The sequence below is a fragment of the Leptodactylus fuscus genome, chromosome 9, assembly GCF_031893055.1.
Source record: "Leptodactylus fuscus isolate aLepFus1 chromosome 9, aLepFus1.hap2, whole genome shotgun sequence".
Classification (NCBI taxonomy): Eukaryota; Metazoa; Chordata; class Amphibia; order Anura; family Leptodactylidae; genus Leptodactylus; species Leptodactylus fuscus.
In genome coordinates this window covers 8,708,702-8,997,059 of record NC_134273.1, presented here as the reverse complement: position 1 = coordinate 8,997,059, position 288,358 = coordinate 8,708,702, and the positions used below count along the sequence as shown (strand labels likewise).

Here is a 288,358-nt window from a genome sequence, read left to right as displayed (position 1 = left end):
TATACAGCTTCTGACAGGTCTATCCACTGCATGGTGCAGGGTCTGTATGTTGAACCTCCCTCCCCATTTATCCGACACTTCTGATCTGTCCTATGGATAGGTCATCAGGGGGCCTTGGATCACCCCTCATAGAATATTTTAGCCTCTTTACTTATTGCATTTGAGCTTGTAGTCAGGCACATACACTCCGGACATATGTGACCAATAGTAGCTTGTGAAGGATTTCATGTATTAGCTTCTGTCACTTGTAGGGGCCTACTATAGAAAATACTGTATATACTGCCTGTTTATTTACAGTGATCCACTATATAACATCAGTGTACCAATGCACAGCCGCCAGGCAGAGGCCAAATAGGTGATTTGGTTTCCATTTGGTGATTGGGACAAGGTGCACAGACACATCATTTGCGGCTGCACATCACCTACATCTGACAACTCCTTGTTTTAAAGCGTCTGGGACACAATCCGCTTTTATTGCTACCTCTATCCTTACATCTTTCTGCAAGGAAAATGTGGTATTATATGCCAGTCATTCAGATGTAATGCATGGACGGGCTGGGTCTGCCATCCTTAGTCATAAAGGTAGAGGCCTGAGCAGGAGAACCCCTGTCTGGGATATTCAAGTGTCATAATTGTGCCTTGATATTGACAAAGATTGTCTTCTTGGAGAGTTTTATATGTGCTTGGACATCCTTCAGGTTCATTTAGTTTATTGAATTCAAGTTGCAAAGGAGATTTGCGAGGACATACAACTTCTGGGGCCGCGCCACACCTAAGAAGGCTCTGGAATCATTCTTAGTATAGCACTGCCTCCCTGTTTTTGTTTTTCTGTTGCACAGTACCAACCCCTTCACCCTCTTTGCAGGGAATTCCAGTTTGGCCCTATTAAGTGAGTGGGCTCTGCATAGCTGAATGGCAGGGAAAACCTAAAAGGGAATGCAGCACTTAACCCGCATGTGCCACTTTAATTTTTAGGATTGGGTTCCCCTCCACAATCAAAATCCTGGCCACCTAGCTGTATGGGAAAATGCAATCCCTTGGATGGGGCTGCTCTTTTGTTCCCCTTTGCCGAGGAAAGTCGAGATGATTCTTTGCAATTTAAAAACAGTGAACAGGATGCAGTGCTTTGCCCCCATAATTCCCAAGTTCGGTGAGGATCCCACCCATCATGAAGTGGAGGATTATAGTACTTGCCTTATGACAGTGGAATACCCCTTTAATTGTGATTCAGATCACAGAAGATGTTTCTGCATCAGATTGGCAGGACAGTCACTGTCACTTTTGTTCTTGTTTTAGGTGAATTTTACCCTAACTAGCTTCAAAGAGTGGGATGAACAAGACTAAGAAGCACTGACCGTAATCTTACTGTAAATGTCTGCAAACTAAGATTCCTGTTCCAAGAAAAAAACATGGGATCCACTGAGTATCAGGTAAACTAATGATTTGCAGGTAAGTGAATTTTCCTAATTTCTCAGTGTCTTCAATCCTTTATGTCTGGTTCATGTTCTCTTTTGTTAGTCATTTTTATGAACCAAAATTCTGCACTGATTAATCCTACTAATATTATAAATGTGATAATATTATAAATGGATGTTTGTTCCGCAATCATGGCCACACGCCTGAACAGATTTGCCTGGAATTTGCTACAAACATACACTGGCAGCGGGATTGCAACATAGGCTACTTCATTTTCGCCTACACTCCCGGGCTGCCCCACCGCGACTGGAAAATTTCCGTTCCTGCAATATTCAAGGACCTGAAATGTTGTCATCGCAGGTCGTTGTACTGCCGCCCGATTGGCTGCTGCTGCTGTGAGGGCGGAGCCATCGGCCCGGCTTCAAAATGAAGAACATGGCGGCGCTCGCACACTTGCAAGAGCCGCCGACATGCAGCCTTACTTATGACACCAGCGGACAGGCAGCCGCACACCGACACAATCGGCTGCACAACTTCGGTGACTACACTGCCTCGCATGAGGATGGGGGCCGTGGTTGCGATGGGAAAGGGGGGCGCGGAAAAGGAAGGCAGGGTGAGGCTGGGCACCCCCCGGGAAAGGGGGTGCCATGGGAGCCGCCCGCCCGCACACGGATCACAACCAACCAATCAATTGAATAAATGTACGCTGCCCAACACCAACCCGCGCACAAAGTCGCGGGCAGATGCTAGTTTCTTAATACAACTTTATAACGACCTACAGCTCAATTTTTCTAATCTGGAGTTGCAGATATCTGCATAGTTACAGAACGAAAGAGGTTGTCTGGGATCACATAAACAAAGCATTACTTAAACAAAACCACCTTGATGATCCTTGTTGGCCATGCCGTGATGGCGTCGTGTACATTCATGGGATCAATGAACCAGTCGTGCCGTACATGCAGGCGTCAGAGCGCCGGTGCTGGGGCAACAGGAGATTCAATTAATAAATAAGATTTCTTTATATTTTATACTAATACCTGTTGTCAGGGAATTTTCTCAACATCACATTGAAGTGTCCCTACTCAACGAACTTTGCAATAAATCAGTAGTGTAGTGTTTCTACACGGGGAACAACTTCTTTTGACCATTGTGTGACTTTTGCATTATTTAATAATCCCTCCTCTGTAGGGTCTGTCTGTAGTTTGCATCTCTCTCTGAACTGGTGAATGGGCAAAAGCTGCTGAACGCTTCACACAGTAAGTAGAGCAGAATCTGCTACATTCAGAATGTGTTCCATAACAGTCTCACTTTCACTTAGAAATAATCCTGGGATCATGCAGAACATATATAGAGAAGTACTGACTTACAATTTATTTGTTTTAGAAACATCCGATTATCCTCAAGCATCAGACTGAACGTGTATTCTTTCTGCTGTGTCTCTTCTAGTGCTCACACCTTTCTACTCTCCTCTCCTTAGAGATCTATAGACGTGTAACCTGAGTGTTGTGACCTGCACTCCATCTTGAGGCAGAGATAGGAGGACTTTCAGAGTGAAATTTAGCTTAGCAGGGAGGTAGTGAGCAGTGAAACAGCCTGATAAGAGACAAAATAATAAGATACATTGCAAGGTTTCTTATAATCACTTGTACTATTAATTTATGGAAAGTTTCTTGAAAACTTAGTGAACATTTTAAGGGACCTTGTCAGGTCTTTATGGGGTTTAGTGTCCCAAATCACCTTGTTTTAAAACCATCTGTGCCCGCAAAAAAAAAAATAAAAAAATCTTTATGCCTATAACTCTTGTACTATTTTGTTGACTGAGCTGTGTATAGACTTTTTGATCACTTCTTATTTCTATTTTTAGGGGAGACGAGGTGACCAAAGTATATTTACACACTGCAGTATATTTTATTTTATGGTGTTCATTTTAAGGGATAAATAATACTTTTTTGGGCAAACCTATACACACATGGGGGGCACCTAAAATGTCCCAAGTCTTTCACCTTCCCACTGTTGAGAGGCAATACATTTGTAATGGATGTCAGCATATGGGTCCCTGTTCCTTTTGTTTGAAGGTATTTTGGCTTCGGCTATAATCCCAGATCATGCTACTAGGTTTCAAGAAAACCAAGCATTGATCTATAGGGATCTATCTTTTAGAAGGTGGCACTAGAGCAAATTCTCCCTTTCAACAAAGGATGACTTATTTGCATATTCCTTACCCAGAATTCTTTGCATAGTGTGCACCATCTAATAAGTCCATATACGCCTCTCCTTGCTGAGACATGGTATATTTCCTGATACCTCCTAAAACTCTAAATTTAAATTTTGCTAAATGAGCTGAGATTCATGTATACAAACAAATGTAAATCTAGAAAACAATCGCTGTACTCTGTGTATATTTGAGAGCTGATTCCTTTCTCAGTCGCAGCATCTCTTCATATTGCATAGTCATTACAGGAAAAACTTGCACCATGGTCCTTGTTAGATGATTCATTTCAACAATCCAGCTGTCATTTTTTTTCCACTTTTTTTTTTTTTTTCCCAGATTTTTTTTTCCTGCATCTGAAAATAGACACCTATGAAAGACATCTGATTGAGCATCTTGTTAAGTGCCTATGCCAAGCCTGACTCTCCACTATCTGCAGAGTATGAAGCAGATTCTCCGTGTTACTAAGATACAACCGTGCGCTGACACATCAATTCTCGGCAGGCTGCATTCCCTGCAATGAGCGTAATAAGGGTTTGCAAAATAGTATGTTCTTTAGGGAGTTTCCTCAGGGAATTATTACTTTATTGAGTTTAGTCTTCTATTGTTTTAAGCCACATGTTAATCCATTGTCTGTTTTCTGAAGCCTGCCTGATTCTTGGGGGGCTGTGCAGCTCCGACTCTCTCCTTTTCTCTGCTTGCGGCAGAATGAAGTTTCTGCCTTTCTCCTTTCATGATTGCCTTAGGATTTCTTAGAGCTAAAAGGTTGGTTCCCCCTAGTGGCCCGCAGAGATCCTGCTGTGCTATACTTTGCTAAGCAATCCTTGACTATCAGCTTATGTGTCAATTAGAGATGAGCAAACAGTAAAATATTCGATATTCGATCGAATATCTTACTTACTTATGGTAGAGTTGGAAGGGACCTCAAGGGCCATCGGGTCCAACCCCCTGTGAGTGCAGGTTTTCCTAAATCATCCCAGCTATATGTTTATCCAGATTCCGCTTGAAGATTTCCATTGATGGAGCGCCCACCACCTCCCGTGGCAGCCTATTCCACTCTCTCACTCCCCTCACTGTCAGAAAGTTTTTCCTAATGTCTAATCTGTATCTCTTTCCCTTTAGTTTCATCCCATTGCTTCTTGTACTTCCTTGTGCTAATGAGAATAGGGCCGATCCCTCTGCACTGTGACTACCTTTCAGATATTTGTAGACTGCTATTAAATCTCCCCTCAGCCTTCTCTTCTGCAAACTAAACAATCCCAGTTCTTTTAGCCGCTCCTCATAGGACATGGTTTGCAGACCTTCCACCATTTTGGTTGCTCTTCTCTGGACTTGCTCCAATATATCGATGTCTTTCTTGAATTGAGGCGCCCAGAACTGTACACAGTATTCCAGGTGTGGTCTGACCAGGGAAGAGTACAGCGGAATAATGACCTCTCTTGATCTAGATTCAATGCTTGTCTTAATACATCCCAGAATTTTATTAGCCTTTTTTGCAGCAGCACCGCACTGTTGGCTCATGTTGAATTTGTGATCTACTATTATGCCCAAGTCCTTTTCCCCTATGCTATCACTTAGTTCTATTCCTCCCATACTATATATGTTTTTTACATTTCTGTTACCCAGATGTAAAACTTTGCATTTGTCCCTGTTAAATACCATTTTGTTCGCCTCAGCCCATTGTTCCATTGTGTCTAAGTCCTTTTGAATACACTCTCTCTCCTCTCTAGTGTTGGCTATTCCTCCTATCTTCGTATCATCTGCAAATTTTATGAGTTCCCCAATAATTGCATCATCCAGATCATTTATAAAGATATTAAAAAGTACTGGGCCCAGATCGAACCCCATATCGAACCCCATTATAGTCTATGGGGAAAAATGCTTCGTTTCAGGGGATCCCACCATTCGACTCAGGAGGGTTACCAAGTCCACTATGACACCCCAGGAAATGATGACAACACCCTGGAATGCAACTGGGACAGCAGGGGAAGCATGTCTGGGGGCATCTAACAAGCCCAAGTCACAGTTTTACCCCACTATCACAGCCTATCAACTACACACTTTCCACACTCAAAAAACCCCTCTATCAAAGTGGGAAAATACCTGGAAACATTCTTTACTCCCCAATTGTATGGACAGAAACCCAAATTTTACTCTAATGAAGCCTTAACTAGCACCCCTTTAAATCACGTTGCCCATGACAACCACAGATGGACTAGGCAATGGGAAATCCAAAATCCCCACCCTTAACTGTCATTGTGGATGTGTGTGTGTGTGTGTGTGTGTGTGTGTGTGTGTGATTTGGTAAGACCTTCCAAAATTCACTTTTATGGCCCTTAACGTGAGCCCTTCCAAATTAAGTTACAGGCCCTTAAGCTGAGCTACCAGCAGAGATTGAGGCCCTTTAGGTGACTTCAGCCTCTTACTAGCAGAGTTTTAGGCCCTTAGAGTGAGTTGAGCCTCTAACCAGCAGAGTTAGGGGGAATCAGGGTGGATTGATCCTAGTAGGAGCATAATTGTGCAATGCTGATGGAGGAGGAATTGTAGAGAGTGAGCACACACATGAAACTTCATGTCGGGGTGCTTGACACTGGTGGACATGAAAATGATGGGTCTATCCAGTGGCTATTCATTTTGATCAGCGTCAGCCAGTCAGCACTCTCAGCTGACAGCCGGCTGCGCTTTTCCGTAATTATGCCACCAGCAGCGCTGAAGACCCTTTCCGAAAGCACGCTGGCGGCAGGGCAGGAAAGGACCTCCAGTGCGTACAGCGCAACTTCCAGCCAAAAAATCCAACTTGGAGACCCAATAAGTATAGGCCGCAGAGGGATCGGAGAGGACAGGGCTGGTGTCGGCCAGGTACTCCTGCAACATGCGCCTTTACTTGTCCCTCCTGATGACACTAGGCCCCTCAGTGGCGGTAATTTGGCGAGTGGGTGCCATTAACGTGTCCCAGACCTTGGAGAGTGTGCCCCTGCCGGGTGTGGACCTGGACCAGATGACAGTTGTTCACCTGTTGGAGGAACTCTCCTGTGTGCCGCCAACAAGAGTTGACAGAAACATCTCCATCATACTCTGCACCAGTTTCTTGTGGCAATCACTCATGCGACTGGCCCTCCCCTCTACCGGAATAAAATTACAAACATTATTTTTATATCGGGGGTCGAGGATTGCAAAATTCCAGTAGTTGTTGCTCTCCAGGATTTTGACAATGCGTTTGTCAGTTGAAAAGCACTCCAACATGTATTCAGTCATGTGTGCCAGAGTGTTACTTGGCGTCACTTGGCTGCCCCCACCGGAATGTTCACTCTCCATTTCCTCCCCTTCCTCCATTTCGCCCCATCCGCGCTGCAGCAATGTGTGACAATGTGATCTGCCACTTCGTCGTCCTCCTCCTCCTCCTCTTCCTCCTTCAATATACGATGTGAAGCGGACAGGAGTGTGCCCTGACTATCCTGCTGGGATGTTTCTGCTCCTATGCCCGACTCCTTAGCGTCCAATGCGTTATCCCTGATATCCCAAGACCTCGCGTAAGTGGACACAAAAAAATGGCCGCGTGCAGCTGCAGTCGACACTGCCCGCTGGCAGAGCCGATTGCGCATGCGTAGAAGGTTGAAAGCCAGGCCGGAAGACGACGCGTAGAGGCCAGTTCCTGAAGAAGATGGAGGCAGCGCTGGAGAGTTCTCTCACAGCATTGGGGACGCCCCCAGTGCTGTTTGATCGCTGGGGCCCCCCTCAGTGCCGCGAGAGAACTCATTTGCATAAAGACAGAAAACTGAATATCTACCGAACAACGACACGGAGAACATCTAAAGGTAGGAGAAGAATAGCCATTCTTAAAGGGATTCTACCACTAAAACACATTTTTTTCTAGTTAACACGTCGGAATAGCCTTTAGAAAGGCTATTCGTCTCTTACCTTTGGATGGGCTCTCCGCCGTGCCGTTCGTTCAAAATACCGGTTTGTACCGGTATGCTAATGAGTTCTCTCGCAGCGATGGTGGCGTCCCCATCGCAGGAGCAGCGATGGGGGCGTCCCCATTGCAGCTCGAAAACCGACCGCAGCGCCGCCTCTATGGTCTTCTGTATCCTCCCCTTGCTTCTTCAGCGTCTCTGTCGGACGCCTTTGCAGTACGCTCTGTTCGGCGAAGATTGCCGAACGTACTGCGCATTGCGCGAAATTGCGGTCCCAGCCATAGTGCGGGCACTGCAATTTCGCACATGCGCAGTACGTTCGGCAATCTTCACCGAACAGAGCGTACTGCGCAGGCCTCCGACAGGACGCTGAAGAAGTAAGGGGAGGATACAGAAGACCATAGAGGCGGCGCTGCGGTCGGTTTTCGAGCTGCAATGGGGACGCCCCCATCGCTGCGAGAGAACTCATTAGCATACCGGTACAAACCGGTATTTTGAACGAACGGCGCGGCGGAGAGCCCATCCAAAGGTAAGAGACGAATAGCCTTTCTAAAGGCTATTCCGACGTGTTAACTAGAAAAAAGTGTTTTAGTGGTAGAATCCCTTTAAGGCTATTCCTACGTGTTAGAAAAAAAGGGATTCTAATGATAGGATCCCTTTAAGGCTACTTAAGGAATTTGGCCGCCACATCCCAAGATTTAAGTGAATAGGGTTACATTGAGCATTGTTTAGTTTTTCTGTGAGTGAGTGTTGTGGCAATTTTACCCCTTTTACTATTAGGGGGCATTCACACGGCGTAACGCCGGGCGTGTATCACAGACGTACACGCCGGCGTTACGGCAGACTGCCGAACACTTCCCATTCACTTCAATGGGAGCGCTCGTAAACGCTGCTGTTACGAGCGCTCCCATTGAAGTGAATGGGAAGTGTTCGGCAGTCTGCTGTAACGCCGGCGTGTACGGCTGTAATACACGCCCGGCATTACTCCGTGTGAATGCCCCCTTAAATACGTTACGATGTGGCAGGGAAATACAGTCATATATGGACACGAGCAAATATCAATGAAGTTGACTTATAGCCCAACAGAGGCAATCTGCCAAGGAAACCTAAACTTGTACTAGCTGCGGTAAGCTGTGCTCACGGCACCACACTGTTACAGAACCCACTACAACAGCTACCTCTGTATAAGGTATAATCTGTCCCTCAGCTTCAGGAGCGGGTGTCCTTTCCTATGAGGTCTCTGATGTCATGTAAATATTCTAGGCTGGGTGTCTGCTAAAACAGTGGATACAGGCGTACCCCATAAACTATAATGAGATTCATTGGGTATCTGTTTTTATCCTTCATGCAGGACTTGTCTCTCCAACGATTTTCAGCTGTCTCTCTGATGCAGATGTGAACCTAGCCTTTACATGAGATATACTGCATATAACTAGGAGACTGATTATCATTGTGCATCTTCATTCCATGTTGTAAAATCTGAGCCTGTATCCCATCCAAGCATTACATAGACTAGTAATAAATCTCTTTTCCACTAGGTGGTGCTGCCTGCATTCTTAACATTGAATGCAGGAGTATTTTTGCAAGACTGGAAAACTTAGCATTAGAGATGAGCGAACAGTGAAATATTCGATATTCGTTTCCAATAGCTGCTCAATATTCGACTATTCGAACGACTATCGAACCCCATTACAGTCTATGAGGAAAAAAGCTTTGTTTCAGGGGAAACCACTCTTCAACTTAGGAGAGTCACCAAGTCCAGTATGACACCCCAGCAAATGAGGACAACACCTCTGGAATGCAACTGGGACAGCAGGGGAAGCATGTCTGGGGGCATCTAACACGCCCAAATCCCTGTATTACTCCACTAATAATGCGGGAGCTGACTTTTTCCCATAGGAATGCATTGACCAGCGTTGATTGGCCGAATGCCATACAGGGTACAGCATTCGACCAATCAACGCTGGTTCTGCCGGAGGCTCGTCTGTGAGGAGGCGGAGTCTAAGATCGTTCCACAGAAGTCTCCATTGTGGTCCGATCTCAGGTATAGCAGAGTTGACACAGCTCTGCTACATCTCAGGTGTAGCAGAGCTGTGCGCTCAACTCTGCTACACCTGAGATGCAGCAGAGCTGGCCGTGCACTGAACTCTGCTATACCTGAGATGCAGCAGAGCTGGCCGTGCGCTGAACTCTGCTACACCTGAAATGTAGCAGTGCTGTGCGCTCAACGCTGCTACATCTGAGATGTGGCAGCGCTGTGACAACTCTGCTATACCTGAGATATAGCAGTGTAGCAGTCTCATATGAACCGAATCTGAAATCCACTCTTCGTATAAAGTGGAGGTCACCTGATTTAGCCAGCCAATTACTTTTCCGATTTTTTTTTTTTTTTTTTTTTCCGATGCCTACGTTGTCGTAGTTCCTGTCCCACCTCCCCTGCGCAGTTATTGGTGCAAAAAAAAAAGCGCCAGGGAAGGTGGGAGGGGAATAGAATTTTTAGTGCGTTTGCCACGTGGTATTTGATTTCAATTGATTATCTCGAGCAGCCTGATATTTGATCAAATATTATTATATATTATATATATTCCTTTTACGCCTTTTGCTCATCTGTACTTAGCATTCGTCTAAGGCTCCATGCACATGTAGTTTTTGTCAGTCTTCTATCCATTTTGATTTTCATAGGTTTGAATGTCCTCAAAATTCAGGACAGGTCTTGTTCCTGTGTGTTTTGCAGTTTGGGCAAGTGTATCCAAATGTATGGATCCATGAAAAGCACAAATGATACATGGATGCCATCTGTGTCCCATCCTTTGCATTTTTCAGAGACCATGGTCATGGGTATTTCATCTAAGACAATCTTTACAAGTAGGCCGAACATACTAATACCTACCATTGAGCTTACCTGCAATCTTTTGTAGCACTAATGATAGATTTTTACTACATTGCACTACATTGCGCACAACTGACTGCATTCAATTAGGCAGAGTTCATACAGTATTTTTGTTAAAGGAGTGTTCTAGGATGAGCATTGCAGTCTCTTCCCTAGGCTGATGATGTTGCATTCATTGGTCATATGGTTTAGCAACATCTGAGTCCATTCAAGTGAATGGGGCTGAGCTGCAAAGCCAAGCACAGCCCCTACGATATGTACAATACTGTGCTTGATGTTCAGTGAAGGAGCCACAGCAAGCGCCCAGCCACAGCAACCTCGCCAACTAGATGATCAATCAGTCAATCATTAGCGCAATAAAAAGGCACAGTGTAGCCCACTGCTCCCAGGCTGCAGTCTTATAGTCAGACCATAGCTTGGTGTTGTATTGCTAGTGCGGCAATAGCTAGAGAACCCCAGGTTGCAGAATCCTTTTCTGTGTATTTTATAGTTTTCACACACTATACCAAAAAAAACCCAGCTCATTTCCATAATCCATTTCCTATATTCATACCAAAAGCAGCATGTATGAATACAGCTACGTAATGTGACGGCAGAGCTCATAGTGATACGTCTTTAGTTGATAAATGGAACCACAGAAATTACTAGAATTCCACCACACGTTTCCTGGCTTTGTGTATTATCAAGATAGTGGGAAAAGGTTATCCAAAGAGACTTCATATGACACTATCCAATGACATTTGCTGAAAACAGTATCAACTATTTGCTGTATTGAATACTTCTTTCCAATATAGTTCCCGTGCTTTCTATAATCTACATAGAACTATGTAAGGATAAGTAAACTAACTAAGGCTAGGCTCACATCTGCATCAGGGTCTCCGTTGGAAACTTCTATATTTGCCACATGATGGTGCAGCTCAGCTTCTGTGCCTCGGTTGCTACTTTTATAGACCGTGCATGGAATGGGGTGAGAATCTACTGGGTACAAGTACTGTGTGCAAGAATATAACTATTATAATACTGTCCCCTATGTACAAGAATATAACTACTATAATACTACTCCTATGTACAAGGATATACCTACTATAATACTACTCCTATGTACAAGACTATAACTACTATAATACTACTCCTATGTACAAGACTATAACTACTATAATACTACTCCTATGTACAAGAATATAACTACTATAATACTACTCCTATGTACAAGAATATAACTACTATAATACTACTCCTATGTACAAGAATATAACTACTATAATACTACTCCTATGTACAAGAATATAACTACTATAATACTACCTCCTATGTACAAGAATATAACTACTATAATATTACCTCCTATGTACAAGAATATAACAACTATAATACTGCTTCTATGTACAAGAATATACAGTCCTATGAAAAAGTTTGGGCACCCCTATTAATCTTAATCATTTTTAGTTCTAAATATTTTGGTGTTTGCAACAGCCATTTCAGTTTGATATATCTAATAACTGATGGACACAGTAATATTTCAGGATTGAAATGAGGTTTATTGTACTAACAGAAAATGCGCAATATGCATTAAACCAAAATTTGACCGGTGCAAAAATATGGGCACCTCAACAGAAAAGTGACATTAATATTTAGTAGATCCTCCTTTTGCAAAGATAACAGCCTCTAGTCACTTCCTGTAGCTTTTAATCAGTTCCTGGATCCTGGATAAAGGTATTTTGGACCATTTCTTTCTACAAAATAATTCAAGTTCAGTTAAGTTTGATGGTCGCCGAACATGGACAGCCCGCTCTCAAATGATCTGAAAACAAAGATTGTTCAACATAGTTGTTCAGGGGAAGGATACAAAACGTTGTCTCAGAGATTTAACCTGTCAGTTTCCACTGTGAGGAACATAGTAAGGAAATGGAAGACCACAGGGACAGTTCTTGTTAAGCCCAGAAGTGGCAGGCCAAGAAAAATATCAGAAAGGCAAAGAAGAATGGTGAGAACAGTCAAGGACAATCCACAGACCACCTCCAAAGAGCTGCAGCATCATCTTGCTGCAGATGGTGTCACTGTGCATCGGTCAACTATACAGCGCACTTTGCACAAGGAGAAGCTGTCAGGAAGAGTGATGAGAAAGAAGACGTTTCTGCACGTACGCCACAAATAGAGTTGCCTGAGGTATGCAAAAGCACATTTGGAGAAGCCAACTTCATTTTGGAAACAAAGATTGAGTTGTTTGGTTATAAAAAAAGGCGTTATGCATGGCGTCCAAAAAGAAACAGCATTCCAAGAAAAACACATGCTACCCACTGTAAAATTTGGTGGAGGTTCCATCATGCTTTGGGGCTGTGTGGCCAATGCCGGCACCGGGAATCTTGTTAAAGTTGAGGGTAGCATGGATTCCACTCAGTATCAGCAGATTCTTGAGAATAATGTTCAAGAATCAGTGACGAAGTTGAAGTTACGCCGGGGATGGATATATCAGTAAGACAATTATCCAAATCACCGATCCAAATCGACTCAGGCATTCATGCAGAGGAACAATTACAATGTTCTGGAATGGCCATCCCAGTCCCCAGACCTGAATATCATTGAACATCTGTGGGATGATTTGAAGCGGGCTGTCCATGCTCGGCGACCATCTAACTTAACTGAACTTGAATTGTTTGTCCAAAATACCTTTATCCAGGATCCAGGAACTGATTAAAAGCTACAGGAAGCGACTAGAGGCTGTTATCTTTGCAAAAGGAGGATCCACTAAATATTAATGTCACTTTTCTGTTGAGGTGCCCATACTTTTGCACCGGTCAAATTTTGGTTTAATGCATATTGCACATTTTCTGTTAGTACAATAAACCTCATTTCAATCCTGAAATATTACTGTGTCCATCAGTTATTAGATATATCAAACTGAAATGGCTGTTGCAAATACCAAAATATTTAGAACTAAAAATGATTAAGATTAATAGGGGTGCCCAAACTTTTTCATAGGACTGTAACTACTATAATACTACCTCCTATGTACAAGAATATAACTACTATAATACTACTCCTATGTACAAGAATATAACTACTATAATACTACTCCTATATACAAGAATATAACTACTATAATACTACCTCCTATGTACAAGAATATAACTACTATAATACTACCTCCTATGTACAAGAATATAACTACTATAATACTACCTCCTATGTACAAGAATATAACTACTATAATACTACTCCTATGTACAAGAATATAACTACTATAATACTACTCCTATATACAAGAATATAACTACTATAATACTACCTCCTATGTACAAGAATATAACTACTATAATACTACCTCCTATGTACAAGAATATAACTACTATAATACTACCTCCTATGTACAAGAATATAACTACTATAATACTACCTCCTATGTACAAGAATATAACTACTATAATACTACCTCCTATGTACAAGAATATAGCTACTATAATACTACTCCTATGTACAAGAATATAACTACTATAATACTGCTCCTATGTACAAGAATATAACTACTATAATACTACCTCCTATGTACAAGAATATAACTACTATAATACTGCTTCTATGTACAAGAATATAACTACTATAATACTACTCCTATGTACAAGAATATAACTACTATAATACTACCTCCTATGTACAAGAATATAACTACTATAATACTACCTCCTATGTACAAGAATATAACTACTATAATACTACTCCTATGTACAAGAATATAACTACTATAATACTGCCCCCTATGTACAAGAATATAACTACTAGAGATGAGCGAACAGTGTTCTATCGAACTCATGTTCGATCGGATATTAGGCTGTTCGGCATGTTCGAATCGAATCGAACACCGCGTGGTAAAGTGCGCCATTACTCGATTCCCCTCCCACCTTCCCTGGCGCCTTTTTTGCTCCAATAACAGCGCAGGGTAGGTGGGACAGGAACTACGACACCGGTGACGTTGAAAAAAGTAGGCAAAACCCATTGGCTGCCGAATACATGTGACCTCTAATTTAAAAGAACAGCGCCGCCCAGGTTCGCGTCATTCTGAGCTTGCAATTCACCGAGGACGGAGGTTTCCGTCCAGCTAGCTAGGGCTTAGATTCTGGGTAGGCAGGGACAGGCTAGGATAGGAAGGAGAAGACAACCAACAGCTCTTGTAAGAGCTAAATTCCAGGGAGAAGCTTGTCAGTGTAACGTGGCACTGACGGGCTCAATCGCCGCAACCCAGCTTTCCCAGGATCCTGAATGGAATACACTGTCAGTGTATTCCCGTATACCCGATATATACCCCGATACCCGTTCCAACGGTGTGCCCCCCCACCTTCACCCCAGAAATACCCTGCAAGTCCCCTAGCAATAGAATTGGGGCTATATACACCCACAATTTTTACTACTGGTATACAGTGCCATTGTCTGACTGGGAATTCAAAGAATATATTGGGAATACAAATACCCTCATTTCTTGCTACTGCCATATAGTGCCAGTGTCTGACTGGGAATTCAAAGAATATATTGGGGTTACGTGCACCCACAATTTTTACTACTGGTATACAGTGCCATTGTCTGACTGGGAATTCAAAGAATATATTGGGGTTATAAATACCCTCATTTCTTGCTACTGCCATATAGTGCCAGTTTCTGACTGGTAATTCAAAGAATATATTGGGGTTACGTGCACCCACAATTTTTACTACTGGTATACAGTGCCATTGTCTGACTGGGAATTCAAAGAGTATATTGGGAATACAAATACCCTCATTTCTTGCTACTGCCATATAGTGCCAGTTTCTGACTGGTAATTCAAAGAATATATTGGGGTTACGTGCACCCACAATTTTTACTACTGGTATACAGTGCCATTGTCTGACTGGGAATTCAAAGAATATATTGGGGTTATAAATACCCTCATTTCTTGCTACTGCCATATAGTGCCAGTTTCTGACTGGTAATTCAAAGAATATATTGGGGTTACGTGCACCCACAATTTTTACTACTGGTATACAGTGCCATTGTTTGACTGGGAATTCAAAGAGTATATTGGGAATACAAATACCCTCATTTCTTGCTACTGCCATATAGTGCCAGTTTCTGACTGGTAATTCAAAGAATATATTGGGGTTACGTGCACCCACAATTTTTACTACTGGTATACAGTGCCATTGTCTGACTGGGAATTCAAAGAATATATTGGGGTTATAAATACCCTCATTTCTTGCTACTGCCATATAGTGCCAGTTTCTGACTGGTAATTCAAAGAATATATTGGGGTTACGTGCACCCACAATTTTTACTACTGGTATACAGTGCCATTGTCTGACTGGGAATTCAAAGAATATATTGGGGTTATAAATACCCTCATTTCTTGCTACTGCCATATAGTGCCAGTTTCTGACTGGTAATTCAAAGAATATATTGGGGTTACGTGCACCCACAATTTTTACTACTGGTATACAGTGCCATTGTCTGACTGGGAATTCAAAGAGTATATTGGGAATACAAATACCCTCATTTCTTGCTACTGCCATATAGTGCCAGTTTCTGACTGGGAATTCAAAGAATATATTGGGGTTACGTGCACCCACAATTTTTACTACTGGTATACAGTGCCATTGTCTGACTGGGAATTCAAAGAATATATTGGGGTTATAAATACCCTCATTTCTTGCTACTGCCATATAGTGCCAGTTTCTGACTGGTAATTCAAAGAATATATTGGGGTTACGTGCACCCACAATTTTTACTACTGGTATACAGTGCCATTGTCTGACTGGGAATTCAAAGAGTATATTGGGAATACAAATACCCTCATTTCTTGCTACTGCCATATAGTGCCAGTTTCTGACTGGGAATTCAAAGAATATATTGGGGTTACGTGCACCCACAATTTTTACTACTGGTATACAGTGCCATTGTCTGACTGGGAATTCAAAGAATATATTGGGGTTATAAATACCCTCATTTCTTGCTACTGCCATATAGTGCCAGTTTCTGACTGGTAATTCAAAGAATATATTGGGGTTACGTGCACCCACAATTTTTACTACTGGTATACAGTGCCATTGTCTGACTGGGAATTCAAAGAGTATATTGGGAATACAAATACCCTCATTTCTTGCTACTGCCATATAGTGCCAGTTTCTGACTGGGAATTCAAAGAATATATTGGGGTTACGTGCACCCACAATTTTTACTACTGGTATACAGTGCCATTGTCTGACTGGGAATTCAAAGAATATATTGGGGTTATAAATACCCTCATTTCTTGCTACTGCCATATAGTGCCAGTTTCTGACTGGTAATTCAAAGAATATATTGGGGTTACGTGCACCCACAATTTTTACTACTGGTATACAGTGCCATTGTCTGACTGGGAATTCAAAGAGTATATTGGGAATACAAATACCCTCATTTCTTGCTACTGCCATATAGTGCCAGTTTCTGACTGGGAATTCAAAGAATATATTGGGGTTACGTGCACCCACAATTTTTACTACTGGTATACAGTGCCATTGTCTGACTGGGAATTCAAAGAATATATTGGGGTTATAAATACCCTCATTTCTTGCTACTGCCATATAGTGCCAGTTTCTGACTGGTAATTCAAAGAATATATTGGGGTTACGTGCACCCACAATTTTTACTACTGGTATACAGTGCCATTGTCTGACTGGGAATTCAAAGAGTATATTGGGAATACAAATACCCTCATTTCTTGCTACTGCCATATAGTGCCAGTTTCTGACTGGGAATTCAAAGAATATATTGGGGTTACGTGCACCCACAATTTTTACTACTGGTATACAGTGCCATTGTCTGACTGGGAATTCAAAGAATATATTGGGGTTATAAATACCCTCATTTCTTGCTACTGCCATATAGTGCCAGTTTCTGACTGGTAATTCAAAGAATATATTGGGGTTACGTGCACCCACAATTTTTACTACTGGTATACAGTGCCATTGTCTGACTGGGAATTCAAAGAGTATATTGGGAATACAAATACCCTCATTTCTTGCTACTGCCATATAGTGCCAGTTTCTGACTGGGAATTCAAAGAATATATTGGGGTTACGTGCACCCACAATTTTTACTACTGGTATACAGTGCCATTGTCTGACTGGGAATTCAAAGAATATATTGGGGTTATAAATACCCTCATTTCTTGCTACTGCCATATAGTGCCAGTTTCTGACTGGTAATTCAAAGAATATATTGGGGTTACGTGCACCCACAATTTTTACTACTGGTATACAGTGCCATTGTCTGACTGGGAATTCAAAGAGTATATTGGGAATACAAATACCCTCATTTCTTGCTACTGCCATATAGTGCCAGTTTCTGACTGGGAATTCAAAGAATATATTGGGGTTACGTGCACCCACAATTTTTACTACTGGTATACAGTGCCATTGTCTGACTGGGAATTCAAAGAGTATATTGGGAATACAAATACCCTCATTTCTTGCTACTGCCATATAGTGCCAGTGTCTGACTGGGAATTCAAAGAATATATTGGGGTTACGTGCACCCACAATTTTTACTACTGGTATACAGTGCCATTGTCTGACTGGGAATTCAAAGAGTATATTGGGAATACAAATACCCTCATTTCTTGCTACTGCCATATAGTGCCAGTTTCTGACTGGGAATTCAAAGAATATATTGGGGTTACGTGCACCCACAATTTTTACTACTGGTATACAGTGCCATTGTCTGACTGGGAATTCAAAGAATATATTGGGGTTATAAATACCCTCATTTCTTGCTACTGCCATATAGTGCCAGTTTCTGACTGGTAATTCAAAGAATATATTGGGGTTACGTGCACCCACAATTTTTACTACTGGTATACAGTGCCAATTTCTAACTAGGAATTCAAAATGCGCAAGGCTCCCGGAAAGGGACGTGGACGAGGCCGTGGGCGAGGTCGGGGGAATGGTTCTGGGGAGCAAGGTAGCAGTGAAGCCACAGGGCGTCCCGTGCCTACTCCTGTGGGGCAGCAAGCATTGCGCCACTCCACAGTGCCAGGGTTGCTTGCCACATTAACTAAACTGCAGGGTACAAACCTTAGTAGGCCCGAGAACCAGGAACAGGTCTTGCAATGGCTGTCAGAGAACGCTTACAGCACATTGTCCAGCAGCCAGTCAGACTCTGCCTCCTCTCCTCCTATTACCCAACAGTCTTGTCTTCCTTCCTCCCAAAATTCCGAAGCTTTACAGAACAATAACCCAAACTGTCCCTGCTCCCCAGAGCTGTTCTCCGCTCCTTTCATTGTCCCTCAACCTGCCTCTCCACGTCACGATTCCACGAACCTAACAGAGGAGCATCTGTGTCCAGATGCTCAAACACTAGAGTCTCCTCCATCTCCGTTCGATTTGGTGGTGGATGACCAGCAACCCACCCTCATCGACGATGATGTGACGCAGTTGCCGTCAGGGCATCCAGTTGACCGGCGCATTGTGCGGGAGGAGGAGATGAGACAGGAGTTGGAAGAGGAAGTGGTGGATGATGAGGACACTGACCCGACCTGGACAGGGGGGATGTCAAGCGGGGAAAGTAGTGTGGATGTTGAGGCAGGTGCAGCACCAAAAAGGGTAGCTAGAGGCAGAGGCAGAGGTCAGCAGCTTAGGCGAAGCCAGGCCACACCCGGAATCTCCCAAGATGTTCCAGTTCGTACCCAGCCCCGAAAAACTCCCACCTCGAGGGCACGTTTCTCGAAGGTGTGGAGTTTTTTCAAGGAATGCGCCGAGGACAGATATAGTGTTGTCTGCACAATTTGCCTCTCGAAATTGATTAGGGGCTCTGAGAAGAGCAACCTGTCCACCACTTCAATGCGCCGTCATTTGGAATCCAAGCACTGGAATCAGTGGCAGGCAGCAACGGCAGGACAAAGGCCGCCTGCCGTTCACGCCACTGCCACTGTCTCTGCCACTGCCTCTGCCTCTGCCACTGCCACTGCTGACTGTGCTGGCGATGCACTCCAGAGGACGAGCCAGGACACCACTTCATCTGCCTCCGCCACTTTGTTGACTTCTACCTCATCCTCCCCTGGTCCTGTCTTATCTCCTTCTCCTGCACCATCAAAGGCACCATCAGGCGTTTCTTTACAACAACCCACCATCTCTCAGACATTGGAGCGGCGGCAGAAATACACTGCTAACCACCCACACGCGCAAGCCTTGAACGCCAACATCGCTAAACTGCTGGCCCAGGAGATGTTGGCGTTCCGGCTTGTTGAAACTCCCGCCTTCCTGGACCTGATGGCAACTGCGGCACCTCGCTATGCCGTCCCTAGCCGTCACTACTTCTCCCGGTGTGCCGTCCCCGCCTTGCACCAGCACGTGTCACTCAACATCAGGCGGGCCCTTAGTTCCGCGCTTTGCACAAAGGTCCACTTGACCACCGACGCGTGGACAAGTGCATGCGGACAGGGACGCTACATTTCACTGACGGCACACTGGGTGAATGTAGTTGAGGCTGGGACTGCTTCCCAAACTGGCCCGGTGTACCTCGTCTCCCCGCCTAACATTCCTGGCAGGGACACGAGAAGAACACCCCCCTCCTCCTCCTCCTCTACCGCCTCCTCCTCCGCCACCGCCTCCTCCTCCGCCACCGCCTCCTCCTCCGCTGTTAGATTGACCCCAGCTACGAGTTGGAAACGTTGCAGCACTGGCGTTGGTAGACGTCAGCAGGCTGTGCTGAAGCTGATCAGCTTGGGGGACAGACAGCACACTGCCTCCGAGGTGAGGGATGCCCTCCTCGATGAGACGGCAATATGGTTTGAGCCGCTGCACCTGGGCCCAGGCATGGTCGTTTGTGATAACGGCCGGAACCTGGTAGCAGCTCTGGAGCTTGCCGGACTCCAACATGTTCCATGCCTGGCCCACGTCTTCAACCTAGTGGTGCAACGTTTCCTAAAGAGCTACCCCAATGTTCCAGAGCTACTGGTGAAAGTGAAAGGAGGGTGAGCTCTGAGGATGCGATGGTGAGCCTTACAATCCCGCTCTTGTGTGTTCTGAGAGAATCCCTGATTGACATCAGGGATAACTCAGATCACACAGAGGAGTTAGGGATAGCATCCGATCCGTCACAGCTGGAGAGTAGGTCCACACATCTGTCCGCTTCACTGCGTTTAATGGAGGAGGAGGAGGAGGAGGAGGAGGAAGAAGAGTTGTCCGATGATGTGATGGTGATACAGGAGGCTTCCGGGCAACTTCGAATCGTCCCATTGTTGCAGCGCGGATGGGTAGACATGGAGGATGAGGAGGAAATGGAGATTGAACTTTCCGGTGGGGCCAGAGGAGTCATGCCAACTAACACTGTGGCAGACATGGCTGAGTTCATGTTGGGGTGCTTTACAACCGACAAGCGTATTGTCAAAATCATGGAGGACAACCAGTACTGGATCTTTGCTATCCTTGACCCCCGGTATAAAAACAACATCTCGTCTTTTATTCCGGTAGAGGGGAGGGCCAATCGCATCAATGCTTGCCACAGGCAATTGGTGCAGAATATGATGGAGATGTTTCCAGCATGTGACGTTGGCGGCAGGGAGGGCAGTTCCTCCAGTAGGCAACCAAGTTCTCACCGGTCCACACAAACGAGGGGCACACTGTCTAAGGTCTGGGACACCTTGATGGCACCCCCTCGCCAAAGTGCCGCCACGGAGGGTCCTAGTGTCACCAGGCGTGAGAAGTATAGGCGCATGTTGCGGGAATACCTTTCCGACCACAGCCCTGTCCTCTCCGACCCCTCTGCGCCCTACACGTATTGGGTGTCGAAGTTGGACCTGTGGCTTGAACTTGCCCTATATGCCTTGGAGGTGCTGTCCTGTCCTGCCGCCAGCGTCCTATCTGAGAGGGTGTTCAGTGCAGCCGGTGGCATCATCACTGACAAGCGCACCCGTCTGTCAGCTGAGAGTGCCGACCGGCTCACTTTGATAAAAATGAACCACCACTGGATAGAGCCTTCATTTTTGTGCCCACCTGTGTAAAGCACCCCAACATGAAACTCCATGTCTGTACTCAACCTCTCCAATTCCTCCGCATCCTCATACTCATCCACCATAAGCGTTGCACAATTCTGCTAATACTAGGCTCCCTCCAACATGATTTCCCCCAACTCTGCTGGTTAGAGGCTCCCTCCACCCTGCTTTCCCACAACTCTGCTGGTTAGAGGCTCCTTCCACCATGAATTTGCCAAAACTGGGCTGTTTAGAGGCTCCCTCCACCATGAATTGGTCCAAACTGGGCTGGTTAGAGGCTCCCTCCACCATTAATTGGTCCAAACTGGGCTGGTTAGAGGCTCCCTCCACCATGAATTTGCCCAAACTGGGCTGTTTAGAGGCTCCCTCCACCATGAATTTGCCCAAACTGGGCTGTTTAGAGGCTCCCTCCACCATGAATTGGTCCAAACTGGGTTTTTTAGAGGCTCCCTCCACCATGAATTGGTCCAAACTGGGCTGGTTAGAGGCTCCCTCCACCATGAATTGATCCAAACTGGGGTGGTTAGAGGCTCCCTCCACCATTAATTGGTCCAAACTGGGCTGGTTAGAGGCTCCCTCCACCATTAATTGGTCCAAACTGGGCTGGTTAGAGGCTCCCTCCACCATGAATTTGCCCAAACTGGGCTGTTTAGAGGCTCCCTCCACCATGAATTTGCCCAAACTGGGCTGGTTAGAGGCTCCCTCCACCATGAATTGGTCCAAACGGGTTTTTAGAGGCTCCCTTCACCATGAATTGGTCCAAACTTGGCTGTTTAGAGGCTCCCTCCACCATGAATTGGTCCAAACTGGGGTGGTTAGAGGCTCCCTCCACCATTAATTGGTCCAAACTGGGCTGGTTAGAGGCTCCCTCCACCATTAATTGGTCCAAACTGGGCTGGTTAGAGGCTCCCTCCACCATGAATTGGTCCAAACTGGGGTTTTTAGAGGCTCCCTCCACCATGAATTGGTCCAAACTTGGCTGTTTAGAGGCTCCCTCCACCATTAATTGGTCCAAACTGGGCTGGTTAGAGGCTCCCTCCACCATGAATTGGTCCAAACTGGGTTTTTTAGAGGCTCCCTCCACCATGAATTTGCCCAAACTGGGCTGTTTAGAGGCTCCCTCCACCATGAATTGGTCCAAACTGGGTTTTTTAGAGGCTCCCTCCACCATGAATTGGTCCAAACTGGGCTGGTTAGAGGCTCCCTCCACCATGAATTGGTCCAAACTGGGGTGGTTAGAGGCTCCCTCCACCATTAATTGGTCCAAACTGGGCTGGTTAGAGGCTCCCTCCACCATGAATTGGTCCAAACTGGGCTGGTTAGAGGCTCCCTCCACCATTAATTGGTCCAAACTGGGCTGGTTAGAGGCTCCCTCCACCATGAATTTGCCCAAACTGGGCTGTTTAGAGGCTCCCTCCACCATGAATTTGCCCAAACTGGGCTGGTTAGAGGCTCCCTCCACCATGAATTGGTCCAAACTGGGGTTTTTAGAGGCTCCCTCCACCATGAATTGGTCCAAACTTGGCTGTTTAGAGGCTCCCTCCACCATTAATTGGTCCAAACTGGGCTGGTTAGAGGCTCCCTCCACCATGAATTGGTCCAAACTGGGTTTTTTAGAGGCTCCATCCACCATGAATTTGCCCAAACTGGGCTGTTTAGAGGCTCCCTCCACCATGAATTGGTCCAAACTGGGGTGGTTAGAGGCTCCCTCCACCATTAATTGGTCCAAACTGGGCTGGTTAGAGGCTCCCTCCACCATTAATTGGTCCAAACTGGGCTGGTTAGAGGCTCCCTCCACCATTAATTGGTCCAAACTGGGCTGGTTAGAGGCTCCCTCCACCATGAATTTGCCCAAACTGGGCTGGTTAGAGGCTCCCTCCACCATTAATTGGTCCAAACTGGGCTGTTTAGAGGCTCCCTCCACCATGAATTTGCCCAAACTGGGCTGGTTAGAGGCTCCCTCCACCATGAATTTGCCCAAACTGGGCTGGTTAGAGGCTCCCTCCACCATTAATTGGTCCAAACTGGGCTGTTTAGAGGCTCCCTCCACCATGAATTTGCCCAAACTGGGCTGGTTAGAGGCTCCCTCCACCATGAATTGGTCCAAACGGGTTTTTAGAGGCTCCCTTCACCATGAATTGGTCCAAACTGGGGTGGTTAGAGGCTCCCTCCACCATTAATTGGTCCAAACTGGGCTGGTTAGAGGCTCCCTCCACCATTAATTGGTCCAAACTGGGCTGGTTAGAGGCTCCCTCCACCATGAATTGGTCCAAACTGGGGTTTTTAGAGGCTCCCTCCACCATGAATTGGTCCAAACTTGGCTGTTTAGAGGCTCCCTCCACCATTAATTGGTCCAAACTGGGCTGGTTAGAGGCTCCCTCCACCATGAATTGGTCCAAACTGGGTTTTTTAGAGGCTCCCTCCACCATGAATTTGCCCAAACTGGGCTGTTTAGAGGCTCCCTCCACCATGAATTGGTCCAAACTGGGTTTTTTAGAGGCTCCCTCCACCATGAATTGGTCCAAACTGGGCTGGTTAGAGGCTCCCTCCACCATGAATTGGTCCAAACTGGGGTGGTTAGAGGCTCCCTCCACCATTAATTGGTCCAAACTGGGCTGGTTAGAGGCTCCCTCCACCATGAATTGGTCCAAACTGGGTTTTTTAGAGGCTCCATCCACCATGAATTTGCCCAAACTGGGCTGTTTAGAGGCTCCCTCCACCATGAATTGGTCCAAACTGGGGTGGTTAGAGGCTCCCTCCACCATTAATTGGTCCAAACTGGGCTGGTTAGAGGCTCCCTCCACCATTAATTGGTCCAAACTGGGCTGGTTAGAGGCTCCCTCCACCATGAATTGGTCCAAACTGGGGTTTTTAGAGGCTTCCTCCACCATGAATTGGTCCAAACTTGGCTGTTTAGAGGCTCCCTCCACCATTAATTGGTCCAAACTGGGCTGGTTAGAGGCTCCCTCCACCATGAATTGGTCCAAACTGGGTTTTTTAGAGGCTCCCTCCACCATGAATTTGCCCAAACTGGGCTGTTTAGAGGCTCCCTCCACCATGAATTGGTCCAAACTGGGGTGGTTAGAGGCTCCCTCCACCATTAATTGGTCCAAACTGGGCTGGTTAGAGGCTCCCTCCACCATTAATTGGTCCAAACTGGGCTGGTTAGAGGCTCCCTCCACCATGAATTGGTCCAAACTGGGGTTTTTAGAGGCTCCCTCCACCATGAATTGGTCCAAACTTGGCTGTTTAGAGGCTCCCTCCACCATTAATTGGTCCAAACTGGGCTGGTTAGAGGCTCCCTCCACCATGAATTGGTCCAAACTGGGTTTTTTAGAGGCTCCCTCCACCATGAATTTGCCCAAACTGGGCTGTTTAGAGGCTCCCTCCACCATGAATTGGTCCAAACTGGGCTTTTTAGAGGCTCCCTCCACCATGAATTGGTCCAAACTGGGCTGGTTAGAGGCTCCCTCCACCATGAATTGGTCCAAACTGGGGTGGTTAGAGGCTCCCTCCACCATTAATTGGTCCAAACTGGGCTGGTTAGAGGCTCCCTCCACCATTAATTGGTCCAAACTGGGCTGGTTAGAGGCTCCCTCCACCATTAATTGGTCCAAACTGGGCTGGTTAGAGGCTCCCTCCACCATGAATTTGCCCAAACTGGGCTGTTTAGAGGCTCCCTCCACCATGAATTTGCCCAAACTGGGCTGGTTAGAGGCTCCCTCCACCATGAATTGGTCCAAACTGGGGTTTTTAGAGGCTCCCTCCACCATGAATTGGTCCAAACTTGGCTGTTTAGAGGCTCCCTCCACCATTAATTGGTCCAAACTGGGCTGGTTAGAGGCTCCCTCCACCATGAATTGGTCCAAACTGGGTTTTTTAGAGGCTCCCTCCACCATGAATTTGCCCAAACTGGGCTGTTTAGAGGCTCCCTCCACCATGAATTGGTCCAAACTGGGGTGGTTAGAGGCTCCCTCCACCATTAATTGGTCCAAACTGGGCTGGTTAGAGGCTCCCTCCACCATTAATTGGTCCAAACTGGGCTGGTTAGAGGCTCCCTCCACCATGAATTTGCCCAAACTGGGCTGGTTAGAGGCTCCCTCCACCATGAATTGGTCCAAACTGGGTTTTTTAGAGGCTCCCTCCACCATGAATTTGCCCAAACTGGGCTGGTTAGAGGCTCCCTCCACCATGAATTGGTCCAAACTGGGGTTTTTAGAGGCTCCCTCCACCATGAATTTGCCCAAACTGGGCTGTTTAGAGGCTCCCTCCACCATGAATTGGTCCAAACTGGGTTTTTTAGAGGCTCCCTCCACCATGAATTGGTCCAAACTGGGGTGGTTAGAGGCTCCCTCCACCATTAATTGGTCCAAACTGGGCTGGTTAGAGGCTCCCTCCACCATTAATTGGTCCAAACTGGGCTGGTTAGAGGCTCCCTCCACCATGAATTGGTCCAAACTGGGGTTTTTAGAGGCTCCCTCCACCATGAATTTTCCCAAACTGGGCTGTTTAGAGGCTCCCTCCACCATGAATTGGTCCAAACTGGGGTGGTTAGAGGCTCCCTCCACCATTAATTGGTCCAAACTGGGCTGGTTAGAGGCTCCCTCCACCATGAATTGGTCCAAACTGGGCTGGTTAGAGGCTCCCTCCACCATGAATTGGTCCAAACTGGGGTGGTTAGAGGCTCCCTCCACCATGAATTTGCCCAAACTGGGCTGTTTAGAGGCTCCCTCCACCATGAATTTGCCCAAACTGGGCTGGTTAGAGGCTCCCTCCACCATGAATTGGTCCAAACTGGGGTTTTTAGAGGCTCCCTCCACCATGAATTGGTCCAAACTTGGCTGTTTAGAGGCTCCCTCCACCATTAATTGGTCCAAACTGGGCTGGTTAGAGGCTCCCTCCACCATGAATTGGTCCAAACTGGGTTTTTTAGAGGCTCCCTCCACCATGAATTTGCCCAAACTGGGCTGTTTAGAGGCTCCCTCCACCATGAATTGGTCCAAACTGGGGTGGTTAGAGGCTCCCTCCACCATTAATTGGTCCAAACTGGGCTGGTTAGAGGCTCCCTCCACCATTAATTGGTCCAAACTGGGCTGGTTAGAGGCTCCCTCCACCATTAATTGGTCCAAACTGGGCTGGTTAGAGGCTCCCTCCACCATGAATTTGCCCAAACTGGGCTGTTTAGAGGCTCCCTCCACCATGAATTTGCCCAAACTGGGCTGGTTAGAGGCTCCCTCCACCATGAATTGGTCCAAACTGGGGTTTTTAGAGGCTCCCTCCACCATGAATTGGTCCAAACTTGGCTGTTTAGAGGCTCCCTCCACCATTAATTGGTCCAAACTGGGCTGGTTAGAGGCTCCCTCCACCATGAATTGGTCCAAACTGGGTTTTTTAGAGGCTCCCTCCACCATGAATTTGCCCAAACTGGGCTGTTTAGAGGCTCCCTCCACCATGAATTGGTCCAAACTGGGGTGGTTAGAGGCTCCCTCCACCATTAATTGGTCCAAACTGGGCTGGTTAGAGGCTCCCTCCACCATTAATTGGTCCAAACTGGGCTGGTTAGAGGCTCCCTCCACCATGAATTTGCCCAAACTGGGCTGGTTAGAGGCTCCCTCCACCATGAATTGGTCCAAACTGGGTTTTTTAGAGGCTCCCTCCACCATGAATTTGCCCAAACTGGGCTGGTTAGAGGCTCCCTCCACCATGAATTGGTCCAAACTGGGGTTTTTAGAGGCTCCCTCCACCATGAATTTGCCCAAACTGGGCTGTTTAGAGGCTCCCTCCACCATGAATTGGTCCAAACTGGGTTTTTTAGAGGCTCCCTCCACCATGAATTGGTCCAAACTGGGCTGGTTAGAGGCTCCCTCCACCATGAATTGGTCCAAACTGGGGTGGTTAGAGGCTCCCTCCACCATTAATTGGTCCAAACTGGGCTGGTTAGAGGCTCCCTCCACCATTAATTGGTCCAAACTGGGCTGGTTAGAGGCTCCCTCCACCATGAATTTGCCCAAACTGGGCTGTTTAGAGGCTCCCTCCACCATGAATTTGCCCAAACTGGGCTGGTTAGAGGCTCCCTCCACCATGAATTGGTCCAAACTGGGGTTTTTAGAGGCTCCCTCCACCATGAATTGGTCCAAACTTGGCTGTTTAGAGGCTCCCTCCACCATTAATTGGTCCAAACTGGGCTGGTTAGAGGCTCCCTCCACCATGAATTGGTCCAAACTGGGTTTTTTAGAGGCTCCCTCCACCATGAATTTGCCCAAACTGGGCTGTTTAGAGGCTCCCTCCACCATGAATTGGTCCAAACTGGGGTGGTTAGAGGCTCCCTCCACCATTAATTGGTCCAAACTGGGCTGGTTAGAGGCTCCCTCCACCATTAATTGGTCCAAACTGGGCTGGTTAGAGGCTCCCTCCACCATGAATTTGCCCAAACTGGGCTGGTTAGAGGCTCCCTCCACCATGAATTGGTCCAAACTGGGTTTTTTAGAGGCTCCCTCCACCATGAATTTGCCCAAACTGGGCTGGTTAGAGGCTCCCTCCACCATGAATTGGTCCAAACTGGGGTTTTTAGAGGCTCCCTCCACCATGAATTTGCCCAAACTCTGCTGGTTAGAGGCTCAATCCACCCTGATTTTCAAAACAAATGTTGGTGCCAACCTCAACTTACTACAAGGGCCAAATTCACTGCTGGTGACAAGCTCTCCTCACTGCAAGTGCCAAATACACATGTTTCAAGGTGTTTTCCTACTGTCAGAGAGGTGGTATTGAGTGTGTAAAGTGTGTAGTTGTTAGGCTGTGATGTTGGGGTAATAGAGGGTCTTTGGTGTGTTAGATGCCCCCAGACATGCTTCCCCTGCTGTCCCAGTGTCATTCCAGAGGTGTTGGCATCATTTCCTGGGGTGTCATAGTGGACTTGGTGACCCTCCAGACACGGATTTGGGTTTCCCCCTTAACGAGTATCTGTTCCCCATAGACTATAATGGGGTTCGAAACCCGTTCGAACACACGAACATTGAGCGGCTGTTCGAATCGAATTTCGAACCTCGAACATTTTAGTGTTCGCTCATCTCTAATAGCTACTATAATACTACTCCTATGTACAAGAATATAACTACTATAATACTGCTTCTATGTACAAGAATATAACTACTATAATACTACTCCTATGTACAAGAATATAACTACTATAATACTGCTTCTATGTACAAGAATATAACTACTATAATACTACCTCCTATGTACAAGAATATAACTACTATAATACTACTCCTATGTACATGAATATAACTACTATAATACTGCTCCTATATACAAGAATATAACTACTATAATACTGTTCCTATGTACCAGACAATTACTAAGCACATTACTATGTATCCGGAATAGTTATTATAGCTATTGACTTGCAGTCATTCACATTGTGACTACCGTATATTCTGTATGTTCACGGTACATTGTATAAATCGTCTCGTCTATCTTGAATCTTCATCACCCATTAGCCTCCAGCTTTCCCATCATTCATTGGCACATCCGTAGTAGATTGTCAACTCTTCGCGGTCCATTGTCCTGTCTCCGTACACGTCTGGTATTTTATTCTCCGTTGCCCAAGCTTTTTTGGGTTCTGATCGTAAATTTCTGTCCAAGCCATCCCAGCTGTAGAAATCAGATTGTCCTTGGTAAATTGAAGAAAGTCCCTAATGAAATCATTGCGAAATCCCCTAATGAGATTTCTGCAACTTTCCACCTATATAAATATCCAGAGCTGCCAAGAGAAATAATGGATTGATGTCATTTTGCGTTTCTTCTTGGACGCAACTAAGAATCTATCAGTCTAGACAGAACTTCACACCGGCCTCTTACAATTCACCCTGACAGCTGCACGTATTGTGGAGACATTTTGGTGTCTATTCAACACAGTCTGTCTGCGATACAACTGGGACAACTAGTGCCGAGATAAGTGCGGAATAAGAGGGGGAGGGCAGAAAAATAAGATGGCAACAAGCTTTTATACTACTGGCTTCAATGGAGGCCTCTTCATGCAACATATCATTGTACCACGTGGCAATAACATCACGTAGAGCAGCGTACTTGTTATATAGTCTATAAAGTATTGATTGTACCGCCACATCTCCTACATATAGTGTTGTGATCTCAGGTCTCCTGGAATGGTTTGAAATACTAACACTCTAACCCTGTATAGCATGGGTGTCATCTCTATGGTATACATGGCAGTATCTACCCAAAGTTTTTCACCTATTTCACTTTTTCTCACCCACTTTTTTAGCACTTTCATTATATTGTTATGGGTTATCCTTATACTTGCCAATTCTTACCTGTGCCTCAACACAACACAAAGATTTTTCTGCGACTCCACTCCTTATGGAAGGTACAACCCTTTAGGAACTCAACATGTGATTACGTCACGCTTAGATTTTTTGGGATTTTAACCAGTTTGCATCAAGTTTTAAGGCCACATTCAGATTATCATAATACAATTCCTACATACATCTGCATGTTATCTCTCATATTACCGCTGTAAATCGCACCCTGGCTGTGGTTCTGCACGTATAGCAGCAGAATCGCTCTTTTGCTTGTAGTTCGGATTGTCAGACCCCCGTTTGAGATATACGTCCATAATCTGAGCTCTAAAATACACAATGCAGTCATGTGAATGCGGCCTTATTGTTACCGTGTACCTGCAACCTCATTTCTACCCTGGCAGACAAAAACATGTTCCCGGAATTATAATTAAATATGGGCACGTTGACAAAAAAAAGTTTGTCACCCTCTTCCCTGAAGCTACTGAGTGCTATAACTACATTATTGTCATGTTCCTCCGGATTCCACGAAAGTTTTAAGGTTTGTAGAAGTTCTATCCAAAGTCTGATCTATTAATACAAGTCAAACATGGAACTGCTGGGACCGTGATCTGCGGCAGCCCCATAAGTACCACCAGTCCATTCACATCCAACATTTATTATGTCCTCTCTTAGTGTTATTCCCCTGGTTACAGCTAGAGGGAGACATGTGCCATATGACAAGCAACATCATATATCACTGCGGGCCCATAGGCAAAGCTTTACAGGTCACTCTCTGCTGCATCCGATATCTGTGGAAACTGCATTACCCCCAGGAGCAACAACTAATGCAAACAGCTAAAGAGATATCACAAGATGTGACTGCTCACACTGCCTGCATAACAAAGGCGCTGGCACTATTACCCCTTTTCTACCTCTAACTCCAGTTTTGAGCTTATGCTAAAGTTATACTGCAGATTCTTGCACCCCTTCCCTTTTGTTTTTGCAATCTATATACCTCAGTTTTCTGTGCCATTCGTGATGTGGTCAGAGCCTTACTGAGTCACAGGAAGAGCAATAAGTTGTGAACGCTGCTGTGACCTGCTGATAAAATGTGAATGTCGCGAGGGGGCAACACGGTGGCTCAGTGGTTAGCACTGCAGCCTTGCAGTGCTGGAGTCCTGGATTCAAATCCCGCCAGGAACAACATCTGCAAGGAGTTTGTATGTTCTCCCCGTGTTTGCGTGGATTCCCCCCCATTCTACAAAGACATACTTAAACGAAAAAAACCAAATGTGAACGTCACTGGTTTTCATATATTCCAGTCCTTACTGTACGTACTGAAGGGTCCAGACTTTGGTGGATTTTGTCTTTTATTCGCAATTATTGAATTTTTTTAGAAAAAAGAACCAAACAAATACAATGACTGTACAGTATATTAAAGGGTGAATGGGGAAAACAGTCATCAGACACCCCGGCGGGCCCCAGTCCTGACACATAACAGTGTGCTCCAGATGTGTTAGACAAGCCCATATAGGGGCTCAGAAGTGGATATAAAGTGAGTACAGGGATACAAGTCCCAGGGCCTTTGTTATAGAGGTGTTGTGGGCAACCAAACATTGTGAGGACACGGGTATACAGTGGTATCCTTTTCAATTTTTGTATTAGTTGTCTCCCCTATGACAATTGCAGTTTTCCACAGCTATCATTACTGTCAGTGGCGTAACAACCGCGGAGGCAGCTGCCACAGGGCCCGGGACATTAGGGGGCCCGGCAACAGCCGCTACCGCCGCGTTTTTTTTCTTAATAGGCCGTTCCCGGCTGGGCCGGGATCGGTAAGTGACGGCACGAGCCCCACAAAGACTGTTAATATACTCGGAGGTCTTTGCAGACCCCCGAGTATAATGATCGGAGGCCCGGGAGACATAAGAAACATAAAAAACTGTGTTACTTACCTCTCCAGGCTCTGGGCAGGCTTCAGCTTAGTTGTCTGACGTCACATGAACCCGGCCTGCGTCCCAGGTCATGTGACGTCCGATGTCATTGAAGAAGACCGACAGCGGAGATGAGGGACAGGTAACAGTGGGTTTTTTTATGTTTTTATTCCCCCGGGTCTCCGATTATTATACTCTGGGGTCTGAAAAGATATATAGAGTATAATAATTGTTTATGGGTGTCCACAGTGGGACATAATACTGTGTACTGTACTGTGTACTATGGGGTACAATACTGTGTGCAGGGGCCACTATGGGGGTTAATCTGTGTGCAGGAGCCACTATGGGACATAATACTGTGTGCAGGGGCCACTGAAGGACATAATACTGTGTGCAGGGGCCACTATGGGGACATAATAGAGCGCGCAGGAATGCGGAGGAGGGGGTCGGTCGAGGTCTTCGGCGTCAGTGTTGGTCGGGTGGGAGGGGGGCCCATGCCAAACGTTCGCCACGGGGCCCCGCCATTCCTAGTTACGCCACTGATTACTATTCAGTACTACTATTTTTAATAGGTGAGAGAAAATTAGTGATCAGCTATGGGAGACATGACAGCAACTAGTCTCCACTAACCAGCTCAGGGAGAACTGAGAATTAAAGATGGAGCCTGCAGAAATGAAAACTTCTAAACTACAGAATACAAGTCCTATGATAACTAGATATACAGTAGTTTTATTCCCCATGTACACACACGTGGCAGGTTATTATAGTGTAAAGTATAAGGATCGGACTACACAGGGTTGGTTACCATGAAGACCTTTACTATAGGTCTGCAAAGGAGCTGCATATACCGGTAAGAAACAGTAAGGATTATTATTATTGACTATTTGCATAGTTGCTTTTTATCGTAGCTGCAATGGAGAAGTAAAGAAAAAAAAGTAACATCAAAGCTGCAAATCTGATATATGAGCTGATATTGAGTTCAAGGGACTGCACAGACTGTAACGTGTTCTGTCTCACGCGTCAACCAATCTGTTAATATGTCCGTTTCGTTATTTTGGCAGCAGAAACTTTGATATTTTAGGTTAATATTATACGTTGTGAAATATGCCATATAAGTCGGGTTTTGTAGATTTTTCTGCTTCAACTCTACTATAAATCTGCTGCTTGTGTATCCAGATTAACCAAAAGTAGTAAATCTGGGAGGCTGAGAGAGGACGGGGTCAGGTCAGGTAAATTGTGAAACGTGCAAACTAAACACAGGAAAACCACAGATACTGGGTCCCTTCAGGCGGCGTCCAGCGCTTGTATCTGCTAATACAGATTGTCAGTGACACAACCCAGACGGCTCACTCCCTGAAGTCAATGTACTATTGTGTTTACACTGGAGAGTACAAATCCAGAGCTGTATACAGTATATAAACACTAGCAGGGGACGCCTACACTGCAACATGAAAAATGGAGGACTTATCGAAAATGTGTTGCAACAACAGCGTCATGGGCCCAAACAAGAAAGTGATGTACATATGTGATAAAATAATCATATTAACTGTGCTGGTGATTTCTAGAATGATGCAATGTACCTTTAATAGGGCACATTCAGATTTGCACAATCACAGCCTCGCAGGAACATGTGGAAATTTTTAAGGATGTGCTTCCTTCTTGCGACCCGGCATTGCATATTGATAGAAGATATCATCAATATAAGGCAGAGACAAACAGTAGATGGGCGCCTTGACCGGTTTTGATAAAAAGAGAGAGTTGTGATGACACGGCAAATGTAATGACTAGACAAACACTGAAATGATAGAACACATCTGACTAAAGCTACTCGTGATGTCACAGCCGTACTAAAATACAAAACCTTGAAAAATGCAAAAAATAAAAATGATTTTAGTTGTCATAGTCTGACATTAATAATCTGAAACTGCTATTATTATACCATGAGGTCTCTTCAGACTCTAGAGCTGACCTGGGCAATGTCCGGCCCGCAGGCCACATCCGGCCCTCTGACTGCTTCTATCCAACCCGCATAGGTAGTAGAAGTTTTTTCAAGGACCTGTGATGATGTCATCACAGCCTATCACCAGGATAGGCTATGACTCGTTAGTGGGCGGAGCCACACAGGACTGTGTGCTTGATGCAGGCTGCCGGCAATGGGAGCTGCTGGATGATAAAAAGAGAAAAGACAGCATGTGTGAGAAAGAGGGGGAAACTAGGGACAGATGTAGGGGGGCAGTTAAACTGAATGCACATGGAGAGGGGACATTAAACTAGGGACAGATATAGGGGGGAAGTTAAACTGAATGCACATGGAGGGGGGACATTAAACTTGGGCAGCTGGAGGAGGATATTAAACCATGTGGGGTAGCTGGAGGGGGACATGTCTGCCTGTAGTTGCCACCAGTTTAATGTCCCCCTCCAGCTGCCCCAGTTTAATGTCCCCTCTAGTTTCTGCTATTTTATACTGGGGCACCAGGAGAGGGACTTAATACTGTGGGACATTTGGAGGGAAACGTTATAATGTGGGGGTGTATAATGTTAGGGTGACTGTAGGAGGATTTTTCTTTGTGGGGCACATGGAAAAATGAGAATGGGTGGAGTCAGCTGAGAAGTGGGTGGAGCCACATTTACCACAGCGCACATGGCCCTCTAGAACTGTTACAATTTCTCATGTGGCCCCCTGGGAAAATTAATTGCCCACCCCTGCTCTAGAGTATAATAACCAGTGGACCCAAACATAAAAACAGTGTTACTCACCGCTCTGGTGATACTCCCTGCTGTATTCTGCCTGTAGTCAGGGACCATTGAGGCCTGTGATTGGGCCTCAACATCACGTGACTCTGAGGCCCAATCACATTCCTAAATGGTCCCTGACATCAGTCGCAAGTGCCAAAGACAGCAGAGAGTCACTCCAGAGCCCAGGAGAGGTGAGTAACTCTGTTTTTATGTTTGATCACCTCCCAGGGCCGCTGGTTATTATACTTTGCGGGGAATGAAGAGGGACAAATCAATAGAGGTTCACCAAATATTGTAAAAGGGGCGTAACCTAAATAGGTCGTAGTCATCCAACCTTGTTATTTTATACACCTATATTTGTAGACTTCTTTTCTTCTTCATGTTAGGCCTCTTCTTATACTACTTTATTGCAGTGTATGGGAAATCACTAAAGTAACTATTGCAGCTGGTCATAGATAAGTCTTTATGTATTTATTTCTCTTACTTCTATAGCGCCAACATATTCTGCAGCGCTTTTACAAACTTTGTCAGTCATTGTCCCATATAGGACTCACATTCTAAATTCCGTATCACTGCAATATTTACATGACTATAGGAATGCTCCTGGCTATGATAGAATATGGACGGCTGCCATCTTGGTATGTGGGATCCATACCGGCTCTGGATAGGTCCAATATAAAAATGCCTAAAACCCCTTGAAGTATTTTCATGAAACTAATTCCCATAACAGAATAGAGCAGTGCACAGAAATTATTCCAAAATATTGTAACCATGGGACATCGCCTCCAAACATGGAAAATGAACCCCATGATTTGGGGACTTGCTAAACCCCCAAACAAATGTAAGTCAATGAAGGTATTGTAAGTCTTACTGTAGGACTTATTATTCTAATAATATTTGATGGAATTTTTTTCACTTTAGCTACATGTCCAGAATATATAGAATATAAATGATCTAGGTACTGGAACCTACAAAATTTCAGAATATACAAAGTCTTATGTTGGACCAACAACTGAAATGTGCAAGGTCGCTGTTGGGTCAAGAATTTTACAGCAGCAGCGAAGAGAGATCACGGGGAATTACAGCATCAGACCATAGTGAAGTAGTGGGTGGGTGGTATCCGGAATACAAAAGGTCTCCTAACTGTGGCCTGTACCGTCACCCCATGGTGCCTGATTCTTTGCATTCCTTTTCAGCAGGTTGATATTTGCATACATAGTTATAAAATGGAAATTAGCCCGCAGCTGCTCGGTAAAATGAGTCCCACATGCACTCTTATAAATCGCCCAGCACGTTCTAGTAAGTAACCAAAAACTTCTGCACTGTTAAGGAAACCTCCTGTTTCCCAGCAGAATGACCCTTACTTTTGGGAAAAATTGGACTTGATTTACTGGATTCTGTATCCTGTATCGTATGAAACGGTCAATTTAACAGACTGTGGCAATAACAGACGGCTTTATTTGTATGAGCTTGGTGCCAAAATGGTGTCCTACACGGACCAGGGGATGCAAAACAAGAATTCTACACTAGATGCTAAGAAAGGCAATACAAAGCTGAGATGGTGCGATAAGGAAGGACTTGGCAGGTTCAGAGGAGGATAGTGGAAAATCATAGAGAAGCCAAGGAGTACGAGGTAATGTAGTGAAGGGGCTAAGAAATGGGTGTATAAGTAGGGTATTGATTAGAGTTGAGCGAGTTTCGAATAGCACGCTCCCATAGGAATGAATGGATGCAGCCGGCGCGCAGGGGGTTAAGCGGCTAAGTCCATTCATTCCTATGGGAGCGTGCTATTTGAAACGGCGGTTTCAAATACTACTCGCTCATCTCTAACTAAGATGTAGTAACACGTTAGACTGGGGATGCCCCTCTCCTTTATGTAAGACCAAGTGTACAGGAATCATTTTGTATGGCTGACGCCCCCTGTAGTCATATCGAAACCACCTTTCATTATTAAAACTAAGTAATATGGAGACCTCTACGGTGTCCTGTGGTATCTGACACCAAGATGCAGATCCTTTCACCGCTTCCTACATTCTTTTTTATTTTTTTGCACCCCTCCTTCCAAAAGCCATATATTTTTTTTTTTATTTTACCTTACATAGAGCTGTATAAGGCCTTATGTTTTTGCAGGACCGATGACTGTCCTTCATAAGGGTACCATTTAAAGGAATTTTCCCATGTCAGCCTTTCAACCAGCCTGTATGCAGAATCTGCTTCTCACTTCCGGTATTTCTCTCCCCCCCCCCTCCTGCTGAACGGGACACAGAACACTTCTGCAGGTCAGATAATCTGCAGATTCTTGTACAGAACAAAATGTTATCTGTGTGTTTACATAGAGAGAAAACAGACTCTGAACTGCAATTATCTGAACGGATTGCCCTGTTGGCAGGAGCAGTGAGTGAGTGATGTCACTTGTCCTATAGGTCCGTGCTTATAGCAACGCTGTGTAAACAATGAGAGGAATAAATTCACATACCAGGCGAACAAGGCAGAATTTCTAAAGCTATATATTGAGAAAAAGGCTTCAATTTACATAAGCTACCGGTATAGATAGGATCCGTGAGATTGGACAACCCCTTTAATATTGCGCCTCTGGCTCCAGCAACTCTTGGGTGAGGTTGGACCATCCTTCACTCCCCACACATCAGTAAGCGGTCGTCTTTCCATGGACCTGTTAGTAGAAAGTCTCCAGGGCATACCAGGAACACCCCACAAGGTCGGCCATTTAGGAGATGTTCTCATCTAGTCATGTAGACATCACAGCTTGGGCTTTGTCAAGAGTATTACGTCATTTTGCTGCCAAAAAAAGAGAAAGTATCAATTGTTCAGTAAGTAGAAACTCCTGCCATAATTTCCGTGTATTATGCACTACACTGGGCCTTTCATATGCAGATACTACAAGAGAATTTGTTGCAATCGAATTTCCTAGGAATAAATCTGTAGGTGATGTCGCTGTCCTTGCACGTGACATAGGGTACAGTCGGCCACTGTATTATTTCTGGGTGACCGGACGTGTCCGGATTCTGCTGCTAGTTGATGTGATACGTAAATACAGGACCTCTCCTCAGCTCTCTCGTTTTGTATATCATTCCCCAGCTATAATACTGTTAGTCTGGCATTATAGAGAACAGCGGGCATTGTGTATAAGGCATCACTGCGCTGCCGCCTTACATAACCAGTTTTAGACAGCTTGGACAAGCCAACATTAATATGATATATACTACTTGGAAATGGCTGCAGAGAATGAGTCATCTTCTAGGAACTACCTCTACAAATAGAATATTTTGTTTGCATGTTAGCTTTTATCTCTTTTTCATCTTCTGCCGTTACAGCTATGGTGAGATGCCAAATTACCCTTCACTTAGTCTACTTTACACATTGGATACCACCATGGGGCAATCATTGTAATGTTCCTGGAAAGCTGTATTCTACTGCTGGCACCGTTCATGAATGTTAACCACTTAGATGCCACGGGCAACTGCATGCCGCCATCTTGGAAGCAATGTATGTGATCATAGATCTTTTATTGCACCCTGACACATACAGAGTGTAATAGAACTGGGGTATATAGGCTATCAAATCACCTAGGGAGGCTACAAATAAGTGCACAAAAAAGGGCAAAAGTCATAAAATTATAATTTAGCCCCTTACCCCATTTTACCGTTAACAAAAAATAAAACTTATTCAGTCCAAAAATGTGACTCTATAAGCTGTAGTTTGGTGCTGGCTAGAGTGGAGTGTGAACCTGAACGGATCTGACCATTGGATTCACAGGTTACAGTCCCCCAGAATAGTGGTGGAAGAAGAGATGATGAAGTCGCATAGACCAGAACAGAGACAAGAGTTGTCACAAGGAGAGTAGTCAGGATGCGATAGGCCAGGGAATGAGATTTGAGCATAGTCAAGAATGGAGCCAAGGGTCAAATCTAAGAGCAAAACAACAGGTGTAAGCAATATTCCAAAACAAGACTGAGGTTATGGTCAAACAGTTCTCAAAATCACATCATTAAGTTGGTATGAACTTACTATGTAAGCGGCCATTTTCTTGTGGCCTGTGGGCATGTGCAGTCAGCTTTGCCCTAGCCCCGAGGCCTAGAAGTTTGACCACCAGCGCTGGAAGAAGACGCGTGAAGAGGACATTCCTGAAGAAGATGGAAGCGGGACTGGAGAGTTCTCTCGCAGCATTGGGGATGCCTCCAGTGCTTTGAGAGAACTCATTTGCATACCGACGAAAACCGGGATTTATACTGAATGGCGGCGCGGAGAAGACATGTAAAGGTAGGAGAAGAATAGCCTTTCTTAAGGCTATTCCGAAGTGTTAGTGAGAAAAAAATGAGTTTTAATTATAGGATCCCTTTAAGGGGGAAAAATTTTGCACGGACATTAGCATCGGACACTAGCTGTGTCCGTTACAATTTGCATTATTTTAAATGGGACATCAAGACATTGTTGGTACGGAGAAGACATGAGGATGCCTAGCAACCAAACGTGACGGTCAGCAGGAGTCGCGGTGAACTGGGTGAAGCGGGTAACATTATTTCTATGGAAATGTTTGGCCAAGACTCCAGAAGGCGCTACAATCCACATTGATGTCAGTAACAATGGGTGTCACTGTATCCTGATGGCATCACTGCCATCCGCTTCCTGAATTCTATGAAATCTTTCTTGTTTATTCTGTCGTTGACTTTGTCCCAAAACACGTTCATTCTTTATGGTCTGCTTTATTTGTTGCATACTAATGGATTAGTGGAAAGCGGCTCCGTTCCCCGGTTTCTGTTTATTGTTACCAGCTCGGAGTACTGTTGCGGTTGACAATTACTCTTGAACAGAAGGCGCTGTATAAACCAGAATCTTGCAAAACAAATTTCCTCATTGAGAGCTGCGTTGGACCCGGTTCTGCCGCCTTGCATAACTGGCTTGAGACGGTGTAGACTGGCCAATGTTAATTTGATATATACTACTTGGAATCGGGAGAGGAGGATGAGTAATTTTCTAGGAACTGAAACGAGCCACTGCCGATAATACGAGGTTCCTTCCTCTGTAAATTATAGGTGTCCATTATATAAACAGTCTTCGGCCTCAGGTATTGCTAGAGACCAACCCAGCGGAATAAAAAATTTGTCTTAACTATTTTATGCATCCTGATACACAAGTGTGACACATATTTTGAAAATCTTTTAGCAGGCAATTGGTCGTAAATCTGTCGCTTTCTGCATACTATTTGGTCTATAAATATTCACTTTAACACTGGTTACATGCCAGAATTTTGTGCCCCAATCCATCTAGAAATTACTTTGCTACGTCGATTTCACTCTAGGGCCTACGAGACATTTATGGACCACACCTTGAAGACATGTATACTAGGAATATGTAATGGTGGGGACCAGACTTCACCTGTGTTTTAATATAAATGTTGCTCTTTATTATTTTAACTTTTGTATCCCTGGTTATATAGGTAGGAAGCTTAAAGGGGTTGTCCAAGATAAAGAAACATGTAGAAAAGTGTACACAGCCCTAGTAAATGTGCTTGTATAGTATATAATGCTTTGAAAATACACTCCTTGGGTGCTCAAGACTTCATATCCTCCCGGTCCAGGCAATACATGCAGAAAAACAAAGAATGGGAAGTCGGCACTCCAAATGGTATCCAAAATTAAAACATTACTTTAATGTCCATTATTAAAATATATTGACAAAAAACAGAAGACCAGTGCAAAAAACTCGTAGGCAACTAAACGCTGTTCATCTATGCCTTAGCACGTCTATTTTTTCATCATGCTGTAAGTGTTGTTTTCATATTTTTCAAGTTTTTTGCACTGGTCTTCTGTTTTTTGTCAATATATTTTAATAATGGACATTAAAGTAATGTTTTAATTTTGGATACCATTTGGAGTGCTGACTTCCTATTCTTTGTTTTTCTGTTGTCCAAGATAAACTGATTAACCCCCAAACTAACCTCCCCCCCCCACCTAACTTATAATTTACTTCAATTAACCCCTTCCCGACATGCACCGTAATAGTACGGCGCGTGTTGGGTCTGTAACTATGGCGACCGCCCGGGAGCCGGGCGGCCGTCATAGCCGCCGGGTATCTACTGCTTTAAGCAGTAGACAACCGGCTCTAATGCCTCCGATCGGTCCCCGGACCGATCGGAGGCATTAACCCCTCCGGCGCTGCTGTCAAAGGCGCCGGAGGCGCCACCTTCCCGGCGGCGCACGGGCGCCGCCATTTTGGCAAGGATCGCCGGCTCCTGGAGCATGCTCCAGGGCCGACCCCCCCCCCCCCCGTTGCCATGACAGCCGGGAGCCTTGTTAAGGGCTCCCAGCCAGTCTGCAAATTCTCTCTTTTGCAGGCTGGTGTATACAGCCTGCAAAAGAGATGATGGTTTTTTGCAATGCATTGCAATGCATTAGCATTGTAATGCATTGCATTAGTGATCAGACCCCCTGGGGTTCAACACCCCTAGGGGGTCTAATAAATGCAAAAAAAATTAAAAAAAAAAAAAGTAAAAAAAAATATAAAAAGTATTAAAAGTTCAAATCACCCCCCTTTCCCTAGAACACATATAAAAGTAGTTAAAAACTGTGAAACATATACATGTTAGGTATCCCCGCGTCCGAAATCGCCTGCTCTACAAATCTATAAAAATATTTTTCCTGTTCGGTAAACGCCGTAGCAGGAAAAATAGTTAAAAGTGCCAAACCGCCGTTTTTTCACTGTTTTAATTCTGATAAAAATTTGAATAAAAAGTGATCAAAGCAATAACATTTCCCGAAAATGGTAGAACTAAAAAGTACACCCGGCCCCGCAAAAAAAGACGCCCTATGCATCCCCGTACACCTATGTATAAAAAAGTTACGGCCGTCGGAATATGGCGACTTTTAGAAAAAAAAAATTTTAACACCGTTTTGGAATTTTTTTTTAGGGGTCAAAATGTAAATAAAACCATATAAATTTGGTATCCCTGGAACCGTACCGAAACACAGAATATAGGGGACATGTTAGTTTGGCTGCACAGTGAACGCCGTAAAACCAAAGCCCGTAAGAAAGTCGCAGAAATGCATTTTTTCTTCAAATCCACCCCATTCTGAATTTTTTTCCTGCTTCCCAGTACATTATATAGAATAATTAATGGTGGCATCATGAAGAAAAAATTGTCCCGCAAAAATTAAGACCTCATATGACTCTGGGAGCGGAGAAATAAAAAAGTTATGGGGTTTAGAAGGAGGGGAGTCAAAAACGAAAAACGAAAATCAAAAAATGCCATCGGCGGGAAGGGGTTAAAAAAAAATCTATAATTACCCATATCCCTGGAGCAATTATGTGACCACCCCACAGACTCTTTCTGATAATCCGGTGACTTTCCGTTTCACCGCTTCCGAAACAGAACGTCACCATGACTATTCCTCCTCCCCTATCCCCATCAATTCTTACCACGTCTTCCTTGTCCAGGGACGACTCCTCCCTGTCTGTCTTCTAGCAGTGGGCGGAATAAGTTAGCCAGGGAGGGTGGGAGGGTCTAGTAATGGGCGGGATCAATAGACTTAGTGAGTTAGGGAGGGTGGGAGGGGCTAGTAATGAGCTGTACTGATCCTGTATAATACTCCAGAGCTGCACTCACTATTCTGCTGGTGCAGTCACTGTGTACATACATTACTTATCCTGTATTATACTCCAGAGCTGCGCTCAGTATTCTGCTGGTGCAGTCACTGTGTACATACATTACTTATCCTGTATTATACTCCAGAGCTGCGCTCTCTATTCTGCTGGTACAGTCACTGTGTACATACATTACTTATCCTCTGTTATACCCCAGAGCTGCGCTCACTATTCTGCTGGTACAGTCACTGTGTACATACATTACATTACTTATCCTGTATTATACTCCAGAGCTGCGCTCACTATTCTGCTGGTACAGTCACTGTGTACATACATTACATTACTTATCCTGTATTATACTCCAGAGCTGCGCTCACTATTCTGCTGGTACAGTCACTGTGTACATACATTACATTACTTATCCTGTATTATACTCCAGAGCTGCGCTCACTATTCTGCTGGTACAGTCACTGTGTACATACATTACATTACTTATCCTGTATTATACTCCAGAGCTGCGCTCACTATTCTGCTGGTACAGTCACTGTGTACATACATTACATTACTTATCCTGTATTATACTCCAGAGCTGTGCTCTCTATTCTGCTGGTGGAGTTACAGGTGGAATTTATTAACTCATCTAGGCCAATGTTCTGGTGTTGATAGGTGTTACAGTGGAGCATCTTTGGTGAATGACTCCTTCTTGTATCAAGGATTTGGCACATTGTTCCCTCTGCTCCATTTTCACCATTTTTGCAGAGGAGGCCTACACCAAGTCAGACTGGGGCAGGGGTGTGTTTTCCTGCATGAGGTTTTGCCTGCGGTATTTCAGAATCTGCAGATAAATCCTGACATAACCCTCTTCGTGTTATCATGCTGAACCTTTGGTTATTACCTGTTAGTGCCCAGTGTATCACTGTGTGAACATGGCCTCAGACAGATCCTTTACAGGGAGACTTTTTCCAATTTGACACGTCCTATTTGCACTTAGACACCATTACACCTGCCCCAGTTACAGATGTGCACATGGCACGATCCGCATTCTTTACATTTGTTATTTGGATGAGGTCACCTTTACACCTTCAGTCATCTGCTCCCTGACTCACCATTACATTATGGGGCTGTGTTATCATCACGTAGCAGCTACTTACATTGTTTCCATACACACACAGACACATACACACTGGTCCACGGAGCTGTCAGACACAACTAGGTCAACTAATAATAGTGGCAGCCTAGAACAAGATGGACAGCTGCCGACTGTGTCAGGAAACAGGTGATAATCCAGGTAGAAGGAGCGGCGGTGTTCCAGGCGATGTGAGAGGCCTCTTTCTTCGCAGGTGATAGAACTTTCCTGTGTACCATTGTTCCCAGTAAACAGAGAATCTTCTGTCCGTTATTGGCAGGCCACAGACACATACAGTCACGGAGTTACTAACTTTAGACTCTTCCGGTTTCTATCACCCAGGTGACTGCAGTTCCAGGATTTCCATTTGTGCACCTGTTTTCTTGGAATCGTGTAGACATCCAAAATAGTCCGTGCACAGGAGGAATCCATATCAATGGCCGTCTTCTATATAGTTATGGGCAGTTCTCCATCATTGCAATTGTTCACATGGTATACAGACCACTATCCATCCTCTCTATACAGTTTAACTCTTTAACAACCAGGGTATATCAATTCTAAATAACCACATACTTTTTTACCAATTTCACATGTGTGAACCTGGAAAATCACTAAAGAGGTTTCCCAGGCTAAATAATTGATGACCTATTCTTAGGACAGGATATCAATTAAAGGGATTCTATCATTAGAATCCCGTTTTAAGCTAAACCCACGTCGGAATAGCCTTAAGAAAGGCTATTCTTCCCCTACCTGTAGATGTCTTCTCTGCTCCGCCATTCCTTAGATATCCCAGTTTTTGTCCATATGCTAATTAGTTTTCTCGCAGCACTGGGGGCGGTCCCCAGCACTCAAACAGCACTCGGGGCGTTCCCAGTGCTGCAAGAAAACTATCCAGCGCTGCCGCCTTCTTGTTCACCTCCTCTGGCTCTTCTTCCTTGTCCCGTCATGTCTTCTTCAAAAAGCGTTGACTGTGCCTGTCCGTCGCCATTTTCCCGTGGCCGAATGGGAAAGAAGATGCAGAGGCGGCGCTGGATAGTTTTCTCGCAGCACAGGGGACACCCATAGTGTTCTTTGAGCACTGGGGACCGCCCCCAGCGCTGCAAGAAAACTAATTAGCATATGGACGAAAACTGGGATATCTAAGGAATTGCGGTGCGGAGAAGACCTCTACAGGTAGGGGAAGAATAGCCTTTCTTAATGCTATTCCGATTTGGGTTTAGCTTGAAACGGGATTCTAATGATAGAATCTCTAAAGATTAGTAGATATCCAATACCCGGGCCCCCGGGTGATCAGCTATTCAAAGAGGCTGCAGTATTTGTGTGAGCGCTTCAGCTTCTTCAGTACTTACCAAGTACACCGCCTGTGCAAGGTATGGCTGCTGAGAACATTCATTGGAATGGGACTGAGCTGTGATCAGGCCACGTGACTGATTAGCGTCACATCACATGACCTGTCAACCAGCAGAGAGGCATGGACTATGAGTGGTGGGTCTCCTAGATGGCCTCCTATCATACCACCATAAATCTTTAGTATAAAGTGTGAGGTTTGCACGCTTGCCATACAGTAGTTCAGAGACTCTATAGCAGGGGTGCCCAATACGTTGATCGCGATCTACCGGTCGATCGCAAAGGACGTATGGGTCGATCGCGGGATGCAGCCAGGGATACCCGGTGTCTGCTTGTTCACAGTGCAGGCTGAGAGTCGACTCTCCGCCTGTGCTGTGAACAAGCACTCCAGACATTTGCAGGCCAGGCAGCAGCAGCTCCGGGGGATGACGCGCTCCCCGCTCTTAGGGATGGAGGGAGCCGGGGTGCTGCTTGTTCACAACGCAGGCTGAGAGTCATCTCCGGACACAGGCAGGCGTAGCTGCCGCAGCCTCAGCCTGCCAGTGTCCAGAGATAACTCTCAGCCTGCGCTGTGAACAAGCAGACACCGGGGATCCCTAGGCGGCCACAGAACGCCGCTGTCTCCTGCTCTCACGCCCGGCCCCGCCCACAGACACGCCCTGTCCCACCCACAGGCCCGCCACGGGCCCACCCACAAGAAGTGGGTAGTAGATCTTTTGCTTTGGTGAGTCTATAAAGTAGCTCACATGCTGAAAAAGTGTGAGCACCCCTGCTCTATAGCTTTCTGCTGGTTACAACCAACACATTAATATTCACATAATAAGATAATAATAAAAACAGTTTTCCCGACACCGCTGTCATTACATAAAACATGCAAATAATTACAGAGGAAGATACATTTATAACACGGAGTTGTGAGGCAGAAACCGTCCCGGAGGTGACACGTTTTATACGAAGTGTGAACTACAAAAATATGATGTGGAGAATGGAAGGGAAATCCACGTCCTGTAATTGTTACTAAGGAATAGAGAAATCTATTGCAGATGTCGCCTATCTGATGTGTGAGTGTGTAGTGGTGACTGTGTCCTTATTCATCGGCAGGACATGTATCTGTGGTTCAGGTTAATGGCGCTGACAAAGCCCTGGACATGCCGAAGTCCCATCTCTAACTATACATATAATCTGTGCCGCTATATTAGAACAGATGGAACTGCAGCACCGTGCAAAAGTTTTAGGTAGTGGGAGCTGCAATGCAAGAATGCTTACAGAATGGAAGGGTTAATCCTTGATTTTTGTCAATGAACAAAATGAAGTGAATGAAGTAAAGAGAAATGTAAATCCCATCAATTTGTGTGACCTTTGCCCCCCATCAGTTCTTCTTGGTACTTGCAGACAGTTTGTGGCAGACCTTGGCAGGGAGGTTGTTGCCGCCGCCATCTTGGAGAACTAAGCCCAGATCTTCTGTGGAGGTTGCTTGCTCCAATACGTCTGTCTCTTCATGTCATCCCAGACAGACTGGATGATGATGAGATCAGGGCTATATCTGTGGGGGCCGGATCATCACTAGCAAGACTCCTCCTCCTCCAAAGGGCAAAGGTCACATCAAATATTGCTGGGATTTACCTTTCTCTTTTCGTAATTTTGTTCATTGACAAAAATAAACCATTAACCCTTCTATTTCTCAAAGCACTCTTGCAGCAGCATTTTTCCCCGCTCGCCTGCCTAAAACTTTTGCACATCACTGTATTTTGACATGCTTCTAGACTCCATAGCCCCCGCTGTAAACAAGTGAAATTTATAGTGTATGGTATCTGCTCCTATTCAGGTTATATACACAGCTGCAGCCCTGTCCGCTGTATACTTGAATAGGAGCAGAGCTGCTTCCGGCCCCATCCGGTGCAGGAGTTTCCAGCACTGGGAGGGAATCGGATCCCTGATGGGCCCAAAGACTTAGAAGCACATTAGAAGTCACCAGAAAAGGCACATTGTAGTTGTGGCCGCTATAATTAATTTTGCCCAGGGGCCCAAGACCTTTATGTTACACCTCTGGGATTGCTATACAAATGTGCACCAAGTAATGTAGCCCAATATTTGTCATTCTTGTCCTTTGTGCACCGCCAGATGTAGAGCCACACTGGGCTAAGATTGTTTGTGCATGTGATGTCCTCAGAGCATCTTTTAAGAACATGATGTTCAGGACCCCCCACCCTTGGACCGGTTTGTGCTGCCCCATCTGCTGATCACAGACCATTGTCAGAAATAGCAAATGTTTAGCAGCGTCCAGGCCTATGTCATGTTCGTAGTGTCAGAAGAACACCCCTTTCTGTTCTGTAGTCATCTTCATGTCTCTGGCAGCGATTACACAAGGAGAACACTGAGGCTCTTTAATCAGCTGGAGCACTCAGTACATTGCCCTGTAGCTGCATCTCCAAGTGCCGTCAGCTCACATCCAGCTTGGCTTATTATTACGTGGTGCTCTAAGTCAGGCAGTTCTGTCCAAGAGTCGCACAGAGAGGGACAGACGTAGGTAACGGTTATTTGCAAGAGGTTATTATACTATTTTGAAACCCTCACGTCACACATTGGACACTGCTGAGATTTGGTGACAGATTTCCTTTACATTATATGTCATATCAAAGCAGAACGTTCCGGCACAAATAAGTCCCCAAAATAGTCCCTAAAGTGCTGGTCAGAAGAAGTACTGTAAGATCCTACAAAGAAAAGGTTTATTATTCTGGAAACTTTCCAACATTTTTCTTTTTGTTCTAAAGTGTCTTAAATAACAAAACAAATTAACTTTAAAAATACCCTGTAACCTTATATATACATATACAACATCTATATATCACCTATGCAAATGTGCTTCTAGTAAATGTGTGCACGTGTATGTGACAATCACTATTGGTAACCTGGTATTCAACTGATATTTCATCCTTGCTCTTTTCACCCTTTCTACTCCAGAGCTGCGCTCACTATTCTGCTGGTGCAGTCACTGTGTACATACAGTACATTACATTACTTATCCTGTATTATACTCCAGAGCTGCGCTCACTATTCTGCTGGTGCAGTCACTGTGTACATACATTACATTACTTATCCTGTATTATACTCCAGAGCTGCGCTCACTATTCTGCTGGTACAGTCACTGTGTACATACATCACATTACTTATCCTGTATTATACTCCAGAGCTGCGCTCGCTATTCTGCTGCTGCAGTCACTGTGTACACACATTGCATTACTTATCCTGTATTATACTCCAGAGCTGCGCTCACTATTCTGCTGGTGCAGTCACTGTGTACATACATTACATTACTTATCCTGTATTATACTCCAGAGCTGCACTCACTATTCTGCTGGTACAGTCACTGTGTACATACATTACTTATCCTGTATTATACTCCAGAGCTGCGCTCACCATTCTGCTGGTACAGTCACTGTGTACATACATTACATTACTTATCCTGTATTATACTCCAGAGCTGCGCTCACTATTCTGCTGATACAATCACTGTGTACATACATTACTTATCCTGTATTATACTCCAGAGCTGCGCTCACTATTCTGCTGGTACAGTCACTGTGTACATACATTACATTACTTATCCTGTATTATACTCCAGAGCTGCGCTCACTATTCTGCTGATACAATCACTGTGTACATACATTACTTATCCTGTATTATACTCCAGAGCTGCGCTCACTATTCTGCTGGTACAGTCACTGTGTACATACATTACATTACTTATCCTGTATTATACTCCAGAGCTGCGCTCGCTGTTCTGCTGGTGCAGTCACTGTGTACATACATTACATTACTTATCCTGTATTATACTCCAGAGCTGCGCTCACTATTCTGCTGGTGCAGTCACTGTGTACATACAGTACATTACATTACTTATCCTGTATTATACTCCAGAGCTGCGCTCACTATTCTGCTGATACAGTCACTGTGTACATACATTACTTATCCTGTATTATACTCCAGAGCTGCGCTCACTATTCTGCTGGTACAGTCACTGTGTACATACATCACATTACTTATCCTGTATTATACTCCAGAGCTGCGCTCACTATTCTGCTGGTGCAGTCACTGTGTACATACATTACATTACTTATCCTGTATTATACTCCAGAGCTGCGCTCACTATTCTGCTGGTGCAGTCACTGTGTACATACATTACATTACTTATCCTGTATTATACTCCAGAGCTGCGCTCACTATTCTGCTGGTGCAGTCACTGTGTACATACATTACATTACTTATCCTGTATTATACTCCAGAGCTGCGCTCACTATTCTGCTGGTGCAGTCACTGTGTACATACATTACATTACTTATCCTGTATTATACTCCAGAGCTGCGCTCACTATTCTGCTGGTACAGTCACTGTGTACATACATTACATTACTTATCCTGTATTATACTCCAGAGCTGCGCTCACTATTCTGCTGGTACAGTCACTGTGTACATACATTACATTACTTATCCTGTATTATACTCCAGAGCTGCGCTCACTATTCTGCTGGTGCAGTCACTGTGTACATACATTACATTACTTATCCTGTATTATACTCCAGAGCTGTGCTCACTATTCTGTACTCTGGAGTTACTATCTGACATCTCATGTTGTTAATCACATTCCTGTACATGGGCTTAGTAATGCAGTTAGCAGCTATTTCCCGCTTTCTTGCTGGGTGGAGACTTTTCATCACTGGCCTTTTCTTCTATCCTGTAAGTTCAGTCATTGGAAAATAATTCTCAACATTTTACATGATCAAAGAGTGCACATGACTCCACATTTTCAGGATTGGGGGGTCCCAGATGTCAGACCTTCGTGGCTCGTATAAATGATGCCACATCCTGGCGATATGTTATTACTTTAACAGATTGGGAATGCACAGTCTGTAATGGCGGCCATATTGGTTGTCACCTATTATCATTATCATTACATGTTTTCTGGCGCCAAATTGATTTTCATACTGATAGCTCATAGGATAAGTCCTTAGTATGAGATCTGTGGGGTCTCCTCGGACCAGCCTATGGGTGCTGGCACTGCTAGAGAAGGGGGATTATGTGCAGGTTCACGTAATAGGAGCGACGCTACAGTTCCTTTGAATCACTGCTGTACAGTGCGCGGGACTTTTGCACCACTTCTATTACTTATAAAAGGATTGGCGCTGCATGTGCTCCCCGTCCGCTAGTAGCTTACTGCACTGGTCTGACTACATGAATAGGAGCAGAGTCTGTCCAGTACAGAGTATTGTCCAGGTTGGTGGATCAGCTGATCTTTGCAAGGTCCAGGTGTCTATCTCCTCTGATCAAATATTGAGGACTTCTCTAATGGATAGGTCAAGAGTTGGAAAACCCCTTTAAAAATTCTGGCTAAGAGTAGGAAATGTGCTAAAATACTCACCTGTGCAATCCCCCGCTGCTCCAGCACCACCGCTCTGTCACGTTCTACAGGTCCTGCAGCAATCATTTCACCTACATCATTGACTGGCTTCAGTGGTCCTGTGCCATAGATGCAAGGATCACCGCTGAGTCCAGTGACTGGCACAATGGTCGCACATATGATATATGGTCTGTATACTGGAACAGCGGAGGACTGAAAGGATGAGTATACATTATCTTCTTGTTTTATCACTTTGCCTTGTTATTTCCATATGTGTGTAAATCCCGTACAATCCCCTTCAATGACCAGTGTAACTGCTGCATCTATAGGAGGGATGATGGGATGTGTGTCTGCATTTGCTTTCTTTTTACCGTTAACATCATTTCGAGACAAAACAGACAAAACATCATTCCGGGGACATCCCATCATTAACTGGTTTCCTGACGGCTTTCTGTTTCCTGTGTTTGGTGCAGATCTTGTTGCTGGGTTAAATAACATTGGTCTACATTACAGCGCTGACACTACAGTCGCCAGGGTCGGTGACAGGACAAATATGACTGAGTGCCCAGAGCGCCCACCACAACCCTAAACTCGCTCCAGTAAGGGGTGCCAGGCTGCCAGGAGGAATGCGAGCAGTTCCTTAACATCCACACGTGGCAGTGATGGTGCTGCAGCCTCGCCCTCACCGCCCTTCACGTGTATTGTGGCCATAACACTTCTAGTAATGTGTTAGACATAGGAATGAGACTGTTTTCGTTCACAACCCCAACCACAAGTTTGGAAAAACTGTGGCAAACTCATGCAGAGCGATAGTGGAATAGTTTTCTCTCCATGTGACTATATCCTAAAACCTCTCATGCCTGGAACTAGATTTTCCCCCAAGCGTCACCAAGAAGGCGCTTATCTATTGTGGGTGCAGGACATCCAGCCTGTTCTTACGATAGTCGGTCAGTGTTACCCGAGCACTCAGCACCCCAATGTCCACAAGTGCTGCAGCCTGCTCCATATTTACATGGGGTTGTAAGTTGCTGCATACTCAGTATTGCAGGACTGTCCCTCAAGGGAGTGATGGGACTGACCCACATATACTAAGGTTGCTGCACTATCTCAGCCCCTGCGCCCGCTCTCCACTTTTTTTTTAGAAAGGGAATGGAGAGGGAAATTAATCTAGGTGGGTGCTCTGGTCTACTTGGTGTCTGTTATACTAAAAATCCTGGGACTGGCCTTGATATGAGCCGGAGCCTCGTAGTAAGACTGGCATAAGAATCACCAATCCTAATAAATCCCCACCCAGACTCCAACCTTATGTAACATGGCAGAGGCCGCAGCACTTATGTGCGGACCCCTGAACTAGCTGATCATTGGGTTTGTCTGAGAGTTGAATCACCGCAAACTGATATTGAAGGCCTATTGTAGGAATAGAATAAACCGCCTATTTTAAAAGTTGGATATGCTCATAAAGGGGTATCCCAGGAAAATCAAGTTACCACCTATCTCCTGTCTAATAATGTGGAATACCCCTTTACGTTCAGTAATGCCACTGCATTTTACCATCCATTTTTGGTCTGTGAGATCCACAACCATCGCTTCAGGTGACAGGGCCCTGAGGGGAACCCCGGATCATCGGCCTCATACGCCGTTTCCGCTGGTTTTTGTTATTAATCTGTAATACGTCTTCCTACAATCTTCAGAACGGCTCCAGTTTATTCCACTTGTAACCAGTAAACATTGCATCACTACCCATAACACATGAAGTCATGTAAAAGCCCCAGATCACGTAGACATCTGCCTTCCTGAATCTCCGCACTGTTTATAGGACATGTCCACTCGTTTCAGACAGATGTAATGTATTGGCTTGGAGAACTTTCCTGCCGCTCTTACTAAATACACTACTACTGATGTCATTGAGCACAACACGGATACTCAGAGGGTGACGGGAATTGTAGACGTCCAATCTGCTGTCAATAAATACGCAGGTCTCTCTACTATTACTTGGTGGTCACGTGTAGATTGGGTGTATATACATATATAAAATATAATATTCCAGTCTGTATTCATTTCAGGGGTATTTCCATCTTGGCATTTAAGGATATACCATACATGCCAAGCTAGAAATCCCACCTCTATCCCCAGAATGTGTGAAAAATAGCCAAATAGGCAGCATGGACTATTCAGAACTCTCATAGAAGTGAATGGAGAGTCTTTTGCATGCAGTGCCCCACTCCGTGCCCTTATGGCCGTCTACTGGCCCCATTTTCAGCGAAAACCAAAAAAATGAGGTAAAAAATACACTCAGCATATGGAAAAATACAAAGAATTTTTATTAATGTTCATATACATACAACAAGGATCAACAAAACAATATACAGGAAATTTCCCACTAGAGGTGAGCACTGCAGTCACTTGTAAGCCCCCATAAGGTATAATAATGCTGTTTACACATGGGTATGATTGCAATATTTGGGATGTAAAAAAGGTTGTTATATGGAAGGGCTAACATTAGCCGGGTGGTACTGGGGTGTAAATAGTAACACAGCAAATGCTTAAAGTTAAAAAGATGACATAGTAACTAACTAGTTACACAGCAAGTGCTTTGCAAAGCTACAATAAATGAATGCAGGCGAACCTACATCTAGATATCAGCACAACTAGCAAGTGCTAAACGGTATGAACATAAGTGCCTACCCTGATCATAAAACAGTCAGACTAGTGATTCCAGCCCAAAAAGGGAGCCAGACCACAACCTTTTACCAGCAGCCACAGTAATGCAGTGATTGAGGTTGGTGATAAGACATAAAGCATATTCAAATATAGCCAAGCTGCTTACCCATATGGAAAGTGAGACCAAGTAAATGGGGACACCACCCCATTGGCCCCATTTTCATCATAGGCATGGGCCCCGCATCTAATAGGCATTTATGGTGTACTCTATACAAATAGACATAAATGCCTTAAGTGTTTTCCCATCTAATATACTGTACATACCAGGTTGCAAGGTGTCACTTGCTCCCCTCCAACACCTAACAAGTATCGGCCTATGGTGTTTTTTTTTTCTATACATTTTGACCATAAGGTGGCGTCACTCATTGTTTTCAAATAGCTATCAAGTAACCTGCCCTTACTCCACAATACAGACTAAATGCCTATGGTGCATTGTAAGCAGTGATCAGCCCGGCTCTACCCTGGGCAATCTATAGACTCTCAGTGTTATGGACAAGACGCTCAGCACTTATAATTGTGATAATTGCCCATTTCTGCATTGGTGCCGTGCGGGGTGAGCTCACTATTACACTGTATGGGATATCCAGTACATGTAATGTAATCATGGGCGGTAGAACACAAAGTAGTCGCCTGTTTGGTGCGAGACCTAGGAGTTCTAGGAACTGTGATATGAATGAGCGAGGAGAATGTGGTGAATAGGAATTATACAGTCCCATCTTGTCTGGTCTCACTGGTATCATGTACCCATCATGGTAGATATGACGCATCTGTTTTGATTAGTTTGGGGGCATTCACACGATGTAACGTGGCGTGGATTCTGACATGTAAACGCGTGTCAGAGTCAGCGCTGCAAATCAGAATCCCATTGACTTCAGTGGGTGCCGTCTTATGCGCGCTATACATTGAAATCAAGGGGAGGCTTTTTAACCCATTGATTTCAATGTATAGCACGCGTAAGACGGCACCCATTGAAGTCAATGGGATTCTGCTTTGCAGCGCTGACTCTGACACACGTTTTCGTGTCAGAATCAACGCCGCGTTACATCGTGTGAATGCCCCCTTAAAATTTAGTTTGGTTTTATCTCCCCCACGACTTATTTGGGCTTGACAGATATAATGTAACCCTGAATCTATTGAGGACCGACATTACAGGGAATGTGTCACCAGAAAGTGACCTAATTTGTAAACCAAGTTTTTATGTTAAAACCTATTTTTAAGAATTTTTGATAATTTTATTTTAAATTTTTCATATCACTATTTAGATTTAGATTTTTTTTTTCTTAAGTCTTGTATCCCATATCTGGTCACTAATCCTAAAAATAGACTGACATTTACCAGTTCTGCAGGGTTTTCTTTGCAGCAGTGACCTCATTTTCATCACAGACTTGAGGAATTACAATAGAAGATAACCGCTCTGTAGATAACACCACTGATCCTTCATTATATGCTGTAGTGATGGGGGTGTGAGGCACACCACAGACGGACATTAGGTGTAACGGGAGATCTAAGTCCTGTGTGAGGCTGAAGTCCCACATTGTGGAAAACTTGCTTTATTTGTTGCACATTTTTCTGTTTTTTTTTGCACCAAAGCCTAGAGTGGCTTCAATAGGAATGGGAAATATATAGGAAGCTCTTATAGATACTTCTCCCATCTGCTCAATTCACTCCTAGAAAAACCTGCAAGAAACGAGCAATGTGGGGCCTGAGTCTAAAAAGGAATTACCACGGCATCCCAAAGGGACGGAGCTGGGCAGGATCCGACAGAAAGAGGCCGGGTACTCGAAAATAAAATTGAAGGGACGTGTTGTAATAATTTTTTACAATCCAGACCATAAACTAGGACGACACATTTGCTTTAACTTTATTTTCGACTGCCAGACTTTCCTATGTGTGGAGAGAAGGGTGCAGATAGGATCATGACCACCATGAAGTCGTGTACTGACCATGCCCAGATCACAGTTGGTCTTTTAGGTGCGTTCTGCTTTTCCGAGTATGCTATAGTTGTGTGAACACTTCTAAATAATGATGCCAAAGAGACAGAAAACGTCATGCAGATGTGAGAAACTTCATATACTACAGGGCACGATCGTTGCCCTCAGTGCAGTGATTTCCATACAGTATTAAAATGGATAAACCGTGAAATCCCAGGCGATACTTGACTTTCATTAGGTGTATAGGCACATGAGTATTGTCAGGGCCTTCATTGGTTTTGGCTCAGGGTATCCAATTCACTTCTTGGATCTTTGTGTAACAATGAGCCACTATTGAGCTTTATCTGTGCCCTTATTCTGTACAGACCCTCACCAGTCACCTCAGACCTGTAGCTTTGTCTAGTCACCTCTCACTGAGGGTACGGAGGAGTCATCCCTGTCATGGTTTGTCCATATGCCATTACATGGTGCAGTATATAAATCTATGCATTGCATATAGGGCTAAGGATGAACTTACACGACAGTAGTGGTTTTTGCGGTCTGGAATTTGCTGATCAGCAACACTAATTTTAAATTCCGCAGACATCCGTCTCCATCCACAAAGTGTTGTGCCATGCCGTGATGTTTGTGACTTTGCGGACCTGCGGTATTCAGTGCGGACCCCGGTCACTGCACGACACACCACGGATAAAATATCCGGTGGTGTAAGAGGCCGCGCTGAATACAATGTGTCCGCAATTGAGAACCCACACTTGCGGACCATTTGTGGATTTAACTTCCGTTCATTTAAGGCCAGCCTTGCGTTCACATCCAGGTCTTGCATTGTGTAGAATAGGCATCAACAGCTGGCCTATAGTTTAGATTTTCATTGTCCGAGATTGCAGATTCAGCCTGGCTATCAGATATTTAGAAACCTGGATTTTAGTCTGCAGAAAACAGATCGGCCTTATTGGATACTTCCGTCCATTGGTCACCAAAAATACGTATGTTTGGCATAATCGTTGACTTATTTGCCGATCATAAGCCTAAAAACTAAACTTCCCCCTTGATCGTGTCGGTTTAGTTGTTAATGGGATTGGTCAGACGTATTATTCCATTATCAGCTGGAGGGGTACATGAGCGACAATCAAAGTCTAATGTGTGGCCAACCTAAATCCAGAGCATAAGGAGGCCATAACCCAAAAAAGAAAGCGGCAATAGAAGATAGATCTGGTCAGGTCCTGCTGCGGCCATGTCTTATCAGAGGCACAGGTATAGGTTGTGTCTGGTAAAATAGGATTCGCCCTTCCCCCAACTCCGATTTTTACGGACTGCTGAAAAAACCAAACGACAATGCAGTCGGCAGATTCTCATGCTTCTCATTTATTCACTTAATATAAAAAAATCTTAAGAATGCATCTTAGCACAATATACAATACTTTAACATACCTTGTGTGAAACTTTGTCAAAATAAAATCTACACCTGGAACAATGCAGTGTCCACAGACATACAGACCCATTGTTCATGCACAAGTCGGTGCGCCTACTCCAGGTACGGGGTAAGTCACTTATTAGACCAAAACTTCAAAACATTGTACAAAGCCGAGACAAGAGATATAGTTTCTCAGGATGCGTGACATTTTTTTTTTTTTGTTTTATTAGAAAAAGCGGCACATCAAAATAATGAGTTATTATAATAATAACAAATACATAAAGACCACAAATTGCAGAGTCATACAAGTTTGGTGGGTGGGGGGGTTGGGGGCCGACAAGAGTATGTAGGTTTTTAAAGGGATCCTATCAGTCAGACACAATTTTTTGTAGGTACCACGTCGGACTAGCCTTAAGAAAAGCTATTCGTCTCCTACCTTTCGTCGTCTTCTCCGCGCCGCCGTTCGCCTACAATCCCGGTTCTTGTCGGTATGTAAATGAGTTCTTTTGCAGCACTGGGGGCGGGTCCCAGTGCTCAGCAGCCTTCTCTTCAGCCTCTTCTTCCGGCGGTGGCTTGTAACTTCTAGACCTCAGGCCTTGGGCAGAGCAATCTGTACATGTCCACAGGCCACGAGAAAATGGCCACTTACAATACTGTGCAAGCGGCCATTTTCTCATGGCCTGTGGGCATGCACAGTCTACTCTGCCCAAGGCCCGAGGCCTAGAAGTTACAAGCCACCACCGGAAGAAGAAGCTGAAGAAGAGGAGACGGCGCTGGAGAGAGTTCTCTTGCAGCATTGGGCCGCCCCCAGTGCTGTCAGAGTGCTGAGGCCCGCCCCCAGTGCTGCGAAAGAACTCATTTACATACTGGCAAGAACCGGGATTGTAGACAAATGATGGCGCGGAGAAGACAACAAAATGTAAGAGATGAATAGCCTTTCTTAAGGCTATTCCGACGTGGTACCTACAAAAAATTGTGTCTGACTGATAGGATCCCTTTAAAGTCAATCCCAAAGAATAATTCCAATCCATCTGTCTAAAATTCTACGTCCCCTTTGGAATTGGTCTACCACGGCACTAGCCATGGATCCGGTATGTCTTTTTGGGGGGGGGTCACTGTTCAAGGCTGGCTTTCTAAAAAAAAAAAAATACAAGAAAAATTGCAACTCTCATCTAGAGTTTTCTACACCATCAACACCACCCGTGACAGGCAATGTCAATTCATATAAATTAATAACTTACAAAACGGTACATTATTTACATAATAGATAATAAATACACTGTTATAAACAGTAAAGTACGTGTTAGGCAGTGCAATAAAAAAGATGGTGTCACCAATGAAGGGAAAAAAACAAAAAAGTGGGATCATGCAGAACTTGGTCTCAAACACACATCACATTACACACTGCCTTCCTCAATTGTAGTGAATGCACATGGATGAAGAAAAAAACGCACAAACAAAAACAGCTACCTCTTATTATATTGTGCAGAATAGGTCGATTCTAGAGAACCGGACGTAAAACTAAAATAAAAACCTCAACACGGAACGAGCGAAGATGAAATGACTTCGGGTGTATGGAGGGGGGGAAAAAAAAAACAAAGGACGAAAATGACATTGAGCAGAGAAGACAATCTCTCTGCGCCATTGAGAATAACTGCGATAGAGTTCACATATATTGCCCATGATAAAAGGAAGACTGCTTCTTTCAGGAAAGAGAATTGAAATATACACGTTATTCTTTGTTCGGCTTACACTACATAGCGTGTAATTCATAGGCATTGCAGAGACAATGGAAGTTTTACAAAAAAGGCACACACGTCCTCGGACAATTGGACAGGGTTTGTTTTTTTTCGGACATAGACCTACCCATTCGTAATTTTCTAGTATCTATCAGATAAAAAAAACAAAAAAAAAAAACAAAATTCTCTCAGTTTTGTGTCATTTGTTTCCTACAAACAGTTTGACGTTTTGTATTTATTTCCTTTTCGCTCTTCCACCTCGGAAACGATGCCGAATGATAAGAACGTCCATCATCTGTAAGTTTCCTGAGCGACCTTCACTTCAGCATCCTTCTAGCCACAACTCCACCGACGAGCAGCAGGAAAGATCTTGTAAGCCACGGCTAAAGCAAGGCCTAAGATCCAGATTACATGCTTGTCAAAACAAGACGACTTTGCACGTGTTCTCCCCTTTTCCGAGTTCTCTCCCAGACACGACCTAGGTGTCCAGAGGCGATGTGTCGTCTGTCAGTATTTCTGTGTCGCCCTCTGGAGAGTCCTCGATTCCCGGATCCACGATATGGAGCGTCTTGGTGCTGCTGTAATAACTGATACAGTCTCCATCTTTATCGTGACCTTCCGAATCTTCTTCCTCGAGGGTAAGCTCGAAGTGAAACTTCTCAGACACTCCGGGGCAGTCCTTATCCTGCTCATCCAAAAGAGGAGAAGGACTTTGAGGTATCATGCTTTGGTACCAGTTCCTATTGTCCTCCAACGTATCCAAAATATCCTGAGCATCGGGCTGCACCAAATCTGCCCACGTTTCCCACAATGGATGAACGATGTAGTCGATAAACCCAACCTGCAAGCGACAAGGGGGAGGAGTTAGTATTTAAGGTCACAAAACGTCAAATTTTGTCCGATATTGCAAAAGCAGAAATAAGTGAAGCAGGTTTTTTTAAAATATATTATTAAAGGGGTTTTCCAAGGAATCTGGTAAACCCAGGGGGTCCGATGTATACCTCTCACTGTATAATATGTATCTCATGCTATACAACTAGCGCATACACTAAATGTAAACTCAGAACATGATATGACCCCCAAGGACCATAAAATGTCTATAGGGTCATCAAGAAGCAGGCTCCATTTCATTGTAGCCCCTTATATTAGCCACAATAGACAGTGCTGCATAGAGTATCTCCTGTGTTGGGTCCCCTGGTATGGCCGTCCATGTACAATATGGTTTCTATCTCATGTGATTGGTCCTAGTCTAATGCAGCATTCCCTATGCGACATCTGTAGTAAGGTTTCGGTTGCCATCATGTTATAGCTCGGTGCAGGACCGTACCTGTGATTTCTCCACCGACGCTGTGTGCTTGTCACACATGGGGCTGATTTCCATGCCTCGCTCCCGTTCCTTGTCTCCTTGCTGGAAGAACTCTTCCATTATCCTGTCAGTCCATTGCCGGTACAGCTCCAGAGATTTTGTTGGGTTGCTTAAATCCGCACAATGCACCATATTCCTGAGGACCTGAAATAAGGAGGACGTCACGTCAGCTCAGAACCTGCAGCAGAGGGAATTGACAGTCTCGTGCACCACAGAGGAAATGTCTCTACTGGAGCAGCAGCAACTATTTCCTGATGTCTAGTCATGTCTATGCAACGCTGCCGCTAAAATATATTCCATCTATCATCACCATATCCTGGAAACAAGAGACTCTAGGAAGAATACCTGCACCTGCCAGGCACTGACTCACACTGGGGTGAATGGTCTATTGTCTGATAATTCCACTGGTGTGATTTATTAAATCCCTTGCGATCCTGAGCTGTGTGGTGCCAGAGCGGCGGGCATTAACGCTGGCAGAGATGGAGCTGGAGGGCTCTAGGAATTAGATCAATCTGTTCCTAATTACCTGTATGCGATCAGTGTAGTTATCGAGGAGGAGGACGCCCGAGCTGGTCACTTTCTTGGTTTCCACCATTGTCTTCAGGTCAGCCAGCAGGCTCATGTGCTTAGACATGTCGGTTGCAAGCACCTATGGAGCGAAACAGGACATAGATTGAGAAATGTTCTTATAGATCAGCCCCCTTATGCAGGGGTGTAACGTAAGACTTCTGGGCTCCCTGTGCAACTGCTCCTCACATCTGTCAACTGTGATTCCTCCGTACATTTTAGAAGTACCCTTTCCGTCTGGGCCCGAACCACCATGAAGACTTGTTCACAACATGTTTGTGCAGACAAGCGTCTCATCCTCTGTCAATGCCGCCCAAATAGTAATCTCGCCCCCTTTTGCACCTAAACCTTTCCCACAGAATCCCTCCTTGACTAACTGCTATTTTTACCATTGAAAGATTAATGTTCTCCTATCTGACAGTGGAAGGCGGTGTATCAAGAATCCAGTGCACCAGAGGACATGTGTACTCGATTTATAAAACACAGACTGTTGGCTATCATAGGATATCAGAAGTTTAACTAGCGTTAGTGTGGTGAGGGGGACCTGCGCCCCTTCCCCGGATTCTGGGCCCGGTTGTTATGCCTGTGCCTCCATTTCATCACATCCGTTGCCGATTCTTACCATGTCTATCACCATTTTCCTGAGGGACTGCCTCTGCTTCTTTGAAAGGTTCTGAAAGATGTCACAATGTTCTTCCTGTAGGAGTTTAAACCCGACGGCAAGATGGTGATTCTCCAATACAGACTCGTCGTTGTACATCAGTGCAAGTTCAGAATCTGGAAGAGAATTAAGAGTCGGTGTCAATCCCTTCATCCAAAATCATGGAGACTGATAAAAACGATGACATGACAGTAAGCGAAGGAGAATCCGCAAAACAATACATAGCAAAATCCAAATGTGCAAGATCCGTGGTGGAAAAAGTCTCGGCCTACCCTAATGGTAGCCATATTGGTCTGGACCTAAAATTGTGCAAATTCCACATCCAAGTCGGATTCATCTGATACAGCAGTGAAAGAAAGGAACAAAACTTACTTGTATTGATAAGAAACTGATTGGAGACTCCGGGGTGATCGACGTCATGGATTGCAGCTGCAAATATTGCGGCGAGAATTTCTAAGTCAGTGAAGACAGCCTGGAGAAAAATGATAGAAATGTAGATGATCCGCCATCTTACATATGTATCTTGTGCAGTCAGATACCTGATGATCCCCCCCCCCTACCTATTCTTCCCACTAGGGGGTGCTGTGACACCAATGTGGAATAATGAATGAGAATGGGGCAGCTGTTTAGACGGTCTGTGTTCGTATTGCGCTACAACTTTCTCAGGTCTGGCCTAGGACTTCTATGACTTAAGTTCCCACCAAAGGTGTTTTGTCTTTAGCACTTACATCTAGAGCTGGAGTAGAGAGCAGCACATGGGTGGACTGGGTGACGTCAGCGGCATGGAGGCTGTTGTGATAAGCGACGTCTGAGTGATAGTGATCTTCCAATGTCATCGTGTAGGTGATCAGCGTGTCTGTGGGTATCTTAAATGTCTTCAGCAAATCTCTCTCCTGTGAAACAGAATACATGTATAAATCTGATTCTGAGGCCATGGACAATAACAAAGGAAATGTAAGCTAAGTATTGTATATATGCTACCCACCTGGAATATAGCGTACATGATGCAGGTCAGTGGTCTGTTGCAAGAGAATGCTGCCACCTTGAAGATGTTCAGTCCCCATTTATTCAGGTCTTCCAATTCCTGAGAATGAAAAGTGATCAGATTAATCCAAGGCATCAGTCTCTTCACCTGGACTCACATGACCTGAGGGGTAATGTAGAAGGATTTCAGAATAGAAGACATTTCTCTATGGTAAGGTGCATAGTCTCAGGAGATTAACGGATAGGCCACCGATTGATAAGCCTGGAAACCCCTTTCACTTGGGAGCTATTCTAGTGTATTGTCTCCTTTCTGACAGTGGAAGGCTGTGTATCATCAATCGTCTCTCTCCGGTGCATGAGATGGCAGGGGTAATTATATTAAGAATGCACATAAGAGTGCTGGGATGTGAACAGGGCCCCAAAAGGCTCCAGAAAATTGGACAGTGAGGTCAGAGGCTTATATCACTGTATAACACTTTGTATACAATGGGAAAGTTATAATTTATTTTTTGGTCGTAAGATGCTAGAACCAAGGCCGCCATGATTGTGTGTGTTCGCACCTTGGACAACAGGTCTTCGTGCTCTGTCTTGACACCAAATCGCGACATGCTCGTGTTGTTCAGGCTGGAGCTGTGCATTAGCTTCTTGACTCCGCTGATCTGTGTCATCAGCTGGTGACGTTTCTTCTTCTCCCTGTCTTTCTGTGTCGGGGACGGGATCTCCACATCGTTTTGTTTGTCTGGAGGCGAAAAAATGTAAATATTCAAAAACATGTATCAATCGGAATAACAAATGCAAACATCTTCAAGACGTTCTATGCAATGATGAGGCATGTACGTGACCTGGCCACCATGATGTCTGCCATAGTGGAGTCACACCGTTTTGGTACAAGATATTACATAATTGAGATTGATGCAGGTGACTCCTTAAAGTAAGGGTGTTAGAATAGGGCTACGCTATACGCTATAATTATCAGGCACAAGGTGTGCACGGGGTCATAAGCCTTGGTTGTTGGACAGACTGTAGGGGCATGTGATGAAGTAGGTTATGGCATTGCTCTGCCTCCCCATCACCCATCTTTACCAGGCCCCAGATAGGCGTTTGCGTTTTAATGAAAGGCTCCACACGATAGAGAATAATTGAGCTGATCTGCAGCGGTGTCTGGAGCGCTGCAGTAAAAGAAAGCAGCTATTATTCACTTGTGCCATCACTTTGACAGTAATAGGTGTTTCCCTCTGGGCTGCAGCTTAGACGCGCAGAATTGATGAGCAGTTCCTGTATGGAATCTCCTGGAGAGCGGGTGAAATCTCCAGAAAGCAATTCCAAGAAAAGTGCCCTGATCGGACGTATAGCCGAAACCTGGGGATCTATAAATAGTAGGATGTCGCCGTCCACATCCCAGAAGACATCTCAGATGTCAACAATCTCCAGATCCTCCAAACAAGGAATTCCCCACACGTAATCCTTACTCATATCCTTCCCCACCCCCGCAGGTATTAAAGAAAATCCCTGCAAAACATCAAAATCTGCAATCTTCTTCTATTCACCAGTGGAATCTGCACGGACGGATATCGGCAAAAGCTGAGCTAATGCAGAAAGTGTAACTGGTTATAGTGAGGTCACAGGCAGGGGACTATCTCATATCTATCTATTGTATCTATCTATCTATCTATCTATCTATCTATCTATCTATCTATGGTATCTATCTATCTCATATCTATCTATTGTATCTATCTCCTATCATTCATAATCCATCATCTATCTATTCAATAATATATATATATATCTCATAACATTCTTCATTCCCTTGCTGATCCAGTGCAGTTGCTCCAGCAGTCCTGTACTGGCATCACCAAACACAGAGGCCAAATATCCTGCTGTACATGTATACTTTGTTATGGGGCCATGTTTGTCTATTGTCAGGATGCGGCTCAATGTAGATATAGATATATATGTAGCCTGTCTTTCATGTGTATGTGTGTGTGTATTATATATTTTTATTTTTTTATTCATTTTTGAATGAATTTTCATTTCTAATGTTGGAATAAATTCTCCAGCTGTGTCTGACACGGTGTCATCCGCACATGAGCCTAAGTGCAGGCTGCGTGTCCTCCGTGGATGTGGCTCCTGTACAGTATATTTTACAAATCCGAGGGAATTCCCGTGGAATTCCACTGGAATAAAGAGATTCACCTGCCTGCAGCGATTTAATAATGGTCATTTAACAAGAGCTGTGTCAACCAAGCAAAGGATTGTGGGTATGCAGCAAATCCAAGGCGCCCTTACCGAGGAATGTGCTGGAGATATACTCAGACACCTGGTTGCCTGAACGGCTCATCTCGGAGAGGTGCGTGAGCTCCCGATTCAACATCCTCTTGAACTATTAAAACAAAGAAAACGTAAGATTTAGTCACATACAGAAAATAGAATATACAGGACCACATGATGGCATGATTTGTCTCTATGCCTTTAATGACGGTCATAGATTCCCCACAGCCCACTGATCCCTGCATTATTATAATAATATAAAAACCTTCTAACTCCATGTTCAGACACAAAATCGAGCAACGAGGGTCTCAAAAAGATGAAAGTTGTAGGTGATTGATGCGAGCGATGGTCGTAGCTAATGGCAGATACAGGACAATCACGTGACGCTGCCTCCGCTTTATCATGGACACGGCAAATCTTGCTGTCCTAGTCACATTTCTACTGGGATATCACCCCACAGAGGTAAAATGCAGCAAATCCTGCAAACTACCTCACAATAGTCATTGGAATAAAGAACGGCATGACGAGAAATGGACGATCAGACAGGACCCTGCACGGAGGTTTCCAAAAATATACAGTCAGGCTCCATATACTCAGAATATATATAATGCAATAAAATAGTCATACATACTGCAATATATACCTAGCACTTACACACATATGGACATGTTATAGACCCACCTTGATGTAGCCCCAAGACACAGAAAGCAAGTAATTTGCTTCAGGCATTTTGGAATCGTCCCCAGATCCAAAAACAGATCCCTTGCAAAGAATTCAGATCTCATACAGAGGAATTCCAAAGTGATCAGGAGATCCCAGGAAATCAGTCGTGGTGGCGGGCAAAGGAATAAGGATCAACCGCTGGGACATAGCTCCCGGATCCCAAATGTCTTTAGCCCAAGGAGGAGAGAGCCCCTTAATTCCATGGTAGCCGAGCACAAAGTGTGGGCAGGGACTGCACAAAGGATGCAGAAGGCAGAGTGCAGGCGTCTGTCCGGGCGCGAGCACTTAGTGCCCATCAGCCGTCCTGGTTTTCGTGGGGATTCTGTATCACATTAGTCGTGCTCAGCTGAGCAATGCAGTGAAGTAATAATTGTTGGATGGTGAGGGGGCTGTCAGTCTCTGTGCACCATCGCTCTGAACGCAGAGAGAGATTAAGATGGTGGAAGTCCCTGCATAATTGAATAGAGCTCCACCACCCCTGTAGGTGGCACATCTCAGCCTGGGGATTTAACCCTTCACTCCGTGTCGGGAAATCACAGGAATTCATTGCATGGCTTAGCAGATGGCAAGATCAGATCCTGCAGCCACATAACATATCCTTGTAGTCAGCAAAATGGTGAAGTAATTAAAAAAGTGCATGTGATCTCTATGAAGAAGGGGGGGGGGGTTGTGTTTTGCACCTCATGATGGTAACACATAATCTATAGGGTAATTCTAGGATACACTGATACATCGGGATACATCCTAATTTGAGGATAATATTGGGATCTATTGTTTTGGCTGTGTTAAATAATTCAGTTTCAGCTGGTAGAGGATGACATCACCCCCCCCCCCTCCCAATCTGCTCTGTTCGTGGGAAACCTAGAGATGCAGTGTGCAAATCCCTGCAAACCCGGGAGCCGCTTCAAATCCAGCCAATTTAAGGAATATTCTGTTGTCATGGCAACTGCATCACATGCGTCCTCCCTACTGTACGGCTCCTGTTTAGATGAAATCATTCATTAAATATGGTGTTCCTGCAAGAATTCTCACTGTGGGATTCCACGGCATCCCCTTCCTTATTAACCCTTTATCCCTGCCCCCTAATAGATGGAGGGCTCTACCTCTGTCGCTGCGCCTATGGCCTCGACATTAAACAAGGATCGCTGGCTTGCAGTGCCCTAATTTCCTGCCTCAGATAGCTGACCCACTTTTCGACGTTGCAAGAAATGTAAAAGACTGAGGATCTCGATGCTCTTTGCAAAAAGGTCACTTGCAATGACTGGACAAGGGAATTGGCTGAGGTACTGCAAGTCCTATCATGGGGTGGTAGGGCATGCTGCAATTTGTAGTTCGGTCAATGAATGTTTGCATGTCACCAGGGCTCTAAATTACTCATAACCCTAAACCTAATGAACCTTGTGCATGGAGTTTGGCACTTATTGGGTCAAGTATTGCATCATATAGTCTACAAGGGTGGTCCGGAGCCACCTCCAAGTATCTCATACCCCGACACTGCCAGTATTTACAGATAGGTGTACCCAGGGAAAACTGTAGCTGAACATTCATTGTGGAAAGGATGGGGCATACCTTGCACCCATAAAGTAGTTAAAAGTAGGTCCTCCCAGGTGTGGTTGGATCCAGTAGGTGGCACTGTCTCAGCTCCAGGAGTGTTAGTTGTGAAACCCTAACTCGCCATGTTTGCCAAAGGACAAAGGGGTGGTGCCTAATACTAACAGTTACAGGAGGTGGCATGGACACAGAAGCCGAGGTAGCGCCACCTACTGGATCCATGTCAGTCCAGGGAAATCCTACTATTAATCACTCCATTCTAGCACCTCCCCTATAGGGATGACGTATCTCATTGGCTATAGGAAACTATAGGATCTATGAGGGAATCTGGCAAATTAAAGGAAAATTCACCTGTAAGTTCTGATATCATGTGGGGGCTAAGCCATGACCCCAAAATGCCCAATATAATTCACATATATCGAAGGGGTGTTCCCTGCACTGGACAATCCCTGCTTAGTACGCGGCTTTCCCTGCTTGGACCCTCAGTGATCGGCTGTCATCTGTCGCAAGAGTTCAGTTTTCCTGCAGCGCCACCACAGGAGATAGGAAGCATTACAGTGTCCATTTATATCTTAACATTGCCTGTGTAAGTCCTCCAGGACCCCCTTCCCGTATTAAAATACACGTCCAATTTCATGCCCCTTCCCCTTTGTTATCTCCTTCATTATACCGGCGATGAAGATCTTGAGATGATCATTTCCCTTATGGGTTAGTAAATATTCGACTACTGAATACAGATCTGCGTCACCGGCCTATTGTTCACCTGTCCGGGTAGAAGACGAGAGAGGAATTTTCCCATTCACCTAGTTCCAGTCTCTCTTCTGGACTCGCGCTGCCATTTGCTGGAGATCCCTACAGGGGGCGGTCATGTTGTGTTGTCCGCACAGATCACTGAACAATTTTCTGCGAATATTCATTTAATGATTTCATGGCTAACAGAGACTGACAGAAATGGCACAAAAAAAAAAGAAGGAAGAATCCATAAACCTGGCCGATGCTCCGCTCCCGACGGTCAGGCCAGAGCCAGAGATTCCGGTCGCCCTTTGATTTTTGGGTAATTTTCTCCCCAGTGACTAATCTGCCTCATTGACATTCATGCGTCTGACCTAAATGGGGTTTCCCCGCTTGAAGTCTGATGTGCAACTGGTAATCAAACCACAACCTTTAAGATGACTTAAAGGGAAGGTTCACACGTGGAGATGACACGATAGACCTCATTTAACCCTCCGCTATCGCTCAAGGGTCTATTTAAGTGGGAAGGTATAGAGTGACATGATGACCTCTTTAGGAGGACTAATAGCCCGGGGAAGATGGATACTGGTATATAATCTCCCATGACAATCAGAAACGGATCAGTAAATATCAGCCATCGGGGGTTTCCAGGATTGAAAAAACATGGCTGCCATAAACGGCACCAGATTTTGCAAACTCATTCAGTACAGACGTGTTTCCAATAATACAAGTCTGGTAATGTCATTGATATTTAAGCAGAGCCGGGATACAATAGTTTAGGGTCATGAATGTGAAGTCACCCCGATGCCGTTGTGCGTCTTCCATGTATTTTGTGCATCAGTTCCAACCTACGCAGTCGTGTAAAGAAAGATAAACATCTGTGAGTCTCCCCTTTGATCTGCTATCATGTCATGGAGCTGTGTGGCAGGCCCGGCCTCAGTGCACACACTACATATAATCACAGGCAGGCCTTGCAGGAAGTGGTTTACAGACTTTTCTCGTTTTATGGTTCATGTGGGTTTCTGATGACGTTAATCGTTTTGCAAAACTCTTGCAGAATAAAGCAGGACTGTGTGCGACTGGGGACGAGAAGCATGTGCAGCCCCCGGCCTGGCTCACGATGTACAAATGATACAAGGCCTGGGCTCCCGCACGGATCATCCCTGCCATTTGGCTGCCCGGTGTCACGGGCTGTGAGAGTCTCTGCTTTCCCACACTGACTGACAACCATCTTGAAATGTCATTTCGTCTTTTCAGGATCTTTGCACGCAGCTGTTCACGGCGGTCTCTGGAGCCCAGTACTATTGTGTCCCTTAAAGCAAAAGTGCACCTAGAAGAAGTATAAAGCTGGTCTATGGGCTATGGGGTTGGTCCTTAAAGGGATATACTTTAACTGGTTAAAAACTGGTTCCAGTTATTGCAAATATCATCTGGTGCCGGGCTGTACATGTATTTTCCTGCTCAGGGATCCATCATTACATGTTTGTGTTCTGTAAGACTGATTCTACCATGTTACATTATAAGGTTATTGTGATTTCACATATTCCTAGTTCCACATCGGACCAGAAGCGGCTTGTAAACCTTGGATTACCAATACTGTCGGGATCCGTAATGGCAGCCATATTGGTTGTCACTTACTAAGCAAAGTTTGGACTCCCAACTATTGGGGCCAGGTGAAAACCACAGACAATTCAGAATGCCTCCTAGGACCGAACAAAGCTCTTGGAAGACATTTTGGGAATTGTAGTTCTGTAGGCCTCCCCAAGGCGAGGACGTAATCTTGTAGGAAACACGGCATTGTTGTTATGGGCTGCAGAATGAGCCTCTGTTTCTGAAAAGCAATGTTATCTTAAAGGCAAATCATACGGCAAGTTATAGAAAGACTAAACAACCTGGCAGCGGGCGGGGGAAGCGACACGTATTAGTATTGGGCAAACTATCTCCGCTGGCAGTCTAACAAAACAAACGCTAGCAGCACGCTGTGCGGAGAGGCACATAGGCTCCTGGCCCCGAGCCCAAAAATAGCGTTAGAAGTGACTGACAGAGGCAGTAGATGGATCTCCTCAATGCCCCGTACGTGTCTTCTGACCATGCTGGAGCACAGCCCTCCACGCCTTTGCCCATCGTGATGACAGAAGTGCCCTTTCCTATTGTCCTCTATAGGACTTCCTTTCTTTCAATGTTTTGCAGAGACATACACGTACTCCGAGGTGGAGTGGGCAATAGGGAGTACAAGCCTTGGTACCAACGTCAGACTTTGTTTAATGGTCTTTCTCGGCAGTTTCCTCTTTCTGAGAATTTCAGGACTACAAGGACAGGCCGACAAGCAGCCACTCTGGATTACAGATAGGAGGAGAGAATAGACACTTCTTAGACATGGCTGGAAATATTACAATGCCGGTTCATGGAAACGTCTGATGGCTGAAGCCGCCTCTCCCTTACACATGGTGTTCCTCAATGCCAGTCTGCTCCTGATAAGCACCAACATGACGTCATAGGTCATCATGGAGCTCGTACATCAATGACTGTCAAAACATTTAAGTGGCTTCTATTTTCCTTATCAAACACTACAAGCCCCCGCGGCCTGCGTCAGAAGGAAACCTGCGCTGGCCAGGCTCTATTTTTTCCCATTTGATACCATTTTTCCCTTGAAAGATAAGCAATGGATGTCTGGTCTATTAGCCTGTATTCTGCCATGTTTTGGGGACGTTCAATAGATATCTCTTGGCCTAACCATTGGGGTGCCTGACTGATGCCCCCCATGAAGGGCTGATTGACCGCTCTGGTGCCACTTGTCTTGGAGGAAACCATAAAATCAGACATTAAACACCAAACCTTTTGGCAAAGGTTCTATCGCTCTGTTCTGGCGCCCCTGGCCCCAATGCAGGATCTGTACAAGGCGTCCTAACTATAATGTATTATATATGGGTGAGAAGAGACACCTTAAGGCTCTGCACCCCCTCGAATTACGCCCCTGTCTATGATGCTGGACATGAAGATGTAGGCTACAGTTTTCTGTGTGGACAATGACCAGTCCTTTAACTTCTCTTTTTTTTTTTCGTTCCAAAGGCCAGTCCTCTAATAAGTTCCTTATTCTTACTTTTTGCATGTTAAGAGGTTGCAAAGGAAGTCATTAACGCAGTTTCAGCTATCTATTGTGTCCTCTGTATTAATGCGGCTTCCTTCCCTGCTACTTCCCTGACAAAACCATGGCGAGCCTTAGTCCTATGTCGTTACTCGGGGCCCTGAACACGGGTCACAGTACATGTCAAGGGCACTTTGGGGGGTGCTTAGGAAGGGAGGTCAGATCCTATTCCTTGTATCTGTTCAATATAAGATCCTATATAAGTTATAGGTTTTCAGAATCTCTGTGGCGCTGTATACCATCCTGGCACGCTTCATATTGCACTGTATACCATCCTGGCACGCTTCATATTGCACTGTATACCATCCTGGCACGCTTCATTTTGCACTGTATACCATCCTGGCACGCTTCATATTGCACTGTATACCATCCTAGCACATTTCATTTTGCACAGTATACCATCCTGGCACGCTTCATATTGCACTGTATACCATCCTGGCACGCTTCATATTGCACTGTATACCATCCTGGCACGCTTCATATTTACAGAGTCGTTTTAATTATGTGCTAAAAACTAAATTCTGAAGTAAAAGTGACAAACACGCTCAGTAAACCCTCCTGGCAGACACATTCTCCACATTCCTTCACTAGTTAATTAACTGGAGTAAATCAGGGAAAGGACACGAACAAAAAAGTATTTATCCTGCGAGTAGCATGTCCAAGCCTCCGGTGCGGCTCCCTGGAAGTAAAATCCGGATGGCAGTTGCCAAGCTGTCATGTTACACGCTGACTTATGTTTTTATACCCTGCCGAGTGGTGAGGGGACAATGGCCACATTCAGGGATCCGATGGAGGTGTCACCGGCCTGGACGTTCATCAGACAACCCCAAGGCAAAGCAGAGCTAGCAAACCCACCTCTCACCCAGATGTCGTCCCCTATAGCTCTGACGGCCTGGGAAACAACAAACCTAGTCAACATTGTAGTGTCACCTTGTTATGTAGCAGGGCTGAGTTTGTCATTTTGGTGATATCGTGCTGCATTCTCGGAGAATTATTACATTTAAGGGGTTTATGTGTGGAGATAAAAAGTTTTTGCGGTGCATTGACTGCATTGGATAAGAAGCCTTACTCCTATAGATGGGGATCCCCTTGCCTTACTCCTATAGATGGGGATCCCCTTGCCATATGATTATTACATTTGATGCTAGGTTTACACAAGTGTAGGGTTCATTATCAGGGCCCACATGGTCAATTTGTGTTTTTCCCCTTTACTAAGACTTCAAGACTTTGATTTAAAGGACTACCAATTTATTAGAAGACCAGCCACAGTGTCCCCAGAGACGCCCGCCATGCCAGTTTGTAAATTTTCCATTGACTTCTATTGGAGCACTACCCAACTCGAATAGTGCAAAAGCCACATTTGGGTTACACGTCACACGGGATCAAGTCTTTGTTCTCCAAATACAATTCTATGTACACAATCCGCACAGTTCCCAGGCGAAGCCCTTTCTTCCGCACTCGGGGTCAAATCCAAGTTCCAGACTGTGAAATTGGAATATTATTCATTTCCCTACCACCGACATTACACTGGCTTCCTAAACAATAAATACCCACTGGGTGTTTTCTTCCACATAGAACAAGGTTTTGCATGAAATGTAATGTCTTGAAATGTCTTGAATCAATTTGGCTAATCCCCTGCAGTCTGGGGAGAGACGCGGCTTTTGTTGTTACAATCATAGACTCTTCTACCTAAGTCAGGAAGGAGACAGGAAACTGGAGTCACACTTCGCAGCTGTGTCTTGCCCACTCTCCTGCTGCCATGACGTAGTTTGGCCGGGGTAACGCCGGGCCAGGAACTCAGGGAGCTAGGTGTCAGGAAGGTGGGTCACATTTTAGAGTGTTATTGGAGAGGGGGGTCCTGTTCATTCTTTCTACTCAATCCTAATCTCTTCCTCTTATTCTTTCCCAAAACATCCTGTTTTCAAAACAAGTGTCTATGAGGGTCCGATCACTGGCTACAGAGTATCATCCAGGGCTACAGAGTATTATCCAGAGCTACAGAGTATTATCCGGGGCTACAGAGTATTATGAAAGGCTACAGAGTATCATCCAGGGCTACAGAGTATTATCCGGGGCTACAGGGGTATCATCCGGGGCTACAGAGTATTAACCAGGGCTACAGAGTATTATCCGGGGCTACAGGGGTATCATCCAGGGCTACAGAGTATCATCCGGGGCTACAGAGTATCATCCGGGGCTACAGAGGTATCATCCGGGGCTACAGAGTATTAACCAGGGCTACAGAGTATTATCCGGGGCTACAGAGTATTATCCGGGGCTACAGGGGTATCATCCAGGGCTACAGAGTATTAACCGGGGCTACAGAGTATTATCCGGGGCTACAGGGGTATCATCCAGGGCTACAGAGTATTATCCAGGGCTACAGAGTATTAACCAGGGCTACAGAGGTATCATCCAGGGCTACAGAGTATTAACCAGGGCTACAGAGTATTATGAAAGGCTACAGAGTATCATCCAGGGCTACAGAGTATTATCCGGCGCTACAGGGGTATCATCCAGGGCTACAGAATATCATCCAGGGCTACAGGATATCATCCAGGGCTACAGAGTATTATCCGGGGCTACAGGGTATCAGCCAGGGCTACAGAATATTGTCTGGGGCAACAGTGGTATCATCCAGGGCTACAGAGTATTATGAGAGACTACAGAGAGGCCATAGAGTATTATCAGGGGCTACAGAGTATTATCTGGGACTACAGAGTATTATCTGGGACTACAGAGTATTATCTGGGACTACAGAGTATTATCAGGGGGGCTGTATAATATATTAGGGGGCTGTATACTATTATATACTACATACAAATAGAATTTTTAGGGGCTACATACATTCGTACTATTAGAGACTATATACTATTAGATGTTCCTGGCTACTTTGCTATACATTCAGTCTATAAAATCCTAATTTTTTGCGCTCTATCACCCTTAAAACAAAAGTACACAATTTATTATTTGTTGGCGGCTCCTTATGCCGTTTTGACTTTGGTTGGACTCTGCGGCACCATTTTCAGCAATGATTTTCATGGCACTATTCTTGTCCTTTGCCATACACTACTCTATTGCAATGAGTTATTACCAAGCACAGTCACCCCTTCTTTTTAAGAAGACTAAGACCATTCAGAAAACCACTGAGCATGCCCAGTCAGGAGAGAAATCTGTGACCTGTGGCTGTCCAGCACTCGGGGTCAGTACCTGCTGGCAGTTGTAGTTGTCCAACAACTACAGAGCCAGATCTTATAGACGAGATCTTATAGACCAGATCACCGCTCAGTCCATCATGAGACGCCTTGGCAGTAAATTCTCTACAATGGGACAAACCATCTAAACCTCTGCAGCAAGACTTATCACTATAAACGAATGGACATCTCAAGGCAGTGAGATCAGCGGTCAGATCAGACAACGTGCCAAGGTGTCATCTATAGTGTCATGTAGGAAACTTCTGCCAATCCTAAAACTGACATTCACCTGCTGGGTAGAAGAGCGATCTATTCCATTGCTTCATCAAAAAGCAAAACCAGATCTGCAGCTTTGTCTTCGGAAACTTCACATAACGAAGGACGGATGACATAAAGAGCGGAGCCGACACAGTAACAAGTAACTTCCAAGGGGCGCTGACTGTATGGAGATAACCTATGACATGTATTTACTTTGTGCACCATTATGGGTATATTCACATCATTATGGGATGTTTCTGCAGCATGTGCAATGGGATTTCTGCAAGAAAATCTGCCACTGACTGAGACTTGTAAAGAGGTGTTTGGTGTCATTCAGATGGATGGAGCCGATTTCCTCTCACAGATACAATCTGCAGTGTGTGAAGGCACCATTGCACAAATGTCTGCAAAAAATCTGTGAATGTGTGACTCTAAATCTGCAAATTCATAAAACCCAACACTGATGTATACATAAAACCTGCGTCTACAGCTGTAAAACTGAGATTTAATACATTCATAGCACTCAGCTCTGCTACATCCAGAAGACCATTCACTTATTTAATGTATATACAGATGTAGCAGAGTTGATTCCATCTTCTGCAATTGGCTAAACTTCTGCAGAGAGATATCGTGTCACGGAAGACAAAGAAAAGTTATTGGAAGAAAAATAAAATTTTGCGCTGCAGAAGTTCGGGTTAACTCTGCTACTTCTGTATATCAAGTCTATAGATTGTAAACCACAACATGTGAGCCGTGATCCTCTACAACTTGGTTGTAATCCTCAACACAAGAGGTCAGAGGCAGTCGGTGCAATGTGCCGAAATCTCTATAATACCAGAATAATTGTTATTATAGGAAAAATCGAGTCCTAGAGGAAAAGTCGATACCATTGACCAGATTCAGTGGACAAAGCACGAGTGTTGTAATGATCCGGTGGAAACAAATTATCACATTCAGATGAAACCAATGCAGAGATACAAAGTTACCAAAAATCTTCAGAATTGACTGATTTATATATAACCAGAGAGCCTATTACCTACTATAACATACGGGAGGAGTATTCTAGATAACGTCTGACCCGCTGACAAATCCCTCCGAATATCCACATTACATAGAAAAGTCTGACTGGGTTCCATAAAGAATAACCAAAAACCCCACCTCTATATAAGTAGCAGAACGGAATTTTTCTGTATTTTTCTGTGCACTAGTGGTATCCCTGATAATAGTATCAAAACGCAAACTCGGCTCTGCTGCATCGACCATCTTAACTCTTCTGTATACACCAATGTGACAGTCTAGGTTCTAGATAGATGTCGCATTGAATATTGGGATCACTAAGATTCCAGTTTTCTTCGTAACTAAATCACATTGTAGCGGGAAATAGATTCTTGGCGCAATTTTTACAAAAATATACATCCAATAACTATATTGCGTCGTAGAACCTGCTGTTACCAATGCCATAACCACGTAACATTCATAACCGTCTATTTCATGTACCTAGTGGTCCCCAGCTTGTGACTTTGCGGCTGTCTGGGCATGCTGGGAGTAGTAGTTTTGCAACAGCCAGAGAGCCACATGTTGAGGACCACACCAGAAGAGCATTGTGTTCCTTGGCTGGACACGTCTAAACTCTGCCTGCTGGATGTTCTTCTTCCACGTGCTTGGCTATTCCTTGGACATTGTACACAGCACACACAGAGGACATTGCTGGTGGTCACTGCTGGACCCTCACTCACCTTATTTGATGCCATCTCACTGACCGACCGATACGTCTGAATAGTCTCCAGCTGATCCAAGCACCAGTCCAGTTCTTCCAGAGTGTCCATGGCAAGTTTCTGGTAGGAATCCTCTGCAAACAAACACATGGACATATATTCAGGCTCCAGGCTCTGCATGGTGGCTTCAGGTCCAGCTCCGCAGCTGAGACACACTGTACTGTAAGCTGAGCAATGCTCCTTCATCATGGGCAGCAGCAGCAGCAGCCTGTCCTCTCCTCTGTTCTGCACTAGTCTGAGCTCCTCACAAGCTTTGGCTGTTTTCTATCAAGCCCTGTGCTGATGTCAGATGAGAACAAACTTCCTGCACGGGGTGGGAGGATCATCAGTCTGCACCCTGACTACATACTCCTCCAGCCCTGCCATTCCTCACAAGCTGCTCTGCTCTTCTCATAAGTATTAATCATTGCTCTCATACACTTGGGCAACACAAAGCTTTCCCCAGTTTCTGTTTCTTATAAATCCTGCGGCTCCAATCGACTTGTAAAGCTTCATATTTCACCCTGTGATATGTGACATCTACACAACCTCCTTCTATAGGGGGTGTCTGCGGCATCACATGGGGTCACTAACACCAAGGAAAAAAAATACCACCACGTCATTTTAGGTCTTAATTGTTGCAATGATTCATTTCTTAATATTTCTCCAGGTTTTTTTTTTCTGATACAAAGCTCCAAATCCCCTGCATAAAAATAGTCTGCAGTGACCACTAGGGGGAGCTTAGGAGAGCACTGCCTATTATGTTGTTATTGAGTTCAGAGTATATTCAGCTCCTGAGCTCCCTCTAGTGGTGGCAGCAGGCAGACAGAATTCTATCATGTAGCCCCATCTCTATGTAGGGGGTTTGCAGCTCTGTATCAGCTGCTGCTCTTACAAAGATATGCATCAAAAGGTTATAAGTCCTATTTGGATAAAATATGATATTCAAAGGTGGACACTTACAATACGGTGCTGGTTCTGGTGACACAAACCTATCTGCAGGGCTGGGGTGATATGCTGGGTCTGGTGACGCTAACCTATCTATCTGCTGGGGTCTGCTGACACTCCCTTTAGAACTCTGTATCTAATAATCAAGTAATTATGAGCTTACATTGTGTGGGGAAGTTAGCTCGGTACTAGCAGTGGTGCAGACCCAAACAGTCAAGACAGGGACACAAAATATGCAGCAAAATGGTTTATTAGAAAAAAGCAAAACAGGAAAATAAATAAATGTTGATTTCAGGAACAAAATAAACAAAACAAAATACAGCCTTAAAGGGATCCTATCATATAACCCCTTATTTTTGCACCGTATTGTAAGCGGCCACTTTCTCGTGGCCTGTGGGCATGTGCAGTCTGCTCTACCCGAGGCCTAGAAGTTACAAGCCACTGCCAGAAGAAGAGGACGCTGCTGATGAAGATGGAGGCAGCGCTGGAGAGAGTTCTCTCGCAACAATGGGGACCGCCCACAGTGCTGCAAAAGAAGACATTTGCATACCGACATGAACCAGGATTCCTACGAAATGGTGGCGCGGAGAAGACAACGAAAGGTAGGAGAATAGCCTTTCTTAAGGCTATTCCAACGTGTTAGAAAAAAAAAAATAGGTTTTGTATGATAGGATCCCTTTAACTTTGGCAAAAACAAAATAAAAACCTGCTCGTCTGAGCCATTAGCTAAACAGAATGTATAACCTAACTATACATGTGACTTATTTCCAGCCACACGAACAAAACCGAAGCAATATAGTCTCACCGGACTCAGGGTTACAGGACAGACCCATACACCTCCTCTCACCTCATGGATCTGCCCTGCAATGCAGGAGCTGCAGACTTTACAGGCCCAGTAATGAGCCCGGGATCTGCACCTGGGCTGAGGCTACTCCAGATCTGCCCTGGAACACACATCGGTCAGAGACCTGATATATCTGGACTCCAGCACTCTGCCCGTCACCTTCTCACAATTCACATGCTCTGTTGGTATTAAAACTTAAGGGGAACCCATCATCAGGACTTGTTCCTTTTAGTTCCAGTCGTTGTTTGCTGCCCTGCCTGGTAATATTGGAGGAGTGTTATTCAGTGCACATCTGTACAGCTCCTGTCCATCTGCAGAGACGCATTGCGCTTATTAGGTCCACGTCCACCTGTCGTGCATTTATTTACATGCGTCGGCTTCTTGCAATGTGTCTTACAAAAGCTTCCTGTAACTCCGTGTCAGGTTTTGAAACCAGATGGAAACGCACATGTTGGAAAAAGTGAAAGTCTTATTCAGAATTGCTACCTCTATAGAGGAGTCCTGTACCCTTGCAAGGAATGTACGGTCAGACCTGTATGTACTAAAGCCACATGGTGGCATCAATCACTTTTTCTTATCGGATTGTAGATTTTTTTTATTCTATTTTCTGTACCTGATCATGGGGGCGGCCATCTTGCCTGAGCTTCTCTTCAGCATTTAGTGATCTACTTTATAGTCAGCGATATATATAATAGGTAATGTCTGGTGACACCTCCCCTGTAAATGACATCTGAATGGTTTGCCCCTGACTTTGAGATGTGACACCTCCACACCCATTAAATGACCGGACCGTTCCATCAAAATGGTTTTATTTTTTCCAGTTAAATCAATTAGATTTAGAAAGCCTCCATGCGTCTGCTAATGCAATGTGTGAACCAGGACTGAGTGCGGGGTAAGCTGTGACCGTGGTGTAAATGACTCTGCGCTCGCACCTCTTGCAGGGCTCTGATGCCAGTGTGCAGGCTGTAAAGTTCGGTGTGTTCCTTGAATACAGAATAGCCCTGAGTGATGTCAGGTTTGGCACATACATGGTACATAGCGGCCATTAATCTCTCCTGCTGATGATATCCCATATCACAGATGTGCAAGCCGCCCGCTGTCTGCAGGGCTTGTTCTCTGCTCCGTCTATCTCTTCATCTCCCGCGTGGCAGTGAAATCAACAACAGACTTCTGACTGCCAGGACTGGGCTTGCGGACGGGCTCGGGAGTTGGAGTCAGAAAAAAAAAATTACCAACTCTGGCGTCAAAATAAAATGATTAATTGTTTTTAATTACATTATACACTTATTAATACTGTGTAGTTAATTAGATACATTGTTTGTTACTTATTTACTTCCAGAGGAATTCAGTCACTAGATGTTTAATGAATTAGAGGATTTTTACTGCTTCTGACTGACCATTGCCGGTTTATGAAGGTTCAACTCTACAGCCCTGGTCGGGGGTAGTGTGGATACAATGGCTGGTGGATACTGTGGCTGACTGTTATGGCCGCACTTGTGGGGCACTGTGGCTGACTGTTATGGCCGCACTTGTGGGGCACTGTGGCTGACTGTTATGGCCGTACTTGTGGGGCACTGTGGCTGAGTGTTATGGCCGTACATGTGGAGCACTGTGGCTGACTGTTATGGCCGTACATGTGGAGCACTGTGGCTGACTGTTATGGCCGTACATGTGGGGCATTGTGGCTGACTGTTATGGCCGTACTTGTGGGGCACTGTGGCTGACTGTTATGGCCGTACATGTGGGGCATTGTGGCTGACTGTTATGGCCGTACTTGTGGGGCACTGTGGCTGAGTGTTATGGCCGTACATGTGGGGCACTGTGGCTGACTGTTATGGCCGCACATGTGGGACACTGTGGCTGACTGTTATGGCCGTACATGTTGTGCACTGTGGCTGACTGTTATGGCCGTACATGTGGAGCACTGTGGCTGACTGTTATGGCCGTACATGTGGGGCATTGTGGCTGACTGTTATGGCCGTACTTGTGGGGCACTGTGGCTGAGTGTTATGGCCGTACATGTGGGGCACTGTGGCTGACTGTTATGGCCGCACATGTGGGACACTGTGGCTGACTGTTATGGCCGTACATGTTGTGCACTGTGGCTGACTGTTATGGCCGTACATGTGGAGCACTGTGGCTGACTGTTATGGCCGTACATGTGGGGCACTGTGGCTGACTGTTATGGCCGTACATGTGGGGCACTGTGGCTGACTGTTATGGCCGTACATGTGGGGCACTGTGGCTGACTGTTATGGCCGTACATGTGGGGCACTGTGGCTGACTGTTATGGCCGTACATGTGGGGCACTGTGGCTGACTGTTATGGCCGTACATGTGGGGCACTGTGGTTGATGTGCTTGGAAGTAGCAGATCATGCTGAGCAGATTTCCATAGACTTAGGCCTAGTTCACACGGGCTAGTGGCCACGTATTTTGGTCCTGATTTTGATGTGGGAAGCGCGTCAGAATCAGGACCAAAATACGCCTGTCGCAGCTTCTGACAGTGGCGGCTTCACGCTCCGGAGTAGGCCCAAATGAATGGGCCTAGTCCTGAGGGATTGTCTTGACACGTCCGCCTCAAGAAAGGGCGGCTGGCTTCTTTTTTCCACGAGTGGGAACAAACCACTAGCGGAAAAAAGATTGCTAGCGGTCTGCATACACTCACCGGCCACTTTATTAGGTACACCTGACCAACTGCTCGTTAACACTTAATTTCTAATCAGCCAATCACATGGCGGCAACTCAGTGCATTTAGGCATGTAGACATGGTCAAGACAATCTCCTGCAGTTCAAACCGAGCATCAGTATGGGGAAGAAAGGTGATTTGAGTGCCTTTGAACGTGGCATGGTTGTTGGTGCCAGAAGGGCTGGTCTGAGTATTTCAGAAACTGCTGATCTACTGGGATTTTCATGCACAACCATCTCTAGGGTTTACAGAGAATGGTCCGAAAAAGAAAAAACATCCAGTGAGCGGCAGTTCTGTGGGCGGAAATGCGTTGTTGATGCCAGAGGTCAGAGGAGAATGGCCAGACTGGTTCGAGTTGATAGAAAGGCAACAGTGACTCAAATAGCCACCCGTTACAACCAAGGTAGCCAGAAGAGCATCTCTGAATGCACAGTACGTCGAACTTTGAGGCAGATGGGCTACAGCAGCAGAAGACCACACCGGGTGCCACTCCTTTCAGCTAAGAACAGGAAACTGAGGCTACAATTTGCACAAGCTCATCGAAATTGGACAATTGAAGATTGGAAAAACATTGCCTGGTCTGATGAGTCTCGATTTCTGCTGCGACATTCGGATGGTACGGTCAGAATTTGGCGTCAACAACATGAAAGCATGGATCCATCCTGCCTTGTATCAACGGTTCAGGCTGGTGGTGGTGGTGTCATGGTGTGGGGAATATTTTCTTGGCACTCTTTGGGCCCCTTGGTACCAATTGAGCATCGTTGCAACGCCAAAGCCTACCTGAGTATTGTTGCTGACCATGTCCATCCCTTCATGACCACAATGTATCCAACATCTGATGGCTACTTTCAGCAGGATAATGCGCCATGTCACAAAGCTGGAATCATCTCAGACTGGTTTCTTGAACATGACAATGAGTTCACTGTACTCCAATGGCCTCCACAGTCACCAGATCTCAATCCAATAGAGGAGCATCTTTGGGATGTGGTGGAACGGGAGATTCGCATCATGGATGTGCAGCCGACAAATCTGCGGCAACTGTGTGATGCCATCATGTCAATATGGACCAAAATCTCTGAGGAATGCTTCCAGCACCTTGTTGAATCTATGCCACAAAGAATTGAGGCAGTTCTGAAGGCAAAAGGGGGTCCAACCCGTTACTAGCATGGTGTACCTAATAAAGTGGCCGGTGAGTGTAGACCTCTATTGTGAGGGGGCGGATTTTGAGGTGGATTCCGTGTGGAATCTGTCCCCTCTTGCTCCGCCTTAACGAGCTCTTAGAGACATAATAAGCTGCCAGATCTGAAAAGTGCTCCCCAAACATCAATAGAGGCCTGTTACTTGTTCGAGAGACCCCAAAGCTGAGGTGCAGCCCCCTCTATAGCGCCCCCTTCCCCCATAGCACACCCCCCCTTGCTGCCGTGACTTCACTTTTGCAGTGCGTCTGTGTTAGATCAATAACACCCAACTATGTATTTCCTTGCGAGTTTAATAAGTCATGACTCAGGGTAGAGGATGGAGGCGGCCGGACCTGCCAAGGATTGCAGCTTCAATGGTGTAAAACAAAATACGACATCATGACATATCGCAACTTTCTCATCAAACATCCGCCTGGTGGGGTCAGAGGCCCGGATGAATGAGCACATTACATATTTGATCATTAGGACTTAGGGTAGGTTTTGCTGATGTGGAATCTATTAAACTTGGGCAAATAAAAAGTTGGCAGTGGCTGGATCTCAGCTCTGTGTGCGTTTCGTAGCCACTTCCTAGACGTAAGCGATGTTTATTATTTCATTCATGCCGCGTCCCCGCACTGACCATTCCCTACACCATTATGGAATGCAACCACCTAAAATCCCAATAATCTGACACCAACACCCCCTGACAGAAAAGAAACGGATGATAAATGTAAAGTCTGTGCGGTGAGCTACAATGTCTTGTCTCTGTTATCAGCCAACCTGCTGGAAGAAGGGAACGGTTGCAAAAATTCATGACAGCTACAGTCTGGTTACTATTACAGGCTATATACGGCTAGGGTCACATCTGCATTGGAGTTTCTGTACGAGACTCCGCTACAGATTCTGCATAAAATCGCGGCAGACCCCGTTATAGTCTATGGGATCTGCAGGGTAATGCATGTAATGGAAACCTGAACGCTAGTGGGAACCTAATGTAAGCACCAAGACATATTTCATTGCAGGAATTTCTGATGTCACATCCATCTAGGTAGCGCTTGCAGAAATGCACGTGTGTGCTTCCAGAACAACCTCACTGAAATGATTGGAACTGATCTGCAACTCCCATTTCGAATAGCACGCACCCATAGAAATGAATTGACGCAGGGGGCAGTCGGCAAAGTCTGCGTGCCGGCCGCTGCCATTCATTCCTATGGGTGCGTGCTATTCGAATAATACTCGCTCATCTCTAATCTGCATCATCGGTAAGGAGGTACTCTGTCTCTTTATAGGTATTTTACTGGTGTATATACTGATGTCTTATCCACAGAATAGGTCTTCAGTATCAGGGTCCAATGGGGTTCAACATTTGCACCCCGCAACAACCGGCTGCTTCGCCTTCCCCCTGGCACTACTGCCCTATGCAAGACATTGCAGCAGAAACAGCAAGAAAAAAAATGCAGCTTTTCTGCAATGTGTGGCCTCAGGCTTATTGTGTCACTGCAGGCGGAGATCCGAAAACTGTCACTGAAATGCAAAGCGTATTAGAGAGATGTAAAATCTTCTGATTGTGACTTGTGATATGCGCTTTGTACATGCTAGCCTGCACGTAGAGATGTATCAGGTCTCCGCTCAGTATTACTTTATTCCTATCATGATGTAGATCTAGCGAGAGATTTCACAATGATCTCAGCAGAGAAGAGGTTAAGGTGCTGCTGGTTAGAGGCGATCGCTTATCTGCGGTGGTGACGATTTTTGTTGATCGCAGATCACATGACCTCTGATAAGCGCGGACTCCTCCTCACTGGTCAGAGGCTGTCACACTTATGTGGGGTTGCAGACAGGAATTACTTTGGGCTTTGTTTTTTATTTTTGCTTTCAGTAAATAGTGACAAGGTCTGTGGTCAAGACCGTAAGAAATGTGTTATATCTTGTGACAGTTCTTAGGAAACTTAGAAGCGGCAAACGTCTTATCTACTTCTCAGCTACATGTCATGTCAGGTATATGTGATGGCGCTCGCTTTATAAGTCGTGTCATCGGAGCAACAAGTCATGAATAGAAAGGAGAATGAGGCCGGACTAACAGGAAGGATTTATAGGGTTTATTTATAGGGTTACTCTTTTTAGCATTAAATTTAGAATTTCCCTAGGTGGTTTAGATACTACAGTAGTGTCCCATTGAAGACCGTGCTACAGTATCTAAATCTGCTATTACACTTTGTATGGTGACTGAGCGCCGCAGCTCCTGGTAGGGAAACATTACTGGGAGATACAATGTCCCCAAGCGATTGATCACCAGGGTGTTGGACCCTCACAGATCTAATATTGATGGCTATCCTAAAGATTGGCCATCAGTATTAGAAAGTGGATATTTTTGACCAGACTTGTGTAACTTGGTGGTGGAAAGAAAATTCTCCTGTCCTATGTGTCAGAATACAGAATGTCCCTCTCCTCTGACGGCCCAGAGTGCAAAGCAATATGTATAGGTCAGTAGAGCAATGCCCGGGCCTCATCCGTCAGGCTATATGTGTCCTCTCCTTTGGTGTACGTGAGCAGTGAACTTGACCTAAACACATAGAGATCTGCTGCCTGAGCAGGTCTGTGTCCTAGGCCGGGAGCGTTAATCATTCCCAGTGTCATGAGATCTTCCTATGTCCCTGGTGTCCCGGTGACCTGACTGTAACGTGTCTTCCTGCGCAGGTCTAAGATGAGATCAGGGATCACAAGTCCAGAACCAGCACCCTAGATAATGGTGGGATCCATAGTAAGGCCATGATTCCAAGGATTTTAGTATCTGCATAGCATTGATAGATAGATAGATAGATAGATAGATAGATAGATAGATAGATCTTACATAGATGACTTCATTTCTAAACTCATAGTGAGAACATATTAGCCCTGTGCACCCCTGTCTAATGTCCTCCTCCAGCATTCCTGCCCACTCTAGCCTATGCTACTGCTGCGCCTCTCTGGCATGGACAACGTAACATATATATAATATAAGGAAATAGTTGTAATAGATAAGACAGAGCAGTGTTCACACAGTGAGCGAGCTCTGCAGGCAGGATATCTCCTGCGCTGTCCTAGCATGTCTGCAGTATATGATGACACATCAGGCGTCAGCCTGGCAGCCGAAATTTCCCTTAATACACATCTGGCCTGTGCTGTATCCACCAAGATTTATTGTAAGACTTTTGTATCTGCAAGAAATCTTCAGAACTTCTAGCAATGTCCATACCAGCAGAGATCTCGCCGGGTCAGACCCATGAAAATAGCGTATGACATGGGAAGATGAATCCTCATGAATATAAGAAAAAAATGTCTTTGTACCGTGTTAGACAGTGGATATGAAATGAAAGAAATTTTTGCCTAACTTCAGAAGTTGTGTTATACCATCCTGATGAAGAGACCTCTATAGAGTCTTGAAAGCTCGATATGTCATCAAAAATTTTTTTAAGTTAGCCATTAAAAAAGGTATCAACTACTGAGGACTTCTCTCCAAAAAATTTATTTCATTTCCTCATGAATAAGTCTGTGCTATGATGTCATCACCTGAGGTCACAATAACCTGCAGGCCTGGGAAGAACGACAACTATTCTTACTGTCACTTATGTACAAGCTGCATTACTGGAATAATATATGTGACATGTCAAAACTTATAACAAGGAAGGAAATTGTATGCAAATGTATATACTAGGTGCAGCATCTACTGCTAATCCTATCAGATACATAAGTGCCGTACACTATAGTGGTGCCTGCTACTTCACATGAATAGGAGCAGCGCTGTATACTTAGTATATGGCTTACAGCGACCACATCAGCATACAAGAGAAATGTAAATCCCATCAATATTTGGTGTGACCTTTGCCCTTTGGAGGAGGAGTCCTGGTAGTGATGGTCCAGCCCCCATAGATATAGTCCTGATCTCATCACCATCCAGTCTGTCTGGGGTGACATGAAGAGACAGACGGATTGGAGCAAGCAACATCCACAGAAGAGCTGGGCTTAGTTCTCCAAGATGGCGGCGGGAACAACCTCCCTTCCCAGTACTGCCAAACACTGTCTGCATGTACCAAGAAAAACTAATGGAAAGCAAAGGGCAAAGGTCACACCAAATATTGATGGGATTTACATTTCTATTTTCTTCATTCACTTTCTTACTTTGTAGCATCTATCTGATATATAACTATCTATCTATCTATCTATCTATCTGTCTGTCTGTCTGTCTGTCTGTCTGTCTGTCTGTCTGTCTGTCTGTCTATCTATCTATCTATCTATCTCCTATCTATCTATCTAATTCCTTACCCCTAGTCTCACATTTTCTGGCTCAGTTTCTTCCTCTCTTACACGTTTCCATTCATTACAACCACTTTCGGTCTCTGCAGGTTTTTCCATTTGCCACCATTAGACCCAATAGGTTCGACCTTTAGATTTATAGTGAAAAATGTTATCTAGATTTTATTTCCTCATTCTTAGACAGAATCTGCTTTTAATTCTTGAAAATGCTCCTCCCGGCAGTTCCTTGGCAGGAGTGAGAAAAGGGGCGGGGCCTGGACTTACTTAAATGACTATTGACGTCAATGGCATAGCTGAAATAGTTACTAGCCAACATGAATCTGATCTCTGGGGTGTGTGCTTAAGACAAGCAAAGAAAAAAAAAAAACCTTATGTGTAGAAAATAAAGCACCTGAGTGAAGTAAGTGCCAAGCGCTGTGTGATGTATAGAGCATTGTGGAAAGCCGGACAACATCTGGCCATAGATAATTCCTACAGGACCTGCCAGGAGATTCTTCTATTAAACTGAATTCACACACACAGCACTCTGCAGATTTTTTGCTGCATTTATGTTAAGGTGTGAGGTTTGAGAAGGCCCAAGATGGCTGAAATATCACATGTGTATATATGGGGGGATAAGATTTATATTCACCTCATTTTTTTTGGATTAGTTATTCATAACTGGAGAGATATGAGACAGAGCAATAGATAGATAGAGTGTTGGCCAAAAGTATTTGCACCCCTGCAATTCTGTCAGATAATCCTCGTGTTCTTCCAGATAATGATTGCAATCACAAATTCTTTGGAATTATTATCTTCATTTAATTTGTCTTCAATGGAAAACCACAAAAAGAATTGTCAAAAAGCCAAATTGGATATAATTCCACAGCAAACATAAAAAAGGGGTGGACAAAAGTATTGGCACTGTTTGAAAAATCATGTGATGTTTCTGTAATTTGTGTAATTAACAGCACCTGTTACTTACCTGAGGCACCTAACAGGTGGTGGCAATAACTAAATCACACTTGCAGCCAGTTGAAATGGATTAAAGTTGACTCCACCTCTGTCCTGTGTCCTTGTGTGACCACATTGAGCATGGAGAAAAGAAAGAAGACCAAAGAACTGTCTGAGGACTTGAGAAGCAAAATTGTGAGGAAGCCTGAGCAATCTCAAGGCTACAAGTCCATCTCCAAAGCCCTGAATGTTCCTGTGTCTACCGTGCGCAGTGTCATCAAGAAGTGTAAAGCCCATGGCCCTGTGGCTAACCTCCCTAGATGTGGACGCAAAAGAAACATTGACGAGAGATTTCACTGCAAGATTGAGCGGATGGTGGAGAAAGAACCTCGACTAACATCCAAACAAGTCCAAGCTGCCCTGCAGTCCGAGGGTACAACAGTGTCACCCCGTACTATCCAGTGTCAGCGTCTGAATGAGAAGGGACTGTATGGTAGGAGACCCAGGAAGACCCCACTTCTTACCCAGAGACAGAAGCCAGGCTGGAGTTTGCCAAAACTTACCTGAGAAAGCCAAAACCGTTCTGGAAGAATGTTCTCTGGTCAGAGGAGACAAAAGTAGGAAAAGGCCTCAACATAGAGATTACAGGAAAAAAGAGGCCTTCAAAGAGAAGACACCCCCTACAGTCAGACATGGCGGAGGATCCCAGATGGTTTGGGGTTGCTTTGCTGCCTCTGGCACTGGACTGCTTGACCGTGTGCATGGCATTATGAAGTCTGAAGACGACCAACACATTGTGCAGCATAATGTAGGGCCCAGTGTGAGAAAGCGGGGTCTCCCTCAGAGGTCAGGGGTCTTCCAGCAGGACAATGACCCAAAACACACTTCAGGTCAGCACTAGAAAATGGTTTGAGAGAAAGCCCTGGAGACTTGTAAAGTGGCAACAATGAGTCCAGCCCTGAATCCCATAGAACACCTGTGGGGGAGGGGGAGAGATCTCCTGATGGCAGTTTGGAGAAGGCCCCCTTCACATCTCAGGGGGGACCTGGAGCCAAAGAAGAATGGTCTAAGGTTCCAGCAGAGCCTTGTAAGAAACTCATTGCTGGTTAGCGGGAGCGGTTGTGCGCAGTTATTGTGTCTAAAGGTTGTGTGACCAAGTATTAGGCTGAGGGCGCCAATACTTCTGTCTGCACCAGTTTTGGAGTTTTGTGTAAAATGATCAATGATGTGACTTTTTTTTTCATTCTCTTTTGTGTTTTTTCATTGCAAGCAAAATAAATGAAGATATTACCAAAGAGTTTGTGCTTGTAATCATTATCTGGGGGACACCGGGGATTATCTGACAGAAGTGCAGGGGGGGCAATACTTTTGGCCAACACGATAGATAGATAGATAGATAGATAGATAGATAGATAGATAGATAGATAGATGGTGAATGAATAATATATAGATGTGGGTGCTGAGTTATCAGGTATTCTAGAGTATTATGTATACAGTATATATATATATATATATATATATATATATATATATATCACACACACAGTGTAATTCCTTCCACAGACGACATTCTCTGTGATGGATTTTCAGTTTTTTTATATTAGAGATCTCCTTCCTACAATATTGGATGATCCTGTATCAGGTCTTGGCTATTTTCGCCTATTCTTGTAGCAGATACCTTTGGTTTTGGTTTTGTTGGCAGGCAGCCATTTTTTGGCACAGGAAGCAGCAGTGCAGCGCCTCCGTCAGACGCTGGGTTATTTCTATTGACTAAGACTGTACAAACCTGTCTGAGTCACTGCAGCAGACAATGCCTTTCCATCCTAGATCTGGACTAGGTGTCTCATAGTGGAGTCAGCGCTCTCCTCTGTACGTGTATATGTAGATTTCCTGCTGCACTTGTATTATGGGGTTATTCTCTTGTATAGCGGTAGCTTTAGGATCTGCCAAGATGCTGAATCCTCTGCACTGCTGTGTGGCCACCCATCATAGTGATGGTATATCGCAGCTAGGCTATTGCTATACAACATGATAAAAACCCTTTGTTGTCTGTGGTCAAGTGGGGCGCACCCTTCCTAAAATAATGTCCTTCCTCTACAGATATTGGGTTGCAGAGTGTTCCATCTCCTGAAGTGACACCTGCCTGGATGTAATTGTCACCTGTAATCAGGATGTCCTGTACATTAGGTATGCACACGCCTAGATCACACCCTCACCGTGTCAGTGGCACAACAATCCAGCATTGTATGAAGTGATGGACAACAAATCCTTTCAATCCATTCCTGGGATAGATTACAGATGTTCCCTAATAATATTAGATGCCCCAGTCCTGGAAAACATTCAATGGCTCACAGAGCTGTAGGGTTTTTGCAGAACAAATTGTTCTTCATATTTAATAACTCCTATGATGTACAGAGAAGCTGGAAAATAATTTTGAATGCGGTGGAATTAGAGAAACACTTTTTTATGGGCTTTTTTTTTTTTTTTTTTTTGGGGGGGGGGGCGTTCACTGTGCAGCCAATATGAAATATCACCTGTATCCTGCGGGTCGATACAATTACAGCAATACCACATGTATATTATTTTAATACCTTAAAAAAAAAAAAAAATTGTCAAAAAATTGGAAAGTCAAAAAAAAATTCTTGGAATTGCCACATTCTGATACCCATTTTTGCGCTGCCTAAGGTCACTTTTTTTGTGGAGCCAGATGTAGTTTTTATTTGTACCATATTGAGGAATGTCTGACGTTACGTTCGCTATTTATTTATATTTTTTTGGGAGGTGAAATGAGGAAAAAAATGGAGACCCAGAGGTTGCTCAGCTCCTGAGTGGCCGCCATGACATCTGTCATAGAAGCGGCCGGTTTGTGGGATGCAAAGACTATTTTGCCTGTGCCATGATGTGGTATGTTCACATGCAGTCGGTCTCCTTGTATCAACGCCATTTATACAACATAAGCAACTGCGGCCCTTGGGACAATAGTTTGCAGCCCCGGTGGACGCCGGGTGTTTAACTATGGCGGCCGCCTGGGAGTCGGGCGGCTGCCATAGCTGCCGGGTGTCTACTGTTTTACACAGTAGACACCCAGTGCTAATGCCTCCGATCGGTGCAGGCACAACCAGAGGCATTAACCCCTCCGATGCCTCAGTCAAAGTTGACCGAGGCGCCATTTTACCGGCAGCACATGGGCGCCGCCATTTTGCCGGTGATCTCTGGCACCTGGAGCATGCCCCAGGGTCAACGTCACGTTAGCATGACAGCCAGGAGCCTTGTAAAGGCTCCCCGGCTGGTCTGCAGTGATTTTCTTTTGCAGGCTGCTCTATGCAGCCTGAAAAAGAAATGACGATTTTTTTGCACTGCATTAGCATTGTAATGCATTGCATTAGTGATGAGACCTCCTGGTGTTCAAGACCCCTAGGGGGTCTAATAAATGCAAAAAAAAAAAAAAAAGTTAAAAAAAATACAATTTTTTTAAAAAAAGTATTAAAAATTCAAATCACCCCCCTTTCCCTAGAACACATCTAAAAGTAGTTAAATACTGTGACACACATACATGTTAGGTATCCCCGTGTCCGAAATCGCCCGCTCTACAAATCTATAACAATATTTTTCCTGTACGGTAAACGCTGTAGCGGGGAAAATAGTCAAAAGTGCCAAATCACCATTTTTTTCACTGTTTTGCTTCTGCTAAAAATTTGAATAAAAAATGATCAAAGCGATAGTAATTCCCCAAAATGGTAGAACTAAAAAGTACACCCGGCCCCGCAAAAAATGACGCCCTATGCATCCCCGTACACGTGACGTATAAAAAAGTTACGGCTGTCAGAATATGGCGACTTTTAGAAAAAAAATAAAAATTGGGAAAACCTGATGTGGCGCAGCCTCACCCAGACTCTACCTCCAGCGGCCCCCAGGGAAATTGAGTTTGAGACCCCTGTTGTACATGTACATAGGTCTGTATTAGAGAACTTCTGAAGATTCATTTTGGGTTCAGCCTAAAGATTTATTCCAGGTCACAAAGCAGAAGTGAAATGATTCTAGTCTAATATCCAGGGGAGGTGTGGAAAATAAGAAGCAGCTCTAGTCCCCCTCCTCACTATTGAGGTGTCTGGTGCTCGCTTGGGCTCCTCTGGTTTGATCCTTACTCTGCCCTCTGCAGAGGTAATACCCGGAGTGTCGGGAACCTGCGGATGTATTAGTAATAAAGCTTTATTTCTCCCCAATATCCCCTATAAGTTATATCATGTTACACTTTACTTTCAGCAGTAATTCTGTTCCGTCTTCCTGATCTCTGCTTTCTGCTATTGATTGAGATCCATCATTGGGTCCAGATCGAGCTCCATTCACAAAGGCTGTGACACTTCAGGTCTATATAGTCATCTGTAAGAAATCTTCCCTCCGTCACCTCCTTATTTTTGCTTTCATACACCCCGTCTCCTGAGAACTCTCCCCCATACCCATCAGCTTGTGTCCTAACATAACCCATTTGCCACAGAGACATGTCCCTCAATGTGTGGTGCGGAGTATCTTAAAGGAGTCTTTAATTTAAAGGAGCTTTAATTTCCTCTGTGGTCTGCAGCCTTGAATAAAAGGAGGCCACTTCTTACAGACGGGTTTCTCTTCCTTTTCATGAGGCTTCTCTCTCAAGTTACTGAATATCCAAGAGATGTTTCAAAGTGGCCACAAGTTTATCGTCCCCTGGAAGATGTGGTTATATTATAGAGATGTCCCCATACAGGGTGCATAGGGCGCCATCTATACAGAACATGTGATCATCCCATAGGTGACAGAGTCTATCATCAAGTCAACTGCTAGTGGACTCATGAGGGATGGGGCGGCATTAATACCACTTATATTAGGCTACACTAGTACCCGGGGTCCATCAGATGTCCATTATGGTCACCTTGCAGGACATTTCCATCCGATGATCTTAGTCAGATACAGACGTCTTCTGACTTGTTACAGGGGTCCTGGGCTGGGATATACTTTAGCCTATGGTCCATTTTGGACAAACCTACTTTGAGAGAGGGGTCTCTTGACAACTATTTACGATGTCTCACCCCTCAGACCTGCAGAGTTCAGCTATAATCTGTGGAATCTGGCAACAAGTGTTGAATCCCCTGGCAGGGGTCTGACACCCAGGTCTTCTGCCGATCAGCTGTGTAAGTGTTGTCGTGAAGGCTTTGACCTCTTTACAGAAAACGAAGCTTAGCTCCATACATTGTATAGTGTCGCTGCCTGATATCGAAACGCTCTTGAATGAGACTGAGGTGCCAATGGGCCATGTGAAGTGTAAGTGGCATTGAGGGAGAGCGGCTACAGCTTCAAACAGCTGTTCTGGGGGGGGTCCTGGGGATAGGACCCCTGCTGATCTTCACTTGATTTCATATGATAAGGATAGGTCATCAATTGCTAAAGCCTGGAAACTCCCGATAACTCCAAAAATTCCAAATAGGGTATTTGAAGACGGGTGTTCTTACACCAGACATGAGCGTCTCTCAGCCCCCGACTATTCGTTGATCTCTATCTCCTCGTCCGTCTAGACCGTGTGTTCTGCACTTGACCTCCGACACAGCCAAAGCCATAATCCTAAGCAAGCCAGTAAGTGCTATGTGCCATGACTACTTCAGGTGTGTACACAGGGGTGGGTGTCTGTCCCTCACATCTTCTGCCAGTTCCTACGTTGCAGACCTCTGGCCACTCCGTCATTTCTCAGTATATAGAAAATACCTTTTACATTTTCTAATTTATTCCTGGCCAGTGACTCAAACGGCAAAACTTCCAAAAAGTGATGCTCTGACATTAGGGTGATGCAAGACTGTGTCTACACTGTGTGGTTCGCAACGTTTTCTTAGAAAAGAGGAAATTCGCAGCCCGGTGCCCACCACAGCACCCAGCCAAGCAACCGCTGACAAATATGAACTTTACAACAAGCAGCTGCAGAACAAGTGTGCTAAAGGTGCAGCGAGCCCGGCGGCCCAGATTAACCCCATCGGTACCAGCGTCTGTGTCCTGCCTTTATGGTCTTCTACAGTGGGAAGTTGCACACGACGGCCATATTGCATTGTCTTGTGCTACAGGATATCACTACCAAGAAACCGTGCCCCTGTCCAGAATGGACCAGACATCTTGTCCTCAGAGGTCACGACCTGGTAGACCCTACTGATTAGGTCTTCAATATATAAGTCCAGGGAGCTTTATTTTACTTCCTTCCTTTGGGTTTATTGTTTATTGGACCACAGGTTTCCGACCCCGTCTCATGAGATTGGAACCAGCACCAAACCTTTGGGTCGCTCTTCCCCCTCTCCTCTTCTGTTTCTACCAGTTACCTTGATATGGGGGCTGGCTGACTATAGGAATACCTGGGAAAACCGAAAAGGAGGGAGCAGATGGATCTGATCATGTGACCTGGAGTCAGAACCAACCCAGAATCCCCAGGTCCAGCATGGAGACAATAAGTGAAATAAAACTCCTTGGTCGACCCCTTTATGTTGACAAGTCTCGTCGTCGCCTCCTGTCCTAACTAAGAATCGGCTGATAGAACTTGTCATTACTTGGCATTAGCCGACCATTTACTGTAGATTTTATGTCATCTTGGCGCATTGAACAATTGGTATCCAGAATATCTCCAAATCTGGAGTCACCCTTTAATACATCTTACTAGGGTTATGGTTACATCTCGTCTTCTGCCTGGATGTCTTCCAGATATCACTTAGCATCTTGGAGCAGGACCACTGAGGACCTTATAAGGCTCTTTCCTGTCTCCTCGGTGACAAGATGTTTATCCGGGCGACCTGTACATCCAGGCCGTTCCTTTCCTGTTTATATCTTCCTCTCATTCTGTGCAGTGTAAATCTTACTCACTCCTTGTATCCCCTCTTATCAATAAGGGAGTGAATCACAGCAAAAACAACCACCTGTCTGTACAAAGAGATTGTTTTCAATACACGGCGCGACTTCCCTTGTCCCCGGAGGAGAGACACTTCCTCAAGAGGCCTGTAGGCCCAGCGGAAGATGCCCGGTCACTTTACACATCATTTATAGGATTGATATTCATTTCAATACAATTCCTTTTTTTTTTTTTTTCATTCCTGATATTGTCTTGGCTGTAAAGTATGGGATCATTTTTTCTGTATTTTGTAAAGTGTTTTGGAATATGTTGGCGCCGTATAAATAAATAAAATTTATTATTAATTATAAATTATTATTACCGTATATACTCGAGTATAAGCCGAATTTTTCAGCACAGTTTTTGTGCTGAAAAAGCCCCCCTCGGCTTATACTCGAGTCAGCAACAAAAAAAAATAATTTTTTTTTTTTTTTTTTTTTTTTTTTTTTTTTTTAGGAGGGAGGGTCTATGACCAGCCACAATATTAATGTATAGAATCTCCCATAAAATAGTGCAAAAGAAAAAAAAAAAAGATTTTAAAAACATAAAAGTTCTAAAACACTCCTTTTCCTAGAATACTTACAAAAGTAGAAAATGACTGTGAAACACAAACACATTAGGTATCCCTGTGTCTGAAAGTGCCCAGTCTACTGAATATAGGGTATCTGCAGTGCTCCTGTTCCGTCAGGAAGGGATTAATAGGAGCACTGCAGATACCCTATAGTCAGTCAGGCTGAATTCCAAGTGGGGGGAAGAAAAAACCCAGTCCTCAAGCTCAGGGAAGGGGCAGACAGACAACCAAAACACCCCCTCCCCTTTCCCAGCAACTACTACACCCAAAAACTCTGACCATTTTAATTTTTGAAATTTTCCAGTAGCTGCTGCATTTCCCCCCCCAGGCTTATACTCGAGTCAATAAATAAATGTCTGTCCGGAGCTCCAGGTTATTTAGCTCACAGGGATTGTCTGGACTAGATATAAGTAGAGGCCATTCACATGGCCAAAAATGTAGAGGAATAGGAGGTTTATTGCAAGTCCTCTGGTGACCAGCCATCTAGGGGTGCAGCCGTAGCAGTTGTCACCCTGCCCTAGACCCTGAGGGGGCCCTAAAAGTCCCTCTGCCACATAAAATATACTGCTATTCTAAATGGCACAAGGCACATACAGGCCCCATGACAGATTTTGCATCAGGACCCAAGAGCTTCAAGTTACGCCTTTGGCTTCATCTCCAGTAACCTATAGATCCCTCTTCCAGAGCGGCTATACTTTATAGCTCATACAGCCCCCCACTATGATTAAGGGGTGCAGAAAGTGCCATAATGTGGTGCAGGCTCAGACTACACGGCCTGTGTTTGCAGTCTGTGACCAGAGAGACGCACAAGTTGCTTTCTTTTCTGTTTCTTTCTTTGTTGCTGTATTTGTATTGAAGTAATTCAGAAAATATAGCAAAAGTTGTTGGAAGAAAGTGGGTGACGTGACCGTGAGCCGGCCGTCTATGCAGCTTAAAGTTATATTACGACACGTTATAATAAGCCAGCATTATGCAGGGTATATAATGATTCTGCAGGGCGCGGACATGTTTTCACAGCTGTAGAATTACAAGTGTGATTTATAAGCTGTGTATCCTCCACTTCAGATATACGCTGGCTATACGGCCTGCACGTGTCACCTCCAGCATGTCTATGATAGCGGCCTCACCTGAGATCACTTCTTTCCATTCGCTCTGAAGCATAGAGATGTAATAAAAGCTCACCCTGCTAGATGGAAACAGTCATCAAGCAGCTTTTGACAGGCTTGTTATGTAAATGGATGTAAGTTTAATTAAATGTCATTAACCCCTTAAAGCAAATATCTAATGTTAGAAATACTTGGCTGCTTCCTCCCTTGTGCACAGGTTGTGGTGCTGCAGCTCAGTCCCTTTTATAGCAAACCTGCATGGCCAAGTGTTTCGGAAAGAAAGGAGCCGTGTCTTTACATATGGATGACGTACCCAAATGACAGGTTATCAATATGGGATCGGTTGGGCCAACACAGATCAGCTGGATGATGTGATTGCAGCCTTTGGAGGAGCTACTAGACCTTGTCACTGAATACCAAACACAATGATATTGATATTGCAGTGGCTTGAATGAGACTGAGCCACTGCTGTGCCATGTGACCAATGAATGCAACGTCATCGACACAGGGAAGAGGCCTCAGTGCTCATAAGTGCAGCTGATCTGGAGGGGTCCCGGGTGTAGGACCCCCACTGATCATACATTGATGACCTTTCCTAGTGACAGGTCATTAAGCAGAAAACGCCTATAATATTCCTCTACAGCCCAAACCATTACTACAGAGTAAATCCATCTCCGTGTCCCTGCACGTCTGCCTGTGCTTTGCAGCTTTCTGATATTTCCCATAGAGACTTCCCTAAGTTCGTACAATCAGCCATTGTCCTTCCTCTTCCTCAGCTTCCTCCACTCAATAACAAAAGATTTCATTTAGGGACTCGGTGTCTGAGGGCGATAAAACGTGCCCGATCCCCTCGCAACATTGACAGTAACAGGATCCTGGTTGTGCTCATTGTTCATAGTGAGGATCCTACGGCTTGTATGGGCATGCGGCAGGATTCATACCTCGGCCAAACCCTGCACTGAGCTCATAAAACCTCCTCCCTGCTGGTTCCCTCCATCTCCATGTGTGTGCCCAACCCTAGTGAGCACTCCTTACGTGTGCCAACACACACGTGCCCCTGCATAGTGCAGACTGGCATCAGGATTACTGTAGTCCGTGCCCACGCTTCACATCAGGTATTAAAAAACTAAACAAAATGTGGAATGTAAAGTTTTTATTCCCCTTGATGTGGAGTATGTAGAAGACCTGCAAACTGCAAAGTCCCACAAACTCTGCCGAAGCAGTCGAAGGCGGTCACTTACAATTTCAGGCTCACTCCTTGAGGCTTATTCACGTGTCAGTGATTTGCATCAGTTTTTGTATGCCAAGACTACCATTGGGTAACAGAGGTGCAGGTCTTTCTATTATATCTTATCTTTGTGTCGTCTTCTCTCCTAGCTTAGGTTTACAATCACTGATGACTGTGAGCCTAGTCTAGAGCCTACCCGTGAGCCTAGTCTAGAGCCTAATCTAGTGCCTACCCGTGAGCCTAGTCTAGAGCCTAGTCTAGCGCCTACCCGTGAGCCTAGTCTAGCGCCTGCCCGTGAGCCTAGTCTAGCGCCTGCCCGTGAGCCTAGTCTAGAGCCTAGTCTAGCGCCTGCCCGTGAGCCTAGTCTAGAGCCTGCCCGTGAGCCTAGTCTAGTACCTACCTAACCGTGAGCCTAGTCTAGCGCCTGCCCGTGAGCCTAGTCTAGAGCCTAGTCTAGCGCCTACCCGTGAGCCTAGTCTAGCGCCTGCCCGTGAGCCTAGTCTAGCGCCTGCCCGTGAGCCTAGTCTAGAGCCTGCCCGTGAGCCTAGTCTAGAGCCTGCCCGTGAGCCTAGTCTAGAGCCTGCCCGTGAGCCTAGCCTAGCGCCTGCCCGTGAGCCTAGTCTAGTACCTACCTAACCGTGAGCCTAGTCTAGCGCCTGCCCGTGAGCCTAGTCTAGCACCTACCTGTGATACTCACATAGTCTGTTGCCAAGTCATTCTATTTGACTCTAGGCCGCATACTGTCTGCAGATTTCATGTATCTAAGCCATTCATGTGTAATATTGTGACGTGTGATACTGAGCCAGCGAGCATGTGACAGAAGGGCGCAGTCACATGCAGCAGATTTTCATACAGAAATTTCTGGGACTGGAAATCAGTTTCATTCTTCTACATCGGGACAAAAGAATTGCTATGAGGACAGAAGCTTTTCTTGCAGATGGCCTGGAGCCTCACAGGGTCAATAAAAGGCCGTGAACACTTTTGGATATTTTGTTATTGACGTTCATGTATCAGGGATATTATAATTGTAATATAAGTTAATATTTTGGCCCTTTTGTTTTCTACATCTTGGATGGACTTCAACACATAGGAAGCTGCAAAATGCCGTTGCTGTGCTACATTTGTCAGACAAGTTCTCTCTGTCGTCCTCACGGACACAAAGCTAAGGGTTAGGACATAACATCAAGGAGGTTTTACACTGCACAATGCAAACTGTGTGAGGACGAATAATCATTAAAGGGGTTGATCCTCTATCCAGCACAAGTTTGGGCATCGGAGTGCCCCATGTGAATTGTCTGGTAGTGCACCTGCTCAACTACAACTCCATTCACATTTATGAGGTTTCCACTTTACTCCCATAGAAGTGAATGAGACATTGGCTGAGTCTTGGCATTTAAGCTATGAGACACTCGAGGACCTTGTTCTTGTGAACCCAGGGGTCAGATGCCCAGCAATAAGACACTTCTCCCCTGTCCTATGGGAAGGGACACTTGTTATTACTGTCAAAGACTGTTTAATACATTTGTTCAGTCCCTATGCAGTTTATATATCATCGGCACCCCGAGGAGGTGTACTGATGGCAAGAATAATATAAGATGAGCTCCGTTGTTTGCTCACAGGTCAGTAACCAGTATCGAGCAATAATCGGCCCCTGTAAATGGGATGACCAAACAGAAACTTAAAGGGATTCTATTCCATGAAGCAAGTTATTCCCTATCCATCCATTCATCATAATGGGAGAGCTGGAGATGAAATACAGCACTTGGATATTTGGGACAGAGTGGTGTCCGATCAGTGCTCCATTCAGGGTGGGGACAAAAGACTGCAAGCTGACTGCGCATGCCCGCCGGCCACGAGAAAATGGCCGCTTCCAATACTGTAGAAGCAGCCATTATCTTGTGGCCATGGGCATGCGCAGTCGGCTTGCCCTAGGCCTAGAAGTAAGAAGACGCCGCTGGTAGAAGAGGCAGTGAAGACCTCGTTGCAGATGAAGATGGAGGCGGCGCTGGAGAGCTCCCTGGCAGCATTGGGGACGCCCCCAGTCCTGCGAGAGAGCTCATTTACATAAAGGGAAAAACCGGGATTGTAGGCGAACGGCGGCATGGAGAAGAAAAGGAAAGGTAGGAGACAAATAGACTTTCTAAAGGCTATTCCAATGTGGTACCTAGAAAATATAGTGTGTGAATGATAGGATCCCTTTAAGTACAGGCCGAGCCTTCAGCGAGCGCATGTGAAGGATTGAGCACACAATGGCTTTGTAATACATGGAGGCTAAAATGGACAAACAGGGCAAATATTTTAATAAAAACCAAACGGTGTCCACAGCTTGTAAAGGCCCTGGAGGAATGACATCGGGATGAATACAAGAATAGATATCGCACAACTTACAACAGAGCTGCGAATAAATGATAAGAATTTAATTCGAGGCATCCTTGTGGTGCCAGTCTGCCGCCATGAAAGGAGACCACTAAATGTAAGTGCTTCTACCTCACCCAGGAGATATGCAGAACCTTTCATGGGTGAAACGAAAGGGATGTCCAGGAATCTGGCTCATAAACGGCTACAGGAAATACTGAACGCCCTTTGGAGCAGAGTATAAACTCTGGTAAAGTTAATAACATTTCTGTCAGGCCTCCAGCCATGCAGACGTGTGGTGCCAGGGCCTCTGGTTAATCTCACACACTCCCGGCCTAGCTAATCTCATTCTCAAACACCCACCGCCTCAGGAACACGCACAGTCTGAGGAGCCGGTTATAGCAGACACTCCTCCCGAATTACAGGTGGTCCTCAGCTACGCGCCCACACGGCCGGCACATATCATCGTCTTCTTTTCTCCCCCATACGCCCATTGCAAAGCTCAAACCCTATCTGACAAGTATAAGAGGGTGCAGGAGGGAAGGTTTCCTATCTTATTGCAATAGTTCCCAATTATAGAATAGGAATTGTGTCCAATATTAATAATTCTAGTAACTCTTCACATTCTCGGGGTGCGATCTGCACAAGGTGCTGTGGTCGGGCTAAAAAAGTGACGAGGCATAGAAATACAGAGCATCCTAGAAAGTTACAAAACCGTTCATGAAATCAACATTGAGTTATAGTCAAATAAATCCAAAGAATTTCTACAGAACTTGAAACATTTGTAAATTTTACTTAGAATTTCCATTAGTAACATTTCTTTCTGCCCTCTTCTGTATGATGTGCACAAGGAGGATTGTGATGATAAGGTTTTAGTGCCGGACATAGGTGAGCTGAGGATTAATAAACACTTTCAGCGCTGATGTAACTTCCTGCCGCATCAAGACTAAAATGGTGGCCATTGTTTTATAGGGAAAACAGGATGGGGATGAAGGGACGGAGGGCTGATGAACACGTGCGGATTACATGATGTCTTCATGCCTGCATTCTGTAATGCCACCCTATACTCTTCTCTGTCTAGCCCGGTTGTGCTCCATTTGCCGGTGACGTCAATGAGAGAACCCTGCGATGTGTTAGTGTAATGGGTACAATTACGTATTCTTATGGGAATTCTGACTTCATGCCGACAATCTCATGTAGGGCTTTACCTAATAAATACTATAGACTGGAATAGGGCAGCACTTTCTTTCCATAACTAATATACAAGATATTGACCCATTTGGAGCTAATTAAAGGGATTTCCGGGATGTACTTATTGGTGACCTATTCTTAGGATAGTGGGGGTCCGACCTGCACAGATCAGGTGGTGGAAGAGGCCGCAGTGTTTAGGTAAGTGCTGCAGTCCCCCTACATCTCTCCCCAGTTTCATATTACCCCTTCTTCTGCCCCCAGTTTCATGTCTCTCCATCTCTGCCCCCAGTTTCATGCCCCCAGTTTCATGTCCCTCCAGTTTCATGTCCCCCTTCCATCTCGGCCCCCAGTTTCATGTCCCCCATCTCTGCCCAGTTTCATGCCGTTCTCCCCCCCTTCATCTGCCCCCAGTGTCATGCCGTTCTCCCTCACCGCTTTCTCCGCAGTCTCACTTGCTGCCATAGTTGTAGGTGCGACGTGACATCATCACATCACGCCTACACATGCCGGAGCGCAGCGGTAACGCAGTAGCTGAGCTGTGACAGCTCCTGCTTTAATCGCCTATTTATTCAATTCATCGGCGTCGTTGAAACCGGGACATACCTCCTGCCGACGAGGACACCGAATCCGTGAATGTCCTGCGGAATTCGGGATGGTTGGGAGGTATGATGAAGGACCATCAAAAAGTAAGTCCAGAAAAATCCTTTAAGAAGTACCTAAAGCCTTATCCAAGCTGAGAAGTGCCAAAGCAGATAGAGAAAATTTCTGACCCTGGAAGACCCAACATGCTCCTTATTACATGAACAATCCACTGATTTCAATGTGTAATACTTCATTTCTCCTGTGGGGGTGCTGTGAGGAGATTGAACACGCTGCTGGGTTATCCCGACAATCACAGCTGATCAGATTTTGTCTTACTTTTTGACATAACAATGTAACTTAAGCAGAAATTCCACTTTAAATTTTATTAGAGGGAAATCTAAAATTCCAAAGCAGATTTCCAAGCCGGCATCCATTAAAATCTGTCTGGCCAGCATCCTCCAGAGGTAAAAGTGCAGACACCCCAAGTAGATTTATCCTTGTCATGTAATGTATACTGGGATAATGAGGAGCAGACAACTGCAGATAACAGCTGCCTATGCACAGGGGAGGGGGAGGAGGACACAGGATTGTGAGAAATGGACCAGATTATTTCCGCTCACAATGAGGAGTTTGGTAAACTGGAGAAGTCACAGAAAACGGGAAGAGTGAAAGAATACAATAAATGCTAATTCTAATAATCTGTCAGTAAAGTTACAGGAGATCAATGGGACCACGAAACATAGCTCAGAGTCTACACTAAAGATACTAGATACAGACCATGAGCATTTCTGCTGCTCTGATTCAGCCCCTTTAGCATCTGTTCCTGATAGAGGGCGATAGAAATGTCATATGTGCTTAAGGTCATGTCTGTGGTTAATGCCCAAACACATTAAATGACAGTGAAATTCACGAATTTCAGAGGAACTGGATGAATATCTAATATGTAATGAGGTGTCCTAACCCTCCTCTAATAGCAGATATTACAAGAATGCTGGAATGGATAGGTAGAGTTTTCCCATGGATAATAAGCTGCTGGTGGTCGTATCTGGCAGGGACTTACTGCCCTTTCTGCATTAAAAACACATGTACACTAAGTCACATCTATCACGTAGTTATTTGGGGGAAATGGGACGACTAACTAGCTAATATTTATATGTCTAACTTCAGTCTATATACAAAATGAATCAACATAGGGAGTAACTAAATATATTCCAGAGCTGCGCTCACTATTCTGCTGCTGCAGTCACTGTGTAGATACATTACATTACTTATCCTGTATTATATTCCAGAGCTGCGCTCACTATTCTGCTGGTACAGTCACTGTGTACATACATTACATTACTTATCCTGTATTATACTCCAGAGCTGCGCTCACTATTCTGCTGGTACAGTCACTGTGTACATACATTACATTACTTATCCTGTATTATATTCCAGAGCTGCGCTCACTATTCTGCTGGTACAGTCACTGTGTACATACATTACATTACTTATCCTGTATTATACTCCAGAGCGGCGCTCACTATTCTGTTGGTACAGTCACTGTGTACATACATTACATAACTTATCCTGTATTATACTCCAGAGCTGCTCTCACTATTCTGCTGGTACAGTCACTGTGTACATACATTACATTACTTATCCTGTATTATACTCCAGAGCTGCACTCACTATTCTGCTGGTGCAGTCACTGTGTACATACATTACATTACTTATCCTGTATTATACTCCAGAGCTGCGCTCACTATTCTGCTGGTACAGTCACTGTGTACATACAGTACATTACATTACTTGTCCTGTATTATACTCCAGAGCTGCGCTCACTATTCTGCTGGTGCAGTCACTGTGTACATACATTACATTACTTATCATGTATTATACTCCGGAGCTGCGCTCACTATTCTGCTGGTGCAGTCACTGTGTACATACATTACATTACTTATCCTGTATTATACTCCAGAGCTGCGCTCACTATTCTGCTGGTACAGTCACTGTGTACATACAGTACATTACTTGTCCTGTATTATACTCCAGAGCTGTGCTCACTATTCTGCTGGTGCAGTCACTGTGTACATACATTACTTATCCTGTATTATACTCCAGAGCTGCGCTCACTATTCTGCTGGTACAGTCACTGTGTACATACATTACATTACTTATCCTGTATTATACTCCAGAGCTGCGCTCACTATTCTGATGGTGCAGTCACTGTGTACATACACTAGTATTATACTCTAGAGCTGCATTCTTAATACTGGTAGTTGCTATTGGAGCTAGCCATAGAGCTCATTGCCTGACATACCCGTAACCTCTTGCTCGGTTATTTGCATTCCATGTTTATGGTGTGATATATAGTTTATAGTTTTATACTTCTGTTTGACCTCTGTCTGTTTCGATGGATATCACAGCTGGCAGTATTGGAGGATCTAGCACTTATTGGGTAAAGCACTGGTGCTGACCCCTGTGGCATTCTGGGTAACCTATAAGTATTATATAATAGTACACGAGGTTCTCAATTGATGTAATAAAACTGCGCCCGTCTCCATTATAGCCCTATTAGTTTTATTCTGGATGAGGTGTTTTGTATCGGGCCGGCAATTCTTTGCTGTCACCAGTCAGAACTTGAATAGCATTGGTGATACCATTTAAAGGGATTGTTCAGGGAGGGCAGCAATTTTTACAATCATACTCCCCTTCCCTCCTTAAAGGGATCCTATCTTTCAAACACATTGGAATAGTCTTAAGAAAGGCTATTCTTTTCCTACCTTTCGTTGTCTTCTCCACGCCGCTGTTCCATAGGAATCCCATTTTTTAACGGTATGCAAATTAGTTCTCTCACAGCACTGGGGGCGGGCCCAGCGCTCAACCGGCACTGGGGGCATCCCCAATGCTGCCAGAGAACTCTCTCCAGCACCGCCTCCATCTTCGTCAGCAATGTCCTCTTCTTCCGACGCAGGTTTCCGACTTCTAGGCCTCGGGCAGAGCAGACTGCGCATGGCTACAGGCCACAAGAAAATGGCCGCTTACACAGTATTGTAAGCGGCCATTTTCTTGTGGTCAGTGGGCATGCACAGTCTGCTCTGCCCAAGGTCTAGAAGTCCGAAACCTGAAGAAGACGCTGCTGACGAAGATGGAGGCGGCACTGGAGAGTTCTCTCGCAGTATTGGGGACGCCCCCAGTGCTGTTTGAGTGCTGGGGCCCACCCCCAGTGCTGTGAGAGAACTCATTTGCATAGCGTTAAAAACCGGGATTCCTATGGAACGGCAGCGCGGAGAAGACAATGAAAGGTAGGAGAAGAATAGCCTTTCTTAAAAAATTTTGTATGATATGATCCCTTTAAGAAGTAGCCAGACAGCCAAAGATCCTGAGAATGAAGGTGCCGGAGCCCCTTGTAAGTTTTCCCTGTGTAATGGGGCTGGCTGCAGCTCCCTACTCTGCAGGCTGACACTGAGACAGAGCAGTGCTGCGGCCTAGACATTGTTAGCTGAGGCAGGGACAGATACCTCAGGAATAGGAAATAATATACATGACTTCTACTGACGTATCTTGCTGAAATCACTTCTGGCTTTGCACGTGTGATCAGAGTCTTAGGTAAGCGGTCACTGCTCCTCTGGACCTGCTCGCCGCTCATGGCAGACATGTATGACAACTTCACTTACACAATGACATATTTGGGGAAGTATCAGGATTACAAGTCTTCAGAGGAAGAAAGTCTCTAGATTTTGTTTTTGCCTTTTTCAGACGACGACTCACAAGGGACCTCAGTAATACAGCTTCTTACTGTATGAGTAACGTGGATCATACCAATGGGGGGGGGGGGTAGGAAGTGTTATTACTCTTTCATGAACAGAATGAAAGGAACCTTCTTACATCCAGTTTCCGCTGTACGGTGATGAGGTCTGACACTAAATATCCCAATAACAGGAGCTCTCACTGTGTGCAAGGGGGGGGCGGGGCGCATGTCATGGGTCTTATTGTTTGCTATGGGATATTATAGAGCCTTGGTCTAGAACAGGTAATAAGAAGGGTGAAGGAAATGCCTCTCAGTCATCAAACAAGGCAAGGGTGACATTTTTGCACTAGCCATGCCATTACTTTTAGGATCAAATGTCTTCAAGATTCTGCACAAATCATACAGAAATAAAATGTGGAATGTTACTGATCCGGTGCAGGGAGTCGGCTGGAAAAATAGGTAACAACCTACTGGTTATATACAGTCTGAGGGATACCCTGATCTCCTCTGTATAATACACCGAGACCCCTGATCTCCTCTGTATAATACACCGAGACCCCTGATCTCCTCTGTATAATACACCGAGACCCCTGATCTCCTCTGTATAATACACCGAGACCCCTGATCTCCTCTGTATAATACACCGAGACCCCTGATCTCCTCTGTATAATACACCGAGACCCCTGATCTCCTCTGTATAATACACCGAGACCCCTGATCTCCTCTGTATAATACACCGAGACCCCTGATCTCCTCTGTATAATACACCGAGACCCCTGATCTCCTCTGTATAATACACCGAGACCCCTGATCTCCTCTGTATAATACACCGAGACCCCTGATCTCCTCTGTATAATACACCGAGACCCCTGATCTCCTCTGTATAATACACCGAGACCCCTGATCTCCTCTGTATAATACACCGAGACCCCTGATCTCCTCTGTATAATACACCGAGACCCCTGATCTCCTCTGTATAATACACCGAGACCCCTGATCTCCTCTGTATAATACACCGAGACCCCTGATCTCCTCTGTATAATACACCGAGACCCCTGATCTCCTCTGTATAATACACCGAGACCCCTGATCTCCTCTGTATAATACACCGAGACCCCTGATCTCCTCTGTATAATACACAGAGACCCCTGATCTCCTCTGTATAATACACAGAGACCCCTGACCTCCTCTGTATAATACACAGAGACCCCTGATCTCCTCTGTATAATACACCGAGACCCCTGACCTCTTCTGTATAATACACCGAGACCCCTGACCTCCTCTGTATAATACACCGAGACCCCTGACCTCTTCTGTATAATACACAGAGACCCCTGACCTCTTCTGTATAATACACGTAGACCCCTGATCTCCTCTGTATAATACACAGAGACCCCTGACCTCTTCTGTATAATACACAGAGACCCCTGACCTCTTCTGTATAATACACAGAGACCCCTGACCCTTTTTTCCACATCCTGCTCCGATTTGTGCCTTCCATTGTACACAGTAGGCGGCAGAATCAGAGTGGAAATTGTCACTGATTGTGGGGGGTAATCTGCCTCAAAATCAGCGTTTGATTCTACTGTGTGAAGAAGCCCTTAGCTAGATATCACCCTCCCAAGGAGTGCCCACCCATGGTAATCTCATCGATCAGTACTCGTTTGTCTGGGCCCAATTATACAGACCAAGAAGGATCTCTGCGGCCATCATTCCTCCCCATTGAGCAGCACTACCCTGAATACACAGAGCCTTGTGCTGACAATATTCTGCATCTTTCACCTGCCGTCAGGCGACCCGAGTGCTTTTGCAGCACTATTAACAGGGCTGTTATTGGTGTTATTGCTGAATACAGCCCATCTAGAAAATGAAGATACCGATTAGAAAAGACAATGGTTTCAACTAGTACAACAAGTCGCAGTGATACCTACGTAGCGATACATTCCCTTTAAGACATTGTGTCTAAGCAGCGAGAGGGGGTCAGTTTGTAGCCGGCCGCAGCGAGCTGTGTGTACTGTAGTTATGTAGAAGATAAAGCTTTATCTGACTCGTTCTGTGTTTTCGGTGTACACTTGTTGATAAATGGACGTGTCTCTGGATGGATGAAGTCCTAACTAGAAGACGCCAATGAAAGGTCACCGTAGAATATCCCCAGAATCGTGATAGTATTAATAATATAGAAGATAGAAATTCAGGTAGTTGACACCGCTGTTGACTGTCGAGGGGCCCTGGGCCACGTGTAGCCCCTCACTCCTTTATTTCTAACACTTGACCTTGAAACAGAAGGAGCAAAGAAAGTGTCTACCGATATCACAGACCTAGTGGTGAGACCAGTCAGACCATCTCTCCATGGTCACAGGAGTCACAGCTCGTAAACCCCATTTATTACAGCCAAATGAGCCGTCTCTTTACTTCTTATGACCATATTGATGCCCTGTTATAGCTGCATTGGATGGTTGGAATCAGTACAAGGGCGCTGGGGCTGTTTGTGGTACACATGTCAAGGGGCAAGATGGCTGAAATTGTTATGCGTGCATTGTCTGTCATCTCAGGGCGCTCTGTAACTAGGTCAGTATGGCGGAGATCAGTATGGAGGGGCTGATGGCCCTAAAGCACATGAAAGTTTGACTTGACGCATAGGACAGATAGGCAGATGTTACTGGAGCCTTAGTGGGATTCATCCAAATGATGTCAGACTGACCTGTAGGAGGTTTCCCCACATCTATACTGTCCTGTCCTGTGTGAAGCAGCCCTGTAAGCAGCTCCCCAGTCTGCAGACATATTAGCATGCTGGTAGTTGTAGTTCTGTAATGTCTGGAGAGTCATGGAGCAAACAAAGCCACGCTGCAGTAATCTGCATGGTAACATCGGTCACATAACATTCTCCAGAAATGCCTCAGTATGAAGAAGTTTATAACATTACATCGAGATTCTCACTGACTGAACTTCCTCTTTTATTAGAATCTCCAGAGATTAAGATAATGGAACGGATAAAATGCAGTGAAACATAAGGGCCCTATAGGCCGCCCCCTGTATCCGCCGCAAAACTATAACACCCAGCATACTTAGTGTACTACATGGAGTGCAATGCTAAGAGAGGGTGCAGTCATCTCCTAAATTTCCTGTACTGGTAATTGTCAAGGCTTGCTGGGAGTTGTAGTTTTATAACACTTGCTTTGCACTTAGAGCTCAGTCTACCCCTGCAAACCATTCATAAACCTTTACAATGTCCAAGAAAGTTGGCGTCAAGGATATATATATATATATATATATATATATATATATATATATATATATATATATATATATATTCCCTCCCTTATGTGACAAATGCAAACCTTACATGTCAACTCTCTCGCAAACATCTGGGAGGCTTCTGCAAAAAAAGGGGTGACTGGGGTAGTTTATGTGTCACTCCCGTCACAAAAAGGGACATGACTGGCACATTTCATCTCCAACTCTCAGAAAAGGAGCGCCGTATGCTTCAAAAAGGGTGCGATAGATCAACGAAGGGGGAGGGGCTTCTCAGAGGGGGTGTGAGATTGCTGAAAGGGGGAGGGCTTCTCAGAGGGGGTGTGATAGATCGCTGAAGAGGGAGGGATTTCTCAGAAGGGGTGTGAGATCGCAGGAGGAGGAGGAGGGGCTTCTCAGAGAGGGTGTGATAGATCTCTGAAGGGGGAGGGCTTCTCAGAGGTGGTGTGAGATCGCCGAAGGGGGAGGGGCTTCTCAGAGGGGGTGTGAGAGATCGCCGAAGGGGGAGGAGCTTCTCAGAGAGGGTGTGATAGATCTCTGAAGGGGGAGAGTCTTCTCAGAGGGGGTGTGAGATATCTGAATTGGGAGGGGGTGTGAGAGATCGCTGAAGGGGGAGAGGCTTCTCAGAGGGGGTGTGAGAGATCGCTGAAGGGGGAGAGGCTTCTCAGAGGGGGTGTGAGAGATCGCTGAAGGGGGAGAGGCTTCTCAGAGGGGGTGTGAGAGATCGCTGAAGGGGGAGAGGCTTCTCAGAGGGGGTGTGAGAGATCGCTGAAGGGGGAGAGGCTTCTCAGAGGGGGTGTGAGAGATCGCTGAAGGGGGAGAGGCTTCTCAGAGGGGGTGTGAGAGATCGCTGAAGGGGAGTGGCTTCTCAGAGGAGGTGTGAGAGATCGCTGAAGGAGGAGGGGCTTCTCAGAGGAGGTGTGGCCACCAGAGCACACTGGATCTCCCAGAGGCCAAATTTGAAAAGTTTGAGAGTGTGGATTAAATTGATACATTGTAACAGAATTAAGCAGTGTGATCTGAATGGTACCCAATTCACAGACAGCAAAAGGAGATCAAAGTCTGACATAAATATGGAAACCTCCTTTAAGGGATATGACTGTAACCAGGGACAATACTGAGAATTTCCCTCACAGTCATCTGGTAAAAATATTTTCAGGCATTTTATATAAATGGACAGAGAATATTTTCTTGTTTTATTCCCAAGCTGAGCCCTATAAAATCCCCAGCTGGCGGTTATACGTGGACTTGTAGCGACACGCCGCTCACATACGCAGCACCTATGTGATACACTGACACGCTGGATGATGGCCTCCCCGGCCTACACGGACTGTCAGGATTGACACATGTAGGCAAATGGTTTCACACTTTTTCACAACAGGATATAAGTCATTTCACCAGTGACAACAAGTGAGCCATCGGCATTGTGCTTCCTGACAGTCTGACGTCAATGCCGGCTGATGAATCCTGCAAGCGAGGCCTTCTGGGTGATTTTTGGCAGCCGTGTGTAACCTGACTACCTCACCTCGGCAATGTAGACAAGAGTGTCAGACCTGCTCGGCCGACAGTAAAGTGAGAGCAGGCCTGCTGGATTATATAGGTGTGCTGTCATCCATAGACAATGCTTTACTGTAACAACACCGCACACACGGGAAGGAAGGAGGAATCGCAAGAAACCACAAGGGTTTACCATAAAGTGAAGAATTCTAATAACAGCGAGAAAGGATCATTTCTCTTCTTCTGGATCAACATCAAAAACATATTAGAACAGGTTGGACTTGTCTGTATAAAAAGTATTTCTAGTTCATGTGAATAAAGCTTTACTGTGTAAAGAAATGTCCTGTGAGTTTCTCAAATCCTTTGTGCAGTCGCAGCACCCTCGGGGGTCACAATGTGACTCCATTCACTTCTATTAGTAAAGGAGTCGCTGGGTGACAAAGCCATGATAGTCACGTGATAGGAGTCACAGCCAAAGCTGGCCTGTAGTCGTAGCCGGAAGCTGGCCATGCATTTAGGAAAGCTGTAACATGGCCATTCCATCAAGAATCCCACCCGATCCGGTCAGTGCGTCTGCCGAAACACCGCCAAAGACTCTTATTTTTATCCATCATCAACCATTAAGCTCCATTCCCAGCATTTTTATAGTCCGTGACCAACTTCATTTGACATCAACTATAAAAATACAGCGAATAATAGTCCTAACGTGGATGACCAGCCATAGGGGATATCGCAATAACAATGACCATGAGAACAAGGTCCAGGGAGTCCTGTGTGAGAGGACGCAGCAGTGTGAGGGCTCCGCACCATTCACATCTATGGAAGACGCAGAGCATTGTACTCACATGTCTCTGTCAGGTCTTTGGAACTTTTTGAACTTATTTGTTGAAAACCTTGCAAAATTTTTCATTTTTTATATTGCTTACTTTGCCAATGTGGGTGGAGACAAAGGGACGGCTAACCTGATCCAGAAGATTGAAACCCAGATCGGAAGAAGACACAGGGAGAGGCCGTACCAGAAGAAGATGAAGGCGGCGCTGGAGAGTTCCCTCGCAGCATTGGGGACGCCCCCAGTGCTGTTTGAGCTCTAGGGACCGCCCCCAGTGCTGCGAGAGAACTCATTTGCCTACAGACGAAAACCGGGATTTATACCAAACAGCGGCACGGAAAAGACAACGAAAGGTAGGAGAACAATAGACTTTCTTAAGGCTATTCCTACGTGTTAGTCAGAAAAAAAGGGTATCCAATGATAGGATCCCTCATGCCTCACATAGAAGTGTCTCAGCCATCCCACCGGGCAGGAGGAGGGTTGTGGGTCTCCTGTTAAAGACACAGGTATGGTCTCCAGAAGTAGGAGCCATATCTTTCAAATATCTATGTCTTATCTTAGGACTGTACCTAAACCAGCGGGGTATTAGGGAGACCTCTGAGGCTAAATGATGCTCAGCCCCTACATGGAGGCAGACGCCTCGCACCCCCGCTCATCTAATAGAAGAGGGTGACAATATTATTTGCCCAGAAAACCCCTTTAACTTGCTAGAGACATAACTAGGTCTGAGTAATGGAGGAAACAAGACATGATGGAGCTGACCAGTTTTTATTACAAAATAAACATTATATACTCAGCTAAGAAAACAAACTTCTCAAACATTGCGACAGTGACCCTGACGTCCGCAGAGTCATGTGACCGTTCTGTAAAGCAAACACCATCTCACCGCAGGGTGGGCGCTTATCGGTCTTATCTCAGCACAATGGACAACCTTAATGTTTTCTGAATCCGCCTCGTAGGACACGGCCAGATACCGATCTAATATTTTACTATTGCTGTTTTTTAACCATTTGACTTCCTGTTACTATCTATAGCGCTCGGTCTACACACGCGTGAGCTCTTGCAGGTGCGCAGAGAAGCACAAGGAAGGATCAAGAATAAGATTACGATAAGACGTAGGTGAAGCGTACCTGGGGTATTGATTCATATCACAATGTTTATTTGATTCATTTATATGGCGCCAACATATTGCGCAGTGCTGTTCGGTGATTGCTATCACATTGGTTCCTGTCCACAATAGGGCTTACAATCTAAATGACAAATCGCCTGTCATTATGTTTTTATATTGTGGCCAGAAATTGGAGAATCAGGAGGAGACTCACACAAAACCAAGAACAACATGGCAAACTTAGTACAGATCTTGTCCTTGGTTGGCCACGGCCCAGTGCTGTAGGGCAATAGTGCAAACCAAAAAGCCATGTATGACCAACTAAGTGCCAAGGAGGGAAGAGGAACTTCTAGGCTGGGAACGCTCAACATCCTAGCCCTTAAAGATGACCTTTCACCACCTCCACTGACTCCATCTCTTTACAACTTCTAATAGTTGCCCCGCTGCTGATTCTGGCACAGTTGGAATTTTTTCTCTAGCCCCACCATTCCTGAGCAATCAGTGCTGTTAGTTTTGGTGCCTGATATGCTAACTAGACTCCCTAAGGTCAAGTGGGTGGCATCAGACAGGAGCAAGTAAGGGGTATTTACTCCTATCTGATGTCACCCACTTGACATTAGGGACTCAGAGCTCCAATCACAGATGGACAGTGTAAGAGCTCAGAGTCACGCCCTCTTGTCTGTCCCTGCCTAACCACCCACTTGTCATTAGAGAGTCTAGTTAGTATATTGGGCACCCAAACTAACAGCACTGATTGCTCAGGAAAGATGTGGGCTAGAGAAGAAATTCCAAATGTGCCAGAATTTGTGTTGGACCGGCTGACGTTGGTGAAAGGTTTACTTTATGCACTAGTGAGCAGCTTGGTGCCAATTGGGAAACACACGTGCCACAAGTGACCAGATGACATCACTACCTTGTATTCACCACACTACACTTAGCCTAATGGTGAGGACACAATGGGATGATGTAACCTGCAAAATTCAAGACAAAGAGTGTATATGGGATTACACAACACCCCTTACCTAGCAGGACATGATCACAAAAAAACATTTTGGGAAATTACCTACAAGACTCACAAACATCACATGTAGAGGCTAAGCAGTATCAGGGCAGAAGAGGCCATCCTACCCTCCGAAAGTGCCCACAGCGAGAATCGGAGAAGGAAGTATGTTCACCTGTCACACACAATGTCGTCATTACACGGGGCTGCAGGGCAAAAAGGTCTTGTAAAAATGAGTCAAATTTTTACTGATGAGAGTAATAACAATCCAGAAATTGTATTGTAACATAAACCTGTCTTAAATGAAGCCAAAATACACATGTAAAGAGACCAGACTAGTGAGAGGTATGTGGGATCAGGACTGTGAGCTATAGAAGCTGTGCGGGTCCCATGATGTATATAGAGCGTAAAGTATATTTTATCCTGTATATACAGTATTCTCCCCCCAAATAAACAGAGTTTCTCCCACTAGAACAATGTGTGATCAGCGAGGGAGGGTGAGGACTGCCTTAAGGTGTTATCCAAAAACAGCCCTGCACTTGTCCACTAGTTGTGCTCAGCCTTATACACTTCATTGGTGATAAACTGCAATGGCAGACCCTGTTTCTGCAAAACAAGAAAGCAGCCACATGATTGTAATCCTGGACAACCCCGCTAAGGGTGACTGTAAGAGCTCAGGTCACAGGGCCAGACATCTATTTGTGAAACGTGATCCAAAGCAACTGTGACCCCGCGTATCTCTGCAGGGGACATGGCCGCTTACTTGTTATTAGGGCTCGGGTATTTTTGGCCCTGAGTGACCAAGTCAATGAAAGCCTCAAAGTAGTAAAATGGTCTGCTGGGTTTAGTCTTAGCAATGTCCACCTGTCTACCTGACTCCTCAAGACAAAGAAACAAGTCTTGAGATCTCATCTTCTAGGACTTTATTTCAGTACGACACTGGGAGTGAAATATAGAAGTCAGCTGCCAATATACAGTAACCTGCAGGAGGAGATCTCTCCGCGGTACTGCCATGTACTACAGAGACTCCGCTCCTCCTCGGACAAGGGGGGGCGAAAGCTATTACTATAGACTGTCCTGCAGCGAACCGGAGTATGGGGAGAGTGACTGAGCATGTGCGTCCACTCATTGGGTGGACGTTCACATTGCTATACACTGTGAACACCAGGAGGCGCCATACTGGGTAAGTAAATGTCTTAAAGGAGTCCTGTGGATAGGGGATAAGTGTTTAATCGACGGGTCCTCCAGTGATTAGGAAGATGGGGGACCGAAATTCACCCTAAGGCCTCCTTTTGGAGCTCCAGTGCACCCGCACGATGGGCCTTCCATTCACTTCTATGGGCCACAAGGACAGTCATCTCCTACAGTGCACAGTCATGCACATGGAGGGGACTTCGGGGACCCTGTGCCCTGTCCTGTGGACATTTTGTAACAGCCTGTGAATGACAAGTATTTTTATCATCTATACAATGACTCTGATCTATAATATGAAACCGTCCTCAAATACACGAAGGAAATGTCATTCGACGTAGAGTTTTCCTAAAAGTGATCTTTACATTTGTTCTGGGAAAGAAATCTTCGCTGCCAAGAGGAAGACTTGTGTCCGCCCCAACAATAACATGGTGACTGCAGCCTGTGTCACGTATACTCCTGCCTTATCAATCTCTGCTTTGTATACATATCCTAGTCTGGAGTAGACACGAGCTCTCCATCCACCATAACACCGGCGACACCTGGCATTCCTGTCCAGACCTGCTGGAGAGCGTGTCCCGTCTCCTGAGCCCTTTCACGAAGACATTGGAGCGGCGCCCATCACTGGCTTGTATATATGTTATTAGCGGATGGCGGATACTAGGAGAGTAACACGTACGAAGGTTTTACCACAAACACGGCTGAGCGAGCACGTACACAGCCACGCACATGGCAGACCGTGCTGACTGCGCTCCGGGCGTATTCTTATCTAGTATGTTGTGAGCAGGAGAAGACCACGGGTTTATATCCAGATACACAACAGAGCTGCGCTGGAAACAATAACTGCAATTTGTCTTTGAGGTTTTTACAAAAACTCATTTATCATCAAAAAAAAACCTGCACCCACAGCAAATCGGTGTGAGGCGGCTGAGTCTGACTACAGACATTACAGGCCCTGTGTCCGGGCTCAGCCCGCTCACCTTACTATGGAGGAACTGTTCTAGTTTCCTTTCCTTCCAGCACCTCGGCCTATATAAACAGCGCTGCTCGAGGTCAGCCTAGGCCATGAGGATCGCTTTGTGACAAGTCCACTCCTAATGTGGAAAATCCCTTTAAATGAATCGTCCAAGAGGACAACAAGATCTTACACGGGTCACAAGACTGATTATAGAAAGATTGATAGAAGTTTTATACCCGGGGGTTTGCTGGAACAGTAAATGTGGATGTCGTGGATTCTTGTATTTTATATACCGCAGCAATAATTATATTATTATTATCATATATATTTTATACCGCAGCAACTATTAATATTATTATTATTATTATCTGGATGTTTGTGCCTCAATCACGCAAAAACGGCTGAACGGATTTGCATGATATTTGCCACATACATAGATAGGAAACCCGATTAAAACATAGGCTACTTTTTATCCCGGTAAATGACGTCACTACAAGTCCACAGTGAAGGAATTTAGGTACACACAACACTAAAGGACCTGTGATGACATCATCACAGGTCCTTGAGCCATTCTAGGATAGGATCATGCTAGGCAGTTGGCGGAGCTACACACTATTTTGTGGGCGGAGCTATATAGGATGAAGCTGGACAATGTGAAAGCTGATGAAAATGGAGTCTCATGGAAGATCAGGAGACTACAGAACATGCACGATGTGTGTGGGCAAGAGTAGTATATCGGGTGTAGGGTTTAAGTGAGTACGACGGGGAATGTGTTGTTCTGCCTCTGATGGGGGAGAACTTTGGCACATTTCAGCAACATCTGTTCAGCCCTTTGTAACACAGAAGCTGCTCAGACACATAACCAAACCCCTGTAATCACAATTGCCTGATGTAGCAGAGTTTACACAACGCTGTAGCACACCTCTATAGGCTCTCCATATGCAAACATGTACATACAGCTGGGTATCCTACGCATATGCAGCGATGTAGCAGAGCCGAGACGCGGGAGCAGGCTGATCGAACTGTGGCAAATTTCTGCAACATCCATTCAGCCCTTTGTAACACAGAAGCTGCTCAGACACTGACATAAGAACACCCCTATAATCCAAATGGCCAGATGTAGCAGAGCTTAGGCAGCACTGTGGCACAGCTGAGTACGCTCTCCATATGCAGAGATGTACATACAACTGAGTGTGCTGCGCATATGCTGCAATGTAGCAGAGCCGAGACGCGGGAGCAGGAGGATCATCCACAACAGCAATTGGCTAAATATAAGCGGCTCAGTGCCAACACCAACCCGCAGACAAAGTCGCGGGCATATGCTAATATATATATATATATCGCCGCAGCAACACTTTTATTACTTTTGTAATAGTCCATTCTACCTAACTTGACCTGGTTAGAAAATCTAGCTCCTTCCAGAAACAGCGCCTCAGCAGGTTGTGTGCAGTATTGCAGCACCGACGGCTTTCTAAGACCATGACCTTCCTCACATTCTGCCAATATATTGTACAATTAGCGTTCTAGACATATTATAACATCCAGTGTCGCCCCAGAAGCAACGGTCAAATAATACCGAGGAACTTCTGAACTACAAGACTAAGGTCATAGAGGAAAAGAGAAGTAAGAAGTGATGACTCCTCCATTCCTGGGAATGCTAAGAATACAAGAATATAAACACATCAAGAAATCCCTCAGTATCTGTAAGATGGGCAAGTTCTTAGAACTGTGCAGGTCATTGATGGTTCATTTCCTTCCAGCCCTGTAGTGGTTAACATGATGACTACTTTGGAGAGAATTAGTAAATAAATTGTAATGGGGCGTGTCTTCATGGAAAGTGGGTGTGGCCTATGTTGTGACACAAGGTGCCAAATATTCACCAAATCGTGACACATTTGTGGGACCAAACAGTCTAATAATGTGACAGATTTATCAAACAGCATCAGACACTGTGATAAATCTGGTGTAGTATAACCGTCTAGTCTAAGTTTGCACAGTCTTTTAGAAAGTATTAGTAAATCTTCCCCAGTGCATATTGGTATAAAGGGGTCACGGTACGTTACTGCTGTTATGTGTCAGTATTAGATGGGAACCCTATGGCACGGTATGGCGGTATTATTAGGGTGCAGTCCACTTCATGGGTCCTTCTGCTTTGCTGGTTGACCACTACTACTCTGAGAACGACTTTCAATCTGCAAAACTCAAAGTCTGAACCAAATAGAAGAATAATAATCCGGTATTTTCCCAGCGCTAAGTCATTCCCCTGCAGCAGCAATGGCCTGACGTCACTAGTCCCAGCCTGGGAGTGCAGGGCATTGTCAGCGTCCACCCTAGGCCTTAGGCCGTGCGCCAGCTGTTTACATGATGTGTGTGCAGATTATTAGTAGTCCAGGCTGCACAAAAATCCAGACAATGAAGGTCTGTGATAATCCACAAAACACGAGGGGGGTCGTCTACCCTCTATCTGCCTTGTGGATAATGAGGCCCATTAACCCTTACATAGTCTCACAATAACAAATGGCAACAATGTTACCAATGTAGGCAAACAGGTGCAAGTTATGTTGTATCAGACAAAACACTACACAAGCCGAGGGTCACAGTGTCCGCACCCACCCCGTGTATTGTCTGAGGAGAAGGTTAGGACACAAACAGATGATCCAAAGCCGCGAGTCTGATGAAATGTCAAGTGCACGGCAGCGACAATACAATGGTGTGACTTTCAGGTGTGGGTGCGATGAGGTCAGTGGATGCTATTTGTATATACATTACAGAACTGAATATAATGGTGGTAAAGGGCACAGCAAGCAGACACCTATGTGTATAGAAACCTGAGCGCGACGTGTGGACGGAGGAGAAACAGGTAAAAATACCTGTCAGGAGTCTGCATAGTTCTGGGCTGCGAATACCAGGGCGCTGAGGGTGTGTATACAGCAAACTTATAGGCATATGCACCAAGATAGCTCCCATTATATACATGAAACATATACATAGACCCCTATATAACATCTCCATCAGCCGGATAGACTTCAGTATACCTCTAAGAAGGGGCCTTGTACCAAATATGCACCACATTTACACCAGGAAACTGATATAGACGGGATAATGAATTTTCCCATTTGGTTTGTACCAAAAATGCAATGTGAGATGGGTATGAGGTGTGGGTACAGTGTGTGCATTACAGGTATGTATACATCTCATGTATGGCACTGGAGGGACATTTGTGGTATACAGTGCCCAAAAAAATGAAACAGGAAAAGTGACAAAATAGGTCATCAGTATGAGATCAGTGGGGGTCCGACACACAGACCCTGCCCTGACCAGCTAATATGGCGGCTGTAAGGACACTATAGAAGTGGCAGTAGGGACTGCAGATCTGCTCCCATTCACCCATAGACCGTATACAGCTGCCGGCAGCCAAATCTCCGATGATCTTATACTGATGACCTATTCTGTGGATAGCTCATGTGTGTCCATTACCATTAAGTCTCAGACAACCCCTTTAATAAATCTCTCCCATTATGTCATACAGTGTCATATGTCAGAAGTATATAGGATGGGAAATCCTACTGATGTATATATACCTCTAGTGTACATTGCAGACCTCTGGAACCCTTTACTTTTAGTTCCAGGGCAATGGTCACATGCAGATAAAGCCCACCGCACATCTGAACAGCATTCATTCACAACAGCAACTCCCAGGTATACAGATTAATCTACAATGTATTACATCTTGTTCACACATCAGTGTTTGTAGGTCAAAACCAGGAGAAGGTTGAAAACCCAGAACATGTGCAAATATTTCCATGATCCCTTATCTCCAGTCACACCCAGAGCTGCAGTAAGGATTCTGCTGACTACTACCTGAAATCTGTGACTTTTTCCTATAGTCCTAAGTGTGCAAACATTACACCTGTTAACGTAGTGACAGAATCGGACTGGAAAGAGACGGCTGCGAGGTGCGAGACCGAACACAAACCACGTATCTGTCAGACATGGTGACCACAGACTATACTGAGGTCCATTGTGTTTCTATGATAAGGTTCATCATTCTGTTGGGTGAAAATCTGATGATTTTGAAACGATGAAATCTGTAACAGAGATGTGAGAATAGCGGCAGCTCTGGATGGAACGTAAAGTCGGAGATCCCAGCGTTGGCTCTTCTGTAATGTCAGATAGGTGTCTGTGTATTGTAAAGTCCAAGTCCGCTTGGTCTGAGGGTCGGCTCACATCTGCACCGCGACTTCCATTTCTGGATACCCTTTCATTGTGGTTCGGTGTCTAACGCTGAGCACGTTTCCCTACTGTACTAACCTTGCTGACAGAATTACTGACACGGGGCCACACGGTGGCTCAGTGGTTAGCACTGCAGCCTTGCAGCGCTGGAGTCCTTGGTTCGAATCCTGCCAAGGGCAAAAAACCATCTGCAAGGAGTTTGTATGTTCTCCCCGTGTTTGCATGGATTTCCATCCCATATTCCAAAGACATACTGATAGGGAAAAATGTACATTGTGAGCTCTATGTGGGGCTCACAATCTACATTTAAAAAAAAAAAAAAAAAAAAAAAAGAATTACTGACACATCCCGGCAAGTGGAAGCCTCAGTAATGCTCCGACCACAAGGAAAGGTCATGAAAATGGTATCAAAACATCAAGGACGTGAGAAAATTCTGAACGTTCCTCTGTACAATGATCAGACCTTATTAACATAAAAATGAGGGCAGAAGTAATAAAAACAGCCCACAAAAACTCAAAACTATCCCCCCCCCCCTTTACGTCAGAATCTCTTCAGTGAAAGGCATAAAGTAAAGCATCTGATACCCCGGCTGTTACCGGAGCCCGGCTGGTCTTTCCTGCTGACCTCACGGACCGGGCCGTGATAGTCACCAGCAGCACAAACATGCAGAACGTGTGACCTGGTGACGGCATAGACATCCTCGCACTCACACAGGACTCTTTGTCTCCAGAGAACAATCCGACACAATTGTTCATCCTGGCAGAAATCTGTGACTTGCTTTTCACAGGACGGTTAGCTGCTGATGGGAACGGATGGGAAGCACCAAAAGTACGATCTGAGGATGAGTTTGCCAAAGTGGAGCCTGTTCTAGGGAGTTACTGGAACGTTTTATAGTCTACAAATGTACTGCAGGGTTAGAGGAAACCTTGTAATGTATCTGGTCTCCCTGCTATCCCCTTTGTTGTACTGACTTTCACTCTGAAAGTCTCTGCTATATCCGTCTTGAGGTCATATGAGGGGAGCGGACATCTAAATAACTCTTTTTGGTTTGGGGTTCAGGGGTCCTCTTATTGAGATACTAGCACCTGCCCGCTATTTTGTCTGCGGGTTGGAGGTGGCGCTGAGTCGCTTATATGTAACGAAGTGCTGTTGCTTCTGATTCGCAGTGCGCACACGTGACAACCCCTGCGCGCCCCCGGCCCCCATTGCCCCTCGCTTGGCACCGCAATGTCTCTACCTACCGGCTGCGTCTTGTCCCCCCCCCCCCCCCACGCACTTCTCCCCTTTGATTCCGGGGGTTGATGCTCCCTCCCACCCTGGCGCCCCCGTCCCCCTCCCACCGCAGCACCCTCGTGGCGACCCCAACCTCGCAGGCCCCCACAGTCTCTCCTGCTGCACCCCGGCTCCCCCTCACCAGCTCCTCTCTCCTGCGGCACCCCACTGACTCTCCCGCGGCACCCCCCCCCCACACACACACATACGCAATCCCCCCTTTCCTCCTACACGTACACTACAGTGGCCTGGTGTACTTACTGTGCTGGTTGAGACGGTGAAGGCAGTGTCTGTCGCCGACTGCTGCTGTGCGGCCGCGTCGGGTTCTGAGGGAGCTTGCACAGTCGCTGCCACCATCGAGATAGTGGTGTGGCCAGGCAGAGCAGGCAGCATGGCTGCGGCGCTCTGGAGCCGCAAGCAGCTACCATGTTGGCAAGGTTATAGAGCATAAAGCGGCCCGCCCAGAGAGTGCCTTGGACGTATGGAGCCGCGCCGCTTCGCCATGGGCCTGCACAGACCCTGCCACGCACCAATGGGAGCGCTGCTGACAGACCTGTGAGGACGCCATCTGAGGTCCTACAGCGGAGCTGGAGTATCGTTTCGCTGGTCCCGGTGGGGCTGTCGGGGGAGTGCGCGCCTCGTGAGGTGGCCTATCTTTCTTTCCGGCGAAATATCTAGGTATGTGCGAAATCTCAGCCAAATCTGTACAGGAGTTTGACTGTGATAGTGGAACAAACATCCAAACACACAAACTTTCACATTAATAATATTTAGTGGGATTTACAGGTATCCCAAATACTCCAACCGCCCCCCATTGGCCTATACAAGAGCCTGTGTATTCTATAGGAGTACAGATATCGATGCAGATGGCTGACCGTACTACATTTTTGCAAATTATTATTTGGGGGTACAAAGAGTCTTGTCCTCTGTTGGAGCGGTGACCCTGCCCCGGACACAATGTTATCACATGGATACAGTGTTACTATTCAACTTCCTTCATGTTCATATGAAAAGTAGGATTAAGAATGAATTGTGGTCGGCTCAGCAGATCCTCTCCAGGAACGTGGAAAATACAGAAGTCATTCATTACTTTACAATTCCGGTAAATAGGGAAGTAGATTTGCTGTAGTTCCAGTAAAGCGAGGACTTTATATTACAACAGAAATTAAAGCAAAGTCAAGGTCATTGATAAGGAAACTGAAGGTATCGCTAGAGGTGTAATACCCACAGCCGCAGAGAGGGGGAGACAGAGAGGCTGCTCCCACCATGGCAGCCCCTAGGACTTGGTTATCAGAGTGCCCGCAGTCCTGTGAACGTGCTCAGGAATATCCCAGTGCCAGTTCTGAGAACTACTTAGCGGAGATAAGGAAGCCATTACTGAGGAGCATGTGAGCGATAGAGTGTTCTGCTCTACTCAAGACCCTATCACTGAAAGTCACGTTCGCCTGGAAAATGATAAGTGTTTGCGCGAAAGTGGAGGTGGCAAAGAGAGACCGCCGGACAATAGGCCGCGTATTAGAGACGGTCATATGTTCCTTTATAACAACTTAGGGTGGAATGATACCATAAGAAAAGATAAAAATAGAGAGTTCAGCCCAACAGGGCAACAGTCAGAAGATACAAGACACCAATATATGTATTATGGAGAGGGATAATACACACAGTGATGTCACAGTACAGGATAATACACACAGTGATGTCACAGTACAGAGATAATACACACAGTGATGTCACAGTACAGGATAATACACACAGTGATGTCACAGTACAGGGATAATACACACAGTGATGTCACAGTACAGAGATAATACACACAGTGATGTCACAGTACAGAGATAATACACACAGTGATGTCACAGTACAGGATAATACACACAGTGATGTCACAGTGCAGAGATAATACACACAGTGATGTCACAGTACAGGGATAATATACACAGTGATGTCACACTACAGGATAATACACACAGTGATGTCACAGTACAGGGATAATACACACAGTGATGTCACAGTACAGGGATAATATACACAGTGATGTCACAGTACAGGATAATACACACAATGATGTCACAGTACAGGGATAATACACACAGTGATGTCACAGTACAGGGATAATATACACAGTGATGTCACAGTACAGGATAATACACACAGTGATGTCACAGTACAGGGATAATACACACAGTGATGTCACAGTACAGGATAATACACACAGTGATGTCACAGTACAGGATAATACACACAGTGATGTCACAGTACAGAGATAATACACACAGTGATGTCACAGTACAGGATAATACACACAGTGATGTCACAGTACAGAGATAATACACACAGTGATGTCACAGTACAGGATAATACACACAGTGATGTCACAGTACAGGATAATACACACAGTGATGTCACAGGACAGGGATAATACACACAGTGATGTCACAGTACAGGATAATACACACAGTGATGTCACAGTACAGGATAATACACACAGTGATGTCACAGTACAGAGATAATACACACAGTGATGTCACAGTACAGGATAATACACACAGTGATGTCATAGTACAGAGATAATACACACAGTGATGTCACAGTACAGGATAATACACACAGTGATGTCACAGTACAGAGATAATACACACAGTGATGTCACAGTACAGGATTAATACACACAGTGATGTCACAGTACAGAGATAATACACACAGTGATGTCACAGTACAGAGATAATACAGTGATGTCACAGTACAGAGATAATACACACAGTGATGTCACAGTACAGAGATAATACACACAGTGATGTCACAGTACAGAGATAATACACACAGTGATGTCACAGTACAGGATAATACACACACAGTGATGTCACAGTACAGGATAATACACACAGTGATGTCACAGTACAGGGATAATACACACAGTGATGTCACAGTACAGGATAATACACACAGTGATGTCACAGTACAGGGATAATACACACAGTGATGTCACAGTACAGAGATAATGCACACAGTGATGTCACAATACAGAGATAATACACACAGTGATGTCACAGTACAGGGATAATACACACAGTGATGTCACAGTACAGGGATAATACACACAGTGATGTCACAGTACAGGATAATACACACAGTGATGTCACAGTACAGGGGTAATACACACAGTGATGTCACAGTACAGGATAATACACACAGTGATGTCACAGTACAGGGATAATACACAGTGATGTCACAGTACAGGGATAATACACACAGTGATGTCACAGTACAGGATAATACACACAGTGATGTCACAGTACAGAGATAATACACACAGTGATGTCACAGTACAGGATAATACACACAGTGATGTCACAGTACAGGATAATACACACAGTGATGTCACAGTACAGGGATAATACACACAGTGATGTCACAGTACAGGGATAATACACACAGTGATGTCACAGTACAGAGATAATACACACAGTGATGTCACAGTACAGGATAATACACACAGTGATGTCACAGTACAGGGATAATACACACAGTGATGTCACAGTACAGGATAATACACACAGTGATGTCACAGTACAGGGATAATACACACAGTGATGTCATCTTACATGAATATGACCGCACTACGTGTTCTCTGTACTGCCCCCAGGACTTTATATGGCAACAAATATGATTCCAACACTCAAAACTTAATCTCCTAAATAATCTGTGTAATCTCCGGATTACAGCGTGCAATGCCAATCTGCTGCATCTACAGCTAACAGGCTTTTGTACTGTATGAGAATAGGAATGGCGCCAGAAAGGGAACCATACGTCTGCCATGTTATACAGCACAGGGCAGCCTGATCATGTATATGACGAGAATATAAGTGGATTACATATCTCCCACCCCACAAGTGTAATGATGTCACCAGACAAAGCGGTCACTGGATTCCCCCCTATTGCTTGTGTGAATTAGGCCCTAGTACCAAGGCTCACTACTCGGGCCCTTGGGTACTGAGCAGCAGGCAGACAATGGTTGTATCAGGGATGTAACTTGGTTGGGTGCAATGACACTGGGACCCATGGACCTTTGGGAGCCACAAGGTGTCTTTCTCCAGTGATAGATTATAGTTGGGGGTCCTGGTACAGATGTCGCGCTGGGACCCAGGCGTTTCATGTTATACCTCTGGATGACACTGTGATATACAGGAGCTGGTGCAACACATGGAAAAATATTAGTTTTCCCACCATTGCACCATTCCATCTATGGTTGGTCTTCTGCTTATGACACAAAGGTCCTCAGTGATAAAATGATCGCCTGATGTTCTCATGCTGAAACCTCCAGCAATCATGTGTAATCTGCCAGGTACACAGTTATCCTGCAGTGCCCCCACAGGAGACATTAAGCATTACACACAGTTCTAATTGCTATTATTGGGTCGTCCATGTGTTTAAGTATCTATTGAGTCCTCCAGGGTGAAAAATACTCTTTGCAGATGTTCTCTGCTCTGGCTAATAAATATGGACACAGTCTGTTACTAGACGTGGCTTATGGCTATATTTTTACAAAAATGGAGCCACATATATCCACAGGTTGTGCTGATATTACAAATCAGCTCCATTTAAGTAAACATCTAAACTGCAATACAGCACACGGCCTGTGGATAGGTGTGGCACTGTGCTCGTGGACTGCCCCACTATCATTATAAGCAATGGGACAATACACATATCTGCCATCCACTGTGCTATTAACTTCAATCATTCATCCTACTAATATTCTAAACGTGAAAGTTTGTGGGTTTGAATGTTTGTTCCTCAATCACGCAAAAACGGCTGAACAGATTTGCATAAAATTTTCCACATACATGGATAGGAACCCCGATTAAAACAGGCTACTTTTTATCCCGGTAAATGAATTCACGATTGCAGTGAAGGAATTTAGGTTCACACAACAATAAAGGACCTGTGATGACGTCATGACAGGTCCTTGAGCCATTCTCAGATAGGATCATGCTAGTCAGTGGGCGGAGCTATGTGCTATTTTGTGGGCGGAGCAATATAGGATAAAGCTGGACAGTGTGAAAGCTGAAGAAAATGGAGTCTTATGGAAGATCAGGAGACTACAGAACATCCGTTTAGCCCTTTGTAACACAGAAGTTGCTCAGACATAACACATAACAAAACTCCTGTAATCACAATCGCCCGATGTAGCAGGGTTTACGCAGCGCTGTAGCACACCTCTATAGGCTCTCTATATGCAGAGATGTACATACAGGTGGGTATCCTATGCATATGCAGCGATGTAGCAGGGCTGAGACGCGGGAGCGGGAATATATATATTCTGCCGTGTAGATGATCGCACCGTCAGACCTACAACTTTCGTAATAAATAAGGTGCTATTATAACTATGTCCGCCTCAGGAGAGATGATGAAGTCACCCCGACCTGAAATACAAGTTATGTCATCTGGGAATGGAGCTTTATCCTGACATTTCTATATCACGGCTGAATATAGATTCTATAAACTTCAAGAAAACCTAAGGCTATAGCTCTAGCTCTCCCTCCTGATGGGGCCACTTCTGGCTTTGACACTAAAACCTGCAGGTGTGATTTTAGCCTTCCTTATTACAATATCTCCAGTCTATACAAGTCTTTGAACTGTGTCTGGGAAAGCTGGGTGAGAACCGATATGGCCACCGTACCAGCTCCCCCAGGGGTTGTCACCCAGCGTCCTTAGCCTTACAGGTTCTACAGGATGAGAATAACACGTAGATATTAATAGATTTGTTCCTTTGGGCTGTTTGGTAAAAACTACAAATTCCAGCCGATCATACATATGATCAATGACAGCCCGAAGTCACATTTACTGAATTCTACAGGAGATTGGAAGATGCTTCACATAGTGCGGTGAGTATGTCCTCAGGTGAGGTGTCACAGCCATTGGTGATAGGAAAGGAGTTGTCAGACCGGTGAATACACTTATTGTACACTCTTGTCACCTGCACCTCAAAACCATCTCCACAATCCGCCCTATTCTCACTGGGGAAACATCAAAAGCCATATAGTCATACAGTCTCGTCCTGACTATTGTAATTCTTTACTAATCGCTCTCCCCTCTACAGTCTGTCCTGAGTGCAGTCACCAGCTCCTCTGTCTGTATAATCCCTACATGGAGGTCTCTACCTTGTGTCAGTCGCTGCCCCGGTTCTCCGTCCACTACAGAATACAATGTAATCCCATGACACTCCCCTAGCACTGCCCCCTACATCTCCTCTGTCTTCTATATCTACCCCCTAACCATCCTCTCTGTTCTGCCAAGGACTTGTATCTTCTGTTATCTGTAGATCCCACTCCCATCTCCACAACGGTTCTTGAGCTGCACCGGTGATCTGGAATGCTCTACCCCAACAATCAGATTAATATCCACCATCCGCAGCTGTTTAGGAAGGCTTATCCCACTACCTGATCATACTTGTCTATATTTCTCACCCTAAGTTACCCTTTCTACTCTATTCCTCAGAACCTGGCTTCCTTTAAGAAGTTTCCCTGCACTCAGTACCTGTATGTTCACAGACACCGCCGGTGACGGCTCTTACAGCTTCAGTTATGTCACCTCATTTATTAAAAGATGGCTGGACCATTGTATCAAACAAGGCCTCTTACCCCTTTGTTCACCCCTATCTCCTCATAGACTGTAAGTTCTTGCTATTGTTTAATATGTTTATTATTTTGTTACGTTGCAATATCTGATATTTTCTGGATATGTAACCTTTGATTTGTAAAGTGCTGCAGAACATGTTTGCCATATATATATTATATATATATATATATATATATATATATATATATATATATATATATATATATATACACAGATAATAAAAAAATTACCAGTACTGTCCATTAACATGCGCCACCTAGTGTTCAGAGAGCAGTGAAATAAGCATGTCCACCTAATGAGCTGAGTACTGGTGGACGCACATGCTCAGTCACGTCCACCTAATGAGCTGTGTACTGGTGGACGCACATGCTCAGTCACATCCACCTAATGAGCTGAGTACTGGTGGACGCACATGCTCAGTCGCTCTCCCCACAGCCAGGTCTCTGCATAGTGAGTCTCTGTTCACTGCAGGGCAGCCAATAGAAATAGCTCTCTGTCCTGGTTGTCAGGAGAGGAGCAGTATACAGCGAGCAGTATACAGCAGAGCTAATAGCACTGCCTTAGTATTGCTTTTCACTGCTCCAAACTCCACGGTATAACTTTTCTCTACTTTCAGGAGAATTTACTGGGGACTATACAAGGGGGAAGGAAACTGATCGAGAACTTATTGGGGTCTATAAAAGGGGTAAGGAGTCGGATCGAGAACTTTCAGGGGACTATACAAGGGGGAAGGAGTCTGAGAACTTACTGAGGACTTTAAAACTGTCAAAGAGATAAAGAGACGGACTGGGAACTTATTATGGACGATATCTGCAGCTGCCAGAGGGGAAAGGAGACTGACTGATGGATGTGTTGAGCAAGAAGGAGTGAAAACATTTAGACATGCACAGGGATTTGGGAGTTTTAGGCTGTGCCTGTGTTTCAGGTTGTGAGTTCTATTGTTTTTTGTAATAAGGCATATCCTAGTAATGCCCGGCCAGGACCTTCCTCTTCATAAACCTACAACAGCCGGCACTGCTTGGTCTATACGAGCTGGCCTATTTCTGCATGTCTCTGTGTACATGTACAATGTGTTCAGCTCCTGCTGCACCCTAAGGAGAAGAAGTGATGTGATAATAGGAAGACGACCTGGAGGAGAGGGGAAGAAGCAAGTGATAGACATGAATCATACAAGTCACCTCCCTAATGTACCTGGCGTTCCAGATCTGCAGCTGCCTTGCCAAAAACAAGTCCGTGGGCACAGAGGTCAGGGTGTCAGTGACTTTATTCTGTAGGTCTCTTCCCTCTCACAATTATAGGGGGCCTGAGGGGGTCCATATAGCGTATTGTATATGGCACATTGTAGAAGACGCCCTGTTGCAGATTTTGAACTGAGGCCGAGGAGCTTCAGTGTATGTCTCTGTATGTATGTATGTATGTATGTATGAGCGTCATACAGTACTGTGAAAAAGTTTTAGGCAGGTGAGAAATAATGCTGCAAAGTACAAATGCTTTCAAAAATCAATATTTGGTGTGACCTTTGCCTTTTGCCTTCCATCAGTTCTTCCCGGTACTTGCAGACGGTTTTTGGTAGAACTGGGCAGGAAGGTTGTTTCCGCCGCCATCTTGGAGAACTAAGCCGGCTTGGTCCAATCCTTCTGTCTCTTCAAGTCATCCCAGACAGACTGGATGATGTTGAGATCAGGGGGGGCCATATCATTACTTCCAGGACTCCTCCTCCAAAGGGCAAAGGTCATACAATATTAATGGGATTTCCATTTCACTTTTCTTCATTTTGTTCATTGACAAAAACAAAGCATTAACCCTTCTATTTCTGACAGCATTCTTACTGCAGCATTTTCCCATGTGTGCCTAAAACTTTTGCACAATGCTGTATGTTGCAGTGTTGAGAAATGGCAGACATTAGATCTGTAAGATATACTGCATGTGTTTTTATACATCTATAGACACACATACATACACATACAGGGCTATAGCTCAGGACTGGGACATAGAGCGGTCAAGAGCAAGCATGTCTTATACCAGTCAGACATGTTTCTTATATGTCAGATTACTGCAGAAGCCATGTCATTCCTGACCTGATAAATACAATGTGAGGACACGTGAACCTCGGAGGAGGATGCGGAGCCAGAACATAAGAGAGGAGACTGTGGACTATGAGGACGACGACCCCGGGAATCACTGAGCAGTAATGAGATAACTAATGAACTTATTACATTTCATGGAGAATTCTCCATTTCTGCTCCGCGTGCATCGCTCATTACACAGACTCAGAGGACAATGGTGATGTCACCGTCCTCCCCAGACATCACTATAGACACATAAGCAATAGAGAATATATAAAGGGGGACTCCACTTTGTGCAATCTGTACTTGTTAGAAGACTGATGACACAGATTTCTCCTGCGGGACCCCCAGTTATCTACTAATCTGTGGGGAAATGTGGCAGAGGTAGAGATGGCAAACCTCTGAAAACGTGTTTCATTTCAGGTTAGAATGGTGCGGTCCAAAGATTCGTTTTGTCATGAACCGGGAGGTGGAGGCCCAAGAGAGGTGTAACAAAATAATAAACAGCTACACCTGCCTTCTCTCACCTCTTCTGTGGTGTCCGGCGCTCCCTCTGGGCCTTCTTCTGTCCTCCTGGGTGATGTCATGTACTCCGGGGTCAGCGATTGGGCCTCAGCGGTGACCCCAGGGTGCATGACATCACCTGGGAGGATGCACGATGACCCAAAGGGAGCAATGGTGCTGCAAGGATGCCCAGAAGAAGTAAGGGAAGGTGGGTGTAGCTATTTGTTATTTTTTACACCTCCTCTTACTATTACATACTGCTTTATGGTGATTCTTATAAAGAGAGACCGCACGGGGGTGTGCGGGGACCAGAGGGTGTGCAGGGGACCACCCACCTTGGCTTATCTGCCCCTTGCATAAACTGAAGAAACGAGTGGTAACACCCTTAGCATCTATTCACACATTGCAGAAATCTCTGGCACTGGAAATCATTGCTGTTCATCAGGGCTGTGCTGTCGGTAGGCCGGACCACTGACTACGACTCTGACTTCTCTGTCTGAATCCTTCATAAATGGCTGATCAGACAGTACGACAAACCTCCTCAATTTCCAGGGAGAAGCTGGAGGAACACATCACAAACTAGAGGCTTCAATGCCCCGAGACAAAACAGTCTGAACAAGACCCTCAGATGATGTCCGATAATATTAATAACTGTATTATGAGCCCGACACCCAGACCTCAATGTGAACAGGAGTAAGTGCACCATCAGCTTCTAAGGTGCACTGGCTCTAGTGTGCAAAATTCAGGTGCAAAATTCATACATATTATACCGGTCCTGAGTACAACACTACATGTCCCACAATACCCCGCACCTCTACATATGGACCCTGAACCTGCACAGCCTGCAGCGAGTTGTGCAGCAAGGGTGCAGGACACTGAATAACATTGTAAATGCAGCTCTCGATGTAACTGGAGTATCAACAAGTCACGACTATAACAAGAGAAGCAAAGTAATACAAAGCAATATGACAGTATACAGCTCTGTAGATATAAAGGGGTTACTGACCTTGTATGTTAACTCTGGAGATCTGGGGATGGTTGGACATTGGCGATCTCCTGCGGAGAAGATAAAACAGAAATTCATGACAAAACTTTTACACTGAACGAAGCTTCAAGTAAAAACAAAGAGGCAGAGGGGGCGACTTATCATGTGCGGCTCGTATGTCACACGCTGCAGGACAGAAGGCTGGGATTATCTCTCAGGATGGAGATAAGCTGGGGGTATGTGGCGGCACATGATGGACCGGAGCGGGCACGGTGCCACCCCGCAGTGCCCCACTATCAGAGCGCAGATACGGGATGGCTTGTTGTTTTGTCTGCCTGGATACAGACTGCCCTGACAAGTGACATCCATAATCTTCATCTATATGACGCACATCGTTGACCTATAGTCCGCTCCAGCTCTGTACTATAAACCTAAATGCTGCAAGACCCCAGCGCCCAGCCGGACATAGACACTGGAGTATTATGGGGCAGGATCAGACTATGGCCCCACCAGCTACAATGAGGAAATAGACCATAGCACCCTTTATATTTTGGGTGTCTTCTGTTGGACCAGTATTGTGTTAGAGTCTGGTACCAGTCCAACATTGTATAGGGGTGCGCCGACTGTAGATTTTAGGGAAAGAAAGATTGGGTGTGTTGAATTTAAACATGTCCGATCCTTTCCTTGTCAGAGGTGACTGTAATACAGAACACATGCATGCTTGGCTGAGCTGAGATACAACTGACACAATGTAACGACTGTCCAGCTGAGCACGGCCCGCAGTCGCCTTCCTGCTCTGTGAACAGCCCTCTGTTATTCATCTGTAATAGGGACTTTTTTGGTTAGCCCCATCCCAGCTGTAAGGCCTCTCCCCTACAGATCCATGATATCTGCTGGTCCCAAAGGCTACCAGTAGGGGGAGCGTGCTGTATTGGCTCTATAAATACGTATGCATTTGCCCCCTCTAGTGGTGGCTGCCGACAGCAAGACTTGTATTATGTAATAGGAGTTCTCCACTTTGCAATCTGCTGATTTTTAGATTACAGGGACTGTGCAAGTGTTTCCTCTGGGGGCCTCAATCGATCAGCTGTTTATTTGGGGGGGGGGGGGATTTGACAATAACGTTTGATTTCCCTGCAGCGCCACCACAGGGGAGAACAAGCATTGCACACCGACCATTCAAATTTGAAATCAATGGGATGTCTGTAATGTAGGACAGGACAGTCCTTATATCTTCACTCCTGAATAAAGGAGCCGTCTATTAACCCAGAATAGGTTGTATATAAAGGGGTTCTCGTAACCGGACAATCCCTTTATAGCTGGTTCTGGGCTACAGAAGGTCCAAACTCAGTGCAGGATGAAGTGTCCGCCCTGTATTGTATGTGCGACAGATAGATAGATAGATAGATAGATAGATAGATAGATAGATAGATAGGAGATAGATAGATAGATAGATAGATAGATAGATAGATATGAGATAGATAGATATGAGATAGATAGATAGATAGATAGATAGATAGATAGATAGATAGATAGATAGACAGACAGACAGACAGATAGATAGATGGATAGATAGATATGAGATAGATAGATAGATAGATAGATAGATAGATAGATAGATGATAGGAGATAGATAGATAGATAGATAGATAGATAGATAGATAGATAGATAGATAGATAGGAGACAGATAGATATTATGGAGAGCTTGCTGTATCTCTATAGAGCAGGAAGAGACGGAATCTGCAGGAATTGTAACTACGTGTCTGGTCTGATCAATGTGGAGGACACCTCATAATCAGGGGGAAGAGAGCGCCCTCTAGTGGCAGATGGCAGGAATACATGGCTGTAGGTTACTGGTTATGTAATGTCATTGCACGTGTCATTGAAATGTATGTCTATGATGATAGACTTCTGTCTGAATCTACACCCTGCTGTATACACTGTACAGTGAGGACTCTACACCCCTTTAAGAAGAGCCCCCCCTTTATCCAGACTAGATTCCCTGCCCCCATTTTTCAGTGTCACATATGCATATTATCTGTTTGCCTGGAGAAGTGTGATTTTATATATCATAAAGAAGTTTGCCTGTATAATGGCCACTTTATTAGAGACCCTGCCCAGTCACGGCGGACGCTCCCCGGTATGGACATTGGACACGTGACCTCAGAGAGCAGCATAAAATCCATTGACAAGATTTCAGTGGCTCAGTGTCCACGAATCCACAAAGTCCAACGATCTGAGAGACTTGGAATACGGCCTGGTCATTGGTGCTAGACTAGCCGGGGTCAGGAGTCCATACACCGCCATCTTGTGGGGTTTTCTGGTGAGACGTGTGGAGAGTATACAGGGAATGGTGTGATTGAGGAAGAACATGAAGGAAGTGGCGAATCTGTGGATTGAAGGATCAGAGGAGGACGTCAGGAATCAGGATCATAACCTGTCCCAACACACAAGTCGCCGCTCCTTAGCAGGGATGGACTATAAGAGCAGATGACCAGTGCGGGCGCCATTATTGTCTAAGAGAAACAGAAGGACAAGACTGCAGGGGGCGAAAGAGCAAAAACTGTATCACTGTCAGATTTCTGGGGTGCCATGATTATGGGAGGAACACAATGTGGCAGAAGTCGTCGATGAACACTTTGTATCAGCCTGGCAGAGGTGCAGTAATGATGGGGGAAGGTGTTTTTGGTGCACCCTGGGTCCTGCCATACACGTGGTTGATGCCTCTATATGCCACCATGAATTGCTTACGTTCTGAAGGCCAAAGGATAACGTGGTCATTCAGGGTATATGGACCCAAATGTGACGTGCACCCTAAAAATCCTGTATATCAGGGGATTGCTAATTATGCAGTTACCATAACAGTCAGACTACATAGTCATAGAAGGTATTGGATATCGTATGAAGCAGATTTAAGCTTTTTTATTAATATTTCCAGGGATTGGGGGGGGGGGGCAGATATTCCACTTGGATATTACACAGGAAGCAATGTTACTCCGCAGTGTCAGGGTGAAAATCCTACAACAAGTAAACCTGATCCGCTGCGGCTATAAATCCCGGCTCCAGGTATATAACGTTTCATTGATCACTGGGAAGTGTCTGCAGCGCTCAGCCCCAAACCACGCGGCACTGCCCCCTTCAGGAGTCCATTCAAGGACAGTAAACACACACAGAATCCCCCATAGCCTCGGCATGAATAGAGGCCTTAATTACTGGAACCATCAGCAGCCCGGCCAATGCCAAAGCAAATGAAAGCCATGGCAATATACATTCCTGCCGTCCATGTGTTGTGCGCTCCACGCTCGGCTGGTTACGGAGGTGATGGCATATATATTGGCAGCCTCCGATCTGGAGGCGTCTGCTGATCTTGGACGGTTACAAATGTGTAAAAAGCGAGCAGTGGAAATTTTGATGCTCTGTGAATGTCTGACCTGGACACGTCATGGGAAGGCTCCAGCGAGGCAGACAGATGCCAGCCGCTCATGGCCACAGCTCAATATATCAGGACGGTGGTCAGAGGACTGCAGGATGAGGCAGCGGGAGGTCTGGACAGCAGGAAACCCCTTAAAGGGCCTCCAAAGGCCTGGACTATGGGACGGATTGTAAATCTGCTCCTATAGATTATTGTACTGCTAAAGTAGCAATTCCATAAAATATTATTTTATCATGATGTAGTTTGTAAGTCCAAAATTCTGTGCTGAAGAATATAAAATATACAGACACACAGCAGGTTGTGGACTTGCTGCACCACCGAACTGGTTTGCCTTTTAGGCCACCTATAAGAACCTCAGTGCAGGGACCTTATCGGGTCACGACCCCCTGAGGTGGTCCCTGTGACAGTAGCAGCTGGCCCAACAAGACCTAAGATACCAGTTCAAAGCACCAGGGGTCTGGCAGAAGAATAGTCAAGTCCGAGCAGATGGTCAGGGCAGGTGGCCAGGCTCAGAGGTCACATCCAAGTAGGTGGTCGAGGCACGGGGTGAGAAGTCTAATCCAAGGATCAGCCATGAGCAGCAGGCAGGACAGGGACGGCATACAGGAGAGTGGTCAGGAACAAGCCAAGGGTCAAGAGTTGAGACACTAGAACTGTAACCTTGTTGCTCAGGTAGGGTGTGGCTAGTGAATTGACTTTAAATCAACTGCAGGTGTGTGCAATCTCTTTAGATAGGGAGGGGGCGCTGTGGCTGCAGCAATAGCATTGTACATGTACAGCAGTATGAAGGACTAAGGGAAGCAGAGGTAGGTCCAGTAGTCCCTGACCCCAGTACACATCATGGTGACAAACAAAACCACAGATCTGCCTAGTAACTGAATACACAAAACAGAAGGAAAACTTTAATAATGACCTTTGGCAGAGCGGCTTCCTTTCTCATAATAACGGCTGTGACCTTGTATTATATGTATGAGGACAAGCACTGATGGTGCCCTGGCAGACGGGTGCATGACACTTACCCCTATGGTAATGCAGAGGATTTGGCGTTCTGCAGAACAATGGAATGAACCAATAAAAGATGATAAAGAAGTGAATCAGCGCAGTGTTTTGCAATATAAAAAAAGGAAACAAATCTCCTAGAATTCTGGATCATATTGTGCGACAATTGCTAACAGAGCACCAAACGTATTCGGGGTTGTAGGCCGAGGCCCCACATTGTGGAAATGAATCATTTTCTTTTGCAGATTTTGCTGTGGTTTTTGAGCTAAAGTCAGAAGTGGCTCAAAAAGAGTCACCGGGGATCTAGGGGGTGGCAGGGGATCACTGGTGGATGAACTTTCCCCTGTGTGGTTACAAGAAATCCTTAATTTGCAATTCTCTGCTGTAAACCTACTAATCCTATCGCTTGTACTGCCCTGCATGTATACCAAGGCCAGTAATGTCGCCATAGGCCGTAAACTGGGAGGTCAGACAGCGCCGTCTAGTGGACAAACTGCATTACTACATAAAACTTAGTTTATACTTCAATTAAATCACCTAATATAAAAAACAAAAAAACTTTATAGTCTTCAGTAGTTGATACCTTTTTAATGACTAACTAATAACTTATTAGTTAGCCATTAAAAAGGTATCAACTACTGACAACTATCAAGTTTTTTGTTTTTTATATTTCCTACCCACTGGCTAACACGGTACGAGAACAAACATTTTCCTTATATTAAATCACCTAGGAAGGAAAACCCTATTACCACCACTAGCGACCAGGACCGCTCCAAGGCCACAGACTTGCTGGACTGGTAAGTAACCATTGTAATATGGGGAGGGGGACACTGCTGTGACTGGGTGGCGTCTTATCTTCATTGTTCACAACTTTTGTTCTAGAAGGACTACAAAGCAAGTAAATCTGAGATTGGTGCTCATCGGATGCCCTATTTAACGTAAGCTCCTTATTACAGGGTTAGTACAATGTTCTCTCATGTGATAATGGATATATGTATAATCTCAGGCCTCGTATCCACATTGGTACATTGATCATACCACCCAACTGCCCCGATTTCCGCGGGACATTAACGCTTTCCTACCCTGTCCTGCCGTCCTGCACAGCTCCCTACATGTCCCTTTAATGTCTTACTGATCAATCATTCCTCCGATCACCACCTGCTCTTATAACAGATAAAAGACTGCGGTGATCGGAGTAACGCTATACTATGGTTCAAGGACCTTGTGTGACATCACACGGTCACGTGACTAGGTGGGCATGTCAGTGTCCCGTGCAGTGAAGAGAGAAGAGATCTGTGTAAGGTACTGAGAAGGGAGGGGGGGATGTGAGATGCAGTATGGAGAGAGAGAGTGTCTGTGTGTGTGTGTGTCTGTCTGTCTCTGTCTGTCTCTGTCTGTGTGTCTGTCTATGTGTGTCTGTCTGTCTCTGTGTGTCTCTGTCTGTGTGTGTCATACTGGGGGCAGAGATGGAGGGGGGACATGAAACTGGGGGCAGATGAAAGGGGATATGAAACTGAGGGACAAATGGAGGGGGGGAGGAGATGACACTAGGGGCAGAGATGGAGGAGGGGACATGAAATGGAGCAGATAAAGGGGGCACTTAAACTGGGGGACAACTGGAGAGGGCATTAAACCATGGGAGGAGATGGAGGGGGACCTGTCTGTCTCTAGTTACCCCCAGTTTAATGTCACCCTCCAGCTACCCCTACGGTTTAATGTCTGCTTCTAGTTACCCATCGTTTAATGTCCCACTTAATCTGCCATTTATTTATTGCCCCCTCCAACTACCCCCATTGCTAATGTCCCCTCCAGCTTCTCCAGTTTCAAGTTTAAACTGGGGCACCAGAAGAGGGCCTTAATAATGTGGGGCATTACAATGTGGAGCCATATAATGTACGGGTGACTGTACGAGGATTATACTGTGTCGGGGGACATGAAAAATTAAAGAGAATGGGTGGAGTCAACATAAAAGTGGGCGGGACTACATTTGCTATGTATGCCACACATTTTGTCCCTCTTTCTGTTGTTCAAAAGTTGGGAGGCATGCATTGATGTTTTGTCTCCTCTCAGATTTTTGTGCCGTTTTCTGTTTATTTTGCGTGGACATACAAGAAAACGTCTATATCCATTGTCTTCAGTTCTACAGAACAGAATAGGTGACGTAGTCTACAGCGTGGACCCAAATATATATACCCCAAAGATGATTCTGGGGTTGTAAAACATCGCAGCAGATTGTAACATCTAGGTCTGTAATGGAGAACCAGAGGTGCAGAATCCGACAGCTCTTGATCTCCACGAATGACCTCCGCAAGGAAGCATCGGCCTCCAGCACCAAAAAGATCAGAACCAGAGAAGGTTGGTGTCATGTGTACCAAAAACTGGAGATACAGGGAGATCCTGGTGACACAAGTCATGGCATGGAATGTTTTATGGCACAAGTTTAGAATAGTAATGGCTGTGTGGTCACATTCTGGAGACATTGGACTGATGACCTGGAATAGTTTAGGATGAAGATACTTTTGGAAGAAGAGCAGAAAACCACCACTAGGGGCACCTATGTATTTACGATTTCCTGCAGCTCTGCTTTCAGTCCTGATCAGGTAGATTTTTGCGTCTGCAGATCGCTGGGCCAAACTACACCCATTCAATCACTGACAGTAGATAGGACACCCTTCATATAAATTTGCACATAAAGAATTATAGACAAATTGGGAAAATTTTACTATACTTTGTGGCGTAAAAGTGAGGGATGCAAAGAACAAGGCAGGCTGGGGGCAGTACACAAAGCCAGGCCACACCTCTTTGGTAAGGCCACACCTCCTTTCATGGCATGGCATGCTTCCTTTTTGTATGTGTCGCATCCCTTTTGTGGTGTGGGCATGTTAATATACCGAGCACATCCCTTCTTTGTGACTGGCTGGAAGATATTGGGGCAGATTTATGAAGACTGGCCTTACACCAGCGCCGGCACAGGGTGTGGCTCAAGTATGACAAGGCGCACACCTCCTCCTGAATGAAGTGCACCATCCACCGGGCTGTGCACCTGAAGGAAGGCGTATGGTGACCATTTTAGTAATTTACTTTATTAACCTATCTAACTTCCTTTTTAATAGAAAACAATCTGTAACTTTCTTCTTACAACCCTCTAACTGAGCGGTTACTGGGGAAGGTCTGAAGCATTTACCAAAGGGGAGGATAGTCACTTAAAATGGCTGTATCTCCAGATTTGTACCCCCAGAACCAAAACTGTATCACAAGATGGCTGAGATTCATAGAGTGCCAGTATTGCAGTACTACCTATTACAGAGCCTGAGATATCACTAAACAGTTGGGAATTGGAGCTTACCATACAGCAGTGCCTGCTACATATAAAATCACATGCCCAACTGAGTTTTTAACTAGTAATATCTCTAATTCTTATCTAGTTAGTATTGTTCTAGGTGGTATATAACCAGAGATACAGCCATGTCATGTGACCACCCCATTTGGTAAATGCTACAGCTCTACCTGCTCCACTGAGTACAGGTTTACAGTCAGATTCTCCCTGGTAACGCTTAGGTATAGCATTGCTACAGTAATTGGAACTTTACAGCCTGTGTTCTATTAAAACGAAGTTTGATAGATTAATAAAGTAGATTAAAAATACACAATACCAAAAAAAGAATAGGTTAGAGCTATGGTGAGAAGATGGCATGGAGCTGAACGGTCGGATTGTTTTGTGACGTTTCACACTTACTTATTTGGTGCTCCATGAAGATTGGTTAGTAATGTGAAATTATTCCTGACACTGCGCAGACTGGCCAGCACCTGCAAGAGAGACGGGCGCACGTCAGTCACCCCTAAAACTGCAGGAGGAGGAACTAGGAAGACAATGGAGGAGAAAGAGCGGCACTTACCTGGGCGAATGGAGTAACAATCAAGTCATCCCCGTGCCTAAAAAAAAAAAGCAAGACAGATGGTCAGAAAATATTATAGTGACGAGGATTGGGAAGAAGTGGCAATATAATGGAAAACCAGGATGGTGGGGAAAGGAAAAACAAAGTGGAGGAAAACTATGGAAAGGAAGGAGAGCATTATACTGAAGAGGCAAGATAGAGGAAGGATAGCATTATACTGAAAAGACAAGATAGAGGAAGGATAGCATTATACTGAAAAGACAAGATAGAGGAAGGATAGCATTATACTGAAAAGACAAGATAGAGGAAGGATAGCATTATATTGAAGAGGCAAGATGAAGGAATAATATTCTAGAGACAAAATGTACGAATGATTGTACTGAACAGACAAGAAGGAGGAATTAAAAATTATAGTGAGGAAACAAGATGATAGTTGAAAGAAAGCATTACACTGAAAAGACAGATGAAGAGAGAAGGAAAGTTTGAAGAGACAAAATTGAGAAAGAGGTAAAATATTAGGAGATTATTAGAAGGGGAGTATTATACCAAAGAGAGAAGATGGAGGGAGGAGAGCATTATACCGATGAGACATGATGGAGGGATAAGGCGAGCTGTTATATCAGTAAGACATGATGGAGAGAAAAGGAAAGCATTGTACTGATGAGATATTCTGAAAAGTGAAGGAGAGCATTATACTGATGAGATATGATGGGAGGAAAAAGCCGAGCATTATATCAGTGAGACATAATGGAGGGAGAAGAAGAGCATTATATCGATGAGACATGATGGAGGAAGAAGGAAAGCATTATATCAATGAGACATGATGGAGGGAGAAGCCGAGCATTATATCAGTGAGACATGATGGAGGAAGAAAGAGAGCATTATACCATTGAGATATGATGAAGGGAGGAGGAGAGCATTATACCGATGATATATGATGAAAGGAGAAAAAGAGCATTATACCGATGAGACATGATGGAGGGAGAAGGAGAGCATTATACCAATGACGCTAGGTTCACACCTGCGTTCGGGTCGTCGTTCTGTGGTTTCCGTCTTCTGCATGCAAGAAGACGGAAACCACGGACCGGGTCCGGCAGTGAGTGGGTGAGAAAGCTGTCTGGCCGTGAGCGGCGGTGAGCGTTTTATGCTCTCTGCCGCAAAACCGTTTTTTTTAAACCGGACACAGTACTGCATGTCCGACTCTGTGTCCGGATTTAAAAAAAAAACGGTTTTGCGGCAGAGAGCATAAAATGCTCACGGCCAGACAGCTTTCTCACTCATTCAAATGAATGGGTGAGAAAGAGTCCTGCTGGTTTCCATCTCCTGCCTCTGTTTTGTGCAGGAAACGGAAACCTGCAGAACGGAGACCGGGCACAGATGTGAACGAGCCCTGAGACTGCAATGAACCTCATCTATCAATACTGTCTGATAGAAGAACAGGCCTTGTTGTCCAATCAGAGCTGATCTTTCATTTCTTATACTACTGTGGAACAATGAAAGCTTCTCTGTGATTGGTTGCTATGAGCAACAAGACTCTATACAATGAGAGCGAGGTGCAATAATCAGGACTGCGGCCGGATCGGCAGTGACTAGAAGGAATCCATGTTGACTTACTGCTCACTTGCAGCGGAGGAGTTCCTGGACATAGTCTTTGGTGATAGGTCATAGTCGCTGTCTGACCGGTAGAGGAAGGATTCCCGGCGCTGGTTGTGACTTGGGAAGTTTGTGTGAAGAACAAGTCCTGAGCCCGGGCTGGTTTGGTGGTCCAAGGGGCTACGTCCTGCAGCTGGACCATTTTCAACATCAAAACTGCAAAAAAAACACAAAAACATAAAATGTAATTATATAACACCATTACTGATACATGGAATAAGATATACAGAGTAACAGCACAGCGTATAGGCCTCACACTGAGCTATACTGTGATATCATAGAGCGCCCCTGGTTGTCTATAGTGCTCACTGCTATGTATAGCACCACCTCATGGATCGATTAGGAACAGTATGTTTTTGTAAGGGCCCTATATCACTGCCCAGTGGTCCTATATGGCAGTGCAGGCAGGTGTAGTACAGTACAAAATAATATTCCATCCTTCACTCTCCCAAGGGTTATAGGGTTATCCTACGGCTAGGACTTCATCAAATTAGAAGTAGGAATTTAAAGGGGTGTCCAGCATTTTTTCTTTTTTTTTTTTTAAATGTATGGCCTATCCCTAACATAGCCCCCACACCCCCACACAGATCAGCACAGCCAATGAGCAGCAGCAATGCTACTAGGCCACTGTACTGAGCACAGAGCTCACCGCCTCAGACTCTGTGCACTGTATACAAGGAGCGGACACCCCACAAACTGCTGATCGGCGTGTGGGCTGTCTATATATCCCCCACGAATCAGATATTTATGACTTATCCTAAGGATTGGCTACAAACAAACTAGAATTCCTGGACAAGCCCTTTAGGAAGCCCGTATATTGTTTATGTACAGGGGCCATGTATTGTTGGTGCCGGTCTCCATATCAGCTGCTATGACCGCACAAATCTGGTTTGGTAGATAGTGGTGACATCATATTACTCGGTACGGTAAGCTATGACATCACAAGTGCTGTACGTTGGCTACGCTCAGGGGTCGACCTACTAAATGTACCATCAAAATATATAGAAATGAAGGGGCCGCATACGATTCCCTTGTTGTGGTGTCTGCGCTGTAGGACTGTGAACATCAGCAGTATATTCTGTTTCCCCCAATAACATATCCCCACCACACAGCTGTATTATCCTCAGGATACCAGCAGGGGGCGCTGACACATTACACATGACATCCTGATAGCAGGAGAATCCTTGCGCGAGCACAGAATGGCGACACTACTATATATCCTACACCTGGATACTAATGTAGACTGCGCTCATATCATGTCCTAGAGCGGCGACACACCTATCTACTGAGCACAGAAGCTGACACTCTAACGTCACATGGCTGGAGACAAATATAGAAGGCCTTCTGTATACTGTGCACTGAAAACCTTATTCCATCCACCGTAATAGGATCCCTCCGCCATGTTGGTGTCTATTCCTTGGTTTACCTTTGGTTGTCACAAGTTGTCAGAGCCCCTCTTTATATGAACTTCTGTCCCTTATAAGGGGATTCTCATGATCATTCTTATGAACCAAATGTAAATTTACAGCAAATAAAGTTTGAGCAATTTTAAATAATTAACCTTAGGAGTGGAAATAAGTCGACCTCGTCCCAAATGTTTGATATAGACCCTGTGCTAGGAAATCGTTACCAATGGCTTGGTCGTGCATCGTGTCTAATTCTTTGTCTTCTCCCCCTAAAATATTGCTGATAAAATGCCATACCAAAAGTCACCACCAGGTGGCATCCGGAAACCATATTTGTGATTTCTAAGTATTTTGTCCACCCTTTCCCCAGCAGGCAGCCGTTATCATTGGGGGTCCTGCTGCCCATGGACTAATGTACTTACACGGCCCCCGATATGTTATGGGGATGTAATATAGAGTCACAGAGCATACACTGACGAAAACCAAGGGACCCCACACCCCGGAGGATGTCCATATGCAGAGTTCTGGGTGACAAGCAGCTATCGGGCTCCTCAAAATCAGGAAATATTCCAAGAACGGTGCAATGGGCTGTGTCTGGTGCTCCAGCCCCCCTGACGTGAATGGGGATGTGACAGTCATAGTGGCGGTGATGGGGTCTGCAGTGTCGGTCGGGGGGGGGGGTTGTGGGGTCATCAGTGACGCATTGACTGTCATACCAGACTCAGCCTGAAGACAGGTGGTGGTGCTGTAATCAAGCAGCCATGTTTTCCTAATCATAGACAGCCCGGCTAATAGGACATAAGAGATGTCTGGACCTGCGCGCTTTGGGAAGGATTCCCCAATAATCTAATCCTAATGTTACGGGGCCCCCTACTGCTCAGCTGTAAGATATGGAAGAACCTGGCAGCAAGCACCACCACAGGGGACATGAAGCATTACACAGGATCCTGAATGAGACCCTCCTAATAAAGATCAGAGACCCCCTTTATTGTGCATAGAATGAAGAGTTAATAGGAGGGAAACAAATACAGAATCAACATGGAAGAAAGTTCAGTGACATCATCAGTCCTTCAGGTCGTCCCTATGTAGTTGGATGATGATGATGATGGACATCACATGCGGAGCGGTCACCTCTGTAGGGTTAATGACCGCCACTCGATGTCTGATGGTCAGTCACTGCTGTCAGTACCGGGCGACTCCTCTGCCAGATCACAAGACGTTTCCCAATCCAGTCCGTATTATTAAGTATTAATTAGACGGTTCTTAATGATCCTCCTTAAGCTGCAGCCAAAGTGATTAGACCACGGGGAGCCACATAATTCACTGTCACCCATTGTCACCACATCTATCTTAAAGGGACGGGGCAAGGAAATGGAAAATTATTAATGATGTGTCATTAGCGCAGAGTTCTGAGCATCTGTAACAGACGGGAGAGACATTTTAATTAAAGGGGTTGGCTATGTAAGACCACCCCTGACCGTAGCATCTATTAGGATATAGGGGCTTCCTGGAGGGGGCTCTGGACCACAACCATATATTACATGGCCGCACATAGGCTTGTTTGGCTAACAGCTATTCCTCTTAACCCCTATACATGTGCACACATAGTTCAGCCAAGTGTGCATGTGTTTTGGGAATGGGAAAAGGTGAATAATCCCTTGATGACAGCGACTCATCTCTCAGATAACAAAAGTATTGGCAACATTGAAATCCAACATGCCCTCCAATATGTCTCCCAGTGATACGGCAGTCCTGTCCTCGGATTCCTAGTGGCCTACGTCTGCTGCAAACCTGGAACCTGCACCCCAAGACCCTGCCAGTGAGAAGAAGGAACGTCGCTCCCCAAAACTTCTCGCTCAGTAAAGAGGTTTAGGTTGTGATATGTTGATGGTGCTGGAGAAATCGCTTCATGCGGCCAAATCCAGCACAATGTCGTATAAACGATTCCTGGAGTCATGTTGGCCATCAAAGACAAGGTGGCATGTTCACTCCTCTCTATATCTGAAGACCCACTAGGTAGACATGTTGGACTGATACGTGACATTAACAATGTTGTCTACACCGTATAGAACGACTATTCCCATAATAATCTACATTTCTAACTGTATTACTACCCAAGACTCAGCCTCGGCTAATAAGAGACGACCTTAGCTTTGTGATGGACCCTACAGTAGACTCCACTACTCACGCAAGGCACAGTCTTTTCCGAAAATCCCTTTGATGCGTGGCGGAGCCAACATGGTCCAGAGAGTACACAATCTTCTTACCACCACATCAATCAGGGGTCTCTGGCCCTACCCTCATGCAGACTCAGTCCACGTGAATTGGAGACATTACGTGGTCAGACCACGCTCCAACTTAAGGAACAGCCCCCTCCCCCCTCACAGCGGAGATTTAATAACTTCATCCAACTCTACCGAATGCAATTCTACAATGATATCAGAAAGATGAATGACTTCTTCATAAGCATAAGTATTGGATCCACACGTTCCGTGCAACTCACAAAGTATATATTAGACGTGTCCTCATCAAATTAGATTCTCAATTATAACGCAAAAGAGAACAGGACACCCGCACATTGGTTACGAATATCGCCGCTACGTCGCTCTACCTTACCGGATTACAAGACGTAATCATCAATTGTATAGGGAATGGAAAAAAGCCTAGAATTTGCACAAAGGTGATGGAATGGCTGTCCTTGGAGTCAAGAAATACTAGTACTCCGCTCGTAGTCACCTCACTCATTGGTGGGGAGATACTTCGCCTTTAAGGTGGGTCTCTATTGAAAGAGAAGCGGAGAAGCACTTTACGAGTCCCCCTGCCGTCATTGGTAGCCTCTAGATCCACCTGGTTCTTGCTACTCCCTGGTTACATCGATTATCCTCAGATGGGTCACTGCGGACATTTCAGGGCCATTCTAGAATTTATTATATAACTATATACAAGTGAGGGATATCCTGCAGCCTCCTCTGCTCTCTGAATGTTTTTACTCCTTACTCCCGTTTTATGGGGAAATCTAAGGGGTTTTACTGTGCTCTTCTCTGTGGGCCCTCTGACTCAAAACCAGGACATGTCCTCAGATGGGAGACGGACCTGAAGATCCAACTCTTGGTAACAGATGGGTATGGAGGCCTTCACTGGGTATCTGAGATCTCTAAGAGTACTAGACATTTGGAGGTGGCTTTGCGCCTTATCAGTTTGGAGAACATCCCAGAGTCAGGTAAGAATTTGGCAGGCGTCATTATTTTGGCTGCCCACTTGATGATTACAAGGTCCTGGAGGGTCAGCACTTCCTTAGCAATGGGAGAATTTCACCTCTTACTTCAATTTGACTGCATAATGGGGGCTATGACTGACACAAGACTGTACCCATCAAACCTGCCACATATTCACACATGGGGCTCCATATCCCGGAACAACATGTATGTAAGTGGCCATTGTCTCTACAATAACATATTGTACATCAGTCTGTACCGTGCTTGGGATCTGTTTGTTCCTGTTTTTGTTTCTTTTATGTAGATTGTGAGCCCCATACAGGGATATATATATACAGGGATCACAATGTACTTTTTTTTTTCCTATCAGTATGTCTTTATAGAATAGGAGGAAATCCACGCAAACACGGGGAGAACATACAAACTCCTTGCAGATGTTGTTCCTGGTCGTATTCGAACCCAGGACTCCAGCGCTGCAAGGCTGTAGTGCTAACCACTGAGCCACCTTGTTGCCCCCCTGTTTTTGTTGTTTTATCATTAACCTCTTTGGTTGTTGTTGCAGTATATATATATATATATATATATATATATATATATATATATATATAAGCACCTGCTGCCTGGACTGTGTATCTGTGCTGTACATTGTACTCATTTACTTGTCCTTTGCCTGTAATGTTTTAGAAAAAAAAAACATGTAGATCTATAGGACCCTCGGAGGGCAGTGAAAGCTGGATGACACCCCTATGGAAAGGTTAGTGAGAAATGCTCTTAAAAGTTAAAGGGATCATTTATTTTAATGTCTTATAAACTTCCACATTATTAAAATATGCCCATGCCTATGCCCATGACTGTGCTGTAAAGCAGATCACTAAATGCTGTTAACAGAGCAGAGGAGGAGCTCAGGCAAGATGGCCGCCCCCGTAATCATGGACAGAAAATAAAACACAAAAATCTACAATCACGTAATTAGTTTAATTATATATATAAATAAAATAAATGTGATGTTCCCTTTAAGGGTTAATGTATTTTTGCGCCATCATTTTGGTTTATTAATATCATGAAGATAAATCCGTTTTCGGACATAATTCGGGTGATGGGACGTCTACAGCCCCTGTGACAGTGAAGTGAACCATTACTGCCATGAATAAGAGACTCCAAATATCGTGAATAATTCATCGGTGAACCGGCCGACAGAGCAGAACCGACTGCGTCACTACAGGACGGCAACTGGAACCGGACTCTTCAGAGGCGACGCTTGTGTGGGGAAGACAGAACCCCGAGACAACGTCACCGAAACACCGGAGGATTTTACCATCAGCTCCATAGAGGAACAGAATCGCCAGAATCCATCAGTCAGCCATTTTTAACCGGAGGTCGTAGTTGTAAACGACACTGTGATAAATGAAAAGGAAAAACATGTCTGCCATGGCCGGTGTCTGGTATTGCAGAATAGGGCCGACCTACAATCCCACACCCAACCCATGGACCTGGATGGAAGCAGCCATGTTTTTTTTTTTTTCAATCCTGTACAACCCAATTAAATGTTCTCGCTCTCCGCCAGCCGCCTGCCCATGAAGTCATTGATAGAAATATGAAGACAATGAAAATGAAATGATACAATACATTTGATGGGTCGTTACACAAAACCCGATCAACAAGCGTTCCCGAGGACAAGATGAAAGACGGCAGCGCTTAGAAAACTAATATAATCCTTTATCGCGACGTGAAGCTGCCACTTATACCGCGCCGCCGTTATTCCTCTAGATTAGCTTAATAAACCGCAATAAATATCAACAGGATTTAAGCTCACAATTGGGGAAAAACTAATTTCGGAATGCGGAATGGGAGAAGAGGTTTGTAATTGCGGAGAAGCTCTCGGCAAGGAAGAGCGATGTGATTTCTAGACTCACACAGAGATGTTCAGGAGAGCGTTGATAAATGGGAGCTCGTATCATCGCCTTCATAGCCAGTGAGTCACTCCAGCAACTGGGAGAGCAACCAGAACCAGCATCACGTACGCCGCGCCCTGCCAAAGACAACAGGCGAGCAAATAAGAAGGGTCCCACAAATGAACGGCGTGTGAGGAGGGGCCGGGGACTGCACTGACCACAGAGCATTACTAATCTGGAAGCATGACCTCTGACCTGCGCTGTGGCTATAGCGCTGTAGTATACATACATATCTGTCAGTGGCTATAGACCTGTATTATGCATACATATCCGCCAGTGGCTATAGAGCTGTAGTATACATACATATCCGGCAGTGGTTATAGAGCTGTAGTATACATAAATATCCATCAGTGGCTATAGAGCTGTAGTATATGTACATATCCGTCAGTGGATATAGAGCTGTAGTATACATACATATCTGTCAGTGGATATAGAGCTGTAGTATACATACATATCTGTCAGTGGATATAGAGCTGTAGTATACATACATATCTGTCAGTGGCTATAGAGCTGTAGTATACCTGTGCGTCAGATCACAGGGGACACACGTGACAATATACACGTGGTTGTATAACATACATATAGACTAATATATAACTACATACATGTACATGTAGACATGTGTACAGATACATATATAGATGTACTAGCATATGCCCGCGACTTCGTCTGTGGGTTGGAGTTGGTGCTGAACCGCTGATACTTCGGCGTTCGCCATTGGTTATGATCTGCTGTGTGCCACCACGTCCACTCCTGCGCGCCCATGTCCCATTTGCTCCTCCCCGCGGGCTTTTTACCTACTTTTTACCTACTGTCTGCTCATGGCTCCCTGCAGCCCCTTCACACCCCGGCCCCCCTCTCTCTGCCATGGCCCCGGCCACACCCCTGTGGCACCCTCTGCACCCCCATCCTCTCCGCGGCACCCCTCTCCCTCCCCCTCCCACGGCACCCCGGGTCAACCTCCCCACCCCCCTTTTTCTGCGGACCCCCCCTTCTATGGCCCCCACCCCAAAAAAACCTGTTTAGCCCCCTCCGCAAAATCCCCTAACTCTCCTGCCGGCACATGCACTGTCCCGCTGCCGAATGACATGGCGTACTCAGCAGAGCTAAGCTGGAGGGTCGGGAAGGTGCAAGACCAGTAAGCCGAGTGCGGAGTCGGGGACTGTCGTGGGCTGCTGAGGACTTCTGGTGCTGCGTCCTAGTCTACAGCCGCAAAGTGGTGGCATCCCAGAAGACGACGTGTACGTTGGCAATGTGCGCATGCACCTGCAAATACAGTGTAGTTGCTGTGGCAGGCCGGGCGGTGTCGCAGATCTCAATTGCGCTGGTGTTTGGCAAAGATGCCGGGTCTGGAGCGTGGAAGAGGCAGGCCGCTGGAGTAACCTTAACGTGAGCGGGGAAGTGTGAAAGTATATGTAAATGTTATTGCCTGGGGTTAGGGGCTAGCCTGGAGGCGGCAATAGGGAGTTTGTGGCTTGCTATGCTAAGAAGTGTGTGGGATTGCAGACCAGCTGCTAGGAGTTGTGGTTTTTGGCAGCTCCTGCCAAGAACGTATGTCCGTGATAGTGACGAAAAGTGGCCTATCTTTCAATCCTGCCTATGAACTATATTTGTGGAAAATTTCACGCAAATCGGTTGAGCAGTTTTTGAGGAACAAACATCCAAACACAAACGTTCACCTTTATAATATTAGTAGGAAGGACACATACTAATACACAGATAGATCGGTGGATAGAGCTAGACGTACGTATCTGTCAGTGGTAGTCAGACGTCCCAAAGAGAAGGCAGGGATGGTTTAATACTGTCCCTTCCTTCCTGACTGCCATGTACACAGTTCACAGTATATACAGCCCTGGAGGACGCCATGATGCCTAGTGGTCATGTTATCCATGAACTGCAAGAGGCACAGGAACCTCAAGGAGTTCTGCACTGTATACTAGGAGACTGTAGTCCGCCTACAACTAATATATACAAGTGCAGCATCCCCAGTGACAGGGGAAAAAGTCATGTTAAAACGTCAACTAAAGGTCTATTATGAATTTATGTGTTTTTATGTACTTGTACCAAAATGTAAAAAAAAGAAATTTAATAAAAAATGACAAAAAAAAACCTGAAAAAAAAAAAAAAAAAAAAAAAAAAAAGAATTCTACAACCACACCCACATGACCGGTTCTAGCCTCGCCCCCTGGCCATACAACGCTAAGTGTCACCTACATAAAAATTTCCATTACAGAGAGCAAAAAGTATTTAAAAATGTAATAACGCGTCATTTAATAAAAAAAAAAAAAAAAAAATGAAAGAAGAAATGTAAAAAAAAAAAAACACAAAAAACACTTTATTACAAAAATTGTAATTTTTTTTTTGCTGGATAGCAAAAAATGGCAAATGTAGTCAACAAATGTATAGATTAAAAAAAATAAAAAAAAGTGATAGAAAACGCAAAAGTTTCAAAGAAAAATATGCAAAAATGATTTGACTAAACCCAAACAAAGCCAAGCAATGGCGGGATGAGTCGGTGTGACAACGTCTCTCTCTCCTCCTGTACATCACAAATCCAGTACAATGAACGAGTGTGAGGAAATGGAGTGTATTAATAGATGACTTCTGCACGGCTGCCATGTCTTCCACATCATCACATGCTCTAATTAAGCAATTTAACGCTCCGCGCCGAGCAGTCATTTTGCTTCAGGTGAAGCTACAAGCTGAGAACAAGGGGACGGGCCCTGATAGTTACTGTGCAGGGAAACAAACCCACATCAGAGCACAGATCTCAAGGATGGGGCTGCTGAGCTCATAGTACTTCCACACAGCACCCCTGCAGGAAAACCAGAGTATTGCACTCCCGTCATTTCCAGAGTCATTCAGACTAGACAATGGACTTTTTCCTGCAAACAAAATTCTACCAGAATTCTTACACATATTTTAAATAATTTTTTACGATTTCATTTTAATTTTCCATGTCACAATCTATATTTTAAAGCAAGCAGCATGGATAGGTTTTCTTTGCAGCAGTCACCTCATTTACATCACAGATAGTATTTCAATAGAAGATAACACCGCCATCACTGCTGACAATAGATGATGTCACAGCTCCTCCTCTCTCTGGACAAGATGGCTCCAGACTAGCCCTATGGCCATGACTGTGCTGTAAAACATATCGCTATATGTTGCTAAGAGAACAGAGGAAAAGCTCGGGCAAGATGGCCGCCCCATAATCATGGACTGGAAACAGAATTTAAAAAAGTAAATAAGTCAGAAAATAAAAACAGATTGGTAAAAAAAAAAATAATCCAAAAATTATCAAAAATTTAAACATTCCCTTTAAATGGCTGCCTAATAATCTTCGGATCTGTGCATTTATAGTGATGCACATGAATTGTTACATGACAAGTTCAGCTCTGCTACATCTGTAGAGCAGCTATAACGTACACGTATACGGTTTATAGCATTACCCTTCCTTACCCAATGAATGTCATCGTGTGATAATGAAATCAGTGCGCTCGTGCCAAGACGTGGCCCCACCTGATGTCTTCGGTGTCCCCCATCCCACCTTCCCCTCACCTCGCCCCGTCTAGCCATACTGTAGCTCTTCATGCTCGGCAGACAGGTCTAATCTGGAGGCCTCAGGGAATGGGGTGACTCAGACTGAGACTGATTTTAAGAGGTCTGAATACGTGACTGCAGGGTTGTGATATTCTCAAATAAGGACAGGGCTGCGGGCTCTGCTCCTCCAAGTGCCATGTAACCTTGAAGGCTTCAGATACCCTTGTCACTAATACACTTACCAAAATATTCCAGAGGAACCATGCTATCCCCATGAAAGAGAGGCGAGGAAGAACCATGTCCAAATTATATCATGTATTCCAGGATTAGTTATATTTACCTGGAGGATAAAAATCCCCCATTCCAATAAAGCAGACTGAAAGTAGGAAAAGCTTATTTTACCAGGCCATGTATTTATAGAGTTACATCCTGTATTATACTCCAGAGCTGCACTCACTATTCTGCTGGTACAGTCACTGTGTACATACATTACATTACTTATCCTGTATTATACTCCAGAGCTGCGCTCACTATTCTGCTGGTGCAGTCACTGTGTACATACATTACATTACTTATCCTGTATTATACTCCAGAGCTGCGCTCACTATTCTGCTGGTGCAGTCACTGTGTACATACATGACATTACTTATCCTGTATTATACTCCAGAGCTTCGCTCACTATTCTGCTGGTGCAGTCACTGTGTACATACATTACATTACTTATCCTGTATTATACTCCAGAGCTGCGCTCACTATTCTGCTGGTGCAGTCACTGTGTACATACATTACATTACTTATACTCCAGAGCTGTGCTCACTATTCTGCTGGTGCAGTCACTGTGTACATACATTACATTACTTATTCTGTATTATACTCCAGAGCTGCGCTCACTATTCTGCTGGTGCAGTCACTGTGTACATACATTACATTACTTATACTCCAGAGCTGTGCTCACTATTCTGCTGGTGCCGTCACACTGTACATACATTACTCAGTGGTATTATCTATAGAGGTGTGATATTCCATTGTAGTACTGTCAGTCTCATGCCCTGTGAGGCGGACAAGGCTTGGAATATGTGGAGGATTTTCTCTGATATTTCGGGGCCGTCGCCGTCGTGATACAGTTGCGGCTGATGACTGAGCTCCGTGCTCTTCTTCTGGTATTTTTTTGCCATTTCTTAACTATGTGAGTGATCAGATTTGTATTGATCTGCCGTCTGCTGTAAATGCCAGGGCTGTTCTATTACACGGTTAATGCGCCGCTACTAATGTAATATTATCTGCCATCATAGCCGTGTGCAGAGATTAATGCTGCCAGATAAGACGCCCATACACATTAGATAGCTATCAGACAGCAGTTATCCCTCCCTATACACATGCACGCTCAGCTCGGCCACATTGGTCACTGATGCTGCTGTCAGGGCGGGGGGCGATAGATGTCGCCATGCGGTCGTAGCCTTACACAGGTTGTCTGCACCTTCATGATAAAAATTGCATTCGCTTCTATGACAAATGGAAAAATCCATCTTATAGGATTGGGAAATGGGATGTGCTCAGCTATAATATAGGCTTATATTCGGGACACTGCGCTCCTGGTTAGATTAGGGTCAGTCATTATAACCTGGGACGGGCTGGAGTTGTCTGCCCAGGCGACCTATGCGATTATGTGACATCCACCCACATCTACAGCCCATGGACACCCATATCCATGACATAGGAAATCTATAGGTGGCTCGTGCTGTAGGACTGGGCTGAAAGAATTTGGTGGATGGGACGCGAGATCATGACAGAGTGAAAACTGTATGGAGAAATATACGGGCTGGGCGGTGCCAGGGAGCTGCAGAGCAGGGGCAGCATCTAATAGGTCCTCCATGTGTTTGACCCTCATATACTAGAAGAAGATTTCTGATACACAGCCTACCACTGTCAGGAAGGAAATGATTAACTCTTTAATGGCAAAATAGTAGTTGGTCAGCAGCAAATAAAGAGGGAGGCTGTGACATAAAAGGGGGAACAAGGGTGATATGAAAGATGGAAAGACTGTGTGCACAGACATGTCGTCCTCATGGTGGTCCGGGCCAGATAGAGAAGAAAAGGGGAATATAAATGGTGCTTAAATGTACAGATGGGAGTGGCTGACAGTTGTGGGGAGGAGCTGCACAGAGGGTTCAAGCTGAGCTTTTGCACCGGAGGTTGGGAGCCTTATGTTATGGCCCTGGCAGCAAGGTGTTAATGAGAGAGACAAGGGATCCGTCAACAGCAGATTTATCTGTAATGAAGATACTGGATTTTACAGTACAAGACCTACCGTATATATTACAGGGTATTCAGATGGTGCAGCTTTAATGCAAAAACGGTGTTATTTTTCTGCGATTTCTGTGGTTTTATTAAACTTTATCTGTCCTACCTGTGCAAATGTGGCAAGTCACAGTAAAGCCAAGTGCAAAACATGCAGCGTAACTGCTCGGCCTAACCTTAGGGTTCATGCACCAAATCTGCATTGGAAAAAGACGATTGCAATTTTTCATGCAATTTCCTAATTTCACAGGAGAAACCCATCAAACACGTGTCATACGTAAAATTAAGAAAGTGCACCAAAGCAGTTATGTGATGCAGTTTTTACTGTACGGTGTGCATGCACCCTTCGTGGTGTGACGGTTTTCGCTGATTGTTACCCCCCATGTGCCAGGTGCAGCAGACAAGGCCTCTTACTCACAGCACAAGTCTTCAGCTAATTCTTACAAGGATTTTGCAACACAGGAAAAGTGAAGTAAGCGAGATGGCGCTGCATCGCTACGAGGCCAAACGGAAGAAGAGGAAGAGGGAAATCCCTGCACGTCGCTCAGCAGCAAAGACACAGAATAGGCCTGTAACCTGCCAGGAAACAGGGAGGCATCTGTGCACACTGGGGGGGGGATGAGTCAAGCAGAGAGACGTAATATGGCCGCACTCAGGAGACGTATCCCTGCAGGCAGGGCTCAGGATGGAGCAGATGTGCTGCAGCTCACTCAGACTCACCTTCTTTTATTAGGGACTTGTTTGCATGAAAGACATTTATCTAGATTTAAAGGGACAGTACGGCCAGGGCAGAGGCGTCACTCTAAGCTCCTGGAACCCAGTGCAAAATATGTAACAGGGCCCGCACCTACAACGTGCCATGTATAACGGTGGTATCTGCTTATGTAGTATAAGGGCCTTTTGACCTCCTTAGGCACCGCCCCCGCACATCCTATGGCTACGCCCCTGAGCAGGAGATGCTATTTAGACAATTTATGGTAATACTGTGTGTCACGGAGCAAAGGTATACGTCTTCCTCCGGATGGTCTTTTGAATCAACACGGACGCAAGAGGTCGGGAGACAACAGCAATTTATTGTAATCCACAAAGTTAGTAGCCGGCGGCGGTCACATCAACCGTAACAACAATAAGTCCACAGAAGTCACAATCCAATGATAACTTTGGTTCCTTGGTCCTGTAACTAAGTCCTGGCTCTCTGCAGAGCTGTGCACAGGCCGGCTAACACATACTAACTGCTAGCTACAACTATATACTAAGACTGTTACACCTATATCTGTGGGTGGGAAGGGCTGAGTCACAGATCCTTCCCCCCTCACCTATACCAAGGAGAGCAGACTCCCTGTCTACTATGGACAATGCACCATCCAACATCTTCTTGGAGACACTGAGCAGATTATCTCCACCCATTGTCCTCACTGGTCCTCACTAGTTAGAGGTATTTGCATACAATGTGCTAACACACTAGACCCCAATCAGCCAACTACACATTGATGTATACAACAGGTTAGAGAATACATTCCACATGAAATATATATTACACATTGCCTATAGTATAGACTCTAACCATCCCGTGACAACCCCTCCCCCTCTCAAAACATGTGCATGACACAATTGGCCTACACAGGTAAATTGGGGAATGCACATCAGTCTCTATAGCTCATATGTCCTCCTGCCGGGATAACTCATCTGCGTTCTGGTGTTGGTTCCCTCGGCGGTACTGAATGGTAAAGTTGTAGGGTTGAAGGGCTGGCATCTGGCAGAAAATCCGGTGGATCCATGTTGGCTTCTCCCTGAGCTTGGCTTCGGGTCACTGCTCCCACAAAGTGGCACTGTAGATTTCCAACATCGTTGCCTAACAGAACATCAGCCGGCAGCCCGCTCATCACACCAATTGTGCATCGTTTTGGTCCATAACCATAGTCGAGTTCCACGGTAGCTTTAGGAATACGTCTCCGAGTACCCCCTGCCAACTTGATAGAAATGCCAGGGCCCTCCTCTAGGGCCTCGGGTCGCACAACTCGGGGGTCCGCTACCGTTAGGAAAGCTCCCGAGTCCCGGAATCCAACAACTGTTCGGCCATCCAGTAGGACCTCCTGCAAGTGCTTCCGCTGAAGGTTTGCGGGATGTGTGGCGGAAGGCTGAATCCCATAGACCCCTGGAGGTGGAACAGATGGGTCATTCATGGAGTCATCTGGAAATGGGGCCAAACTTTCTGTCCTAGGGGTGGTTCCCAGGTAGTGAATAGGCCGGGATGCCACGGTGGCCCGTGCCCCCATGTTAACAGGGCAACTAGCTTGCAAATGTCCAGGCCGCCCGCACCCAAAACATCTGCGCTCTAGCATTCTTCCAGTAGGTCGTTGTCTAGGGACAGGGTTGTTCATAGCTGGAGGCCGATGGGCTGGGGCAAGGGTAGAGGGGGAATTGTAATCCTGAGGCCGGGCACGAAAGGTGGGTGGCTGGCTGAAGGGTGTCTGGCGGACTGTGGTAGTTTTCCGCTCCTCTGCAAACAACCTCTTCCACTGTGGCTTGATGGTCAGGCCCTCATCTGCAAGGGAAGCAGCTTGCTCCACTGTGGCTGGGTTCCGTTCCAGCACCCACTCACGAATCTCAGCGGGGCACTGGGAAAAGAACTGTTCCTTAAGTATGACTTGGAGGATCTTATCGACTGTGACAGCCCCCTCTCCTTCTAGCCAGCGCTTGCATGCTTGCTTCAACTTGTGGGCGAACATGTGGAAGGAGCTTCCCCCATTGTAAGACAAAGAGCGGAACTGAACTCGGTAGGTCTCTGGAGTGACTGCATAATACTTCTGCACCGCTCTTTTAATGGCCTCATAGTCCCGCTGATCACTAGGGTCCATGGCTCTGAGAGCTTCCGCAGCCCCATCTCGTAGGTGCCCCACCAGATACCGGACCCAATCCTTCTCTGGGACTTCCATCAGGTGGCACTGGTGTTCGAAGTCCTGAAAATATCCATCAACATCCCCAGCCGCTTCATCAAAGGTCTTGAAGTGTTTATGGGAGACATATGGTGGTTCTCTCACTGTTGGGCTGGGGGTCGACGTTTGATTATAATTCCGCGTAGTTATCTCAGCCATTCGCATTTCATGCGCCATTCTTTCCTTTTCATGCGCCATTCTCTGTTCCTCCTTCTCCGTTTCCTGAGCCCTCTGTAATGCTCTACTCCTTTGCTCTGCAGTTGCTCCTAGCCCCAGCACTGCCAATTCCTCCTCATACAAAACAACCCATCTGCTCTTTTGGGTCTGTACCTGCCACTCCCGTATCTCTACTGTCTCCTGGGGGCAGCCCTCCTCATGGTCGCTTTGCAGGGTCATCTCCTCCAGTGCCTCGATCAGTTGATCTTTCGTTCTTCCCTGGTAACTCAGGTTTAGTTCCCGGGCCCTTACTTGTAGACTTGCCATAGTCCAGTTCCTGTATTCTGAGGTTGTGGCTCCATTAATCGCTGGGCTGCTGTAGTCCATCTCGCTGTCCGCTGTTGATCCCACCGCTGCCAACCAGTTGTCACGGAGCAAAGGTATACGTCTTCCTCCGGATGGTCTTTTGAATCAACACGGACGCAAGAGGTCGGGAGACAACAGCAATTTATTGTAATCCACAAAGTTAGTAGCCGGCGGCGGTCACATCAACCGTAACAACAATAAGTCCACAGAAGTCACAATCCAATGATAACTTTGGTTCCTTGGTCCTGTAACTAAGTCCTGGCTCTCTGCAGAGCTGTGCACAGGCCGGCTAACACATACTAACTGCTAGCTACAACTATATACTAAGACTGTTACACCTATATCTGTGGGTGGGAAGGGCTGAGTCACAGATCCTTCCCCCCTCACCTATACCAAGGAGAGCAGACTCCCTGTCTACTATGGACAATGCACCATCCAACATCTTCTTGGAGACACTGATCAGATTATCTCCACCCATTGTCCTCACTGGTCCTCACTAGTTAGAGGTATTTGCATACAATGTGCTAACACACTAGACCCCAATCAGCCAACTACACATTGATGTATACAACAGGTTAGAGAATACATTCCACATGAAATATATATTACACATGGCCTATAGTATAGACTCTAACCATCCCGTGACACTGTGTGTTTACTATATGGAGCTATTATCTAGGCACTATATGGAAGTATAATACAGGAACTGTATATTATTATGTGTGATGTATGATGTTATCTAGACAGTTTATGTGAGTTTTCTATATGGCAGCATTAAGGCAATGGATGACAATATTATACAGTCACTGTTTCTACTATATAACACATGGCATGGTTTACGGTATAGTATGGTATACGGTATAGTATATGGTATAGTATGTATGGTAGTACTATGTGTGCACTATTATGTAGGCACTATATAACAGTACTATATGGTACTGGCCCTGTTCTGTAGTCTCTGTATAACCCTATATCCAAATTGCTAAGGCTTGCTGAGAGTTGTAGTCCCACCGTTGGGATAGCTTGCTGCGCCTCCGCTGTGTAGGTGTCGCGCGCGCTCCTCAGACTCACCGCTGCTATTTTAATCTCCGGTTTCTGCCTCCATCTTTACTTTTTCTCTAGAACAAAGTGTCTGAACTCGGCTTCCTTAAATATAGATCCACATTATTCCCGTCAGCCGAGAATCTTCTCCTTGTCGTTAACACCTTCAGAAATTATTTAATTAGCTGAGATCCTACAGAAGAGCGCTGACTGCCTTCATGACAACGTGATAATTGCTCCCTCCAGAGCAGCGCTCCCAAAAAACATCCGCCTGTCATCTTAGGTGCTCCGTGACATTAACTGTAAAGAGACTCAAATATCGTCTCCGCCACAACCTCCGAAAAGCCAGAGTCCTCCTTATATGTCAGATTCCAAAATGTTTTCCCTACTTCTACCTGTGGTAACTGAACATGGCTGCTCCTATGGGGGGAGCTCCGAGCTTTTCCAGACCCCTGAATGGCAGAGTGTAGTGTATGTCTGGTCTCCATATGGGAGGTGTAATGATGGACATTATGGGAGAGCCGGGTAACAATGTATATGGCCGCTATTATGAATCCTATAGGGTGACCTCCCAGCTTTTCCAAGGCTCTGAGTGGCAAAACTAGTACTGTTTACTATATGGGGTGCAGTGACGAATAGTCAGGGGTCACCCAGCTTTCTCAGAAACAGATATAAAAATGAGAAATGAAAGAAGTCTTTTATTTAGGGTAAATTCTCCTTAAGAGAAGGGTCAGGGGCGAGGGGCAGCGCTCCGGCTGTGACAGTGGGGGACAACAAGACGAATGTGTGGCAGTAGATGAGCTCGCTCTGCTGTGTATCATCTGTGTACATTTACCAGACTCGCTGCCTGATCTGAAACCTCCCAATGACGTCAATAGGGCAGAGAAATTAGGAGGAAGCGAGACAGCTGCAGTGCACCCAGTCCGCCGAGGTTTTCTGCCTCTCTCACAGGGTGACATGCCAGACAGATAACATCAATCAAACCCATGGTGCCGAACCCCTCAGCTCTGCTACATCGCCTCCTAAACACAATTCTAATGTATCTAACCTGCAGAAAGGATTGTGTATCCGCCCGTCTCCCCGCAGGGATCGCACCTCGGACTCGGATTACTCGCTTATCATGCAGAATATTAACAAAACCCTATAGTGCGGGTTATATTATTTCTGTCTTAAAGGCACGGTGACCCCGAATTAGGAGGTGGCGGTAGAAGGTCAATGATCTATTCTTAATAAAGAGGATCCGGACAAGTCGGTTCTAGTAAATACTTGTATTTCTCATGAAAGAACAATGGAGCATCTTGTGTTCCTCTGTAAAGCCGGGTTCAAATGGGGTTTTTTGGTTAGGATTTTGACACGGAATCCGTGTCAAAGTCCGGAACAAAAAAACGCCAGTCGAATTCAATGGGTTCCTTTTTGTGCAAGCAGTTTGTTCCTGCTCGCGGAAAAAAAGCGACATGTCCCTTCTTGAGACAGATTCCGTGGAGCGAAACCTCCCTCCCGACTAGTCCCATTCATTTGGGTCTAATCTGGAGCAGAATACCACGACTGGATGCCGGTGCACTGGATTCTGAGGCGGCCTCCACATCAAAATCCACTCCAAAACCCTCCCATGTGAACCCGGCTTAATTCCTCAAAGAAATCTATAAATACTGTGTTACTAACTATAGGTGTGTCCCCATGTGTAATGTTTCCTCACATCCGTCAGCCATGTCCAATCTGTTCATTTCCGTTCCCTTCGAGTCCAGACCAACATGACTTGTTCACTACATTTCTGCACCCATCCTTCTCACCCCCTGCGCCCCACAAATAAAATGTAACCCCCTTTTAATCCACAGCCTTCCCTGCCTTATCCCTCCTTGACAAATTGCTGCTTTTTCCATGAGGTGTTCCTTTCTGACAGTGGAAGGCCGTGCATCATAACTATTCTCCCTCCAGTGCACCAGAGAACAGGGGGAATACATTTGTGATGCACAGACCACTGAACAAAGGATATAAAAAAGAAGATCAAAGACATTTATACAGTCCTAGTGTGGTGAGGGCGACCTGTGGGCCCCCCTGGCTTCTGGGCCCATATGCAGCTTCAACCACTGTGACCCGTATAGTTATGGCAGTGCTCCCATACTGTCCAATCAGTGCAAACAGTATAAATCTATGTATAGAAGGGGGATGCAGCTGCAGGTTCTCTTAGTGCACATGAGACTGCATTCCAGGGGAAAGCAAGAAGACAGTGGTGAGGAGACGTCGGCACTGCAGCAGTATCCATATAGGAGGAATAGAGAATGGAGTGTATACACAGTCTCTGCCAACACTATATCAGATAGGAGATAAGCGGCAGTAGAGATGTGGCGGCTGTTTATTATGGCCATAGCACATGCTGGGCACACTGTCATGATAAGCAGCTGCCAGGAATCTGTACTGCAGCTTATCTTCTGCAAAATACTGGAGATGTGATCCATCAGGGGACAGCCGGGCAGACCACAGAGATGTGGGACTGGTACCGTAGACTCTCCCTGGCAGCTGTAGACCAGACAGCTCTACCATAGTCACCCCCATGTGTTATTGTCCACCCACATGGCAGCCCATGTTGGTACTGCAGCTTAGCCACAATTAAAGGGGTTTCCCAAGAGGGTCCAAAACCCAGTATCCTAGCAGATCAGCTCCCTGAGCGCTGCCTCCACATTCATTGGTCACTTAGTGTTTCGTGGTAGTGGTCCTGCACCACACTGTCCCATCAGTATACGGCTGAGAGCGGCCCCATGGAAGGGAACTTCAGCTGTTGTGTTTGCGGACAAAGGAGCTGAGGTTACGGCCGGCGCAGGAGCAGAGGGGAGGTAAGTATAAGTACATATTTATTTTATAGCCCTCCCCTCTAGAGTAATGTTGTAATCCCAGATATCCCCTTTAAGACTGACAAACCCTTTAAGTGTATGTAACTGCAATACCGTATATAACCTGTGGACAGGAGTGGCACTGTTTCCAGAACAAAGCAGCCATGTTTTTCTAATTCTGGGCAATCCTGGTTTGCTGAGGGTAAGGTGTAATGTTGACTAATATGACCCAGGCAGCTGGAAATGTCCGTGAGCAGGACAGAGGGGGTCTGTCGTCCAGAAGCTCCTGAGTCACATCAGGATTTGGGCTGGAGGATGGATGACGCCATAGTGATGAGAAGCAGATGCCCTCGCTTGTGCGGTACTTTTATGTATCTTGGGTTAATCTTTGTCTTACAAGTCGCTAATAGTAATAACCAGATGTCAATGGTCGGGCCCTCAGGGACCCCGGCACTGTGAGCCATTGTAGTCAGGCGGAGGACCACCACTGTAGGCTTCCTCAGAGGAGCTCTCAAGGAGTTGAGCAAGGGCTTTCACTGAGCCGACGCCAGCCATTTGTTTGCTCGATTTCACCAAACAGACGTCACATTGACACAATGTACACAGCGAGCGAGCACACAATACACAGAGGAATCCCTAAACGCCTCTTACAGAACTGCTCACGGGCGCAGGGGGGGGCGGGGGTGCAGGTGACGAGAAATACTCCTGGGATTTTTCCATTAGTGACAGTATAAAGAACAGTCCTGAGAACCCTCCGGTGTACGCGCCCAGATTGGGGGGTCTGCTCCAGCACACGTCTGATCCAGTTATTAGGGCACTGTGCAGCGGTATAACATGTGTCCTGTATGGCGGTGGTATTCATACATTATAGGACATCAGTATTCAGACACTATGGCACTTTTATATTAGGATGCTGTAGGGTGTTGTTATTTAGACACTATATGACGCCATTATATGCACACTATATGGTATCAGTATTGGGACATATAGCACTTTTATATTTGGACACCGTACGGTCCTGCTATTTGTGCACTCTATGGTGCGGTTATTCAGACAATAGTGTATGTAATAGTAGTATGGCACTGTTATTTTAACAACATGGCAATGTCATTTAGACCTTATGTGTCGTTGCTATTTATACACTATATGGTATCACTATTGGGACACTACAGCACTTTTATATTTGGAGAACGCATCTGGCCCGACATGTTCGTGTGATTGTGCACTTGAGAAAGGGCTTAGCTATAGCCCAAAACGCATTATGCCGTACTGTCTTATACCGTCTACCATTATTTCTGGCCTGTGTTTCACCCTCACGACCTTTGCTACAGACCTGTGGTCCCTATTGCTGTCCATCATTTGTTGCCCGATGAAGGCCAGTCTGACACCCGGGTTATATAATCTCCAGCCCCCTCAGGTGTCAGTGACGCATTTCACCCTGTATGTTGCTGACATTGGCATAACTCCCAACTGCCCTGGATTCAGTGGGACAGTCCTGGAGTCCGGGTCCTGTCCTGCTGTCCTGGTCGGTGGGAGATATGTCCCAGCTTCAATTCATCTGCGTCCTTCTCAGACTCTCAGACTCAGAGTAGTTGAATACTATGGTGAAGCAGGGAGCTGTCTGCTTCCTGCTCCACCATACCTCCCCTGTTCTCTCTGGGAGTAGTAGGCGCAGTGTGATGACATCATCACATCACATCTGAAGCCTCCATGAGCAGAGACTGTTGACAGATCAGCAAAGAAGCGACAAGAGGGGAGGGTATCAGTGATTTTTTTTAATATAATATAATTTGGTGGGATATCATGTTAGGGTGACTGTAGGGGCGTTATTCTATACTGTGTGGGGGCACAAAGAGAAATGGAAGTGAATGGGCGGAGTCAATTTAGAAGTAGGTGGAGGTGCACATTCTCCCCCCTCCCCTTTAAAACTTGGGAGTTATGCATTGGCACGTGAACACGACCCATGACAATGGCGACCAGTTCGTACACTTGCCCCGGCGGACTGGGGCAGCAATGTCTCCAGGATTACAAGTGTAAAGGTCACCTGTAAGTGGATGCGTTCCCTCCGCACACAACGTCCAGGTCTCAGGAGCTTCTCCTGTGTTGTGAAGGATGTCATGGTGACTGAGGAAGTGCATTGTGCATCCAGTTTGTGGCCATTACACAGTCAATGTCACCACACGCGTTGCTCAATCACAATAAATATTACGAAACGAGTCGACAATTGATGGGACGAGTGAATGTGTTTTTCAGGTTCGCCTCATTTAGCGTATACAATACCTGACCACAAAGACCTGGGGGCCGTGTCCCCAGTTAGTTTAATGGGAAGCACGGTGATGCCACGGCTTCCCAAATATTTGTTAAGTCTATTGATGTTTCGGTCAACACAATACAACCATGGAAGCAGTTATAGCGCCCCCCGCTTTAGAAGAAGCTATGAGAGCTCTAAGGGCCTGTGCACACTGACGTACTGTATTATGGCGCTGCACCACTTATAGCTTATAAGAAGGCGATTTATTGGATTGGTAAGGAGATTGTGGCGAGTAACGCTGGATACCCCAATGGTAGCCTTGTATTTTCCCCATAGGTTTTTCTATAGGAAACATAAGCCAGACATTAAGCCATGCACAGTACGGACAATTTTGCACATTTTGTCACATTCAGACCCCGGGCCTTTAAAGTGAAACCTGTGGGGTCTCCACCATCAGACCTGCCCTTGTGCTGCATTGCAAATGTTGAGAACCACCGCAGTAAAATTTGGCATGCTTTGGGTTCCAAGCCTGCAGCACACAACACTTTGCAGGGATGGGAATGGTTTCGATCCCAGTCTACTTCACTGCTGGTGTAATTCTCAGGGATTTTGCGGAGGTCAGCCTACTGTGAACCTGCCACGTGTATCCCAAGTCAGAGGTCTAAAACTAGATGCCCCAATTTGCCCCACTTGTTGTTACCATCACCATAGTAAATCTGGTTAATAACTTTATGAAATGCACAGTACGTCTCCCGCCAGCTATACCGGAGGACCAACCTTAACCCCTATAGTGCTGTAGGGTGATCCCCGCACGGTAATATTTCCTCTTGTTCTATGTCATGCTCCCGTCCTCCGATTCTGCTTTCCAGACAATGGAGATCTTCATAGGAGAAGTCGGTGTTAACCTGTGGAATCTGGATTCCTATTTGGCCTCCCTATAAGGTCATCCCCTCCGCTCAGGACTCATAGATTTTATTCTGTTCTCATTTCCCCACTTTTCACTATTTTTTGTTTTTCAGTTTCTCACCAATTCCAGGCCGTCTGCTTACCGTCCGTATATACAGGTGCAATGCTTGCTATATGGCTGAGCACCGACACACTGGGACGAATCCTGCACCTATATCAATGCTACTTTGTATTACAATATTTCTTTTTATCTGGATATAACTTTAGCTTGTTGCAGGTAAATCCCAACATGGGGCAATCCAAGGCTCCGTTCAGATCACGCTTTATTACATCCATTGTGGCCACCAAGCTTTCCCAGGAACAGAGTAACTGAGAAGTGTTCTATAATCTACAGAAGGTAACAAATGGTTAATAATAAGTCCTCACTGTGGTATCGGAGTAACACACTTGTCCTAATCTAAGCCACTACATGGCAAAACCAAAAACGTAGAATAAGGGATTTTTTTTTTATGGTCGCTGATGTCACTACCAGGGGGGGATGACGTCAGTAAGGGGAGCCGTCAGCAAGCTGCTGTGTACTGATAAAGTTAGAGGTGGACGGATTAAAGCCAGGCCTAAACCCCGGGCAAGTTGTGTCCCTTAGGATAGCGGTGAATGGAGTGAAGCAGTCCGGCTCGCCAACACGGCATCAGGTGACTACATTGTTCTCTCACTACAGATTAAACAATTGGCCTTGGTATCAACAGCTGATATAAGGCCGTGACTCCGAAATACATGACGTGCTGGTCCAGAGATGTAGCAGAGTCAAATTTGTCATTTGCTGCTACTTATGTGTAACAAATTCACCGCATGGAGATTTACTAAATTGACATATTAGACTCTGGGATTATTACGGGGGTTGTCCAGGTAGGAGGGAGGCCATGGCGGCAATGTATGGACATGGCGAGTCCTTCTATGCAGCGGCTGTGCTCAGGATGACAGAATAAGGTGCGATATGGGGGACCCCATTCTACAACCCCCTTATGCCCTAATTGGGTATATGGAGTAGCAGCCCCTTGTATGGTATTGCACGCCACGTTCCCGTTATTGAGCACTATTATACTATTATATAAGCCAAGGTCTATAATATATTTAATACACAAGAGAGAGATGTGTACAGGAGTTTGTCACTTGACACAAACAACTACAAAGAGTTAATAGACAAAGTCACCTCTGCTACATACCCATTACACTATATCGCTATACTGTATTGCAATTTCACACCCCTCCTTGCACAACAGAGCTTGCAATCTAATCCTGTGGTTACCGCCGCTCGCTACACAATGCTGTTTTTTACACAACAAGCAGGTGTTGCTAACTTACACACTTATACAAGTTGCAAAGTGCGCGTCATACAATGTGCTGAACATATGTGACACTATACACTACACTATAACAAAGTGCACGACCTGCAAAACAAAAAGTTGCAAAACCAGAAAAGTACAAGAACGCAAGCAGAGCCGGAATCTGTTTCGATTTCAGTATTTCCACTTACAGATGTAGCAGGGCTGAGTTTGTCGCACTTTATTTAGTGCGGTGATATAAGACAGCCTATACTCGGCTCTGCTACATCTGTACATTTCAAGGATCACAAGTGCTCTCAAACTTTTTCAGTCTTATTCCATAAAAAGACACATACCATATCCACGAGTGACGCCGACTTGGAAACTCTTTCACCGTCAGCATGGCTGATGTGTTGTGACACTGTCTGTGTACTTGCGTTGTTGACTACCACCTGAAGTCCCATACAAGGGGAAGCTATCAGTCTATGTCCTGCCCCCCCCCCCCCCCCCAACCCTGTGCAATGAATCTTCAGCTCCTGCTGACAATGACCAGTCACAACGGAGCCGAAAGTGGTCCAAAAAGTCCTGTTCCCCCAGCAAAAACAGAAGGATCCGGAGTCCTGTCCCTGTAATCTGTTCAGCAGAAAATCCTTTTCTGTTGACCGGCTAAGGAGTTTAAAGAAGAATTCAGGATTCTGTATTCACACAAAGCCTTTGTTTCTTTTTCCAGGTACAAGCCTTAAAAGTAAAGAGCGAGACATATTATGAGGTCCTCTGCCAAAGTCCACATGACTAAGATTAGTCAAGTAAAATTTCATTTCTTCACTCCGCATCATGTCAGGAGCTGCCGTACGTCCTGTTTGACTAGTTCTAGATTATTTAACCTATTGAATGAAAACTCAGGAACACCTAACACGTGAGATCAGATTTCTTGAATGACAAAACCTATAGAACAACCGCACTGTACGCCAAGGGCTCCCCGGGCTCTCCTCACTGCCTAAGCTACAGGGAAAGCAAACATAAAACTATCTGCTGAAATGCGATTAGCCATTGCAAAAGGACTTTCATTTTAAGTGTCTTTATGTAACCCCTTCACTGCCTTGTATTATTAAAGAGTGAGTACTGTATAAGGAACGCTGCAGTCTGCATAGTAAGGGCAGTGTAAGAGAACGACAGATGATAAGGATATCTACAATACTGCCCCCTATGTACAGGAATATAACTACTATAATACTACTCCTATATACAAGAATATAACTACTATAATACTACTCCTATGTACAAGAATATAACTACTATAATACTACTACTATGTACAAGAATATAACTACTATAATACTACCTCCTATGTACAAGAATATAACTACTATAATACTACTCCTATGTACAAGAATATAACTACTATAATACTGCCCCCTATGTACAGGAATATAACTACTATAATACTACTCCTATGTACAGGAATATAACTACTATAATACTACTCCTATGTACAAGAATATAACTACTATAATACTACTCCTATGTACAAGAATATAACTACTATAATACTACTCCTATGTACAAGAATATAACTACTATAATACTGCTCCTATGTACAGCAATATAACTACTATAATACTGCTCCTATGTACAAAAATATAACTACTATAATACTACTCCTATGTACAAGAATATAACTACTATAATACTACCTCCTATGTACAAGAATATAACTACTATAATACTACTCCTATGTACAGGAATATAACTACTATAATACTGCTCCTATGTACAAGAATATAACTACTATAATACTACTCCTATGTACAAGAATATAACTACTATAATACTACTCCTATGTACAAGAATATAACTACTATAATACTACCTCCTATGTACAAGAATATAACTTCTATAATACTACCTCCTATGTACAAGAATATAACTACTATAATACTACTCCTATGCACAAGAATATAACTACTATAATACTGCTCCTATGTACAAGAATATAACTACTATAATACTACCTCCTATGTACAAGAATATAACTACTATAATACTGCTCCTATGTACAATATAACTACTATAATACTACTCCTATGTACAAGAATATAACTACTATAATACTACTCCTATGTACAAGAATATAACTACTATAATACTACCTCCTATGTACAAGAATATAACTTCTATAATACTACCTCCTATGTACAAGAATATAACTACTATAATACTACTCCTATGCACAAGAATATAACTACTATAATACTGCTCCTATGTACAAGAATATAACTACTATAATACTACCTCCTATGTACAAGAATATAACTACTATAATACTGCTCCTATGTACAAGAATATAACTACTATAATACTACTCCTATGTACAAGAATATAACTACTATAATACTACTCCTATGTACAAGAATATAACTTCTATAATACTACCTCCTATGTACAAGAATATAACTACTATAATACTACTCCTATGCACAAGAATATAACTACTATAATACTGCTCCTATGTACAATATAACTACTATAATACTACTCCTATGTACAGGAATATAACTACTATAATACTGCTCCTATGTACAAGAATATAACTACTATAATACTACTCCTATGTACAAGAATATAACTACTATAATACTACTCCTATGTACAAGAATATAACTTCTATAATACTACCTCCTATGTACAAGAATATAACTACTATAATACTACTCCTATGCACAAGAATATAACTACTATAATACTGCTCCTATGTACAAGAATATAACTACTATAATACTACCTCCTATGTACAAGAATATAACTACTATAATACTGCTCCTATGTACAAGAATATAACTTCTATAATACTACCTCCTATGTACAAGAATATAACTACTATAATACTACTCCTATGCACAAGAATATAACTACTATAATACTGCTCCTATGTACAAGAATATAACTACTATAATACTACCTCCTATGTACAAGAATATAACTACTATAATACTGCTCCTATGTACAATATAACTACTATAATACTACTCCTATGTACAAGAATATAACTACTATAATACTACTCCTATGTACAAGAATATAACTACTATAATACTACCTCCTATGTACAAGAATATAACTTCTATAATACTACCTCCTATGTACAAGAATATAACTACTATAATACTACTCCTATGCACAAGAATATAACTACTATAATACTGCTCCTATGTACAAGAATATAACTACTATAATACTACCTCCTATGTACAAGAATATAACTACTATAATACTGCTCCTATGTACAATATAACTACTATAATACTACTCCTATGTACAAGAATATAACTACTATAATACTACTCCTATGTACAAGAATATAACTACTATAATACTACCTCCTATGTACAAGAATATAACTTCTATAATACTACCTCCTATGTACAAGAATATAACTACTATAATACTACTCCTATGCACAAGAATATAACTACTATAATACTGCTCCTATGTACAAGAATATAACTACTATAATACTACCTCCTATGTACAAGAATATAACTACTATAATACTGCTCCTATGTACAAGAATATAACTACTATAATACTACTCCTATGTACAAGAATATAACTACTATAATACTACTCCTATGCACAAGAATATAACTACTATAATACTGCTCCTATGTACAAGAATATAACTACTATAATACTACCTCCTATGTACAAGAATATAACTACTATAATACTGCTCCTATGTACAATATAACTACTATAATACTACTCCTATGTACAAGAATATAACTACTATAATACTACTCCTATGTACAAGAATATAACTACTATAATACTACCTCCTATGTACAAGAATATAACTTCTATAATACTACCTCCTATGTACAAGAATATAACTACTATAATACTACTCCTATGCACAAGAATATAACTACTATAATACTGCTCCTATGTACAAGAATATAACTACTATAATACTACCTCCTATGTACAAGAATATAACTACTATAATACTGCTCCTATGTACAATATAACTACTATAATACTACTCCTATGTACAAGAATATAACTACTATAATACTACTCCTATGTACAAGAATATAACTACTATAATACTACCTCCTATGTACAAGAATATAACTTCTATAATACTACCTCCTATGTACAAGAATATAACTACTATAATACTACTCCTATGCACAAGAATATAACTACTATAATACTGCTCCTATGTACAAGAATATAACTACTATAATACTACCTCCTATGTACAAGAATATAACTACTATAATACTGCTCCTATGTACAAGAATATAACTACTATAATACTACTCCTATGTACAAGAATATAACTACTATAATACTACCTCCTATGTACAAGAATATAACTTCTATAATACTACCTCCTATGTACAAGAATATAACTACTATAATACTACCTCCTATGTACAAGAATATAACTACTATAATACTACTCCTATGCACAAGAATATAACTACTATTATACGGTCTTGAACTGAAAAGTACCGATGGGAGAATTTTCTTTGAGACTTACAGAATTTGTACGTAGACTCTGTAGAGTGAATAAGATGCTGTAGATATGGGATTGCGGTGACAGATCTTTATCATATATACTGCTATATCAGTGATGTCAGAGTAACGTACATGTAGCCCTATATGACTGTATTTCCTGTAGTTCTGAGGAGTTTCACTGTAAAGCTGAATACCAGGGGGGAATCTTTTTTACTTCTAGTAACATATTTGACAGCAATGAACAATTAAATCCAAACGGTGCGACGCACAATGAGTACGGTATTATTCTCCAGAACTACATTCACTATTCTGTTTGCTTCAGAGCTGAAATCTCCCAGTACTCTCTGCTTGCTCTCATTCGCATTATGTAGACATCTGATATTTGATGGTTTTGCAGCGTGGTCTCCTTCATGTGCAGTAATCGCAGACACAGCCTATGGACAAGACCGCTGCTATATGTGGAAAACGGCAGCCATGTCTCTCTAAGCCGATAGACCCCTACCCTTTAATGTTCTTTATAGATGGATTCTTTCCTATGTGGGGGGCTGCTGATAATTCTGGAGGTGCCCGGGGGGGGGGGGGGTGTTTTACATTGTGACAGAAACCTCCTGTGAAGCGGCTGACTGCAGAGACCAGGCATCACTGTATAGGTCTATATATAGGTATGGGTGTGGTTATAGATTTCAACATGATGTGATGTAGATAACCTGACTTACTCCCATCATACGGAAGCCCCCCCCCCCCCTAGACATCTCTGTGTCAGTCTACACCTCTGTTTTATCTATGAAATAATAGAATTATATTCTGCATCTTCAGATCACTGCCATGAACAGAACCTTGTGCTATTCCTATGTGACATCTCTGCCGTGACAGCCAATGTATCTACACGGGAATCACCGGAGAAAGGCGTATGACCAAAGAGAGACATGGAAAACAGAGGAGGGAAGAGAGAGGGATACGGGGAGGGAGAAAGAGACGTGAGCCGGGGACAGAGAGAGACTGGGGGGCAGAAAGAGACGTGAGCCAGGGATAGAGAGAGAGACTGGGGGGCAGAAAGAGACGTGAGCTGGGGATAGAGAGACTGGGGGGCAGAAAAAGATGTGAGCCGGGGATAGAGAGAGACTGAGGGGCAGAAAGAGACATGAGCCGGGGATAGAGAGAGACTGGGGGGCAGAAAAAGATGTGAGCCGGGGATAGAGAGAGACTGGGGGGCAGAAAGAGACGTGAGCCGGGGATAGAGAGAGACTGGGGGGCAGAAAAAGATGTGAGCCGGGGATAGAGAGAGACTGGGGGGCAGAAAGAGACATGAGCCGGGGTTAGAGAGAGACTGAGGGGCAGAAAGAGACATGAGCCAGGGATAGAGAGAGACTGGGGGCAGAAAGAGACATGAGCCAGGGACAGAGAGAGACTAGGGGCAGAAAGAGACATGAGCCAGGGATAGAGAGACTGGGGGGCAGAAAGAGACATGAGCCAGGGACAGAGAGAGACTAGGGGCAGAAAGAGACATGAGCCAGGGATAGAGAGACTGGGGGGCAGAAAGAGACGTGAGCCAGGGATAGAGAGACTGGGGGGCAGAAAGAGACATGAGCCAGGGATAGAGAGAGACTGGGGGCAAAAAGAGACATGAGCCAGGGATAGAGAGACTGGGGGCAGAAAGAGACATGAGCCGGGGATAAAGAGAGACTGGGGGCAGAACGAGACATGAGCCGGGGATAGAGAGAGACTGGGGGGCAGAAAGAGACGTGAGCCAGGGATAGAGAGACTGGGGGGCAGAAAGAGACATGAGCCAGGGATAGAGAGAGACTGGGGGCAAAAAGAGACATGAGCCAGGGATAGAGAGACTGGGGGCAGAAAGAGACATGAGCCGGGGATAAAGAGAGACTGGGGGCAGAAAGAGACATGAGCCGGGGTTAGAGAGAGACTGGGGGCAGAAAGAGACATGAGCCAGGGATAGAGAGAGACTGGGGGCAGAAAGAGACATGAGCCAGGGACAGAGAGAGACTGGGGGGCAGAAAGAGACGTGAGCCGGGGATAGAGAGAGACTGGGGGCAGAAAGAGACATGAGCCAGGGATAGAGAGAGACTGGGGGCAGAAAGAGACGTGAGCCGGGGATAGAGAGAGACTGGGGGCAGAAAGAGACATGAGCCGGGGATAGAGAGAGACTGGGGGCAGAAAGAGACATGAGCCGGGGATAGAGAGAGACTGGGGGGCAGAAAGAGACGTGAGCCGGGGATCGAGAGAGACTGGGGGCAGAAAGACACGAGCCGGGAATAGAGAGACTGGGGGGCAGAAAGAGACATGAGCCAGGGATTTGTGGGCTGTGAATTTTACATCCTAATCCATTGCAGTCTAATAGACAGTAGGAAGCCGCCTTCTACTTGTGACTGTGGCCCCTGGGCAGCTGCTGAGGTCACACACATAGTAGGTGAGCACTAGTAGTAATAACGCTGGCGGCAGGTAGCACCGGATCCACCACTGACAGCAGGTAATGTGCACATCTCTTTTCCTCCCCTAATTGCAGATTGACCTCTGCACAGGTCACAGAGCATGCCCACAACGCTCTCCCATACAAATCAATGAGTCTTCTCTATGCTTATGTGCCTGCTGTAAAGCAAATCTCAGGTAAGATGGCCGCCCCTATAACCATGTACAGAAATAGAATAAGCTACAATAAGGACAATGCGTGTCAGTATCGGTGTATTAGTAGCTAGGTGATAGAGAATAATGAGATATAATTGTATATACCGTATCATCCTTATAAGACACACGGATGGCAGAGAGATAGAGGTAAGAAGAACAGACAGGAGGGGTGCAGGTGTCTAGGGGGAGCCGACCCTTTAATAAATCTGGATCATCTTTAGCTATCCTAACCCTACATGAAGTTTCTTGGTATTAGTAGATTCACTTTTTGCTGCACTTTCTGTCTTTAGAATTGTTGACCACACCCCCTTCTCTAACTCCACCCACTTTTTATATTGCGTTTTAGAAACGCGGTGAGAAGTCACCAATTTTAGTGCAAATATGACATTCCCCAAAATGTATAGTGTAGACATTGACTGGCCATTGAGGTGTAAAGTGTATAGGGGAGGTAACGTATATTGGGTGACACAACTAGGCTACAGGTCAGACAACGCCTAGAAGGTAAACCAGTCACCGGAACAGGTATTAGAGCAGCGCTATATAAGCTGTACTATCTGCGCCATCTAAGATAAGATAAGATCTACCTTATTACATCATCCAGACTGGGATAAGGCGATGACGTCATCGGGCGGGCGGGGACACATTCCTGCTCAGGGCTATTAAGTGTCCTTAAGGTAACCGCAGAGCAGAGATAAGCGGCCCGTGGTGACTAGCAGCCTCCTTTCTACCTGCCCATAGACCAAAAATATACAAGTACCTCCGCGCCATTTTACAACTTAAAATTTCCGTAAGTATTGCGCACCAGTGACATCACAGCTCCATAGAAATAATGGGCCCATGTGGGCAAAATTCTATTTTAGATACATAGGTGCAATGGCAAATAATTGTAAAAGTATAAACGCCCCTTCGGTACTTCACCGGGTCCTTCTATGTAGTCCACTCTAATCTGTAGTATAGGAATACTCCCCTTACGTAGTAGAGTTGGCAGTGTGAGGGTTAACTGCTGCAATAAGTTCTTTTCTTTAGCGTGCGGTTTGCAGCGCGATGAACAATACACATCACACGGCGCCGTGACATAATAACGGGTTTTCTTTGCTCGTGACACTAAAAATACAGCATTTAACACCGGTTCTATTTACATCTCCGCGCAGGACCAATTTAGAGCAATGTAGTATAGGAAACAGAAAAGACATTTGTACAAAGTGCTGCCATGTAGTGCATGTTAGCTATGCTGTAATTGCCGGTCTCACTCATACCTGCCTTATGGCCATGGAAGTTAAAAAGTTACGGCTGTCATAGCATACAAACCCTCTGGTTGACACAGTAACCTGGAACGGTGTGAGTGCGGCATTGTGGGGAGGGGATTCTGCTACAATACAATTGGGAAAAACTGCAGCAGTAAAAAAAACTGCATGTAAACAACTCAATCTTACATAGGGTACCGCAATGGGTGCCCCGCTTACCCCAAAATGTGGCAAAACTGCACTAAAACCCACAAAGTCTGTATGAGGACACAGGGCATGCCTAGGGGTCTGTATATGTTCTGCCATATGGTTCCTCCATCGTATTTCAATATTATGATAAAGTAAATGTGTTTTTGTGTGATATTTATGTTATTTGGTTATGGTTGCGACTGCCTGCTCTGGAAGTTCATGTGGCTGTAGATGGTGGTGCCCTCTCAGGAAGTTTATGTAATTTGGTTGCAGGTGGCAGTCTCTCAGAAAGTTCATATATTTTAGTTGTAGATGGTGGCGCCCCCCTCAGGAAGTTCATGGAATTTGGTTGTAGATAATCCCCCCCAAAGAAGTTCATGTAATTGGTTGTAGATGGTGTATTTGGTGATACACTTCCAGGTTCTATGGTACATCATATAAGTATATAATGGTACCTTAACAGGATGTTCATGTCTGGAGATGATGCTCTCCCCGGATGTTTGAGTCATGTGGATATATATGGAGTTACCTGGCCAAGGTTTTTGGATGACCATGATGTGTCCTACTAGGGAGTTTATGTTAGTTGGTTAGAGATGGTGGGGGACCTAGTTGGGTGTTGATGCTCTTTGTGTGTAGACCCAGGATGTCGTTACTTGAGTGGAAATGGTGGTGGCCTCTTTGGATGTTTATAATACATGGTTGTAGATGGTGGTGTCCTCATAGGAGGTTTATAGCATATTGTTGTAGATGGTGGTCCCTCCCAGGAGGTTTATAGCATATGGTTGTAGATGGTAGTCCCTCCCAGAAGGTTTATATCGCATGGTTGTAGATGGTGGTCCCTCCCAGGAGGTTTATATTGTATGGTTGTAGATGGTGGTCCCTCCCAGGAGGTTTATATTGTATGGTTGTAGATGGTGGTCCCTCCCAGAAGGTTTATATCGCATGGTTGTAGATGGTGGTCCCTCCCAGAAGGTTTATATCGCATGGTTGTAGATGGTGGTCCCTCCCAGGAGGTTTATAGCATATGGTTGTAGATGGTGGTCCCTCCGAGGATGTACTTTGGATGTAGAAGTAATGTCCTCCCAGAATCATCGTATACAGCGTTGATGACTATGATACAACCTTGTTCATATTGTATGGTGGAAGATTTTTATGCCTCCCCAGAGTCTTCATGTTGTTTAGATGAAGACTGTGGTGCTCTGCCGAATATTAAGGCTATTTTGTTGGTGCCCCTCCAATCATAAGATGTTTCCTTAAAACTTCCCCCATTGTTTGATAAAGATAAGTCTTTCTATACAGTATCTAAACTGAAAAGAGGAAATGGGGGGATGGGATGGACTTCACAATGGAAAGTATGTAAAGCACCAAGCAGATCTGATCTTGACCCCAGCAGATACAAACATCCTATTCACAGGCTCCATGTACATTCTCACTCTGGGATGTTGACGTCTTCTCTCTATAAACCTTCTGCCATGATTACCGGACTACCCTAAAAGACTGGAGTAAATGGAGCGTGATCGGCCATGTCTCTTAGCAGATGAGTGCGGGCGCACAGACCTCATTAATATCCCAGCTTCTGAATCCTGCAGGGCAAGGTGGAGACCTTATACCAATGGTCTGCGAGGCGATCCCGACAAATCTGAATCATTAAATCTGCTCAAATCCCTTCTGATAAATGTGGATTTATTTAGGGTAAAGTCCACAGACCGGCCATTAGAGTCACCGAATTGTCTTAAACAAGTAAAAAGACAACAATTGCAAGGTTAGTTGCGGAGTGGGGTGAAACATAGATTACTGCCAACTCCATGCAGATGAATTGGATAGCCAAAGAAGTTTCTGCAACAGATTGACTGGTGTGAATTCACCTTGGGGGCATGGAACCCACGGGATGGAAACGCTGTGATTTGCAGAGCTATGTGGAGCAGTTTGCAGATTCTCCACCCTGTATCTCTGACTTGCATGTCCCTAGGTTGCCTGTTAATTGGAGGGAACAAAAATCACACCTGAAGTCAAAATCAGCCATAACTACACCTCCTATTACATGAATATTGCAATTCTTATATTAACTGGATGTTTCCGAGAAGAAAAAGAAAAAGGAAATTTTAAACAATTTCAGAAACGAAGTCGGAGAGTCCGGTCAGCGCGCAGGAAAATTACATTGTGTCCCTGCCAATTTAGACCTTGGAGTGTAATTTCTTACAGATTAAGGAAAATGGAGGCCTAGCGCGTCCCAGCAGGACAGTGTGAAAGGACTCCGAAGTCACAATATACAAGTTACTTTCTGGAATACTTTGTCGCTTACTAGAAAAATCGATGAAAATGCCTCCTGAGCGGCTTCTAAAAGAGAATGACCATCAATTAGAGCTTTTGTGGGAATACTTTGCATCTGAAATGTGCGACCTACTGGTTAATTCTGTATATTAAATCATATAACCAATCATATGTAATAGTTCTAGCATTTATCTGCCCACAGGATTCACCGCCTGCCTGTTAGAATTGGTCGTAAACCTTAGAAAAAATGGGTATCTATGGAGGATGGATACCACATAGGTATGTTCCCGGATGCCCCATCTAAGGCACCCAGACTATGCCTGTATTATTATTCCCTCCAATGTCACATGATGCCCCCAATGTCCCCCGATGCTCCTCCCAATGTCCCTTGATATTCCTCCTTCATATTAATATTCTCCTATGATGATTTTCAAAAAACCCCAAAAATTATCCTCACCGAACTCCAATCCAACACATATCTGCAGCCTCTTCTTCCAGACTGTAAGCCACTTTAGGTCGGCGGCCTACCAGGAGCCCGGACCATTCTAGGACATGAGCCTCCTGGGAGAGGAGGTGCGATGTATATAGGCGTTTCATCTGTCTTCCCAGAACAGTGTAGTCTTACAGTGGTTTGCAGCCTACAAGTTGGAGAGTGGTAGAGCAGGAAGCCTACATCTTCCTGCTCTACCTGGATTTCAGGACTTAGTTGGGACAGCTCTTTTCCCTGGTCATTTTTAACAATCAGATCGGCAGAACCAGCTGCATCCCCAGCCCCTGTATACCTATGAAGCAGAAGAGATTTAGTTTGCTGTAGGTTGTCAGATTTCTGTACAGCTTCTTTAAATGTCAGGACCGGTCTTTTCTCACATGCTTGAGGAGTTGCAGGTTCAGGGCTCAGTGGGCATTGCCTATGCAGGTTCAGGGCTCAGTGGGCATTGCCTATGCAGGTTCAGGGCTCAGTGGGCATTGCCTATGCAGGTTCAGGGCTCAGTGGGCATTGCCTATGCAGGTTCAGGGCTCAGTGGGCATTGCCTATGCAGGTTCAGGGTATCAGTAGGCATTGCCTATGCAGCTCCGATCTGTCCTCCGCTGAGCCTGCTGTCCTTACTCTAAGCTGCAAGAGGGATCTGATAGAGACGTCTCCTCTTCATAGTATATAACATGCTGTATATGAATATTCATAACCAGTTCTAATCGTGCGTCTCTGCATTGCCCTGGAGGAGATTAACAAGAAGCAACACATAGAAGTGATTCGTGACCGCAGGGTCAGCCTAAACCCAGGGCTTGTTTGTAGCCTGTATCCATGGAGGAGAAGATACCTCATCCTAGCGTCCATAGGTCTCTAGAGGAGAGGTATACGCAAAATGGTAGGAGATAATATGCAAAGTTTAGATTCACAGAATCACTAAGACAAGTGAACAGAACAGCGACAACAATCACAATAAAAATAATAGAAATTTACACCAAACAGACCAAAACAGGTTAAAAATAAAAGGAAAGGCACAAAATCTGGCCCCAGGAGGCTCTCAGGATGTTGCCTGTGTCAGGAATGGGGTAGTCATTATCCCCGGGGTGAGCCTGGCACTGTTGTGTAAACATACGCCTATCATCTCCCTCCTGGACTGCAGCCTGGCATTGAGCTGCATCGTGCCATTGTTCTGACTTTAATGAAGACGTAGCGTACTTCTCATCTAGCCACATGTCTTAAACAACCAGCTCTTGTTTCATTGCGTTTACATACAAATAAACCTGTGTCATTTACAAATGTTTTTAGACAAAAAACTCCGTCCTTGTGATGAATAGCGCGGTATAATGTGACGCCAGTCATCCTGGGGTCATCTGAGTCACGTTCACACTAGGGATTAGGTAAAGTAAAGGCGTATAGGTCTACTAGGGGGCTTCAGCCAAATCCTGGTTGGAGAGGTGCGAGGATGTGGTCTCTAGAGATGCTGCAACGTTAGGTTGGGGTCACATATTGCGAATTTACAGTGAGCCCGGGGCAGAATCGCTGAAAGTTACAGTGGCAGTAAAGTGGATGAGATTGCAACAAATCTCATCAACATGCTGCAGAAAAATCACAAAGTGTATATCGCAACGGGTGCTGAACCCCCAGGAGGTCAATTTCTTACTTCAGGGTTGGTGTGATTTTCAACAACGCAATACAAAGTCTATAAACTGGCCCCGGCACAGGAGTAAAACTGTCTGGTTATTGCAAGGGGCGGGTCCTATATGGTCATCCCACAACAGACCACCAATAATCCCACAACAGACCACCAGTAATCCCACAACAGACCACCAGTAATCCAACAATAGACCACCAGTAGTCCCACAACAGACCACCAGTAATCCAACAATAGACCACCAGTAGTCCCACAACAGACCACCAATAATCCCACAACAGACCACCAGTAATCCCACAACAGACCACCAGTAATCCAACAACAGACCACCAGTAATCCAACAATAGACCACCAGTAGTCTCACAACAGACCACCAGTAGGGTTGAGCGATCGGGATCGGAAAAGATCGGATTCTGATCGGCGATCGAGTAAACTTCACGATCGCGATCGGAATTCTGACCCGAACATTTCCAGCGGGATCGAGGTCGGAGATTATTTCAAGATCGGTCAATTATACTTACAGAAACGCTGGCAGTTTCCCAATGGAAGCAAAAAGTGCGCAGAGGAAACCTGTCTGTGTAAAAACTCTGTGGGGAAAGCTGCAATGCGTTCCGGCCGTGGTTTTTCCCACAGCTCTTTAGGGCTCTGGCACGCTACGTGGGTTCTTAGCTTAAAGGATTTTCTCACACATCGCACTTATCGGCTGTTTACAGAACAAGTGTTTAAGTGCTTGGGTGTCCCAGCAGCCGAACCTCTGGCAATCACGATGATAGGGATGTTCACAGAGCCGTAGTGTGCACTGGCAGACATATTGCACTTCATCAGTCCTACAGAAGTAAAGGAATGAAGGTCGGGCATTCACACAAGGGACACCGGAGACCCCTAGAGGTCAGGATAGGGGGAAGGAAAATGTACTTGAGAGTCATGAAAATGTGGAGGTGACAGCCGCCCTCCAGTCTTGTGCTAGTGTCAAGCAGCAGATGAAAGGGGCCTCGTTTTTAGCTTGGCAATGGATTTTCGCCATCCTCCGACAAATCCTGGTCACCGTTTTTGGCACTGAATTTTCAGGTAAGTAAAGAGAGTGTGAGTTTCCCAGCAGTAGCCTCACGTCGTCGGGTTGGAGTTCTCCTTTATGACATATCTTTGGTGTGAGCCTTGGATTGAGACATCCACAAATATCCAGTAAAACCACAGCCCTGCTTGTAGAACTTTCATGGTGATATAACAAAGTCTTTACGACGTTCCCGCTTTTATTGTCGTACTTTAATTGATGCAGTTTTTGCTGTGTACATACGCTGTGTAAAGGGAAGGGTCACACCGTGCGGTATACAAACACAACAGGGAGAGCGGTCACAATAGTCCTCGCTGATCAAACACAACCTAGATGGATTGTGCATTAATAAATGTGCACCGGGATGAGAGCGAGCTCACTGGACAGCTAGGCAGAGGTTACATACAGTGCACTAATACCTATATTATATAGTGCACCGTACAGGGCGGTGCCATCTTATTACATAACAATAACTTCTCTATACAGTAATATAAACCCTAGTTGCACAAGCTGTGTTACATGTACCGCAGGACGTACGCATTGAGGCGGGTTTATTAATATAAAATAGATCAGATGACCAGAAACTGTAGAAACAATGGCGCATGCTATATAGTAAATTGAGATAGACATGTTAGATTTGCTCCCCTTTGTCGGGTGCACAACATGCACATATAATTTTCTTGGTGTATAAATAATATCGCCATACAACGGAATCACATTTGCAGTGGTCACAACCTTTCAGGAGGTATGGTTAATGTGCCCTATTAGTTAGCACACCCCTATACTACGCACCATTATAGAGAACATTGATACACCCATGACCATCATGTGCAAAATGTCATGGTCCTGATCCTTATACACCCGGGTGATTTTCTGTGAGTAGTCCTTTAATTGTAGGGCTGAGTTGCAGACAAGAGGACTCGGATTTGACACATCGTCATGAATTGTGCATTTGGGAGAGTAATAATAGCTCCTCCATGAGTATAATAAGCGTGAGATTAATTAGCGCAGTGTCTTCTGGTGAAGGCGTCACTTGTGTACCGGATTGTCCTACCGCGCCAGGCCTCTCCCCAAGCTCATCATCCTTCCAATATTTGCTCATTGTTCGTCCAAGTTATTATATTGCACAAGAGACGCCGTATAATACTGAGTGAACTCGTATTACGCTCCCAGACGAAATATTCCAGGGTTCTGTGCAGGCTGATAATATTTTGGAGAATAATTTTTGTTTTGGTTTAGATTGGATAAATGGAAAATTCTCTATGGACAAATAAATGGGCCGCAAAGTGCTTTATGTCACCGTTCTTCTCAATGCACCACTAACAGGTGTATGCGGGCCCTTGAGATAAGGTCACAGTGGGGCCCATGTCACTAGAGGTGTAAAGTGAAGCCCCTGGGCTCCAATGCTAAACCTGTGCCATGCCCCCAATCATAATGTATCATAGACACCTCCTTCTCATGAACTTCTGTAAGGCAACTGGCTGCAGCAGGAGCTGTCCCCCACTTCGCATACACAAAGGAGAAGCTCACAAAGTGGAATTTTTGCACCAGAATCTACTGCAAAAATTCAGCCTTCCCTTCCCGAAATCAGCTCATGAATAGTCCTATCCCCAAATCTTTGTGGGACTCTGCCTATAAGTGAATGGACTTAGAAAACCTGTTATCCGTCTGCATGGTGGTTGCCCTAAGCCACCTCTGCCGGCGGGTTATTCCCCATGAGGATGGAATGTTGAAATCCAACATTCCTAATCCCCCCCCCCCCCAACGTCCGAGAAGAAGATCCCGAATACCACCTGTGGGCCTGTGGACCTTCACCAAGTGTATATAGCCACCAGCCATGGACTAGAAATATTTCAGAGTGTCACGTGTCGGAGTAAAGTATTTCTAGTCCTCGGACACTGGGAACCTTCTAGGTACAGTAAGTGACTCACGCGTTTCCAGGAAGTAGATGTTCCTACAAATTGCTCTGTACAGGAGATTATCTGTGTGTGGGTGTGCGGGTGTCAAGCAAACGGCCATTTTATCCTGTCATTTTGTGCTTTTAGTTCACGTTTGTGTTGTGACAAGAAGAAGAATGTAAGAGAGTGACTCACAAAGAAATCCTTCCATGGTGGAATTCATCGAGCAGGAGAGGCGAAACACACCTAGAAACCAGGATAAGCCGACACAAACACCGGGGATGACGGGACACCCACCGCTGAGAGGATAAGCTGCCTGCATCTACAGTATTGGGATAGGACGATTATAGACCCAATGTGGTGGCCTATGGACGCACATGGCTGACCACTGCTCAATATCAGGGAAAAAAATCCAAACCTTTAAGGCTGAGGACCCATGTTGTGGAGATGTTGGGTTTTTGGGGGGACAATGTGACACCTCTGCCATCTGTCTGAATGGGCTGCAGTAGATGGGCGAGTGCTACGTTACGGCCTCCTCATTGGTCACTTTCCACCACACTCCACCATGTCGCACAGTTGATGGCAATACCAAGAGTCTGATATTACCATATAACCAATAATATACAATATTACAGAATTTTTGGACTATGCTCCACCACTCGTGGCAGTGTCGGACTGGGGTTGTTTAAGCCCGCCATCCAACAACCCCTAGGAATAAACCATAGTACCCTTCACATTTCGGTGTTTTCCTCTGGCCCTTTATTGAGGCCCCCAGTACTCTGATGGGCCAGTCTGACACCGATTCCAGGCCATCTAAATGTCACCCGTGTTGCCCATGCCATGATATTATTCCGTAGGGCCCACGCATTTCCGGGGATCTACGAGAAAAACTCCTTGCGAGATTTTAATATATTTGTGATCTGCAGTTGAAGAAAATATTGTTTTTCATTAAACTCTCTGCATGACTTTTTTTTTTTATACTTTTTATTTCCTTTTCTTAAAGTTCTTCGGCAATCCTCATCACGATCGGGACTTCTCCCCGTCCATGTGTTATATGGAGGTCTCTTCTCCCGGGCCGCGCAGATTAACTCTGTTGCTAAGCAGCTCGATATTGCAGACCTCACATTTTATTTCCATTAGAAAGCAAATTATGAGGCAGAACACATTGAGATAAGTATCTGCCGCACAGTTATTATTTGTGCCATGAAATATAGATTTAACCTGCGATGGAGGAAAACCTCAGATTGTGGGGGCCGCGGGGTCTGGAGGGTCAATGAGACAGGTGTGATCTATACCAGGCAATGAGGTTTGTTTTTAATGTGCAAATATCATGTAAATTACACCCACGGCATGCAAATCCACGTCCTGACCATGTGCGGCCCTTGCCCTCTCACACTGGGGATTTTGCATATTGTTTTATACCGGTCCCGGCATCGTCGTCGTACCTGCCTGGAATTATTTCTTTAGGTTTTAGATTTTTTTTAAATTAAAATATTTCTTGCAATCTTCTTATATAAATGCTTGTTTTGTTACTTAATATATATCTTTAGCTCTATCTAATATCTATCAATCATCTCATATCTATCTATCTATCTATCTATCTATCCTTCTTTAACTCATATCTAACTTTCCATCTCGTTTATCTATTATCTATCTCATATCTATCCATCCATCTATATCTCATATCTATCATCTATCTAATATCCATTATCCCATATCTAACTTTCCATCTCGTCTATCTATCTATCTATCTATCTATCTATCTATCTATCTATCTATCTATCTATCTATCTAGTATATCTAATATCATAGTCACTGTGCATATAGAGGCTGTATGAGGCGATCTGTTCCCATCTCCTCGGGTCACTGGTGATATTCTGTATTATCTGTACCAGTTTCCTATTAGATGTGTCACAGAAGCAGCGGTTCTACGCCTATTGTAGGGAGTTAAACCCTAATACCAAAAAGAGAATCCTTGTGCCGATCCCCAACCCTAAGCCCTGCACTAAGCACAACCCAATGCCTATTTTGCTTAGCAGTAGGGGGTCTCAGGAGTGTAGAGTCTGTTCAACAGCTAGAGGCGGCCAAGGCATGATCTGCATGAAGGGTGCCTTGTCTGTGCAAACGATATACAACATGGATCATTGCAAAATAATCTAGGCTATTTGCTGCAGCTACCACTAGGAGGCGTTCTCCAGGTGTAGCAGCTATGGTGTCTCTTTGGAGCTCATAGTAACCACTAGTGTCTGTATAAATATAGTCTCATGTTAATATTCCCATATACTCTGTGCATTGAACTAGAGTAATATACACTTTGCAGACAGGATCCATGTGTATTATTCCAGGGTTCCTGCCCTCACGTGACACATCAGGGGTCATGTTCGGATAGAAGAGTTCATGGGGGACACAGACCCATCACAACACTGGTGGTATTTTCACAATTCTGCATGGTGTTTGCAGTGACTGGTGGGGAGCCTGTAAAACTGGTCCAGCCTGCTCGCCATGCGTGACATTTTTGAGTAAAGGGTATGTATAATTTTTCAACCTGTTTATTATTCCAATGCAAATAATAATAAAAAAAACCCTAATGAACGCTGCAAGCCGTCGCGATTAAAAATCTCCTACTGATTTAGTGTTTGCAGCTCCTAGGCCGACCTATGCGTTTCCATTGTTACAGACTACAAACAAGCCCTGTGCGTAGTCTATTCAAGCTTCCGGTTACCAAAATTTGCACAACCCGTTGGCTCCAATTCTTTATAATTTTGTGAAGGTTGTGTGTGCAGTTTACAGTTTCCTTTTGGAAAAAAAAAAAACTGCAGCAAAACTGGCTTGTGTGATTACATCCTAATGACTCAGGTGTCAAGGAACTGAAGACATAAAGAGCCATCTGTGAATGTAATATTGTATGAGGCGGTAATCTCCTATTGTCATATTAGTGCATAATAATTATCACATCACTTATCAATGTCATGCAGGATCTCGCCAGCGTCAGAGCCGTCATCACTGAAGAATGCGACAAAATGTATTCTGGGGAAGTCAGACCAAGAAAAGACTAACATTTTACTCAAAAACCCAGATTCTTCTTACTGGCAAAAAAAAAAATCGGGGTGGAGCCGAGGCCAAGGAATTATTTTCTTAAAGAAAATTATTTTCAGCAACGCCAGTGAAAGCTTCTGTTACCTAGGAAACAAAAACCCTTTCACCTTCATTGCACAAAATCTTAAGAAACCTGCAGCACGTTTTATAGATTTGTCTATTTTAAGGCTCTAAATTGTTTGGCCGTTATTTGGTGGTTAACAATGTAACATATTTATAAGAAAAGGAAAATAATGAGATGAGAAGATGGAAACCCCGAGAAAGTAAATCTTATAGCGGAGCTAATTATGGATTAGAATGGAGAGCGGAGGAAAATGTTATAGAAACTATCATTAACAATGTGAAATATTCATGGCTATAGGACTTATATATCGCCCTGTATGTACAAGAATATAACTTCTATAATACTGCTCCTATGTACAAGAATATAACTACTATAATACCACTCCTATGTACAAGAATATAACTACTATAATACTACCTCCTATGTACAAGAATATAACTACTATAATACTACCTCCTATGTACAAGAATATAACTACTATAATACTACTCCTATGTACAAGAATATAACTACTATAATACTACCTCCTATGTACAAGAATATAACTACTATAATACTACTCCTATGTACAAGAATATAACTACTATAATACTGCTCCTATGTACAAGAATATAACTACTATAATACTACTCCTATGTACAAGAATATAACTACTATAATACTACCTCCTATGTACAAGAATATAACTACTATAATACTACCTCCTATGTATAAGAATATAACTACTATAATACTACCTCCTATGTACAAGAATATAACTGCTATAATACTATTCCTATGTACAAGAATATAACTACTATAATACTGCTCCTATGTACAAGAATATAACTACTATAATACTGCTCCTATATACAAGAATATAACTACTATAATACTACCTCCTATGTACAAGAATATAACTACTATAATACTACCTCCTATGTACAAGAATATAACTACTATAATACTACTCCTATGTACAAGAATATAACTACTATAATACTACCTCCTATGTATAAGAATATAACTACTATAATACTACCTCCTATGTACAAGAATATAACTACTATAATACTACTCCTATGTACAAGAATATAACTACTATAATACTGCTCCTATATACAAGAATATAACTACTATAATACTACCTCCTATGTACAAGAATATAACTACTATAATACTACCTCCTATGTACAAGAATATAACTACTATAATACTGCTCCTATGTACAAGAATATAACTACTATAATACTACTCCTATGTACAAGAATATAACTACTATAATACTACTCCTATGTACAAGAATATAACTACTATAATACTGCTCCTATGTACAAGAATATAACTACTATAATACTGCTCCTATGTACAAGAATATAACTACTATAATACTACCTCCTATGTACAAGAATATAACTACTATAATACTACTCCTATGTACAAGAATATAACTACTATAATACTACTCCTATGTACAAGAATATAACTACTATAATACTGCTCCTATGTACAAGAATATAACTACTATAATACTACCTCCTATGTACAAGAATATAACTACTATAATACTACTCCTATGTACAAGAATATAACTACTATAATACTACTCCTATGTACAAGAATATAACTACTATAATACTACTCCTATGTACAAGAATATAACTACTATAATACTACTCCTATGTACAAGAATATAACTACTATAATACTGCTCCTATGTACAAGAATATAACTACTATAATACTACTATGTACAAGAATATAACTACTATAATACTACTCCTATGTACAAGAATATAACTACTATAATACTGCCCCTATGTACAAGAATATAACTACTATAATACTGCTCCTATGTACAAGAATATAACTACTATAATACTGTCCCCTATGTACAAGAATATAACTACTATAATACTACCTCCTATGTACAAGAATATAACTACTATAATACTACTCCTATGTACAAGAATATAACTACTATAATACTACTCCTATGTACAAGAATATAACTACTATAATACTACTCCTATGTACAAGAATATAACTACTATAATACTACCTCCTATATACAAGAATATAACTACTATAATACTACTCGTATGTACAAGAATATAACTACTATAATACTACTCCTATGTACAAGAATATAACTACTATAATACTACTCCTATGTACAAGAATATAACTACTATAATACTGCTCCTATGTACAAGAATAAAACTACTATAATACTACTCCTATATACAAGAATATAACTACTATAATACTACTCCTATGTACAAGAATATAACTACTATAATACTACCCCTATGTACAAGAATATAACTACTATAATACTACTCCTATGTACAAGAATATAACTACTATAATACTGCTCCTATGTACAAGAATATAACTACTATAATACTATCCCCTATGTACAAGAATATAACTACTATAATACTACCTCCTATGTACAAGAATAATACTACTATAATACTATCCCCTATGTACAAGAATATAACTACTATAATACTGCTCCTATGTACAAGAATATAACTACTATAATACTGCTCCTATGTACAAGAATGTAACTACTATAATACTGCTCCTATGTACAAGAATGTAACTACTATAATACTGCTCCTATGTACAAGAATATAACTACTATAATACTACTCCTATGTACAAGAATATAACTACTATAATACTACTCCTATGTACAAGAATATAACTACTATAATACTACTCCTATGTACAAGAATATAACTACTATAATACTACCTCCTATATACAAGAATATAACTACTATAATACTACTCGTATGTACAAGAATATAACTACTATAATACTACTCCTATGTACAAGAATATAACTACTATAATACTACTCCTATGTACAAGAATATAACTACTATAATACTGCTCCTATGTACAAGAATATAACTACTATAATACTGCTCCTATGTACAAGAACATAACTACTATAATACTACTCCTATGTACAAGAATATAACTACTATAATACTACTCCTATGTACAAGAATATAACTACTATAATACTGCTCCTATGTACAAGAATATAACTACTATAATACTACCTCCTATGTACAAGAATATAACTACTATAATACTACCTCCTATGTACAAGAATATAACTACTATAATGCTGCTCCTATGTACAAGAATATAACTACTATAATACTACCTCCTATGTACAAGAATATAACTACTATAATACTACTCCTATGTACAAGAATATAACTACTATAATACTACTCCTATGTACAAGAATATAACTACTATAATACTACTCCTATGTACAAGAATATAACTACTGTAATACTACTCCTATATACAAGAATATAACTACTATAATACTACTCCTATGTACAAGAATATAACTACTATAATACTGCTCCTATGTACAAGAATATAACTACTATAATACTACTCCTATGTACAAGAATATAACTACTATAATACTGCTCCTATGTACAAGAATATAACTACTATAATACTGCTCCTATGTACAAGAACATAACTACTATAATACTACTCCTATGTACAAGAATATAACTACTATAATACTACTCCTATGTACAAGAATATAACTACTATAATACTGCTCCTATGTACAAGAATATAACTACTATAATACTACTCCTATGTACAAGAATATAACTACTATAATACTACTCCTATGTACAAGAATATAACTACTATAATACTACCTCCTATGTACAAGAATATAACTACTATAATACTACCTCCTATGTACAAGAATATAACTACTATAATGCTGCTCCTATGTACAAGAATATAACTACTATAATACTACTCCTATGTACAAGAATATAACTACTATAATACTACTCCTATGTACAAGAATATAGCTACTATAATACTACTCCTATGTACAAGAATATAACTACTATAATACTACTCCTATGTACAAGAATATAACTACTATAATACTACCTCCTATGTACAAGAATATAACTACTATAATACTACCTCCTATGTACAAGAATATAACTACTATAATGCTGCTCCTATGTACAAGAATATAACTACTATAATACTACCTCCTATGTACAAGAATATAACTACTATAATACTGCTCCTATGTACAAGAATATAACTACTATAATACTACTCCTATGTACAAGAATATAACTACTATAATACTACTCCTATGTACAAGAATATAACTACTATAATACTACTCCTATGTACAAGAATATAACTACTATAATACTGCTCCTATGTACAAGAATATAACTACTATAATACTGCTCCTATGTACAAGAATATAACTACTATAATACTACTCCTATGTACAAGAATATAGCTACTATAATACTGCTCCTATGTACAAGAATATAACTACTATAATACTACTCCTCCTATGTACAAGAATATAACTACTATGATACTACTCCTATGTACAAGAATATAACTACTATAATACTACTCCTATGTACAAGAATATAACTACTATAATACTACCTCCTATGTACAAGAATATAACTACTATAATACTACTCCTATGTACAAGAATATAACTACTATAATACTGCGCCTATGTACAAGAATATAACTACTATAATACTGCCTGTATGTACAAGAATATAACTACTATAATACTACCTCCTATGTACAAGAATATAACTACTATAATACTGCTCCTATGTACAAGAATATAACTACTATAATACTACCTCTTATGTACAAGAATATAACTACTATAATACTGCTCCTATGTACAAGAATATAACTACTATAATACTACCTCCTATGTACAAGAATATAACTACTATAATACTACCTCCTATGTACAAGAATATAACTACTATAATACTGCTCCTATGTACAAGAATATAACTACTATAATACTACCTCCTATGTACAAGAATATAACTACTATAATACTACCCCTATGTACAAGAATATAACTACTATAATACTACTCCTATGTACAAGAATATAACTACTATAATACTACTCCTATGTACAAGAATATAACTACTATAATACTACTCCTATGTACAAGAATATAACTACTATAATACTACCTCCTATGTACAAGAATATAACTACTATAATACTACCTCCTATGTACAAGAATATAACTACTATAATACTACTCCTATGTACAAGAATACAACTACTATAATACTACTCCTATGTATAGACATATAACTTCTATAATACTACATGGCTACTCCTTTTCTAGCAGTTCCCTGTTGGTAGTTTCGGATCCTCTGTATTGTTGGAGAATGCTTCCTCTGCTGCGTTGATGTAGATCATAAGAAAGATAAGATGTCTTGGGATCAGACACGGTTCAGGTTCAGATCTCTTCTCAGGGCTTCTCTTTTTTTATCCTCTGGTTTGTTCTCACCATATAAAGCTGAACTCTTGTCTCGCTCTGAACCTTCCACAATTACTGTATTTTCCCTGTCAATTAGACATTCTCTGCTCTATGGACATTGCTGCCAGGAGGGATTACAGCCCTCGCCTCTCAGCCGCACAAGTGGTGGTTACCAGATGGGAAATATTAAACAGAGGATTTGTATTTGTTAATGTAGATCTATGAAACAGCGCCACTCTTTTCCATATGGTTTGGTTTGGTATTGCATGTCTGGGGCAGAAGGATCCAGAATTCTGTAGCGCCAAGATGATGGAAGGGGTAAAATTTGGCACAAGCAGCAGGAATCACTGAACCCTTCTTGGTTCAGCGATTGGCTGGTGGAGTATTGGTGGGGGAAGGTTTTCTTGGTGTACCCGAATTTTCTGTTGATTATTCCTTTCTAAGGAGGTCCGATGTTTTACTAGATGGTGTCTCTAATAAAGTGGCCATTCAGTGTATATACATAGAACCACAAACGCCCGATTCTTCTTTCTATATAGTTGAGCCTCAATGATATTTTAGGGAGAACAAACCTTATTGAAGGGACTGTCCAGGAGTTATATTTAACGCCATTCACTCATCGGAGCTGGTTCCAATCACAAGACCCAAGGGTCGGAACCAGGTTGGCACTCCCATGTCTTATTGATTGGAACCAGCCCCCGATTCTCTGATCATGTGATTGGAACCAGCCCCCGATTCTCCGATCATGTGATTGGAACCAGCCCCCGATTCTCCGATCATGTGATTGGAACAAGCCCCCGATTCTCCGATCATGTGATTGGAAGCAGCCCCCGATTCTCCGATCATGTGATTGGAACCAGCCCCCGATTCTCCGATCATGTGATTGGAACCAGCCCCCGATTCTCCGATCATGTGATTGGAACCAGCCCCCGATTCTCCGATCATGTGATTGGAAGCAGCCCCCGATTCTCCGATCATGTGATTGGAAGCAGCCCCTGATTCTCCGATCATGTGATTGGAATCAGCCCCCGATTCTCCGATCATGTGACTGGAACCAGCCCTTGATTCTCGGGTAATGTTATTGGAAACAGCCGTTGACCCCAAGTCACATGATTGGAACCAGTCCCAGCCCCGAACCCAAGGTCAAATAACTAGAACCAATCCCAGGACACTCTTAACGATATGCAAATGAGCTAATTGGATTGGAACAATGACCACTAATTTGAGCTAATTTGCATATTGACAATAAAAGCATTTCGGCAACAGAGGCAGTGATTCACAAGGGGGAAAAAAAAGTTTTGATTTCGAGTGACAGATCTATGTGCGGGGCTCTGGTGCCGCACTCCCTTTAAGGCTGCCCCATAGATCCCCTTGTCCTCGTCGTCCCCATCCAAGTCCCTATTTGTTGGCCTAGCCGTCTTCCCAGTCGCTCTCCATATATAGCTAGCTCTTACACGCGAGGCCACAGACTCGATTTTCCCTCTGTTCTGAGATGCGGCTGTCATATGAAGCCAGGAAGGTAATTGGCAAGTAATAGAATTTCATTAGCATACGCCGGTTTGGCAGCGGGTCCCGGAGTGTTCTACTGTAACAGATAACGTATCTATGGAAACTACGCAGGACGACACGCCGAGGGAGGGAAATCATTTTGGCTCTCAGAGGTGCACTATGTGAAATGCTTGAAATATTCATTTTCATTACTGGGGAGATTTGGGAATTAAAGGGGAAGAAATGATGTGTCGTTCTACAGAGAGGAAAAAAAAAATTCTCTTCTCTCGAATTCTTCCGTTTGGGTGAGACGCTGAAGGAAACGGAATACGATTCAGATTCTATATATTGGTTAAATAGCAATTGTATGATTTAGGTGTGAAGCGGAGGTGCAGCCGGAGCCCCCTGTGTCATAGACAGAGTACAGACTGCGGGAAGTGGAGCCCTGCATTCTGCTACGTTACAGATAGAAGTAATACAACGTCCATATTCTTGTCCTGCTCGAGGAGTTTCTGCCACCACTGCGTCTATAAAGACTAGCCCACAAGACCTACCTAGTACATGTGCCGCCATATTGTGCCTCTGGGATACCCCACTATTAGAAGCAGCACCTCCTAAACCTAGAGGAGAATATCTCCTTAATACAGCGTGCAGTGGGGCGCAACTTCTGCATTCCACCAAATTGTAACAAACTTTCTTGAATTTTGAGATAATCTGAACCTGGAATTTTAGGGGTTGGCCACCTACAAATCATAAGTATATCAATAATCGAGTCTAGGGTTTCTATTCATCTTCCCTGGGCTCCTCTTCAGTATCCAGATGGCTTTCTTCATCCCGGTTAGGCTTCCTATGCCAGGTAGAGTCTATGCAAGAAAATACAAGGCCCCGTCCCACCCAAGAACACAACACAAGTCACAGTATCGGCTCCTAAAGTTCTATGAATTCTACATTACAGATGTGTATAACAGGCATTAGTAATATCTATGTGTTCAAGCCATCCAAGTCACAAGATGTTGTACACCTTCCTCCCAGATACACAAGGGGTCTGCGGCGTTATCCTCAGACTAAGGTCAGCTCTTCCCTTATTATTTGCTTGCGCTCCTGGCTTCCATTAGATTATAATCCTATTATAATCCCATTTTCCATCATGGGGGGGGGGCTGCCATGAATTTTTAATGAACAGTGAAGTGGACCCGTCTCATTTTGCTTTGGTGAGAATACACAATGGGAGGATGTTACAATTATTTCGGGCCTCCTAATGCTTCTTGCGGTCCCTTGCAGAGCTGTCAGTATCAGACGCCACCTGCGCTACTCTCTAATGAGCTCAAGTTCAAAGCCGCAGTCGTCTTGGAGCGTCTTCGCTCGCACTTCGCTTTGAGGCCTCGGTATCTTAGGCTAGGTAACAGTTTAATGGGCAAACATTTCATTGCAACAACTTTTTGGTTTCTTTGAAGACTGCTGATCTCAGTTGGAGTCAACAAAATGGTAGCATGTAGAAGATCTGGGGGACCCACGAACGAGCACGGGCCGAGTGAAGATCTGTCTTGGGAACTATATTAAAGCAGTATTCTGACCAAAAGCAATGGCCACCTATATACTGGATAGATGGTAACTATTAGTTCATTGGGGTCTGACCAGGGGCGTAACTAAAAGCTCACAGACCCTGGTACAAAACCTCCAACGTCAGCCATATCCAATTTGTACATTTACATTTCCCGTTCCTTCTCCATCTGGCCAAGACCTCCATGATGACTTGTTCACAACATATCTGTGCACACAAACTTCCCATCACTCCCCTCCCCTGTTGGTGCACATAGTAACTGTGCTCTCTATTGTGCCAGAGCCTCCCCACAGAATTCCTCTTTGACATAAACTGCTGCCCAGCTGCTATTTTTAGGGTTAATTTTCTCCTTTCTGACAGTGGAAGGCTGTGGATTATAAATCATCTCACTCCAGTGCACCTAGATGTACTTCTTTGGTGCTGTTCTGGATAGAGTCAGTGTCCTTCCCCCTCTGGCACTGACACTATACTCCCTTCTTATTTTTCCTGCCATATAGTGCAATGTATAGAGGATCACTATTCCAAGACCTGGCTGTGGGGAGAGGGAGCACGTGTGTCCCTTCAGCTCATTAGGTGGACGTGCACATTGCTATACACTCTGAACACCAGGTGGCGCCATACTATGTAAGTAAATGTCTTAACTCTTCACTGGATCACTGGCAAAATTCTTAATTTTTTTTATGATTCATGCACATGGGACAATTCCTTTAAGATGTATTTTTCCCCCTTAACTACAAAAAGGGCGATTTATAATAAAGTGAAGGAAGTGAAAAGAATTTTGTGGCCAAAATTGGCTCCATCTAAGGAGAGCTACACTTGGCCGGCTCAGGTAATGTGCAGGCGGCTGCGGGGAGGGAGCTTTATTGCTTTCTATTTCATGTTGTATAATGGCACATTAGGAGCAATTTACACAATATATTGGATCCGCTCCATGTTAGGGTTGGAGTATGTTCACATGAGTAAATACGGTTTAAAAAAAAAACAAAACATCCAATAATCCAGAATATTTGATAATCCCAGAGGAAAGGAATAGGATAGGACTGTATTCTCCTGCCTTTGTAGCGCTCAGACCTCAGTCCACGCTGGACAAGGTGAAATGAAGTGGAGAAATGAATGTCCTGAGCGCTGAGAAATCCTGGAGAAAGCGGCGACTGCTCCTTATTGTTTGTAAGAGAAGATGAGAGCGGCAAGAAATGGCTCAGTACGTCTTCTGTAATAAGAGATGGCTTAGATGGTATCTGGAGGAAACAGGTGTCTGAGTGATGTCACTATTGGCCGCACATCCAGACTGAAGGATCCCGCGCCGCTCCTACATTGTGTGCATACTCCACCGCACTATTATATATCTGCAGGGGCGGAATAAGGGAGCCAGGGGCCACGGGCTATTCAGAAAGCATGTGGCCCTCCATCCACAGCAAAGACAGTATAATGTCCCATATAGTATAATGTCCCATAGTGGCCCCCATATAGTATAATATCCCATAGTGGCCCCCATATAGTATAATGTTACCTAGTGGCCCCTACACAAATAAAAAAAAAATACATATAAAAAGCATATCCATATGGATGACTGAACCGTTACTCTGGTTACAATATTTGGGGTTCGCACCCATGGACTACTATCCTGTTTAGATTTCAGAGGTGCAGATACAGCGGATTACAAAGTTGGATTATAATTGGGGCAAATGGACTATTACGTACAACTGGGCCCCCCTTCAGCATCGGGCCCTTGGCAGACACCCATTTTGCCCTTAATATAATCCGTACCTGCCAGCGACAGTGTACTGGTGTATCTAAACTTCAGATGTGTATCAAATCTGCTTCATATCCAGAGGATACATTGTATATGGCAGATGGTTACAGTTCCTATCTCTGGGACCAGCACCAATCTCCAGCAGGGGGCAGAGGCTTTTCAATAACTGGAACAAAATCAGGTAGTGGAATAAGTGTCCTGCCCCATCTTTCTGTGGATCCTGCCCCATCTTTCTGTGGACCCTGCCCCATCTTTCTGTGGACCCTGCCCCATCTTTCTGTGGACCCTGCCCCATCTTTCTGTGGATCCTGCCCCATCTTTCTGTGGATCCTGCGCCATCTTTCTGTGGATCCTGCGCCATCTTTCTGTGGACCCTGCCCCATCTTTCTGTGGACCCTGCCCCATCTTTCTGTGGACCCTGCCCCATCTTTCTGTGGACCCTGCCCCATCTTTCTGTGGACCCTGCCCCATCTTTCTGTGGATCCTGCCCCATCTTTCTGTGGATCCTGCCCCATCTTTCTGTGGCTCCTGCCCCATCTTTCTGTGGCTCCTGCCCCATCTTTCTGTGGCTCCTGCCCCATCTTTCTGTGGACCCTGCCCCATCTTTCTGTGGACCCTGCCCCATCTTTCTGTGGACCCTGCCCCATCTTTCTGTGGACCCTGCCCCATCTTTCTGTGGACCCTGCCCCATCTTTCTGTGGACCCTGCCCCATCTTTCTGTGGACCCTGCCCCATCTTTCTGTGGACCCTGCCCCATCTTTCTGTGGATCCTGCCCCATCTTTCTGTGGATCCTGCCCCATCTTTCTGTGGATCCTGCCCCATCTTTCTGTGGATCCTGCGCCATCTTTCTGTGGATCCTGCGCCATCTTTCTGTGGACCCTGCCCCATCTTTCTGTGGACCCTGCCCCATCTTTCTGTGGACCCTGCCCCATCTTTCTGTGGCTCCTGCCCCATCTTTCTGTGGCTCCTGCCCCATCTTTCTGTGGCTCCTGCCCCATCTTTCTGTGGATCCTGCCCCATCTTTCTGTGGACCCTGCCCCATCTTTCTGTGGACCCTGCCCCATCTTTCTGTGGACCCTGCCCCATCTTTCTGTGGACCCTGCCCCATCTTTCTGTGGACCCTGCCCCATCTTTCTGTGGACCCTGCCCCATCTTTCTGTGGACCCTGCCCCATCTTTCTGTGGACCCTGCCCCATCTTTCTGTGGATCCTGCCCCATCTTTCTGTGGATCCTGCCCCATCTTTCTGTGGATCCTGCCCCATCTTTCTGTGGATCCTGCCCCATCTTTCTGTGGATCCTGCCCCATCTTTCTGTGGATCCTGCCCCATCTTTCTGTGGATCCTGCCCCATCTTTCTGTGGATCCTGCCCCATCTTTCTGTGGACCCTGCCCCATCTTTCTGTAGATCCTGCTCCATCTTTCTGTAGATCCTGCCCCATCTTTCTGTGGATCCTGCCCCATCTTTCTGTGGATCCTGCCCCATCTTTCTGTGGATCCTGCCCCATCTTTCTGTGGATCCTTCTCTATCTTTCTGTGGATCCTGCTCCAAACGCCCATTAAAGTGAATGAGGGAAGGAAATATCCAAGCTGCTGGAAAGAAGATTTTCTTACGTTTTTTGGGAACAAAGAAGTGTTTGTCAAAAAATTAGATTTTCCCACATTTGTTTTGCATTTGACACTTTTCACCAAAAATGTGTGGGACATAGGCAGAAAGAGGGAGGGGCTTAAAACCCTGAAAAATCTCCCATTTTTGGCTTCAGAAGTGCCACCAATAATGGCCGAAATCTAAACCATCTAGGGGCTAGTACACAGAACTGCTGGATGCCTTACAACTATTAAAGATTCATTGGTAGGTGATTCATATGTGATCGGGTCCTCCGCTGATCAGCTGAATAGGTGCTGGTGACATCATGCTCATTGATCACATGGCACAGTAGCAGCTCAGACCTATTCAAGTGACAGGAGCGGAGCTGCAATACCAAGCACAGCCTCTATGCAATTTATGGCGCTGTTTGTTAGTTACACCTGATTGCTGCAGCGCCTTCAATCAGGTGATCGGCGGGGGTCCCAGGTGTATGTCCCCCCACTGATTACATATTGATGACGTACCCTAAGGACAGGTCATAAGTGTTCATATTCTGGAGCAGATCGCTTAATAAATCTGTCCCTAAGCAGCCCTCGATACTAACAGGATTGTGATTGCCGCTTTGGATGTGAGCGGAGTATAACTCCTGAACAGGCTACGATAAGCCGAGCACAGATTTTGACATCATTTGCTGCTATGAAATGAAGCTTTATACATGGAGCTGCAGTGAACCCCCTGGTGCGCGGCCCGTTCTCATTCTGCGTCGCCGGATTACGGATATTTCCTTAGAAGCCGCCTCCCTTCAGTACATCAGACATGTAGATAAAAAGCACAAGTCCTGTCCCTGCTCACAAATCCTAGGCACAGGTAACGTCTCTTATCAGCGGCTGGCAGGGGTCATCCCTCGGCAGGTATAAAGCTGCCCTGTGCACAGGAAACGGTTAATCCTCCCACAGCCGGAGGCGCCGTCGTCAGCCCAAAGCTGATTTTCCCTTCAAAAGTGAGAATTTCTGCTCTGCTGCAGGAAAAATCCTCATTATCTGCCGTAATTCATCCAGCTGAAATTACCATCAGACAGCTGGTCTACAGGAAGAATAGAGCGCGCTCCATCGCCGCCGCCACCGTGCCGTCCAATCACAGGGACCGCTAATTATAGAGGAAAGCTAGAAGGCTGCGACTTATCTCATGCAATGTGTTGTGATGCGATAAAGCGGGCGATCTCACATACTACAAGCACTTGGCGATTTTTTTGGACAATTTAAGGGAGGAGCCTTCTTTCTTCAGGTGGAAAAATTAAAAAAATACAACCATATGGCGAGGTCGCGTGAAATTGCGACAGAATAATATCACGCGTCACTGTGAGGATCAGAAAAATTCCCGTCTTGTTCCCGATTTTCATGAATTTTCAACAAATCTCCAAAAATTCAATAAAAAGGGTGGAGTTTATGCAGAACATACCCAAAAAGTATGAAACAGGGATACAGTTGCTGTCCCGTTGGTGGAGATAGGGTCCCACCCCGTCAAAACTGGTAAGTAATAGAGCTCCACACGAAAACTGTGTTCAAGATAATTTATTGTAGCGAATGAGTGAGTACTTTCGGTCTATTTTTCGACCTTCCTCAGACTCTACATAGAACATAAAGAGACATTCCGTCATAACAATGCAACATGTTGTAACAGCACATGCTGTAAAATGAAACAAAGGAACAAAATATAGACATTTATAACATAAACAAATCACGAACATAAAGCCATGTGTCAGCCAGAAGTGAGTATACATCAGCAGTAGAGTTAGGGCCTGGGTAGTAGTAGTATATAGTGGTCAAGGAAAATTGTCAAGTCAGAACAAAAGCCAAAACAGAAGTTAAAAATCTAACATTCCAGCAGAATGATCCATAGATAGAGGAAATGTTGAAGTATATTATATTAGAATGAAGCTGCATGTGTTATCCCATAAACAAGAACATATAGACATAGCAGAACAGAGGTAGTCACCTGTTGTTTCAGTAGTCCAGTATACATAGGGAATTAACTTAGTTCTGCCTATTTAAATTAAAAAGTGCATAACATAAGTACAGTTGCCCCCCATAAGAAGGAAGTATACATGTGATAGCAATGCTCGTTGCCAGGGGTTCTTACCTCCCGCCCGTCCGGGCCCGCACAGGGTTAATGAAAATGCCAAAATTCTGCAGAGATGCGCAGCAGGGAAGTGCCTCTGGCGAAATGAAAATGCGCGCCATATCAGCGTCCCTGCCCGCCTTTAAAAGGGAAGTTCCGGCCTCTTCCTATTGGGCCGACGCGCGCATGTCTATGGACGTTCAGGCCTGATAGTAACTGCGCATGCGCGCGTGCCCGACAGGCAAAGAGACTGCCGGCCGCGGCAGAAAGTATCTGCCCAGAAGCGCATGCGCACTGGGGAAGTGCGATATAATAGAAGATCGCAACAATGTGCGTAGAGAAATGAGGAGAAAAGAGCAGGGCTGTCATGAAGGATTATAGGACAGGGATGGGAAATGGCTGAAGGAAGGAATATTATCAAGTATTGGAAAATAAGAGACAAGAGAAAAAAACACCGTGTAATTAGAAGGGACCAAGTGAATACAATGAAAAGCAATAATGAGGATGAATAAGAAGTAAAAAAGGCCCAAAATAAATAGAAAAGTAGTAAAAAACTAAAGAGATTTAAGCAATAAAAAATGAAAAATAAAGATTGAAAAAATAAAAATAAAAAATAAAGGAATGAATGAAAAAAATAAAAAATAAAATAAAAAATAAAAAGATAATAAAAATAAAAAATATAAAATAAAAAATAATGAATAAAAAATAAAAATTAGTAAAAAGGATATATTTTTTCATGCGGGCCCAGGCGGTAGTCGGGGGGCAATCTTAACGAGCCTGTGAAGAAAGAAGAAGAATGGATTATCAAGATAATGGGAACATCATGCAAATAAAGAGATTTTCAATAAAATGTGTTACGAGAACAAGTAGGAACACCTTAAATGAATGCCTGTACTTCGTATTCTCGATTAAGACCCCTAGGCTCCATAGTCTGGAGCCTATAAATCCAGTACGCCTCTTTTTTCTTTAACATCAATATTCTATTGCCACCCCTTCGAGGGATGCTCACTTGCTCGAGTACCTGGAATCTTAACTGCGAGATGTTATGCCCCATTCTATCAAAGTGTGCTGGTAAGGGCAGCAGTAGGTTGCGGCAACGAATGTTAGACTTGTGCTGCTTAATGCGGTCTCGCACACGTTGGGTTGTCTCCCCAACGTATGCGAGACCGCACGGACATTTTATCAGGTACACGACAAAACTTGAATTGCATGTAAAGTAGTCCCTGGATAATATTGTTTCCCCTGTTTGTGGGTGATAAATCTTTTCCCCTTTTAACACATTAGAGCATTGATGACAGGATAAACACGGAAAAGTACCTTTCCGTGGTGTGCTAAGAAATGATTGACGTGACATCTTAATCTCAGAGCCTAGATCGGCTCGAACCAATCTATCTCTGAGGTTCTGTGGGCGTCTGTAACAGGGGCGAAAGTTTTTATGGAATGATGGTATCTCGGGGTGAGCTTTGGCTAAAAGTGGCCAGTGTTTTCTAATGATGCCATGAATTTTGTAGATAAAGGGATGGTAAGTGTGTACTAGTGTGATTCTACTGTCATCCTTGTCACGATTAGAGATTTGTTCTTGTGGGCGATCCTGCCTAGTTTGTTGCAGTGAATCCGAAAGCAATTTATGAGGATAACCCCTGGCTCTGAATTTGTTTTCCATCTCTTTGAATCTTTTTTCCCTGATCTCGGGATCCTGAACTATCCGTTTCACTCTACAAAACTGTGATTTAGGAAGGGATTTTTTTGTTGATGTCGGGTGGCAGCTCTCGTAATGCAAAAGACTGTTTCTATCTGTCTTTTTTGTGAAAAGGTCTGGACAAAGTGTGCCGTCCTGTTTTTTAGAGATCATGGTGTCCAGGAAACTAATCTTTTCTGTGCTGAAATGGAGCGTAAATTTGAGTTCAGGCCAAACGTTATTGATGTATTGGGTAAAATCATTGAGACTTGAGGCTGATCCCTTCCAGATACAGAAGATGTCATCAATGTATCTCTTCCAGGTCACTGCGTGATCCTGGAAGAGACAGTTGGTATAGATGTAGCTCTCCTCAAAGAATGCCATGTAGGCATTCGCATATGGAGGCGCGACGTTGGACCCCATCGCGGTTCCACGTTTCTGCAGGAAAAAATCATCCTGGAACAAGAAATAATTTTCTTCCAAAATTATTTGGAGGAGATCCAATGCTAAACTGATAACTGATTGGTTTACCCCATTGTGCTCCAGTAAAGTCTTTGTGGCCAGCAGCCCCTTAGAGTGCTCGATACAGGTATATAAGCTTACCACGTCTAGAGTTACGAGGAGAGTATCTGGGGGTAGTCTCGTGGTCTCATGTATTAGTTTAAGGAAGGCTGAAGTGTCCAAAAGAAAGGATTGTGTGTTTTTGATATGAGGAGTCAAGAGTTTTTCTACAAAAATGGATAATGGTGACAAAATAGAATCACAGGAAGCCACTATGGGACGACCAGGTGGATCTATTAGATTTTTATGGATCTTGGGTAACACGTAAATTACGGGCGTAATGGGGTCCTGTTTAGTTAAAAAATTCACTGTGTAAGTGTCAATGGTTTTGGATTCTAGGTGTTTACGGAGAACCGTTTGGATCCTGTCTGTGATTCTATAGACAGGATTCCTGGGAAGTAAAGTGTATACTTCAGGGTCTGCAAGTTGCCTTTTAATTTCTTTGGTGTACTTAGACTTGTCCATGACAACTATGGCCCCACCCTTGTCAGCTGGTTTAATAACCAGAGTGCTATCTTTGACAAGTTGTTCCAGGGCCATTCTATCGCTAGTAGAGAGGTTGGATCTGCATGTAAAAGAATCTTTTTCCACCGTCTTTCTGAAGTCATTGACTTCATTCTGTATGAGTGAAATAACTGTTTCAATACCTGGTGAATTCTTGGGCGCACAAAAAGTGCTTTTAATTTTAAGACCTAGGTCTTTACATGATACCAGACTTGGTCTGTCAATGACCTCAGTAGGTGGAAATGTCTTAGAGAAATGAGCTTTGAGTCTAAGCAACCGATAGAATCGTTGCATGTCTAGGTCAAGTTGAAATAAATTATAACCATATGTAGGGCAGAAGGATAGGCCTCGCTGTAGGAGCTCGATTTGGGCAGGGCTTAATATTTTGGAGGAGATATTTACAACAAGGGATTCGTTCCCTACCTGCGATCTAGTTGATACAGATGATGTTGGAACCGGGTTTTGTCTCCCGCGTCTCCTGTTGGTTCCTCTCTGAAATTGAAAAGAGGTTGGGGCCCTAAAGGATCTGTCGCTGGCAGCGCTTGAATCAGATGATTCTGGTGATGTTTGTCGTAGACGAAAGGTAGGTCTATTACTCGGGTACCCATCCTTCCATCTATATACCCTATCATTTTTGTAATCTTCCTGATCGCGCAGGAACTTTTTCCTCTTTTGGGCCTGTAAGTCTTTCTTGAATTGTGCCAGGTTAGTATCCATTTTCCCTTTAAGGGTAGAAAACTCATCGCTAGAGCATGAGTTACGGAGTTGTTGTTCCGCCGCTTCTACCTGTTTCCGTAAAGACACTATGTTTTTCTGTAAAAAAGTAACGGTAAGAGTCATTAAATCAAATGAACATTTGTTCAGAATAAACTCAAATTGTTGACAATATTCCTTATTATCTTTAAATAAGGTTGGTACAACCCCCATCCTGAGACCCCTTGGGATTCTCAGATTTTTTATATATTCGGCAAGGGTAACACAATGTAATTCCATACTGATAAGTTTTCTCCAATCACGTTCCAAGTCCCGTGTTTTAATTTCAACTGGAGCAGATTCCAGGAACTCACTGCTGAAGGTAACCCCAGCTAATATGTCTGCTGTCTCGACCTGATTATAGGAAAAGACAAGTTGATCCATGGCTGTAGGGATTTCCACTGTAAAGGGTTCTTCTAGTTTGAAACAGGGATACAGTTGCTGTCCCGTTGGTGGAGATAGGGTCCCACCCCGTCAAAACTGGTAAGTACTTGAACACAGTTTTCGTGTGGAGCTCTATTACTTACCAGTTTTGACGGGGTGGGACCCTATCTCCACCAACGGGACAGCAACTGTATCCCTGTTTCAAACTAGAAGAACCCTTTACAGTGGAAATCCCTACAGCCATGGATCAACTTGTCTTTTCCTATAATCAGGTCGAGACAGCAGACATATTAGCTGGGGTTACCTTCAGCAGTGAGTTCCTGGAATCTGCTCCAGTTGAAATTAAAACACGGGACTTGGAACGTGATTGGAGAAAACTTATCAGTATGGAATTACATTGTGTTACCCTTGCCGAATATATAAAAAATCTGAGAATCCCAAGGGGTCTCAGGATGGGGGTTGTACCAACCTTATTTAAAGATAATAAGGAATATTGTCAACAATTTGAGTTTATTCTGAACAAATGTTCATTTGATTTAATGACTCTTACCGTTACTTTTTTACAGAAAAACATAGTGTCTTTACGGAAACAGGTAGAAGCGGCGGAACAACAACTCCGTAACTCATGCTCTAGCGATGAGTTTTCTACCCTTAAAGGGAAAATGGATACTAACCTGGCACAATTCAAGAAAGACTTACAGGCCCAAAAGAGGAAAAAGTTCCTGCGCGATCAGGAAGATTACAAAAATGATAGGGTATATAGATGGAAGGATGGGTACCCGAGTAATAGACCTACCTTTCGTCTACGACAAACATCACCAGAATCATCTGATTCAAGCGCTGCCAGCGACAGATCCTTTAGGGCCCCAACCTCTTTTCAATTTCAGAGAGGAACCAACAGGAGACGCGGGAGACAAAACCCGGTTCCAACATCATCTGTATCAACTAGATCGCAGGTAGGGAACGAATCCCTTGTTGTAAATATCTCCTCCAAAATATTAAGCCCTGCCCAAATCGAGCTCCTACAGCGAGGCCTATCCTTCTGCCCTACATATGGTTATAATTTATTTCAACTTGACCTAGACATGCAACGATTCTATCGGTTGCTTAGACTCAAAGCTCATTTCTCTAAGACATTTCCACCTACTGAGGTCATTGACAGACCAAGTCTGGTATCATGTAAAGACCTAGGTCTTAAAATTAAAAGCACTTTTTGTGCGCCCAAGAATTCACCAGGTATTGAAACAGTTATTTCACTCATACAGAATGAAGTCAATGACTTCAGAAAGACGGTGGAAAAAGATTCTTTTACATGCAGATCCAACCTCTCTACTAGCGATAGAATGGCCCTGGAACAACTTGTCAAAGATAGCACTCTGGTTATTAAACCAGCTGACAAGGGTGGGGCCATAGTTGTCATGGACAAGTCTAAGTACACCAAAGAAATTAAAAGGCAACTTGCAGACCCTGAAGTATACACTTTACTTCCCAGGAATCCTGTCTATAGAATCACAGACAGGATCCAAACGGTTCTCCGTAAACACCTAGAATCCAAAACCATTGACACTTACACAGTGAATTTTTTAACTAAACAGGACCCCATTACGCCCGTAATTTACGTGTTACCCAAGATCCATAAAAATCTAATAGATCCACCTGGTCGTCCCATAGTGGCTTCCTGTGATTCTATTTTGTCACCATTATCCATTTTTGTAGAAAAACTCTTGACTCCTCATATCAAAAACACACAATCCTTTCTTTTGGACACTTCAGCCTTCCTTAAACTAATACATGAGACCACGAGACTACCCCCAGATACTCTCCTCGTAACTCTAGACGTGGTAAGCTTATATACCTGTATCGAGCACTCTAAGGGGCTGCTGGCCACAAAGACTTTACTGGAGCACAATGGGGTAAACCAATCAGTTATCAGTTTAGCATTGGATCTCCTCCAAATAATTTTGGAAGAAAATTATTTCTTGTTCCAGGATGATTTTTTCCTGCAGAAACGTGGAACCGCGATGGGGTCCAACGTCGCGCCTCCATATGCGAATGCCTACATGGCATTCTTTGAGGAGAGCTACATCTATACCAACTGTCTCTTCCAGGATCACGCAGTGACCTGGAAGAGATACATTGATGACATCTTCTGTATCTGGAAGGGATCAGCCTCAAGTCTCAATGATTTTACCCAATACATCAATAACGTTTGGCCTGAACTCAAATTTACGCTCCATTTCAGCACAGAAAAGATTAGTTTCCTGGACACCATGATCTCTAAAAAACAGGACGGCACACTTTGTCCAGACCTTTTCACAAAAAAGACAGATAGAAACAGTCTTTTGCATTACGAGAGCTGCCACCCGACATCAACAAAAAAATCCCTTCCTAAATCACAGTTTTGTAGAGTGAAACGGATAGTTCAGGATCCCGAGATCAGGGAAAAAAGATTCAAAGAGATGGAAAACAAATTCAGAGCCAGGGGTTATCCTCATAAATTGCTTTCGGATTCACTGCAACAAACTAGGCAGGATCGCCCACAAGAACAAATCTCTAATCGTGACAAGGATGACAGTAGAATCACACTAGTACACACTTACCATCCCTTTATCTACAAAATTCATGGCATCATTAGAAAACACTGGCCACTTTTAGCCAAAGCTCACCCCGAGATACCATCATTCCATAAAAACTTTCGCCCCTGTTACAGACGCCCACAGAACCTCAGAGATAGATTGGTTCGAGCCGATCTAGGCTCTGAGATTAAGATGTCACGTCAATCATTTCTTAGCACACCACGGAAAGGTACTTTTCCGTGTTTATCCTGTCATCAATGCTCTAATGTGTTAAAAGGGGAAAAGATTTATCACCCACAAACAGGGGAAACAATATTATCCAGGGACTACTTTACATGCAATTCAAGTTTTGTCGTGTACCTGATAAAATGTCCGTGCGGTCTCGCATACGTTGGGGAGACAACCCAACGTGTGCGAGACCGCATTAAGCAGCACAAGTCTAACATTCGTTGCCGCAACCTACTGCTGCCCTTACCAGCACACTTTGATAGAATGGGGCATAACATCTCGCAGTTAAGATTCCAGGTACTCGAGCAAGTGAGCATCCCTCGAAGGGGTGGCAATAGAATATTGATGTTAAAGAAAAAAGAGGCGTACTGGATTTATAGGCTCCAGACTATGGAGCCTAGGGGTCTTAATCGAGAATACGAAGTACAGGCATTCATTTAAGGTGTTCCTACTTGTTCTCGTAACACATTTTATTGAAAATCTCTTTATTTGCATGATGTTCCCATTATCTTGATAATCCATTCTTCTTCTTTCTTCACAGGCTCGTTAAGATTGCCCCCCGACTACCGCCTGGGCCCGCATGAAAAAATATATCCTTTTTACTAATTTTTATTTTTTATTCATTATTTTTTATTTTATATTTTTTATTTTTATTATCTTTTTATTTTTTATTTTTTATTTTTTTCATTCATTCCTTTATTTTTTATTTTTATTTTTTCAATCTTTATTTTTCATTTTTTATTGCTTAAATCTCTTTAGTTTTTTACTACTTTTCTATTTATTTTGGGCCTTTTTTACTTCTTATTCATCCTCATTATTGCTTTTCATTGTATTCACTTGGTCCCTTCTAATTACACGGTGTTTTTTTCTCTTGTCTCTTATTTTCCAATACTTGATAATATTCCTTCCTTCAGCCATTTCCCATCCCTGTCCTATAATCCTTCATGACAGCCCTGCTCTTTTCTCCTCATTTCTCTACGCACATTGTTGCGATCTTCTATTATATCGCACTTCCCCAGTGCGCATGCGCTTCTGGGCAGATACTTTCTGCCGCGGCCGGCAGTCTCTTTGCCTGTCGGGCACGCGCGCATGCGCAGTTACTATCAGGCCTGAACGTCCATAGACATGCGCGCGTCGGCCCAATAGGAAGAGGCCGGAACTTCCCTTTTAAAGGCGGGCAGGGACGCTGATATGGCGCGCATTTTCATTTCGCCAGAGGCACTTCCCTGCTGCGCATCTCTGCAGAATTTTGGCATTTTCATTAACCCTGTGCGGGCCCGGACGGGCGGGAGGTAAGAACCCCTGGCAACGAGCATTGCTATCACATGTATACTTCCTTCTTATGGGGGGCAACTGTACTTATGTTATGCACTTTTTAATTTAAATAGGCAGAACTAAGTTAATTCCCTATGTATACTGGACTACTGAAACAACAGGTGACTACCTCTGTTCTGCTATGTCTATATGTTCTTGTTTATGGGATAACACATGCAGCTTCATTCTAATATAATATACTTCAACATTTCCTCTATCTATGGATCATTCTGCTGGAATGTTAGATTTTTAACTTCTGTTTTGGCTTTTGTTCTGACTTGACAATTTTCCTTGACCACTATATACTACTACTACCCAGGCCCTAACTCTACTGCTGATGTATACTCACTTCTGGCTGACACATGGCTTTATGTTCGTGATTTGTTTATGTTATAAATGTCTATATTTTGTTCCTTTGTTTCATTTTACAGCATGTGCTGTTACAACATGTTGCATTGTTATGACGGAATGTCTCTTTATGTTCTATGTAGAGTCTGAGGAAGGTCGAAAAATAGACCGAAAGTACTCACTCATTCGCTACAATAAATTATCTTGAACACAGTTTTCGTGTGGAGCTCTATTACATACCCAAAAAGTAGTCACTCGGGTTTGGGGCAGTCCTGGGGGCGGGGCTTAAAGGGGTTTTCCAGGGCCTATATATTGATGACCTGAGCTATAGGTCATCAGTGGGGGTCTGACACCTGCGACCCCCCACTGATGTTCTGTTTGAAGACGCTACGGTGCATACAAGTCGATGACATCACATCCATTGGTGCAGCAGCTCAGTCCCATTCCACTGGATGCCACTGGGCTGCAATACCAAGCACAGCCACTAAAATAAGTTTGGTGCTGTGCTTGGTTTTCAGTCTGCTGAAGTCTGTGGCGTCTCCCGTCAGCTGATCTGTAGGGGTCCCCCACCAATGACATATTGAAGAGCTATCCTAAGAGGAGGTCATCAATATATATAAGTCCATATATAAAGTTTATCCTGCACAGTGAAGGTCCCGGGCACCTGCGGCGCGGGGGTTGTCCTATATCTTGGGACAGTCTCCATTCTGCAACCCACTGGACAGATCTGGGTGGCGACGTCGGGTGAGAGTTATAATGTAAATCTGCCCCAGTTCCCACCTGGCATAGATCTCCATTGTAACCGGATCCTCTTTATAAACAAGCCATGCCCTGCGCCTACGGGAGCCATTATTAAGACCGGCGTTCCGTATATATCCGCCCCGGTCTGTGCCACTTTGATAATTCTAGTGCACCTGTTGTCTGCCTGGTCTCAGTTAACACGAATATCTAATATTGCTGGTTGGCTAATACCACATGATAGCGGATATCGTGTAGATTTCTATCGGCGCAGCCCTGACCTTACACGTACGCTCAGTCTTACCATGGACGCAGACGGCTTCCTCCTCCTTTGTGGACACTTCTGTTTTTATAAATTTATTGGTTTACTGACCGAGATCTGATTTTTTTATTTTTTTTTATTTTACGGCTTTTGTGACTTTGAAGTTTCGCAGCCTCACATTCCCCGCTGAATGGATTTATAGGATCAAACACCGAGTGACGTAACGGAGTCAGATACGGGGACACTGTGTATCCGGCCAGGATCCGGGGTCAGACGTTCCAGGTGAGGCGCCTGCAGATTTATAGGGGATGAAATAAACATGGAGAACATCTGTGGCCGATAAATCAGGAAGAGTCTCGAAGGAAAATGATAAACAAGACAGAAGTGAAGGATAAGTCTGTGTATAGAAGGGGATCTTGGGAAGGAGTTCAGCAGAGGATCCTGCTCTGACCCGGACTGTATGGGTCTTTGCAGGGGCGACTGAAATTTAAATAACACCCCTCGTCCTTTAGCTATGGGACATTCATGGCTAGAAGTAGATGAGCGGATTATTTGCTGGGAGGCAGGGTCACTCTTGGGTACCAGGAGCCCCCAGTAAATTTATCCTCATGCCTACTGTATAGGTACATGCAAACATTACCAGATAGTCTTTTGCACATCATTAAACTGTGGCGATATACAGACGCACATTTTTTGCAGTAGTAGCCTTCTGTCTAGTCCTGGATTCAGACCACTTTGGCCAGTAGCCAGGTAGACATGCTCACATAGCGGCAGTAAGACACTGCAAGACCACTGGCATAACTGAAGTGATCGCAGTTGGCACCAGGCCCTAAAGCCACACAGGGCTGAATAAACTTCTTTGATGTCTTCCTTCTGGTTTGATATCTGGCAGTCTGTGCATTGTAAATGTATTCCCCCTGCCCTCTGGTGAATTGGAAAGAGAGGATTTATGATGCACGGCCTGCCACAGTCAGAAAGGACAGTGGCAGAAGCATTTGATGGCATATAGTCAAAGTGGGAAGCTGTGGCACAAAAGGGGGCACGGTTACTATGTGGGGGGGCACCAACTGGGGATGGGAATGATGAGAAGCTTGTGTGTACAGACATGTCATGAACAAGTCTGGGCAAGATAGAGAAGGAAAGGGAATAGTGTACAGATGGGAGTGACAAGGAGCCGTGCAAGAGGATTGTGAGGAGGTAAAACCCCAGGAGTGGAGACCCCGGCTGACCCCCCGCTGTGCCAAGATGTCAGCTCGGCCACCCATTGTATCTCTATAATAATAGACTGAGGAGTCTGTAACAATGTACCAGTTTATTATATAGATGCTGTACATCTCTAATCTGTATACTGAGGTGCAGTGATGAAGATAGAACCACGTCTGGCCTTAGGGCACAATAGTATCCTCTGACCTACTTCCTTTCCTAAAGGGGTTGGCTCTCATCCCCTTTAAGTGCCACCTATGAATACTCTATGCACCATCTAAAACACAATGGAGCCGTACAAAGATATAGCAATCTATTTCTGGACCGTTGCTGTAATTCTAATTTGCATTTTATCTATCTCAAGTCTCCATTTGTCTTATTCTGGGTTGAGATTTTCTGGGAACCAGTTTTGAGGATTCTTAGAGTCAGGTTACCAAAGTTCATCTTACAAAGGAATTAATACGGGGTAATATTGTAACGTGAGAGAACACCGCAGCCATTCCAATGTAGAATAAGTGTAGTTCCTTTTAGTAACCTCTAGGTGTCACTATGACCACTGGTGCCTATAGAATATGGTAGATGGCCATGTTATCTCTATATACAAGGGACAAAACAACGCCACCTGCAGGGGATTTTTTTTGCCCAAGTTTACTTTTCTGTATATAAGAGTTGTCGGGGTCGGGGGGTAATACTTCCCTCAGAGCTAATCCCTGTAATGTGCGGCTTTTGTGTTCCTTCACTTGAACAGTGTGTCTATGAAGCAGGAGACAAAGCGTCCGGACCCCCGCCTGGGATGGCGTTGGAGGGGCTTTCATTGCTTTGGCCTCTCTCCAGTGCTTTATTTAGCACAATCGATATATATGTATGTAATAGCAGATGGTCGCCGGCTGGGTGCACGCCTCGAATTCTGACATCTTATTGCCTTGTAATAACTCTGGATTGTGCGGCTATTGACTTTGCAGCGGCCGCAGCGCTTTCCTGGGCGAACCTGCCATATATAAAGGAGATTACATTCCTATCACACAGAACGTTCTGCTTTGTCTCCAGAGCTGAGCTCTTAAAGCAGCAGATATAAGTGTTGTGCAGGGACGGGGTGTAATGAGGAGCATTGACCGCCTCTTAGGGCAAGTGCACGTACAAGGAATTGGCCAAGACAATGTCAATTTCCCAAATTTTTCTTTTGTAAGATGTAAAGGGGGAGGGGGGGATTCCTCAGTCCCTCTACACTGGATTTATGGTGTCCAAAGATGATATTTGGCACATAAGCCCTGATCTGCACCTTGCTTGCCACATGTGCAGGGTGAGCCGGTGTTCGGATGTCTTGACCCAATATATACACCGGTCTGTCTGATATATAGAGATACTAGCTGGTACCCGCGACTTCGTCTGCGGTGATTGTAGCAGTGGGTATATACAGGCGTGGGTAAGGTTCTCGTACTGTGTATAAGGTATGGGATATGAAATGTAACTTTGTATCTTGTTTTTGCTGTAATTCAGAGAATCCGTGAGACTTTTGTGTTGAAGTTACTTTGTATTAGAGCTGCTATATATACGGTGTTGTGAGAAACTTTACATAGTGACTTTGGGACAGAAGTATTTGAAGTTAACCCTTTCCCACCGATGGCATTTTTTGATTTTCGTTTTTTACTCCCCTCCTTCTAAACCCCATAACTTTTCTATTTCTCCGCTCCCAGAGTCATAAGAGGTCTTAATTTTTGCGGGACAAATTTTTCTTCATGATGCCGCCATTAATTATTCTATATACCGTATTTTCCGGACTATAAGGCGCACATAAAAACCTACGATTTCCTCAGAAATCGTAAGTGCGGTGAATAGTCCGGTGCGGCTTATATATGGATGGAAGCGGCGGCAAAGACTGCGTGCCGCTTCCATACATACATAAAAGGCACCGTAAGGGTGCATTCACACTACAGAACGCCGGCGTGTATCACAGCCGTACACGCCGGCGTTACAGCAGGGCTGCCGGACACTTCCTATTCATTTCTATGGGAGCCGGCATGCGAGCGCTCCCCATAGAAATGAATGGACAGACACTTCCCATTCATTTCTATGGGAGCCGGCATGCGAGCGCTCCCTATAGAAATGAATGGAAAAAAGCAGTCCATTCATTTCTATGGGGAGCGCTCGCATGTCGGCTCCCATAGAAATGAATGGGAAGTGTCCGGCAGCCCTGCTGTCACGCCGGCCTGAAACAGAACGTGAAACTTACCCAGCGGTGCAGGGCGGGCGGGCGGGCATTCAGGCCTCCTCTGCCTCCGATGTTCCGTCCTTCTACTCCGGCGCTCACTGATAATGGCCGGGGCGCATGCGCAATATCATAATGCTTCTACTGCGCATGTGCCCTGGCCATTATCAGCTTGTGAGCGCCGGAGGAGGACGGAACATCGGAGGAAGAGGAGGCCTGAATGCCCGCCCACCCTGCACCGCTCGGTAAGTTTCACATTCTGTTTCAGGCTTTTATTTTAAAACGGGGGGGTAGTTTAACCTAACGTTTACGGTTGGGCTCTATCAGCATGATTTTGCTGATAGAGCCCCTCCTCGCCTGCCGAGCGCTTCCAATAGGCACGCGCGGGGGTTAAGCGGCCGCTGGCAAAGTCTGCCTGCCGCCGCTTTCAATAAGATATAATGCGCACCGGACTGCGGCTTATAGTCCGGTGCGCCTTATATATGAACCGAGACGGACTATAAGGCGCTCATGGGCAATGCGGCTTATAGTCCAGTGCGCCTTATAGTCCGTAAAATACGGTAATGTACTGGGAAGTAGGTAAAAAATTCAGAATGGGGTGGATTTGAAGAAAAAATGCATTTCTGCGACTTTCTTACAGGCTTTGGTTTTACGGCGTTCACTGTGCAACCAAAATGACATGTCCCCTGTATTCTGTGCTTCGTTACGATTCCGGGGATACCAAATTTATATGGTTTTAGTTACATTTTGACCCCTTAAAACCAAATCCAAAACTGTTTAAAAAATTTTTTTTGAAAAGTCGCCATATTCCGACAGCCGTAACTTTTTTATACGTCAGTGTACGGAGATGTATAGGGCGTCTTTTTTGCGGGACAGGGTGTACTTTGTAGTTCTACCATTTTCGGGAAATGTTATTGCTTTGATCACTTTTTATTCAAATTTTTATCAGAATCAAAACAGTGAAAAAACGGCGGTTTGGCACTTTTGACCATTTTTCCCACTACGGCGTTTACCGAACAGGAAAAATATTTGTATAGCTTTGTAGAGCGGGCGATTTTGGACGCGGGGATACCTAACATGTATATGTTTCACAGTTTTTAACTACTTTTATATGTGTTCTAGGGAAAGGGGGGTGATTTGAATTTTTAATCCTTTTTTTTGTTTGTTTTTAATATTTTTTTTACTTTTTTTAAACTTTTTTTTTGCATTTATTAGACGGCCTAGGGGTATTGACATGGGTGGGCGGTGTCGCGGATTGTCAGAGCGGTGGGGGTCGGCAAACATGGCTGCTCTGGAGCGTTAAAGAGCGCCTCCTGGAGTATCGTTAAGGTGAGGGGCAAAGTGGTAAAGTATATGTATATGTGATTGTGTGGGGTTAGGGGCGAGGCTGCAGAGGGCAATATGAATTTTGTGGCTTACTATGGTCCAAACTGTGTGAGATTGCAGAGATGGTGGTGTGAGTTTGGGGTTTGTGGGGGTCCTGGGAAAAACGTATGTGCGCTATTGTGACGAAAAGTAGCCTATTGCGCAATGGGGTGCATTAACTATGTTTGTGGAAAATTTCAGCCAAATCGGTCGAGCGGGTTTTGCGTGATTGACTAACAAACATCCGAACACACAAACCCACAAACATCCAAACTCACAAACTTTCACATTTATAATATTAATAGGATTACGGCCTTTGCATCAGTTGGGTCTTTTATTAGGCCTGACATATAATACTGCCCCAATGTGTTTTGCATCACCAGCTTTACAAGATACAATGTGGCAGATGTATTAAGACTAGCATATCATATGCCAGGCTTAATGAAGGACCCGACTCATGTAGGATCCCAGAGATTTGTGACCGCAATAAATCTGTACTGTGACGTAACTTTACATCTTTAGGCGGCTTTTTGCGTCAGTATCAGACACCCAGAGCGGTGACAGAGGTTCAGATCGTCCCTTTGATTCCTTTTCTTTGCAATTTCTGCTTCTGGTTTGGTTTACAAACATTGATGCAAAACACTGATCAAAAACTGACTGTGTGAACGTGGCTTACGGTAATAGTACCCAGACACCGCCTGCAGTACAATGAAGCAGTCAATGTCCGTGACTCCTCAGACCAGTACAAATGACTTGACCTTTAGAGAACAAGTCATTGAGGGAATTGCTGTCATCAGAGGGATTGCGATATGTACTGTGTATCTTACTGGAATCCCGCTGATATGCGAGGCGGCACGATGTAATTCACATTTCAGGGCTTTGTACTTTACTGACATTCTTCACCTTATTATGTCCAGACAGATAATCAACCACATGAAAGGCCGAGAGGCAAAACTCCTGCGCCTGGAGATGGTTTACTGGGAGAGAAAATGGATAACATGCCGCCATCCTGTGCACCAGACTATGACCCATCACTGAGGCATTATTTACCTGGATCTTCAATTTCTTGTTACTGCATCAAAGTGCTCAACCTATAAGAGAATTTCCTTATTGGAAGATCTAATGGTGCGGATGTATTCATTAGTTTTATATGATAGTATTATTTGAGTTCTGTATGGCGGTATTATTTGAGCTCTGTATGGCGGTATTATTTGAGCTCTGTATGGCAGTCTTATTTGAGCTCTGTATGGCGGTCTTATTTGCGCTCTGTATGGAGGTCTTATTTGAGTTCTGTATGGCGGTCTTATTTGAGTTCTGTATGGTGGTATTATTTGAGTTCTGCATGGCGGCATTATTTGAGCTCTGTATGGCGGTCTTATTTGCGCTCTGTATGGTGGTCTTACTGGAGCTTTGTATGGCGGCATTATTTTAGCTCTAAAGGTGTGGAGGTATTGCATGTATTTGTTCGGAAGTATTATTTAGCATTATTTGGCAGTATTATTTAAGCACAGTATGGAAGTGTTTGGATTTTGTATGGAAATAAGATTTCACATTTTATAGCAGTAATATTTGGGCATTGAATTCTTGTATTGTATGAGCTTTGTATAGAAATATCATTTGGCATTGTATGGTGGTATTCCTTGGGCAATGAATGGTGGTATTTAGAAGCATTATATAGGCAGTATTATATGGGAACTGCATGACTGTATTGTATGGGCTTTGTTTGGACGTATTCATTCATTAGCATATTATGACAGTATTATACATGCACTACATAACTTCATTATATAGGCTTTGTTTTCATTAGCATAATATGGCAGTATTATACAGGCACTACATGCCGGTACTGTATGGGCTTGCATTATAAGTATTATTTAGCATTATATGGCAGTATTGTACAGGCACTACATGACTCTAATGTATGAGCTTGGTTTAGAAGTATTCTTTAGCATTGTATGGCAGTATTATACAGGCACCTGCATGAATGTATTGTATGGGCTTTGTTTCAAAGTATTTTTTGGCATTGTGCAGCAGTATTGTTTGGGCACTGAATGGTAGTATTGTATAGGCTTTGCCTGGAAGCTTTATACAGTCTCCATGTCAGATAAAGAAATTCAAGTAAAATGTGAATAAGCTTTTTCTATACAGTTGTAAATCCCAAAAACTGAATGGAGAGGGAGTCCGGGGTCTCACATCTGCTTGCGGCCAAGGGTCTTATGATCTATACAAGCGCTCCTGTGGACATATATTTGGGCTCAGAAGAACTGGCAGACGATTAGTTAACCGTGTCAGTGTTGCAGGGAGGGCGCTGAGATAAAAGCTTTAAACTTCTCCTGATAGTTTGTCATCCTATATCCCTCTGCGAGGTTATCATTTGCCGCACGAGTATCTGAAGGGTAGGACGCCAGAAATAGCAGTGGAAATTGGGTCAGCAACAACCCACATTTGGCACAATTGTAACAATGTTAAAATGTCTCATTACTGTATGAAGCAGCATATGGTTCCTGCGGACGGCGATCAATACAAGCTCTTATGTTTGTTTAAACACTTCTGTATCAGCAGAAAACACTATCTGGCCTCATTGTCTTATTATCTGCAGCTTTTATCCTGGATCTCTGTGAAACACCGACACGTATGTATATTTGTCATCCCTGCAACCTACTATAATAGATAGGATATGTACAGATATAGTCCTATACCGAGCATACGCCATATACTAAATTATAGTCCCTGCGAACATTCCCACCTATGGTGCAGCCAGTCCTGAATCCGGGGAGATTTATTAAAATTATATTTGTTTAATCCTTTTAGTTTCAAATCAGAAGATCTGAAGGGGAAACTTGTGCAAAACCTCATAGAATAATAATAATAATAATAATAGTAATAACCATTTATGGCCAACAAAGTAACTACTATAACACTCCCCCATGTACGAGAATATAACTACTATAATACTACTCCTATGTACAAGAATATAACTACTATAATACTACTCCTATGTACAAGAATATAACTACTATAATACTACTCCTATGTACAAGAATATAACTACTATAATACTACCTCCTATGTACAAGAATATAACTACTATAATACTGCTCCTATGTACAAGAATATAACTACTATAATACTACCTCCTATGTACAAGAATATAACTACTATAATACTGCTCCTATGTACAAGAATATAACTACTATAATACTACTATGTACGAGAATATAACTACTATAATACTGCTCCTATGTACAAGAATATAACTACTATAATACTACTCCTATGTACAAGAATATAACTACTATAATACTACTCCTATGTACAAGAATATAACTACTATAATACTACTCCTATGTACAAGAATATAACTACTATAATACTACCTCCTATGTACAAGAATATAACTACTATAATACTGCTCCTATGTACAAGAATATAACTACTATAATACTACTATGTACGAGAATATAACTACTATAATACTGCTCCTATGTACAAGAATATAACTACTATAATACTGCTCCTATGTACAAGAATATAACTACTATAATACTACTCCTATGTACAAGAATATAACTACTATAATACTACTCCTATGTACAAGAATATAACTACTATAATACTACTCCTATGTACAAGAATATAACTACTATAATACTACTCCTATGTATAAGAATATAACTACTATAATACAAGAATATAACTACTATAATACTACTCCTATGTACAAGAATATAACTACTATATTACTACCTCCTATGTACAAGAATATAACTACTATAATACTGCTCCTATGTACAAGAATATAACTACTATAATACTACCTCCTATGTACAAGAATATAACTACTATAATACTGCTCCTATGTACAAGAATATAACTACTATAATACTACTCCTATGTACAAGAATATAACTACTATAATACTACTCCTATGTACAAGAATATAACTACTATAATACTACTCCTATGTACAAGAATATAACTACTATAATACTACTCCTATGTACAAGAATATAACTACTATAATACTACCTCCTATGTACAAGAATATAACTACTATAATACTACTCCTATGTATAAGAATATAACTACTATAATACAAGAATATAACTACTATAATACTACTCCTATGTACAAGAATATAACTACTATATTACTACCTCCTATGTACAAGAATATAACTACTATAATACTGCTCCTATGTACAAGAATATAACTACTATAATACTGCTCCTATGTACAAGAATATAACTACTATAATACTACCTCCTATGTACAAGAATATAACTACTATAATACTACTCCTATGTACAAGAATATAACTACTATAATACTACCTCCTATGTACAAGAATATAACTACTATAATACTGCTCCTCTGTACAAGAATATAACTACTATAATACTACCTCCTATGTACAAGAATATAACTACTATAATACTACTCCTATGTACAAGAATATAACTACTATAATACTACTCCTATGTACAAGAATATAACTACTATAATACTACTCCTATGTACAAGAATATAACTAGGCTGTATTCCGCTATGATTAAGGGACACTAAAAATCTGTCCCGAAACGCGTCAGCGGTTTTTGGTTTTATTTCCACATTTTTCTATCTTTTTCTCACTATGTTCTGTTGTTAAACCTCTGAATGTATTCACCCACTTGGGGTGAGTCCTTTTAAAAGTATGAAATAAAGTTTTTTTGAGTTTTAACCTCCTCTGAGCTGCAGATCCTTCAAACTTTGTTTGAATCTTTTTTGGAATTTTTTCTCATCGTTTTGCTCCAAGAGGTCAAGGAGAACAGGGTCGTGCACCACAGGAGGACAGGTGAACGGAAGATAGGTGAGCTACTTCTCTATTTTTTCTTAAAGTGTTGTTTTTTGAAGAATATAACTACTATAATACTACTCCTATGTACAAGAATATAACTACTATAATACTACTCCTATGTACAAGAATATAACTACTATAATACTACTCCTATGTACAAGAATATAACTACTATAATACTACCTCCTATGTACAAGAATATAACTACTATAATACTACTCCTATGTACAAGAATATAACTACTATAATACTACTCCTATGTACAAGAATATAACTACTATAATACTACTCCTATGTACAAGAATATAACTACTATAATACTGCTCCTATGTACAAGAATATAACTACTATAATACTACTCATATGTACAAGAATATAACTACTATAATACTACTCCTATGTACAAGAATATAACTACTATAATACTACTCCTATGTACAAGAATATAACTACTATAATACTACTCCTTTGTACAAGAATATAACTACTATAATACTACTCCTATGTACAAGAATATAACTACTATAATACTACTCCTATGTACAAGAATATAACTACTATAATACTACCTTCTATGTACAAGAATATAACTACTATAATACTACTCCTATGTACAAGAATATAACTACTATAATACTACTCCTATGTACAAGAATATAACTACTATAATACTACCTCCTATGTACAAGAATATAACTACTATAATACTACTCCTATGTACAAGAATATAACTACTATAATACTACTCCTATGTACAAGAATATAACTACTATAATACTACTCCTATGTACAAGAATATAACTACTATAATACTACTCCTATGTACAAGAATATAACTACTATAATACTACTCCTATGTACAAGAATATAACTACTATAATACTACCTCCTATGTACAAGAATATAACTACTATAATACTACTCCTATGTACAAGAATATAACTACTATAATACTATTTTATAGGAAGCATCATTAGGACAGTGATATTTCTATATATTGTCATAGGCAGCCCCTATAGAGGTCAGATAGTTGGGTCTCTTGTGCCCACTAGTTTCACTTTATTTAAGGATCTGACAGATGACCTAACCCTGCAGAAAGTCTCATCCTATGACATAAATATCTCCAGTACAATATATAATTACATAACATTCTCCAGCTACAGTCAGATGGTTGTTGCGACGCTGGATGGAAGAATGCCCATACTGTCATACACAAGTGCCATAGAGATACTGCCTGCTTATACTAATAGGGTGCACTCATAGATTATGGGGGGGGGGGTAATATCAAGTCACTTTTGCTACATCCCATTACCACAATCTGTATCAAATTTTTCCAATGTTGCACAAGGTTTGATACATTTGTTGCTTCTAATAATTCCATTGTGAGATTTTATTCCACTTTTTTGAACAGAGAACAAGTATAAAATGTTGCAAAGTTTTGCAAAGATCTACTCAAAAAGTTGCAACTTTTTGATACCAGAATTTGGAATTTGAAGCCATCTTTCTTCCATCTTTTCTCCTGCTCAATCCCCTTCAGGTCCTGCACTAGAGATATAACACAAAGTAGAGTGCCCCTTTCATTGTCCCGCTGCCAGCCTTGCCGTGGGTCTTTTTTTGTGGCGCTGTACACACATTGTACACCCACTATCTGTAATTTGCTGGTGTAACTAAATCTTCGAGTGGCCCCGGTGAAGGTACGTAATTCTAGGCGAGCCAGGTCAGCTGCTTTGAGCTGATAACGGGGCGGTGTGCGGGCGGCTGACAAATAAACATTGATTGTATTCTATCCCTTATGTGACTGCACAATTTGCTGTGAAGTTACTTTCTAGAGGAAAAGCAATCAGTTCTCATTCCAAGGAATCTTCCTCCGAAATGACTCATACTTATTATACAGCAAGCGCAGCAGAATTTTACAAAGAGCGGCAGTGCCTCGTGTCTCGCAGGTTTCACGCGCCCAATCATCCCAAAGTAGGTTTCTTATTAACAGAGTGTGCACAGACGGTGATCATATATACAGTGTATATAGTCCTCAGCTTGTGTCCAACACCTTGTCCGTGCTCATAACCATATGACAGGGTGAACTTGCTGAACCTTTGTCTTTTTTACAACCTTAGTAACCATGTGACCAGATTGCTCATACAGTCACCCACTGTCCCCGATCTCCGGTGAGCGTGACCGCTACGTTCAGTTCTTTCCACGTATACTTGTTCCCAAGGCTTTAAGTGTCATCACATTCAAGAGTGTTGAATAAGACAAGATGGGAGTCTAATGCTGGCCATACACTATAGTTACTATCCCCTTCAAATGCCCCATACAGGTGCCCATGTAGCTGGTTTTCAAAGAGGTATAACTTGGGCGAGGCAAAAACCTCAAAGGATTGGACATGTCTGACTCTGACATCTGTAATTGGTAGAAAATTGGTGGATTCATCCAACATGATCTAATGTGTATGACCACCTTCAAAGGGTTGTCCAAGACTCAGGAGAAAAGAACGCACTCCAAGCCACTGTTTTGGCTGCTGGAATATTAAAGGGGCAGCAGCAAGTTCGAGCAAGGACATGGATTTTGTAAAACAGTGGGTGGCAGATTCGAGGGTGAAATCCGCTCCCAAATCCATGGCTGATTCCTCCATGTGAATGTATTGTCAGGACAATCCCTCTAACCAGAGCATAAAGAGGCTGGGCTTATACAAATTGTATCTTATTCAAATGAGCTGTTTGGTGCACATGGGGAGTATTCATGCCTGTTGGTAGACTTGTATAGACCTGTGTTCACTGCACGATGATGGACAGGTCCCAAAACATGCCGTGACTAGGATTGAGCGATCGGGATCGGAAAAGATTGGATTCCGATCGGCGATCGAGTAAATTTCACGATCTCAATTCCAATCCCGATCTTTTTAGGTGGAATCGAGGTCGGAGGTTATTTCCCACTTGGCTACTGGCCAAGCATTGTGGGAAAAGCTAAGAATGTTAGCTAGGTCCCATAAGAATGGATGCAGCCGGCACACAGCCTGTGCCGGCGTCTGGCCGCTTAACCCCCTGCGCACCGGTTATTCTAATGGGAGACTAGCTAACATCTCTAGTAGCTAACACTTACCTGCACAGATCACTGCCGCTGGTCCAGTCCCTGCTGCTCTCGCTCCTCTTCTCGCCTCACCGCCCCCCGCCTCCCAGGTTAGTGTCACAGACCTAGGAAGAAGGCGAGCTTGTGCCTTAGGAGAGTGTGGGTGGGTACTGGGCGGGGAGACTTGAGTGAAACACTCACATCTCCCCGCCCACACTCTCCTAAGCCACAAGCCCTGCCTTCTTCCTAGGTCTGTAACACTAACCTGGGAGTGAGAGCAGCGGGGACTGGACCAGCGGCAGCGCTTCTGTGCAGGTAAGTGGACACCAGGGTGGACTAAGTAGCCAGAGGATTTTACTACACAGTGTGGAGTCTAACAATTAAAGCATTCAATTTTTAGACTCCATGCTGTGTAGTGAATAGGATCATTTTTAAAATTTTTAAAATCCGATCTTCGATTATTAAAAAAAAATCCCATTGACTTGCATTGGGATCGGGTTCGAATGGAAAATGATTGGAAATCGGATTTTAAAAACGATCCTGAAATCTCAAGATCGGCTCAACCCTAGCCGTGACCTTAGGTGAAGTCAGGAGCTCTAGGTGTCTGCCTGTGACTTACAGTATACAGTATATAGGGGATTGGATAGTCATGGTTGATATTGATGGACTTGTAGTGGATACTAAAGTGTTAATTAATCCCGTTCACCAAGTGTCAGCGGAGTCTTCTTCATCTCCTGATCTCACCCCTTATCTATTACCTTCAGTAAGTGCCTAGCATTGTGTCGGCATTATTAGACTTCTGGCAATAAAAATAATATGTTTACTCTCTCGAAGACAGAACATGGAGGTGTCTCCTTTATTTTTTGCTCTCGCTCTGTATGTGGGAAAATAATTGGACCTTCCCACACACCCCCAGGGGAAACGGCGAGGGTATGTCAGGATATATAATCCAGATCTGACATCAAAGCGTCTAAGCTGAATATATATTATGCATCGTATAAATAGATCTTCTGTGCCACGGGCTTGTCAGATTTTCTAGGACGAAAGATGGCAATCGGGTTTAAGAAATCAGGTTGTAGAGTAAAATGTAACATGAAGATAGTGATATAGGGAGAAGATAGAGAGAGGCGAGATACTGGAAGGAGATGTATATACAGTGATCGAAACGTGTCCTAACAACATCACAGCGGTATAAGTGTAGCAATACACAGGTAATGCAATGGAGAAACCATCCAAATAGTCAGATTTTTAGAAGGAAAAAGGGAAGGAAAGGAAAGGAGGAAAGGAAGGAAGGAAGGAAGGGGAATGGAGGGAATGAATGAAGGGAGGGAAGGAAGGAAAGGAAAGGAAAGGAAGGAATGAAAGGAGGAAAGGAAGGAAAGAAGAAGGAGGAAAGGAAAGGAAGAAAAAAAAAAAGGAAGGATGATAGATAGATAGATAGATAGATAGATAGATAGATAGGAGATAGATAGATAGATAGATAGATAGATAGATAGATGGATAGATAGATATAGATAGATACAGATATGATATAAACAAATAGAGAGAATGACAGAGTAGATAGTAGATAAACGACACAGATAATATATAATAGCTACACCGCCCAGTAGATACATTATTCTGTTATACTATTGAATTGTCTCATCTAATGCTTTATCCTCTGCCTCACCAGACTAGCAGACTGACTGTCTCTTATTCTTTAGCTCTGCCGCTACTTTCTTGAGATCGGATCCTCCTGCTGTTGTGCCCACAACATGGCGGCCACCATAGACCAGCCTTGTACTTGTGTGGGGACTCGTGCACTTGTTCCCCCGTTTTGTATAAGGGATAATTGACCACCTATTTTTGTCCTTGGAGAAGGTTTGTTCATCTGTTCCGCTATATTAAAGTATCGTATAATTTACTTGAAAATCTGCTGGCAGCGCACTCTGCAATTATCTGGCACACAATGTTTGTGATTTACATTCTGTGCTGATTTTGGGGTATAATTAACATTGTTGATCAGCGAGTTGAAACAAATTGGCCAACACTCATATCCAGCCTGACAGAGAATACAAACATTAGCCGCTCAGAAATACAGACCTTCTGCTTCTCTGGGAGAAAACCAAAAAGATTGGAAGGGTTCAACTTCTTGGGTCTAAATTGGAGGAGACGTATATGTAAAAGCAAATCAGCCTGACATAACAAGTACAGGAGCCATCGGGGTCAGGTTACCAAACACATCGAAACATATGCACAGTCCGGGAAACGTTTTATACATCTGTTAAAAGGGGAAGGGGCAGAAAACTTTAAAGATGTGAAAACTTATTTATATGTGTTTTAGTAGCTTTTTATTAGATTACATTAAGAAAAAAATATAGCAAATAATAAAATAAAATACAGTACTTTTACATTTTTTAAAAAATGCTACATATACACGTACCTTTACAAGTAAGAAACACTTTTGGCCATTTGGAGTCACTGTGTACATACATTACTGACCCTGAGTTACATCCCGTATTATACTCCAGAGCTGCGCTCACTATTCTGCTGGTACAGTCACTGTGTACATACATTACATTACTTATCCTGTATTATACTCCAGAGCTGCGCTCACTATTCTGCTGGTGCAGTCACTGTGTACATACATTACATTACTTACCCTGTATTATACTCCAGAGCTGCGCTCACTATTCTGCTGGTGCAGTCACTGTGTACATACATTACATTACTTATCCTGTATTATACTCCAGAGCTGCGCTCACTATTCTGCTGGTGCAGTCACTGTGTACATACATTACATTCCTTATCCTGTATTACACTCCAGAGCTGCGCTCACTATTCTGCTGGTACAGCCACTGTGTACATACATTACATTCCTTATCCTGTATTACACTCCAGAGCTGCACTCACTATTCTGCTGGTGCAGTCACTGTGTACATACATTACATTACTTATCCTGTATTATACTCCAGAGCTGCGCTCACTATTCTGCTGGTGCAGTCACTGTGTACATACATTACATTACTTATCCTGTATTATACTCCAGAGCTGCGCTCACTATTCTGCTGGTGCAGTCACTGTGTACATACATTACATTACTTATCCTGTATTATACTCCAGAGCTGCACTCACTATTCTGCTGGTACAGTCACTGTGTACATACATTACATTACTTATCCTGTATTATACTCCAGAGCTGCGCTCACTATTCTGCTGGTGCAGTCACTGTGTACATACATTACATTACTTATCCTGTATTATACTCCAGAGCTGCACTCACTATTCTGCTGGTACAGTCACTGTGTACATACATTACATTACTTATCCTGTATTATACTCCAGAGCTGCGCTCACTATTCTGCTAGTACAGTCTCTGTACATAAGTAGCAATCTTATGTAAAATTTTGACATTACATAGACTTGGGTCAGATGTCAAACCCATCTCTGCTACATCTATATAACCAGGCTGTGAATCTTCCGTCCTCTTGAGCAGAGACATAAACTTTGTAGGAAGCCAGAACTTCCTGATGCAGCGCAGAGCACCCTGACATTGTCATTATCTTGTCAGAGATAGAGCAGGCGCGGAGATGTTATTTCACACGTCCTCCACTTGTCACTTGTGAAGAGTCAGAATATTCTGTCTCCTCTATAGACTCCCATTGTATTTTTGCAGTGATATAAGGCTGTTTTTATCCCGCAGTTTATTCATCCAGGAAGAAGGAAATGGGAGGAATAACATTTACAAAATATATCAAGGTTTCAGGACGATTTTTGTATCCAGATCCCCCCTGGATGAGGCTCAGTGTCTGGCAGCAGACTACAGGCTGAGGCATTGTTAGAGTAGATTCTGCTGACAGTGGCGGAAGAGATGCAGAACTAACTACTTATACTTATTATCCCCGTCCCCAACAGACAATGGGAGAAGACATTTCACTTGGGCAAAAGATTCTCTTATATCAGAGTCCTGATTAGTTGTGAATTGATATCATGTGTTCAGTTGCTCTGTAGCGCCACCGCAGGAAACCTGGTAGAAGGTAGGTAGGAACCCCCTACAGATGTGGCATCAGAGTGCAGAAGCTTCAGGTTATGCCTCGGCACAGACTCCCCTTTAATATTGGATGTGACGGATTCCCGCTGTCTCTCCAGTTTTGTCTTCTTAAGAAAGGTAAAAGCGATGCCATTTTTCTTAAGACAGATAAAAGTCTGCCGAGCCGACATCTCGATATTGAAAATATTCCTCTCTCCTATAAACTAATTACAGAATTCCCCCTGTGCGCATCAGCCCAGGAAACGGAGATTACGGGCACGAGGAGGAATGGCGCAGCCGCGCACAAGACGTGCACTCCTTACATATAACTGCGGTTTAATGGCCGGCAAGCGTTCGGCAATAGTCATCCTTGCATTTGGAAATGGCGGTTGTGGAGACGCCACTAAAGTGTATTCTTAGCGTTTCTAGAGGACCCCTGGGAGGGCCCGCGTCGTAGCGCTCTGTATACGGCTCTGGATGGGCTTTATTAAGCGAAAATCGGCGTGCATGTTTGACTATTGAATGGTGGGTAATAGGCAGCGACTGGGCGCTCCTGGGTACTGAACGTGTTATAGCCTACTCATTATTACAATTATTCTCTCCCAGTAAGACGTTGCTGCTCACTGCCGATCTCCTCGTCCTTCTCGGAGGATTATTTTGTGGCTTTTAACTATTGAAATACTGAAATGCTGCAGCATAATATACTAGAAAACAGATAGAAAAGAGAAGGCCGCAGGCACACAGCAGAGCCGCGTACGCAGAACCTGTACTAGAAGACCGTATGCCCCAATGTGCCGCCATATGGTGCTTCAAGGAGACCATACCTACATCATAGCGTCAGGAGATGAAGAATTTCTCAATTAGCTTCCTGACAGGTTCATATGGAATCCAAAGGAAAAAATAAATGACATACTTTGTACTAAAGTGGAGCATACGTCGGCACATTATGGCGCCATATTGTAGATCCATATAGCTCGAAGCTCCCTGGGAATCATAATCTGGCAGCGTGTCTGCTCTCCCCACATACTTCTATGTCGTATTAAAGGGATTTTCCAGACTAAATCATTGATGACCTATCCATAGTATAGGTGACCCTTTAAAGATTGAGAGCCTCACTACCCAATCAAACAACCGTCAATGGTGTCGGATCCCTGAAATCTTCAATTGAGGACCTATTGTAAATCCTGGATAACCCCTTTAGGTTTGCCGGAGCTGTACTTGGGCTTGCAGAGGAGTACCTTACAGTTTAGCCTGAGCACAGACCATGCAGGAGTTTGCAAAAAGTTTATGGACGTGACACTGATCACCTCCCCGCAGCATTGCATGTAATATAAGTCAAAGGGATTGCACAGGAAAAAATATTTTCCAAGAGTTGGGACACCTTGGGGTCACTTGCATTACTTGCAATTTTGCAGGGTGACATGGCGGTTTCTTTGATGGGTCATGTTGTCCAGGAAGGCGATTTCCTATATTTGGGATTCTCATCTCATGGTCAGAGTGTCTCCCGCCCTGGAGGACTTGACGTTTTCTGTATTAGGTTAAAGCCCTACGTAGACCCTGGCGAAACCAAAATACGGACTTTCTGGGCCTATTATACCTCTATGGAAAATGCCACAGTGTTATTTGCAATTGCAACATTTCTGTTGCAGATATTTTTCGGTAATGTCACTTTGCAGGTAACATAAAGCGCCATAGTTTTTGCAAATCGCGACGAAGGGCGCCCGGCCTTACAGAAACAACTCATTCAGATGAATGGATGTTGTGTAATGCTTCGTGCTCCCTGCAGGGGCGCTGTAGGGAGTCGACTTACTGTACGGACAGGTTTTTTCACATAATAAATCTGTCCCAATGGCTTAGAGTTTGGTCAGTGACCGCTCCAACAATGACTATGCTGAGACTTGTAGTTCCATAACGCCTCATAGGCCACTGACTATCTCTTTGCTATGGAGAGTCACCAGATTTACTGTAACTGTTTGCGGCTTTTTCTGCAATGAGTCCGGCTAAGTCCTGAATTCCTCATAATGTAACTTTATAATCCATTTTAGACGGTTCCAAATACCAAAAAAAATTGCTCGAGATCTTTGTGAGATTAAATGTGATCTCCAAAAATAAACAATAGAAACTAAATGTAAATCCATCACTGCACAAACATACAAGACATGACAGACAATACACAGACCGCGCCATGACAGCTGTTCTCACAGACCGGGCTGCGCAATTATTTTACTTAAGCATGCTCGAACACACGGCGGATCCCGGTGCACGGACCCCGTATAATGTCACACACATGCCCCACTGCGTGGTGCCGCCATCAGGTGCTATATTCTACCCTAGATACAATTATTAGTTACATTCCTCTTTCCTCATTATCTACTGTTGCCTGGTAACTGCTTTGTCTGTGTCAGTCTTTACCGTAATCTGGCATTATAGTCGAGTAACTTTAAGACAGTACTAGGACATGGGTCACATGGAAAACAAACGTGTCCTATTGTATGACACCATAGAAGACCAAAATAAAATTAGCAGTAATATAGAATTAACCCTTTAATGACCCGGCGTAATAAATGCACGGCGACTTTTTTAATACTTTCCCTCCCCAATGCGAGTCCAGGATCCGACTACACGCGATCTGTTTGTAGTCTGTAGCCATGAAAACGCATTGGGCTGTATAGGAGCTGATGGGAAACAATAGGAAACTTTTAATGAATACTATCTGAAGAGCCACTTACTTATTTGGATGAAATGATCAATAACACAACGTGTGTCAATAAACATTAACAGGTTTTATTGGGTTACAGATATTGATAATCTATTTTAGGGACAGGTCATCAATATCCTATGGGTGGGGGTCTGAGGCAGCTGATGGATACAGAGGATGGGGCGCGAGCAGTACAGTGGCTCAGTGGTTAGCACTATTACCTTGCAGCATTGTCGTCCGGTTTGTGCGGGGTTACTTCGGGTACTCCAGTTTACTCCTACATGCCAAAAATATACTCCTAGGTAAATTGGCCTCCTGTAAAACAACTGACCCTTGTGGGTGTTGGGGATGAGCACCTGAATGGCAGCCCCTGACTCCCCGACTCCACAATGTTCCCTGTACTACATATATAGGTCATTGTCACAAGCAGACAGCGCCACTCTCTGTGCGGTGGTTGAAATGAGTTACTGCAATTTAGCACCAATTTAAGTTTAGGTTCACATTTGCGCCGGGCTTTCAGTTGTTTGGGTGGCCGGATGGAGAGACCAGAGACCGTCCAATAAAACAGCAGTTACCCGAATACCCCATAGATTATAATGGTGTCTGTCCGGTTTCCACTGTTTTTATACGGAGAAGAGCCCTCGCGACGAAGTCCTAAGCAAATGGGAACTGAGCTGCAGTAACTTGGTGTGACCACTACACAGGAATGGTGCTGTTTGCTTAGGACGCTCTGGGGTGCTGGGTGTTAGACCCCCCACCAATCTGATATTAAAGAGCTATCCTATCAATACTTATAGTCTGGAATACCCCTTTAAGTTATATGGGAGACTAGTAGTTGTTCATTATGATCTTCCATCCTATCCTCATGGGTGGCTGCACAGATTGCTCTACCCCTGCATAAAGCAGTGAAGCATGCTGGGATATGTAGTAGTCCTGTAGGCGGACAAACCCAATGCTTTTATACAGATATCCAGGATTTTATATGGATACAGATTTGGACTGCGGACGGAATCTTTCTTGACATGGGGAATTGGCATCGGCCTCATGTATGTTTTTTGCCTTCCTCTGGATCAACAGTGTATGACTAGAGGTCGGACCTGATGGACCTGTGTGGACCTCATCTACTATGTTACTATGTATATTTATTATTTTCCGTTTCTTTTCTATTTTGTTACAGTTACACGGTATTTTTCGTGCGGTCGTTCGTAGTCGTCATCTCACGACCTTTGTGGAACCCCAGGCTTGCTTTGCATTTGCTTGTGTTTATGTTGAGTGTTTGGTTTGTAGGATGTGGTGAGGACGTTATTTGGAAAGGATTTTTTGTTCTCTTGCGCCAATTTCAAATAAACAGACACCCCCCCCCCCCCCCCCCTACCCAAAGCAACGTCTACAGCACTTAGAAACCAGGACACAAGCTGGGATTATTTTGTTGAGAGAACTCTGAATGAATCTGCGTAATGTCCCCCCCCCCCCTCCCCTCCTGACCCAATCGTGGCTTCGGCACAGAGACCTATGCAAATATTTGCCCTGCGTTTTATAAATGTAATTTGACGAAGCCGCCTGTGAGAGCCACCGGCATCGCTTGACAGAAACTCAAAGACAAACTTCAAACTTGTGCTGGCAGATTCACTGACGTCCATAAACTGGGAGGGAGGTGGGATGTCAACTGGTATGGAATTAAAGCACGAAATTCCAAGGGCATGCAGATTCAATTGCAGCAACCCTCCCGCTGGGAAGAGGACAGACTATAGAGGAACACATAGAGTGAGGGAGTATAGAAGCTCTGCATCTGCTAAATATCACACAGAAATACAACCCCCAGGCAACGCTATTCCCAGGAAGCCAGGCCAGATAGATGGCAGCTGTTCATCATATACTACACGGTTACATATTATATTAGTCAAAATAGTCTACTTTATTATATACTACATTGATACATCTTATTATATACTATATTCTTCCCTCTCCCCTATCAGAGGCTGAACACCACATTCCAGTCGTCCTTACACAAAGTCTACACCCGATATAGTCCTCTTTCCCCCAAACAGCCTAAATGTTCTCTACTTTCCTGATCTTCCATTACACTCCATTTTCTGCAGCTTCTACACATTGTCCGGTTTCATCCTATATAGCTCCACCCACAAAATAGTGAGTAGCTCCGCCCACACAATAGCATGATCCTATCCAAGAACGGCTCAAGGACCTGTGATGACGTCATCAAGGGTCCTTTAGAGTAGTCTGAACATAAATTCGTTCATAGCAGTCGTGAAGTGACTTCATTTACCGGCATAAAAAGTAGCCTATGTTTTAATTGGGGTTACAATCTATGTCTGTGGCAAATTTCAGGCAAATCCGTGCAATGGTTTTTGCGTGATTGAGGAACAAACACCAACACACAAACATCCAAACTATCACATTTATAATATTAGTAGGAGATTAGTAGGAGATATATATTATATTATATTATATACATACACACACTATTATGCCAGTTAGATACTATATTATTATACCTTTATTATATGCTATAATGTAATAGCTATTATATACTATACAGTATAATATAATATAGTATATAATGGTATATATACACACACATCTATTTTATTATATACTACTAGACTGACCGGATGTTCACTTTCCTGAACATGCGAAAAGAGCAATAAAATAGCACCGAGTACTGTAGAATATTAATGTCCGTGGGAAAACTTTGACCTTGCCTTGACCTTTAGTGGTGGTACTTATCCCAAAACTACTGATTTTTGGAACATTTAGGCGGTATGAAGATCAATTTAACGATACCAAATAACCATAGGCTCAGAAGGTGCACAAAAACAATGTAGGCTCTTTATATATAGATAGTACATTCTAGATATTTTATCATATGCTACACTATTAGCCCCCTCACTAACATAGAACAACAGAGATGAAACCATAAACCTCTCCACCACCCTAGACCACCAGGGGTGTTGTTATTAGGCCCCTCACTACTCTAGAACACCAGGGATGTTACCATTAACCCCTTCACTACTCTAAAACACCAGGGATGTAATCATAAACCTCCTCACTAGCCTACACCACTAGGGATGGTAATAATTAACCTCTTCACTACCTTAGAACACCAGGAATATAATCATAAACCTATTTACTACCCTAGACCATCAGGGATGTTACAATTAACCTCTTCGCTACTCTAGAACACCAGGAATGCAACCATAAACCACTTCACTATTCGAGAGCACCAGCGATAGTACCGTTAACCTCTTCAATACCTTAGACCACCAGGGGTGTTGTTATTAAGCCCTTCACTACTTTAGAACACCAGGGATGTAATCATAAACTTCTTGACTACCCTACACAACTAGGGATGGTAAAATTAACCCTTTCGCTACCCTAGAACACCAGGAATGCAACCAAAAACCACTTCACTATTCTAGAGCACCAGCGATAGTATAGTGCCGTTAACCTTTTTAATACCCTAGACCACCAGTGGTGTTTCCATTAACCGCTTGAAAACTCAAACACCAGGAATGAAATCAAACTTATCCTCTACCCTACAGCACTACAAATGTTATTAGTAATCCGTTCACTACCCCCCAGACCACCAGGGATATTACTATAAACCCCTTACTCTACAATAGACCATCCGGCATGTTACTAACACCAGGTATGTCCCCAGTAGCCCCTTCACTACCCTTGAACTCCTAAACCTCTTCAGTACCCTACTGGTGGTATTGTATCCACACATTGTTTATTTATAGGGGCCCTCAGTTGCATTTTGCCTTCCTTTGACTTCTGGGGTGCGTGCTTCTACTTTGAGCAATATCTGACAGCTTTTGCCTGCAGTCTCACTTTATAGAATGAGACATAAGATGTGCTCATGGTTTATCGCCCCACATAATTCTGAACCCCTGCTACTAATGACAGCATAGCGGCTGCTCTGTATACAACCCATGTGTTACCACAAGCTGGTGCTAAGGAAGCCGCATCATATTCCCCATGCAAATGTATCTTCTGCAGAGTGTTGGCAGCTATACTTCATTAGGCAAAAATAAACACAAATATGAGGAAATTGCCTGTAAACTCCAAAAACAATGGAGAAAACATGAAAAGATTATTTCTTCTGGCTGGAGAGGTTTGCAAGCTCGTCATGAAATACCAAAAGAAAAGAAAAAAAATAACCCAACGCGTTTCTTATTTTACCTTTATTCACAGAGAGATCCCCATATGAATTTCGGAAACCTGGCGAGAAGGAACAAATCTCTGTATGAACAACACTGAGAACAACATTACGGCTGGAAGGGAATTCGCCGCGCCGGGTCTTGTTTCCATGCTAACCACAAAAGAATTAATGCTTGTTCACAATGGAGTAATCAGCGCAGCGCTGGCACGTCCTGACTGACAGGTGTCACCGGGCCCGACAAAGGTTATGACAGGGCGGCAAGACAAATTATAGGGAGCTACTTAAAACAGCGCGCCCGAATCTGACAACCCACACACAATGGAAGGAAATCTGACAGACTACCCTTATCAGTTGTCAGATTTTATACATATTATATTATATTACAGAGGTATCATGTTCAATGTACACAGAACGGAAATTTTAAAGGGGTTTCCCAAAAATACCCATTGCTGGTCTGACACATTGCTTAAAATCCATAGCCAGATTATCATTAGATTGTAACGGCAGCAACACTAGGCAGATTTATAGTCATTGTATATTCTTGTACATAGGAGCAGTATTATAGTAGTTATATTCTTGTACATAGGAGGTAGTATTATAGTAGTTATATTCTTGTACATAGGAGGTAGTATTATAGTAGTTATATTCTTGTACATAGGAGGTAGTATTATAGTAGTTATATTCTTGTACATAGGAGGTAGTATTATAGTAGTTATATTCTTGTACATAAGAGTAGTATTATAGTAGTTATATTCTTGTACATAGGAGCAGTATTATAGTAGTTATATTCTTGTACATAGGAGCAGTATTATAGTAGTTATATTCTTGTACATAGGAGCAGTATTATAGTAGTTATATTCTTGTACATAGGAGCAGTATTATAGTAGTTATATTCTTGTACATAGGAGGTAGTATTATAGTAGTTATATTCTTGTACATAGGAGGTAGTATTATAGTAGTTATATTCTTGTACATAGGAGGTAGTATTATAGTAGTTATATTCTTGTACATAGGAGTAGTATTATAGTAGTTATATTCTTGTACATAGGAGGTAGTATTATAGTAGTTATATTCTTGTACATAGGAGTAGTATTATAGTAGTTATATTCTTGTACATAGGAGCAGTATTATAGTAGTTATAATCTTGTACATAGGAGGTAGTATTATAGTAGTTATATTCTTGTACATAGGAGCAGTATTATAGTAGTTATATTCTTGTACATAGGAGCGGTATTATAGTAGTTATATTCTTGTACATAGGAGCAGTATTATAGTAGTTATGATCTTGTACATAGGAGGTAGTATTATAGTAGTTATATTCTTGTACATAGGAGTAGTATTATAGTAGTTATATTCTTGTACATGGGAGTTGTATTGTAGTAGTTATATTCTTGTACATAGGAGTAGTATTATAGTAGTTATATTATTATACATCGGAGTAGTATTATAGTAGTTATATTCTTGTACATAGGAGGTAGTATTATAGTAGTTATATTCTTGTACATAGGAGCAGTATTATAGTAGTTATATTCTTGTACATAGGAGGTAGTATTATAGTAGTTATATTCTTGTACATAGGAGCAGTATTATAGTAGTTATATTCTTGTACATAGGAGCAGTATTATAGTAGTTATATTCTTGTACATAGGAGTAGTATTATAGTAGTTATATTCTTGTACATAGGAGTAGTATTATAGTAGTTATATTCTTGTACATAGGAGTAGTATTATAGTAGTTATATTCTTGTACATAGGAGTAGTATTATAGCAGTTATATTCTTGTACATAGGAGTAGTATTATAGTAGTTATATTCTTGTACATAAGGAGCAGTGTCATCATAGTTCTATTCTTATACATAAGTGGCAGTGATGTTTCCCAATCTTGTACAACCCCTTTATTCATTAACGGAGAAATATAATTATAAGTACAGTTTCAGGATGAATGATTCTCTGCAGCTGTATTCTCTGAGATGTTATGTGTTAAGGTGTTGCATCTGTTAAGATCAACAGAAGTCCTAATGGAAGTGGTTTATTACGCCTGGTAAATCTCATTCACAAATAGCTTCCTGTTCCGTTTGTGAGCAGTATAATAGACCCCAGTTTAGCACCATTTTGCCTACAGAATCATTAATGTCAGATCTGAATAGCGCTGTTTATAGAGGGCACTTCCCTGAGCAGTAGTCACATTGAATTCTCCATTTTTTCATGTTTCTTATTTTGCATGTGTTAAACCTCTGGGATATTGTTATTGGTTGCAAAAGTCAGTAGTTAGATATAAAAAAAAAAAAAAGCATGTGACATATAAATATAAAGCTTGGGTTAGGGGCACAAGATGTCCCCAGCAGTAGGGATATTAAGCTGGGCATAGATTATTGATAAACCAGTCTAAATTGCCCCTGCCTGGTGGGTTAGATTATTATCTATCTGATCCTATTCTTTACCCCTTCCTCTAATTTATTCTTCTTGGCTCTGGTGGAAATGACATACACAAGAAAGGAGGCCGTGTGCGTACATCGGGGTAAAACCATTTCTGGCCATTATAGGACTTGTATACTGCATTTATTCCCAGTTTTCCCCTAAGTCTCAGTTTTCCCTGAGCTGGTGGGTATAGACTAACTGCTATCATGTCACCCAACACAAGGAGGAAACAGAAGATTCTGCTCTTTGACCCTCTCTAACTCACTCACAGGCAGCAGGAGCACCATTGAGGACACTACTGAGAAGAGCTGATCAGTATTACCTGAATAAAGCACTTGGGGTACGATAGAAACTTATATTAGCTGCAGCAAAGTCAGCTATTCGCTGATGCCCATTGTGTCTCCATTGTGAAAGCCAAGTCCTTGTTAAGATTATACATGAACTGGTGGCATAGGTTTCCAAGTCCTTTTATGAGGCCCACTGATATTAGAAGAAAGGGTGTCCGAACTCTTCGGACCACCATAAATCAGTCATCATCTGGTAAGGACACTTGACAGGAAGTGTTCAACTTCCCTGCAGCGCCACCCTATGGCAGAAAAAGTATTACATCTTTCAATCCATAAGCTATCCATATAATTCGCAGACATGTAGGGTCCTCCAGACATTTCCTTTAATAATCGCCTATTCCGAATATATTAATAGCACGTGACAATTTTTGTCTTTTCTTCTGCAGTATTATTCCTCTCTCTGGTAATATTGTAACATGTACAGTTCACAGCTGTTTCTAGCAAATCACATACAAAAAAAAAAAAGGCTGTGGAAATTCATCCCTGAGTTGCCAGAGATGATTATTCCAGGCCTGTAGAAACCATGGACATGCGGACAGTAGCTGCAGGCTATTCTTACACTCTCTGAAATGTCAGCAAATGCGACATGTAAAAGAAAAATCAATGGAGTAGAGAGCGGAAAGCGGCACTGCCCACAAACCGGGCCCTTCATATCGCTATATGTGTCCACTTATGTCAGGTTGCTGGGAAAAGAAATGTAATGGGGATGGGCGGGGGTCCATACGTGTCTTATATATGTCACTGGTGACAATGTAACTGTATTCATTATCTGCCGGTCTCCTGGACACACCACGGTTGTGTTTCTGCAGCGCAGATATGTATGTACGCAACATCCTGATAGTAGAACGTTACCAGGAACCGACCTACTTATTTTCTTTATGGTTTCAATAGTTTAACACTTTCTCTGCTGTAATAGGTATGTGATTCACTATAGAAGAATACATGTCATTCTACATACAGTCCTGTTGGGGGCAGTATTATAGTAGTTACAGTCTTGTACATAGGAGTAGTATTATAGTAGTTATATTCTTGTACATAGGAGGCAGTATTATAGTAGTTATATTCTTGTACATAGGAGTAGTATTATAGTAGTTATATTCTTGTACATAGGAGTAGTATTATAGTAGTTATATTCTTGTACATAGGAGGTAGTATTATAGTAGTTATATTCTTGTACATAGGAGCAGTATTATAGTAGTTATATTCTTGTACATAGGGGACAGTATTATAGTAGTTATATTCTTTTACATAGGAGTAGTATTATAGTAGTTATATTCTTGTACATAGGAGCAGTATTATAGTAGTTATATTCTTTTACATAGGAGTAGTATTATAGTAGTTATATTCTTGTACATAGGAGTAGTATTATAGTAGTTATATTCTTGTACATAGGAGTAGTATTATAGTAGTTTTATTCTTGTACATAGGAGCAGTATTATAGTAGTTATATTCTTGTACATAGGGGGCAGTATTATAGTAGTTATATTCTTGTACATAGGAGTAGTATTATAGTAGTTATATTCTTGTACATAGGAGCAGTATTATAGTAGTTATATGCTTATATACATAAAGAACATAGAGCATGCTCTCTACATATACTATAACCCCCCTAATGTTATCCCAAACTCAGAAGCCTACAGAATTGTGAATGCAGTTTTGGATACCAATGGATTATAAAATCAACTTTAGTGAAAGATCACTGTAGCATAGATCAGTGTTTTATACAGAATTGATATATGTATGTCGGTAATACACCTTCCTAAAACTATCTATTTCTCAGCATATAGCAGAGAGTAATGGGACAGATTTCTGAAAACCAGAGCACAGATAATGTGGAGGAGCTGGCGGCTGTAATCTGTGAGGTCACCGCTTTTATGTTCTAACCTACTTTACAAGATGGCAGATGGGAACTATTCTCTCTCTAATAGTTTTCATAAATCATCCCCAATTTGCCGGATGCAAGTACATTGACTCAGCATCAGAGCTGCATACAGCTAATGCATTTACCCTGCCCAAGTCGGTAATTTCCGATCCTATCATCTATAGACACTCAGGTAGCGCTTCTCCTATTCTTTATTATGTCTTAGGCTGGATTCACAGGCAGCAGAGATTTCTGTGATTGTCGCCTCATCTGAATGGAGTTTACAGAAATCCTTGCACTTCTTGCTACAACAATGTAATTGAAGGAATGAAATCGATTCTTAGACGTAGAAGTTTCTGCAACAAAATCTGCCATGTGTGAACCCACCTCTTATGAACTTGGTTATCTTGCAGAGAGACCCCTCCCATCTTTACAAACCTCTTTGAAGTGGCCCCTAACCTTATTGATCATAGAAACACCCTCCTCCTCTTCGTCGAAATACTTGGTATAGTTTTGCAATCTAGTTTTGCAGCAACTTTCTGAGCAGACTTGATTTAACCCATAATTGCCAACTCTTGCAAAAAGTTCAAGGAGGAGACCTCCACAACTAATGGTAGCAACCTCCTGCCACCTCCCCACTTACAATTTACATGATGGGCAGGAAAGGTCGGGTGTAACCACAAATGTATCTGGTGCTGCAAGGCCATTGAAGTAAATGGAGCCGAGCTGCAATATCATACACAACCTGTGGACAGGGGAGGTGCTGTTCTGGAAGATAGCTTTGATGTTCTAAAGCGTGCAGTCCACAAATTGCAGTCCTATGGATAAAAGGAATGGGCGAAATTTTGCAAACTCATCTCTGCTGCATCTGTAAATCCATTCTTGTACATCTAACAGAAGGAGCCAAGGAGATTGGCGTTTACTTGGGGAATAGATGAAATAAGGGCAGGACTATAGCAGTCGTTGGCCTCCTCGCCACTATGGGAGCCTCCACCTTCCATCCTGAACTGCAATTAGCCTTCAGCAGCTGACAGCAAGCCGGGCTAGTGACAGCGGAAAGATAAAGACTCCGACTGCACCATGGAGACTGTTGTCAAGGGACGGCTTATCTGGACGTCAATGGTCTGCCGTTGGTGCTCCGTCCCCTTTAAGATATTATAAGCCCAGGATACATGTATATGCAGGTCGGTAACCGTCACGCTCTGAAATCCAAAGTAACAGTCTTCATTTTCAGATGCAAAACTCACCCCTGATCTAAGAAGGGTGTAGCAGATGCAAAACTAACAGGAAGAGTCATCAATAGCATGTTTATAGGGGGTCTGCCATCACCAAAATAGCTTGTAAACCCCTTCCCTGCAGATATAGGGGATAGACCTTTGTGTTAAAATACAATCTTGTTGCCGAAAAAAAAAATCTTTAATCCCTGGGGTGTGGCCGCACCGAACATGGCACCTGCAATTCCCCATTGTCACCCCCTAACAAAGATGTGCAGTGACCACACATGGCGGGGGCGACTATACCATGGGTGCACTTGTTCATTTGCAAAACATTGTGACACAAAAGGGAATATTCACCATAACCGCCCCTGCACCAGCATATAAGGGGTGTAGAAGCCATTTCGGTGGTGGTAGACTCCCTTTAACAACACCATAGCCACACCCATTTCTACAGACACTTCCCAAAATTATTGGATCCCAAGTCTGAGCGTGTCAATATTTTAAGAATGTGTCAGTGAGTTATAGGGACGCTGGGCACCCTATGTATGTCAGTGTGTTTCCTCCGGGGATCCCGTGTATGTCAGTATTACTCCTGGAATCTTGTGTATCAGCGTCTTACACTTCGGAGAATCTTATATGCCAATGTGTCAGGATACCATTCTTTTAATGATCCCATACATCACTGTCATTCCTTTGGGATTGTATATCCTATGCCATTCTTCTGGGGATCTTATCTAATGGTCAGATTGTGGTTGTGATGGCATCTTATCTGTTATCTGTCATGTGGCATTCTGGTGATCCTATAAGTCAGTGCTTTGCCTGTAGGGCTTTGTCTTTACAGTATGTCAATGATGCTACATCTCATAATTCAGGGGCCCTATATATCAATGTTGTACTAATGAGGAATCTGTATGTCATTATCATACTTCTAGTGATCCTATAGGTCGGTGTCATACATCTATGGATCCTATATATCAGTCTTATACTTCTGAGGATCCTACAGTGTTGGCCAAAAGTATTGGCACCCCTGCAATTCTGTCAGATAATACTCGTGTTCTTCCAGAAAATGATTGCAAGCACAAACTCTTTGGTATTAATATCTTCAGCAAAGCAACCCCAAACCATCAGGGACCTCCGCCATGTCTGACTGTAGGGGGCGTCTTCTTCTCTTTGAACGCCTCTTTTTTCCTGTAATCTCTATGTTGAGGCCTTTTCTTACTTTTGTCTCCTCTGACCAGAGAACATTCTTCCAGAACGGTTTTGGCTTTCTCAGGTAAGTTTTGGCAAACTCCAGCCTGGCTTTTTATGTCTCTGGGTAAGAAGTGGGGTCTTCCTGGGTCTCCTACCATACAGTCCCTTCTCATTCAGACGCTGACGCTGGATAGTACGGGCTGACACTGTTGTACCCTCGGACTGCAGGGCAGCTTGGACTTGTTTGGATGTTAGTCGAGGTTCTTTATCCGCCATCCGCACAATCTTGCGGTGAAATCTCTCGCCAATATTTCTTTTGCGTCCACATCTAGGGAGGTTAGCCACAGGGCCATGGGCTTTACACTTCTTGATGACACTGCGCATGGTAGACACAGGAACATTCAGGTCTTTGGAGATGGACTTGTAGCCTTGAGATTGCTCAGGCTTCCTCACAATTTTGCTTCTCAAGTTCTCAGACAGTTCTTTGGTCTTCTTTCTTTTCTCCATGCTCAATGTGGTCACACAAGGACACAGGACAGAGGTGGAGTCAACTTTAATCCATTTCAACTGGCTGCAAGTGTGATTTAGTTATTGCCACCACCTGTTAGGTGCCTCAGGTAAGTAACAGGTGCTGTTAATTACATAAATTAGAGTAGCATCACATGATTGTTCAAACAGTGCCAATACTTTTGTCCACCCCCTTTTTATGTTTGGTCTGGAATTATATCCAATTTGGCTTTTTGACAATTATTTTTGTGGTTTTCCATTGAAGACAAATTAAATGAAGATAATACCAAAGAATTTGTGATTGCAATCATTTTCTGGAAAAAACGGAGTATTATCTGACAGAATTGCAGAGGTGCCAATACTTTTGGTAAACACTGTATGTCCTCATAATACTTCTGGGAATCCTGTATGACAATATCATACTTCTGGGAACTTCTATGTCATTATCATTCCTCTAGGTATCCTTTATGTTCTTATCATACATCTGGGATCCTATATTACCAATCCTTCTGGGGATCCTATATGTCATTATCAGACTTCTAGGGATCCTATATGCCAGTGCTATACTTCTGTGATCTTATTTATCAGTATGGATGGGTGAACCTCTGAAGATCACTTTAGTTTTGGGTTTGGCCCAAGGATTTATTTCGGTTTGAAGTAGATTGTCATAAACGGTCAGAGAAATTATTATACTTTCTGGTCTGTCATTGGGGCTCACCGACATCATGAGAATTTAATGTAAGTGTCATGCCATTGTTGTGCCCCATTTGATCACTGATGCCCAATCACAGGCCTCAGCAGTGACCCCGGGGTGTGTGAAGTCACCCAGGAGGCTGAGAGGGGACCCAGAGGAAGCTGCAAGGATGTCCAGATGAGGGAAGGGGAGTATAAGGGTTTGTTGTATTTCCACACATCCCTGGGCCTCCATCTTTTATACTTGGATTGGAAAACTGGTTCACAAGTGATAAACTCCCAACGTTTTGCTTTCATATTTAATATTTAAAAAAAATATATATATATATTTCAGGTTACAACCAATACAGACCTTACTTCTAACAGCCATTACTGCCAAACCAATCCCACAATCCTCTCTGTGTATAATACTGATACCTAACTATAGCCAAGTAGCTGAGATACACCTGCAACAAGACCGCTATACACGTTGCCCGCTGGCTATAACCTTGTTGACGCCAAGGACACCCCTGAGACCGCCCCAAACTCCAGAGCTATCCTCACACCAGGTATCTTCTGAATCCCCAGACGTCAAGCCAGACCCAATAATGTGGTGGTGGTGGTGGGGGGTATTATATAATGTCCTGTTACCATGCACTAGTTAACCCTTTCTGTGCCCACTTAGAATCATCTTGTAAATAATCTTGAACTCATTAGCACAGAATTGACTATTCGGAGTGGTGGAAATCTCCATGAAGCCACCCTATAGTTTTAGAATACAGTGACCCCACCTCCCCCCCGCCCCCCCAGGGATCCTCAGCACTGTCCTCTCACAATATGTCAGAGAATGTCTTGACTTATCCCTAGAGGCGTCTTCACTTTTGTTATTCCCAGATATATTTGACATTTGGAAAGCAGACCTGATGCTTTAGTTCTGGTCCATGGGACAATACTGAGCCAGCCTGACATGGCAAGGCACAGGATCACATTAGTGTGACCCTAGATTTGTAGGGTTGTGGTGCTGAGCAACGGTCAGGGGCACTTTCGGTCATAGATAACATTTGCCCATCTAACCCCAACTACAATCACTCCCATCATTGTTCTTATGTGATGCAGACGCAAAAGCAACTAGTTTACAATTCGCCAACCACATCCCATGCTCAACTGGCCCTTGGCATTGACAGGTATGGACCTCTGGCAGCCCAATGGCTGGGTTCCACTTTAACCTTGACATAAGGTCATAGATAGCGACGACGGAAGATGTCTTATCCCAGAACTCCCAATCCCCTTCTTCTCATACATTGTATTACACTCCTGTACACTATCAACAAGCGCGCTATCAGCATCTTGCAGGCAGAATTGACTCCCTGCTCCTCCGTGTCTGGCTGAAGCAGATAATAGGAGGACAAACATATTGACATTTGTTGAATTTCGGACTCCTCCCAAGTCGGTACATTGTCATCTATATTCAGCTCCTGGGTTTTCTCGCCCTTAATGGGTCTGGATTGTAAGAATAATAGTAATAATTTTTGTTGTCATTTCACAGGTCATCGATGTTGTAAGTCATTAAAAAAAATACAATACCCTACAATGACCATCCCAAAACGAATACTTAATAACCCCCGTAGGATCCTTTGTGAATAGTCGGACATCTAGTGAAGAGTATTAATCAGGGTAATGGAGGCGGCTGTCATCCGAAAGACACTGGAATTTATTATCGTACCACCCAAATGGCCCAAGTCCGGCCTGTAAAAACTGAAAACAGTTCACGAAGCCGCAGAGATGAAATATCTAATCTATACATGTAGCAGAGCTGAATTTGTCACGTTAACTCTATGGTGGATTGTGGTAACACCCTCTAAGGGTTTCTTGCAGTCCTATGTAAAACTACAAACGGCGCTCTAAGATATGGCGACGAGCTGAACCTAATGACTAACTCGGCTCTACTACATATGTATAGAAGTGTCCCATAAGTCATAAAAAGTAAGGAGAAGGAATGCCATGTTGTAAGCAGATAAACCTCTTCTTACCATGTATGTGCTACCGTGAATCGTCGCCGCTGGCGGATGCTCTTATTGACCAGCAACTTTCTGAAAAAGCATGGAGAGTTCCTTGGAGAACTGCGCGGGGAAATTTTGGGGGATGTGGTTGTCCTTTTCCCAGAATGTCTGGGAAGTTCAAGCTCCAAGTGCATGTGTTCCTTGAAAGTCCTGATGTAGACGTCGGTATCTGGAGTGGAGAGCTCGTTGGAAGATTCCTTAGATGTCATATCTTAGACGTTGGCTCAGATCCCCTGCCCTACAAACATAATATCACCAAAGTAAATCTGGAGAGGGCAGGGTGGTGGTGGCAATGGGATGGAATGAATGGGTGCCAGTAGAGGTGGTGGCAGGATAATAAACTATTGCTGGATCACGACTCCAAAGGACTTGGGTACCAGATCATGGAAGAAGAACCAAATGGTGGTGGATTTCCTTCTTCTGAAGTGTCAGGTCCCCTCTCAGCCTGTCGTGAATGAGGGTTGTCTGCAGGCTACAAGATTCATTCAGCTGAACGCAGCCGCTCGTGCAGTATTGATAGAAACCCCTCATCCATCCTTGTTTACCAATACATTGTCCTCAGAAGAAAAGGAAACTGTAAGAAGCCTCTAGAATTGTGCAAGAGGGGAAGAAAAAAAAAGAAAAAAATATGTGAACCTTCTCTTATACGACGTCCTTCAGAGCCATCCGCTTGACTGGCCAGATTCCTTGGATAGAAAATGATCTTCATTCAGAATTCCTTGCCGAGATGCTGAATCCAAACAACGCTGGCTCCACCTAACGCTCGCTTATTGGATGGCAGACCTCTGACAGCCTGGCTGTTGCTCGCTCGCCTCATGTGTGCTCTGCTCAGAAGTTTTGCATTAGCTGGATGATATTACTGCTGTCATGTTATACAGGAAAACAGATAAAAACAGCAGGCGATAGCTGTCAGTGAATGGGGGGGTGCAGGACTGGAGAGTGAGGGCTGCATGCTCATAGCAATGGGTGGAGGGAATTCATCATGGTGCTTAAAGGGATTAGAAAAACATGAGGTTTTTTTTTTATATATAAAAACAGCGCTGCACCTGTGCTCAGGTTATATGTGGCACTGCATCATCGTACCAGGCACAACCCATGGGCAGGCGTGGCACTGTTTTAGGGAAAAAAAACAGCCATGTTTTTCTAATGTTGTAAACCCATTGAGTCTACTGTAGGATTTCTGCAGCAAACCTGTCCACTGCAGAAATTGGAGGTTTGTTTTTTTTTATTTCTGCCATGGTCTACAGCCATGATTCCCAGACGGCCGGCCTGGCTTTCACAGCTATATAGGATACGGCTGCATGTTCCAAACCAGCAATGCGAGTTTGTGCTGCAGATTTTGTTTAAGTCCCATCCACTACACCAGGGGTAGGGAACCTTCGGCTCTCCAGCTGTTGGAAAACTACAACTCCCAACATGCATACTTGTTCTGCTGTTCTTGGAACTCCCATGGAAGTGAATGGAGCATGTTGGGAGTTGTAGTTTCACAATAGCTTTGGAGTCGAAGGTTCCCTACCCCTACACTACACGTTTAGCAGCTGGGGAGTCCGCATGGCGAGCTTGCCTTGTGTGTTCCTGGATGGCATGTGAGGTGAAGAAAAAAAAAAAAGAAAGAAAAAAAAAAATAATTAAAAAAAAAAATCACAATTTTAGTTGCAAGTGGTGTGATACAGCTGCAATGTGTGAAAGCCTATATTCACAAAATTATGACCTTGTTCACATGTTCAGGATTCGATGAGGAAATCCATGCAGAGTTGTAACATGGTAGTTGCAAGAAGTCCATCAAGTTCCGTTTCCTGCGGCTGTCGCATTGTAGCAGTTTGTTAGTTACAACATGACGGCACTCACTTACATTACTTGTAGGGAAGTCAGTGCAATGTCTGATCTCTGGCCCGCACCGTATGTGGCAACCAAAGTCTCTGTGTAGCCCTCGCCCGGTCAGACGACAATAACGACTACTTAGATGTAAAAAGATTCTTGCTCCATAATGGATATAGTAATTTGCTCTAAATGCGGAGTATAGATTATCTTTTTAGTAGGATTTGCTATATATTACCCCAGTGTCCGCCATCGCTCCGCAGTTCATTGAAAATCAATCACATTCATTACATAAAGGACATCTCCTCCCGAGAGGTCAGCAGACTACAGTAAGGACTCCGCATCAAGGTCTACAGAATATACATTAGGCTACAAAGTACCTGAAATCCTCCAGACATGTTACACTACAACCTGCTCACACTGCGGCTGATCAGATACAAGGCCTCTAATACACAGGTATTCACCCACAGAGCTCCAGATCAATACCATGTATACAATGGGGCACAGCAACGGTCTCAGACAAGTGCACTACAGGAAACCTCCACCAAAACATATCAGGAACCCTACGATAAGTGAGGTGACAGCAAGACCCCCGCCATGTTCAATAAAAATATAAACTTACTGCTTAAATTAAACACTTACTGCTTAAAGGGATCCTATCAGTCAGACACAATTTTTTGTAGGTACTACATCGGAATAGTCTTAAGAAAGGTTATTCGTCTCCTACCTTTCGTCGTCTTCACCACGCCACCACTCGCTTACAATCCCGGTTCTTGTCGGTATGTAAATGAGTTCTTTCGCAGCACTGGGGGCGGGCCCCAGCACTCAGACAGCACTGGGGGCGGCTCCAATGCTGCGAGAGAACTCTCTCCAGCACCGCCTTCTCTACTTCAGCAGTGTCATCTTCAGCCTCTTGTTCCAGCAATGGCTTGTAACTTCTAGGCCTAGGGCCTTGGAAAGAGCAGACTGCACATGCCCACAGAAAATGGCAGCTTGCACAGTATTCTAAGCGGCCATTTTCTTGTGGCCTGAGGGCATGCGCAGTCTGCTCTGCCCAAGGCCTGAGGCCTAGAAGCTACAAGCCACCGCCGGAAGAAGAGGCTGAAGATGAAGCTGCTGAAGAGGAGGTGGCGCTGGAGAGAGTTCTCTCGCAGCATTGGGGACGCCCCCAGTGCTGCGAAAGAAATCATTTACGCACCGACGTGAACCGGGATTGTCGGCGAACGGCGGCGCGGAGAAGACAACGAAAGGTAGGAGATGAATAGCCTTTCTTAAGGCTATTCCGACGTGGTACCTACAAAAAAATTGTGTTTGACTGATAGGATCCCTTTAATATGTACCAAATGCGTACCAAAATGTTTCATAAATGAATAGTACAGGCAAATATCAGAAACTTTGTAATACATTGTATTGAAGAAAAATGCTTCTTTCTCCATTTATGATGATGCTTTTCACCTTAAGCTGCTTATAGAACCATCTTCAGCTCGGCATAGGGTTTGCCCCATAGATGTCTATGGAGAGGGGGCATGGGAGGAGGGAGACTTCCGGAGGAGTAAGGGAGAGAGAGAATAGTGAATAGTTTAAGGTGGAAAGCAGCGTGATGAATGGAGAAAGAAGCATTATATTTCATAAGATATACTGTATATTAGTTGATGATATTTACATTATTGGAGACACTCTTTAAAGGGGCACAAAATATAGAAATTAAAGGGGTGGACTGGAATTAAGGTTTTCATGGCCTATCAGACACCAACAGCTGCAGAGAACACATGGACTGTATTCCTCATGAAGTAACTCTATATTGTGTCTTTCCTCTGTTATTCCTCCTGAGAAATTTACGTATAAATTGACAACTGGATGTTACCATTCACTTTGTCAAAGGGGTGTGTCCCTGTATAACTGGTACAAAGGCACAAAGCTGCAGCTGTGATCATCATGTCCAGGAAGTGGTGCTGTGAGAATGAGGTTGTGTTTATTTGTGGGAATTTTACTATGATCCGGGCTGACCTGCAGAGATGGCGGCTCCCATGGAAAATCCTGCTGATAAATAAATCAGAGATGAGATTTTTCCATTAAACGTCCGGATAAAAATAATTCTCTTTGTACGGTATGGCCTATGACACACTGGAGATGGCACAGACAAGGAAACGCTACTACATGCTAGGACTGAGCTCGTGGTCTGTGAATAGGAACATTCCCATCTTCATCCCGAGCGTCAAAACCTGATGCACATGCACGGCTTGTTACAGAATACTGCTCTGATACATTGTAACGAACTGTGCAACTAGGTCAGCCTAAACGGCTTCCATTCACTGATCGCAACCAGAGATCTTGAAAGTGGGGAGAAGACCAAACACAAAGGATGTGCCGCCATACAGGCTCCATGGATATGTTCCGCCATACAGGCTTCATGTATATGATTCGCTGGTGTGCATTAGGCCTATATTATTACCTAGAGAGAAATCCTAAAATGATTTAGAATAAGCTGAACAGAATACTAATAAGATGGATCAGGAGATTTCCAGGCAGCATTGGGATTAAGGGAAAAAAGCTTTTTTTTAATATTTAGCAATATCTGGAACAGGAAAATTAAGGAAATGGAGTCTTTCCATGTCAGTCTGACCCTACAGGTCTCTACAATGTCACTCTGCATCGCCAAGATATTAAGATGTAAAGTTATCCTAATATTAGTATCAATATAGGAAAAAGATGTCTTGTAAGGCCCCGGTACAACTCTGGGCCTGCAATAAAGACGCTAATGCAAGGCTTGTGTGGAGGTTTTACCTCCGAGAGGCCCCGTAATATCACTTGGCAAACTCTATAGTACTGTTTCAGTCAAAAAGGCTCCATCTTTATGGTTTCGTCTACATGAAGAATCCCCCCCCCCCCAACTCCGAGTCTGCCAAAAAAAATACAATAAAACTACATTACTGAAAGTGCTCGCCCCAAGCAGACAGACATTGAGTACCGGGCTCCTCTAGTAAACATCAACCAGCCAAAAGTGAAGTCAACGGAGGCAACATAAACCAGCGGACTAGGAAAGGAACCTTAAAAGGTTTATCCCCTCGGGACGGTGAGACTCTGAAAGCGTACAGATTGAAGAACTCCAAAGGAAGTTTCTGAAGCCGAGGCCGATGGGTTTCTGGTCTTCTTAAGGTCTTTGGGTCATTATAAGAAAGTGGAAGAGTTTGTTGAGGACCCCAATTCATCCAGCTGGATTACACAATGGATGGAGAGGGTCCCGATGCCATGTACAGGCCACTCAGATCACAGGGTGCCATGTATATGTAATACGAAGGACGTGTCAGAATAAAGTCCTCGTCCCATCCGGATCAGCTGATGGTTCTGGAGGAATCTCTCTACAACTACTCACTTTCCTTGCAGTGCGATAGACAACCTTTCCATCCATTTATCTGACCATAAACCTGGGCTGCCAGCCTCCTACTTGACTCCCAGCACCTCTGCTGATCAGCTGAATGAAGCACCATGTCTTATTCCTAGTTTCCCAAGCACAGTGCTGTATATTTGGTTGTGGCTTTCTTTAATATTACAGCTCAGTCCCATTCGGCTGAAGATGAGGTGCAGTGATTTACGCCATCAGTCACAGCCAGGGGTGTAATAAAAGCCTCATGGCCCTGATGCACTTTCTTCTCACAACCATCCTCTCCTTCCATTCAAACATTTTAGCAGCATTTACATTTCCCTTTCCTTCTCCATCTAGCCCAGACCACCATTAAGATTCCTTTACAACATGTCTGCACAAACAAGCTTCCCATCATTTCCATCCCCTGTCGATGCCCCCACATAGTAACAGTGTCCCCTTTTATGCCACAGCCTTCCTCACTGAATCCCTCCTTGACTAGATGTTGTCAACCATCTGCAATTTTTGCTATTGAGGCAAATCTCCTTTCTGACAGTAGAAGGCTGTGTATCATAAATTTTCCCACTCCAGTGCACCAGAGGGCTGGGGGGGGGGGGGGGACACAAATCTACCATGCTCAGATTGCCGGCCATCAAAGGAGATCAGAGAAATGTACCCAGTCACAGCTGCGACCACTATGACCCCTACAGCTACCCATAGGTCACAGCTAAAACCAAATGTACTGCACTATGCCTGGAAAAGTAAGACAGGGACATGGTGGTTGGTGGGGCACAGGGGCCACCTCATTCAGTCCGAGAAGAACCTGCCATTCTGAGCCCTTATAACTAAGTAAGTGACGGAGACAACAATGTATTCATACCTGGGGTGATGGTTATGCAGGTTGCAGGGTCAAGTCACCCAAGTCTTGTCCCCTGTGTCACAAGTGCCCAAGAGTTGGCCCCTTCATGTACAGTGCTCCAGGCTCTGCAAAACCTATTGCTTCCCTCATCAAACCCCCTGCAGCTGGTGCTGACACTGGTGCCCGATCCTGCAGCTCCGCACAGAGCCCTGGGCAGGAAGATTTCTTAGCTGACCTTTACTAGACTGGGAGCATCTGCTTCAGATTCTCTGACTTCCCTGAAAGATTTGCTTATCTTACAGCTGACATTTTTCCATGGCACGCCGGTTACATCCCATAGATGAACCAGTGTGAGCTATTTGAAGATCTCTTCATATCTGCTGCTGTTTTTTTTGGACGAGACCCAAATATCAATCAAGCTTCTACGTCAATGCACAGCGCGGCCTGTGTGGAGCAAACAGGATTGGATTAAATGCATCCAAAATGAATTGCAACGTTTCGCTTTGACACCGAGTCCTAAATGTATCTGTCCCCCTAATGACAGGAAGAGCCAGCCAATTTACAAGCCCTGCGGTGGCCGAGCCTTGAGGCATCAAATGCCTCATTTTGCAAATTTGCACGCTGGCAACAGGTTCAGGTCACAAAATTACACATCCCGTCCATTAGAAAATGAGCGTCTAACTGGAAAATGAAAACGCAGCAGCAGATTTGCTTTATATATTGGATCTGAACTGTCACGTCATATATCAGTCCATATCTATACGGAGACAGAACATCAAGCGCTATTAGACTAGATGTATCCTGACAAGAGAATGCACTTCTTCCACAGAAACAAGGATATGTCTAGACGTTCTGCTGACTGGGAATACAAAGGCAGATCCCCCACCCCACAATATCCCCCTATACTGAGCATATAAAGCAGCAGCCTATATATTGTTAGTAATGATAATATAACATGTGCACAACATATTAATAGAAGATACAAAAGGGATAGAATATGGAAAACACACAGACATGTGATCATTGCAATCTTACCAATTCCTCACCATGTTCAAGAACTCTGCTTGCTGTCAGTGACACGTTCTGAGCCCAAGACCCCTGCAGACCTAACACTTATCACAAATGTTTGCAGCACAAATGTCTGATTGTTTGCAACAATGTATCAGGTCAAGTCCTTGTTCACACTGACATCCTGGCTTGTGTTTTTATAGCATCTATGACATTAATGACAGATTTGCAATTAAGAGGTTAATCCATGCGGTCCAACCATCCAGGATACAGGATAGGCCAGGATTTTGGGTTTTGTCCAGCTGTCCCGGGCAGCAGGCTATAGGTCGGGCGTTCTCATCTGGATTATCCCTGAGGCCTGTGATTGGGCCTCAGTGGTCAGATGACACGTGCTCAGAATGCCCATGTGACTGCTGTGGCCCAATCACAGGCCTCAGTGGTGACCCCAGGCATGAATGAGAGCACCACAGAGGTGCCCCTGATCCTCCACTTATTATACTCTGGGGTCTATCAGTTTGGGATGGGAAAGCAAGGTTTTAATTAAGTGCTAATTATTTTTCACACTATTTAAGTCTCCCCAAGAAGAACTAGATCACGTATGCAATACATGGCACTACTTATGTTTTAGGTTTTCAGGATGAAACTGACGGCGGTCCAGCTCATTGGGCCCTTAGGTATTGGCTTCTGTGGGGCTCCCGATACCTGATAGGGGGGTTCCTTCTATGGATTCATGGTCACCATTAACCATAATCCAAGGTTTTCCAATCCAGTGCTCGGGTCTGGACATTAGATGTGAGTACACAGCTGGCACCCGCCTCGCACACTACAGGGGACCACACCGCGTCCCAACAAAGAAAACAAGGACTGTACCATCATGTCTGCACAGATAGGAGCGATGCCTCCAAGTCTTCGGCTGGGTAAATCAGAAGACTGCATGCATCCTAACTACATAATAAGCTGCTCTGACGTCTTGCACTTGTCTACACCGCTCGTTCGGTGCTGGATAAGCGGTGATACGCGTGAGGAACAATCTGAGTTTTCCACCAAGAAGCTTGCCGTGAAGGTCAGAGGAGAACGCAAAGACTGTGCCTTGGGGAGCAAAAAGACGGGAATAGATTTAATGGGGAATAATTGAAGCAAGTGAGGAAGTTTCAGGAGGATACAAAGTCTATTCTACAAGGCCGGCCCCTGGTCTCATTGCTGTCAGAGATGTTCCCATGTATGACATCTGCAGGATATGCACCACAGCCTCAACCTCTGCATACCACGAATATCACTGAAATAATGAATAATATAGATAAAATCTAGCTTTATATGTTGGAAAAAATGAAGAAGCAAATTCCCTACTAAGTGACAGACTATAGGCACAAGATGCCCCAGGGGGTAACAGTGCAGCTCAGTTCAATGTACACTTTGCAATAAGCTCCTGAGCTCTCCCTAGTGGCCAAAAAAATACAGAAAAATCGGAATCATCGTAACAGCAGAAATGGCTAAATGAAGTTGAATGCCCATCAAGTACATCCTATAATCCTAGAGTGCTGATCCATAGCAAAGCAGACGGATGTGAAGGTGTCTTAAAGGGGTTTCCCTATCCACAGAAGTGGAGGGAGTTGTCTGGGACCTTCAGCAATCTGGAAAATGGGGGGTGTCTAACTGAATGGATCAATGGCTTAACAGGTGCAACACCAAAGATCCCTGGTTTTGTGGTTGCAGGGAGTCGCTAACATCCCCATGTGAATGGGGCATAAGTGTGAGTATGGCCCCTCCATTCACTTCTTGGGAACAGATATTTCCAGGATGGTGATCTCTGTCAGTTCCGAGATGAGTGGCGTGGTGGGATGCTAAAACCCCAGATGTTGACATGCTCAGTTCCAGAAGTCAAAGGGTACCTGAGTAGGTAGGAAAACCTACTGGGGAGAAACCAGACAACAGATGTATAGAGAGCCTGGAGTGGTGTACCCAAACCCTGTGAGCGGACAGTGGTAATTGGCTAGTGTAAGCAGCCCTGACAGCATTGCCTTATAGCGCAACACAGCAGTCCCGTTGCTTTGGTCATGTGGCCGAACACCGGTAGGGATTGCTAGTCACTTTATCAGTGAACAATCCTATGCACGGTTAAAAAAGTTGCAGTTCTGTTTCCATTTTCCATCAAAGAACCCTTCCGAACACTACTTCATTCCCATCACCTGCACATTACATGCTCGGTATGAATGGGAAAAGCTTGGAGGGAGAACAAAGGCAACTACTACAGGATGCCCTGGAGATGCCAAGGGAGTGGGGAGCCTGGATACTAGAGAAGGTACCGGCGAAAAAAAAGATTGTGCGCTCCTTATCTAGATCCTCAACTCTAAAACAAGGTTACAAATGTCTGGTGCACAGAAAGCGCCCTGATCTGTTTTTCACAATACACTGTAGTATCTTTACTCCATGTACACGGCTTTGTCACCTCCTCACCAGGGCTCATCCTCCATTGCACACACTGGATGTGTTTTCTTGGATAAACTCCATCGATTGTTCTGCTCCACGTCTCTGCTCCATTATATATAATAACTTTAATTAAGAGCGAGGAGGGCAAATGTTTGCACTGCCACTTTTGGCAGGGTTGATGTAACCTAGTAAGTCATGGGAAAGCATTTATATAAAACTCATAAATTTTCAGATGACTGCCAGTGATACAATAGAGGCTCCTATAAAAGCGGCTGCATGTATAACACTGGAGGCGCCGGGCCTCATTGCAGGGCAGGCGATAGATCTGCTCGCCAGGTCTGCTCTCACAACACACATCTCTGATCGACTACATTAGGACATTCGGCTTCCTGAAATACTCGGGTTAGACTGGTCGATGACGCTGTGGAACAGCAAGACAGCGCCACCTAGAAGGCAAGGCATTATGAGAGCGCAGCGCCACCCAGAGGCTGCAATGTGAACATTGGTCATCCTTTATAAGCAATGGCAACAGTATCCCAGCTAGAGCCGAGTACAGATGTATAGGTCTTTACCTTAGCTTGAATTTGGTTAAAGGGGCTGTCCGCTTTCAGACTTATATTCAGAGACAAATCTTATGCTTGTATAGTGAAAAGTTCTAGAGTTTTCCAATATACTTTCTATATCAATTTGTCACGGTTTTCTAGATCTCTGCTTGCAGTCATTCATTCTGCTTACTCCCAGTGGATAAATTATGTGATATACGGTCCATGTAAGGAGATATATAGGCCATGGTCATGTGATATACGGTCCATGTAAGGAGATATACAGGCCATGGTCATGTGATATATGCTCCATAGTCATGTTATGGACACACAGGTGCACGGCTCGTTACCAGGCAGATGACTGCCTGTGACTATATCGAGCTGTGCACCTGTGTGTCCATCATATGACCATGGACGGTATACCACATGGCCGTGGACCGTATATCACATGGCCATGGACCATATAGTCACATGGCCGTGGACTGTATATTCACATATGCATCCAGCTGAAGTTAAATACCCAGTCAGTTCTTGATCCTTTTAGTGTTCCATATACAAATAGAATACAGGACATATGAACTAACTCGCGAAGTGATAGCCTAGTACGCATTAGGTCGAGTCGATTAACACCAGAGTGAGACCATCTGGGTACACACCAATCAGTCAGAGGTTGGGTCACCATATCCCAAATGATCTGCTTTCTGTACTGCCAGTTGCATCACACTTACACGCCACCCCGGAGTGAAATACGTCAAGTCCCTGGCATCCTTTGACAAGGATTGGCTGAGTATCTAACATTAGGTGACATCACTACGCTCAGGCGCGGTGATGTCTCTAGTCCATGTTATAATGCACACTGTGTATTCTCAATACCATAGATCATTTGGCTTAACTGGGTTTTTTTTTCCAGATATTTTTTCTTTGAAATAAAAGTCAAGGAAAAGTGCCAAGTACTGGGCTTGTGAGATTACATCCTCCGCCGCTCTTGGTCTGCCTTTGTACGTCACCTTGTCAGAATGGTTATCTCCTTTTTAAGTAGCATTTTCTCTGTTCTTTAAAAAAAAAAAAAAAAAAAATCAATGTGTTTGAGAGAAATCCCATAAGCAGGGCGTCGAAAATCACCAAAAGCATCCTTGTTGCGTTGCCTTTGATTGGAGCGAGATCCATTAGGATAAGATGTGCCGGAGTTGCTGGACCTGAATTCCCTGACAGATACGGCTCGCCACTTCACAGAGCGGCACAATCCGGAGGCGGCCTGCCACGGTTCAAACAATTAAAACCGCCGCTTAAAGGGAAGGTCAAGTAAAAGGATTATTCTTAATGCACTTTGCCTAACTAAGGGAAATTTTCAGGCCGATAAGGCGGCTGGCTTGTTAATGAAATACGGCCATTCCTTGTAAGGGGAGTAAAATGTATTTTCCGAACCAGAAGACGTGAAGAATGGACTCTGCGTATTAGGAGTCACCATGTTATAGTCTCGGAGGCCGGGTACATGCACTTCATTATTGCTCCATGTATCTGGCCCTGCAGATTTATTGACCTAGTAAATGTTAACCCCTGAGCAATGCATTGCCGCCATGATATTTCCCACGTCGCTTATTTGCTGTGGCCCGCTACGTGAAGCCTTAGAATACAGGGCTTGTCCAGGAATAGGGAAGGGGGAAAACAAAAACAAAACCTACTCACCTGTCCCTGGCCACTGTATGGTCCCATGGTGCCCCAGAGCTTGTTCTGGTGGAAGTCTTCGCCGCACATGACCGCTGAGGCCAATGGGCAGCTTAAAAAATGGCACCTGGGATGTCACTCCCATACATCACCTGTGGCGTCCCCGGTCCTTTCCTTAGGCTGCTGATTGGCCGCAGTGGTCATACATGGCGGTACAAGCCCCCAGGTACCACGGGATTGGACAGTGGTGGGAGACACCAGAGAATCGGGGATAGGTGAGTGGTGGGCCCAAAGAACCTCAGTCCGACACTGCCCCAGTGACATGACATTTATAGAATGTATTATTGTTATACCCTTTTATTCACTTGTTATTATGCAACATCCTGATGGCGTAAAACCAAACGCGACGAAACTTCAGCTAATGAATTAACTCAGCGCAGATGATATCTTAATTGCAAGATGAGGCGGTATAATTGAAGCATGTACAATGAGACAAGGAAAATGAGTAAACGGCTTGAGCATGGCGTGTGCGTGCAGATTACACAGATTTAGAGATCATTTAGGACAAGGAGCTGGATATACGACTTGAAGCACACTTCTGAGCATTAGATGCCAAACCTGAATCCGGCCGGATGACATTACGGACTGCGCGACAGTCACGAGGAATTATAGGAACATTAAGGAGATTTAACGCTGTAGCGGCGTACAAAGTGGAGAGGACCTTAAATCCGACATTACTTATGGATGGACTCGGTTCCTCTGTCAGGGCCTGGACGCCACAAAACCTGTGAGGTGCCCTGTGGTGTCTAAGCAGTGGATTCTATAAGTACTGTAAGTGGTTTGGTGCGGCCTCCATGGATTGCCCTTGATTTTAGGATGCTCAGTTGGATTGAGACCTGGGGATTTTGGAGCCAAACTTTGCAATATTCCACATAATATTTTTTTCCACCTCCGCCAGCACCCAGTCCTCAGGTAAGTGATGGACACACACCTGCTGTACACATGATGTAATACAGGATTCATCAGACCAGATACCTTCTTCTATTGCTCTGTGATCCATATTTGATGCTCTGTGGACGCTATTGTGGATATCAGTATTGAGCAGGTCTCAGCATGGGCGCTCTGAGTGGTCTAGGACCATGTATACACCCTGTATACAGCCAGCTGTAATGTCCTGTGACTACTGACACCTTTCTATCATAGTCAGTAGGAACTTTTCGACAATTTGTGCTACATACGGTATCTCTTCTGTGGGACTAGACCAGATAGGCATCTATATAAAGCAACGGTTCTCAAATCACAGCTTTTCCACTGCAAATTATTTAAAGCAACGTGTGGACGGGATTGACCAATATCCCATCTACTTTGCATTTAATGTAAAACACATTTTTTGCAGAAAAAAATACTTCTTGTTGTTGCAGATTTTGCTGCGTTTTTTTGAGCCAAAGTTAGGAATGGAGAAGGGAGAAGTGTAGGAACTTCTTATATATTATCCCTTCCTTCTGCAGTCACTACTCGGTTTGGCTCAAAAGAAACGCAGGAAAATTTGCAAAATAAAAAAAAAACAACAAACGGCATTTCTGAAATGTGGGGCCTTAGCCTAAATATCAAGACTTGGGGGATTTAAAGGTTGGTACGTATTAGTGTAGGGTGAACCACTTTTGTTTTTGGGCTATAGAGTAGAATAAGCAGAGGCCTAGGGGAGTTGCATATCTCTTGGGCTCCTCCTGAATGAGGTTCGTGTCCCTGGGGGTTGTGCCAACTTCACGATGGTTAGATGCAAATGCCATAATGTCAGCCCACCCTATATAAAAGCTAAGGCCCTAAAGACATCAGCAGTCCCCTAGGGCCACTGATGCCATTCAGAAGGCTAGAAAAGGCCTTAAAAAAGGGGCAGGGATCCGCACTAGGCGCTGTGACGGAGCCCAGGAGAGATGAGTAACACTCTTTGTTATATTTACTCACCTCACCCGAGACTCTGCTTATTATACTCCTGGGTTGGAAGAGACCCCAGAGTATAACAGTAGGTTTAAGTTTGGCCAAACATGAATTTAAAAAAAAATAAAAATCATAATAAACCCAACTCATTACAATTCACTCAGGAAATGTTTAACTACTTGGTACCTGGCCAACAAAACCTCAATCTATATAACCTCACCATACAGCCAACATTGTTCCCGGCAGATCCAAAACATGTGAATATTCCCTAAGACCGTCTAACCCTCCCGACTTGTGTCTTTTTTTTTTTAAAGCTTTCAGAAACGACGGCCTCTCCGCTTTATCTTGGAAAATAAGAGTCGCTGATTTGACATAATAATGCGGTAAATGAAATCATATGTATATGTTTAGACAACATCTGGCTGGAGATGAAATCCCGGAGTCTTCATCTGCACAAGAATCTTGACGTTCTCCTGAACCAGGCTGGTTGTCAAGGAGACTTCCGATAATCACGGTAATTCTTGTCTGCACACCAGCCTATCATTTATAGTATCCAGGAACACGCTTCTATAATTAAGAGCTTTTTTTTTTTTTTCCCATAGACTGCATTTGATTCCCTCAAGAGAATTCTGACCCCTTGCCTGCGACCAAACTGAAGACATTTCCACTATCGTTTATCTTCATCCATAAATACGGAGAAAGATTCAACCTCAAAATATATTTCCTGGATTATCTGCTTATGTGTCTCCAGGTCAAAAGAGAATCTAAAATTGGGTTTCAAACCAAATCCCAGTTGGACGGATATTAAATAGATGGCGATTTTTCAAAAATTCTGCAATGGGCGAGATTTATTAAGACTCCAGAGTTAATAAAGGGTCTGACGGATGCAAGGCGTGATCTGAGGCTCCGGCCTCTCCAGAAATCACTTGTGCCTCAATGGAGATCTCTGTCAGTTCTTGGAGTGAGTTTTTAAGAGATATGTTGGGCTGAGGTGCCACAACCCCCCACGAGGTGCAGAATGGGGGAATATGGGGCACATTTTGTGCAAGAAAGGGCTTTGAGCCAAGTGTGCACCACAATATCGTCTTACCACGCAAGAAAACTGGTGTACAGTGATTGTATATTTGCTACATTGGGGAAATTTAACAATGTATAATATGTAAAATAGATTGATGCCCCAAGGATGCAATGTATTGATTCCCCAAGTGCACAAAGTATCAAAGACCAACATTTACATTGATAAAACATACACATAAGACTTTGATACAATGTACACATTGGTCGTTGATACGTTGTACACTTGGGGAATCGATACATTGTACACATGAGTCTTTGATACAACATACACAAGGGACTTTGATACAAGGACCCACGTGTACAATGTATCGATTCCCCAAGTGTACAACGTATCAAAGACCAACGTGTACATTGTATCAAAGTCCCATGTGTATGTTTTAGCAATGTAAATGTTGGTCTTTGATACGTTGTACACATGAGGAATCGATACATTGTACACGTGGGTCTTTGTATCAAAGTCCCTTGTGTATGTTGCATCAAAGACCCATGTGTACAATGTATCGATTCCCCAAGTGTACAATGTATCAAAGACCAATGTGTACATTGTATCAAAGTCCCATGTGTATGTTGTATCAAAGACCCACGTGTACAATGTATCGATTCTCCAAGTGTACAACATATCAAAGACCAATGTGTACATTGTATCAAAGTCCCATGTGTATGTTGTATCAAAGACCCACGTGTACAATGTATCGATTCTCCAAGTGTACAACATATCAAAGACCCATGTGTACAATGTATCAACGTCCCCCAGGAAAATGTATTAATGTATCAAGTTCACAAGTATACAATGTATCAGTATAACAAGTCCACAACTTTTTTTCTTATAGAAAAATCACTTAATGAAGACCTATAGATATTCAGGTAAATGTTAACTTTTTTTCCTTCTAGGTGGCTTTTTTTCTTGTGTCGAGATCTTGTATTTTACATGGGCAAGTTTTAGTAATGATAATAATCAGTCAGTGAGAATCCCATCCCAGGAATGACACGACGGTGCGAGCTCTCCAATGGATGACCCTTAATTATAGTAAAATAGGAGCTGGAGGGCCCTTCTGAGGATATATATTGTGCCAAGCATCTGCTGAGCATCCTGTTCCTTACTAGATATGGCTTATCTCCCATCACAGTATTATAAGAATATAAGTATCACCGACCTCCACCATGTACGAAAGAAGACAGGAACAGTGAAAATGTGAGTAAGTGGGAGCACCTACCACAGGACACATATCCCAGGAGGAGACCCAAGTGTAACCAGGGCTCAAAGCAACACTATTACTCTATAATTCAGTTAAGATGGATATTGGATATGGATGATATGGCTATATTTGCTTTTCTATATTATTCTGCAGGCAGCAGGAGTAGGTGAGCACATCAATATACAAGTTGTTCACATATGACCCGGTTCACATCTGCGTATGGGTTTCCGTTCGAGGCCGCCCCCGAATGGAAACCTAATCCGCATAAAAAAAAAAAAAAAAAAAAAAAAAAAAAAAAACAGTTACCCGCAGACCCCATAGACTATAATCCGTGTGGTTTCCACTCGAAAAATGCGGAGAGGAAAGCGCTGCTTGCACGGAACAGAATGGCCTGAACACAGATATGACCCGGGCCTGACAATTTTACTAGGGAGGTTCAGGGTAGAGAAATTCCTCTTCATTTTCTGATGCCAGTTTCTGGTGGCGGTCTACCCACGATGGGATGCCAATGCAGGGCATTAAGTTGTGGATTTCCAGTACTAATTAGACCCAGGTGAACAGACCCAACCAACAGGGAGTCTTGAGCTGGAGAATCCGCCACAAGATTGAGCAGGACACTTATTTTTTCAGCATTCTGCTGCCATCTTTACCTTCCATTGAAAACAATGGGAGGCGGAATCTGGGCAGAATCTGTGTCTGATTTGAGGGCAGAATTTACCCCCAAATCCGTAGAAAATTCCTGTATGTGAACTTACCCTCATAGTACCATTGACAGAGCAATCAGACCAGGAATGCAGCAGTCGAAGGGTTATTCTCATCTATACAGTGACTCTAGGTTATCACTTTATTATAGACAGATGGAGTTCTGGCCTCCAAGTTTTAAAAGTGACTTCTAAACATTAAAGCATTGACTTCTGGGAATCCTGGCTACATAAAGGGAGGACTGGCTAGTATGTATAGCCTGTGAATCCACTGCCCTGATGTAGATACTATAAGGGTTATATATAGTCCCAAGGGTGACCGTCTATTAAAGGCATTATAAGCTATTAGGATGACAAGCCCAGGCTGTGCTCAGACACTTACAGGACATGTACACAGTCACACAATATAAAAAAAGGAGATATGCTGCCCCCTTGTGTGCAGACACCAGAATACAGCAACTTGCTTTACTGTACATGTCAGTTGTCACCTATATCCAGAGCTATCCATATTCTTCCTGAAGCGACTCAGTGTGTGATATTTACTACGAAAACTGGTGTAAAGGTGGCAAGTCTTTGGTAAACATCCCATCAACATTTTGCATGACCTTTGTCCTCCATCAGTTCTTCTCGGTACCTGCAGACAGTTTTTGGCAGAACTGGGCAGGGAGGTTGTTCCCGCCGCCATCTTGGAGAACTAAGCCCAGATCTTCTGTGGATGTTGCTTGCTCCAATCCGTCTGTCTCTTCATGACATCCGAGACAGACCGGATGATGACGAGATCAGGGCTATATCTGTGGGGGCCGAATCATCACTACCAGGACTCCTCCTCCAAAGGGCAAAGGTCACACCAAATATTGATGAGATTTACATTTCTCTTTTCTTTGTTCACTTTATTTTGTTAATTGATTAAAAAAAAACACCAAAAATTAGATTATTAACCCCTCTGTTTCTGAAAACATTCTTAATGATAATTCGTATAATTTATTAATCCTGGCGCTTCTTGCCTAAGCAAGGGAATGGATTAAGAATAGGGTAGAAAACCCCATTGTTAATGAATTACCCCGGTATTTCTTATATTGTGGCTATAGGTTGAGATGAGGATTAGACTGTCCCAAACCTACTGACCTCTCTGCCAAGGCATTCATAGTCCTCGCCCCATCTATACACCATTCTGCTTGTGCACAAGTATACACTGACACGTGCCAGCTATTACCTCTTTCGCACAGTTACGCCAAGGTGACCTCTGTACCCATTTAGCAAGGGAAAAACAGTCCTATACTATACGAGTACATCTTTTTAGGATCTCCATCTGTGATACAGTGTGTAAGTATTTGCCTCTATTAAAGGGTTAATGATAAGAAAATATGTCGAAAAACGCGAGCGGCGCGTCTTGGCATCTGGCGTCCATGATGTTTAAGGTGTGGCGTCACGTATACAAACTCTGTTTACACAGACGGTGACAAAACGTTTCCGCTCCCCTTCAGATACAAGATGGTGGAATGAGATGGGAGATACGGAGCCAGAAATGAAATAAGAAATCCTCTAAATAGAATTTACTTGTTTTCGTTCTTCGTACATTTTTCTTGTCCTTGAAAATATCAACAGAAGTTTCGCCATCTGTTTACCACCAGTTTCCGCGGCCGACATACGATAAACATATTACAATAAAAATAGAAGCGCAGAACGTGTTGACAGACACATACACGGAGGATTTATCCGATCCGCTGGCCAACATGGCCATTTCTATTCCTTACACTTACACTGACAACATTGCAGCGTTGAGATTAACATATGGGTGGCAACGCAGGGTTAACCCATGCTTCACAACATTTAGAAGTCGACCTCAGGGGGTCCTCAAAGACACCACAAAAAATTTTATAGGACCATTCTCCCTTTTACTAAAGCCCTGCCCACTTTTTGTCGTGTGTCACACCCCTTTATGTGACGAGACGACACAAGTAGACACCATGTGGGACCTGGTAAGCATCAGAAGAGCAGTAGAGAGGTCAATAGGAATATAGATTCTTTTTAGGTTTTAACCCATTGTGAGAATGTTTAAATAAAATCTCCGCAACCCCTGAATGATCCCTTTAAATTTTTCCTTCCTGCAGGCACCATTAGGGGGCGCCGAGGATCTTACTACATACACAATGGACACTATAATAAAAGAATATGCAATAAGCTCCCCCTAGTGTTCGCAGAAGGCAGGCAAAATTTCATCATTTAGCTCAATGAAGGGGATTTGGAGGTCTGGATCAGAAAAAGAACATCTACTTTAAGAATTGGAATTGTTTTCATTTTGCCCCTTAACTTTTTGCACCACAAATCTGGCACAATGTGTGAAACCACCACAAGAAACCTGGCTGTTGGGCTAAGCTTCAAGCCTTTGGCTTCACCAAGGTTTCCCAGCCACACCATAATGCAAAATGTGAACGTGGCCAAATAACAATATGGATTCACTCTGCATGATATATAAAGATAATGGTCAGTTATTTACCAGTCTCTCTCCACCGGTGTCACTGCGATCCTCGGTAGCGGCAACAGGGGTAAGGTGGTGGGCCTGTGAATGTAATCTGGTGTCTTTGCCCTCCGTACCTGCCTCTGGTGCAGGGGGGGTAATTGTAATGTCCCAGAACAGAAGCGTTTTCCTCTCCACAAGTCTATTCCAATGTTATAACCGTAGGAACTGTACGATTTGCTCAGGTAACAATCCGATACACCCTTTGCATTCTGTCAAAGAAAAAAAAAGGGTTATTAAATGCAGAAGCCTTAAAAAAACAAACAAACAAAAAAAAAAAAAAACACACACACACAACAGTCTCAGAGAAGTTGGGGGTAAAGGGGTCCACAGGTCACCCTCAGCACACTAAGACCCAGTTATATATATGGTCTATATACATCTACGTTCAGTCTCCTTGGGGACCCCCCCCCCCCTTCAAATGAATTAAAAAGCTGTTGGCAAAAAAAATCTCACGGATCCCATAGACTATAATGGGGTCCGTGTGGTGTCCGTGCGAATCATGCGGAGAGAAAAATGCTGCATGGAGTACTTTTCTCTCTGCATGATTCATGTAGACACCGCACAGAAAACACACGGACCCCATTATAGTCTATGGGGTCCTTTTGTTTTCCATGCTGACCACTTTTTAATGAGTTAGGTATTCTCTTCATGGGGTCCCCAAGTGGACTCCCCGTACGGAATACCGATTGCAGATGTGAACTGGGCCCATGGCCGATTAAACACATCATAACCTGGATATTAATCCTGGCTCCTGACTGGACACATTTTTTGGGGGATTTTGGTTTAGGATTTTTTTTGGTTCAGGTTAAGTAACTTTTGCAGCTAGGTATTAGGCCGAGTTCACACTGGGTTTTTTGGGCTGGATTTGGACGCGGAATCCGGGTCCGAATCCGTCTCAAAAATCCGCCTCCCATTGAAATCAATGCGTTCCTTTTTCCGCAAGCGTTTTTTTGCCGCTCCCAGAGAAAAGAAGCGACATGCGTGTTCTTCAGGCAGATGCTGTGGCCGGATGTCTGCCTGAAGACACTCCCTCCTGACTAAGCCCATTCAATTGGGCCTAATCCGGAGTGGAGTGCCGCAACTGGATGCTGGTGCAATGCACCGGCATCCAGTTGCAGCTACTCGTTTTTTGGTCCGGAATCTGAAGCGGCCTTCGCGTCAAATTCCGGACCAAAAAACCCCATCTGAACCCGGCCTTATAGGTGTAAAAGCACTGCGGAAAAATATGGGATCTATTTCCTCTACTGTCTTTTTTGGAGTCCTTTTTCACTGCAGTCCGCTACGTGGGGCCAGTGGCCTAGGAGTAAGAATTGGCGACCTTTAGTCCTTCTATATAGGAAGGGGTACCTGGTTCAGTTTAGACTTATAAGGCTGAGTTCACACTGATTTTTTTGGAGAGGAAAAACCGCTAGCGTTTTTTTTCTGCCTCCCATTGACTCCAATTGTTTTTTTCAGGTGGAGTCCACAGAAGAAAGGTCAGTTCGCTTCTTTTCTCTACTAACGGAAAAAAAAGCTAGCGGATCTTATAGAAGTCAATTGGGAGGCGTTTTTTTGGAGCCTCAAAATCCTCGTCAAAAAAACTCAGTGTGAACTCAGCCTAAGGGAGGCTTCACACGGAGTAAACGCGTGTGTATTTTTGCAAAATACACGTTTAAAAATAAGACCCCCATTGACTTCAATGATATTTTTTACACGTGTAAAAATACGACTGTAAAATGTCATTGACGTCAATGGGAGTCTTATTTTTACACGTGTATTTTGCAAAAACACAGGCGCGTTTACTCCGTGTGAAGTCACTTCTGCCTGCTGTGATACTCTACAAAGTCACCTCCACAAAAAGCGGATGAGATGCGGTATACAGTACAGTAGCAAATATTGAGGCTTTACATTCGATGCGACAGAGAAAGTTTTAATATAATGTGAACAGAGCCCTACATTGCAAATACCAGATAGGAACACCGGCAGCGCTGCTATTTTTCCCACCAAAATATCGCCATGATGGAACAAGATGGACACCATTACACGTCAGTAGGGTCTATTGTATATCACTGACTTATAATTTGGCCCACTGGATTTTATCATGAGAAAAATAGTTGGCAGGAAACCACAAGGCAGGTGTGAACAGAGATATAGAGACGAGCTAAAATGGCCATTTCTATAAACTTGACTGAAAAGAGCAACACGTCACAAAATACAAACCTGTTCCAAAACCTCCTGTCAGCCATATATGAAGTAGATAAGAATACCGGGCCTGGTGTGGAGGCTGCACATAAGAGCTGAGGCCTGGTTGGTTGAAATGAAAATCTCCTCCCTTCTAGAGTTGTGTTACAGCTGAGGCCTATGGCTGTGTGGTGAGGCTCAGCCTGCCATTCATTGGCTTGATTTTGGTTCCCATGTCATAGGTCCACTGGCCAGCTGCCTCTGAACTACAACTCCCAGCCTGCAGCGAGGAAGACTTGCTGAGAGTTGTAGTCCCACAACAGCTAGAAAGCTAAAATTTGGCAAGCACCATTACTATTCCCCATAATGGAGGCCAACTCCTGTCAGAGGTCTGTGCTCATATACATATATGTAGTATGATGAAATCCCTTTAATCTGACATCCCATAATCCAGAAAATCTGGCAATTTTTGTATTAGGTATCAGTTTCTACATAATGCGAAAATTTACCTCAGAAGCCATACACCAAGTTATAATGGGAGGGGGGAGGGGGGCTCAGGTCTTGTCATAAATCAGGTTTATCCTCCGCTAGTCTGTACGCCGCCCTGATGGGAATCATTTACACCGCAAAACTGGTGCAAATGGCCACAGCACCCCCTCATGACACCCCTTCTCATTAAAAAACCGCACCAACGCCAGGGAGCACTATATCCAAACAGGGGCATAAGGGCTAATTCACATGACACAAGGTATTCTGCTATGTGGTATCCGCGATAAGTGATATAATACGACATACTCTGTTTCTTCACATCACATCACGTCCCGCTGAAAAAAAACCGGACCCCACAAAAATCCATGAAAAACATGGCTGAGAACTGGCCTGCTTGTGTGAATATTACCTTAGTAAGCTCCGTACCATTTGCTTTCTTTTATGATAGAGGGATACAGTATGTACACGTAATATGTCCTTCAGTATGATGCTTTTTAACTAAATCTGCTGATCTTGGTGACGTCTATAAACAATATAAGGTGTATAACATACCGCAGAACTGATGCCAATATTATTTTATTATTATTATTGTTTATTCATATAGCACCATTAATTCCATGGTGCTTTACATTTGGGAAGACTGTCACAACACGGGTTTCACCTGTACCTTTCCTTATTTGCACCCCATTGTACTGATATCACAAGCAAGTTTAGCTAAGGGTAGGTTCACATTAGCACGATTGTAATGTATTCTTCTGTTGTGTCATAGGAACAGAATAACGGACTGAACAGTACAAAAGGATCCATCTAATGACGGATAAGAATGTATCCCAAGGTAAGGCAGCCTTCACACGGAGTAAACACGCGTATATTTTTGCAAAATACACGTGTAAAAATAAGACTCCCATTGACTTCAATGACATTTTACAGGCGTATTTTTACAGGTGTAAAAAATATCATTGAAGTCAATGGGAAAAGTTCTGTACACAGCACACCGGGCCCCCACTTCCCTCCTGACACCTGTGCAGCTCAACTAATACACAGGTGTCATGTCTGCTCCCTGTCCACATAGTCAAATTTTTGATGTCGGTGCGCATTCCATGGTGAAATCCACTGGTCTGCCTTCAGTTGCTTTCTATGGGATTGGCATTCATATATATGTGAATTTGTCTCCCACGGATTGAAATCCACAATGCAAAAAATTAAAGGAAGTGATGTCATTTCATGCCACAAATCATATGGAAATCATGATGGGCAAGGGGATAACTACAAGGTTACTGGGGATCCAACCCACAAAAACAGGTCCTTTGTAACTCGGATGACTTCAGCAGCTGAGTCCCTATTTGCGTTTGCTGAAGATGGTAGCGTATGGATCTCAGATTTTTCTGCCAAAACCATATAGAATAAATGGAATGGTATTGCCTATACTAGCTTTCTTCTCCAATCAGATTGGGCATAGGTATCAAATTCTGACCCCAGGGCCCAATATGGCCCGCACTGTAATTATACTTGGCTGGTGAGAACATACCAAATGTCTACCAAAGTGTCTAGAGTAGATCAGAGTGTAGCCAAGAGTATTAAGCTTTGCTTGTTCCAGATTCTATGTTCAAGCAAAACTTAAAGGGGTTGTCCGGGCAAAAAAATGTTATTTTTTAACCCTTAAGGACTATTATGGTATCTATCATAATGATATGTGTATGATAATGGTGTATGATAGACACCATGATAGTACTCAAGGGTGCATGCACACGATGTAACGCGGCACTGATTCGTGCACGATAACTCGTGTAAGGATCAGCGCTGCAAAACAGAATCCCAATTAGTTTAATGGGTTCCGTTTAGCGCGCGTAACACACTGAAATCAATGGGAGGCTTTTTAACCCATTGATTTTAATGTGTTACACACGCTAAACGGATCCTATTGAAGTCAATGAGATTCTGTTTTGCAGCGCTGATCCTTACACGAGTTATCGTGCAAGAATCAGTGCCGCGTTACATCGTGTGCATGCACCCTAAGGGTTAAATAGGCCAGGTGAATAAAAACAACAAAATAAAACCTTACCTTTCTGCAGTGCTCTAGTGCCTCCCTGTGCGGTACGGTTCTGACGGTCAGGTTGTTGTCACAGGGGTAAGGAATACATATTAGAATAACACGTTATAAAATAGCAGATTTATCCCAGAAACCCACGATCTTGCATCCTCTGCCGATGATAAACTGGAGATTAGACAAAACAGGGGAGCAGATGACGACGACGACTTACCTCCTCAGCGGTGACCGTCATCACGCTCCTACTTTTCTTCATTTTAATAACTGGGTAAAGTTTCCACCCTTAAAATATCAGCTGTCAGTAAACGGGGCGATCCTGAGGGAGACAGAATTAGATGTTATACTGGAAAGAATAAGAGGCAACAACATGGATTACTGACACATTGTAGATTACCTGTCTAAATATACGACATTAGCAAAGGCGTCATGGTGTTACTACCACAGGACCTGAGGGGGCAGCACATGACACAGGAATTCTCTGTTCTGTGAACCCCTGTGTCATGCTGAGGCCCTATACTAGATATCAGTTTTGTATGGAGTGTGCCTTTAAGTAACGCACCCAACAATCAAGTCTTCATAGAGGGCAATGTTAGAGAATCCGTAGACAATAACATCTTATGAGTGAGGAACACTGCCCCCTCCTGCATTTTCACTGGCATTACAGCAACATTTCTAATCCAATACTTGGAGTATATTATTTTCAATCATTTTTATTGAATTTTTCTAAGACTGTGAAACGTAACAGAATATTACCTGGCTCTGAACACATCATCACATCTCATTATGTATTCTGTAAATGCACAAAACCTACAGGCGGAATCTGCTCCTATACTCCATAGAGGTTAAGGCTTAAATACACAGCAGCACGTCCGTGGGAAAATGTCTTACACACATGTCAGGTTCACAAATGTTACAGGGAGGTTATACAATGGAGCAAATGCATCAATACCTAGGGGCCCGAATGTGGAGCCGTGACTGCCATGTGCAGCAAATGAGTCACAAATACAAAAATAAAAAAGTTTTGAATGTTTTTGTCTAGTAAGTCTATAGTCTCCCAGCCTATAGAATCTATACATTTTACATGGTTTTCAAGCACTCTGCTTGCTGTCATTCATTCTGTTTACACTTACAGTGGATACAAATAAGCCCATGGTCGTGTGTGTATATGTGTGTGTGTGTGTGTGTGTGTGTGTGTGTGTATAGATAGATAGGAGATAGATAGATAGATAGATAGAGAGAGAGAGAGAGAGAGAGAGATAGATAGATAGATAGATAGATAGATAGATAGATAGATAGATAGATAGATAGATAGAGAGATACACTCACCGGCCACTTTATTAGGTACACCATGCTAGTAACGGGTTGGACCCCCTTTTGCCTTCAGAACTGCCTCAATTCTTCGTGGCATAGATTCAACAAGGTGCTGGAAGCATTCCTCAGAGATTTTGGTCCATATTGACATGATGGCATCACACAGTTGCCGCAGATTTGTCGGCTGCACATCCATGATGCGAATCTCCCGTTCCACCACATCCCAAAGATGCTCCTCTATTGGATTGAGATCTGGTGACTGTGGAGGCCATTGGAGTACAGTGAACTCATTGTCATGTTCAAGAAACCAGTCTGAGATGATTCCAGCTTTATGACATGGCATTGCATTATCCTGCTGAAAGTAGCCATCAGATGTTGGGTACATTGTGGTCATAAAGGGATGGACATGGTCAGCAACAATACTCAGGTAGGCTTTGGCGTTGCAACGATGCTCAATTGGTACCAAGGGGCCCAAAGAGTGCCAAGAAAATATTCCCCACACCATGACACCACCACCACCAGCCTGAACCGTTACCGATACAAGGCAGGATGGATCCATGCTTTCATGTTGTTGATGCCAAATTCTGACCCTACCATCCGAATGTCGCAGCAGAAATCGAGACTCATCAGACCAGGCAACGTTTTTCCAATCTTCAATTGTCCAATTTCGATGAGCTTGTGCAAATTGTAGCCTCAGTTTCCTGTTCTTAGCTGAAAGGAGTGGCACCCGGTGTGGTCTTCTGCTGCTGTAGCCCATCTGCCTCAAAGTTCGACGTACTGTGCGGTGTTCAGAGATGCTCTTCTGGCTACCTTGGTTGTAACGGGTGGCTATTTGAGTCACTGTTGCCTTTCTATCAGCTCGAACCAGTCTGGCCATTCTCCTCTGACCTCTGGCATCAACAACGCATTTCCGCCCACAGAACTGCCGCTCACTGGATGTTTTTTCTTTTTCGGACCATTCTCTGTAAACCCTAGAGATGGTTGTGCGTGAAAATCCCAGTAGATCAGCAGTTTCTGAAATACTCAGACCAGCCCTTCTGGCACCAACAACCATGCCACGTTCAAAGGCACTCAAATCACCTTTCTTCCCCATACTGATGCTCGGTTTGAACTGCAGGAGATTGTCTTGACCATGTCTACATGCCTAAATGCACTGAGTTGCCGCCATGTGATTGGCTGATTAGAAATTAAGTGTTAACGAGCAGTTGGACAGGTGTACCTAATAAAGTGGCCGGTGAGTGTAGGTAGATAGATAGGAGATAGATAGATAGATAGATAGGAGATAGATAGATAGATAGATAGATAGATAGATAGATAGATAGATAGGAGATAGATAGAGAGATAGGTAGATAGATAGATAGATAGATAGATAGATAGATAGGAGATAGATAAATAGATAGATAATAGATAGATAGATAGATAGATAGATAGATAGATAGGATATAGATAGATAGATAGATAGATAGGCGATAGATAGATAGATAGATAGATAGATAGATAGATAGATAGATAGATAGGAGATAGATAGAGAGATAGGTAGATAGATAGGAGATAGATAGATAGATAGATAGATAGGAGATAGATAGATAGATAGATAGATAGATAGATAGATAGGAGATAGATAGATAGATAGATAGATAGATAGATAGGTAATTAGATAGATAGGAGATAGATAGATAGATAGATAGATAGATAGGTAATTAGATAGATAGGAGATAGATAGATAGATAGATAGATAGGTAATTAGATAGATAGGAGATAGATAGATAGATAGATAGATAGATAGATAGATAGATAGATAGGAAATAGATAGATAGATAGATAGATAGATAGATAGATAGATAGATATGATTTGGAGCTCTGTATGAGAGAAATAGAGCAGTATTGCCATAATGATATATATTCACTGTAAGGGCAGAATTATTGACATGTACTTGTAGGATGAAGGGCGATAAGGGGATACGTTACATTTAATAGGTAGCTATGCAAAAATGGCTGCAACACTCCAGACTACAGTAAGTGTCCAGTTGTTTGCCACTGTGAATTGCCATTCATGAAGAGCGCTACTTGTGCGGCTGCCCTTGATATCCGACTACTGCCAAAAGCCTCATCAGCGCTAAGTGCAGCCACCACCTTCTATTGCCCATCTGAGACCCATTGAGGCTGGCTGTCTACAGCTTCCTGTAGTAATTGGCAGAGATTTCCCACCTCTCATCTCCAGGGAGAAGGTTACCTTTTATTTTAATGGAAAGAATCTCACGTTTCTGGAAGTGAATTCAGACCAATTAGCCCTTGGGGGATTATTATAATGACAGCGCCAACTCATTTGCAGCGTCTGTATTATACAGTTCAGTACAGGCAAACAAAACGCATCCTGTCCAGTGACCTGTAAGACGGAACACAACGCCCTCACCTTCACTGTAACTGGAGCAAGCAAGTGAAATCCAGCGCTTGTCAGTAACAATTCTACTAATAATACATACAAGGCTCCCATTATACAGCGTTTGTTTTCATAAGTATTGTATTAGAAAGCAAGACATATGAGAGTATATTAACGTGACACACAAGACTATGTATGGTGTATTATATCATTATTATTACCATAGCAGCACTAATACAGTAGTTATATTCTTATATACAGGGGGCAGCATCCTAGTAGTTATATTCATGTATATAGGAGCAGTATTATAGTAGTTATATTCTTGTATATAGGAGTAGTATTATAGTAGTTATATTCCTGTACATAGGGGGCAGTATTATAGTAGTTATATTCCTGTACATAGGAGTAGTATTATAGTAGTTATATTCTTGAACATAGGAGGTAGTATTATAGTAGTTATATTCTTGTACATAGGAGTAGTATTATAGTAGTTATATTCCTGTACATAAGAGGTAGTATTATAGTAGTTATATTCTTGTATATAGGAGTAGTATTATAGTAGTTATATTCCTGTACATAGGGGGCAGTATTATAGTAGTTATATTCCTGTACATAGGAGTAGTATTATAGTAGTTATATTCTTGAACATAGGAGGTAGTATTATAGTAGTTATATTCTTGTACATAGGAGTTAGTATTATAGTAGTTATATAGGAGTAGTATTATAGTAGTTATATTCTTGTACATAGGAGGTAGTATTATAGTAGTTATATTCCTGTACATAAGAGGTAGTATTATAGTAGTTATATTCTTGTACATAGGAGGTAGTATTATAGTAGTTATATACTTGTACATAGGAGCAGTATGATAGTAGTTATATTCTTGTACATAGGAGCAGTATTATAGTAGTTATATTCTTGTACATAGGAGTAGTATTATAGTAGTTATATTCTTGTACATAGGAGTAGTATTATAGTAGTTATATTCTTGTACATAGGGGCAGTATTATAGTAGTTATATTCTTGTACATAAGAGTAGTATTATAGTAGTTATATTCTTGTACATAGGAGCAGTATTATAGTAGTTATATTCTTGTACATAGGAGTAGTATTATAGCAGTTATATTCTTGTACATAGGAGCAGTATTATAGTAGTTATATTCTTGTACATAGGAGTAGTATTATAGCAGTTATATTCTTGTACATAGGAGCAGTATTATAGTAGTTATATTCTTGTACATAGGAGGTAGTATTATAGTAGTTATATTCTTGTACATAGTAGCAGTATTATAGTAGTTATATTCTTGTACATAGGAGCAGTATTATAGTAGTTATATTCTTGTATATAGGAGCAGTATTATAGTAGTTATATTCTTGTACATAGGAGCAGTATTATAGTAGTTATATTCTTGTACATAGGAGCAGTATTATAGTAGTTATATTCTTGTACATAGGAGCAGTATTATAGTAGTTATATTCTTGTACATAGGAGCAGTATTATAGTAGTTATATTCTTGTACATAGGAGCAGTATTATAGTAGTTATATTCTTGTACATGGGAGTTATTATTATAGTAGTTATATTCTTGTACATAGGAGCAGTATTATAGTAGTTATATTCTTGTACATAGGAGCAGTATTATAGTAGTTATATTCTTGTACATAGGAGTAGTATTATAGTAGTTATATTCTTGTACATAGGAGTAGTATTATAGTAGTTATATTCTTGTACATGGGAGTTAGTATTATAGTAGTTATATTCTTGTACATAGGAGTAGTATAATAGTAGTTATATTCTTGTACATGGGAGTTAGTATTATAGTAGTTATATTCTTGTACATAGGAGGTAGTATTATAGTAGTTATATTCTTGTACATAGGAGCAGTATTATAGTAGTTATATTCTTGTACATAGGAGTAGTATTATAGTAGTTATATTCTTATACATAGGGGGCAGTATTATAGTAGTTATATTCTTATACATAGGGGGCAGTATTATAGTAGTTATATTCTATAAATCATTGACATACACTATTTAATGGGTATCAGTTTCCTCTCTGTTCTCGTCTTGGTAATAACTTAGCTGATTACCATATTACTATGTATATTGGGAATGTATATGGTACTTCAGAATTATTAAATATAACTGGAACAGGAGAACATCATATCATGAGATCAGAGAGTGAAGTGATTTAAGTGAATACACGGAATAGTTTGATAATTTCATACCATATTATTCTAATGAGATAATTAGACCTCTTCTAGTGTCTTTTATGAGACAATGTGTAATACGAGCAGTCACCTGCAGGTGGCACCATAGAGATGTAACATCATTCATAATCTTCGCAGCCAGTCGTATAGACTTCGCACATATGTTTCTCTACTATTTAGCTTGCTCTTATAGCTGCAGGCGTTGGGACAGAACAGCAGGGATTTTTGAGAACATAAAGAAAATCTTGATTTACTGTTTGTATTAATAGAAGCGTCACTTTATTTTCACTTTCTTGCAAAGAAACACAAACTGTCTGAGTCTTAATGGAAGAAAGAGAAGTCATGTAGATTGATCTGGATCACTCTCGTGATAGAAGTGCGATGAAGTCAGAGCCGACTAATCTCATCCTGCGCTGGCGGCCGTGAATCAGAGCATTAGTCATGAGATACATACATACACAGGCCAAGGGGCCAATAACATCTATGGGATCGGAGAGTGATCGCAGCTGTCATAGGTGCTGGTCTAGGAGGAACCAATACAGACCAGAAGTTTAAGGTATAATAAGTTCATATAGAAGCAGGCCAGTAGTGATAGCAGCGTGCAAACACCCCATATACTGTTCTAAAAATCTAAAAATATGTGCAGTCCTGCTGCAAAATGGCGTCATATCATTGCAACGCGTGGGATGAGATTTACGATAAAGGTTTTGTGTAGACAGTGCATTAGATCCATCACGTTGCCCTCACCCCGCCTGTGATACAAATGCTTCTTGTTGTGGGGCGCAGGGTTAGGTGACTTTATTATTTTTGGAGGCACAATGCTGGATGCTATCATGGTATGGAGACACGGGAGGAAAGGAATCATTGTTAATTTTGGCACTATTATAAAGTGCACAGCGGGGGCATCATGACCTGGGGGTCTATAATATAGTGAATTATAATGTTAGGAAAGGAGTTACTTTGTAAGGGCAAAACATGGGCATCATCATTGTGTCTTACTATTGTGAGCCACAAAAGGGACATTATTTCTTTGGGGCAGAGAAGAAGTATTATTGTTAGAAGTTGTTACTGTGCGGGGGGCTCTAGTACCGCATGGGGCACAAAGAGGACATCTTTATTGTGTAGGAGTCACTGAGAGGGTGCATTGGAAGTAATAGTAGGATAAGAAGAAGTTGTCATAGTGGTCTGGCCCCACATTACAATAAGGAATGGAGGACACCTCACATGTGGTCATTGGATATAACGACACTGTGATCTATTATGTGACCATTATTTAGTTTATGTGTTATATAGTTCTTGTACTATTAGATACACTGTATCTAAGCCTGCTGTCTTATAATGGTCTGTTATAGTTATGCTGCTATAGTTATGGGGTTGTGGGGATGAAAACATTTGCCTTGGGACTACTTACACCCCCAGCAATGACCCTTCTCTTGGTCTATATTGAGTGATCCAACTTTTCGTAAACAATACATTTTTACTTTTTCCCTATTGTTTCACTTTGAAGTGAGACTTCACCATTGGTGCAACTTTAGGGCAATGACGATCTACTGTAGTTTTCACTCTGACCACGAAGCCTAATAAAAGACTAGTATGTGCCAGTTTTGTAGGTGTTTTCTTTGCAGCAGTCACTTTATTTACATCACAGATAGTATTACAATAGAAGATAACACCTTTACAGATAACATAACTGACCCATCATTACATCACTACTGACAATAGATGATGTCACAGCTTATCCCTAACTCCCTGCCCAGAGCAAGTCTAGAACCATCTGCCATAGACCTCAATGAATCAGCTCCAGACCGATCCACGTCCCTGAAACTGCTGTAAAGCGTGTCACAAAGTGTTGTTAGCACAGCAGAAGGGGAGCAAAGGCAAGATGGCCGCCCCCAGAATCACGTACAGAAAAAAAAAAATTAATTTCAAAAATTTAATTTACATTAATTACATTTTTTAAGCAATTCCCGAACATTTTCCTCAGTGGGGCTGTCTGGTAAGTGCTGACGTTTTCCACGTCCTCTTATAGATTATACATGTCGGCGTTCCCTGTCGGATATCATTTATTTCTATATAATCTTTGAATCTTTCCCATTTTAGCTTAAAAGATGAGACCCCTGAGATAGGTGAGATCCGACAAACTCCAAATCGTGCCAAAGCGTTTCTCTGATCTCTGCTCCTAACGTGCAAATTATCTGCGTAAAAGCCATTAAGACCTCTCTGCGAGAGACGAGTTATGAGGCTGGGGATGGTAGAAGCGCACACAGTGATATATTCCATCCCTGTATAAAGGAAAGCAGAGCCCGCTCCCCTGCTGGGGCCAGAGAGCTTACGTTAAGCCTTGGCGGCCCATTAAATAACTTGGGAAGAGTGTGATATATAATGATCTCCTGCAGAAGCGCAGGACGACGGCTCTTCGGGACGGCGCGGATAATGATGGAACAGTCTTTGAAGGTGCGGCCCAGAATTTTGTTACAATGTAAAGTCTTTACATAGGACACAGACTCACAATTTGGTCACAAAAATGCTATTGTACCTCTCTTCATACAGACTGACCCATCGGTGCCGTATACATTGGGATTATTCCATTAATTTCTATTAGACCATAGGGCTCCATGGCAAAATTCAAGATAAGGACCAATATCCAGAGCACAAATTCTGCACATTTTTATTATCTATCTATCTATCTATCTATCTATCTATCTATCTATCTATCTATCTATCTATCTATCTATCTAGCATTTATCTATCATCTATTCCTATCTATCTATCTATCTATCTATCTATCTATCTATCATTTATCTATCATCTATTCCTATCTATCTATCTATCTATCTATCTCCTATCTATCTATCTATCTATCTATCTATCTATCTATCTCCTATCTATCTATCTATCTATCTATCTATCTATTATCTATTTATCTTCTATCTATCTATCTATCTATCTATCAATCTATCTATCTCCTATCTATCTATCTATCTATCTATCATTTATCTATCTATCATCTATTCCTATCTATCTATCTCCTATCTATCTATCTATCTATCATTTATCTATCATCTATTCCTATCTATCTATCTATCTATCTATCTATCTATCTATCTCCTATCTATCTATCTATCTATCTATCTATCTATCTATCTCTCTATCTATCCCTCTATCTATCTATCTATCTATCTATCTATCATTTATCTATCTATCATCTATTCTTATCTATCTATCTATTATTATTATTATTATTAATAATAATAATAATAATAATAATAATAATATATTTAAAGGGATCCTATCATTTAAACTCAATTTTTTCTGCCAATCACGTAGAAATAGCTTTCAGAAAGTCTATTCTTCTCTTTCCTTTAGATGTCTTCTCCCGGCCGCCGTTCTGTAGAAATCCCAGATTTCGCGGGTATGCAAATGAGTTCTCTCGCAGCACTGGGGGCGGGCCCCAGCGCTCAAACACTAGTATTGTTAGCAGCCATTTTCTTGTGGCCTGCAGGCATGCGCAGTTGGCTTTGCCCTAGGCCAGAGGCCTAGAAGTTTGAAGCCAACCGCCGGAGAAAGACCCGTTCCTGGAGAAGATGGAGGCGGCGCTGGAGAGTTCTCTCGCAGCATTGGGGACGCCCCCAGTGCTATTTGACCGCTGGAGCCCGCCCCCAGTGCTGTGAGAGAACTCATTTGCATACCGACGAAAACCGGATTATATTCCTAAACGGCAGCCCGGAGAAGACATCTAAAGATAGGAGAAGAATAGCCTTTCTTAATAGGCTTGATAGGCAGTAAAAATTGAGTTTAAATGATAGGATCCCTTTAATATCAAACATTATGTTTTGGGGACCAAATTCTCTATTATATTATTTTAGAATATATTGGTATAGGGAGTTGATCAATATTAAAAACCTAGTTGTCTAAACCCACCACTAGAGGGAGCTAACTGCATAAAGTCACCACTAGAGGGAGTTCACTGAATAAATCTGAATGCAGTAAGTTCCTTATATTGTGGACTGTAGGTAGTAGCTATGATAATAACATGGCAAGCAAGGGTAGCAGCTGCAGACTGTAAGATGTAGCACAGCTGAGCTTGTCATTTAGATAAACTCATTGGAAAGCAGGGCAAGGGGTAGGCAGTAGAGGCAGCTGCCTAGAGAGCTTCTGGGGGAGGGAACCCCCATAGTACTTCATAAGACCCTAGAGGTTGCCTGACCCTTTTTTGTTGCTGCCACCATTCGAGTGAATTCACACACTGCAGATTTGTTACAGAAATTGCTGTGACCGTCCTATTTATCTGAATGGGACTTGCAGCATTCAAATAACTAGGCCATTGTAATAGACCTGGATGCAATGATTTATCAGTGATCAGAACAATTGCTTGATATTTACTTATTCTAGGACACCACATGGAAAGTCTAAAAAAAAAAAAAAGGAAATAATATCAAAAATTGTATATACTGAACATGGCAGCCATTACTATCAGTTATGTAGCCGTCATTTAGTCACAGAGTCACTCAGGTTCAATGGGCTGCACAGCTCCTGCTCTCTCCTCCCATCTCTCTTCACTATTACTCCTCCTGCTGGCTCCAGATGGTACTGCATTTTCAACATTACAAGCCTCCTTAATAGTCTAGTATATTTAGTGCAGTCTCTACATGAAGCACACAAGGCGTGTATGGACAAGAAGGTCACTGGGAGAATCGTGAAAACAAATCAATCTGTTTTTTTCATTATTTAGTCTCTTGAGACAAAATTAAAAGCCTCATTTCTAAGAATAACGGAAACACAAGGAACGTATTTGCCCAAACAACTTGTTAAGCTGTGTATTCCCATAGTACATGATGTCAGGTTTATCGCTGAACAGACAGAGGGATGTTATACAGAACATATTAATAATAATGATTGTTTATTAGATTATTTTTATTATTATACTAGCTGATAATTCTCTTTAATCTTGTAATTTCTAGAACCCAAGTTCAGTTCTAGGTCTTTTGGCTATTTCTTCTCCTCTTCCCCTTGCTGTTGGGGTTCCTCAGGGTTTGGTCCTAGGTACCCTGCTCTTCTTTCTGTACATGTCCCATATTGGACAAACCTTCAGCAGATTTGGCAGTACCATCTTTATGCTGATGACACCCGGCTATGTGACATCACTCCTGCACTATTAGAGAACACCGGTGTCTGTCTCTTTGCTGTCTCTCTAACATCACGTCTTCTCATTATTTGCAACTGAATCTTTCAAAAACTGAACTTCCCATATTCCCTCCATCCCCTAAGTGACCTAACCCTGATGTCTCCAGGTCTTACTGTTACACTGAGTGAGTATGACCGCTGTCTTGGGGTTGTATATGACCCAGATGTCACCTTCCCTGCATATATTCAGACACTTGCAGGATCGTGTCACTGTCTCCAGAATTCGCCCTTTTCTTGCTGTGTAAACCCTCATTGTTGCTCTGATTCTTTCTCGTCTTGACTATTACAGTTCTCTTCTAATTGTTATTCCTCTTACTAAACTCTCCCCTCTGCAATCCTGAATGCAGCCCCCAGACCCCTCTTTCTGCATAGTTGCTGTACTGGTTCTCCGTCCACCATAGAATACAATATAACATTATTACACTCCCCAATAAATCCCTCCATAGCACTGGCCTCCCTACATTTCGTCCCTCATTATTGTCTACCACCCCGACCATTCTCTTCAGTGGCGTAAGTAGGAATGCCCCCCCCCAACCGATGCCGACACTGAAGACCTCACCCGACCCCCTCCTACGCATTCCTGCGCGCTCTATTATGCCCCATAGTGGCCCCTGCACACAGTATTATGCCCTATAGTGGCCCCTGCACACAGTATTATGCCCTATAGTGGCCCCTGCACACAGTATTATATCCATTAGTGGCCCCTGCACACAGTATTATGTCCCATAGTGGCCCCTACACACAGTATTATCCTCCATAGTGGCCCCTACACACAGTATTATCCTCCATAGTGGCCCCTACACACAGTATTATGCCCCACTGTGAACACCCATAAACAATTATTATACTCTGGGGTCTGAAAAGATATATAATCGGTATAATAATCGGAGACCCAGGGGGAGAAAACCATAAAAAAACCTGTTACTCACCTATCTCCTGGCTCTGCTGCAGTCCTCCGCTGTCGGCCTCCACTGTAGTCCATCTTTTTTAATGACGTCAGACGTCACATGACCTGGGACGCAGGCCGGGGTCATGAGACGTCAGACGACTAGACCTGAAGCCTGCTCGGATCGTGGAGAGCTAACAGTGTTTCTTATGTTTCTTACCTCTCCCGGACCTCCGATCATTATACTCGGGGGTGTGAAAAAAACCCTGAGTATAATGATAGTGTTTGTGGGGCCCGCGGTGTCACTTACCGATCCCTGCCCTGCCAGGATCAGTAAGTAAATAGGGCCCATTACCGGCTGGAGTAACTCCTTAGATCCTGACCCCTCCATCTAGAAGTTTCCCTGCACTCCATGCACTTAGTGTCTGTATATTCACAGAAACCAACTGGTGAAGGTTCATACAGCTTCAGTTATATGCCCTTATCTATTAAAAGATAATACTGGAATACAGAGCATAAATAAATAATACTGCCATACAGTGTTCACATAATTTTGTCTAATATGTTGCAGTTTTCCTATAACTACAGCTGATAAATCATTAGCTACAGTCTGCTTTGCTATCAGATATCATCCTCATGCACGCAGGAGCTATATTACACTTCATGTTACCGTATAATGACCTATAATGTAGCGCGATATACTCCTTTGGGGCTCTACCATTACTCCGTATGCCTCTGATTTCACATGGAAACATGCAGAGTTAAACATGAGCCTTTTAATCACATGCATTCGCCTCTCACTGCCTCACTCAGCAACATGGCGGGGACGCACATGACTAATTTTCCCTTTAGTTTTGGAGCAAATTGTAAGTTTTTTTTCATGCAAATGACTGGTATAGAGGAACCTTATTACACTGAATATGAGAAATCTTAATTGTAGCAACACCTGTGGAGGATTATAATTTATTCTAAGTTATTTGTGTCTCCTAGGAATAGCAAGGAGCGCATATCATTATCAGAGCTATGAACATGACTTACAACATACTATTAGTTCTCCACTAGACTAAATGAGTGTTGCAGGGTCATCTCTGTCTGCAGGACATGCTTAAAGGGGTTGTCTCACTAGGGCATGCCGATGTCAGAGGGGGTTTCCTTGCGCAAGACATCTTCTTATAAGTGCCGCCTGTTCTGGCAGATCCAGGACATTCATGTCAGATTGCCCATTAATTTGTGTTATTTCCTTAGCAATTATTTTTTCTGCAAAAAGACAAGCGGTTACCAGGTAAGCAAACTTCATCATTCCTGGTTTGCTGCTGAGCACTATTCCAGTATATAACAGATATATAGCATGACTCGTTACTCAGAGAAATACTGGCTGGCAGTACAATATGTGTGCCTGCATCATTTACAGGGAAAGACAGGGAGACAGTACTATCTATGCCTCAATAATTTACAGGGAAAGACAGGGAGACAGTACTATCTGTGCCTGCATCATTTACAGGGAAAGACAGGGAAACAGTACTATCTGTGCCCAGGGGTGAACCTACCCCTTTCGCTGCCCGAGGCGAACTACAGAAAGGAGGGGGCAGAGCGTAGGGGCGTGGCAGAGCGTGGGGGCGTGACGGAGCGAAGGGGGCTGGGCTTAGCGCCGTTCGCAGGCAGAGAGCAGGCACGGAGAAGACCTGCTCTCTGCCTGAACGTGAGGGGAGGCTGCTGGAGCAGCGCTGCTTCAGTGGCCTCCCCAAACCACCGCTCGGTGCTAAGTCAGTCCAGGACAGCTTGTCCTGGACTGGCTTAGATAATCAAAAATGCCGCCCTCCCTGGGGTCCTGACATAGCACCGCCTGAAGCGCTCGCTTCAGGTCGCCTCATGGGAGGTGCGGCGCTGTCTGTGCCTGCATCATTTACAGGGAGAGAAAGGCAGACAGTACTGTCTATATCAATTACAATGGCAGACAGAGGGGCAGTAGTATCTCTGCCTATATTAATTAAAGGAATAGAAAGAGAGACAGTATTATCTGTGCCTGCATCATTTACAGGGAAAGACAGGGATACAGCACTATCTGTGCCTGCATCATTTACAGGGAAAGAAAAGGAGATAGTACTGTCTATATCAATTACTGGAGGAGACAGAGGGGCAGTACTATCTCTGCCTATATTAATTACAGGAAGAGAAAGAGAGACAGTACTATCTGTGCCTGCATCATTTACAGGGAGAAACAGGGAGACAGTACTGTATATATCAATTACAGGAGGAGACAGATGTTCAGTACTATCTATGCCTAGATCAAATACAGGAATATAAAGAGAGACAGTACTATCTGTGCCTGCATCATTTACAAGGAGAAAAAGAGAAACTATACTATCTGTGCCTATGTGAATTATAGGGGGAGACAAGAATCAGTACTGTCAGTGCCTACATAATTTACTAGGAGAGACAGGGAGACAGTACTATCAGTGTCGACATTAATTACAGGGAAAGACATGAAGAAAGTGAAATCTGTATCTACATTAATTACCAGGAGAGACACTACTATCTATCAGTACACAATGTATAGGGAGAGAAGACATTGCTATCTACCCACGCATCATTTACAGGTAGAGACATGGAGACTGTAGTATCTGTGCCTACTTCAGCTGCAGGGAAAAACAGGGAGCCAATATTATTTGTGTCTACATCATGTACAGGGATGGATGGGGAGACAGTACTATCTGTGCCTACATCATTTACCGGAAGGCTCAGGACAGCAGTATTATCTAGTTTTACATCACTTATAGGAGAGAAAAGGAAGCAGTATTATCTGTGCCTTGAGTTGAATTACATGGAATAATAGGGAATTCTTGAAAAGAACATATATATATATATATATATATATATATATATATATATACTGTATATTGTTTTTCTTTGAAGATCAACTTTCTGTAATCTCGATGTTTTCCGCATGATTCCTTTGTATGGCGCCATCAACACTGTGCCAACGGTTACGCCCTCAAATAGTAATTATCATAAGAATAATACTAATAATAATGTCTATGCTGAATATTTTGTAGCCATCTCCAGAGTAACGCAGCAGTATAAAGCAGCAGACATTACCACTGGCTTCCTCTGTACATTCTCTCACAGGCCCTTTTATATCTAGAAAAAGGATTTTGGGGACGGCAGCAGGCTCAAGCTCTTTGAAAGTGACATATATTTCAGATCTTTTGAAGGATTTTAGGAACAGAAACAAAGTCAGATTCCTTCACAGTAAGGAGCATGCATAAGGCTAATAAAGGTCTTCTGAAAATAGCTTCTGCAGCTATGGGGCCCCTGGAAAGGGCCCCTGTTATATGGACTTAATAGCTGATCTAAAATAACTGAACTGGCAAAATAGTGAGTGCAGCTCTGGAGTATAATACATGATGTAACTCAGGATCAGTACAGGATAAGTAATGTAATGTATGTACACAGTGACTGCACCAGCAGAATAGTGAGTGCAGCTCTGGAGTATAATACAGGATAAGTAATGTAATGTATGTACACAGTGACTACACCAGCAGAATAGTGAGCATAGCTCTGGAGTATAATACAGGATAAGTAATGTAATGTATGTACACAGTGACTGTACCAGCAGAATAGTGAGCGCAGCTCTGGAGAATAATACAGGATAAGTAATGTAATGTATGTACACAGTAACTGTACCAGCAGGATAGTGAGTGCAGCTCTGGGGTATAATACAGGATAAGTAATGTAATGTATGTACACAGTAACTGTACCAGCAGGATAGTGAGTGCAGCTCTGGGGTATAATACAGGATAAGTAATGTAATGTATGTACACAGTGACTGTACCAGCAGAATAGTGAGCGCAGCTCTGGAGTATAATACAGGATAAGTAATGTAATGTATGTACACAGTGACTGCACCAGCAGAATAGTGAGCGCAGCTCTGGAGTATAATACAGGATAAGTAATGTAATGTATGTACACAGTGACTGCACCAGCAGAATACTGAGTGCAGCTCTGGAGTATAATACAGGATAAGTAATGTAATGTATGTACACAGTGACTGTACCAGCAGAATAGTGAGCGCAGCTCTGGAGTATAATACAGGATAAGTAATGTAATGTATGTACACAGTGACTGTACCAGCAGAATAGTGAGCGCAGCTCTGGAGTATAATACAGGATAAGTAATGTAATGTATGTACACAGTGACTGCACCAGCAGAATAGTGAGCGCAGCTCTGGGGTATAATACAGGATAAGTAATGTAATGTATGTACACAGTGACTGCACCAGCAGAATAGTGAGCGCAGCTCTGGGGTATAATACAGGATAAGTAATGTAATGTATGTACACAGTGACTGTACTAACAGAATAGTGAGCGCAGCTCTGGAGTATAATACAGGATAAGTAATGTAATGTATGTACACAGTGACTGTACCAGCAGAATAGTGAGCGCAGCTCTGCAGTATAATACAGGATAAGTAATGTAATGTATGTACACAGTGACTGTACCAGCAGAATAGTGAGCGCAGCTCTGGAGTATAATACAGGATAAGTAATGTAATGTATGTTCACAGTGACTGTACCAGCAGAATAGTGAGCGCAGCTCTGGGGTATAATACAGGATAAGTAATGTAATGTATGTACACAGTGACTGTACTAACAGAATAGTGAGCGCAGCTCTGGAGTATAATACAGGATAAGTAATGTAATGTATGTACACAGTGACTGTACCAGCAGAATAGTGAGCGCAGCTCTGCAGTATAATACAGGATAATTAATGTAATGTATGTACACAGTGACTGTACCAGCAGAATAGTGAGCGCAGCTCTGGAGTATAATACAGGATAAGTAATGTAATGTATGTTCACAGTGACTGTACCAGCAGAATAGTGAGCGCAGCTCTGGAGTATAATACAGGATAAGTAATGTAATGTATGTACACAGTGACTGTACCAGCAGAATAGTGAGCGCAGCTCTGGAGTATAATACAGGATAAGTAATGTAATGTATGTACACAGTGACTGCACCAGCAGAATAGTGAGCGCAGCTCTGGAGTATAATACAGGATAAGTAATGTAATGTATGTACACAGTGACTGTACCAGCAGAATAGTGAGCGCAGCTCTGGAGTATAATACAGGATAAGTAATGTAATGTATGTACACAGTGACTGCACCAGCAGAATAGTGAGCGCAGCTCTGGAGTATAATACAGGATAAGTAATGTAATGTATGTACACAGTGACTGTACCAGCAGAATAGTGAGCGCAGCTCTGGAGTATAATACAGGATAAGTAATGTAATATATGTACACAGTGACTGTACCAGCAGAATAGTGAGCGCAGCTCTGGAGTATAATACAGGATAAGTAATGTAATGTATGTACACAGTGACTGCACCAGCAGAATAGTGAGCGCAGCTCTGGAGTATAATACAGGATAAGTAATGTAATATATGTACACAGTGACTGCACCAGCAGAATAGTGAGCGCAGCTCTGGGGTATAATACAGGATACAACACTCATCCCTGTAGCAATCACTTCAGTATAATGTACAGATGGCAGAGACTTCCTTTGGCAATATTACCTGATCACTGATTATATGTAACATGAGGGATATAGCTATAATTCAATACATCGGCATCTATACATCATTATTTCTTGTTTGTCTGTTTAATCTGAGTGTTAGTGGACGACCTTCGAGGGACTTTTTTCCAAATAAAACTTCCAATTCATTTACATTTTGCAGATCTGCGGGCAATCTATTCCTGGTGTAAACTTCACACATTCACTTCTAGTGGTGCGAGCACTCGAGTTATTGTGCGGTGTTTTTTAAGGGAAGGATGAGAATAAAAATAACAAGTATGATGTTATTATAGAAAATATAATAATATCAGAATTCAGCTGCAGCGATACATAGTATAAGCACATCACCTTCCAAGACTTCTCATAATGGCCCCAATCTACATGGATATATAAAGGAAAATTATTTTATTCAAATGAGGAATATTTTATGCAGATTTGCCTGTAAATATTCCAGCAGGATATCTTCAGATGTGGCTGCAGGTTTTTCATCTGTATCTGGGTATATTTTCCATCAGGTCAGTAAATAATTTACTATTTCTTTTATTTCTAGCCTAGGAGATGTAAACCTTTATTCTGAGTTTCACTTCGCAAATCAACAGTCTCGTCGATACAACCAAGACTCCTAAATTGTTATACGCACTAGGTTTTTCTCCCTGTTGCAACGTATAAACAGCTACGACCACATAACTTGAATCCAACTCTTTGTAGGGAGACTCCGGCTGCGCCTCTCTGTCCTGACTCTGTACAGCCACCTCCTAACACCTGTGACCGCAAATAGATCTATTGTTCTGTACTGACCACTGAGCTGTCCTTAACCCTGGCAGTTTCCCTCCGACCACCTCCATATGGCAGTCTCTAGGACCTCGCCTGGCACTCTGTCCAGAATGTTATGTAGATTGAATTAAGGGAATGATGCCATATATAAAGAATAATGTATGCACCCCCTGAGTACAGGAGCATTCTAGTAGTTACCCATTGGTGGCGTTGGGTGAAACCTCTTTTCAGTGGGTTATATGATACTCAAGTCCTGGACGCCACTGATAGTATTCTACTTCCTCTATATATCATACGGTTATTGGGAGGTAATGTGTTGGGGTTTTGGGGGGGGGGGGGGGGTTATGTACCTTTTTAAGTGATTTTTTTGTTACACCTTATAGATATAAGTCATATTTGGTCCAGCAGCACCATAATAGCGATCAGGGAAAGCCTGGTTCCCTGACCACTATACATATTAGTAATGGAAAGGCGCTTGGCATATGCGGAGCATATTATTCTGTGTGGGGGCCACTGTCTGTAGAGCATATTATACTGCGTGGGGGCCACTGCGGAGCATATTATACTTTGTCGGACCACTATGGAGCTTTATACTCTGAAGGCACTCTGGGCAAGATATTACGCTCTGTGGGCCCTACATTATTTAGCAGACATGCAATATTACTACAGGCTGTAATAACCTTGTGCAATCAATATAAAACAGATTCTGTGCAATGTGAAAAGTGAAGGGTTCACATTTCTGGAAAAAGAACCACAATCCCTTCAAACAGTTGATCAACCCTGGATGTTGGACCCCCACTGATCTCTTACACGTTAGAACCCTGCAGATCAGCTGTTTCCCAGAATACACAGCTCCTGTTATTGTTTACATGCTGGGTGCTGTGCTGCTCACTCACTATATCTGCAGTTGTCACTATGAAGAATACACTGTAGAGAGGGGGCTGCGGTAAAAGTTTAGACTTATGCCACTGAAATTAAGGGTACAGTATTACATACGTATGGCAGCTTTGAACAAGTGTAAAACATTTTAAAGGCAACTTATCAACTATGGGGTGTATGCTATATATTAACCCCTTACCTTACAGTCTTTTAGCGTGGTATACCCAATAGTGGTTATTGTCTGGTAAAAAGCTGCACATGATGTTTTCTTTTAAAAGAATTTCATGATTTTTGAAGAACAAGATGATAATTTGCATTCTTCTCATTGTACATTTAGATTTCATTACACTGTCAAAGACTTGAGCACAATTTCGCTGCCCTGTTTGGCATCAGAGAGATGAATAAACATTATCTAAAGAATGTTATGCTTAGCCTGCCAAACATGCCAAGCTGCTGGAGGAGGCTTATCATCTCTGCCACCCCGCCGCCAAAATATATTTGTTAGAAATTCAGGAAAGAGGAGGATTGGAGCACAGACAGAAGTACCATTATTAAACTATTACCAAAGTATAGTCTATGTGAGGCAGCTAAATGCTCTGACTGGTACAGGGCACAAGTGTCTGCCAACAAGTGTAACCGACTACACCGGAGTCTACAGGAAATATCCGACAGGATAATATGTCCCAGAATCACTCTCACAAATTTTATCTCCAATGTTCTATAACATAACACTGTCAACTATGTACAAGAATATACTATAATACTGCTCCTATGTACAAGAATATAACTACTATAATACTGCTCCTATGTACAAGAATATAACTACTATAATACTACCTCCTATGTACAAGAATATAACTACTATAATACTACTCCTATGTACAAGAATATAACTACTATAATACTGCTCCTATGTACAAGAATATAACTACTATAATACTACTCCTATGTACAAGAATATAACTACTATAATACTACTCCTATGTACAAGAATATAACTACTATAATACTACCTCCTATGTACAAGAATATAACTACTATAATACTACCTCCTATGTACAAGAATATAACTACTATAATACTACTCCTATGTACAAGAATATAACTACTATAATACCACTCCTATGTACAAGAATATAACTACTATAATACTACTCCTATGTACAAGAATATAACTACTATAATACTACTCCTATGTACAAGAATATAACTACTATAATACTGCTCCTATGTACAAGAATATAACTACTATAATACTACCTCCTATGTACAAGAATATAACTACTATAATACTACCTCCTATGTACAAGAATATAACTACTATAATACTACTCCTATGTACAAGAATATAACTACTATAATACTACCTCCCATGTACAAGAATATAACTACTATAATACTACCTCCTACGTACAAGAATAGAACTACTATAATACTACTCCTATGTACAAGAATATAACTACTATAATACTACCTCCTATGTACAAGAATATAACTTCTATAATACTGCTCCTATGTACAAGAATATAACTACTATAATACTACCTCCTATGTACAAGAATATAACTACTACAATACTACTCCTATGTACAAGAATATAACTACTATAATACTACCTCCTATGTACAAGAATATAACTACTATAATAGTGCTCCTATGTACAAGAATATAACTACTATAAGGCCGGGATCACACGGAGTATTCTGGCTCGTCATTTGGTACGTAGACGCCGTGGGAGGATTTGCGGGCCGTATACGCTCCCATTGTTTTCAATGGGAGCCGGTACCGTACACACGGCGCTATTTTGCAGCCGCCGCAAAATCACGGCTGCAAAATAGCGCCACGTGTACAGTACCGGCTCCCATTGAAAACAATGGGAGCATATACGGCCCGCAAATCCTCCCGCGGCGTCTACATACCAAATGACGAGCCAGAATACTCCGTGTGAACCCGGCCTAATACTGCTCCTATGTACAAGAATATAACTACTATAATACTGCTCCTATGTACAAGAATATAACAACTATAATACTACTCCTATGTAGAAGAATATAACTACTATAATACTACCTCCTATGTAGAAGAATATAACTACTATAATACTGCCCCCTATGTACAAGAATATCACTACTATAATACTGCTCCTATGTACAAGAATATAACTACTATAATACTACCTCCTATGTACAAAACTATAACTACTATAATACTACCTCCTATGTAGAAGAATATAACTACTATAATACTGCTCCTATGTACAAGAATATAACTACTATAATACTGCTCCTATATACAAGAATATAACTACTATAATACTACTCCTATGTACAAGAATATAACTACTATAATACTACCTCCTATGTACAAAACTATAACTACTATAATACTGCTCCTATGTACAAGAATATAACTACTATAATACTGCTCCTATGTACAAGAATATAACTACTATAATACTGCTCCTATGTACAAGACTATAAATACTATAATAGTGCTCCAATGTACAAGAATATAATTACTATAATACTGCTCCTATGTACAAGAATATAGCTACTATAATACTGCTCCTATGTACAAGAATATAACTACTATAATACTGCTCCTATGTACAAGAATATAACTAGTATAATACTGCCCCCTATGTACAAGAATATAAGTATTATAATACTTCCCCTGTGTACAAGAATATAACTACTACAATACTACCTCCTATGTACAAGAATATAACTACTATAATACTACCTCCTATGTACAAGAGTATAACTACTATAATACTGCTCCTTTGTATAAGAATATAACTACTATAATACTGCTCCTATGTACAAGAATATAATTACTATAATACTGCTCCTATGTACAAGAATATAACTTCTATAATACTGCCCCTATATACAAGAATATAACTACTATAATACTGCTCCTATGTACAATAATATGCTATAAAAGTACCCCTTATGTACAATGAAGTAACTACTATAATACTGCCACTATGTCCAAAAATATAACTACTATAATACCAGCCCTAAATACAGTAATATAACTACTATAATATATTTATTAATATATCATATATTTGTACATAGGAGTAGTATAATTGTAGTTATATTCTAATACATATGAGCAGTATTACACAAGTCATATTTTTGCACCTAGGTACAGTATTATAGTAGTTATATTCTTGTACATAGGAGGTAGTATTATAGTAGTTATATTCTTGTACATAGGAGTAGTATTATAGCAGTTATATTCTTGTACATAGGAGCAGTATTATAGTAGTTATATTCTTATACATAGGTGTAGTATTATAGTAGTTATATTCTTGTACATAGGAGTAGTATTATAGTAGTTATATTCTAGTACACAGGAGCAGTATTATAGCAGTTATATTCTTGTACATAGGAGCAGTATTATAGTAGTTATATTCTTGTACATAGGTGTAGTATTATAGTAGTTATATTCTTGTACATAGGAGTAGTATTATAGTAGTTATATTCTAGTACACAGGAGCAGTATTATAGTAGTTATATTCTTGTACATAGGAGGTAGTATTTTAGTAGTTATATTCTTGTACATAGGAGTAGTATTACAGCAGTTATATTCTTGTACATAGAAGCAGTATTATAGTAGTTATATTCTTGTACATAGAAGCAGTATTATAGTAGTTATATTCTTGTACATATGAGGTAGTATTATAGTAGTTATATTCTTGTACATAGGAGTAGTATTATAGTAGTTATATTCTTGTACACAGGGGAAGTATTATAGTAGTTATATTCTTGTACATAGGAGTAGTATTATAGTAGTTATATTCTAGTACACAGGAGCAGTATTATAGTAGTTATATTCTTGTACATAGGAGCAGTATTATAGTAGTTATTCTTGTACATAGGAGTAGTATTATATTAGTTATATTCTTGTACATAGGAGCAGTATTATAGTAGTTATATTCTTGTACATAGGAGTAGTATTATAGTAGTTATATTCTTGTACATAGGAGCAGTATTATAGTAGTTATATTCTAGTACATAGAAGCAGTATTATAGTAGTTATATTCTTGTACATAGGAGTAGTATTATAGTAGTTATATTCTAGTACATAGGAGCAGTATTATAGTAGTAATATTCTTATACATAGGAGTAGTATTATAGTAGTTATATTCTTGTACATAGGAGTAGTATTATAGTAGTTATATTCTTGTACATAGGAGGTAGTATTATAGTAGTTATATTCTTGTACATAGGAGTAGTATTATAGTAGTTATATTCTTGTTTATAGGAGGTAGTATTATAGTAGTTATATTCTTGTATATAGGAGGTAGTACTATAGTAGTTATATTCTTGTACATAGGAGCAGTATTATAGTAGTAATATTCTTATACATAGGAGTAGTATTATAGTAGTTATATTCTTGTACATAGGAGTAGTATTATAGTAGTTATATTCTTGTACATAGGAGCAGTATTATAGTAGTTATATTCTTGTACATAGGAGTAGTATTATAGTTGTTATATTCTAGTACATAGAAGCAGTATTATAGTAGTTATATTCTTGTACATAGGAGTAGTATTATAGTAGTTATATTCTAGTACATAGGAGCAGTATTATAGTAGTAATATTCTTATACATAGGAGTAGTATTATAGTAGTTATATTCTTGTACATAGGAGTAGTATTATAGTAGTTATATTCTTGTACATAGGAGGTAGTATTATAGTAGTTATATTCTTGTACATAGGAGTAGTATTATAGTAGTTATATTCTTGTATATAGGAGGTAGTATTATAGTAGTTATATTCTTGTATATAGGAGGTAGTACTATAGTAGTTATATTCTTGTACATAGGAGCAGTATTATAGTAGTTATTCTTGTACATAGGAGTAGTATTATATTAGTTATATTCTTGTACATAGGAGCAGTATTATAGTAGTTATATTCTTGTACATAGGAGTAGTATTATAGTAGTTATATTCTTGTACATAGGAGCAGTATTATAGTAGTTATATTCTAGTACATAGAAGCAGTATTATAGTAGTTATATTCTTGTACATAGGAGTAGTATTATAGTAGTTATATTCTAGTACATAGGAGCAGTATTATAGTAGTAATATTCTTATACATAGGAGTAGTATTATAGTAGTTATATTCTTGTACATAGGAGTAGTATTATAGTAGTTATATTCTTGTACATAGGAGGTAGTATTATAGTAGTTATATTCTTGTACATAGGAGTAGTATTATAGTAGTTATATTCTTGTATATAGGAGGTAGTATTATAGTAGTTATATTCTTGTATATAGGAGGTAGTACTATAGTAGTTATATTCTTGTACATAGGAGCAGTATTATAGTAGTAATATTCTTATACATAGGAGTAGTATTATAGTAGTTATATTCTTGTACATAGGAGTAGTATTATAGTAGTTATATTCTTGTACATAGGAGCAGTATTATAGTAGTTATATTCTTGTACATAGGAGTAGTATTATAGTTGTTATATTCTAGTACATAGAAGCAGTATTATAGTAGTTATATTCTTGTACATAGGAGTAGTATTATAGTAGTTATATTCTAGTACATAGGAGCAGTATTATAGTAGTAATATTCTTATACATAGGAGTAGTATTATAGTAGTTATATTCTTGTACATAGGAGTAGTATTATAGTAGTTATATTCTTGTACATAGGAGGTAGTATTATAATAGTTATATTCTTGTACATAGGAGTAGTATTATAGTAGTTATATTCTTGTATATAGGAGGTAGTATTATAGTAGTTATATTCTTGTACATAGGAGGTAGTATTATAGTAGTTATATTCTTGTACATAGGAGCAGTATTATAGTAGTTATATTCTTGTACATAGGAGTAGTATTATAGTAGTTATATTCTTGTACATAGGAGTAGTATTATAGTAGTTATATTCTTGTACATAGGAGCAGTATTATAGTAGATATATTCTTGTACATAGGAGCAGTATTATAGTAGTTATATTCTTGTACATCGGAGGTAGTATTATAGTAGTTATATTCTTGTACATAGGAGCAGTATTATAGTAGTTATATTCTTGTACATAGGGGGTAGTATTATAGTAGATATATTATTGTAC

The 288,358-nt window shown here is 43.4% G+C and overlaps 1 protein-coding gene across 4 annotated transcripts; it reads right to left on the bottom strand.

The window, feature by feature from the left end:
- Positions 1 to 55,851: 55,851 nt before the first annotated feature.
- Positions 55,852 to 263,371, bottom strand: PDE4B (phosphodiesterase 4B). 4 transcript variants are annotated; one of them, XM_075287248.1, is made up of 16 exons: positions 263,278 to 263,371; positions 258,344 to 258,576; positions 138,873 to 139,067; positions 137,259 to 137,295; positions 137,099 to 137,169; positions 128,951 to 129,000; positions 74,843 to 74,955; positions 63,522 to 63,615; positions 61,796 to 61,974; positions 61,237 to 61,335; positions 60,980 to 61,144; positions 60,624 to 60,723; positions 60,213 to 60,367; positions 59,550 to 59,672; positions 58,985 to 59,167; positions 55,852 to 58,498 (listed from the first exon to the last, which is right to left on the bottom strand). In XM_075287248.1, the coding sequence occupies exons 1-16, from the start codon at positions 263,317 to 263,319 to the stop codon at positions 58,136 to 58,138; spliced, it is 2,202 nt and encodes a 733-aa protein (XP_075143349.1). In that variant the 5' UTR covers positions 263,320 to 263,371; the 3' UTR covers positions 55,852 to 58,135. The 4 variants fall into 4 exon arrangements, with proteins under 4 accessions (XP_075143349.1, XP_075143350.1, XP_075143351.1 ...); XM_075287249.1 differs by lacking the exons at positions 258,344 to 258,576; positions 263,278 to 263,371 and adding an exon at positions 239,225 to 239,953; XM_075287250.1 differs by lacking the exons at positions 258,344 to 258,576; positions 263,278 to 263,371 and adding an exon at positions 163,488 to 163,602.
- Positions 263,372 to 288,358: the final 24,987 nt, after the last annotated feature.

Coding starts and splice junctions, on each gene's coding strand:
- PDE4B (XM_075287248.1), bottom strand. CDS start 263,319: ATGAAGAAAAGTAGGAGCGTGATGACGGTCACCGCTGAGGAG. Junction 137,170..137,258: donor TTGTTACTCCATTCGCCCAG/GTAAGTGCCGCT, acceptor TCTCTCTTGCAG/GTGCTGGCCAGTCTGCGCAG. Junction 74,956..128,950: donor CTCCAGAGTTAACATACAAG/GTCAGTAACCCC, acceptor GTTTGTTTGCAG/AGGATTCCTACCAGAAACTT.